This window comes from Acromyrmex echinatior, chromosome 13 (assembly GCF_024713525.1).
Source record: "Acromyrmex echinatior isolate Ae372 chromosome 13, ASM2471352v2, whole genome shotgun sequence".
Taxonomy (NCBI): Eukaryota; Metazoa; Arthropoda; class Insecta; order Hymenoptera; family Formicidae; genus Acromyrmex; species Acromyrmex echinatior.
In genome coordinates, this window is record NC_141864.1 from 7,456,053 (window position 1) to 7,744,410 (window position 288,358).

Here is a 288,358-nt window from a genome sequence, read left to right on the forward strand (position 1 = left end):
TGACAATCACGATCATGTATTATCGTAATCAATAAATATATCGTAATATATCAAATAAAAGATAGACACCTAAAAATCAACATTTAGACTTAAAAGAACTAATGGAAATAATAAGCATTTTACTCACCATTTGTTTATTAAAAGCATTAAAATGTGTCAACTACTTACAAATGCGCGTAAATAACATTTTAACTAAATCACTAAAAAGTGTAAAAAATTACGATATGTTTTCGCGATTTAATATATACTTTTATTGAAATAAAGAATATAAATAAAAAATATATTTAAATATTTCATACAGATTAATCTATATATTTCCATGATGATGCGAGTTGTAAAGCAATTGATTTAAATTAACAATGAAAATCGTACCTTATTGATTTATAATAAAAAATTCATCGAATATGCATTAATTTAAATATTAGGTGTTGGAATTAATTCGTAGCGTTTTACAAGTGATGGGAAGTACTTTCATTAATGTATTTTTTAATGCTCATGTGAAATAAATAACATTCTTTCATTAAAAACGCTACGAATTAATTCCAACACCTAATATTATATTTATATAAACATACACACTGTTTAGAATAAAGTACTTTAGAAAAATCGTACTTTATCGAAATTTATATTTAAATGTATGCAATCTTAATTAAAGATATTATTCACAGTTATACTTACAAAGGAAATTATTTTATTATTTCAAGTGTACTAAGTTCAAAATATTTGAGATATTATAATACGAGTTGCCGACACTGAGCTATTTTGTAATCACTCGTGAAGTAGGGGATTCGAAACAATCAATATTTTTTCACGTAAGAAATGGAGACATTGTCTTGAGCACACAATTTTCTACGAATATTCAATACGTGCATACTGGCTGGATACAAAGGTGATTCATACTCATTATCAAACAAAGTGTATTATAATTTGGTCACGTTATCTCTGTTTCACAACTTTCACTTATTTGCTATAGATAAATTGTACACTCATTTAACCTAAGAATAACTAACTATGCGGATAAACAATTATTTGATAAATAATAACATATATCGCAACATGTTTATTGCGTCAGATCATTTACGTTTTATTAAATCTTTCGTTCCCGATATTTGCATTAATCGACCTTGTACTTTTCACACAGCACAATTATTTTATGTCGATTCGCAAACTCATAACACCTGTTTTATGTTCGCGTTATAATTAATGGCAGTGAAAAAGTAAAAAGTTGCATTTTTTTGCATGTTATATATTAATAGTCGTCCGAATGTAAGTACGATCAAACGACTTGAAAGTATTCGGATAATACTCACTTCGCGAACTTCGTTTCTTTGATCTCACAAAATTGAATGATAAAACATTCTCGCATTTCTAAGAAACAAACTTGTGCAAATTGGAATAGATAAGGATATTAAATAAACAGACAATCTCAACGCACACATATATACAAAATTATATAATGGAATATGAATTCAATAAAAAAGTTAGTTATAGAAACACGTTATAGTACAGAAATTTGTTGGAAATATAAATGATAAAATTAATTTGAAAGTTATTGAAAGTATATAAGTAAACATTTCGTGTAATTTATCATAATAATTTAGTGGATAAATTGTATAACTTGATATATCTTTTATTTACTGAAAAAGAAAATTAAATGCTAAAACATTCTCGCATCTCTAAGAAAGAAACTTGCGCAAATTGGAATAGATAAGGATATTAAATAAACAATCAATCTCAACGCACACATATATACAAAATTATATAATGGAATATGAATTCAATAAAAAAGTTAGTTATAGAAACACATTATAGTACAGAAATTTGTTGGAAATATTATATAAATGATAAAATTAATTTTAAAGCTTTTGAAAGTATATAAGTAAACATTTCGTGTAATTTATCATAATAATTTAGTGGATAAATTATATAACTTGATATATCTTTTATTCACTGAAAAAGAAAATTGAATGATAAAACATTTTCGCATCTCTAAGGAAGAAACTTGCGCAAATTGGAATAGATAAGGATATTAAATAAACAGACAATCTCACACACACATATATACAAAATTATATAACGGAATATGAATTCAATAAAAAAGTTATAGAAACATGTTATAGTACAGAAATTTGTTGGAAATACAAACGATAAAATTAATTTTAAAGCTATTGAGTATATAAGTAAACATTTCGTGTAATTTATTATAATAATTTAGTGGATAAATTGTATAACTTGATATGTCTTTTATTCGCTGAAAAAGAAAATTAAATGCTAAAACATTCTCGCATCTCTAAGGAAGAAACTTGCGCAAATTGGAATAGATAAGGATATCAAATAGACAGACAATCTCATACATACATATATACAAAATTATATAATGGAATATGAATTCATAAAAAAGTCAGTTATAGAAACACATTATAGTACAGAAATTTGTTGAAAATACAAATGATAAAATTAATTTTAAAGCTATTTAGTATATAAGTAAACATTTCGTGTAATTTATCATAATAATTTAGTGGATAAATTGTATAACTTGATATATCTTTTATTTACTGAAAAAGAAAATTAAATGTTAAAACATTCTCGCATCTTTAAGAAAGAAATTTGCTCAAATTGAAATAGATAAGGATATCAAATAGACAGACAATCTCACACACACATATGTACAAAATTATATAACGGAATATGAATTCAATAAAAAAGTTAGTTATAGAAACATGTTATAGTACAGAAATTTGTTGGAAATACAAACGATAAAATTAATTTTAAAGCTATTGAGTATATAAGTAAACATTTCGTGTAATTTATTATAATTAGTGGATAAATTGTATAACTTGATATATCTTTTATTTACTGAAAAAGAAAATTGAATGCTAAAACATTCTCGCATCTCTAAGAAAGAAACTTGCGCAAATTGGAATAGATAAGGATATCAAACAAACAGACAACCTCACACACACACATATATACAAAATTATATAACGGAATATGAATTCAATAAAAAAGTTAGTTATAGAAACATATTATAATACAGAAATTTGTTGGAAATTTATTACAAACGATAAAATTAATTTTAAAGCTATTGAGTATTTTGTTTAATTTATCATAATTTAGTGAATAAATATAACTTGATATATTTTTTATTTACTGAATTATAAAACAAAAATTACACATTCAGAGATAAAGATATTGGAATAATACTCGAAAGATATTACCTGTCTTAAAACTGCTACAATGTAACAATGTCCAGTGACGGTCGCTTAAATACAAGGTTATTTTGTCTCTGACTTTTGCACGTTACGTAATTCCCCCGCATTATCTTTGCAATTATTTTTATTCTGCAAATAGCAGGATAGTATGTAATTATCATGTTTATGTACAAAGAATTAAACGTGTAGTTATAAGATGTCACATGTAAGAAAGACATTGCAAGTTATACAGTATTTTTTTGCGTCTATCTCATCTTAAAAGTGACATTTTTGGTTATCAGATTTAAATATAAAAAGATATAAAATTCATGTTCATTTATTTAATTTATATATTTAATATCGCGATTACTTTGTGATACATTACAAATTATTTAATAATATCTTTAGGTGTGACATGTACATGCTACTGCTAGTCTTAGTTTTGTTTCAAGTTTGTTTGGGGTTTACTGGACGCGGACTCTTTTATCCCGATAGAGCAGACCTGTTTGAGTTATCAATAATTCATTTAAATGACTTTCATGCCAGGTGAGCAAATCTGTTTAATTTTTATTTATTCTCCGAAATATTTATAGATAACACAGTGATGCTAATTGATGCTAAGTCTATAAGATTTATGGATTGAATTTATATTAATTAAAGGTTTTATCATACGTATAACTCGTATGAGAAAGGATAAATACTAATTTTAAGTATATTTCAATAAAAATAATCCAAATTTGCAGATGTAAAATAAAGAAAATTAAACAAACTATAATATAATCGAATTGAGACAGATATGATTTTATTTTATTTTGAAAAAAGAGAACTTTATTTCGAAATATTGTTTTAAAAAATATTGTTTTAAAAAATATTTCTTTTGATATATTCTTTTGATATATTCTAAAATTTTTATTATGTGTTTTCTGGTTTTTAATATTATCTAAAGATCCATCGTAAGTCAGGAGAATTAAACAAAAAACTAAACACAGTCTTTTTATGTAAATTTATGTGTTTTCTGGTTTTTAATATTATCTAAAGATCCGTCGAACATTTGTAAAAAAATTACTGATCGAAGTTAAAAAATGTTAAGTAAACAACCGTTAAAAAATCTTGACGCGTAGTTAATGTAAGAATTGATTGTAATTCTAGACTCGAAGAGAATTTACGAGGTCAAGAATAAAGTTATTACAATAATTTCGATGATGTAGCCTTAACCTATTTTTTTTTCATCCATAGTTCGACTTTTTATGCTTTTTGTGATCGTATTGTTCATTGGAGCGTCAAAGCGTGACATTTGAAAAAAAAAACGGGCATTATGTTGAAACAGATTCGAACAGACGAACCCATATTCTGGAGCCTGCCGAGAGAATCACAAAAAGGATTGCATAGGAGGTATAGCTAGAGTCTACACTGCAGTTAATCAGCTCATGAAAGAACGACCGAATGCGATTTTCCTGAATGCCGGCGATTACTTTCAAGGAACTCTTTGGTATAATATCCATCGTTGGAACGTCACTGCAGTGTTTATGAATATGTTGCCACACGATGCTATGGTAATTATATACATATAGTATAGTATGTGTAATATTTTTATTACATGTTCATATAAAACAGAAAAGAGAGAAATTTATATATATAACTGATAAGCATATAAAATAATGATTAAAGAAAATATAAATAAAGTTTAAAATATTGCGATAAAAGATTTAATTTAATAAATAACTATTATTCTTTAAAATTTTAAGTTTTTTACATTTATGATGTAATAATATTTTATAATATTTTTATAGACGATCGGTAACCATGAATTCGACAATAAAATCGAATGTGTGGTTCCTTTTCTTAAAAATGTCAAAGCACCAGTTGTAGTAACAAATATCGATGACAACGAGGAGCCAACTATACAGGTTTAATCTCCATTTATTTTTTTAAATAAAAATTTGGTCTAATTTCTTTATATTATATGATTTATTATATGATTATATTTTAGGGTTTATATAAGAATAGCACAATTATTGTAAGAAACGGTATCAAAATTGGTGTCATTGGCGTCATTTTATCGACTACAAATGTGAGTAATCAACATTACATTCTTATTATAAATTAGAAGTTATTTGATTTTATTTAATGATAATGATGTGATTTTTTTTTATTAACTTAATTTATATATTTATAAAATATTCTTATTTTCTCTCATAAAATATTGTAAAGAATTTGTTGAAGAATTTGATTTTTTCAGTTTCTATCGAATACGGAGAAATTGAAATTTCTAAATGAAGTAGAGACAGTCAATGATGAAGCCAAGCGACTGAAAGAAAAAGGAGTAAATATTATTATAGTTTTAAGCCACTGTGGATTGGATGTGGACAGGATCATGGCTGCGAAGTGTCCTTTGGTCGATGTAATCGTCGGTGGTCATTCGCATACGTTTCTTTATAGTGGTCTGAAAGCAAAATCTTTTATATTAGTCAAATATAAATTAAATTTATATATAAAATTTTTTTTTATTATGGATAGATATGTATGTACAAGCTATAAAAAATATCACTGATCACACAGTATAATTGCTAGAATAACGACACAATTAAAAAATATTTATTCTTTAGCAGCTTGTAGAGAAAACGAAAAGGAAATGTAAAAAGAAAAAAATATATTAAAATAACATACTTTTATTCCTCTAACTACAATCAGTTATTATACTAAAATTGTCAATAATCAATTATTATACTAAAATATTAATATCAAAATTAAAATTACAAAATTTTAATAATTTAAAACATTGAAATTCATTTTCTGAAAAAATTGTATCGTTGTAATAGCAAATGAGTGATATATTGATATAGCGTTAAAAATAGCGTCAATTTTTTTTTTATGCAGGATCTCCGCCTTTTATCGATACACCACAAGATGAATATCCCGTGATCGTAACGCAGAATGAAACAGATAGAACGGTCCTTATCGTTCAAGCAGCTGCTTATACAAAGTACGCTATTCAGTCAGCATGAGGATATAGTAAAGAAAATCGTTAAAGAAGGTCAATTACTATCTTATGTCACGAGGTCGGGTTTGACTAATTTGTTTTTATTGCAATAATTTGACAGATAAATTTATTTCAAATTCATCGAAAGAATTTATATTTAAAATCCATATTATCCCTATTATTATACATACACTGTTAGATATCAAAGGCACAGTGATCTCTTGAGTTTAAAAATAACATTTTGTTATTTTTAAACAACGCCTATATATATTGATGTGTGCACTTAGTAAATAATAAACTAATTTTGTCAAATATAACACATTTTCTTGAGTTAAATTGTTTAACCTCAATTTTTAGTTAAATTTATGACATATTAGAAGCCGGCGGCGATTCATAGAAATGATAGAAACTAACACAAATTGAGTACAAATTGACATTATAAATTTAATTATATAACAGTGTATACAATAAAGATTCGTAATTTTTATTTGTTTGTTTTTTTTTAAAGATATTTAGGTAATCTGACAGTATGGTTCGATGACCAAGGTGAAGTTGTTGATTGGGACGGAAATCCTATTCTCCTGGATCAATCCATTGAAGAAGGTAAGTCATGATTTTAGGAATTAAATATTTATTATTATTCATGATAATAAATACTCAACACAATGCTTAAAATAGCTTAAATGTAGTACAATAAAAGCGGTACGATATTTAAAATAATGTGTAAAATATTTTATATATATATATATATATATAGATCCGAAAATTTTGAAAGCTTTAAAGCCATGGAAGAAGGTAGTGGATGAAATGGCTTTAAAAAAAGTCGGCACAACGAGAATTTTACTTCTACACAATTGTTACAACCAAGAATGTAACATGGGAAATCTTATAACCGACGCTATGGTGAATGCGGTGCGGAGGACACTCTTTACAATATTCTATATCTTTAATTAAAATGGAAAAAGAATTAAGTTGGAAATAGCTTTAATTTTAGGTTGTCGACGATGCCGAAAATAAAACTCATTGGACGTACGCAGCAGTGGCCTGCATGAATCCAGGAGGAATTCGTAGTTCTCTCGAGGAGTCTGATATTACCTACGGTGATCTGATGATGGTTTTGCCTTTTGAAAACACTTGGGATACTATTGAACTGACTGGAGAATCTATTAGAAAAGTGAGTAAAATTTTGTATTATAATTCTTTAATACTATATTTAAAAAACGAAAATTTTAGATATTCAGTTGAAATATTAGATCCCACAAATATTATTAACTTAACCCTAACCCTAACCCTAACCATAACCCTAACCCTAACTAACTCTAACCTAACCTTTTTTTTTTGTTTTACGAGGGAGGAGAAAATCTTCACTAGCCCTACCCCGAGGGGGACCCCAAAAGGTCACCCCTCGGGGTGGGAAGACACCCAGCGGTCCGGCTCACTGGGTGTGCCGGATTCGATCACCCCGTGATCGCAAAGGATACACCGGAGTGACCGCCTACCGACTAAAAACTCCCCCCTTTTGCGTACTACCGCACAGACTAAAGGAGGGTACCCCGGAACCGCATACTTGCATATCTTCAGGGTACCCCCCCAATCCACAGAGCTACAGGCTCTCTACCGCCTAAATTTTTACGGACTTATAATTACAACCAGGCGCAGTGTAACACTGCCTTCCGCACGTGTGTACAAATTGGGTGTCATACACCAGATACGTACAAGAAAATTCTTAACCTAACTTATACCTAATCGCTCACACGCATTTATATACATATATACATCACTATTTACATACATGCTTCGCACGGACGTGCAAACTGCGCTGAGCCACTACGGCTCTTCATCGGAGCTGTGCAGGTTCAGGAGTGGGACCAGCGCTCTCACCGGTGGGTCAAGCCCACGCTCGCGAGCACGCTCGTCTTCTTCCTTCCGCCGCATCACGATCTCGCAAAGATCCGCAAACGCAGACCATGCCTCTGGAGAGCGCACAATAACCCCCACCACCGCCCGGAAGGTCCTTTCAATCCCGACATATTCCAGCAGCCCACTCCTCTGCTCCGCCCAGGCCGGACAGAACAAAAGAGTGTGGGCCGCCGTGTCCACCGCCGATCTGCAAAAGAGGCAGATCGGTGAGTCCCGCCGTCCTATCTTAAACAGATAGGACTCAAAAACCCCGTGCCCGGTCAGCACCTGTGTCACGCGGTAAGTGAGGGCACCATGCGCCCTCCCCACCCATGCCCCCAGGTCCTCCACGAAGGCGCCGCGCACAATTGCGCCGGGACCGCTCGCAGGCAGTTCCATGAGACGCTCCTGCCATCTCGAGACAGAGCGACGGCGCTCAGTCTCACGAATCATGAGGCTCACCCGAGGTGCAATGACCCCATCCCGCGATACGATTCCTCGCCGACGAAGGTAACACCTTCTTAACTTATCCGCCATTAGGTCGAAAGGATCCATCCCCGAGAGTATCGCCGCCGCATCGTGGGAGATGGTTCGGTACCCACGAATGATCCTGAGGGCTAGCTGCCGCTGCAGCCTACGCACATCCCTCAGGATCCCTCGGTCGACAGCCACCGTCTGCGCCCAAACAGGCGCCCCATACAGGACGACCGACATTACAACTGTCGCGTACAGCCACCGCCGTCGCTCGCCAGGGCCGCCGATGTTGGCAGTCAGACGCGCCAGAGCCATCGCCATTGCCCAGGCCTTGGGCAGAAGAAGGCGGAAGTGGTTCCGGAAGGTCCACCGCGAATCCAGAGTCAAGCCCAAGTATTTCACGGTGGGCCCAATCGGAACCACCGCTTCCCCGATTCGGATGGCAGCGTCCAACGGCGTCGCCCCCCCCCCCGAAAAGGCCACAGCCTCGGTCTTAGCAACCGAGACCCTTAACCCCAGACGCTCTATAGAGCGGACCAAGAAGGTGGCCCCCACCTCCGCCCTAATACGCGCCTCCTCAAAAGTCTCTGCACGTGCCACCAGCAGAGTGTCGTCCGCATAGCATATCACTGAGCATCCAACCGGCAGCCGGAGCTTCAGGATTGAGTCGTACCCAATGTTCCACAGGATCGGCCCCAACACCGAGCCCTGCGGAACCCCGCACGAGATTGGCGCACGCACCAATCGATCCATCCTGTCTACGTACGACAGATCACGGTCAGACAGATAGCTCGAGATGACACGTCTGAGGTACACCGGAACCCCCTTCTCCTCCAAGGCATCCCCGACAACCGACCACGGGAGGGAGTTGAACGCATTGGCTATATCCAGAGATACAGCCACCATCACATCCCCCTCCCGCAGGCCGTCATCAACGCGCTCTCTCAGTCTCCATATCGCATCGATCGTGGAGCGATGTTGGCGGAAGCCAAACTGGCCATCCGCGATACCCCCCGACGCATTTAAGAATGCGTGCAGTCTTCGGACTATAACTCTCTCAAAAAATTTCCCCGCCTCGCTTAACAGACAGATAGGCCTGTACGAGAACGAGGAAAGGTCCGGCTTTCCCGGTTTCTTCACGAGGACCAGCCTGGCCCATCTCCAACCACGCGGGAAGTGCCCCCCCTGAGACAACCGGTGAAATATCTAGCCCATGTCGGAGCAAAACACTTCATAGTGTCCCTAATTAAAAACCCCGCAACACCGTCCGGGCCAGGAGCCTTTCCGGACTTGACCCCGAGTCCAGTCTCCATAACCTCCTCGTTACCGCCAGATCATCCTGCCAGACAAATGGCAACTACCTATCCAATGGTGGACGATTCGTCGGAAAGAGGGTCCCAACAATGTTCGCCACACTCTCAGGTGGAAGCACCTCCACGATCGATGCTGCGCCCGCACGCAGCTTATTGAGTACGACCCGACAGGGCATCCCCCACGGGTCCCTATCAAGGTCGCTCACCAGCTCAGCCCACAACCTGGCCTTGGAGCGAGTAATCGCCCTCCTGAGGTTGCGTCTAGCCTCTCGCAAGGCTTCCCAGGGCTCTCGCAGGGACTCCCTAGAGGCCCCCCTTCTCGCACACGTACGCGTGAGACGTCGTCTGCACAAGTTGCAGATACGGCGTAAATCTGCTATTTCCTCATTCCACCAGTACGTGGTGGGTCTCTTCCGCAGTCCCCTCCTAGTCATAGAAACATCCGAAATGTCGTGGAGTATTCGGTCCATCTCCCTAGCTCCCAAAGCAGCGTCACTCGGAATTCCGCTCCAGGCCAAGAAATCCGCCGCAGCCTCCATGAGGTCCCGATCGACCTTACCGGTAACCTATCTGGGAAAGGCCTTAAGGGCAGTTCTCCCGGTGGCGGTCCCAGCCAGAGAAGCACTCACCTCGAACATAATATATTTATGGTCCGAGAGCGACTCCACCTCCGATCCAACGCGCCAAGAGGTGATCCTCCTAGATGCCAAAGACGACGCCAGTATCAGGTCGACACATGACACGCCGCGCGGGTGCACGCATGTCGGCTCCGAGATGCAACTTAACCTGACCTAACCCGACCTAACCTAACCTAACCTAACTCTAATCTAACCCGACTAAACCTAACCCGACCTAACCTAACTCGACCTAACCCGACCTAACCCGACCTAACTCGACCTAACCTAACCTAACCTAACCTAACCTAACCTAACCTAACCCGACCTAACCCGACCTAACCTAACCTATCCCAACCTAACCGAACTCGACCTAACCCGACCTAACCTAACCTAACCTAACCTAACCTAACCTAACCCGACCTAACCTAACCCGACCTAACCCGACCTAACCTAACCCGACCTAACCCGACCTAACCCGACCTAACCTAACCTAACCTAACCTAACCTAACCTAACCTAACCCGACCTAACCCGACCTAACCTAACCCGACCTAACCCGACCTATCCCGACCTAACCTAACCCGACCTAACCTAACCTAACCCGACCTAACCTAATCCGACCTAACCCGACCTAATCTAAGCCGACCTAACCCGACCTAACCTTACCCGATCTAACCCGACTAACCTAACCTAACCTAACCTAACCTAACCTAACCTAATCTAACCCGACCTAACCTAACCTAACCTAACCCGACCTAACTCTAACCTAACCTAACCTAACCTAACTCTAAACCGATCCCTAACCCTTTTTACGAGGGAGGAGAAAATTTTCACCAGCCCTCACTCGAGGAGGACCCCGTAGGGACACTCATCGGTGAGGGAGGACACCCTGCGTCCCGCATCACTGGGTGTGCCGGATTCAACCGCCCCGTTCAACCGATCCCGAGGAATACCGAGGGATATACCGGAGCGGCAGCCTATCGTCTAAAAACTCCTCCCTTTTGTGTGCTACGACACAGACCAAAGGAGGGTATCTTGTAACCGCTTTCTTGCATATCAGGGTACCCCTCTATCTTTAGAGCTACTATGCTCTTTACCGCCATACGGGTTCACGAATACTATTCTGCAGCATAGTACTGCCTCTCCGCAAAATACACATAAGTGAGTAACGACTCACTCCAACGTGAAAATAAAGACATTAATTGATTTAATTTTATGCGCAACTCGCTCTTAATGCACAGCTATATACAGAACTATATACAGGAATATATACAGAAATACGTACACTTGCATATACCTATGCGCTAGCGGCGCAGAGTCACTACGGCTCCTCATCGGAGCTATGTAGGTTCGGAGGGAAGACCAGCGCACTCCAAGGTGGACCATGTCCACGCTCACGAGCATCTTCCTCCTTCCGCCGCATAACCGTCTCGCAAAGTTCCGCAAAAGCGGACCACACTTCGGGAGAACGCATGATGGCCCCCTCCAACGCCCGGAAGGTTCTTTCCTCCCCCATGAACTCCAGCAACCCACTCCTCTGCTCCGTTTAGGCTGGACAGAACAGAAGAATGTGGTCCGCCGTGTCAACTACCGCTCTACAATAAGAACAAATCGGGGAATCCCGCCGTCCTATCCTGAATAGGTAGGATTCGAAGACCCTGTGTCCCGTCAAAATCTGAGTAACACGGTAAGTGAGGGCACCATGTGCCCTCCCCATCCATATCTCTTGGTCCTCCACAAAGACGTCCCGTACAGACGCCCCGGGGCCACTCGGAGTCAACCCTACGAGACGCTCACGCCTCAATACAGACGGACGACGCCCCATCTCGACCAGCATCAAGCTCGCCCGAAATGTAATAACCCCGTTTCGGGCTATAATATCCCGCCGACGAAAGTAAGACCTTCTAAGTCGATTCGCAGCAATGTTGAATGGGACCATCTCCTAGAGGATAGCCGCAGCCTCGTGAGAAATTGTACGATATTCACGAATGATCCTGAGGGTCGGTCCCAACACCGAATCCTGTGGAACTCCGTACGTAATAGGCGCACGCATCAATCGATTCCTTCTATCGACGTAGAGAACACGATCGGATAAGTAACTACCGAGGATGCATCTCAGGTATCCCGGCACTCCCTTCTCCTCCAAGGCCTCCCCAATGACCGGCCACGGAAGGGAGTTGAATGCGTTGGCTATGTCCAACGACACCGTCACCATCAAACCCCCGTCCCACAGACCCTCGTCGACGCGCTCCCTCAGATTTCAGATCGCATCGATCGTAGAGCGATGCTGGCGGAAGCCAAACTGGTCGTCCGCGACACCCCCCGCATTGCATCTAGAAAGGCATGCAGTCTACGGACCACTACCCGCCTCGCTTAGCAGGCATATAGGCCTGTACGAGGAAAGGTCTGGCTTACCCGGCTTCTATAAGAACCAATCTGGCCCTTCTCCACTCGCGCGGGAAATGCCCCTCCCTGAAACAACCCGTGAAGCATCTGGCCCACGAAGGAGCAAGATATCTCATCGTGTCTTTAATGACGACACCCGCGACACCGTCCGGACCAGGAGCCTTCCCAGACTTAATCTTAAGTCCGGCTTCCAAGACCTCCTCAACCGTGACCGCGAGATCGTCCTGCCATTCGAATGGCACATCAGTGCCCTATGGAGAACAATTCGTCGAGAAGAGAGTCCCAACGATATCTCCCACTATCTCAGGGAGGAGCACCTCCACAAGATCCTTTGTCTTAATTTACAATAATACATTGAAAAAAAATGATTGGTTGCTGTAACAATTTAGATAGTAAAATATGGCATAGCATTTTTATATGACTACAACAATCAGTTTTTAGATGTATTATAACAGCAAATTTTTAGTTGTGTTAGCCTATCCGCAACGTCAGTATATGATTTCAATAGGTTAACGCAATTAACAATTTGCTGCTACAACCAAAAACTGATTACTACAAAAAAGCCACATAAGAATGCCATATTTTACTATTTAAATTGTTATAGCAACCAATCTTTTCTTTTATAAATTACTAAATAAAATCAAGCACTATAAAATAGTGTCAGCACGACACATAAATTGAAATATACGGTAACAATGATTTCTTTTAAAAAATATAGAAATCGAATAATGAATTGAATAATAAAATGAATTTTACTTTGTTTTGTAGATTCTAGAAATGAGACAAATGCTAGTCTGGTCCGGACTAAAAATTACTTACAAGAAAGTAAACGAAACGCGATCTCTGGTTGATGTTAAAATTAGGTAAAATTTTTTATTGCCAAAATTTTTCGCCGTAAAGATTTTATTTTGTGATGTGTGTTAATTTTAATTTCTCTTGACGTATCGATAGATGCCAGGCTTGTGAATATCCAGTATTCGAAAACTTGGTGGACAATCAATGGTATAGAATGATAATACCAAATTTTTTGATGAATGACGGAGACGGCTTTCACATTTTTAAAAATAAAAATCGTAATCACAAAACCGGAACAGTCGATATAAATCACTTTATAAAATATGTAACGAAGATGAGTCCTTTATTAATTGGAACCGAGAGACGAATCAATATTATTGAGTAGAATTGTAAATTTAGAGAGGAAGAGAGAAGAAAATTTCTTCATTTATATAGTATATACAACGGTATATAAAAAAATTCTTAATTGTCGACCAAAATGAAATAACTTATACATATATTTTCAAAATATAAAAATATTGTTTTATGCTATCATATTATTTTCCTACACTTTCCTCAATTATTAAAAGATTCAATGAATCGGAATTGAGATGGATTTACACTTAAAAAAGATTTGTGAAGATCGCGTGACAAGAGTAAGAAAGCAGGAAACGCCGGTCGCTTATCTTGCGGTATCTCGAGATCGAGGCAGATGAAGCATTTAAATAATGTATCGAACAGGTGAAATAGCAGCTGTTCGTCCGTGTTCCTGCCCTCAACCAGAATGCGCGAACCGCTTTGTAACATCGGTATGGAACGCTCGTTTTTAACGAAAGAAAGAAAAGATATGCAACGATTAAAGGAAACTTGATATTGTTCCATTATTATATTTATAATATTCGATATATTTATTTCTATATACATTATACATACCAGTCACTATATAAAATATTAAGAAAAATTAAGAATCATTTCATGAAATTCGTGACAATTATATTAATTATATTGCATAATACAAATGACGATTTTAAGGCATTGTGTAAGAGAGGAGCCGAGATTTATATGCTCTGTTGTAAACAGGATGTCGCCATGGATGTAATCGATTTCAAGTCGCTGTTATTTAGTGCCGGTATTACGAAATCTGCGTATCGTGATAGATTATTTGAAATCTATGATAGAACGACGGAAGAGATCACCGCGGATAAATTAAATGCGGTCCATTTATTGTAGACAGCGTTCTCGGAAACAATGATCGCTGCGTAGATTCTCTGCGGAACAATCAATTAGAAACATACATGTATCGATGTTTAATGTGTAGAACCTAGACTGTTGCAAGATTCGGGATTTAGAAATCATTTAACTTCCCTGATCGATGAAACTGTTGATGAACGACGTGTCATGAATGATGTATGTAATGAAGAAATCTCGAATTTGGATGCCGCCACGTGGAGTGTAAAGAATCTGCTAGATTATCACATTGTAGTTCCTGAGAAACGAACCATAATTGATTTCTGATATAGCTGGATCCTCTAACGGCGATTGTTGCTATGCGTTATTTATATTTAATTGACGACAATCAATAGCACGAATCATTTTGGAAGAAAGCGCGGCTCTCATTGGTTGATCATAAGTAGAATTTTTGTTACATCTATTTCTACTAATGTGGAACAACTTTAATATCGATTTAATTCACTTTTTATCTTTTTCTAATTCTTAAACCTAAGTAACCCAATGAGCAGGAATGTCTAAAATCGACGCATAAGACAACTTTAAGATATCTTTAAGAATTCTTTACAAAACATATTTAAGATATTTCATAAAGAATTCTGAAAGTTTTCTGCTTCTGCTCGTTGGGAAGTAACTAACAATAAGTTAAACCAAGATTAAAGTTAATCTTGGTATAGATAGAAACGGGTATTTTTACGATAAAAAGAAATCTCAGGGAATCTTGATGAATTGTGAAGGCGTGCTTCTGTTACACGCGATTTGCCGGATATTTCGCGAGCGTCACGACGACAATGAGGAGGCTGCGAGAAAACGATGGCCGCGGTGCGACGTCTGGCAAGGAAGTCTGCGTGGAGGGCGACCGGGAGGCAGCTGTGCCGCGAAGTCGCGCAATCCCGAGAGAGGAAGAGGATAGAGAAGAAAAGGAGAGATGAACAAAGTGCGTAAATGGAAGCTGAACAGAGACAGTGTCGAGATTGGCAGTGCCGTCTTGCAGAGCGGTCGACAGAAGACAAGTATGAAGATTACTCGTGACAGATTATTTATGCTTATAACTACATGTGACATAGCTTTTCTATTTCCGGACTTCCGATTTTATCATTTTCTTTAGTTAAAACATTTATTAGAAAAAAAAGATAATTCCTGATGATTTAAAAAAAACTTTAAAGTAAATATAATGTGTTGTGTGTGTATCATTTGATTTTACTATTAAAAAATCTAATTAAGTGAAATTAAACTACTAAAATTAGAAAATAACAAATGGCTGTCGAAAACAAAAATATAGGATAATATTGTATAAAAATACAAAAAGTAGGATAAGATAGTATATGTACGTGAAAAAAATAGCGCTTTGTTTAAATATTAAAAAATATATTATAGATACAAATCTAAAAATATTCTAATTATGTTGGGTTATTAACATTATTTTCAGATTTAATCGACCTAAATTTTTAAATAATTTAACAATCATTTTTCCGTATAATAATTTATTTGAAAAATATATAGAAAGTATTAAAATATATACTATAGAAATAGTGTAAAATTATTTATTTTGTAAGTTACACTATCGTTCAAAAGTTTAGAGTACTCTATTGTTTTTGAATAAAAAACACGATTCTTCATAAATATAATTTTATTGAAAATATCAATTTTTATTTCTAAACGTACATTATTAAAATAAAATTTATGATTAAAGCAATATAAACTTTCGTTTACACACATTTTTCGTACAGTGTTAGTAAATAAAACTAATTAGAAAAATATGTATATTTTTATAAGTTACACTACCGCTTAAAAGTCTGAAGTACTTTATTTTTAGATAAAACTTTTAAATGTAAATTTAGAGACGTTTTAAATTTTTAAACGGTAATGTAGGTAACGTAAATATTGTACTTTTGAGTAAATTGGCTCAATAAAAAAATTTCCCCTGAGTCTTTGGCAATCGTTCGACGCGAGATGTTAAAATTGCAAAAAAACTTATCCAAAGGAAGCCTACGGTTTCCGCCACTCGAGCGTTCGGTTAACGTACAAGTGCGAGAGAATGGGTGAATCGACGTACATTTGAAACATTCGTAAGACAGAGAAAGCGCGTAAGGAGGAAGAGGATCGTCTGAGTCGACGGTCGAGAGACAGAGAGAAAAAACGAGCGAGCGTGCGCCGGGGACTGTCATGGAGGCAGATCTGCCTGGCAGGCAGGAGGGTCTCGGCTCTCGACCTGCAGTACTCGGCATTACCTGCCAGCGCGTGAGACACGCCGGCAGCTGGCCAGTGTCTCCCAGTGTCTCTGAAATCGCGGACACCGATGGATCGCGGAGCTCACACGAGTAATAGCGCGTGGTGAGGCGGTACCAAGAAGACTCGGTACCCAGGAGTCTCTCCGGAAACCCGGAGCGCGCGTCGCTTACACGACACGGGCGAGCGAGAGATTCGCCAAGTGTGCGCGTAACATCGCGCGTCGCGGTGTCGCCGTGTGTCGGTGAAGCGGCGTACACGGCGTGTAATTCGCGGCCATCAGTCCGTACTCCGGGAGACGACGACGACGACGACGACGACGACGACGGCGACGGCGACGACGAGGACGCCGGTGCGGAAGGAGGCGGGAGAGGCGCGAGCTGTCCCAGAAGAGCGACACGTCGCGATACGATCGATCCGTCAAAAGCCGTGCAGTAGCGGCACGCAATCCAAGCGGCGGCGTACGCGCGAGACCGCCCGCCCGCTGGCGATGGAGGAAATGTGTTGCTCGTGACGTCACGGAATTCCTTCTCGGTGCTGCTGCTGCTGCTGCTGCTGCTGGAGTAAACGGCCGCGAGCACTTGTCATCGTGCCTTCTTGTTCTCGCGTAGTCGATACTCTCGTGGATACTTGCATTCTTTCGAGGAGAAACCCTCGGAGGAGAGCGAGAGAGAGCGAGAGAGCGAGAGAGAGAGAGAGAGAGAGAGCGAGAGAGGGAGAGAGAGAGAGAAGCGCGCGCATTCGGTATATACGACGGTAACGCGTCGGAAACGGAGCAAGAGGAACGAAGTGAGAGAGAAAAGTAAGAAGATAGATAGAGCGAAAAGGAGAGCCGCGGAGGAGCGGTGGAGAACGTGGGCGTTGAGTGATTGTTGTCGGTGCTAGTTTCCATCGGGAGTCATGAGAGACACGAACGATATGATGGAGGACGCCCTGTCGGAGGTACGTAACAAACCGATACATACATAAATCGGCCCGCCGCGGCGTCCTCGCTTTCGCGCGGATCTTTAGATTAATTATGCTGTGCATGCATGTTTTCGCACCGAAGAACAAATTTCCTGTGCCGCTTCAACGCTTTAAACCTCTCCGGCTAAGTGATATCGCAGCGCATTTAAATCCGCATTTAATTCCGAAGAAAAGACTGATTGGCAGTGAAGCACCGAATGTTTTTTTTTGTTACGGATTCTCACGATTGAAATCGAATCATTCTCGTTGAAATAACTTTAAAGTGATTGTTATTTTTTAATAAATCATAATTGAAAATTAATTTTTAAAATAGTTGATTTTATTGGAGTTTTCATATTAAAGATTTATTTATGTCCGGTTCAATAATACTCTCTATAACTTTTAGAATAGATCTCTCTGAAAAGTGAAATCTCGCTCTTAAAGATTGAAAATTGAGCAACTTTTTTTCAAGACTCAATTTTCACTTTTTACAGCCAGATTCCATTCTGAAGAATTTAGAGAGTAGTTCAACTTTAATCTCAGTTCAACCAACTCTTTATCTTTTTCTAAGTTCTAAGAATTAGAAAAAGACGAAGAGTAAGGTAAACAGAGATTAAATTTAATCTATATTCGTGGAAATGGACATTAATCACGAAAATTTGTGATGGCAGCTTGAAAAGATGTCATGAATAATAATACTTCTTGATATCTTCGTCGAATAGAAAATTATTTTCAATTTGTCGTTATACATAGGCAACAGGATATTCTGTAATTTTGAAATAAATCTTTCGCTGAGAGAAAATGTTTCGTATTTGCAATTATTATTCTATATAGAAATAAATCCTATATAATATAGATTACACTGAGAGAAAAATTCCGCTATTTGTAACTGTAATTGTATGGTAAAATAATTATGGTTAAATTTCATTTTCAGATATTACTGATATTATAATTTTATAACAATAATAATTATTATTATATAGAACCATTATATGGAACTATTATTTATAGATATTGAAAACAACATATAGTTGACATCGAAAATGACTATAATATAATTTTTTTATGCCAACTATATATTTATTTTAGAATATACAGTACTATAAATATAATTATAAAAATTACTAACATCATAGCGATAATAACTATAAAATGGTCTTCTAATCATAATTACTTCACCATGCAATTATAGTCATAAATATTAAACACTTTCTCTTACAGAAATTTAATACTGGCCAACTTATTACTGACTGAAAGACAGTAATTAATTATTTATTACGTAGTAAAAACATTATTGTTCATAGTTTTTAATATTCAAAATAAGTAATTAATTACGTACCTTTCAGTAATAAATTAGATTTCTGTAAAGGTTTCTGTAAAGGTTTCTCTCGTAGTCAGTATAATTATAAACTATTTATCACGCTATATACAGAGAATAATAATTCTGTGTGACTTTGAAATAAATCTTAATTTATCATTCTGTCTAAGATAACAATCTAAATAGATTAAGATTTATTTCAAAATCATAGAATGTTTTTTCTATATACACTATAATAAATAGATTAAGGTATTAAAATCTGCTAATGCAACGCCATATATGACGTTGATTACGAGGATTTCATAAGTAAACAGACAGTTTTTCTCAAAATTTTTGTTGTCTGTTGACTAATCTAATTACACCGAATTAGATAATATTGACATACTTTGTCAATTAACAAACACGATAATGTACATTGCAGCGCTTTTACGTCATTTTTACGATATATACTTATCTCGAAATTTATATCCTTACTTCTATTTAAACATATCGCGTTAATTTAATGTTTATTCCTAATATATTTTTGCTATTTCTCGTTGGAGCGGTATTTTCGGAAAAATTCCAATTCACCGTCCGATAATCATCTATATTTACGATCGCATCGTGGAATGCATCGCGTGGCTGTAGCGCGACGCGTTCGGCTGCCAAAGTGCACCTGCTCGAAATCGATTGCGAACAGGCGAATCGGTTTTTTATTCGTTCTCCATCGCGTGGCACGTTCGTTCGTTTTCGGAGCGATTGCGAAACGAATCCTTTTTTTTCTCCTCGCGATATAACGCGAGGATCGATGGATTCGAATAATCGTGTCCTTTCTCTCTCGGTCGCTTTTCCCATCCATCTATTAGAGTGACATTCGAGCTCTATATGGAGGCGCGGCGACAAACGCGTGAATTTCGTACGCATTCAGTGATTTAAATCTCCATTAAAGCGAAGATTTCGAGCTCTCTCGTCCGCTCGCGACGTAAATAGTTCCGATTCTATCTATGCGATATATTCGATTTATGCGACGCGAGGAGGACGCAGAGGCATCCCTTTCTTCCTGATTTTCCCACCCACTCGGCTCGGTGTTCCCAACCCTGTCGGGGTTATTAACGATAAAAGGAACGAATCGATTTACACGCGCATTCGTTATTACCTGTTTTCCATCCGAGACTGTGGAATTAGATACAACAATTCCTGTATACGAAAATCGCTATCTTTATTGCGATGTTTTTTTTTTCCTTTCGTTTTTACACTCGTCTTTTATTATATTATCACGTCTATTGTCCCAATACAATCGGATATATGTAATGTAATTTACTGTTTACGAATCCTAGATCCGCTTTAGATTCTAAGCTCTTTCCTCTTGGTTAACATCTACTTACTTATTTATCTCTCGATTCCAATCTTCTCGCGAGTCATCTCGCTGCGAGTTTTCTCGCTTAAAATTCTATCGAGACGACTCTGGGGCGAATTAGAATTTCAAATTGAATCCTATTGCGCGAAGGATGCGCCCTTTTCTGCAGTTAACTGCATTCTCGATGTCTGTACTTCTTCGAAACTTTGAAAGAAAGAAAAATTCTCCGCGAGAAGTGCGATTTTGCATAAAATGTAGCAGTCACTCCTGATGCTTCGTCCCGTTTCTTCGTAGTTTCAACATTTGTATATTGCACGAAGAGAAGAAATCTCGAATTCGTTCCAATGATTCTCTAGAACTTCGATTATCTTTCAAACTTTTTTCATGTTTCTTCTTGTTCGCAACATTTCTCGTTGAATCTCGTTTAACTTAATTTAGAGTTTTTTCAATCTTTGAGAATGGAAAGTTAAATTAAATTTGTTTTCACAAAAAGAAGACTTTTATATATATTTTACTAATAATAAGATTAATATCCTAAACTGTTTTGTCTGAATTATTAGAAATTAGAAAAGAAGTAAGGAAATTGTCATTTGTATCGCGAATCAGCTTTATAATATTTTTTCAATCTTGGCAAATATAACTGCAATTAGTATTATAATATCATATTTATAGTATAATTAATTGTCAAAATTATTTGTATTTTAACTGTATATATTATTCAAGGAACTGTATATATTATTATAATTTTCCGTTATAATATGCAAGGATTAATTCAACTTTCTTTCAACGGATTGTATGTATTCGACTTTTCTGTAAAATAAACGATTCATTTACATTGTTTAAATTTCGAAATATACGGCGCGATATTAAATTTTCTGCGAAAAATTCCTTAAAACTCACTCTTATAATTCTCATAATCCTCATAATTTTAATATTCTCTTAAGACTCATTTTTCGCGGCATTACTTGAATTTGGAATATCGGTGACATTATCTATAGCGTTTTACGTTCTTACATCTGTTTGCCTGGCAACTAATAAAGAGACGACTGCATCGAAGTAGTCAAACGTGTCCTTTTGCTATGTGCTATACTTATACCTTCATGCATTCTGCCTGTGTTCTATTTATACATGAAATAACTTGATAAAGACGAGACTGTAGAGAATTCTGGCCGTCTTTTGCAAGAATATGAACTTTGAATGGAATCGAAAAAACTTTGAAAGATTGAATGCCCTCTTTAAAATTGCTTTGATTTTCAGGATTCTTTAATTATTATTAATCGCTTGCTTTCTACCTTCGATCGAGAGGATTAATAAATAATTCGGTTAATTGCCATTAATAATATATATAATGTCGTTTTTTTTTTAAGCTTTAATTTTCACACTGTAGTGTTATCGTATCTTGATATCCTTGAAGGATATTTTAGTAACTTGATGTGCAACTCGTTACGATTTTTTACAGGTGATAGTCACACATTCCCGATCACTTGCCTTATCTGCACTAACATGTAAACTTCGTTTACGATCTTTTATTTCTGCCGCGTGTCGCGTACTATGTCGCGATGCAAATTAATTAGATGAGTTGGTAATCTGCGTGAGACAAAGTTGCTTCGGTGCACTTTGCAAAAGAAAGATAAATTGCGAGTTATCGTTACTTATTTCAAAATTTGCATGCTATTTTGGATAACTTAAACGAGAACAACTTGAACAAGAACAACTTGAACGAGATAAAAATTTCTTTAACATGGAAGGACAAAAAAATCAATTCACATTTATCAGTTTATCTAATCGAATTGTATTTCCACTTAATATTTTACCCGAATGAAAAATGAATATATCCGACATGATATCACATCCGACATATGGATCGATCATCTGACTTGTGATTTACATTTGCCCAGATGATTCGTTTTCTTTTTTATATTTTGGACAGGTATTAAAAATGTAAAAATAAAATCCCTGTTCTATATAATAATTATATAAAAAATTGGGTTTTGGTGAAATGAGTTTTTACATAACGTATAATTTGTAATATGGAAAATAAAAGATGTTATTTACATAAAGCTCAATAATGAATTTTTGAGTTATGGTGTATTAAAGATCTAAAACTTGTGCTCTTACAGAGGATTTTTGATACATTATAGCTTAAAAACTATCCATTATTGAGCCTTGTATTTATAATATCTTTTGTTTACTGTATTATATATAAAAGGAATAACTTATTTCACAGAGATCTAATTTTTCATATAATTAGTGCGGTAATCCTTTTCTCATTATCTTTATTATTTACAAATTAAAAGAAATTACATATAAAGCAAATAGATATTAGAAGACTTTAACAATAAAGGCTGAAAAATATGTATAAGTGATAAAAAATTGTTAAGTTAAAATAAATAATTTATAGATCGGGATATATGTATAGTTTTACTTTTATTGCTAAATATCATCTCTTGTGTATTTTTGTTCAATTTTACAACTATACGTTTTTGTTGAAATATTATCAAATAGATATAATTATAATTTATTATTTTACTGATAATCGGACGTGTCTACAATTCGTTAAAATAAACTCGCGTTTTACTTGTGATCGATAGTCCAAATATTATGTAGGTATTACGAAAGGCTTTCCTCACGTGCTTTTATTTACGTGTATCAATTGTATTTAAACATACTTACCCTCGTTTCTCTCTGTGATGACGACAGCTTCATAGCTATAATTCAGCCAAAAATATAAATTTTGAGTCATGCGAGATTTGCATACAAGTATTGACTGAATACAGTTCAGCTTGGTATCTAGCAACTTGCATCAGAATTATTCCTGGTACTCGAAACGGTCCATTCACCTTTATGAAACGAAAACTCATAAAGAAGGTGATTTCAAAATCTATTTTTACTCCTTCGTGTATTGAGCGTACTTTGTATTTCGGTCGCCTCGATTATGCGGAATAATACGAATGCAAGGAGTCGAACATGAATATGCATGCGAGTTTTATTGTATCGACTTATTCGTAGAAGTTTAAGCAGAAAAGATATCAACGACAAGATATTATTTACAGCTTTCGTGTTTGCCGCACTTTAATCTTTTATGGATTCGGGTCCGTTATTTTCTCGATAATCCGTAGAAAGTATTAAAGGAGGAAATTTACAATAATCTCTCGTTTGCCTATAGTCGATCTACATCGGACTTGCTTCTAATTTAGCGAAAAGTAATATTATGGTGAAGATTAATCTCGCGATCGAATGTATCAAGCTCGTTTAAATTCAATACATTTCCATAACAAGGCAATTAGTTGCGAAAGACTGTGAATAAATCGATTCCGGTTATAGCCACAACTCATTAAGGCTGTTTTCTGTAATGATGATAATTAGCACGCGATAAGCAAAACGAAATCGGAAGTGACCTCGCATTTCTTAATATTTTTAGTGTCGTTTCTGACCGTAATCACTGTTAAAATAAATAAAAGTGAAAATTTATGTAATACACATTAATTTATACGAATCGATAATTTATGCATGAACAACATTAATTATAATTTTGTCGTTAAAATCGCAAATATGCTGTAATATTCTTTATATATCTTTTAATAGTACCTATTAATAGTATGAAGTTGGCCCTCAACTTTACAAAAAATTTTTCTACAGCTCATTCGATGGTTTATTGTTTGCACATGTATGTACATATCAAATTTTTGTTTGCACACTTCTAATAAAAAAGTTATTCAAAAAATAACTTTAGCTCAACATCATATTAACTCTCTCAACTATTAGGAGCACATTAAATCGAAATAGTCTCAATCAATAAATTTTTGTTTGGACATTTTGAAACAGGCCGATTTTTTGTTTGCGTATCTTTTATTAAAAAAAGTTGTTAATAACCAAAGTTTAGAGAAAGGTTCGAAATGTGCACATATGTGCAAACAATGAGCAATCAAATGAGCTATAGAAAGTTAACTTTGTAAAGTTAGGGAGGTTAACTTTACACAGGTCTTAATAGCTTTTCTATAAAGAAAAAATATTAATTATATTCATTTTATAAAATTACTTTGTTATACAATATTATACTTTATCATATTTTACTTCATAGCTTATCATAACTTATAGCTTATTATATATAGCTTGCGTGACGTATTAAAGGTCTACTTAGGTGAAAATCGTGATCAATCGTCATTATGTTGGCAGTTATTTGATCAGTATGTTTACTGGCGATCACCGTTTATGTTTCTTTCGTTCTTTTTCGGTGCAATTGCCACTCTTATGTTCTCGTCATAACTGACGACATGATCATTTTAACCCATTCGCGAACTTTCTCCGTGTTCTCGCTTTCACCGATCTAAGGGAATTCGCATTGGTGTGTTCGAGTGGCAAGATTGATTTATATCCATCCGTCCACATCACAGAAAAACTTTTCTAAAATTTTCCTCCCATTTATGAGCTCTTTTATAAATCCAATATCTTGTAAATTGTATTTTAAACCTATATAAGAAGTGAATGAATAATAGAGGCATCTTTTTATGCAAAAGACAATGGAATGCAATACAATTACTAATCTATTCTTCTTTTATATATTGTCAATAATTGTGTCGTTTTGTAAAATATAGTTTACTACAATTGGAAACCGATTTATAGCTTTTTAAGTTGCAATCTAAAAATAATAAATTTTCAAAATTTTACAAAGAAGCAAATGCGTTTGTAAATTTAATTTTTTGCCAGTTGATAGTAAAATCTTTAAAAAAAGATTGAATAATACAATATTATTATTGGACTATCAATTTTTCTCATGTGTTATTGTCGCGCAAAACATAAGTGAAAGTCTAAATAATAATGACCTGCTCGTTATTGAAAATAGGGTATAAATTCTATTGAGAGAAACGGCCAAAGACGAACTAATAATAAAAGATGTTAAAATATTATTAATTATATTTAATGTGTTAGGTACATTAAAAATTAAGCGAAATTAGTTTAAACTTTACGAAATTTTCTTTGATCACGTATGATTTACAAAAAATATAAATTGAATTGAACATAATAAAAAATTAAATGTGATTATAAAGATAAAAATTGATAAAGAATCATATTTAATTATTAATAATTCTATAATAAATAACACAATTTAAATCCATCTTAATAATATTGTCACCTAAATTCCGAAATAGAATATAATGAATTTAAAATTATAAGGATGATTAGAAAGAGTTCTATTGATATAACGTATTAAAGCCAACATAACTAGGTGAAAGTATTGATGATTTTCTACTGTTAATCCATTTATAATAATTGCTTGGAACGTACATTATGTAGAGCTGTGATGAAGTTAGAAGTGAATTGATAAGTCATTGTGGATCAATTGCATCAATTAATATGAAAACATATAATGTAATAAAGATTATAAATATTATATCATTTCCAGCAATATCATTTGTTGTCATTTTGACGTCAAAATTGGCTTGCTATTTATCTATCATTTATCAAAATATGGGATATTAAATATATAAAGAAAAGAGAAAAAAGAGGGAATGAAAAGAAAAAAGGTAGCATTAATACATAAATATTTTATAATGGACATACTGTTTTACAATTAAGACATTAAGAGGTGATATACTTGTATGTATATATATATCTTCCTCTGAATATAAAATATTTACTTTTTAAATTTTATTTCTAAAATATATTGGAAAATATATGTATGTAAAGGAAAGATATTTTGTATTGTGAGTTCTCTTTCATAAATCTATAATTTATAATTTATAATTCTGACATCAAGAGAGGAGCTTGTCATCGACGAGAGAAATCGTTACGATCGCATTATTGTGGATGATAATTATTTCGGGGAAAGCTTTTCTCGATCGAAGAAATTGCCACTAACAGCGCTTATTCCTTGTGAATTACAAAATTTAGTGGCAAATTGATGGTTTGGAGAACTACTCCGAGTGTCATTAATGTCATTGCAACATTGCACAAAAGTTATATAAATAATGGCATTAATAATTCTGATCCAAATTGCAGTAATTCACAACATATATTAAATTCTTGTTTTAAATTAACAGTTGTCGAATTTGAGGGTCTTTTGAAAGTTTTTGAATAAAATTTTGTGTCTTATGATTAATTGTTATATTCTAACGTATATTTATTTTAATTATTTATTTTTACAGTTATAACATTATTTTTATTTTATTTAGCTTTAAGCTTGACGTTTATTACATAATTTATAGACAATAGAATTTTCTTTTTCGTATTATAAATCTTTTCCCTTTTCTTTGTATTATATTCTTTGTGCAGGACACGATGATGGATTGTGGAGGAGATAGCGGAGAAGATAGCGGAGGATTGGAAGACTTTGTCAACTTATCCACTAATATCACGGATAATTCACGTACAATACAAGGTAATTTATTTATTGTACATCTTTCATGGATCTAAATATTATCTATATGCGTTACAAATATTCTTACAATTAGATAATTATATAATTGTAAAAATAATTTATTAAAAATCTAAATTACTTTTAAAATTTTAAGAGAGTTTAAAGATATTTAAAGAGGTATTTGTATTTCTCGGTTGATACTTGCATGCTAATAACAGTAATGTGTATAATGCAGTAGATCTTATAATCGATGAGAAGTTGTAATGTGCAAATTTCAATGAAAACGTGATAACATCGATTATGTTTACGCAGTATATTAATTTTTTGTTAATATGATTTTAAAAAAATTACATTGTTATTTAATTACGATAAAACTATGATAAAACATGTATATTTTTACTGTTTTTATCATGTGTCTCCTCTTTTTGAAATTGTTTTCCGAAGTACGGAACAAATTCAAGTTAACCCATGGACACGATAAATTTAATCTTTCTTTAAAACTTGAAATGGACATACTTTACGACGTGTCGTATATAAAGGTGTATAAAGTTTCTCGTTCTTTAAAAATATTCTTACATTCCAGTGAAAAACGTCACTAGTATTTAGATGGTAGGGTCCAACGATATTATACTTTTTTTTTTTTTTTTAGCAAGAACACAGCCACAGTAATTTTTGTTTTTTTTTTGCAATTTGTCATCATAATAAAAATGTTCCATGAACAAAATTATTATAATAAATCTATAAGTAAGCTCGTAAATTTTTTATTCGATTTATTTCTTAAAGTTTTATTTAGCATTAAATTAATTGTTATAATAATATATAAAAAATAAATATTAACTCAGCCATTTTTAGAAGAAAAGAGTAAATTCTAAAACAATCGTTTTCTTTAGAAAAAAACCTTTAATAGCTCATATTTTTAATATTATATCTTTGTGTAAACAAAAGTTTGTTTCTTTATTTATATAAATTATATAGCTCGTATAACAGTCTAATTAGTTTACTAAATTGAGAGATTTTCAAGACGATAAAATGATTCGTCAGAATAGGAGCGCAATATTCAAGTCGTCTCGATTAAAACTTTTAATAAGGTGCAAATGACGTAGATACTATCTGTAATAGCATAACATTGCGAAACTTTGTACCCGTATTTATTCGTAAAGCGGTACGCGCGAGTGAGCCATTAAAATTTATTAGGTCGATGTCATTAATCACGGAATATAAGTCGGGTACTGCTCGCTAGGAGAATAGTTTGCGTTGCCGCTTATACTGCAGCTCGGCCGATCTTCTCCTGAAATATGAATTCTCTATGCTAATGTCGGCTTTCTATGTACGTACAGCTACAAGAATTTCTATTCGCCAACAAGAATTATGGCCCTCCTTCGTCAGAGCAATTTTAGACGATATCACTTAAACGATATAGATTATAATGTAACTTCAAAATGCACGTAAACAAATTTACGGCCGCCGCGATGACGTCGATTGATTGACTGCGATAAAAACTGATCTGCGTATAATTTAAGTCACAATACGCCATATCATTATTGACGATCGAGAATAATAATTTTATAGCCGTATTATCATAAATCGCATTATTTATTCATGTGTAAAACACAAATAATTTCGTTATTTAAAGATTATTTCAAACATCAGGTATGATAACAAATTAATAAACATTTTACAGTTAATACAGAGTACATTTTATACATATATATATTTTATAAATTATTTATTAGATTAGATTAGAATACAATTAGATTAGAATACAAAAAACGTTTCGATAAGTTATGGCAATAATCGGTGTACATTCTTGAGACAAAATATCACAGCATTTACGGTAACTATTACTTTCTATCTATATTTCGGTCTACATTTTATATAGGGGTAGAAACAAACGGTTTGTTCGTTAAGTGCCTTTCAGTCCCTTTAAATCGTCGCTTAACCTAACCCAACCTAAACTTTACGTCCCGTAGACTATAGGAACAGGACATTTAAATGTGGGTATCCCTGTGGGAACGTCCGGCATAGAGAGTCGCATTGATGCCTCTTGAAGAGGGAGAGAGAAAGAAATGTTTGTCCGAAAAAAAAGAAGAATCAACGAACTCGCTCTCGCGACTGGTCCAGACTTTTCTATTATCGTCAAGAAAAAGAAAAGAACAAGTATGACCGTCGTAATATACGCTTGTCGGTTTGAAAAAACTGTTGATCAACTACCCTCGTAACGTCGAGAAAATAATACAGGAATAACGAAGACATTAGATAATTTATCTAAATATTTTCTTCTCGATTTTTCTCGATTTTTTCGTTAATTTGAATTACTATTAAATAAAATAATTAATTTGTATGTTTTATTTGTTGAAAAAATTTGACTATTATTTATTTTTTTTTACATGAAATTTTCATATAATCGCATTTTAAGTTTCAAATAATGCCTTTTTATTGTTTCAATTTTTAATTCGGCACCGATGTATTTATTATATTAATTATATTGTATTTTTTATACATATATTTTAAAATTGAGCAAATTTTCTTCAAATATATTTCTTCATGTGTCATTTATTAAATAATTTTGATAACTGTAACGTTAATAATATTAATCCATTAAGTTCTTCTACTCGAACTCCGCGGCTGAACGTACTTAATCGATTGCCACTTTTCGATCAAAATCGCTCCCGTTCCCAGGAACAGGTATCTCAAAGTTACCCTCGTCGGAGAAACGACCTTTCCGCTCTCGCGGTGGTGTGTGAACGGCGAGTAGCACACACGTACGGTACCGATGCAACGAATCACATTATAACACCACCACACACGGATGAGGGAGATGAGAAAGCGGAGAGGACTCGTGCGAAATGCGGCGATTCGCAGAGCGGATGCGACAGGGTGTGGGTTTCGGGCGACAGGTAGTTCCCGTGGGACGTTTATGGGGCAGGATTCCCACAGGACCGCAAAACCGGGCCGTCGGCCTCATTGCGGCGGGCTACTCATCGAATCGCGGTCCGGTTGTTACAATAATGCACTCTCCCGGTCATTGTCGTCGATTCAACGCGAGAGTCCGCCGCATCTTTATCGCATGCAATGCACGTCTGAGACGTCTTGTCTTTTTCGGGAGAATCTCAATGGGCGTCTGGCGACTTAACGAGATTCACAGTGGATTACCATTCGCAGAATCAACTTCTTTATTCGCCTGTGAAATATTTTTGATATACATTGTTAAATATCAAAAGGGCAAATGGTAATCCAATCTCTTAAGTTAAAAATAACATTTTGTTATTTTTTACTTTCATGTCAAAACATAAGTCGATTCATTTCTGTGGTTAGTTTCAAAGTAAACAACGTGCATATTAAACATATGTACTTAGTAAATAATAAACTAAATTTGGGTTAAGTTCAATACAGTTTCTTAAGTTAAATTGTTTAACTCCATTGTTTTAATTAATGTTATACCTAGAGTGACAACTTATAGAAATGATTAAAAATAACTCAAATTAAATATAATTTAACGTTATGAATTTAATAAGGTACATTTTATATTTTTTAATTTCAAAGTCAATAACATCCATATTATGCATTTAGTAATAATAAACTAATTTAAGTAAGCTTTAATACATTTTTTGGGTTAAATTGTTTAATTTTATTGTTTTGATTAAACTTAATAGAAGTAACTTACGTTAAAATGAAGCGATTAAAATGACTCAAATTGGATACATTATAAATTTAAAACTGTACATTGATTCAACAATTGGAATTTATGAAACAAAGTTATATACTCTCAAAGTTATATACTATTTTGCTTTTAAAATAAAATCTGAAAAGTAATGTAAATCTTATTATATTGATATTCATTAGCCTGTTTACTAATTTTAAATTCTGATTTTATTTCATGTGCATCGTCCTAGAATTAATTTTGCTATTAATTTCATCGAAAGATACCATTTACAAAATCGATCCTTTCCTTTGTTAAAAATTTTTCGAGTCAGTCTTCTCGCATTAACAGATAATCTAGGCCGTTTGCAACCTGCGTAGATGCCGCCGAACGGTTACTGACCTTGTTAGGCATGGACGAGGACGATGAGGACCTTCTGTCGTCGGAGGAGGATGAGGGTGTTGAAGTAGACATCGACGAGGAAGACGACGAGGAAACGGATAATACCAAATTATTGCATCAACTCGCAGCCTCTTTAGCCCAGGAACTCAAATATTCCCAGAAACAGTCCTCGAGTAGCAGAGCGGCGTATCAAGATCAAAATACGATGCACAGCGTGGAGATGTTGCAGGATACGAGTTACCTTGGCCGCGGTTGCCTTCAGGACCAAGTGGATCATCCGAAAACGTCTGTTCGTCAAAACAATTTCGGTCACGGTGATCTTGATTTTTTTGACGATCTCGATGAGCAAAACGCGAATTTCACAAAGTTTACAAATTTTGAAAACTTCCGTCAGGAACCACGCGGTCGAACCCTTGATTCTTCGAGTTTAGATCATCGCCTGTGGACGGACGATTCAGCAGCTACGCAGGCTGCTGGAAAGTCCTTCAACAACCAGCAGGAGCAGAATCCCGATTCCTGGACGGCAGGATGGGACGCTTGCGCCACCGAGGCACTCCGATATCTCGTCGAGGACGAGGGTCTACCGCTTCATCATCCTACAGTTGTTGCCATGAAAAATCATCTAGATTTGCAGAGGGAGAGGGCGTTTATTCAATACACCGGGTATACGGACAACAAGTCGCAAGACATGAGTCTGCTTCTGGATTGATGAGGCTCTAGAATTAAGGTAGAGAGCGATTAAATTTATTTCTTGCGACGTATCTCGTTGAAGAACTTTCGAGAGAGAAATCTGAGATAAATTAATCTTGTTATTTAAATAAAGCGAGCGTAAGAACATGGCATGTTGTGAAATCGTTTGCGCAAGACTCTTCGCTTATTTACATTTTTCTTCTTTTGAAGAAAAATTATACTTTTCTTGAGTCATAAAGATTCATTTTGTACCATAAACAATTCGATTACTATCTGCTTTTCTTGATTTTGCTACTTTCTTATATTGCTGAGAGACAACTAATTGGACATATTCATTATATTTTTTTTTTTGTTGAAACATTGTGTTGATTGTTAGACATACATTCTGATTGGAACGTCAATTTGACTCTTGCTTGCAGACGTTGCGAGTTGGTTTTTCGGGATCTTTCGACGATTATAATATTATTGACTAAAGCGTTCATACGCTGGATCGATATGAACGTTATTTTTTTTCGTAACGAGATGTTCAACGCTTTGAAATTCGTCAACGTGAACGTCTTAATCAAGAATCATAAATCATTAAAAGAAACTACTTCTAGCAGTTTTAGAATCATCGAACTGTAGAGAAACGTCCGGCGAATCACAACTAGAATTATTCTTAAAACAAATTCCTAGGTTAGCCTGTCGTAACTAAAAAGATGACCGAAAGAATTGAATTACGATAAGTGGGATAATAGAAAAAAGAAAAAGACGTTAAAAGTACTTGATACAAGGAAGTGAGATTATTATATTGATCGCCGACAGAATATTGCAGAATTTTTTTTATTATTATCAGACGAAATTTTTTAATATGTTTAAAATTACATTTATGAAAAAAAATGACAACAATTATTTATTATATACACTAAATCAAGAAATAATTTTTCTCTTGAATGATTTAAAAGTATCGATTTTTCGGAATTGTTGCATTTTGTCGGCGATTATACGCGAAACGATTTTTAATCGGACCGTATACGAAGAAATTGGCTACAATGTCGACAATAGGAAAGGAAAACGTGTTTTAGCCCCGAAAATATTGTATATAATTCGGATTATAGGCGAGAGACGACGAGAGCTCAGAGATTTAGATAGAAATTTATTCGGTCGTCAGCGAATCTTTATTTGTAAAAGAAATTACAGTATGGAAATAACGAGGTCTTACGAGGAATCCAATTCAGATTATCTGAAATGTGTGTCTTCTTATAATAATACTAGTATAAAAATTAGTAGTTTCGTTTAAATCATTGTTTACGTTTAAACAATAAGTGCGAAATTATGCACGTCGGCCATTTTAACACGTATCAATCATTGTAAAAAAGCTCACCGTAAAACCTCAGAAATTTCCACATCTTATACTCGTTACTTAGATAGCGCGATCATCATTCCTCGTGTATACGAGAAATTGATCGGGATCGTACATCGAGTGCAGCATCAATGTTGAATTGATCCTGCATTAATGAAACGAGCAAAGTAAAATAAAACAAGATATACATGAAACTGATCATCGCCAGTGATTCAGGATCGACGATCAACCTCGATCGTGTGTCACTTGTCGAAGAGACTTTACATCGTGATCGATCGCAAAGGATCGAGATACGACTGCGAAGTGAAATGCGGAGAAATTTTTGAGAATTCTTTTTTTCCGTGTGATTTTTTTTAATGGGAAATAATCGACGTTCTTCCCACGCGACCGAATAATAAGCTGTACATATGTATGATATCGTTTTAACTTATACACGAATATTGTTACTTTTACAATAAAGCTCTGTAGATAACATTGACCAGTAAATAAACGACCGCTAAATTAATTAAGCCCGTCGTCTCGTTCTCGTCTTTCCCAGTTCCCTTAAACTGAAACTTAGCCGAAGCGGCCATTCAATCTGGCCATTCAATGCGTCGTAAACACTGTCTTTAGGCATTTGCTAGAAATCTGATTTTTAATTACGTTTTATTTAAATTTTAATTAATCAAATCAGGGGCATAACTCGTAAAAAATCGAAATTTTATCTAAAATATTGTTAGCGAACGTTGTGTGTATGTCGCGTTTATATGATGATACAAATAAATGATGTAACACTTTTTTTTATAATAAAATGGAAAGTTTTTAATAAGATACTTATCGAGCTAATATATCAATATATTCGACTATTTTTCTCAAGTGTTGACTTGTCAGGGAAATTTTGTTTTCAATTCGTCGCAACCAATACCTAATAATGTATATACAATATACACATGTATATACATATGCATACATATATACACGTTTAATTGATACTTGAAAATGTTAATCAGTATGTATTAAATTATTAAAAAAAGCACTAGACTTGACTAGCAAAGTGACAAAAATCTGTTTGGTCGCCCATCGGACGTTCCCAACGTACCAACGGCTCCGTCCAACTCGATATGATATGTGATGGGACTCGTGGAAGGGAACATACGCGAACGAAGAAACGGTTGTGGATCTGGCACGCGACTAGCTTGAAAGGAATCGGGCACCGTGCACCTTTATCGGGGTCGTCCGTCTCTCGAGGAGGGATCTCTCTACGCCAATGGGGCATCTGGTGTCGGTTCGTAGCACATGCCATGCATCTGCTCCATCGAGGTACTTTTGTTGTCTTCGACGTTCGCGTCCAGCGAAAATAAGCCGGGGCAGCAGCCCGCCGACTGCTGTTACCAGGAGAATCTATGTGCTTTCTTTCTTACCGTCTCGCAATCCTCGAAACGCGTTCACCGACCTCCCGGTTGTCCCGCGACAATCCCATGGACGGTTCTATGGGTTTGTTCAAGAGAAACAGAAGGATTCGGTGCCTAGGGGATGGTAGATGTACCGACGGATGTGAGTCAAGAGAGTTAATTAATTATTGCTACAAAGTTGCTTATAATTTTGTCTCTCAATCAAATTTGTCAAAGTTAGTTTCAAATTTGTTTCATTACAGTTGTAATAAATATTGGATGGTTGCTACACGACGTGATCCCACGAATATGATTACTCCCTGCTGATGATTACTCCCCTTTCGTTCCTACCGCGGAACATCCTGTTGTTCGAGACGAAGCATGCAGTTTTTTGAATTGTTTTTTAACCATATGAAATCGTTTCGGTTTTTTGGGCCAACGCGAGAGACGACGGAGGAAGGAGATGATGTACGCGAGTCTCGCGAAGGGGAAAGAACAGCTGTCCCGGGTGGTAACCGTCAGGTGGTATCCCGTCAGCTCGTCAGCTGCGGGGGTGAGAATACGAAAAAAGGGTTGAGGGGACATTGCGCCCGGGCGGCGGCCGTTGACGTTACGTTTCGCGGATCTCTCGTATTGATTAGAAGAAAATCGACGTGTAATATAATACTGTTGTGACCCCGTAACATGAAACACTATGAATATATATTTTAGACGTAAATCTTTCGTAGAAAATAAATGATATATCAAAGTTAGAACATGAAGACCAAATAATACCGCACATCAAGCAACGACATGCACAGTATCTTATTTAAATATTTTTTATTGCATTTAAAATATAGTCGTTATAACTGATTGAGTATTAATAACTCAATTGAGTGGATTTTATTAATTATATTTCAACGTTAATTTAAAGTAATTAATATTCCAATCCTCCTTTATTACTCCAATTCGCTTTTTTACTTTAAAAGTAATGCAATTAAAAAAATTAACAACACCAATTAAAATAATAGATGTACAAAGTTCAATCGAAGTAAATCAGTAGAATAAATCAATGCTTATTTGAGCCAACACAGGATGTTAAAGCAATTAATACTGCATAGTATTTTATCATAACTATCTGTATCTATTCATTTATTTGAGCAATAATAATTATTTTTCTTCTCTAAAATAACAATAATAATTCAGAATAAGTCAATTCCTTTTCTTTCCTAACTAATTTTGTTCTTTCAATCCTTTGATATTGCTTTACTTCTTTTTAACGGCAATGCAATCTTGATAATGCCAGAGTAATTCGCGCAGAAACACTGGCGAGGCGGAAGAATTATTCATTATCAACTGGTAAGGAAATTTCTTCATCGAAGACACCTGCGAGTTCCGTTTATAGCGGCGAGTTAAGAGGTGAGTTATGCGTGCAAATGCGGTCGTTACAAGCAGTAGATAACGAAGCAACTTTTAAAGCAAATTGCCACATACATGCCACACGCACGTCGCAATTTTTCCGTCTGTGAAACTTGATTGCTATTTTAATAACGAGCGTGACAAGGTTGCACTCTTAGTCATTGATGACGCAGATAATTTCAAGAGGGACAGATGCGTTGCGCATTTCTCCTTTTTGATATCATTCTGAATACATAAATCTGAAAAATAAATTCAAAATACAAAAATGCGATAATTTATCATCCACGCTGAGCTAACAATTGCATTTCATTTAGAGATTACGTATTAATTGATTGCGAACGAAATGTTATTCTATTTGTCTAAAGTTGCGTAAAAATATAAAAATATGAATATGTGAAAAGCTCTGATAAAATCTGAATATATTATAATTTAATAAATTTATACCTTTGCGCGCAATTAAGGCCTAATCATATACTTTTAACAAATTGCTTTTATTTCTCTTACATAAAAATTTTTTAATTAATTTTATAATTTTAATTTAATTTTTTAAAAATGTTTTGACCATATATAATATCAGCTAAAAATGTCAACCAAAAAATTAGTTCAAAAGGCTAAAATTAGCTAATATCAGCGAAAACATTTAAGTCATAAATACGCTTTAAAACTGCAAAGTACAAGATAACAAATAATTTTGCTTATGTAATTTAATGACCATATTTTGCTAGAGTGTTAGATAAATAACTTTTAAAAGAGTAATAAGTAAATAAACCTTTGTACGAATATTTATTAAAATTTTATTAGTATATATAAAAAATTTGATTTAATTCGTAATTATTTTCTTAACTTACAAATAAGAACTATAAAATACAATTTTACAAAAATCAAGACAAACAAAAAAATTAAATAACTTTTAGACTTTTAATAAGAAAATAATGCTCAAATTTTACACAATTACCCAAACGTAATAATAGAATAATTTATGAAATATTTTTCTGTTTTTATTGTAGTGCTAAATCTAATGCTTTGAAATATGACACATACGTTTCTAATTAATGAATGACAAAAGAACAATATCATTCCAAGCAAAACAATAAGTCATGATGAACATTTAAATTCATCAAAATTTCTACAAAATAATTATTAAAAGTCACTTTTTGATCAGTCACAATTTATTTTGATATTATTTTAAAATTAACCCAACTCATTGTTCTATTTGAAATGTTCTCTTTCACCTGACTAATAATCTGTATATATACAAAAATTTTTATATTTAGCTACGAATTTTCATCAAGATTATGCCAGAAACCATAAGCCCTCGATTTAGAGACGAAAGGTGTTCAGCACGAGCCACACCGTGCAGCGATCGTTTCTTTCGAGCAGCTGCCGCTATTTTTCGAAAATAAAGGTGGCCCTGCCGTCTGTCTGCGGACCCGCCACGTGTAAGGGTCTCTATCTTATTCCCTCGGCTTTTTTCCAATTTTAATTAACCATCCTGATTATTCGTTTCGACATAAGGAACGCGATTCATTAGTCGCATCAACGGCGCAACTCTTATACATACAGTTATACAAAATTACAAAGCGAGTACAATGTATTGAGATTATAATATGACTTAACCGAGGGCCCGATCTCCTCCGCACGGTTAGTAGATTTTGCGTTAGCAGATGTACTTCCGGCAGCTGTAAAAGTGGTGTACCTCCTTTATAAGTGCACGCGCCCTCGACGCGAGACAATGAACACCGATTGGCCATTAGGTCCGCATCTGGCGGATTTCATGAGAGATCAATTTTCTATGCCGAGGTATCAATTCAACACATGATTCGATCGGACAAAATAATTTCAACGTTTATATAATTTTTTCGTGATGTCTTTTTGCGGAACATAGTAAGAGCTACATACAATTTGTCATCTGTAGAATTTAACGTAAAGTTTAACGAGCAATCGTAAATACTACTAGACTAAAGTAAATATTTTTCTCGCCAGCAGATGTATGCACAAAACAATATGCAGCCGTTCATTATATGAACCTTTTTTTAATATCTTTCATCTTCTTGATACATGGCATGTTGCTACCATCTGCGCGATGGTGCACGAACTTTTTTCCACTACTTTAGTTTCTAAGACAATTTTTTGCACTGGCCCGACCGAACTCTCCGAGTTGTCGCGAATAAATTTTATCATACACATCCCATTAAATTGCGACGTTAGTTTCATTATGGCGTGTAATTAATTTTACTTCTTGTCGTTAAAAATTCTTTATCTCTAGTTATCAAGAGTATAAATGTAAATAATTTATTGTGCTTATTAAAGATCTTATGTATCAGCATATACAACATCGATGCGTTGCGATATAATTTTCTTCCTTTTTTCCCATTAATTCTTATACACAATATAGCTACGTTATGCTGTTCCGTACATTTCTTTTCTTTCAAATACTAAGAGCACCTGGCTAAATAATGGTCTCCTTTTCTTTTTTAAATCTCCGTCTGCATGCAATTTGGATCTTTTTAGCACAAGTGAAATTTTATTCTCAAATTTCTTCGGAATAAAGGAGAACACAGTCCAATTCTCCCTTCTAAAATATTTTATTAGCAGCGGGGTCATATGTAATAGAAATTAATGTTCTGAATTTTTCCACACTTTCTGAAAGCCTTGAATAGCAAATAAGCTTGGGTTGAGCAAAAAAGTTCTAGATTACAGATGGAAAATTAATACACGATCTTACAGATACTAAAAATGTTAAAGTATATGTAAAGATCAGTTAAAAATCTTCGTATATTTAAAATTTATAAAAGTGATGAAAATTAATTCAGATACGAACCCGTCGTGTAATAAAAGACCGAAAAATTAGGTAGAATCGTTAGGTAGATTATAATTTTTCGCTTTACTATGTCGTTTGAAAAGTCCGAGTTTTCGAAGTCACAAAGAAGGCCTGCGAGTTACGCAACGCAGGATCGGGATCTATCGCGCATCTGCATCTGCGTACGTTGATGATCGCTGCGTCGGTTCATGGACGGGCTAATTCAGCCAATTTACTTGATTCCCTCGGCGCTGCCACAATGGACCGCCAACATGGCCCCTATGGTGTGGCCGCGCTCGCCATGGTGGCCTGGCGTTTTTCGATTTCGACGCGGAATGCAGACGTCCCGAATTAAATACGCGTCAGTTAAGGCGTGCCCGTCTGTTCATCCGCGTCTATTATTCTCACAATTCGTCTTTGACATTGATATTCCCAAAGCATTCCCCATATATAGAAGATTAAGGCGACATTTAGTTTTTGTATTCCTAAGATCGCCCGTATCTTTGAGTCGAGCCACGAGGAAGATTAATTAATTCCGTTTGAAAGAGAGATTTGAGATGCCACTAGATTATAATTTTCATTTATTTATTCTTCGTAACACATTGATTACTTTTTTATTTTACTTTTTTAATCGTATCTTTTAATTATTGCAACATAGAGTTAAAATTTTGACACATTTTTGAACTGTCTTCATCGAATTAATAAACAATAAAAAACGAAAGAGACTAACATTGCTTCGCTATAATTTAAAACATAAAGCCGTATGTGTGAAATGAAATAAAATATTTCTTATAATTGTATGTTAATTTTATATTGCGATTTGAAATATAATTTAAAAATAAAACTTAGAGCATAACAAGAGAATACAATTAAAAACATTTAATTTATACTTATAAAAATATGTATAATATATACAGGTTATATTAACTGAAAAAAATTAGAAAAGTCAGTCAATTTTATGTTAGAACTGTTCAGTCTCAAACAACAGCAATTCTACATTACAAATATCGAATACGAATATCAAATTCATTTTATTACAAAACAATAACAAAGATAGAGAGAAATAAAAAGTTTATTTGTTTGTTTGTTTGTTTACAATTACGAGTAACTGTCACAAGGATCAGTATAGAATGGATATTTACACAATCGAGTGCAATACTTCTTCACTGAAACATGACTACTACAAATATCACGGTCTTTAATAATACCGCACATAAAACGGCTCGTAAATTCGCGTGTGCATCGATTGGAAGCAATCTCCTTCCCTTCTCCGAACTTGCTGGACTTGAGGCGCTGAACAAAATCCGCGACACGCGAATTGCAAGCGGTAAACCGGAAGCGAGCAACCGCGAATCGTCTAGGCGCGTAACTATAAGGGTGTGAGAATGAAAGAGGTGGACCCTCCACTACCAGGCGTTGTTCCTCAACCGACACCTCCTCCCCCCAACCCCCTCCCATATGGTAGCCATATGTAGGTTCTGGGCACCACCAGAGGGGGAAAAGTCATCGCGGGGATCCAGCTGATGGTCGACGCGTTGGTCGGGCTTCCTCAGTTACTGTTGGACCGCACGTTGGTTTGGTCTACGCGTCGTGCTGGATGAATCCGGCTTCGATATCAATTTTCCAGAAGAACGGAAGTTCAGGCCGCAGCGCAGCACGACGACCTTGACCCTTATTGGATCGCGAGGTCGCGCGAGAACCAGCAGAAACTGAAGGTGAGCAGCGAGAAATGATTAGAGACTCGAAGAAAGAGAGAGAATCGAAGGCACGTAAAGCGAATGTTTGATTCTCTGTTAATTAACTAACGGGACAATGATCAGATAACGGGTTTGGTAATAAACGGATAATGGATCTCTTCTGCTTTGTCGATTAATTATTGAGATATTAGGTTCTCATGAAACGTAGAGTAATTTTGCTGCTTGCATATAAATTATTCGATTTTATGCAGATGAATGAAGGGAACAATTTTAGCAACAACTATTATCTTGTTAATTTTATGAATCATATTTCTTCATTAATAGCAACGATCGTAAATTATTATATTACCTCTGTATAATTATTTAAGTAATTTGTTGTAAATGATTGTAATTAACCGCTATAAAACCAAGTGAACTATTGATAATTAGAAGTTAAGTAAACATAATAAAATATGTATACTCAGAAAGAATCATTTTGCTAAAAACTTTAAAATTTTATTTTATACAGATCTGTAAATAATTTTGCTGGATCAAAAAAGTTATGTTGAAAAACTGTAAAATGATGAGCAAAAAGTTTTTATATACCAGCAACCAGTTTAAGTCTCCAATAAAAATATTTTTAGATTTGTTTCAAAATTTTTGATATTTCAGCAAAATCATTCTTTTCGTATAATAATGAAAATATGATTATAATATTGGTAATTGGCTCGTGTTGGCCGTTGAATTCCAAGTTGGTTAAAGTGGTGTAGGGGTGACGTAAAATCTGACGATGGGGATGGGCATCCTTAGTAACAGTGTAATGCCGTTCGAGTATTGATTTCAGACACGGGGTTTAGGGTAGCGTTACACGTGTCTACGATGCGTTTAACAAACATCGGTCATGCTCGTTTCGCGTAAACCCTTTAGGATTTCCTTCCGGTCGATTGAGAGCCAAACTGATATAAATCAAGACAGATGCCGTTGCAAAGTAAAAGATTTTCGTTAATCAAATTTAAGAAAAAAATCGCTTCGACATTTCTCTGACGTTTCAGTTGGACAAATTGATCATTTCTGCCTTTAATTTGTCGGTAATAGCATATAATTTTTGTTTCAATGTTTTTATGTTGCATTTTACATGAGATGGATATTTATAGCCGAGTGATAAAAAAAAAAGGATAATAATAAATATCTCGCAATCTCCGAGAATTTCCTAGAATTGTAAAACGATGAGCGCGACAATTTCCCGCGCCATCGATCAGGAAGAATTCCAATGACACATATCGAATCATTCGATCGCAACTTCGTAGATGATACCGGATGCAGAAGCTGTGTGTCAGACTTCCGAAGCTGCGGTCGACAATGGCAGCGACGTATACGAGAAGATTAAGGACCGGCCGGAAAAGGAAGTGGCGTCGGTGACCGCCTGGAACCGATACCAGCGATTGGTAGCCGCGATGGAGTCCCGGGGTGGTGAATTCAACCGGAAGTCCGTAATCGAGGCGATCTTCCGTGGCAGCGATCTCGTCTACGTCACTCATTGATCGGCGGATCGATCAGGCGCGAGTGAGAATCTCTCGCGCGTTCCTGTACCAAAGTGCCAGCCAGTATCAAATCACTTTTGAGCAGTGGTGTAGAATTCGCGAGTCGCAACGTCGTAATACTCTTTGATGGGTCTATATGATGAATCTATACAAGGATTTAGCATAATTTTTCGAAAGAATGGAAATGATACTTGCATTATTTTTTTATAGGATGAAATAATGATGTACGTTATTATTACTTTATTATGGATTCTCATGAGAATTAATTATCTCTACAAAGTCATTAGAAAGTAGTAATTATTATATTAATTTTTAAGATAAAAATTTGTTTCAACTATTTTAATATCGTGTAGTATCGTAAATCTTTTTTTAATTTTGTAAATGCCAAGCAAAAATATCAACTTTTACTTTTGCAATAAAATACATTCTGTTTCATTTTAGTATAATTTTTTGTTTTTAAGATATAGAAATTTAAAAATAGTTCTCATATAACAGATAAAAAAAGCATCTTTATACTATGGAAAATAATTAATTATATGGAAGGTATGATTATATAGTACAATGTAATTATACTAAATCAAAAAGCAATATGAAATTGAAACAAAAAATACAATACTATTTTTAAGTTGCTAATCTTGAAAATAAAAAAAAAAATTATACTGAAATGTGAAACAAAATGCATTTTAAACTAAAAGTTGATCTTTTTGCTTGGCATTAACAAAGTTTAAAAAAATAAATTAACTGTGGGTGTTACAACGTCATAAAAACCTTTAAAATCATTCTTTTTTGTGACCTCGTTTGACGTCATTTTTCTTAAAATTATGATAGTTAAATTTTGAAAACGAATTTGTACTCAGCTTCTAAAAATTACGAAACGATTACGTTTGTTCAGGCAATGATTCTAAAATGTGAATTCATGAGCTAGTGTTATTGATCTAAGTAATTATTGCTAAAAAAATAATAATACTCATTAATGTGTTAACAGTAAATAGTCAGTTGACACTTACTCCGTTTTTCATCTGTAGATGAATGATGCTACATGCATATTCAAGTTTTGATGGATATTTTTTGATGTACTGAGATTGCTATGCGACGTCGAGAGTAGGATGTAAGAGCGCAGTTTGACGCGGTTAACGTGGCTGTGTATTATAGTTCGACGTCGAGCACACACTATTTTTAGATCCGCATGAGGGGAGTTTAATGGTTCTGGGAGATGAATGCTTTCATAAGTTTATACGTGAAGCAAGTATCGTTACGTACGAGTATCCTTGAAGAACTCCAAACAAGCTAGTCTCGAAATTAAAGAAGGCACGCACATGTCCTCATTAACGTCGAAGTCCAAATTGTATTAACAAGCTAAGCATTACTCTAATGTATATCACATTTTTGAGCGGAAATAAAATAGAATTGTGTAATAATAGCAAATGTATACTGAGAGAAAAGTGTTTGATATTGTAATTACATGGAAAGAACGTTTGTTAAAATATTTAAAAATTTTACTGATGCAATCTGATAATAATTTTGTTAAACCATCAAAATCATTATGTAGAATGCTTAAGCGTTGATGGCAATGCTGCAACAATTTTTGCAATTGGTTTGAATGTTCTATATAATTATTTTGATAGTACAAATAAAATTATTTTTTAGCTAAATTTTTACTTTAGCGAAACCTTCTTTCTGTCCATGTACAATTACATGATACAGTAATTATGATCAGGAGTTTCATTCTTATAGTTATTATTGTTATAATATTAGTAAAAATAATTATATATTATAGTTCTCTATCTCAAAAAATATATAAATGACACAAAAAATGCTTGCAAACTACAGTTAAATTATAGTACCATTTTTTCTCTCAGTGTACATGCACTGTGAGAAGCAAAGAAATTAAATGCTTTTGAGATAAAATTTTACAAATTACTAATTTGTTAATTGTTAACATCGACATAGAATATTCACTATATATTTGATGACAATACAGCCATCGTTTAATCTTCGAAGAAAAAGATTTTACCGATATTTGTCGGTAATTATACGTACCGTAATAGTTAACTATATGGATTAATGTAAAAGTAAGCGCACTGCGTTTCTACGCCACTGACTAATGCAATCGTAGATAAAAATACAATTAACGATGCCAAACTGTGTATTACTAGTCAATGTGTGCATAATGAATCGTGGAAGAATAGGATAGACCGTTTAATTAGACAATTACGACAACGGCGGTGATTAGTCGCTATCACGCGATAGACGATGGAAGGCGTATCTCTAATCAGTCGCATGAGCTCATGCGACATTGGCTATGCTCAATCTTGCCAGCGATGAGCTACACTCATTCTATGTATTATATATAGAGAAAGATTATGCGCGAGAGGCTGAAGCCAATAATAATTATAATTGTGATTGTCGCCAATTCTGAAAGATTACGATTGTAACTGAATGATTGAGAGATAGTGTTTTAAACTTTAGAAACGAAGGGAATCAGTTCAAGAAAATCAATTATATTTATTCGAAACTTTACTGTTGCGTATTATCGATCACCGTGATAAGTATTGTGTTTGATAATTCAGAAACATTAGAAAAGATACTCTAATGATTTAATGTCTTTATAATATAATATTATATAAAGATGAAATAAATATTTTAGTGCAAAAATAAAGAAAATTTGAGAGGTTTAAAGAGGTTTTAAGTTCAGTGTCTTTAGTTTTTCGTCATGAAATGATATATGCAAAGGTAATAAACCAAAATTCGATCTCCTTACACAAAAACCCAGAGGTAAAATATATTTACGATTAATTTATACAATTTGCTCGTCATTTCCACGATAATTAAATATTATAGTTGGATTAAGTCGTGGCACGCGACTGATAATTGTATACATGTACATAACTACTATATTAAATATTGTAGTACAAATATACAAAATATTTACAAGTAACGTTTATATAATCAACTCCCCGTCTCCTAGATAAATTCGCTACATATTGTCAAGTATTTTACAGTATTTTTACAAAAATAGGCACAATACAGTGTGAGCGTCTACAATAATTGCATGTATATTACATATGTATAACATATTAATCGCAGCTTACAATTAATAACAAGTCCGAAAAAATGAGATGTAATTAAAAAACTAATTATGTAATAAAAAAATACAAATTTCGCATTACAGAAACAAAAGAACGATTTTTCGTGTCTTAAAACTATGCACAATATGCGCTAGTTATAGATATTCCTCGATTAAAAATTTTACATCTTTCAGAAAGAATCTTTGAGTTTCAGGTTTTTGCAGGTTTTTATATTGTTCCGATATAAAAATCTGAAAAAATCTTTGACTTGTGAAAATTTTAATAAGTTTTTACTTTATCATAGTAAGGTATTTTATCATAAGTATTTTATATTGTATTTTCTTTATTCATTTCTTACAGAATTTACCAAAATTCATAAAATTCAAAATTCGACTGTGCCTTCAAAGTCCAACTTGATTGATAGCGGGATTTATCAATCATTTTCTCTGTTAAGATTGTTATCACCTTAATGCTCTAATTTATGTACTTTTTCTCAATTCCATTATTAACACAATCTTTCAAAAAATGAAAGAATTTACAATAATATTTTTTATACATACATTTGTGCCAAGAAGAATAATATTTCTCGGCTGTACAAAGTCAGTGAAGCCTAATAGTATACTGGAATGAGCCATCGAGAAGTCGGAGTGTTTCAATTCTTAAACAATGATACTCTGAGCCAAAGATTGTACAATTTTCTTTGTCAGGAATTTGCCGATTAACTAATGTTTTAACACACTAAAAAAATTCACTTGACTAAATTAATTTATTTCATTTCTATTCCTTTCAAAGAAGAATATACGTATTTAAGTCAAACATATTAGATTTTACTTAAATACATACATTTTCTAATGAAAGAAATAAAGACGGATTAAATTAATGCAATCAAACGAACAATTTTTTTTTCAGTGCATAAGAAAGACAAGTATTTGTATGCCTTCTTTTTCTCTATTCGTTTGCTATTTAGTTAGTACAGAGGAAGGCTCGCTCCAGTATTTATAGACTATAGATCTCACTAAGTAAATCATTTACATCTGTTGACATGCCGCTGCTAACATCACAAGGACAAACGATGCAGTCTTTATATAATGTCGTGGCAATTTCATATAAACTCGGTGACGAAAATCTTTTTGAAGTCCGGTACCGAACCGCCAATATCGTGTTTGCATATGTCGCCATTGTCGAGGTAACTCACGTCGGAGTTCTTTAGGATGGTCTTTAGATTCTCCATCGAGAGATTCGGCGTCTTTTTATTAGCAGTCAGTTTATCTAGGTCGTTCATCGAATAACCGGGCGCGATCCTTTTAGTTTTTAGATGATAGGACTGTATGCTAGGCTTCGTGTCGGACAGCTTCGTATTGCTACCGCACTTCTTGTCCTCCTGATCCACCGTACCGTTCTCTATGATACGCGGCGTGAAAGATCGCATGCTGACCTTTACCTCGCTGGTTCGCTTCGAGGGCAGCAACTCCACCTGTAAAACAGAACGTTCTCACGATACGGGATTACGTAAACGTGTGCGCCTTTAACGCCGCGAAAAGGCCGACGAAACGTTCTGTCAGCGGTGAATATTTTTCTATTAGATGCATTTTCTCGTGAAAGTATCTCCGGCATGCCTTGCATCCTCTTGCGTTTAAACTCGAGAAAACCAAGTCATTCTAACCACTATCGGTAAATATTGAATTTATTGATTATTACCCTGATGGAAAAATTCTCATAATACTTTTAAGAATTCGTCGTATTTCAAATTCTTAATAAAACATTTTAAACAAAGATTTTTGAAAAATATCTTAATTTTTTTTAGTATTTTCTTATAAAAAGGATAAAAAATCTTAAAAATTAAAAAATATTTCAAAATTGATATATATAGAATTCTAAAAAAATTCTTTGAAAAAAATATTTCGGAGCAGATTTAGAAGCCTATTCTGTAAGCGTTATATTTTATAACGCTTATAAAAAAATCTGAGAAATTTTTTAAAATGTTATAAAATTATTACAGAAATTTTGAAAAATTTTAGAGTTTACATAAAAGTTCTGAAAAATTGTATAAAGAATTCTAAAAAAAATTTTATTTTCACCGCGAAATTAAGACAGTATAAAATATAGACAAACTATGTCTAATTACGAATAAAAATGAGACATTTGATGTGATAATATTGAACTTAATTTAGTATAGCTATTTGCTTCAGGATAGATTTCAAAATATTTAGATTTAATTGTATACAATTACCTTGGTTCCCTTACGTTGAAAATATTCAAAGTCATCATTGGCGACCGTGGTAACGGAACAACAACTTCTGCTTCTGCTCCTGCAAGAGCTCATTGTGTCGAAGTCGCCGTTCTCCAGATCGCAGCTCTCATCATCAGAACTATCATATCCTTCGCAGTGACTATCTTGTCTAGGAAGATTCTCTCTCAAAAGATCGTCTTTCTTTAAATTATAAGTTCTCGAGTCGAGCACAGGTCGATGATATCTATATATCAAAGAAAAAAGGCATTATTTTTACATTAGCTTTACAAGAATTTATGAAATATACTTAGATATTATGATAGAGATATATTATAAATTGAAATATTAAATAATGTTCAAAAGAGTTACAAAACTTATAAACATTAATAATATAATATATATTCTAAAATATTAGACATTAATAAATGTATCTAAAAATGTATCGCAATTTAATGAATTTTACAAGTCGAAATGAAAAAGAAAAGTTGAGACAATTGTAGGTCATCCTTCACGTATGATATACGTGAAAATATGCATTTTGAATAATTTATAGGAAAACTTCACGTCTCACACTTTCCAGTTATACCCTTGCCACGTATCGTGACGGCGGCTTAATGGCACAGGTAAAAGTGAAGGTACGCTAAAAGATACGCGAGAGCAATCGGCGAATCGACAAGTAAGTGGCACCTGGCATGGTCGAAGCTTTGATTCCTGCGTAGAATGTTTCTCGAATAATGCTGCTCTTGAAGGTTGTTTTCCAGCCCGAGAATTAACTTCTCCAGACCGAGGACGCTCCGAGCATGTCGCCTGGATGGTTCTTCGCGAATCTCGTCCAGATTCTTAATTTTTCGATTATTCGCAGAATCCTCCAGTTGTACTAAGTTCTCCATGTTCTGCCCGAAGACATCAGTGCTGCCGATCTTCCTGCGATTACCAGCCAATTCGTGCAAGTTCTCGTTTGGTCTCGGCCGTCTGCTGTATCCCGATGATTGTTCCACTGGATTCTTCTTCGGCGATTCGGGAATTTTATCCTGACGTGGTTCGAAGGTCGAACTCGTGAAGGACGATAGTTCTGCTGGCAGAGATGCATAGCTGCCGTCTTCATTCATAGGTTGCGTTTTAGGATAGTGTTGCTGAATTCCCATAGTAATCGTGCCAGTTTTTGCTGCAAAACGTAAGAACAATTATCGTAATAATTCAAACAATTATACTAGAAAATCTAACAATTATAAATTAACAATTCTAAATTAATTGTAAATATATTTTACTTTCGCTGTACAAAAAAAAAAATGATTTTGAAGTATCTAAAAATTTAGCTAGATACGAAAATAATTTGGAGTATCAAAATTATAATTACATAGAAATTTCAAACATGATGAGCAATGCTATACAAAATTTGACATTCTAATAATCAATTGGAATTAAGTCCTAATTACTTTGATGTAATAAAATTATTTTCAGATTTGTATCTAACATTTTAGATACTTCAGCAAAACTTATATAAGAACGCGAAGACATAAGGCTGATTATTACGATAAGTAATTATAAACATTCATATTAAAAAATTTAATAATTTATTTCTTAATTGTAATTTAGATTATTTATCATTTCTCTTGGAGCACAATTGCGGTTTTTAAATGATCATCGAATCGATTTTAATTTGATTTGACGAATGAAATGCAATAGAAAAGAGACAGTCGCGATTTGTGAAAGCCGCTTTCGGGAATATCGAAACATTCGGCTTTTCACGTTACAGTGACCTGTAATATTTGATATATCTAGTAGAGATGGTAGTGATGATGGAACAGAGACGAGCGCGAGAGATGGTTTCGTCTCGGACTTTCTAACGTGGTCGTGCCGAGCGTTTGATGGGTGCATTAACAAAGCCGCACGAAACGTCGCAATTAACAATATAGGCCGGGAGAGAGAACTATCAAGCGATCGAAATATTTTCGCATCGTTAAATCTCACTGACATCCGTTCTCGCTCACTCACCTCTGTTCTGATGGCTGTGCAACCGTCCGTAGAGGCTTCCGTTAGTCAGAGGGAACTTTAGCCCGTGATTGAGGTTCAACTGCAGCTTGTACTCGGTATCTTGTTCGAAGTGTCGAAATTTACCATCTATACCGCCTGAAAGAGAAATCCCAGAGAAATTTCATTACACAGACAAATTTAAATGCTATGACGTAAGAGTGTTTTTCTTTCATTGAAATAAATGCATTTAAGATGATATTTAAGATGGTATTTATTCTTGAGAAAATAAAGATTAAATTTTCTACTTCTACCAAACTTTAATTCAGAAACAGTAATATCGAGATTCGTTTGACGATATATTTAGATTTTATTTTTGATATCTCTCACATTAATTAGATTTGAATAGTGATTATGTAATCTTTCTCTTAAGGCGGAAACACGAAAAGTGAAAAGTTCTTCCATTAATCTCAATGATAAAAATGTTCGCTTTTCACGTTTTCGTCGTAGAGGAAGAGTTACATGATCGTTATACCTAGAATGAAAATGTGTAGAATGCAAAAACTGAGCAATCTAATAAAAAACTCCTGTAATAGCTGTAAATCGTGGGAGTACCGTGAAACTCTGTAAATAGTTACGTATGTTGCAAAAAAAATGGGAATACGACGAATTACTCAAACGCGTGTCGTTAACAAAAAATTGGTGGTTGTCGCGCGGAATATCACTGTTGTGCGGGCAGATATTACGATTATTACACGGTAGAAGTCTTAACTTTCCCACGCACAACGGACAGGTCAGTTTTTGCTTAACTGAAAGAATGGAAATCACGTAGTGTCTCTGTTATGAAACACAAAGAATTTCTCTATTTAGAAAAAAAAAAAACGCACCGTGCGACAGTCTCCTTGCATGATCCTGCTTTGTGTACACCTTGGCCACGTATCGGCAAAACATCTTATCGAAGAGAGCCAGAAAAACCGGAAGCAGAGTATCCTTCACCAGTGGCAACCACGTTGCCAGATTTTGCGGTGTGCAGAAATTCTTTAGAAGGCTCGGCCTAATCGAGATGATCTAGGAAATCATGTTTAATTAATTCAAACATATATCATGCTTCGAAATAATATTATACAATTTATATAAGTACTTTCATAAATTTTGCAACAGGATATGATCATATCTGTAATATACATATATAATATAATGTAATCGACACAACGTAATGATTGCTGTTATAATAAGTATATAATAAATTAATCGATTACTTGGAGTATTTTTGTAATAACACTTACGAGCGCGATAATCATTAATCGAATGTGATCATTACTGTTGGATGTATAGAAAACGGTATCCCTGCAATCTGTTGCGCCTAATGCAATGTAATGCAATCTAAGCATTCTAGATCACAGCGGATTTTTCTTCGCGCTAATAAATTTCACCAGAAATCGTGTCAAGAAGATTCTATATTCAGAAATTGGGTCCAGCTTTCGCCGTGAGGAATCTACCATATACGTTCATCGTTCAGATTGGGTCAATTACACGCAGCTAATTGTTCAACGTGCGTTTGGGTATCGTGCACGCGATATCTAACGTCATAAGAGAAAAAGGATCGTACCTCGCAGATTATAGGAAGACATACGTTGGAAATATGCGAGCGGGCCTCTTATAGAGGTACTGCGAAAAAAAAAAAAAAACTTTCGTTTTTAACCGCGAATTCGCGCAAGAATTCGCGGTGAAAACTCCGCGGTCGCGCTTTCAAAAGTACGCACATCATACACATGCAATGCGATGATGTGCGTACATGCGAGCATGTACGCAATTTTACGTGCACTGAACACGCACGTTGTATCTATGTGAATCGCACTATTTCGTTGATTATTACAATGTCATTTAAAGATAAGCGAGCGATGGTAGATAATCCTGTTTGCTAAATTCTTGTGCAAACAACGTTGATAAATGAGGTTCTTTGTCGTAAAATTGAAATCCTTTGTAGTTTTACAATTTGTAGCCATATAGTTTACATTAATAGAAATTTTAAGAAATTGATTAAGATCTCATATGTTTACTCAAACAGAAAATTAACCTTAATTACGGATTAATTTAATTTTGTTTGATTTAATAGGTTAAAAAATATTTTATTTGTTATATAAACCTTAAATGTAACTGTAAAGGAGGATGTTAAAAAGAAATCGATTTCTGTTCAAAAAGATGTAAATAAAAGGAACTATTTTTTTTTGTAGATTTTGATTTGGTTATGAGAAAATTATTAAAGAATTCCTAGTGTTTGAAGAAATTCACACTTTGAAAATTAAGTATCTGAATAACATCAAACATGGTGTATTTATTTAAATTTCAACATTTTTACTTAATTTTTGTGATATTCAAACGCCACAAACTTTTTGATAATTTTATCGTATCTAGGAGGTATTATAAAAAAACATTATTTCTTTTATTTACACCTTTTTGGACAAAAATAGGCTTTTTTTAAATATCCTCTTTATATAAGTGCATTTTCAGAATATATATATGACTCTGAAAATAAAATGTATCTTTTTACAAATTTGAATGAGGTGTTTCTTTTTCAAGATAATTCATTCGTGTAAATAATTTTATTTAGTCTTCACTTATTACTGCTACTTTATGTAAATTTTTAATCGCAATAAGATAATCAAATTACCGTTAATTAACGAGTAGCAAGTCCTTTCTTTCAGTTGATACATTTTTGCCTCCCACTGTATGCAGTGTATATTTTATCATGAACGGTATAACGTGCGATAGTACCGCTGCTGGTTACGTGAGTAACGGCCGGTCTAGTCCGAGGTATGAAATCGAAACTAGTTGTACCTTAATTAAAGAATAGAGCGGCACTATATGCGCGTGTATAAGTTTGTGTAAGGTACACGCGCAATTCTCGATCCCGTCTCTTTCTCTCGAACGTGTATCGCTCCGGTTGGTGAGATGATTGCCACAATCATAAATTTTCTGTTATATTGCACTTCTTTTAATTAATTCCTTTAGCGTAATATGTGAATAAAACATATCTTTTGCAAAATTATGTCTTACGTTATAAAATGGCATTTTAGTATATTATGAAATACGTGGAAGTGATAGCGAAAAAATTAAATTTCTTATTATTTCTATATTATTTTGCAGTGTAAAGTTGATACAAGATTATATCAGCATTTTTCGTATTTCATTAACTTTTTTTAATAAAATATTCCATTTCATTATTTTTGTTTAAATTTTTTTAACGTTAATTTGAACTAATATTCCGCTTAATCGCATATTTGTCTATTATCTCGAGTACATTGTTTCGATTGACACAACAAACGGAGCACAGCCTTTTTTTTTCTTCTCCCATATGTATTCTTTTACATCTTAAAAGAACTACACAATGCTTTGCAACTTGTTTTTCATTTAATCGATCTGTGAGTTTCTTTAGTGCTGACTTTGGCCGTAGTAACTCGCGCTGATCTCATGCATTGACGTTTTATTTTAATTGCCGTTGATAAACGCAAGAATAACGCCCATAAACATGCTCATTGCGCTTGTTAAAAGTGCGTTCGGACCGATCAAAGCTCCGATAACAATTACTTAATATGCGAGAAACCAATTGAATCGATCCGAAATTTCTCAAGAACGGCGAATTTTGAGGTAAATGTAAATTAATACAAAACGAAAAAGTAAAAGTCTTATTTTATCAAAACAGATCTTGGTGTTTAATGATATAGTAATAAGCAACCTGTTACTTCCGAATTAAACAGATTTGATTCGAATCGATTCGATGTAAAAATTTCAAATTCGATTCAATTTCGAACAACAGTTTATCAAAGATTCGATTTGATTTGATTCTTATCTTAGAAACACTTCGCACACCTTTATATTCTAATTATAACAACATAAATATATTCTAATTATATTTTCTGCCGAGAACAGCTGCTGCAGAAAACGATTGTAACTGTCATCAAATAAAAAGAACAAGAAAAAAGTTTTATCATCGCTCCTATATGTACATTTAAAATTCATATTAAAATTTTTTAATTGCAAGATTGGTAAAAATCACGTTTTTTTTAAAGATAAAATATCTAAAAAATAATAAATCACTGTCACAAATTACAATTCGATTCTCCTTGAAATATATAATATAAACATGAAAATCTAAGAGAAACATATTTTTTTATATTAATTTCTAATTTAAGAGGTGGAACAATTCCTTAAAATTAATGGAGATAGAGAAACAATTCCTTAAAATTAATGGAGATAAAGGTGTTTTCAAAATATTAAATTTTTGAAAAATTTAAATATACAGTTATGAAGTTAGAAAATTCTGATTTGTCCATTTTCAATTAGAATTGCAATAAATGCAACCAGATTCTTTTTTCAATGTACTTTTGAGTACAACATTTTATGCGAAATTTCCATTGTGTGCTAATTATTTATTGATTTTGAAAAACAGTTCTAAACTGAAATCGAAGTAATATCACAAATTAAATTGACAAACATTTAAATATTTATATTAATAATATTAATATTAATGAGCATTTTAAACTATTATAAAGAATTTGTTGCGAAAAAGATCTGTTTTGAACAAGATCGAACAAGATCATCATTTCTTTCGTTCATTTGTGTTATTCATATATTGATCAATTTTCTTATTATTAAATGTGGATTATTTGCACATTAAAATAACTGTACATGGCAAAAAATATAGAAACTCGTTGATTTCGCCGATTTGGAATATATATATTTTTGCTCGAGCCTATAATTAAACTTTATATTGGTGATTTAGTCGTTAGATAAAAACACGAGTGTAACGGCCGTCACGCTGTTTGCACGTATGTAAGCAGAGAACGGTGTTTATTTCGACGAACGGTGAACCGACCATTATTTTTCAACGAACTAATACACACGAATCTCGGATACAGGTTTACGTATATCGAGCAGCGAATCGTCTCATTTCGTAACTGTCTGGGTACCAGCATTAGTTTATAAAAATGGTGATTCATAAAATATCGCTTGTTAATACGAGATGGTAGCAACGAGAGAATAATTCATCGTGAGTTTCACTTTGCATTTTGCGTATATTGTTTGAAATAATATATAGGTACCATTTTTTAACGATTCGTTCTGCGATTCTCTACGGTGAGATCGCGTACGCCTACCTGACGTTAGCCTAATTGGCCGCGGGTTGTTCCTATACGATGTAAATAGTATGCGTCACGCATGTAATGGTCGCGATCATTAATATTAATGAGGAAGGTCATGGGAGTTTCTCCGCGGGACGACTTTTGCGGAACGTCACCGCGCGAATTCTTAATTTGGTTCACCGATTAAGGTCGCTGTCCGAATTAAGATCGCGCTTTCGAATTTCGCTTTATGCCGAGTCCGACCCTTTTTCCATCTAGATCTCCTTTGTTTCTCCCGACGACTTTCTCGAGGAGTGGCATTTACGATCAAAAAGTCCCGCTTCCGGATGGCACACGCAAGTGAAGTTCGTGTCCGGCTTGGACTCGCTCGCATGAAAATCCTCTCGGCTGTGATGTAATTGTACAGATGTAATTGGTGTGACGGCGATCAGACAATTCAACCAACCACTGTATCGGATCTGTTGTGAGATACGATGAAATTTTCAAGGACATGACTAATTATAACAATACGTCTCACAGCAAACAAAAAAATTAATAATTTTTGTTTGGAGATATATCGCTATGTTGCATAGACGTAATATATATAGACTGCGCATTCCCTGATTTTAGCACCTGTGAATCGTTAGAAAGAAATGAATCAGCATTTCTCTTCAACTCTATCAGCATCTGTCTTCTATTCAATATTTTAGAGAGAGAGAGAGAGAGAGAGAGAGAGAGAGAGAGAGAGAGAGAGAGAGAGAGAGAGAGAGAGAGAAAGAGAGAGACTTTAAGCTTTACCTCTCTCTTTCTAAACCGATTACTTATAACATAGAAATGCGCAGTCTATACTTATTAGATTATTACATCTGTTCTAGTACGTTAATAGAAAAGTGACACAAGCAAAACATTAGCATTTTTGAGATAATAAAAGAGAAATCGACAATTCTGGTAAGGGATGAAATTTATACATATATTACACTGAGAAGAAAAATTTGTTCAACGAACTTAACACCTTTAGTTGTTTGCAGATTTGATTAATTCAAAAAAATTCAATTAAATTTTATTTAATTGAATTTATTCTAGTCTGCTCGATATTGAACAGTTTGTTAAGCAGACTATGATTAAATTCGATTAAATAAAATTTGTTGAATTAATAAAATCTATAAACAATTAAAGGCGTTAAGTTCATTGAACAAATTTTTTTTTTCAGTGTAGGATTGTAGTGCTTAAATTTTGAAACATAGTTTAAGTTTTAAAGAACTTTAGTATAGTTTATACAGTTGAAAGTATAACATGAAGAGAAAGTGAAATTACAGAAATTGAATATTCACTATCTTAATACTACTAATTTAGAATTGTAAAATTATCTGTTTATTAAAAAAAAGCTAACTTTGAGATGTGTTTTTTTTAATTAATGCAGCAATATGATATTTCGGATGTAACAGAATTTTATAATTACATTTATTTTTTGAATTATTATTTTTTTCTTATCAGAAAGGAATCTAAATTGTATCTTTAAAAGGAGAAAGGATTTAAAGTTTTCTTGAACATTAAGCACACGGTGTGAATGAATAATTCTACGCTGCTCGAAATTTATTGTATGTCATGTAAATGACAGGCTGCAGTTTAAATATCTCTCTTAAGAATATCCTATATTTTTCGCTATTTAAAAGCATAATCGAGAGCCATAAATTAGGTCGGCCACTTTTAACTATGTAACATTGCAACGGTCGACTTGGCACGCGCAATTTCGATATTGCGAGATGCCGCTTTTATACAATCGAGATGCTCGTGCAAAAAATGATTTCAGTGTCGAGAAAAAAAGAACGTATGGACTAGCCGTGATTATGACTTAATAAATCATATATCCTTTCCAGGTGTCTTAACTACGAGTTAACAATTAGCATTACCGGTTCGTTAGAGTTTCAATTCGAAAGTAATAATTAATTAAACCAACGATATGGAAAAACACGTCAATCTCGATAACATTAGGTTCTTACACTTTTACACAAATTATAAATGGATTTTACAGTAAAATACTTTTAACGTAACAAGATTATGCTAACGATCAAAATTATTTTCCGCAAACAAGTTTCCTGTTTCGTTGTATTAACTTTCAACTTGTAGAAAAAAACAAATGACTGCTTTGCCGTTTATATATAGGGTATCTCTTTCTAATCATTAACAAATTTATAATAAAATTTTCTTTAAGAAAAATCTCCTAGAATTAATAAATTTTAAATTGTAAATTATTAGTATTATGTATTATTAAACAAGTAATGTGTTAAAAAAAAATATGAAAAGAATTTCGTGTTTTTGTATAATAATTGACTTTCTAATTTTTTGATTCTTATTTTTTTGAAAGTATTCATTAATAACATGTGTTTATTAAAAGAAAGATGCTAAATTATACATATATTAATCATGTTTAATTTATCGTCAATTAAATAGTACGATAATCAGTCCGATATGTTACAATTATGTCTGTTAGATCCATTAAATCTCATAAATCTCATAAAAAATAAAGATATGATAACAAAAATTAAAATAATATTTAATTAAAGTTAAATACAACAATAAAGAAGACAAATGTAACAAGTAAGAATTAAAGATATAATTACCAGGATGGGTAAATGTTCAAAGACGTAGCAGACAAAGAGTATGCTGTAAACGGTAGATCTGCCGCTGGTCTCATCCACCTGCACTTTCTTCTTTCTTAAACATGCCCTGCTGTTCGTCGAACCACTGGTGCACGATTCGCTTGAGGGATCCCAATGTTGTGGGTGACACTCGAATGCTCCTGAAGAGTTTTTCGAGCTCGCCTCGGACAGATCGGAAACCGACTTGAGCAGTTCAGAAGTCGATGGACGACAAAGATTTTTAAAGATCGCAATCAACACGCCGAAAAAAGACGTGAGGGCCAACAGACCCCTGAGGGAGTTGACGAAGACTCCATATTTATGAGAGATCTCGTGGGCCAGGAAGACGCAGACCTCCGGCTCGAAGTTGAGGACGCCGGTGACACCAATGCAGGCGCTGATGACGCTCAGGCTCACCAAATGGTATTTGAGATGATTCTTCGTGAGATTGATAACATCATCGCGACTGCTGATCGCCGCGAACACTGCGATCGACGTCAAGGTCAGTTCCTGGAGAATACTCGACGAGTTCAGGACCCACACCAACGTTGAGCATAACTCTGCGACAAAGAATCATTGTTTAAAGAGTCTCGCAATTTAAAGAGTCGAGCAGCTCGATTGAAATGAATATTTTTTGGGCCCCTGGGCCAATCTGTTCCGTTGAATTAATTTACATGATATAATCGTTGGGAATTGGTTGGAGCTTCCATGAATTCCGAAGAGGACAACGACCTCGGCATTATTATACAGAGATTATAACTAAATAAAAATACTAAATTCGATATTAAAATTAACATTTTATTTTTTACAGTGTAATTATGATAAAATGTAATTATGATAAAATTACTATTTTATTTGATATGTTTAAGATGTATTGCTCCCTTACTTCAAAAGCGACACAACTACAAAAATTAAGAGTTCTTTTTGCAATCATATTTTTACTTCTTTCTACAATTTGAATCTTTTTTGACCAGCTCAAGTTTTTTGATGTTCTAGATTCTTAAAAAAAAGTTACTACTAGTTCAAAGTTACTTCTCAAGATTTCTATTACATTACTAAATACTTTTTAACTTAAAACTCTTATATTTAATAAAAATTGAGTTTGAATAAAAGTAAAAAATTTTGACGATTTTTTTAAACCATTCTTTTTGAGATGATTGTGGCGATTTTTAATGAAGTTAAGTTCATTTTTAATGATTGACAACGTTTATTTAATTTATTTATAATAATAATTAAAAAATTATACGTTTTTTAGTTGTATTATTTTTAAAGTAAGAAAGTGATACATTATTCCATTTTATCCGAGCTGTTGAATCAAAAGATTAGTAAAGTAACACAATTATAGTCAGAACTGGGCATGTATTTGAAATATTTGTGTTTGAAAAACAGTGTTTGTAAGACAATTGTATAGTTACCTCCAAAATGATTCGCTGGACGGATTAACGTGAGAATCGCGTACAGCAGTAACCCTAATTGATGTGTGAGACTTTGAGAAAGAATCGCGACTGTCAGCACGTCGATTTTTCTTTTCGTGGATGAGGATTGATTCTGGTAGATCAATAGGGACCATGACAGCAGCAGGATGCATATTGGCGAGCCTACGCACGTAGCCAGCCATTCGCCCACCTCGCTTCGCATCTCTGCGAAGGAAGAATAAAGGCTGTCAACGTTTATTCACTTAATGATTAATTATTATCGTAACTCATGAATAATTGTATCCTACACGATTTTATGGTGGTGACACACACACAAATAAATCTGTCATTGTGTTAAATTTAATTATCATTGCATTAAATTTCTCGACACTCCTTTTTCAACAATAATATCTATTATGCTATTCAAGTAAGCATTTCCACAGCAAGTATTGTTATATGAGCGACCAATGGAGACAGGACGATTCGTCTGGAATTTCTCTCGCATTCATCCTCCACCGCGGAATGAGGCGGGACTATTCCCGGTGAGAGTAGTAATATCCTAATCTCGATGAAAGCCTGAGTCGTGGCAATTAACGCGCCGTGTCGAATTATATTCCCGCACGTGGAAGAACGGCGAATTATTGTTAATCAACGGCGGTGTTGGTTACAGTTAAATTATTAACGCGATGGTGAAGGCAACAGGGTTGTACAAATGTCATGGTGGATGGCGCGGAGGGGATGCGACATTTTCACACGACGTATCTCCTTTCCCTATCCTCATTCCTCAGTGACTCTCTCTTTTTCTCCTATCTATTGAAATCTATTTTATGTGGAGCTGATATTTTTACGAGCTCGTATAAAGGGATATATTACTATAATATATTATTTTCAGAAAAAAATAAAAATAATTAATAAAATCTGAGTCTTCTATCTTAAAAGTTATTATCACAATTGTGATCTTTAATTAATTAAAAGACTGCTATTATTTAATTATTACACTTTAAAATTTTTAAGAAAACATGTAAATGTTCGCTTGATTATTTTTTTATGGCCAGGTATAATAAATCTGTTTCTTTGCTCTTTTCCTTATTACTTCTTTTTTTGTACAAAGTCAGAGCACGTTTACCATCTCTCTTTGCTCGACGCTTCTCACACTGCACCACCGAGGCAACTTTCTATTCCGCGCAGTGCCAGCGTCGCGGTCTAATTTATCGTTCAAGTCGACTCCCGTGCTCAGTAGCGAATTTCCTCTCCTATCTGAATCGCGAGGAATGTCCCATCGTGTGTCGTCGGGCCCTTTCCCGTTACCGGCGTCACTCGTGAGATGCGGACGTAGGAAGAGGAAGACACATCCGATCGCGTAACGGCACATTCATTTTTCGCGGCACCTTCTAAACCTAAACGATCGAATGTTACATCGAAATCTCTTCACACCTCATATAATTGCGTTTTTATGATTATCATGACAAAAATTTATTACATTGTAAATGGTGTTAGAAATATCATAATAAAAATAGTAATAAAAATTTTTATTGTTCAATCATATTATTATGATCATAAAAAGCTTATTTCTTTTTTTTTTCTTTTTCATTACAATTTTACATCCATACGAGGAAATGCCATTAGTTTCCCATAAAACGTTAGCAAATATGGTGAGTGGGTAATTGTATAACTTTCACGCGAATGCTTATCAAAAATGCATTGAATTTTCTGCTTAAGAAATAATAAATATGATATGTATCTTTGATCCTCTAATGTACATATTTCCGAATGCTTGTGAGTCGCGTATTCTTCTTTTTCCTTTTTATAATGTGGCGCACTTTCACGTGCAGACATGAATAAACAGTTTCCGCTTGGCTGACATATAAATTTTTTTGCTCGATAAGCAGGAGCGTGTATTTTTCTTTGATAAATTGGATAATCGACAGTAGTCTTAATCACCTTATAAAAATAATTTAAAATGTTAATGGAAAAATGTATTTTAGTATTTGAATTTCAAGTGTGGTGAGTAATTTTCAGACACGGCAAACAGTAATAATCATTCATACTTCATGTTTCGTAATCAATCTCGTATAAGTTTGATATTAATGTTTTCGAAATTTACAAAAATCAAGTTTTATATAAACGAGAGAGAAAAAGAGAAAGAAAAAGAGAAATATTTATTTGAAGCATAGATTTATCTATTATTCAGAATTAACATTCTAGAAAAGCAAAAAATGTAAATTTAAATAAATAATAACAAATTGTTACTTAATTATTGTTAAATACTTAATAATTTTAATATTTTATAAACACATATTTTCAATTTTTAACAACTATTTAAAAAAAGTTTAAATTATTAAAAAATATTTAAAGTATTCGGACATTTTATTTAGCAGAAATTATTTTTGTTTTTTTACTAATCATAAATAAATATAATATTCTAAAATATTATATTTTATTAATTTCGTGTCAATAGGATATTGAAATAGAATCATGGCTATCGGTATGTTAAACCGGTTGCGCAAGCAGAAGAAACCAGGTTAATTTTCCCGCGAGTGATAACAATGTCGCCAATGAGGAAACTGGACCGACAATCTCGCATCGTTATTATACTCAGTTTGTATAATTGACTCGTCCTTGTTCGTTACTATATTTTTGCATGAAAAGTGCAGACTATTCTGAGTATTTCTGAGAGGAAAATTTGCATTAAAGTTTCGCCTACGACACTTTGCGAAAGAAGACATGACGAATTACGCAAAGAATCTGTCGACACTGAGTTTTTATATCAATACGAGCCACTATAAAAGTCGACCTGATTATTCGTTCTTTAAACATACGGTAAAATTAGAAACATGAGTCGAAGATGGTTTACGTGATTTGCTTGCTGTAACCGTTATTCAGCCAGGCTGAAATTCTTCTGTGAGTGAAACATGTTTGGTGCATTAGTAGGAAGTCAATTCTACTTCCGCAATCTGTACTGCTTTTAAAGTGTCTCCTTTGTATTGTACCTTTAACGGAGGCAAATGGCGATTTAATTTCAAACGATATAAAATAGACTCTTAGAGAAGTTTGAATTTACATTATTTGTATGAGAAATAAATTTATACCGAATTAATTGAATAAAACTGCAGTTGTGAAGAAAAAAGATTATTTATACATAATACAATTATGTAACTAAAATAACAATAACGGATTTTTTTGAAAGTTTACCCATTTTATATGTATACGTAATGCAATTTCTTTTACAGAATTTCATATTTTATATAAAATTTTAATATAGATTTTATAAAATACTATTCTTATTTACATATAAATTTAATAACAATAACTATATAATTTGATAATAATAATCATAATGATTAAATTATATATAAATTTAATTGAATTTTATATATCACATAATTTATATATAATTTAAAATTATATTATTATAATTAAATGTATATATAATTAATCTATATGTAATTAGCTCTCTATATGTAATTATATTTTATGTATGCTATAATTAAGTTTTATTTTAGCAATCTCAGTATAACTTATAACTTTTGCAACAATTTTTGCAATGTGCTTTTATAAATGTACTCACAAAAAATGTTATAAAATTTATACTTTTCATGAAAAATATAATTTATTAAGCATAAAATGATCAAGTTTATTTAACAATTTTGTATGTTCTACGTAATAGGGTTAAAGGTGACTATTATGCATCAAGGTGCGTCGATCGGAATGCATTCTACGCATATATGAGTATAGATTTACAAGGTCTGACTTGTCAGCGAGAAGCGTATCTCCTCTATTAGATTGGAATGTCGAGAGGTGCAGAAGCGCGATCAAGGTCAGAAAAACAACTTGTGGAGGTGAACCTGAATCGTCAAGGGGGATGCTGCTATTCTTCTGACCGGCGCGGGCACCAAACCTTGTTTCGGTGAAACCGGGCATCGGACCAGTTTCTTTGATAACATCGCCGCAGAGAAGAATGATCCCGGAGAAGCTTCTGCAAGGTTCAGAATTCACTGTTACACAAAGACTGAGGACTATTGATCCGTGTTTTTTCGTTTATTACATTTAACTTCTACGAGATTCTATAACTATTACATAGAAGGAACATTTTGGAAATATGTAAAAAATTAACTAGATACAGATGTAAAAATAATTTCGTTAGATTGTAAAAATAATTATGTATAAGGACGTTCAAATTACTAGCGTGTTAAAACATTTTGTAGCATTGCTCATCATTAGGTACTTAATTACTTTGACTTTCTCAAATAATTATTTTGATGGTCCAATAAAATTATTCTTAGATCTGTATCTATCTAGATTTTTAAATATTTCAGTAAAATTGTTTTTTCCATGTAAAGACTAAAATTCGATATTCAATTTTGTTTAAGGACGGATTTAGTATTACTTTATATAAATTGTTACGATATGCAAAATTAAATTTTTTGCTAGAATATTGAATGAGATACATTATAACTTACATTGTTATAACATATTAACATTAAAATTAAAATATTAAAAAATTCTTTAAAAGGAATTTTTCTTTCTTTTTCGAAAGAAAGAGGAAAGATAGCGCATTTACTGTTGGATGCATTATGCGGATGTGGGACAGTCTATTACGAACTAGCTACATATATATATAGATCGTGGTTACGACAAGCTTAACTATTTTTTGTCTATGTATTTATCCGAGCGTCATGTCGATGACGATAAATAGGGAATGAAACCGACGAAAGTCTCGTAGGTTTAGAAACCGATTGGTTAAATAGTCGAAGCGTATAGATAACTTTCCATTTATATAAAATAGCTATTGTTGATAGTTGCCTCAAGAAATTTAATTAAAACATTGTATATAAATAAAAACAAAGAGTTTTCTGAACACCATTATACCTTTATTATTGTTATAATAATTTTAATACCTGTTACTGAATAATATAGCTTAAACATTACTTTCTATACATAATAATTGGTTAAGCAATTTTAACTTAACGCGTTCATTTCTATCTTTTAATCAGTTTCTATTTTACTGCTCTTACGTTATAATTTTATTACACTAAAATTTACTTTCTAAAAACTTTAACTTACACATTTTTTAATATACAAAGGTACAAAGTTTTTTTGGCAAAGTTTGTTAATTTTATTTGAAAATTTTCAAAGAAAAATTTATCTTTAAATTGTCAGCAAATTTTCAAAGATTAGAATAACGCCTCTTGAGATATTCGAGCATGTTTGATAGGAAGAGCGATTGAATGCCGGTGAACGCCGTGATTTCAATGCTTGCAATAGCATGAGTGCGCACAAATGGCGATGATCGTCGTACTCATGTGTGAGAATATGTGTGCATTACACGAAACGGACGAACGACGAAATTACGTTTATGATTATGACCTTCGTTCAATTAAAACGTATTGGGACGTGCGACGTATGTATAACGCGGCGCCCACGTGAAAATGATCCCTCTTATCATAGTCATTGTCGCCGAGTAGACTCGAGCTCTAACTCGGTCATGTGAAACTTTTACGATAGATCACCTACTACTCTCGTGTCTCTTCCTTTCTCTATTATAGTTTGCTTCTCACTTGATCTCTCTCTATCTCTCTCTGTCTCTCACTCACTCACTTACTCACTCATTCTTAAGAACTGATTCTAAAAGAATGCTGGCGGATGCCTGACGACCTCTACCTTGGGATTATGTTTCACGGTTGTCTAACGAAATGTCGAGACCTTTCGAGTAAGCAAAAAAAAACGAGCATATTAGAAGAGATAAATCCTTCTGGAAAATATTTTATTTTATCACCAGAGATTAGAAATTTCACTTACGCAAGGAAACGAGTTTTCTTAGGTATCTTTGTATTTGTTTTGACTTTCTAGATGAGAGCTTGAGCAATTCAAAAGTTTTCTACTAAGAATTTTTTCAAGATAATTTTTCAATAATAATATTTTTATATAAGTACTTCGCAGAGTACAAAATGCTGTTTAAACTCTTTAATGGTTGTTTTAAAAACTTTAATATTTTAATAAAAATTAAGTCTCTCTCTATTAAAAATATTTTTCTATTTATTTCAGATGATATGTTCTCAGATTAATTCTTAAAATGGAAAATTAAAAAATTAATTTTACAAAATGAATTTTGTCAATTTCTTAATTAATTTATAGGACAACAGTAATGCAAAGAAAATGCAAAATCTTGTATATAACTGAGATGATTCAAATCTTTCTAATTCTAATCTTGGCACGAGCGTCTGTTTGCGCCCGGTTACTGCATCGCTGCGTTCAAAGTAGGTTACGAATACGATCATGCTTTGAGAAAGTAACCAACGCCGTCGATCTATCTCGCTCACCATGATTAGATGTGTACATTCACTAAAATAAGATCAAAAATTTGTTTTAAACACATGACTGCGTGCAAAATATATTTTTTGCAATTAAAAAATAAAATTGTTTGCAGCGAATATGTATTTAAAAAAAAAACAGCATCACAAATCTTATCTAAAGATAAAATATTTTTAAATATATTAAAGAAAAAATAGAAGGAAGTATTGAAGTCTACGGCAATCGATATTTTTATATTATTTATAAATAAACTTATAAATAAATTTATAAATAAGCTTCTAAATAAACTTATAAATTTAAAAATAATATATAAAAATATATCGATTGTCATAGATTTCAATAATTTTTTCTATTTTTTCTTTAAAAATGTTTTATTTTTAGATAAAGTTTCTTGATACTGCTTTTTTAACTTATATTTCTCTATTTTCTTCTTACTTCTTTGTCAACCGTTTGCGTGGAAGAAATATTTCTATTACACTCAGCACGTGCCAAATTCCTAAATCCAACCCGGTCAAGTCATCCGTTCGGTTTCGAGGCCAAAGAGGAACGGGTTTTATGCGGATTGTGAAGGGTTCCGTTGCCGATGCTCGATATAGCGTTACGAGTCGATTTACAATATGAGGAACAGGCACGAAGAATGCAAACTTACTCTATTATTATTCTCTCGCATACAGTTATTCTTCGTTCTGTTCGCGAGGCGATTACGCGTTCGCTATTGACGCCGCTAATGACGCGGCTGATTAGAGATTCGATGTTTAACGAACTCCTGTTTAACTCGTGAGATGCAAATTATGAGAAGCTGCGTACGCGCGTTGTGCAAGGAAACAAGTCCACGTTACGCAGGTTGGATGCCGATGCAAATTCCGGATTACGTGTTTACAAAATTGCGCATCTGCCGCGTGTATAGAAATGCACGCGCTACATATTCAAAATCCGTACCGCGTAACAATCGCAGATATAATATTTCGCGAAGGTGGAGCGGATATTACCGTGAAATTGCGGTACTTCAGCGTAGCAGCGATCTTGGGCGGTCTATCTGATTGAGGACTGCATTTACATTGTTACGCTCATTGAGCGAATTAATGCACCGTCCATAAGCCGACGCAAGGACGCGAGGAAGACACGTCCTTGACGTTCCGCCAGGCCAAGTTAAATAGTTAAAAATTAGAAATAAAACTGAACAAATTAAATTATATTCAAACGAATCTCTTTTCTTCTATCTATGTGGCACCGGAAGTGTAATTTGACAAAAACTATAAATATTAGAATGTCGAATAATGGTATAATTTGTATTCGAATTAAAACTAAAGGACTGTCGAGTTTCGCAGGCTATTTATTGCTAAACAATCTTTAATTTAGTAAAAATACAAATTATTCACACAGCGAGACGTCAATATGTAAAAATAATACGTAAACGTGAGAATAATTCTGCTGTTATTTGTATTTGTATAGCTGGAATGCATGGATTATAAGGCAATTTTTTTAGTGGGTCAGACTTTCATACTTTCTCTATTACTATTCGCTGTCTACTATTTGTTTGCTTACTGCCAATTGTCAATGATTACGCGGAACCAGCGTGGAATGTCGCATCGCTAGGATGAGCCTGCAAAATGCGTGTGCTCCAGACAGATGTCTGGATCCTCCCGGTGATATCCAGCGATTTCTTCGTTTTGGCATCAGCTCTCTTACATTCGTGCACGAATATGCCACTCCTTCTTGATCCACTATCCACGATGTATATTTTCAGATCAACTCGCGTGTTTCCGTGCCTTTAACTTTGACGAGTGGCAGCTGTAGTCGTAAACCCGGAGTACCTTCACTCGCGGATGAAGGGGCACCGTTTTAACACGCACGGTACACCAGTCACGAGAAATTTGTTTTCGTCGATTTTCTGGACCAACCGATCAATCGGCTGAACCGCACTGGGAACGAAATGGTGCATCAATATTCAGTGCACGAACGATTGAACTTGAAAAAAAAACTAAAATGTTTAAATCTAACTCATCGATTAAACAAAGTTAAATTATTAATAATTAACACTGCTGGTTGGTTTTTTTTTTTTTTAATAATCACTTTATAGCTAGATATGATGATGAAAGGAGAGATGAAAAGTATCACGATATTTGCAAAAAAGAATTTTAACACTCGTGTGTTTTGATCTGTGTGTATTAAAAACTGACAATTAATGCGACGGCATTTAATGTTTAAACACGATCGAGAATGCGTCCGAGCGGACCAATATTGTCGCGAAGAAGCCCGGAGCAGGACTGACTGGCGGCCAGGATTCATTTGGGTCAGCAGCACAACGTAGTATACCAAAGACTGCCTCTCGACTATACTATCTGTTACGACTATACGGAGTGAAGGTGCTATGCTATGTGCGTTATAACGGAGCTATCTTCACCGCTCGTGCGCTTCGATTTTTCTTCCGGGCATTCCGTGCGCACATTTTTTTTCAGATCATTCACTTGCGAAAGATATCCAAAATGTAAATCTTTTGGCTGCGTATTTTTCAGAGTTTATCAGAATTTTAAAATATTATAAAATATAATTTTTCTTTTCCCTTTCTAAGCAGAGAAAAAGATGCTTGTCTTCTTAAGCAATTCTTTTTTTTGCATATTGTTTTTTTTATTTATAATCTCATCATTACATTTACGATAACATTTATGATCATATTACGATTGAGTAATGTGCGATCTTAATAGGCGCAATCGATATTAACGTAAAGAATTATTGTTCAATATATGTATTATGAAATGCTCGTTAATCGATAAGAAATTCGTTCAAAAGATGTGATTTATGATAATTGTATAAATATAAAGTATTCGATGTTGGCACAATGTTTTATGTTTGTTATATAACGGATGAATAAACACAATAAATCGATTAAACATAACACTTATATATTTGAGAATATTCGCGTCGTTAAAAATCGAGTATATCGATAAAAATGCGAGACAATGCTAAGTATAGAGAAATTAGATATCACAAATATGTACATCACACTGTGAAATAAAGCATTATCTTAACCCTTACAATACAAGGTACAATTTGGTGCTTCATTTGTTCAAACATGAAGAGAGAAAGAAAAGAGAGTCACTAGAATCCATCCGTTTTTTTCACCTATTCAGAGAATTAAAAAAAATCTCTAAAAATTCACCAACATACGTTCAACTTTCTAGAATAAATATTAAGACTTTATTTTGGAAAATAATAAAAGTAGTATCATTTATAATAAATTATATTTCTGTGACTCAAAATTAAACAGTAATAATATGAGAGTAAAATGCGATAATTAAAAAGAACTTAAAGAGAAATTTTATATTTAGTAAGGAATAATATACATATAAATATTGAATACGCTCCAATTATCCGTGTTTTACTCTCATATATCTTTATTATTATTGTATAATTTATAATTACCGGAAGACTTAAGAAACTTACACGAACAGAAATTGCTCGGTCACTAGTGACTCGACCTTGTACGGTAAGGGTTAATTTTCATTCGTTCTTATTAACTTCATCAACTGCGTTCGTTATTATAAAATTTAATAAATATATTACAAATGTATTCTGCACATTGCATTATATCGTTTTCATTCAAAAGTGATACAGTACGAAAATTAAGTTTTCCAGTAAAGGAGAAAGAACTATTTTTCAACTTGACATAATATTATTGATTGAATCAAATAATATTGATAAAAAATAGATTTTTACCAAATGTTATTTTTGTTTCAAAACTTCTAAAAAACTATTATACTTTTTTTAAGTTGTGATTATTTTGATGATTTTTTTCATGAAGTTAATTTAGTTCACTTTTGATAATGATAAAATAATGTTTACTTAATTCATAGTAATAACACTCGATAATCACGTATTTTGTCATCTTTGAAGAAGGAATATGTAATATTTTTTAAAAGATTTCTGTGCGAAAATAAAATTGGATTTTGTTTCTAAATAGAAGATAAATCTGACTTTACAATATTATATCTCTTAAAATTTTAATGCCTCTTCACAAATTTATTTGCACGTAAAACTATACTTAATAAACTTTTACAGATTGGCAATGTTACCTAATATTTAACTTACTCGCGTGAATCTTTATATTATAAAAATATATATACATATTTTTCCATAAAGATAATACTTCTGTTAAGAAAAATAGGCTTTAATCTCACAAGGTATTCCAATCTTCTGGAGATTTTAACTTATTTTTTTTAAACGTAAAACTCTAAAACTGATAATGCAATGGCATAGAAGTCTTTGGTTTAAATTCTACGTAATGCGAATAATCCAATTGCAATACGACGAAATTATTGTTAACGAACGCTCTTCTGAATGGATGTGCGTTTCCTTTGAATAAAAGAGGACACAGAGGCGGTTTGTTCGCCATTTTCGCCGCTCCATTATCAATCATGTCCCATAAATCGATCATTTGACATCCTCGCGGCCTGAAGAAATAAAATTTGATGTCACGCAATTGTCAACGTACTTACGCATCTTTCATACTTACACGTTTGCGAATCCAAGGCACAATGGTTCCTCTAATACGACATAACTAACTTTCATGCTTCTTAAAGAAGTGTACACAGAGGCAGCATCTTTTCGACTAAAAATCTCATAAATTTTCATAGTTCTGTCTCTACAATATCATAAAATATTTATATATTAAATCCATAAATTCTATCGTATAGCAACATCAATCGGTATTCGCTTCGAACTTTTCTTAACACTAAAAGTACCAAGCGATCATTATTGACCGGTTTCTTTTAATACATATTATATTTTTTGTGATAAAAATAGGATTCTAAAATTTCTTAATTTTTCAATAATTCCTTTATATTGATAAAATAGTTCTTTAACTTTCTCTATTTTTGTAATAATTTATGCATTTAGTTTTTTTAGTGAGTTAAAAAATGTTGGCATTTTTAGTATTAATTTGCAGGTCCAATTTAATTTATGGTAAATTCGATCACTCGCATTATACAGGGTGTCAAGTAACGATTAATTAATATTTCAGGGAGTGAACGAGGATAAAATTTCGAATTAAAAGTTCCTTTGCCAATTTATATTAATTAATCATTGTGGGAAATACCCCGAAACTAAATTAGTATATACTTTAGAGAGACTTTTATATAAAATATCTAAATGCAGTGTGACATAATATAATCAGTTTAGACAATGAAATAATATATATTTGTTAAATAAATAACATGACTATTATTATTGGGTATTTATAATCTTGTAAAATATTTATATGCTTTTATATTTAATTTTTTTTATTTTAAAGATCTGAGGAATAAGAGACTGTAATTTAAAATTATGTAAGATTATGAAAAATGACATTTGACATAAAAAAATTTTTTACAACATAATGTTGAAGAAAATATTCGGAGTCAGTAAATCCGCGAATACCGATTAGAATTGATTTCTAGAGAGATCATACCTCATTTCTTTGCTCTCGTAGTAAGGATTGTTAACGATTGGTCTCCTAGTGGAGAGCATCAAATTCGCCATCAACGACATTTTCCCCGCAAATACAGCGTGTTCCGGTGTATTACTTTTTATCCATTCAAATAATTCTTCTTGTTCGATATTACTGTATTCACCTGTGTGTAAAAATACGTGTAATTGAAATGTAGAAAGTAGTCGATTTAAATACTATAATTACCTATAAATCCGCGTTCCTCTTGAAATCTGTCGACACCGTGATACGACATGCCACCCAGTAAAAGTACAACAATAGCAAGTCGCATGAGTTCACCTTTCAAGCCGATTTTTTCGAGATATCGTTTGCTACACACGGCACCAGCTATTATGCAAAGATGTGGTGTCATAAATAGCTTTAATCTCATAATAAAAACGGCCATGATTATAAAGGCGCCAGTCTGTAGGCCATTATATGCCACATCAGCCTCAATGCAAAATGGATAATTGTTCGTCTTAAAATTTCTATACCAGTAATACAATATAAGCATTCCAACGAGTATCGCTGTCGGCAGTAATAAAGTCTTAATAATCGCATCGTAAGTCTTGTATTGCAGAAAATCGAATTCTGCGGAACACGTGTAAAGCATAGTGTGGAAATCTCTATAATTTGTTAATTTGGACTTTAATATATTAAACACGTGAGCGTCATCTTGGGAATATAGAATGTAGGATTTTATCGATTTTGTGAGGGTTATTGTTATAGCAATTTCAAAAATAATTTCTCGTTTAATGTTCTGAAATCGAGACAATTTCATTATAAAATTGGCCGCATTACTGCTGATTAGAATACACGTGTAGATTGAACAAATTATAAGAGCCCCGTTTGTTATTTTAGTCGACGCTACGATTGCTAAAGCATGCGCCATACAAAAATTTTTGTAAAACTCGTACGGAACGATCCTCAACCATTTTAGTATAAGAATGGCTACAATTTGCGTAGTGAAAACGAAATGAGAAAATTGCCATGTGCACAAGCTACAAATTGTCGAGCCAAATATATCCTGAAAATGTAAAATACAGTTATTACATTACAAAAATAATTTTTGTGTACAAGGTATTTGATTTAACTTGTTCTTATTATTTAACCTATTTTAATGTGAATCTCCTATAAAATTCATTTAAGATATAGTACAATTTCTCAAATAAAAACTATCAACAAAAATAGTATAATAAGATGATAATAAGAATCCAGTGATTATGATATTATCCACTTATAATATTAAGAGTTCATTTTTGGTTAAAACTTTTAATCATTTTCGAGATCATTTATGTAAAAAATTAAATTTAACACCCTGTATATCTAATAAATAATTTTTTGTTTTATATCTCACCATGAATAATCCTTGCCTGGTTCTGTTCCTTAATGAGGTTGGTACCTTATCCGCATCGTGTTTTGTATATTTTCTGATAGCCATAGTAACACTATACATTTGAAAAAGTAACATAGGATACGCGAAAGTTTCTCGTAACGGCGGCGTCCATTGAACGCGAGTGCATTCGTTATGGTTAAAAAAGAATAATAAAATCGTTATAAATCCACCGTAAATGGAATTACTCAAGTACGTTGCATAATAAAAAAGTACAGCTGCTGTGACTACTGTAGTAAACCAGACTATTTCTAAATAGAAGTATACAGGTATACCCAGGCCTTCACAGCTAGTTATAGGTGGCAGACCATCTCCTCTTTCTATCTGAAAATTATCAACTTGATAAGTATTTTATAAAATTAATATGTTTTACAAAAGAAATTTTTTACAAATCTTACCTGCCAGCATTGTGCCTTATTGTAAGATATAAGACCAAGATTCTTTGTAATATGATAGAGGAAACCTGCTATAATCTGCACGGATAATATAGTGTAAAATCGATTATTATATTCAAAAATGAAAAATTGAGAAGAAGCTTTATCGAGAATAATTACCTCAGGTAAAAGACTATATTTTCTAGTTGCATCAATGACATTATTGTACTCTGATAAATTATCGCGACTGAGCTTGTTCATCCCGTCGAAAAAAGTTTTGGACTCAGCAATGGTCTTATAATAGGAGTAATACATCCCCTAAAAAGAAAACATTTGTAGATATTAGAAATTATAACGTTTAATGCAGCTTGTTTAATACAATTATTTGCGTGAAGTATATTTTATCAATATATTATCTTTAAATTTATATTATATTTACTAATATTTTGCAATTAAACACAAATAATCTGATATTATATATGCTATATTTGGTGCAAGATATTGTTAATATAAGACAAATAGCAAGTGCTTGATAAATTTAAGTTATTAAAAATAATTTTGTTAATATTTTATTTATAGATATAAAGATTTATATTTAAAATATAAACTCTGCTTTTATTAAATTTATTTGTCATATATAAGTATAATAAAATTTCTTTTTGTGTTTTAAAGATATTCTAAAAGAAGGCAAATTGGAGTTAAATATACTGCCAATTTCTATTTAATTGTTAAAATCTTTTAATAATTTTAAATTTTATAAAATGTAATAAAAAATATGCAAAAATTTTTTAGGAATAAAATATTTTTGAATATGAATATCCATGAATGTCGAATAAACATGCTGCGCTAAAGAAATAATCTTACTTTTTCGTTGTTTATTTCATTATTATTCTGTTGAAATCAATATAAAAAAGTATTAAACACCATTTGTTGACAGTATTCGAAATATTCATGAATCTTTTTCTAAAAACGCTTCACCGTCATCCTTCTATTATTTTGTTTTGACGAAGGAATTTTTGGCCATTTCAGGTATGCGAAATTGACGAACTGTTTACTCTACACAACTACAATTCTGACCTGGCACTTTTTTTTCTCCAAGCAAAACACAGCAGATTATTATTCAATATTATGTAGATTATTATTCAATAGAACTGTAGAAGCACAGTAGTCGATTTTCGAATAAATTATTTGATGTGCTTCTAGAATAATAGCTCCATGATATTTTTGATATTTGATATTATTTTATATCAAAGAGATAAAGATATAAAATTGATTAACAAACATTTCTCAAGAAATAATAAATTCGCAATAACGTATTGCTTTGTTATGTATTTGTGAAAATTTTCGGTGCCTACATAGCATACATTGCCTACATTGCTAACATACTTTTGATACGGCATTGCATTCGACAAAACATGCTGTTTGAAGGTAGACAAAGACGCTCCGTTTGATCGATATAAATTTCTATACAATTGATTTACCTAATGTCATGTATGATGATAAAATATTATCACCAATTATCTTACCATTTCAGTTCTGAAGGACATTTCTCGTTCGATCTCCGAAAGATGAGAGAAGTGTCGATCATTTTCGAACAGCGTGGATACATGCCACCGATGGAAACAACCAATACCAAGACCTGCCGTTAGAACAAAAATTATATTAAACTTTGAAACAGTCTCTCGATCGATAGATACGTCGGAAGCTCGATTCTTTCATGCAGGAAAGCGAATATTATTACCCAAAAGATTTATGGTCCACTGATAAAAAGCTGTGCTCTCGTGTGCCGGTTTCTCGGCCACTTTACGTTTCCTGTCACTTTTCGTTGCCATCTTCGACATTATGGGTCACATGACCGCTATCGTGCTCACGAAGAATGGCGCTAAATTTTAAATCCTTTAAAGTAGCTACTCTGTTTTTTTTTACTATAACATAGGGATTTGTAAAAAAAATTTCCTACACAAATTATTTAATATTGTCTCAATTTATACAAAATTATTTATTTATAAATGCTTGATTTTATGAATGAAATTTACTTTGAGACTTCGTAAGATTAATCGTCATTCCACATTTTGACTTTCTGCTTTATTTGTATAAATGCGCACTTAGACTTATAATTAAAATTTTGTTGCTTTTTGTTTAATTATTTCTAATGTGTATCAGTATTTTTGAAAGTAATATTTTTTACGTTCCTGGAAGTGCGCATGTATAGTGAAGCATGGCGTGCATCGGCACTCCCTCCTATTATCGATCAGACGCGTGGTAGCGGTTGGAGCCCGTTGTGTCATGGAGGATCTCCTGCTGCAGATCATAAGGGAGTCGAACAATGCGAGACTACAAAATTTACGAAAATCAGCACAAGAAGCGCATGGTAAGTGCATCATGTTTCTCATTTTTATTTAATTTTTTATTAAATATCTTTTGTACAAGAGTCGCTTTTATTCGAGGCTTCTTCACTCCGGAAACGTCAAACAGATTTGACATCTGCTTGACACCCACATTCCTCGCATTAAACATTATTGCCTAAATATAAATATTTTCCATTTAATTTGATTATATTTAAATATCTTTATCCAAAGTTAAAAAATTATAAATATTCACTATATTAAAAAAATATTTTTTTTAATTTACGTCAATTTGTTTGAAAAGGTGCCATGATGACGCAGTATGATTGATGTGATGTTGGTCGTCAAACATAAATATTTTTTTTTAATTTACTTGGACTTGTTTTTTTTTTGCATTGAGAGCAATTTTTTCTTCTACAGATTTTCTGGAAAAACAACAAGGCTTGCTACGAGATCCACCCCACGAACTGCGCGCGAAATGCTTACATACGTTTCAGTTAGCACTGGAAAGCAACAGAAGCAAGTTCGTTGCTTTCGGACTTGCGGGATTACACGTAAGTAACAAAAATAATCTTTTGTAAAAGAATATTTTTCACGCGAAAAAATAAATTTTCTATGTACGTTAAAAATGCGAATGTGGATTAAAATGTTTACAAAAAAGACACGTTTCGTGTGTTCGACATTTTATCTCTATTATTCCTATTTTTCTTTCCGTGTATGTTGGCTAGCATTAATGTAACTTGTGGACGTACGTCCCGGAACTGTACGCGATAAAACGATAGATACCAAACAACTGCGACAGTTTAAGTCACGTCGCTATGGCAGATGATTTTTAATTAGCTTCAATCGGAATACGAAAAGTTTTTTTTACGGCTTTTATAGGAATTCTGTAATAAAGATTTAAATATTTAGATAAATCATAATTATTACAATTAATTACATAGATTCTTATTCAGACATAATTTAATATATAATTTGCGTATTCTTATTTCTACATAATATTTATGTAAATCTTGTTTATATGCAATAAAATAAAATAATATTAAATTAATTGTATTAAATTAATTGCATTTTTATTATTAATTATTAACTGCGTTATAAATGTCATGGTTAAATTAACGTATTAAATTAATAAAATTTATAGAAAATGTTAAGAGACGATAGATTCCAATCACCTTATGAACCAGAAGATGATTCGTTATGGTTGCCTGCACAAATGTTGCACGCCATGAGCTCCATCGTCTCGCAATCCGATGACACACAAACGGATATGCTTAAAGTGAGTGTTTCACAATGATTGTAAAAATATTTTAGATCGAATATTAAACGCAAAAACAAAACAAGAAAGTTAATCGAAATTTTAAAATAAATGTAACACGTTTCTTATTTTACTGCTTGCTTTAAAATGATGAATTTAATTGCTGATAATATCTCATCGTAATTTCTCTTCCAGGTCTTGCTGCAAGTTGCTTGCTCTCCTTATTGGACTATGAATGGCCGTTTGATCATCGCTATACTGACTACTTGTTGTGAAGCGTTCGAAAATGGCAATCAAGCTGTGCGTACAGCTGCACAGGCTGCAACCAGTCAAACATTGCGATCGTTCTGCCTTTTTTTAGGTAATATGAAAATTTGAGCGAAAAAAAAACTAAAACGCAACGTCGCTGATGATGTATTTCGCCTTAGTGATGATACCTTCCAGACATAGCACTTCTAGTAACAATAGCTTCCAGACATAGCATTTCCAAACACAGATGTTTGGTCGATAAATTACAAGATCGCGTGCCAGTGGCATGCGGGTCGAAGAATGCCATCGACGAAAACATCCTAATGACTGACTATTACCGTTTATATACTTGCGATTGCATTGTCAGAGTTTCAATATTCACTATTATGCGTTATTATATTTATTTGCAGATGAGGAATGCCAAGAGATGGACGAGAATGCTAAGCGGAATAAAAATGTGCGCGAGCGAGGCGTTTCGTGTTTCAACGAGGCCTTGCCGATTTTGCAGTACATCTGCAGCAAACTGGACGAGGCTCAAAAGTATATAATAATGCACCTTAGAAAATTAGTGAAGTAAAAGTCGTTATGTTTAATACTATAGTAATATTTAGGAAATCCTGTTCCAGCAATGGCAGAAACGGCAGTACTGTAGTCTTCTTATTGGAATGCTTGCACACACTGATATCGTCGTTACCGCAAAAGATTCATACTAACACACACTTTACGACTTTCCTATGGCAGAAGTTTTGTCCGGCCTTGATAGCCTTTCTAGGCACTCCCCGGGTAGATAAGACTTTTACCTCTCGGGAGGGAAAGGAGAACGAAGTTGGCAGAGGTTCTGGATATTTGGCCACATCACTGAGTTTCGATAGTCATCAGGCTAAAACTGTTTATAGGTAAAAGAATAACAAATTCAGAATATATTATCGTCACATTAATATCATAAACGTTAGCTGTGTTAAGCAGAAAAAACAGCTTTGTAACTGTTGTAAAATTCTTTAATATAATCAAAAATATAATATAATATATCTTGCCCTTAGTTATTTACTGGATCTAAATATATATATGTAAATTAATCATATTAAGAAAATTAATTATAATTGTAAAACTGCTTTTTTGTTGAATGCCGAGATTTCTTTTATGTAAAATATTTAATATTTCATAATTTACGTGATATTGTATAAAAAATTGAATATATCATCTCCAGCATTGGCACGGAATTAGTAAGATTAGTCGGATGCGTTGGTCCGTTGCGACCAGTTTTGGAATCGGTATTCCATAGAATGTTGCTGTATCCACCACCGCAGCAGCGTTTAGAACCCTTAAAAGCGTTGAAGGAATTATTACGTAGTCCCAGCCGAATGGTTGATTTTGCTGGACCGTTACTTGTAGAAGAAGATCGATCAAGCCATATACAAAGTGACATGGCATTGATGAGACTGTGAGTATTTCTCGCAACAATCTTTGATGTATAATAAATAAAGCTTAAATAAAATTTTGTTTAATTTACATAATAGAATCTTTTTTTAAATTTTTCTACATTGTATTTTAGAGCTATGGACTCGATAGAAGAGTCAACAACGGGTGGATTGTCTATATTACACGCGAGTGTTTCCTGCGTTGTTGCCATGCTGTCAGCACTTCAAGAACTTTGCGAGGGCAAGGCCATTAATCACAATTATACGTGTACAATTAATAGTTTGTATGAAGATTTAGAATCCTGTGATTATCGTGGACCTTTGACTTATCAAAGCATGGCACGGTTACCAAAAACATACAGGTGAACACAATGATAATAAATCAGTTAGTAAAATAATTATGTTAAATTATTTGAAAAATTTAATTAATGAGAAATACAAGTAATTAATATTAAAATCGCTGATGATTTGACTGCCGATCATTTGATTCCATTAATTATTTTAAATTTTTCTTTTTTATATTAGATAATAATATTAGGTGTTGGAATTAATTCGTAGCGTTTTACAAGTGATGGGAAGTACTTTCATTAATGTATTTTTTAATGCTCATGTGAAATAAATAACATTCTTTCATTAAAAAACGCTACGAATTAATTCCAACACCTAATAGTATATTATACACAATACAGAATATTGTGGAAATATGTGAATATAATACAAAATATAATTTCAATGATATAAATCGGTTCGATTTATTTTTTATGATTAGAGTCAATAATTTCCTGTCAAGTTGAAAAATACTTCTTTCCCTTTTTTAAGAAATTTAATTTTTGGGTTGTATCACTTTTCAAGTAAGGGAACGATATGTATTACAATACATTACAATACATTATGCTAATTTATTTCTCAGGGAACAATTGGAATTAATGAAGAAAGGTATGGGCTCGGATTCTGACTCATCTGGGCATGGACCATCAGAAGATGGTGATTCAACGGATACTGAAGGTCCTCAAAACGAATCGGATGAAGTTCAGGAAGAAAATAGTCTTGACGATAATGATTGCACTGAGAATGAATACGAGAAACTGAGATTGAAAAAATTACCCAAGTGTCTTCATGTAGGCCGACAAGTGGCCGACGAATGCAATGTGGATGTAGAAAGGCACAACGCTAGGCGATTCGTAAGAACGCTTAGATCCGATCTCATACCGATGGTCCTCACTTTGCGAAGTAATATAGAAGTGGATGAGGCATTACAAAATTTTGCTTCCGAATATTGTCAAGGTATACACCAGTTATCGATAAAACTTAAAAAAACAAAATAATGCGCAAAAATTACATTAATATTAAAATAATGATATATATTTTTTTTAAATTTACATATTTGACATATTTTAGGAGTATTTGTAGCTCAACAGAAAATTCAGGAACAAACTGACGCTAGTACGGATTCATGTGCGTTAATCACGATCATGAATGCTGACGGAATTTATTTGGCGACGTATGCGGCATTGCTTCTCAATCTGAAATTAATCCAAATAAATTATTATCATGAGGAAGGTCGGCAAGTGCCAATCAGCGAGGTATGTTTAATCGCAAATATTTTAATGCTTTCCGAATTCATTGCGTTTATTTTCCTTAACGTTGTTTTTAAGGAACGATTTGTGGAAGAGGTGCATGGATCTGGCGTGTTAGTTTATCTCTCAGCCACATGGCTCTCCGAATTATATCAACAAGTTCTCGCATGTAATTTGCTCGAGAAGTGTGGTTACAATCCTAGTTCCACGGAGAATAATGCGTTGGTCAATGTTCTCACGGGTATGCAGTATTGCATCAAAATTTTTTTTACAGTAAAATAAATATATTAATAAAATTATATTTTTTGTGAATCCAAATCAATATTTTTTGAAATTGACTTTTTAGTTATTTCAAATTTAACTGATAAAATGTCTTTCACGCAAATTTTATAGACGTGGATGGTATACCCGGTAGTCACAGAGGTGGACAATTGCTCTCTGATTACATAAGACTGGAACGAGCCCAACTTTCTCGAAGCGAACCAACTCCGGAAGCGGAGGCTGGCGCAAAACTCTCCCGAAGGGTGCTAACTTGCTGCTGGGGCAGTATGATGACGGTTCTCACGACGGGACTGAATCCTCCTAAGGAAGAAACCAACAAAGGCATCCTAAATAGAGACGGTGGTCGAAGAGGAGTTAGAGATACGGTTGTTTTGGCGCTTGAAGGTCTTCACAAGGCCGCTACGTTAAGCAACGTACTTGGTACACATACTTTCTTCTTTTTAAATCAGATTTTCAATGCATTTTGATATTTCTTTTTTTATTTTATCTTATCTTCTTATCTATTTCAGGCTTACAGAATCGCTGTGGCTCTATTTTTGCCCTTCTGGCAAAGGCCGCTTGTACGGAACAATCTATTTCGAAAATTACTCGCAAGAAGGACGTTCTTCGACTTAAATTGCAGAATAAAGCGACGAATCTTCATACATCTCACGCGCTCAGTATGGATGTGCTTTTAGGAAGAGGTCTGGAATTAGGCAGTCACGGTAGTGATTGTTGGCCGCACGTTTTCACGTAAGTGACATTCTAAAACATATATAATAACGTGCTTTTTTTTACATATTAAAGAGCATGCATTTGAAAAAAAGGTGCTGCCTATATGTGAGTAAGTTGGAACATGATTTCTTTGGAAGAAACCAAAATCCCTCACTGCCCAAAGCCTCTCAGAAGAAGGAAAAGAAAGATGCTATAAATGGCGATGCTAAGAACGGCCAAGATAAACTTCGACTAAATTTCAACATTGTCGATGATGAGGAATCTTGGTACAATTAATTTTTATATTACAATATTTTAATTAGTTGATATTGTTTTTTTCAAAAAATTTTCTCATATTTTAGCTAAATCAATTTAATGTAAATATTTTACAAAATGCTAAAATTAAATATAATCTTATATCTATATAATTTATTTCTAATTTTTTAATAATTTCTGTTATATAGTGTGGATGTGTATAGTTTCCTTTCGAGTCCTTATACGCAAAATCCCAGTTCGGACACGATTCCGGAGATTATTCAAGAATCAAACGCTGATAGTCAATTTAATGGCATTTTACCAGCGGACTATGCTGCCAAGATTATTTGCGTGCTATCCCAACAAGTCGATAGACTTTTCGAGGATGCGGCACTTAAATTAAATCTCAGATCGCTCTGTTCGTTTCTCATGGCTCTCTGTAAGGCCAGCAAGGCGCAATTGTTCAAGACCACTGATGGCTGTAAAGATAATAAGAGATTTTGGTGGAGACGAAGTAAGCCGAGAGAGAATGAAATGAATGTGCTACTTTTGGCTCGTTTAGGCGAAGTTATGCTGAAGTGTGTAAAGAGTGGCAGACCTTTAATACATATAATGGGGGTAAGAAAATATTTAATGTATTTTTTACTTATGGCACTTTTGGAGTAAAGGAACGATATAACTTATAAGTTGTCACCTTCGTAGTTGCTATCATGTTTTTCTTTTTTAAATATATGAAATAAAATAATTTTTCAGGTATGGACTATTTTGGGACCACACTTCATGGAGGCGGCTTGCCACGAGGATCGTAGCATTTCGAAGAAAGCTGTTCAATGCATTCACGATTCCATGGCGGCCTTGTTAAACGAACAAATAGAACTTCCACATTTCCACTTTAACGAGGCGCTCTTCAAGCCTTTCGAAAATCTCTTATGTCTTGAACTTTGCGACAGCGACGTGCAAGATCAAGTTAGTAACTACTTACAATTTATTTATGTAAATAAAAGCTTATAAATTTAGATCGTTTAGATTATTGAATTATTAATTTTTCAGATTGTCAGCTGCATCTGTGAGTTCGTTGAAACGAATCGTACTGAGATACGTTCAGGTTGGCGTCCGCTTTTCGGCGCTCTCCGAGTGGCGTCAGTGAACAATTCGGATTCAGTGGAATCGGCACCTTTGCTAGAAGTTTTCAGAGTCTTCCTTTCAACGGATAACACGTTGGTCTTTGCTAATGCTGCTTTGGACTGTATATTGTGTCTGCTGAAACACGTGAGAGGTATCGGCGACAACGAAGGTCAATCTGACGAAACCGAGAATTGTATCGACAGCGCAGAATCGAGAAGACTGAGACTCTGCGTAGAAAGTTTGAAGTATTTGCTGAGTTGCAGCGATATTCTGTCATCGATGTATCGAATGCCAGCCTGCCCGATCTTCCATTCCGCTCAGAGGATTCAAGTCTCTACGATTCCGCAATATGTGGATCCGATCATTCCGAATCTCGAGCTAACTAGATTCGACAAGCATATCGAGTCTATGCACGAAATCATCCCAGAAAAATCATACGACGCGCTGACTCCGCTAATCGATAAGGACGCTCATCCTATAGCCACATTGCAGAGCATGGACAAGCCTAGTGGTATCCTGAGGGTTTGGTACATCCTCATCGAAGGCTTGGCGAGTGCGACCATGATCTGTCCAAAACGCTATCAACCGCACACCCTGGAGACTTTGTTCCATCTCTTACGCGACATTCTAAATGTACCCGGGCCAGCGTTTGGACTCTACTGCGTCAATCATCTACTATTACCCATGGTGCAAAATTGGCTAAGAAAAACGTCGAAGATCTATCGCGGATGGGACAATTTTGCGCCCAATTTTAAACAGTGCTGTGGTCTCACGACGGATCTCGTGGTCGATTATTTGACTCACTTGCAAGGTAAGGTTAAATCTACAACTCTACTCTTGCTTTAGACCTTAAGAGGTCATAAGTCGTAAGCTGTAAGTTGTAAATAATGATATATCGGCCACAGAACTTATGCTTTTAGGCCGTAAGAATTGAGTTCGCTCAATTCGTTTAAGTCTAACGGTTAAAGCCTAAAGACTGCGCAAAAACAGTTTAAAAACAGAAATTATTATCACCTAATCTGTTTTGATTTATGATTTAAGATTTCTTAAAGTAAGGTTGTGGACCGAGATTAATGCAAAAAACGTTGATCCAAAAAACGAAGATAAGCAAGAAAGTATGCGAGATGTAAAGATTCGTGTAATATTTTTTTAGGTCCAGAGGTCGTCAGAAACGATGCCTATTTACCTGCCACGACGCTGATGTTGAAGCAACTTTTATTAGTGATGGCGGAATGCGTGGTACAACCTACAGAGAGCATAGCTCGTCTCGGTTGCGCTTGTATCAGGTAAGTCAAAAGTGCGAGGGACACTTCCAGCTCGCGACATAAAATCCAGTTGAAGCGAACCGAAGTAATTTGCTTGCTCGCTCGTTTGTTCTTTATTGCGATTCGCGCAGCTGTACTACTTCATAAATAGCGTTACAATCACACACTACAGAGTTATATAAGAAAGATATTGCGCTTCATTCTGTATTCATTTTATGATCACAGCTTTCCTAATTGAATTACGAAATAACTGGTAACAACAACGTCGTTTCAATCAGCCGTTAAAGAACCACCACTGTCGCCATTACATTCCGGTTTTCTACTGCAATCTCGAACCGTCGTTAATGCCATCGAACATCGAGAGATTTTCTATGCACAGATAATCATCGCGCATTAAGGCACGTAAATATTAATTAACGAAGCTCGAGCGAATCGCATTAAAGAACAAACGTGGGCAAGTAAATTATTTCGGTTTACTTCAGCTGGATTTTAGTTGTATCGGATCTCTATTACGGAATCGTAGACTTGAATCCTTTGAGCAGAAGATCGGACAGGCCGGCATTCGATACATCAACAAGAATATCATTGGAACTCAGCAGATACTTCAAACTTTTTCCATGCAGAGTCTTATTCTTCTCGATTGACCTTTATTGTTGTCGATATCTCTCACGTATTTCAGCAGGAACAATATACAATCCAAAGCAGCATTAGCGAAGACCAACGTATTATCTGTTGAGAGGAAGATTCTGAAAACTTTTAGCAAAGGCGTGCAAAGGCACTGAATTCGAATTGTTAACCGATGCCACTCAAAGAACGCCGAAAAAGATTTCATAATTTCAGTGTTGGTTCTGTCATTCGTTCATCTGTCTGTTTGCGAGATTTTTCAGAAACGACTTAATTTTTTTTAATTCTGCACGGAAAGAATTATTTTGCTGAAAAATCCAAACTTGTGTTGGATACTGATCTGAAAATAATTTTATTATTTGAGATTTTCAACGTATTACTATTAATAAAAAAATCAATAGCAAAGTATATTTATATTTTTACGTAATCGAAATTTTATCGCATTAAATTTTTCATTTTACATCTTTTTACTCAATAAGTTCTATGAATCGATCGTATTTATCGTTTTCAACTCATTTTGTTATTATTTAATTTTGTTAGACCGTCAAAATAATTTTTTTTTGCAACAGTGTTTATTTTTTCCAACAAAATTATTTTCTTGTCTGTTATCCAGCAAAACTTTAGACCTTTCAGCAAAATTGATCTTTTGTGTGTTTTCGGCAATCCTGAGCTCCATCGAAACAAAGTATGAATCAAATCAGCTGATTAATGATTATAAAAGGATAAAAAATAAGGTCAATTGTGACGAATTTTTCCTTAGTTACAGGTTTTTCACTGTATTATTTTACATCTGTTGCAAAAGGTTTATTATGTAAGGCGCCTCCAAACGATATGATCAACGTATGCCAACATGAGCAAGTATCATACACATGTCATACGTAATTATTTATATTGAATGTAGTATATTGAATATTTAACGAATGTGTGCAAAGTTGGCATATACATTGGCTATATCGTCTAGAGATGCTTTTAGCCTATCGATTGGCTCGCGTTGATTTACAGGGTGAATTGGTACATCAACTAAATTTGACGGAATGTATCTCGTGATGGACGTTAAGTTAGGTATATCGCTATTATGGAGCGTGCGTGTAAGACGATAACGAAGCTTGACAAGCTGTCCGGTAGGATAAAGTAGCCACCGACACTCGACACCTTCGGAGCGTCATGTTAACGACTGCACACGCTGCATCCACCTGGAGAGCCATCAGCGCGTTCTCTATATTTTCTCTATATTAACGTGCACGGCAGACATATATACATCCAACTGGATCGAGTCAGTAACATGATCACGCGAATCGGTGCCGATCGCGAGGTATCGATGTACACATGTTGTGTATGTACGTCGGAATTTAAAAACGGAGCAGGTTCGCGAATGACAAACCGAACGGTATCCTGATCTGAAATCTTAGTGTCATTCAGTGTTGACAACCTACTTCCACAGTATGATCCAGTGGATCGGATGATTCTTGCTGTAGCTATGAAGGAGCTATTTGAGATATCTATTTACTTGAGATATCTACCGCGCAAAAGGCGTTAGCCAACTTTATCGTTGTCCTTGTGAGATTTATTATCAAACAAATGTGATGGCGATGTAGACTGTAAAAGGTGTTAAAATGTTCTTTTAAGGTTGCGAGCTCTTTTAACTGTATACGGAAAGAATGATTGCTGAAATTTCTAAAAATTTAGGTAGACATAGATAAAGATTTTAAAGTTTGAAATCTCTACTTTCGAAAGGTTACTATATTTTTTGAGTTTCTGTGAGTTTGGTAATTTTTACATTTAAAAAACTAAAGAAGATGAAAAATTTTCTTTTCACTTTGGGGATTTCTCACGGAATTTCCAAAAAAAATTTACGAAAATTTTCGACTATCTGATTTTTTGTTTCTGAATTATTCGTGAATTATGTAAAGGATCATTCTAACTTTGATTGCTCATAACTCGGATAAAAATCATCATACAATTTAAAAAACAGATTCTTAAAGCTGAAACTTTGCAATAGCGAATGATATAATTGTAACGAAAACTTCGCAACAAATGAAAAACTCGTGCAAAAAAATTTTTTTAAATACGAAGAAACTTTTTCCCCGACCTAATATTTGAAAATCATGATTAATACAAAGTGGTTTAACGAATCACAAAGAGATTAAATCCGTGTTTGACAGGCATGTCCTGGTGAGCAGCGGACCACTCCTCACTTCGGAACAATGGGAGGTCTGCGGTGTCGCGTGCTACCGCGCCTGTTCAAATTCGTTACAGGAGTTGCACCAGCTGACCATGGCTTTCTCGCCCAGATCGGAATCTTTTTACGGGGACGTCGCCCAAGTGAAGGTCGCGGCGCGCCGCGATGCGACACCGGAAGAAACGGAACGGTTGCGACAACTCGCTGCTCAGGTAAGTAATCCGAGATTTATTTTCGAAAGATGTCATACGCTGGGGAGAATGCCAATAAGAGAGCCTCCGTTGTTTCTAATCGTTGTTGTTACTGTCAATGTGCTTTATCGATGTGCTCCTCGTAATCAGAGAGACGGAACATTCGAATATATAAACAATGCTCGAGAAAGTTTATTTCATTTATCATTCACATATCATGATATCAAGATTGTCCTTGGTATATTTCGTCCCATATAGCACATATCATTCTAGCAATATTGCAGCAACATTGCAAACGTTGACAGCAATGTTGCTGCAAATTTTTGTGCTCTATGGGGTGCTAGTATAATTAATTTCGCAAAAAAACATTATATTAAATGGATACAAGTCAAAATGTAGCAATCAGTGTGTAAGTACGGGGTGCGAAAATTATTTGAAATTTATACGAAATTATCAATATTTTTACTACCGACTTTTATCATCTGTTTGATGATTTTTCCTTGTATAGACATCTTGTCACTCGATAGACTTCTAATAGCATATTGTTCATTCTGATGAAGTGCGAGAATGTCCGAGTTTGTGTGAGAAAAGATGAGAGAGAGGGAGAGAAAGATAGAAAAAAAAGAAAGATAAAGATACAGGGACACAGGTGGTTCCCTCCTGACCTGACTTGCTCCCAGGTGAGCCAGCTGCGTGAGGTATTGACTGCCATCAAGAGGCAGAACGCGGCGTCACTGCCGACGACGCCTTTCCAGGATTTGACGACCATTGAGACGACACTGATCGACCAGCACACTACTTCCTACCCCATCGGTTGTAGGCAGCACACGACACCCCCTGATTACACTAACACTACGACGAACACAGGCCCCCAATGGCTCTAGCCGACCACGGTAACTCACGTCATGGATTTTAAGAACCGATCAAACCCAGAGAAAAAAAAAAATATTATTGTATCGTATCGAGATTCACCATTTCGACCGGCAGAAAAGCGAATAACGTGGATGGATGTCCGACATCCACGCCGAGTGATTCACAGAGTTGTGGAGGCGTGCCTTCACGTCGTCGTCGACAGGCCAAGTTTTAGCCCTCCTATTTGAATCAGGAGCAATTCTAGAAGCTGCTTTCAATCTAAAAAATATTTTTGTATACCGAGCAACATATTTTATTTATGTATACATTGAACACGAGTACTTGATATATATATATATATATACGCTTTATATGACGCAAGCATAAGATATCGACGATCGCTTTTGATGTGTTCCAAGCTTGTTGCTGATATTGGCGACGTGACAGAGTCAAAATGTTTCCTATGTATTTTTGTACGCTGAATGACTGTGGTTAACAAATATAAAGCTTCTATTATCAGTTAATTGACTGTTCACTCACCCTTTACCTTAAACAAAAGGTCGTCAATTTGGAATATGCCTGTCGACGAGGAAACGCCATTCGGTTCGGATCACCCGTTTTTTTTTTAACATTTGCACATGCTGGTAGAAGGCACGGGTTAGACTGCAGAAGCGCTTTAACGAGATCCTTTTCAAAAAATTAAGATATAAATATTGTCATATAAATTGTATATAGATCTATAATATAGAAAAGAGAAAAAAATTAACGATATAATTGCGATTATCCTTTTTAAATTGAATCTTTACTTAAATAGAAATTTCTTATTTTGTTCACATCTGTTATGCTTCGAAAATAATTGCCAATTTTTTCATTTTTTAATAAATTACTAAAAAAATGCCTAAAATATTTTGAGAGAAGCAATATATTGTAGAAGCAATAAATTTGTAATTTTTATTTTTTTACTTTAATAAATTTATGAAAAAGGACCTCGTCGCTGATTGAAATCATCATTTCAATTTTACTTGGCACGATCTTACGAATCACTATTAAAATCCATGGCTTGGGTCCATGGCTAGAATTTCACTGTCACAGTAACGTGTAGGTAACGGTACACGACACCGTATTATAGAAGCTGCAGCTTTCGTAGTTTGCACACATTATCTTGCAATTGGAAAAAAATTACGGAGTCGTGTTAGGCTAAGCACATAACCGTTACTTATTATTGTAATTAAGATTATTCTCATCATCATTTATTAATACTAAAAGCGATATCCTTTTCTCAACTCATATTACATGACAATAAAGCTATAATTACAATAATAATTAATGTATTTTCAACTGAAATATTTTTTTGCACAAAACTTTCCAGTGAATTATTAAATTTGATAATGAAAACATAATCTTACTTGCAATTAAAACATTACAAAGACTAAACAATTGCTTCATTGTAGCAAAATATATAGCAAATTTTCACAAAATTCACCAGATTCTCAAAAAAACTGTATCATATCATACATTCAGAATTTTGCTTGAAACAAGTTTAGACTTTATAATTGACACGCTTGTGTCTTTAGGTGTTCCTCCTGGAGGAACAAACACGGGTCGAAGAGGATTCTCGATCACTTGATGAAAAGTCGTACGTGTTCCTTTTGTACCCTCCTGCCGTAGGCGCTACTCTCAATCCCGATCTTTACATCGTTAGAGTTCAATTGCGTGCGTTGGTAGTCGGACTTTTGGTACATCAGATGCTGCTTCATTGCATCGCGAGTGTTCTACTTCAAGGTGCTGGTCCTCCGACTTCAAGGTTCGTATATAACTATTTTTTGCATTCATTAGTAATAAAAAATACTAACATACATTTTATATAATATAATATCGATCACTTATTAATTTAATACGCGAAATTTGTTTAAATTGTCAATAGTTTTATTTACGTTATTCATTACTTATAAAATGTCCAGAATATTTTCACCTTATAAATTTGTTGAATATATGCTATTTATAGGTATAATATTTAGCGTAAACTGTTTTAAAATTTAAAAGATTTGCATTTATCTTTATTAAAGGATTATAGAATGTTATTAATTTTTATTTAATTGTAAATCATTAAAAATAATATTGAAAATTGAGATATAATGTTGGAGTATCAGGAATATCCCACGCGAATAATTAAGATTAACAAAAATCAGGCGAATAATGTAGGATTAATAACTTTGATCGAAATTCTTGATAAATATGTGTGTAGAGTTATGATTATGTAATGATAGGCATTTGAAAGAACATTTTTCCATAGTTTATCTCACGTGATACCGCATTCGACGCCATGCAGTTCGCCTAATCCTAACGTCAAACGAAGTTATTTGTCTCATCTGAATTCGCATCACGTGGAAATTTTCCTTTCTGCTCTGGACATCTCGTACGTCGCCGCACTGAAGTTCGATTGCCGGCCTGGCCTGAAATTCTTGCTGAAAACGGTGGCGAATCTTAAGCAACCAGCTAATTTATATCGTCAAGCGGCAGCTGCTTGGACCATTAAGATTATCACGTTATTCGAGCTATGTTTACGCGAAATAGAAGAGCTTCACGCGACTCTGGAACTGGTGAAGACCATTCTGGGCACAGGACTGGGCGACAGAGAGTGTGTCTATGACATCAAGCATCGAAAGCTCAATAAATATCTGCGCCAACTTCGTACGATTTTCGACGAGCTTTGCGAAACTTATGTTGAAGTGGTTCTTGACGAGGATGGCAGGTACACTAAGGTCGACAGTTTCGCAGAGAGGAACATATTCTTGCTTGTGATGCAGCCCTATCCCGAGATTACTAGGAAAGAGCCTATCGACGATCGATTCGTCATCAGTACTCCATCAGCTTTCGTTGAGTCGTCGGAAAAAGAAGATCCTGGCATCCGTCAAAATCAGCCGGATAATAACGAGGAAGATGATCAGGATGATCCAGACGACGTGTACAATCCAAATTTGGATGACGAGAGCGGCTTAGAGGAACTTGGAGTTGAGAGCGAAAACGATCCGAGACCTTTCAGGTTGTCGGATTTGGCCGCGGAATATTCAACCGATTCTGGTCCACAGTCCGAACCGGAAACCGACGACTCTAGACCGGTGTCCAGATTGGGCTCGGTCACGGAGAAGATTGTTTACCTTGACCGTTCCGGTGGAACTTCCAGCGAGGGTTACATTGACGCCAAATATAATGACTCCGCCATGACTCCGGCGCCCCCGAAAATGATGTATAATCGTGATGATTTCTCTTATAATTTGGATTCGCATTGGAAAACAGAGTCGATTTCCATGGCTGATATGAAAATGCTAAATCGAAATTCGTTTTCCGATGAAGGCTATCTACATCAAAAATCATATTCGGAAAGACGTAGCAGCGACGTGGGTCCATTATCCAGGCGGAAATCCTTGACATTTGTCATGGCGACAGATCTTGAAGACAAAGATGAATCTTTGCAGGCCAATTCTGTGGATCTCCGTCCAAAATCGGTGATGGAGCTGCGCAGGAAACCCGCTTGGCCGATGTCCAGTGATCTTTCTAATAAGACTTACAAACCAGACAAACCAGAAAAGAATATTAAGGAGCAGGATAAAACAAATTCTAAATCTTCTCAGATACTTGACAATATAGATGAATTATTGCGCGACTATGAACGTAGCAAGCGTGGCTTTAGGACAAATCCCTTTTTACGAAACGAAGAAGAGACGTTTACAGTTGAGAGTCAGTCAATCGTTAACCAGGAAGTGCAAATTCAGAGGCGAAACGTCAATAAAGATAGCGAGGCTCATAGGAAAGCTTGGGCAGACATTTTGAGCACTGCGTTGGAATGGGCTTTAGCTTTACCAGTGAGTTTTCTATTCTTCTTTTTATGTACATAATTTTGCAGTATATCGTAAAACAAGTTTTATTCCTTCGATGCCACTCCATATTATATTGTTATTATACTGAATACTGTGAATAATATTGCATAAAAATTAACATATAACAATTTTTTTCAATCAAAATGCTAGATAAGAATTGTATAGTCTATGCAAAAAGTGATTGAAATTGGATATTTATGTTTTTTATGTAAAAATGAATGTTATGTACGTATGAAACAGTTCAAGATCAATATTTATACACATTTAACAATAAAATTTTATATAGTTTAAAAGTGTATAGTTTAAATCTCAAAATTTTCTCATTTTATCTTAATTATTTTTTAAAAACATATACATACATTTCTTATTGAAATAATATTTAATCCAGATCTAAAGTGTAATTAAACTTTTTGTACTACACTTTCAAATACAATATAGAAAAATCTGTAATTATTAAATAATTCTTTCATTTTTTTATTAAAAAAAACATTTAATTTTTAAAAAATATAATGGTAATAAGTAAACGTACGTATCTTCTAATAATAACATATAATATAGAAAAAAAAAATTAAAAAATTAAAAAATCTTCGAGTATGCTACATTTAAAGTGGCACCGAAGGGCTAATATTAGACTCAAAATTATAAGAATCTGTTTCAATAAATAATTCAATTTCTCAAATAAGAATTGTTAAATTTATTAATAATCTTTAATTGCTTTAAGGCTGAGTTTTTATATGAATTTTTGGGAATTTTTTTTGCAGGATGAACGATTAGCACCGTTGCTTCCGGTTTTCGTACGCGGCGTGCGAATATTGACCAGGCATGCCGTAGATCAAAATCTGAAACAACGTCTCTCAGCTCTGTTTCACCGTATCGCTGTGCTTTATGGATTGACAAATAATTAATAGCGATTGTCTTTAGATATATACGATCGCGGCCTTAGTTATAAGACTTTTCAAGAGACGAAGAAGGAACGATTTAATATGCTTGACTTACTTTTTCAAGTTCTTTATTATTACTGTGATAGATAGATAAAATTGAAAGGAGATATGTGGGGAAAAGATGTAGAATCTGTCGATATATTTTAGTCGTACTTTTCGATAAAATTAAAATATGCCAATTGACATACATACAAGTAAATTGAATTCGAAAAAAAAAAACACGAGGTTTCCGTTATCACGCGAGTCTCTATTTTTTCCATATATGTCGACACGTCGACACGTCGGAGACAAGGATTTTATTTATGATCCATTCAGCATGCACATTTCTCGATTCTCATTTTATGCTCTTTGCGCTTAACTGTAGTTTGCGGTTCGGTCATAGTGCCGGGTGTATCGGATTTTTGCTTCCAACGTAAAGCTTGAAAAGAGTACGAGCGACAAATGAAAGGTATCTCGCGACGAACGCGATACAGGTGATATCGGCACTCCTCTTTACTTATCAAGATGATCTCTAAGAGCGGAAAATACTATTATTTTTTGCGCGGATTCTTTTGCTGATATAAATAACGAGTATCTTTTTTTATAGAAAAAGAAGTAGAGTAAAGAATTTTGATGTTTGAAAAGGATTATATATATTCCTTATGATATATATTCCTTAATGAGTATTATATTTTATTATATAACGCAATATTGTTGAGGCGTGCGTTTAATTAATATAAAATAGTAACATAACAATATTTTATATTATATATATATATATATATATATATATATATATATATTACGTTATATACATAACGTAAGTATAGTTGGTGTTATTTATTTAATTTATTTCCCTCGTTTTGCATTTAACGCCGTAGAGATTATAATTGAATGTTGATGTATATATATATATCAGATATTATGCCCGATGTTTCTCTACGTATGGTGTATTCCATAAATGTTATAAATGTTGTTGAACATCAGATGGTTTAAATGGAAGGATTAATAATTGATAATAAAATGTGCCTATGTATCCTCCGTTTTTCCCCAAAATGCATCTAGATGTACGAAAAGTAGCGCGACTGGAAATAACGAAAAGTCATTATGGATTTCAATACAGCTAAAAGGTGCGTGTCCACGAAAATATATACAGTAAATGGTACGAAACATATATCTCTAATAAGATGTATGAAAGTTAAAATAAATGAATTCTAATATCTGAGTACTATTTTATTACTCTGAGAATACTTACTGGCAATAAGTAACTATTATTGCACGTTTTGTTTAGAAATATAATTTTAATTTTTACTGTAAATAGTTTTAATCTTTTTTAAAAAGCAATACAATTATTATAAAGAGCATTAAACAATATTGAGTGTAAAAGAATTATTAAGACATGAAATATATTACATTATTAAAATTCGAATAAGTAATTATTTAATCGATTCTTACATGTCCTTTGTATTGTTTTTTAAAATTAAGAGTCCTACATTGTTTTATACGTTTTAATCTTTTTTATTGTCAATTGTATTTTACTAAAACTGAATGCATATTAAGTTCTCGAATAATATTTTATCAAGGATTTAAAGACTGTTTCGATCAAGGGTCGCGAGTACTACGCGATTTATTTCCATCGGCCATGCTCGGCTGGTACCAAAGATGTCGACCATTTCCTGCGAGACGAAACGTATTTCAGTTCGTTTTAACGGACGTAGAAAGGGCGGGAGACTCTCGTCTGCGGTCGACTGCGAGTCGAGTCATCCTCGTAAAGAGAGAAGCTTACGAGCGACGGCCGCCTTGGCTTATTCCGTGGTTTTATTCGTGGCGTTCTATTCGTAGGACGCGTCGAGGCTGTAAACAAGAGAAGTGGGGAAGAGTGAAGAGATCTCTTCAAAGTGTGAAGTCATTGAAGTAGGAAGAATTTTTCGTCCGGCTTTCCACCATTATCAATACTTTCGATCGTAATAATATATATTTTGCCTCTCACTTTTGTCTATTGTCAAGAGGAAAAAGAAACAAAAATGTGAAAAATATCAGATATTAAAACACCTTTTTCAGCATTTAACTCTTTAATGATTGCGAAGAAATAGTGGAGCGTTTGCAAAGATTCGTTTCGTAAATTACTTATGACGATTCAATCAATTTTAATGAGAAACTAACGTTTGTTTTTATTTTAGGCACTTTCTGAATACTTTTAGTCTTGTAGTTATTTATAGAAACAAATAATGTGGTTATATATTAAAGAAGAAAACAAGAGGAAATTACTTGTAACTGGGAAGTAGACATTTAGTATTTCCAGTCTCTTATTATACTTTGATTTCAGTTACTTATGAAGATTACTTCGTTGTCGTATATATATTGTCAAACGGCAAAATCCCCAAGACGCTTATTAAGTTCTTAGCCACGTAGTAATTTCATTCCAACGTATTTTTAGACGATATTCTATTATTTTCTATTATTTTCTATCAAATGCGATGGTACATCTTCGTGGCGTGTTGTTTCCGGATTTCTGACTTAAAATTTATGCATTGTAAACCAATAAATTTAAATCCAATAAATTTAAAGAAAATTGTGAAAGATGGGAAAGTTGAGTGAAAAATTAATTATTTAATCTTTTCACGTTTAATTAGAATGTAAATGTGATTTCAGAAGAATTATTCTAATTTAAATGTGATATGACTGTAATTTAGGTGTGCGTGATTTTTTATAAATAAATTATTTGCACAAAATACGCTATGGGCTAATTTAGGTGAGGCAAGTTTAAAGATTTAGCTGACACGAGGCAGCATGGGGTGACTCGCTAATAAAGGGACGCAAGAACGACGAACCGACGATGTCGCGACCAGCCAGACCGCAACTATCCATCCGTTCGTCATTTCCAACGTGCTTTAAATATTAAATAGAGCTTGCTGCGCTCGTAAAAAGGGTTATCTGTTCCCCCATGACGAAAGAGACAACAGCGTCACTATGGTCCGTTCCCGTGCGAATAAAAAGTTTTCTATCGCATTTATGTGTGAAGATGGAATGATCCGTTCATTACTTCTGAAATTAATCTCGAACTTGTGAAAGAGTTTAAAAAAGTTTATTCACATAGTAGATTCTGTGGATTCTGATATAAGAGGAATTTCCTCAAATGTATTTGGTTATCCTTGATACTCGTGTTGAAACTTTTCCACGTCAAGAGAAAGGATTTAAAAACCTATCGAGCAAATTTATTTCATTTCTGAAAATATGTGTATATTTACAACGTTACAGGGTTTGACTAACTTCTCCGTTCAAGAATCGAATGATGCTTTCGTGATTCGATTCTCAACTCGTTTTAACAATCGAATGAAGATTCCCGCTTTGCGCGCACATGACGATTCTTCAATCATTGATTAGTTTTATTAATTTTATTTAATCAGATTTCGCAGAGACTCGCTAATCTCTAAGAAGTTTTTTTCAGTAAAGTTTACTTCATTTCATCTCATGTTCAACATGAATGAATGAATTTCAAATACATCATGAAACATCGAAAGGCTCTTCATTTTTGTGCGCACAATGACGATTCTTCACTCATTGATTAGTCTCATTAGAAGTCTTTACTGAAATCTCCCATTGCTGGATGATTTTTCATAAATTGAAGAAGTTTTTTTTAGTAAAGTTCATTTCTCACTTTCTCACTTCGCTTCAACGTGAATGAGTCAATAATTTTTACTTTCATATACGCGACGCACTACGAGAAATCATACCGGATATCATTCACATGGGTTCTTACAGATGCGTTAATTCGCGTAACTGCGGATGACCCGAAGAAATATTGCTATTTAATACAGCATTTATCTTACGCACATCTTTCTCCTGGAAAGTACTTGGTACAGATCCTGCTGTCTTTGTTACACTAATTAGAGCACTAATTAGAAATTACATTGCCACACTCGGAAATTTGCGCATTGTAAGTCGCACACACGATATGTCGCATAATTTCAATTTATATTATAACACAGATCTCTTCTTTTTAGTACGGTCTCCATACGTCGTTTCTTTGCTCGCTTTCCTCGCCAAGTACGCCGATTTCTCGAATACTACTGATGGTAAGATTGCCACCGGCTATAGTGACCTGTTCCTCACTCAGATCGCCGTGCAGATGCAAATGAATCTGGTTTTGATTGACGGTGCTGTATAGCTGAGGATAGAGGACCATCGGTGTCGGACCTGTGATGTAATTCTGACTCGGATTGTTGTAGTAGCCTTGATAATTGGGGTTATAATTGTGGGAAGCCACTGGGACCGGGGTCGCCGGACCAGGTGTCCAGGAACTGTAATGGTAACCCGGACTACCTGCACTGCCCGTGCCACTACCGGCAAAAATGTCAGGGTCGCTGGGTCTGGTCGGCACCAAGGGCAAGGACGTGGTCGGCGAGGTGCCATGTCCTGAGTACATGGACACGCAATTCGGCGTGTAGGTATCCTGTTGAGTTTCCGAAGGAAGTACTGCAAGAAAACAATTACAAAGTTTTTACTAAAATTTCGTTGATTATAAAGGATATTTATATATATAACAAACAAATTGCGCAAATAAAAACATTGAATAACTTGTAATGTTGGTAGATTTTTAGATGTTAATTATTATATGGAAAAAACGGTTTTGCTGAAGTATTTGAAATAATTTTGCTGAACTATCGAAAGAATTATGCCTATAAAAATTAAAAATTAGATGAGCAATTGTTGCAAAAAATTTTGATATTCTAACAACCAATTGAAATTTCCAATCAAATTATTTTGATAGTCTGCTACAAAATTAGTTTCAGATTTGTTTTCAGTAAAATTGTAGATCTTTCAGCAAAATCATTCCTTCTTTGTAGTAATTAAAATCTTCCAATAATTTGGATCCATCTTTTTTGTGCGTATAACTTGCTCTGTTTTATCAAGAATTATTTCTACTTCTGTAAATATAATTGATGATAAGATGATTTAAACTCTGCAGAGTTTCCACATCTAAAAAATCGATTACCTATAATATAGTTTCTAAAATAGATACACCTTCGAGATAGCGAGATAATGTTACGAAACTTTTTCCCGGAACGAGTTATGCGTCAGAATGTATTAAACCGTCGTAGGTATTTCTTAATTAGCAATGCATCGGCGAATCACATTGCTGGATCAGAGACGTAAATGAATTCAAGTTTTTTGATTACTTTATGTATTAATGAATCGTACCGGTTGGCAATGGCACCGGTTCCGTTGTTGGATGATGTGACAATGATTCCCCTGGATATGAAAACGCACCGCCAGGTAAAGGAGAATAGGAACCACTGCTGCTGACTGGAGGAGCCGGATAAGACGGCGCTGTGGATGGATAAGCCCATTCTGTAGTACCGATACCCGTGTCTATAACAGAAAATGTTATTTGATTAATTCATTAATTGATTATTTGATTAATTGATCAATTTTCTATACGAATAAGACCAACGACATAAATAAACGACATAAATTTGCAAAACGATTTATATTTTACCTTCACATTTTAATTCAAAACAAATTTTTAATACAATAAATATGTTTAAAAGAAATCATATATATCTGTACATTAAATTTTAATTTAAATAAATTCCGTATGTAATCCATCAGAAACTAAAGAACTGAGTCGTTTTATGGCAGTGTACTGTAAAACATGCTTCTTAAAATGCGCAGCAAATCGTATGAGTCGGTAACGGAGTTTCGAATGAGTAACATAGGCAGATTAATTGATATGAGTCACAAATCGAAGTAGGCGCGACGGAAACTTAAACGCTGGAAGTGAATGTATGTGCATCGTATATATATATATATATATATATATATATATATATATCTCGTATGAAAGAAACGAGTAGCATCGCGTCGTGAGATCAAGATCATTAAGTAAAGCAACGATTGCGTAACAAGTGCTAGTAAAAGTGTAAATATATGATCGGATGATTCGTAACTTTCAAATCATATCGTCTTCCTTCTTTCTACATAAATAAGTTTCCTCGTAATTTAAATATGATAATATTATTAAATATTTAATCATTCTAGTTCCGGCGAAAGTCGTTTTATTAATTTTTATAATTGCAATCTCACTTCCACGAAAGAAGTCAAGTCATCTTTCTCTGCAGTTCTGTATTTATTAGAAGTATTAGTAATATTACTGATCTTACGGCTATTACTGGGATATACCATCATAAATACTGAGATTTCTGAAGTATCATGTATCCCGATTATGTATAAAACCATTCTTAACATAGAGAAAGACAGAGAGAAAAATGATAATGCGATGAATCATATACGATTCGAAGAAATTTTTCGGTGTCATTGTCCCATGTATATATATGAAGCGATGAAACATTTCATTTAATTAAAATGTACATACATTATATATCACTCTGTTTCATTCTCACCTAGAAAGACATTGTAGAATTATAAAATATTCCAAAGTGTTTTTCGAAAATATTCGTTAAAAATATTCGTTGTTTAGATTTTGATTTTGGATTTTTTGATAGAATATTATATAAAATTTAACTTTTGTATATTATATATATTTTGCATATATTCTTTTAGTATTTTGTAATAATTCTTAATGTTTACGTAATTTTATTCTTAAAAAAAATCAAAGATTGACCCAGATCTTTACTTGACATTAGCGTGCAATATATCATATGTAACAGATACAAGCGTTTCTAATCGGAAAAATCGATGGGAAAAATCTGTAAAAACATTGATGATTATCCCTGGACGAATGAAGACTGGTTAATGATAAAAATCGGTTTTCAAGGGTATTCACCATTCACTTTGTTCTAGGAATCCCTTCACTATGATCATTGATAAGTTTCGAAATGTCCGATTTCTCTTATAAAAAACTCAATAATCTTGAAAACAATTTTAACTTTTAAAAAATTTATAGAAAAATTGCAACTTTTCATTACTTTTTTGGAAAAATAAAAATTTTAAATTTCTTCAATATTGAAAAATTGCAAATTTATCAAAGTCTTGTCTTTTGTATTACAAATCATTATATTTTTTAATAAAAAATTGCAAATTTATCTCAATCTTATCTTTTTGTAGAGCTCTTATCTCTGTAACATTTCGATATATATAATTTGTATTGCGAGACTTCTAATAAAATCTCTGTTAATAGCACGTTGTTGAATGATAATTATATATCATCGCTGTTAAACGTTTTATTCACGCTTCGAGGAAAATTAACATGAGACTGGTCGGAATTATCTGTTTTCGCGTGCAAGCCACGCGTGTGGGGAATACCTCTGTCTTCTCATATGGAAAATATATGTAAAATACTATTCTCGCGAATTCGTTACAATGTCTTTCAAGTTTCCCCTATTTAGTAATATTAACTGGAATTCGTCGTTATCAGTAATTATACATACTTGTCATGCTTACAATGTGCTTAATTGTCTACTAGTGCAACATTAACTAGAATTCGTCATCAATCACGTTATCTTGTGATGTTTACAATTAATTATAGATGATAGATTGGGGGATTTCCATGCTATTCTTTTTAGGCCAGTGTTCTATTTGTTAGAAATATGTATTAAAAGAAAAGATTAGCTGCTGCAGCAAATTAGATGGTAAAATATGGCATAACATTTTTAATTGGCTGCAGTCAATTTTTGGTTGTGTTGTGTTATGTAGTTTATCGAAATCCTATACTAACATTGCGGATAGGCTAACGCAATCAAGGCTACTGCAACCAATTAAAAATGCTATGCCACATTCAGCCAATCTTTTCTTTCAGTGTAAGATTCACAAGTTCAAGCCATTGATACATGCGACAGGTACAAATGATACAGTTTCGAATATCGTCCAAATCGGCCAAGTTCTATTATGAGGTGAGGTCGAGGTCGGTACCGATCAGTTCTTGGGCAAAACTGTCGTTACGCCTACTAAGCGGAAGGTCGAGGTCGTTTCGAAATTCTCAAAGAGGACCGCCGTGCAGGACGATCAGGGAGGGTACAGAAGGGGATGATTACCGAAAATGGCCGTGTATTTGCCGCAATTACCGGAACAACGGTAACAAAACAAAGGCACTAACACAACACTCTACTCGGATTGGTGTCGGCAGGACCATCTGTTGGATAATAGTCCGCTTCTCCCGAATGATTCTCTATGAGCGGACGAGTGAGAAAAGAAAAATAACGTCCTATTCCATTCAGAACGAAGGATCGTTTTTTATCCTCTTCTTCTTCGCTCCTCCTTTTTTGTCTAACGATGCTTTATTAGTACGGTGACCATACGTCCCCTGTTTTTTTAGGGACATTTTCAAATTTGTCGTTCCAATTAACACTATCCTATACATATAATGCATTTAATCATTCTCTTATGTATCTTTGCAATCATTTTTACATTATAATAAGTAACAGATCAGATCAATAAATACACTGGAAAAGTCTTATCGTATTAATTGGACTTTTGAAAGAAAGGTATACAAATCAGACACTTATAATAAAATCTATCAAATTCTAATTGAAATAACCAGAAAATTCTGATCAACTTATTTTTGTTTACACTTTTTGTTGGTACGATTAGAACATTTTTTTCAGTGCGATATTCTAAATTTAAACTTTCTCGAGAAATACAATAATCGCATTTCTTAATTGCTAGATTTCGTAATCTGATGGAAAAATATTCATATTATGGTAAAATTAAACATGGATTGGATTACTTATTGTATAATATATCGATTAAACGACAAATAATTAAATGTAAATTAGCTACGTCATTTACATCTTTATTCTCTTATACATAGGAAAATCCACTCTTTCATCTATGCATAATAAGGAGCGTAAAATCCGATCTACAAAAATAAGAGCAGATCAGTTCGAACTTTCCATTGGATTTTCCATCGTTATTCGATTAATAATTTAACGATCGACGTCACGCTGCTCTATTTCGTTCGTCGTCATCATCGTTGATTTAACATTCATCGCAGCTGACCATTCACAACTGACCATTGTCGTCACGCTAATGTTCGCGTTGTCGCCGGTGATCAATTCTCAGAAGGCGACTTCTTGTTCTTCTTCGTGGAGGATCGCAGCCTCGTCGTCGTCGATCCCGTGGCCGAAGGAACATACGAGTCCTGACCAAAGGAACTCCGAGTTGTTTACTGCTGTCCTATATTTTTCTCTTTCTTTCTTCTGCCCTTCTCTCTCTCTCTCTCTCTCTCTCTCTCTCTCTCTCACTCCGCGGGTGTGAAACCACAGTGAGGTGGTTTTGGTGCTTAGTCCTCCGACCAGCCATCTACTTAACGAACCATCCATCGACCGCCGTCATTTCGCCGTTTCTCGGTTTCCCTCCCATCTAGCCGCCACCCCCGCTCTCTTCTACCATTTCGATCCTTCATCTCTTCGCTCCGCAATGCTACCGCTATCCGGCGATTCGATCGACCTCATCTTCTCGCTACCGACTTAAGATTGTTGAGAGATTTCTTCTCCGCGCTCCGAGAAAAGAGATCCGGTCTAGGAGATCGTGACTGCCTTCAACCTTGATATTAGCAAGCTGCATAGAAGTTGCACTGCAGTCATTTTATTATCAATTGATGTTGCAATTTAAAAAGCCAACTTTTTCTCGTCTCAAATTACTAAACTCTTACATAGAAAATAATGTTTTAATTAAATCAATAAAACGTATCAACGAGAATGACATTTTAGTGAGATCAAATAGAATTTCTGGTTATAATAACTCATTTCTGATTATGATAACCAGAAATTCTGTTTGATTTCACCAAAATGTCATTCTAGTTGATACATGTTTTGTTGATATTATTAAAACATTTTTTTAAGTGCACAAGTAAATTAAATTAAGTTAATTGAGATTATATTGTATATTTAATCGCATAATGCATCGATGATGATAATTCGGAATTGCTACATTCGTAAATTTATCATAAAAACATATTCCGTTTTTTTTTCCTTATTAGATAGATATCAACATTTTCCTGTCAAGTAACATTTTCCTGTCGAACTTTTCCTTAAAGCTATTCGAAGCGAGAAAGAAAAATGATGTGAGTTCGACGTGCTTTCAGCGAATACTAATTCGCCTTATCATGATAAAATTAGACAAGATGTTATGTTGCGTACGATGATACAATCAATTAAAAATCGGCTTTAGATCAGTCCTTAATACTTTTTAAAATACCGTTTTCAAGTTGTTCATTATGATATGTCAAATATAAGAACAAAAAATGGAAAAATATAATCAAATCATTAAATTTTATACTTATGTCAGCTACATTTAGATGTACCAAAATGTACGGACGCCATTATTTTGTTACTGTGCACATCTTCGGAAATACAAACATCTTGTCTAATTGTACCATTGCCTCATCCTTCATAGCGTGACATGAGCAGGATTCAGAATCTCGGACGAGAGATCATAACCGTTAAGAAGAACTTAAGAAGCTCGTGAGGCTTCGGTTCCCACCGAGATAGATGCTCGTTCGGTCGTGTAATGTAAGTCGATATTGCCGCGTCGTCTTAATATAACGTCGAACCAAGTCCGTCTATATGCGATCGATATATCGGTCGATATGTTGGCACATAAACCGGGCATAAAGAAGTCTTATGCATACGCGCGCTCAGGAAACTCGCGCGTATCGCTTACCATCAACGATTTCTTCTTATACCGAGTATCCTGTCTCGAGGATAGTGTTTCTTCTCGGAGACGACGAGATCTCAGCAAGACCCGATCTGTCCGATGCTGTTTCGATCTCGTACGTCTGATCGAGAGAAAATATTAAAATATCGAAATTAACAGAAGACTGAAAATTTTCTACATGATTTCTACTCATTTACTTTACTCGTTTATTCCTCTATCATTACATCAAAATTGCGAATTATTAATAGTATACAATTTTAACGATTTGAAATCTTGAAACTTATTTTCTGGAAAACTTTGTTTTTTTTGTGTTGTGTCGTTGTTGTAGCAAATAAATGATACGTAAAACTTAACTTTTATTGTAATATCTCTTTTATTGCCCTCTAATAATAATAATAATAATAATAGTATATATTATATAGTATATAATAATAGTACATATTAAATAATGATAGTAACTAATAATTATTATAATTATAATTATAATGATAAAGTATTGAAGTGCAAACAACATAAGATATAAGTAAATATGTAGTGTAAAATAAAATATGAAAAATGCATTTTAAGAGGTGAGGCATCAACATAATGTTGTTTCGAAGTTTAAGCTAACAATAAAAATAAAAGTAAAAACATATACTTACATAGATGAAATAACAAAATAATAAATTGCCAAAAATATATAAAGAAAGATAACGAATCTGAAATAAAGACCACAGCAAATTAAAGTAATAACATTTAAGATAACATACAATTAAAAAAAATAAATAAATAAATTATAGATGTCAAAAACAAAAAAGAGGTACGTAAAATGTATGTTATGTCAACAAAGGACACTGCATTTATTTTGTCTGACGGCCACGGCTCAATTAAATAAAAATTGGTAAGAAAAGGAATACAAAGTATCGATAGTCTTTTCCCACCTCAGAATAATTCGCGCGCTATTCTTTTCGATCGGCAGATCCTACAGGAGTCAGTAACCTGAAGGTTCAACCTGCGAGAAACCGAGATCAACAATGCTGTTGCTTCACGCGCTGCTCGACTTCAATGACCATCGCCGATAATTTCGTTCGCTCGGTTTGCGTTCTCTCGCCTTTCCTCCCTCCTTCGCCCCTCTCTCTCTCGCAACCCGTTCTCATTCACATCGCCATTCATCCCCAGTGCATTCCTTTATCTCGCTGTTCTTGGACGCTCCATTCAATTCGCCAGTTCCGAATTTGTAAGAGAAGGAAATCTGTTTAGCGTAACGTCGCGTCAGCCGCAAAGTTTGGGCCCCTGTGTTTCACACGCACGCATCATGCCGTAATTTGTCCTGGGTCGGACAATGGGGCCTCAGGTTTAGGTGCTGAAAAAAAGAACTAATCGACGAATTTGCCTCTTCCCCTCTCTCGCTCTTTCTCAGCTTCTTGCTTCATCTCTTTTTTCTTCTAGCGCACTTTGGTGTTTGTGCCTTTCTTGATATCATCTCTTGGTCAGGATTATCTCTCTTGTGCATCCTCTTGCTCGCACGTTCCCGCGCAATTTTCAGGATGAATGAAGAACGAAGCATGAATGGCGAGCTCCATCGATGCGCCCGGAAATACCGAGGTCTTAACTTTAACCGCATAGTATCGTAATAATTGCTTGTCAATATTACATAAAAACTCTCGATCGCGTTCCGTGCAACATCTTATGAAAGTGTTAATAAAAATTATATCGACTTATTTGATAAGAAAATATACGCGATTGTTTTTTTTTTTTATTATGCGTTCCACATAATTTGCACTTCTAAATCTTATTATTTATATTACATTTCACTGTTTACTTTTAAATAATATTTGTAATAAATTGTTACAACAAATAAGATAAATGTCTCAATAATTAAACTAATAAAAAAGTATGATTAGTTCTATAATATTATTGATCAATAATTGTATTGATAAATAATTATATTATAGATTGTATTAATTAAATTACATTACAAAAGAAATTAGTAGCCATACAAAACTTTGTTTTGTCGGTGATCCGAAAAATACTAACCATAAATTTAAAAAAGAACACTTCAGTAAAATTTAATTAATGTATTACACCATCTTGACTCCACCAGCAACTAAATTAAAATTTTTTAATTTGAAATTTTCAGTTTCTTATAATTATAAGAAACATATATTTAGACAAGTGCAGTACAATATTTCAAAAAATTCAAAAATGTAAATATTATGTCCTAAATAAAAGATAATAAGAAGATGAATGAATCAATGAATTAATGCCTTTGTAAGCCATGAAATAATTTTTGTTCACAATGTTACAATTATTTTTGCAATCAAAGTACATGTTTTTTTACTTATTTTATAAAATATTTAACTTTTTCTTTTTAGTTCGTCATTTTCTTGTTATCGACAAATATCATAATAATCACTAATACACTGATTTCAAATTCTGAACATATTCAGTAAAACATTTACTCTCTAACAAGTAAATACTATTTTCTTTTTAGATGAAAATATATCGTTCCGCTAAGCGTCGGTGTGAGATTTCGCGAACGAGTTTCCGGAGTTTACTTGTAATTTTGTACACTAAACGTTTTCACAGGACCGCCTCAAAAGTGGGCGCTGAAAGGAAGCGACTTTCAATTACGCCTTTTTGGCTTTTGAAAGGCCGGTTATTTATTGTGTCTTCGAAAAGCGACGGAAAGGATAATTGAGGTAACAGTACGCTTCGTGTATACGTACGTGTATTCAGCGATCCTTTCTTCACGTAATTTTGGGATCATTTTTCCCCCTGAGACGTTTCAACAGCGTCCATCATGTACGTGTTTCTTTAATTCGAAACGAATATATTGCTTTTTATAAATAAAGCAAGAAAATATTCCGTATTTTTTTAAGACTTTCTATAAATCCGTTTAGCTTGATTGCGATTGTTAAATGAATCTAGAGCACATCGGAACGCGCAAGAAAGTAATGCAGCAATAGATAGAAAGAACCAGATGAATCAGGGAGACCTTTCATTCAATGACACTGCTACTTCTCAGAATAACTTCTTGTTTCTTCTCTCTGCTGGAGACTCTACAATCTTTCAGCTTGAACTCGACTTCATCCGGATTCGTCTAAATCAGTATACTCAAATTCCTTGTATTGAAGCACGGTAGGGTCACGAAAGGCCTTTCATTAGGATCCGGACCGACGGAACTTGCGTAGGTGGCCCTGCCCTCCTTCAAATGTAGTGACGAATTTTCTTTCCCATTTTCAGATTTTTCTGATAAAAATAAACTCTCAGAGTTATTGTCGTATCTTTTATTGTGCGATACTTTTTTTTGTACATTTTACAACAAAAGATTTGAACTTTACGTACATTATAGTAATGTAACCCTTTATAATAAAACTATATATTTTGCAGTAACATAACTGTTTATGTCATAGTAATATTATAGGTAAACCTTGAATATTATTATTATAATTGCAATTTTCACATAGTTTGTGCAATTCCAGTGAAATTATATATTGTTTTTCATTTGGAAAGTACATGAAAGTACTATTTCCTTGACGATGATAATTCTGTGTTTTTACAGCGAATTATTATAGTAGTATAGTCTCTAACTATTGGAGAATCAGCGAAAGCGGTAGTAGATCGTTAATCAATTGACCACGCTCAAGTCGTGTTGTTGATTGGCTATCAATTAATTCAGAGTAAAAAAGAGTGCAGTTGAAGAGGGCCTCGGAGAATTCTTGCTCGACTGCGCTAGGTCGGCGTTTCAGATGGGTCGTTGCCGACTGGTCTTCGATTCCGTTATTGTTTATTGGCTGAATTCTGTCACGACAATGCTCGCTTATTTTTTGCCGATAAATTGCCGTCGTCCGTAACGGTTTTTTTCTCGCGAATCATCACGCACGTACGAATTCATTTTCACGTTTCAAGCCACCTTATCCCGTATGTATCCCGTATGGGAAGTCCGAGTTAGACAACTCATTTGGATCTCTAAACGTTCTTCAGTTATATAAAAAATAAATAATAAAAATTTCACTTCCTCTTTTTTCTCATAGATTAAAGTTATTACGTTTGTCAGTTAAATTTCGATATACCAGAAAGTCAATTATTAATAAATAAAACGGTGAAATTTACAGGCGGATATCGGAAAATTCTTCACCGGCATGTATTGTCGATATTAAAAAATAAATAGGGACAGGTGAGACGTGTAACATTGTGAGGCAAAATGATACGATCGAAAGGAAACAGCCGTGCCTTCTCGAGCGTGGATCACGTAACTGCCTCCTCCACCTTCTCTTGTCTTGTCTCTTATTTCTTTTCTTCTCTTGTTCCTCTGCGAGAGTACTCTCTTCTCTTCCCTTTTCGTATCCATTCTATTCTTCACTCTCTTTCTCTCTCTCTCTCTCTCTCTCTCTTTCTCTCGTTCTCTCACCTCTCCTCTCTTTTCTTCCGTCGACACGATCGAGTCAGTGTACCGGCGATGCTACGAGTACAGGAATTTCGTACAGGAAAAAAAGACTGGGAGCATGGGCTTCCTCTGATCCTAATTCGTCTACCTCGCCTCAGTACTTCCGTTCACCCGTTTTAGTGTTCCTTCTTCCCACAAAGAGCCTCCTGTGTTTTTTTCAATTATAGGTACCCCGATCACCTATAGATGCATGAAATTTGCCGACGATACACAGCGGGATCTACACGGATGTATACTATCTTTCGGAAATACCGAACTTCATAATCAGTTACTTCACTGGATTATTCGTCGATCTCACAGTTACAAGATTTTTTACCAAGATTATGAGTTACGTGTCGGGATCGAGGTATCTATGGTGGAATCAGGTGACGACACTGGAATTTGTGGTATTTCCGGTGTAGATGTGAAATTGTGTAAAAAAAAGGATCGATACTGTTTTGGCGCGCATGGAATCTATTTGTTGACATTGAGATTAAATGCCGAATTTACATTATAGAATTTATGATGAAATAAGATATACTTATAAAGTATACTTATAAACAGCGAACAACACATTTGAAGTGTGTGACTCATTGTCAATACTAACCGTGAACTACTCGGTCAATTTAATATCTTCAATATGATTCATGAAATCAAACTCGTTAAGTTGGGAAGAAAGTTTCCTGTAGCGGCCCGAATAAGAGTATGCTAATTCATCGTGAATATTTTCTGCGAACGGCAACGATTACGAGGAACGTGGTGGAACTTTAAATCCGCCGGCAAAGGTTGGGATTATTTACGATTTAGAGAAGTAACGGGAAGGAACACGGCATGAATCGCGAATGACGTTAAGAAGATTTTTTTATCATCATAAATTAAAGAAAGCGGAATATGTGACATTCTCAAAATGACTCATATTAATTAAAGGAATTGTTCATTATTTTAAAATAAAGCTCGGTGTTTACTGAGATACTTTCAAGGATTTTTTTGTATAAGTATACGAATGTTATAAATTTAAAAAAGCGAAATATTTGACATTCTCAAAATAACATGTTAATTAAAGAAATTGTTCATTATTTTAAAGAGCTCTGTTTTTATTGGAATACTTTTAAGGTTTTTTTGTTCAATGTGCACGAATGTTTCGGTAAAATGACGATCCCGATCTCCGTGAATCACTTTCTCGCTTCGCTCGTCCGACATGATTCTTTCTACGATTTCAGCCAGCGAATCAACCTTGGATCGATTTGCTCGAGATCGCTCCTCGATCAGCTCAAATCGATTTGAATCAGTATTCTTGATTGAGGGACGTCTCGATTTTCGGCATTGAACACTCATCTTTGCATAATCCGCATCATCTTCCAATGATTTCGTGTGCGCTTTCCTATTTTATCTACGGAGATTTCAACGATTGTCTAAAAGAAAATTTTGCTATAGTCACATTATTATTGAACTTTGACTAATTTTAACGCTCTCTCTTTTAGAAATCTCGCTTTTAGAAATATTTACAAAACTAGAAGGCAACGTATTGGAAACTATTGTCTAATAAAAAAATTTTTATCTTAGAGTTTGTAAAGATGCCATTTAAGAGCTTTTTTACTCAATATGGATTAATTACGGATTTTTTAGATCTGAATACCGGAAGTTAAATTGGCAATAGACGCGACGATGAGAAAGGCGTTAGCAGAAGAAACGCGGGATGTAGTAATAGTCTGTCTCCAGTGGTCTGGAACTCGCGTCGATCGCGTGGGAACACGGTGGGTGCATCAGAGCAAAGGGTTTGATTCGATCGAGTTTGCCCTTTCTAGCGGACGTTTTATCGAGGTACGTGTCGCGCATTATTGGTGATGCATTTTTCAATCGTCGTATTTAAGAAAGTATTTTTATCGTCATATATCTAACACTATAAATTTATATCTTTAGAATCTATTTTAATTTTTTAATCAAAACATACAAATATTGCTCCTTAACTTCAAAAGTGACATAACTAAAAAAATTAATAAGTGAAAAATTTTTAAGTAGAAATTAAAGAAATTAAGTTACCTAAAAAAGGAGAAAAACTATTTCTCAATTTTGCAAAAAATTATTAACTAATCAATAATTTATAACGGCAACAAGAATGATATTCTTAATATGATCAAGTATCATTTATGTCATTTTCGTTTCACAACCTTTAAAAAATGATTTCTTTAGTTGTGAAAATTTTGATGATTTTTTATAAAGTTAAATTAATTCACTTTTGATAGTTTATAAAGCAATATTTACTTAATTAGTTTATGATAACATCTCGAAAATCACGTTTTGTGTCTTTTGAAATAAAGGAACAATTGTCGTAGTGAACTAAAAAAATTATGACTATTAACAGGATTCTAATACCGGTGCAAATTCCATAGAATTTCACAGTGGCAGAAAATAAAAATATTCTAGGATTAAAGAGAAAGGTCCACCTTTTAGCGCAATTGTTCAATTTTTTTCGCCGCAGGTGGGCGAGACTATCGTCAAATCCATGAATATACTTCACTAGCAGAACTAATTAGGAGGTTTCTCTAGTCAGACACGCTCGTTGACTTTATCGCCGTCAGGAGATACAGCGATCCTTTGGGGACTCAACGTTAGGAGGTGAGGAAAGGAATCGCTTGTGCTTCCGCCTATCTGCGGCTAAGTCTTTCGCCTAGTCCCCTGTCGTGCAACACGAAGAATACGTGGAAACGGAACGGCACGGCTGCCCTGTTTATTATCGCGGTTGGGCTAAGCGGTCGCCACGGGTTTCCTTAAGCCGTCCGCCAAGTGCGCGCCTGATTGGACGGACACGAAGGATGTTGTACCACCAGGATACGCGATAAACCGTCAGGCGATAAAGTTCCGGGCACTGCCACAGAGGAGGATTTCTGAAATTCCACTTTGCGGAAGGCGTAAGATTTCTCAATAGAGATTCGAGATCGTCCGGAATCCTCAGAGACCAGCGAATATGTTAGAATCCGTAAAGAGCAATTCTTTCTTGAGTTTTCTAAAGAAATGTTTCCGAAGCGCATATAAATAATAGGTAAGACTTTATTTTTTATTTTTTAATTTCCAATTGATGTTCGTTCTGAAATTTTCTTAACTAGTATTCGCGAGTCCAATATACTTTAAATTAATGTATCTTTGCTTAAAATTAACATAATTGAACAATTTTTCTTATTTTGAAGGTGAAATTTGAGGAAAAAAATCAATAACTTAAAATTATTTAAAATTGAAAAATATTTATCATAAACCATTTTTTACAAGTACGTAGAAAAAAAATGGCTAGGTCCACTGGATTCGCAAATACCAATTAGAGTCAACACAATTTTGATGTGAAATTGATTGATTGATTCTTTAATCGTAGAGATAAACGATGTTAATTTTTATTTATTGAAAAAATTGTTTATACTTGACGGAAGATTCCTTATGAATAGAATCGTGAGAAATCTAGAAACGCTTTTTACAACAATGTGGTCACAAAGCATTTATAAAGATGTTATTATCAAATCATTACGCAGTCATATTAGCATTAAGTTTTTTTTCATGCAAAATAGCAATGTAAGAGTCAGTCATAAGCGTATGGTTCACGCAGGTATAATACGTGATGCATTCGACATTTCTAATTGGCCAGGACGCCATTTATAGAATGTATTGCGAGGTAAATAAGTACTAAGAGACGCAACAACGGTGGAAGTCTACGATGGTGCCGACGGATTTATGAGTTTAATTAAGTTCTGCGGTCGCGTTTGTCATTTTAGTAGGCATCGAAGATGCCTCGTTGGCCAAGGTTCGAACTTTGCTTTCTTATAGAGAAGTGCAAATTGCAAAGAAGAAAAGTTTACGTCGTCGTTTCTCAAACTGTGCGACAGCGATAATCTATTGTATTTACTTCAAGAGTCTTTTTCATACAAATCTTCGATGTATCATTATTCAATATAACTTAATGTATGATTCAATGCAATTTTATATATAAAATATTTAAAATTATTTAAAGAAAATTTTAAAGAAAGCTGAATAAATTGCGTTAACTTGCTAAGAACATTGCTTAGTGTATCATAGATCTTTTCACGTCTCATAGACGATTTAGCGCGTGTTAATAACCTCGTGATAGAGCATGATAGGGGTCGCCATGTTGCGAGGGTGAGTCGCGATAGGAGTGTGTGTGACACTTTCCTAATTGCCTCGCAACTCCCTTTCCCCTGTTTAAGAAAAGCAACCCTTATCCGCCTGTTTCTCGCGGGGCTGGTAGACTTCGGATCGGGAACTTTCGAACAACTGGACGTAATCCTATACTCTCTACTGTGTTATAAAGATAATCATATTTCAACAAGCTCTATACCTTTAAAAAATATAAGTAATTCTATAAGTGCACAGAAAAAAATGTTTGGTTGAATTAACTTATAGAATTTTTTATTTTGAAAAATAAATAATTCAGAATTCTAGTTGAAATAACCAATTTAGTAGATTTAATCAGAAATCTAGTAGATTTAACAAAATTCTGAATCGTTCATTTTCAATCAGAATTCCAATTCAACCAAACATTTTTTTCGTGCATAATAGTAAATATAAACTTCTGTATACTAGAAATATGCTATTATACTATGTATTAGATCTCTTCTTCGATCTCTTTTTCGAGGTTTTTATATAAAAATTATTCGATAAGTCGATAGTTCTCTTCTCTATTACTAATCTATAATTCAAGTACATGTACTACAGATTTTTAATACTGATCTATGTACAAGAGTTAAGCGTACGTATTGTATATACATTTGCATACATTTTGCAATATTTTATTTTTTGTAAATTTTGTAATCAAATACTGTGTCTTTTAAAACAGAATTAATTTTTTTAATTCGTTGCAGTGGAAAATCACGTTACTATTTCTCTTCGCCTCATTATGCAATATCACCACATCATGTCCTAATAAATATTTAATTTTGAATCTAGAATTGATTGAGCAACGCCCTTGATAAATGTAGTTTAAGTTTTAAATTTAAATATTGATTATATATTAACAATATCATTGTGTAAAATGTAAATTGGGAGACGTAATGCCATCTTCTCCTCTATAATAATGTGAAAAAAGAAGCTAAATTATTTTTTACATCCTTGAATTTTTAATAATTTCAATGCGGTGAAATAAAATTGTGATAAAATTATGCTCACTGGATTTACGGCAATCGGATGTCGGTTAAAATGAGATATTGGAATTGGACTCGCCATATAATACGTACATGGATAAGATCGTGCTGTTCTCAAGAACATCGAAATAACGTTTAAGTAAGAGTGCCAGCTACAGCAAGTAGCAGCAAGGAGGCGTAATAATCTCGTACAAGCACGCACTAGGCTTCCATTAAGCCACGTCGGCAGCATTCTAAGTACTAACGAGTAAAGTGCATGAAGGCCGGGGAAGTTGGGTACCGAGATCCACGGTAGGACAATCAGTAGGTGGAAAAAATCCGCGGAACAGCCAGAAAGGTAGCCGCATTCTTGGTAGCTACAGAGGCACGTGGGAATCGCGAGATCGGGCCCTCCTCTCTCAATGCTCTTTTCACAGAGGCCCCTCTTCTGTGGATATCTCGGTCCCGCCGGTGTAACGTTGCTCTCCCGCGTGGCTCGTCGTCTTTTTGGATATCTTCTAGGTAAAGTACGAGCATCCCTGGTAAATAGGTAAAGAGCCGAGAGATGCGCTGGGCTGGTGCAGCCGCGGCCTCTTTGTCTCTTTCTCGCCGACGAGTAATATGCCGGCAAAAGGGGGGGATATGAGAGAGATGATTTCCTTCTTGCTAACTCGCGACAAGCTGCTCCTGGATTCTTTGCGCGCACCTCCCGGGGACGAACGCTCGCAACGCGAATTACACGCTTCTTAACCTTAACCACCCGGTAACTGGCCGCACATAAAAATCGTCAATCGTTTGCGCGGCCGAAAAATATGCCGGCGAATCATAATCATGAGAGAGATAAATAAGTAAATAGATAGAGCATTTTAAGACGCTGTTATAAGACAAGCTCTTTAAGAACATACATGCAGCAAAGAATGATGACAAAAAGAAAAGAAAATAAAAGAATAATTTACAAAGTAAATAAAATAAAGTGATAAAAGACAAGAATTATAAAAAAAAAAACGTAAAAGTTAAATAAAAATATATAGAGATATACGAAGAAATACAGTATATAAACAACGAGAAGCTCGGCAATTAAGTTAACAGAAAAAAAGAGAGAGAAAGAGAGAAGATGATTGTTTTTTCTTATTAAGATTCATTGATATTTTTTTTTCTTTCTTCTTTTCGCAGTATCTTCTTTTGTTATTTTTATATTTTAAAAATTTATGAGGTTCCAGTTAAAAAACCCGTTACCTATTTTTCCCATCTGGCAGATTTTTCTAATTTTACTCGACTGTTGGTTTATCTTAGCCGGATAAATAACTTCCTCTTCGTAAACCACCATGACGCGTCTTTAGAGAAACGTAGTTTTCGTCCCTTTCTCCAACAACGAACCTCTTAGAAGGCATGACGGACAATCCTTCTCTCTCTCTCTCTCTCTCTCTCTCTGCACAGTCTCTTGCCAGAGAGAAGAGAGGAAGAGAATGACTGCGCGACGAGAAGGAAGAAGGACACGAAGACGGGAAACGAGAGTTCGCTTGCAGCTTATGCGAGTAGACGTGGAGGCAGACAGAAGGAGTCAGCACAGAATATACAATCAGCATGATTGTTTGACACCCCATAATCAGCGTCCTTACCCCTACTATGCCGGCAACATCGTGGCTTCACCGTTCGTTTTACCCCCTCCTCGCCCGCGCCCGTTTCTCCTTTTCCTGGTGCTCAAGCAGGCACTCCTCTCCGTTCCTTTCACGTTGATATCACTTGAGAGAGATCCGCTCCTCTCCTCTCTTCTCTCGCCTCTCATTCCTCTCGCATCATCTCTTTGGGTACCTACTCGGTCCGTTGCCACTGCGCGCGGGGCCTCATTACCCCGATCATGACTCGAAATGAGACTCGGCGGGGCAAGGAAGAAACGGACACGGTTATATTATAAGAGACAGAAATAATGCTCACTTCTCTTTTTTTTTCACTTAGGGACCTCCCAACCGACATGGCGTTTACTCCTTCAGTGAAGACAATGCATGCGGTAAGAATTTGTATTTCGAAATTTACACATGGAATTGCGATACGCTCAGAAAGCAATTGTCGAATTATCCTGCAATATTCGAGAAAAATTGTGCGAAATCTTTTTACTCTCTTCTTATTTCTATTTTATTTTCTAAACTATCGAAGCGTAAATCTTATCAATTTCACGTAGTTACCCGCTATTACATTTTTACTCTTATACCTCTGATAGGATTTTTAGCGATTTCACTTCTTCTTATAGAACTTTCCGGCACGTACGTGAGATTTAGAAAGCAATCATGAGATGACGAAGTCATGGAGAGCAGAGGCGAGGAGGAGAAAGAGAAGGAGGAGGAGGAGGAGGAGGAGGAAGAGGAGGAGGAGGAGGAGGAGGCGAATAGGTTTGATTCAGTAACGTCGCAAGCGAAGCGAACCGAAGATAAAAGGAAGAATCGCGCGAGCGAAGGGCAAAAACAACATGGATCCAGCTCCGGATCGATCGAGAAGAGACCGATCGATCCCTGGTATTACGCAGACGTGCACGTGAGTCGTACGTGAGTGCACGGGCATGTCGGGTGTGCCGTCGGCAGAAAGAGTCCGAATCGAGTGAGAAGAATTATCTGAAGATGGAGGGGCTGCTAAAGACAAAACGGATAGCTCTGCACCTCTTTCCTCCGAGTCTGACGAGAGGGAGAAGATTACATCCACTGACGCGCTTGGTCATTTTGCACCACGAGAGTCTGATGTGTATCGAAGTTAGGAACTTCTCATTAGAGACGCGAAGAAGGAAAGGAGTGTCGAATGAGCGATAAATGGAATATTTACCGAGATTGCGAATCCATTTTATGAAAAAGTAGTTGAAGTGAGATGTATCGTTGACTAGTCTGGCTCTTGACGGCCTTTTACATCCTCTAAGCGGCTAACGAGTTGTTTTATATTCTTTCGAGTTTTTCTTTCATGCAATGATAAGCTTTGCGCGGATAAACAAGCTAATTACGATGCCCGAGATCCATAGAAGTGTCTCGAGTGACGAGAAGTCTCAGTCCGGAAGGTGACGGAGGACCTGATCGGCGAGAAGAGGCGAGGAAGCCGAGGGTTGTGGAGGAGGAGATTAGGGCAAAGAGAAACCGCAACGTAGCTTCAAAGAGGTCTCACCAGCCAGAGGCGCGTCTACTTAACTTTGATCAGGTCGAGACCGCTGATGCGAGACGAGCCGCGCAGAAATAAAGTGCCTTGCCTCGACCTTCCCGCCTTTTTGCATCCTAAATTATCTCGATAGTTCGAAATATCCGAAGCTATCCGAGGCGCGGAGCACGGATAGCTTCTGTCGCCGTCGAGCGAGAGGAATGATCGCTTTTTTGCCAGCTAGACGAATTTCTACCGTAATTGAACGACTTGAAGTCGCCGCGGTAATTTTCAAATAATTCTTTATCGTTTTTATCAGAAAGAAAATTTTTGTCGAGTGGAAAAATTTTGAGCGAAGAAAAATATCTTCGCAGAGGTCTCGGTATATCTATGACCGATGACGTTCTTCCATGAGGAGGAGGACACTTTTTCCTCGTGCTATGGCGACGCAACGGTGCATCGAGAGAGATCGGCAAGGAGGGAGATGGAAACGGCAGGTTGAATGTCGTTATTACGTTGAATTAGAGGGTGCAGAGCCGGAACGAGGTATGAAACTATTACCTCGCGAAACGGCAGAGATCTTCTCTCTTTCTCTCCCATTCCGGCATCTCCCACCTCTTCCTACCTCTTCACCCTCTCGCGACAAAGGGTTGGGTGGGGTAGAACGCGTTTCGAGTCGCTCTTTGCGAAGAATGTTGTGCGAAGAGAGCGAGATGATGATAGCAGCACACCACGCTTGTGATATTCATCACATAAGCCAAAGAAGCAAATAAACTGGAAGATGTTGTTTCTACTTTAACACTTAGACCAGAGGTATGTAAATTTTTACTAGGTTATAAACAAGCATCAATATCTGCGATAATGTGAACTGTAGAGTACTCAACCATCATATGTATTAAACTCATCGCATATACTAAACATGGAAAGAACGTTTTGCTGATGTATTTAAAAATTTAGCTAGATCTAAAAATAATTTTGTTGTTTTAGACCATCAAACTAATCACTGTAGAATCTGTAGAACACTTAAGTATTGCTGAAATGCTACGAAAAATTTTAACATTCTAATTTTAGTATCTTACATAATTATTTTGAGGGCCTAAAAAAAAAATGATTTTTAGATCTATATATATTGGGTCATTTAAAAAGTATCCGCGGTTTTTTCATTCAAAAATTGAACAAAAATACCGCGGATACTTTTAAAATGACCTAATATATATCCAGCTATATTTTTAAATACTTTAACAAAACGTTTTTTTCTAAAAGCTTTCTTCAAAAAATTCATCCACAATAAATAAAATAAATATATATCTTTAAAATAATTCTTGTTAATAAATGTAAAAATTTTTTTCTTCTTCAAAAAGAAACAAAAAATTATGCAATATCGAAACAATATTATTGTGTTTTTTAATCTTTTAAAAAACGAATATGAATTTCTTAAAGAGAGATTTATATTCGTTTGTATCATAATGAGGATTTATGCGCTGTTTGCTTAAGTTTTAAATAGAAAAAAAAACATTTGCATTTCATTTATTCAATTTTAACGTATAAATTCTAATGAGATTGTGTAATATTAATTATTCACGTAAAACAAATCGGATTGACTTAGAATTATCGGAGCGACTTAAAATAGGCAACAACGAAATCAGAACTTACCGCCGTGCTGAGGACTACGCTTGTAGCAATCCTGATGAACGGAAGAGCCGCCAGTAGCCCCGAGGTGTGTACTGGAAGCCGGCGATGCGGTCGGGTCGGTGTTGTTGGGGTTGGTGCAGGCACCGCTAACCGAATTCGTGGTGACGTTGTTGCCAGTCTGCTGGTCGTGTAAGTGACTGCTGCTGTGATGATGGTGATGCTTATTCCTCCCGAACGATTCGAGTTCTCGCAAGTGGGACCTGAACGAGGTCGGCGCGTCGAGGAAGGGCCTTTGTCCTAGACCGAGCGCGCGGAATTGCTGATGTTGCTGCCCTGAAAAAGAATTATTTACTACATATATATGTATATATACACGTATCGTACTATTCGTACTACTCGTTTGTAAGTTTGCGTCTTTTAAATTTTAATCAATATTAACCCTAATTGATATTCGAGAATCCAGTGGATTCGAACATTTTTCTAATTATGTGCCAAAGATTTTGATAAATGATTTATAACAAATGTTTTTCACAATTTCATATAATTTTAAATTATATAATCTTATTTTTTTGAATTTTAATCTTTAAAATGAAAAAATATCGTTCAATTACATAAATTTTAAATACATTAATAAATTAAACTTTAGATAAAGTAAACTTTAGATATATTAATTTAAAGTTTTGCCAGATAAGTTGACCTGTGAATACCAGTTTAAGGAAATTTCGGAGCAATTAGTAATTAAGATTAAAACTTAAAGTGAAAAAAAATGAAATTGAATTCTAATGTTTCTTTTTTATTACAAATTGCTTCGCGAAGAATTCCAAAAGACGCACTTTAAATATTTTCTTTAGACATAATTTGAATTTTTCTGTCGCTTGGACACGATTCGGACACGTGGAATTTCTAAATCGGGTAGATTGACCAGTGCGCGTCTACGTCATTAGTCCAATAGAACAGGATAATGAAGAAACTCGACCTCTCTTCCCTTGATAGACTTCAATAGCATTCCTCGCATATCCGGGACCTCACGGATAGACAGAATCTCGAGCCAAGTATCGCAGCGCATACATAACGTGGGTATTCCGATTCCCTATTACGTCGGATCCTAATACACGCTTGATACATATTGTTACACGACAATGCACATGACTCGGCACGTGCACAAGCTCGGCACATGCACAAGCCCGGACATAATAATCGGACGTGCATAGACGAAATATGTTAGATGTGGGGTAATTGATAGACTTCAAAGTTTCGTTTGTCTCTCTACGGACATCGGCATGTAAATATTAAGAGTTTGAAATTACAGAGATTAACTGATAAATATTGAAATGAAATTACAAAGATCATTAAAAAATAACCTTTCCAAAGTGCAGAATTCATTTCAAGGAAATACATGGCATGAGACAAGAATTAAATGTAACATACATTTTCAGACGTGTCTCAAGAGTTATGAGCTTTCTACAATAAGTCATTACCTAAGCTTTAAGTCTTAAGCCATAAGAAATTGACCACTCACAGTCGAATGCGAGAAGAATAATAGTTGGTTGACTTTTTACGGCTTAAGATTTGAACTTAAGTAATGGCTTATTGTAGAAAACCTATTAGGGTGAAAGCACAGAGTTTTGCATAACGCATAATGCATAAGAAAATGAAGTAATCAAAATCCTTCAGTTTCTTTCTTTCCATAAAATAAAATAAAAGACTCTGACTGGTTGATTTTCTTATATTTTACCCCGCAAACACAATAGAGTAGTAAGCCTTAAGCCTTAAGAAATTGATCAATCACAGTCGAATGTGAGAAGAAAAATCTATGATTGATCAATTTCTCTGGCTTAAGGCTTGCTACTCTATCGAGGGATTATGCGTTCTGCAAGAATTTGTGTTCCTGTCTTTAATCTTTGTAATTTAAGATTTTTAATATTTATATACCGATGTCCATAGAAAAAGAGAAACAATTCAGAAACTCTGAAATCTATTAATTATCGATAGGTAACAAAAGTAGCACGTTTGCCTTCACCGTTTTCCCATACTTCTCTCACAATCTCTTTCTCTCCTTCAACGGTTTCCGCACGAAGGAGAAGCCGAGCCTAGGCGCAAATTGTTATTCTTCGAGGGTAGAAGAGGAAGAAAACGAGAGAGAAAAGGAAGGGAAGGTAGTGAAGAGGAAAAAGACGGGGAAACGAAGGTAAAGGAGAGAGAGAAAGAGAGGAACACCTCCAGCCACGAGGGCGAACGACAAATAAAGTTCGACCACAAACTGCACGAAATTGTCGGCGAGCCCAGATGGTCAGCTTCAGTGCTCTGAACCGATGCCTACAAGATTATTCCTTGCTACCGACTACCACGATCGGCCCGCGCCAGAAGATACTACAAGCGAGGGGCCCGTGTATAGGGCCCCGCGCGGATCCCACGACTTCTCACGTACCGGACGCCGATAATGCCCCAAACGTACGGAACGTTACGCAGCGATGGGTCCGTCGATGTACTCTTTGCTTCGTTCAGGTTCTCGCGAAAGGTCAAACGGTAGACACGAACTTCTACTGTAAAACTTTTTCAGTAAAAGTGGATGTTCGAAGAAATTTTTGAGACATCTGTGTGATGATTCAATGATACAAGAGATAAAATCGTTGTGGGATTTTTAGATATATACAGATTCTTTGCACAAAATCGAAATTATAGATATTGAGACATTTAAATATTATATTCGCGTATGTCAACGTATTTATAATTTCAGTAAAAGTGAGTATATGTACTTGAGAAATTTTTTGAGGGACAGACATAAATAATTCTCAATAAAAAGAGGTGAATCTCTCTCTCTCTCTCTCTCTCTCTCTCTCTCTCTCTGCCAGGAAAAATGCTCTTTCTTTTTGATTCGAATCATATAAGATTAATTGTAATATAATACATTTCAGATCCAAGTTCGAACTTTAGGATAACACAAATTTTTTGCAATAAATTCTTTTCTAAGAATTTATTGCTGTTCTAATTGTAAGATGTTTATTAGCATCATTATTATTAAATTGGTTATCAATTTAATTTAAGTTGTGATATTACTATTTCATCTTTAATTTAAGACTGCATTTTCGGCTGCGTTCAGTGCACAGTGAAAAATTGGAAAAATTGGAAAATGTATTTAAAAATTCAAATAGAAACATTATTAAACAGAAAGAATTCATTTATTGAAGTATCTAAAATTTCGAATAAAATGAACGCTTGAAAAATTTGTGCAAAGAATTCATACATAAAAATTTCACAACGCGATTTCATCTACATCACTGAATCATCTCTAAATTTCTCAAGCGTCTTTTATTGAAAGTATAGTCACGTTGATAGAAAGTGACACAAATAAAATTAGAGTTAGAGTTGCAGTGTTCGAATTTTGAAAACTTATGACGTAGTTTTACAGAATACAGATTTGTTCATACACTGTTAAAAATGTAATCATAAGTTTCCTTTATATGTAAGTGAAGCTCGTGATTATGAACGAAATTAAAAATAATAAATGATTTAACTGAAAATTAAGTTACAGTAGTTACTTAAACGTAATGGAATGTACATTAAATTTACAAAATTTAACATACTTTTCATAAAATCCTATGAAAAGTACATTAAATTTCATAAATTTTCATGAAAAATATATTAAATTTCAGATAGATGTATACAAATATACTTTTCAGTTATAAATACATTCAGTATAAATTTAATGTAATGTCATGAAATTAAGTTCAAATTGTGTAACTTAAAAGTATATTAAATTTCATGAAATCTTTAACAGTGTATGTATAAAGCGCCCTCAATTTATTATACTGTGCTGCAAAAGACATAATAATAAAAGCTAAAGTTAAATTAACAAAATATTTATAATAAAACTGTTATAAAAATAAATATTGCTTTTTAATAAAATTGTTTTTTAATTTATTGTTAAATATAGAACGTTTATTAATTTATCAATTTGAAAGCTATTAATAAATAATATGTATTCAATTAAGTAATTGAATTGAGAAGTATGTGTATAACACGAAATGGAAGTGAAGTTATGCGTACTTATTGTTTTAATTAAAATGTATTATTTTAATTAAAAATTGTTTAAATGCTGTACTAAAAGTTGTTAATTTTATTGTATTGAATTTTTATCAACACAGTGATATAATCGTAACGAGTGAACAATCTGAAGTTAATAAAGAATGCAAATATAAGAAAAAGAAGATACTAGAAGATCACTAGAAAAGACATATGAAAAACATTTAATTACAATAAACAAGAATGATGGTGATATAACACCTTCATCAATCGCCCCTCCGCCTCGTGAAGCACGGATAAGAAGAGAGAGAGCGAGAAAGAGAGAGAGAGAAGGTAGAACGGAGAGAGCAATAATTCCAATCTCCACGGCACGAATGGTGGACTTATCTAATCAAAGTGTGGCGGCTCCGGGAGGACGGAAATAGCGCGGCTTTTTCCTCCTCTCTAATAACGGGGCCTCTCCCTCCGCCCGTCTTACGTTCTCCTTGACTCCAGTAGTGCAACGTTTCCTCGATTCAATTCTCCTTTGCTCTCTTTTTTACATCACCTAACGTACTTCACATATCCGTGCACATCCGCTCTCGATTTCAGATCGTCGTAACGATAACTGCGAATAACTTTTCCAGCGCTGCCATTCACGATTGTATATTCGAGCGGAAGCTTCGCTAGATCCGCCACTTTTCGACGTCGCTTTTATCAGGAGGTGGTCTTTAATCGGACTTTTCGGTCGCCGATAGAGCCTTCCTCTGACCGGTATCAGGATCAAGAGTTGGCCACGAGGGAATCCAATCGCGAAGTAGCCCGGTTCCAATTTTAACATTTTGATTGACGGCCACCGACTGCCGAAATTGCTTCGTATGATTCCTTTCGTCGCTATCGGTTTTCTCGAAAACAATATTTAAGAGAATGTCGATTGACGAACGTACGATTTTGTAGAGATAAAGCGGAACATTGATTGACCCGATAGCAAGAAATCAACGAATCGTCATCGAATTGGCGGCGACGGATCGGTACTTTTCTCGTGTATTTTACTATACGGAATCTTTCAGGAGGGTCTCGCGAGTTTCTCAAAAAGAAACATTACGTGGCGTTTTGTCGCCTATTATTACACAAAAATAAAAAAATACAAAGCTCATTCCTGGTGATATACCAGGCGTTGCCTCGTCGCTTGTATTAAAACGAGAAATCATTTCGTGAATCTATGGCATGCTACTAATAGACGACATTTCAAATATGGATCAATTACGAAGTGAAGCAAATTCAATTTCGACCTTTGACTGACAGCACCCATCCATCGATATCGTTTCGTTCGCTTGCATTTCGATGATTTTGGGCCACGGTGACGGGCAGCGGCCACTTTGTTTCGCGGACGCCTCTCCCGTTCTCGATTTATCCATACCGCGCTCGATCCGTCCTGCGTTACGCTGCTGTTGCTGCTATCGTTTCAGTTATTGGCAACTGACAAATTACTTGGACACTACTTCGTCGTCATTGATCCGTCTATCACGAAAAGTCAAAGCTATATCACCTTACGCTCTAATCTCTCCGAAACGAAAGATCAGACATTACCAAAAACATTTTTCTTCTTTTTTCTCAACGGAATATTTATAAATCAATTAAATAAAGTAGCGGCAAACATGTTAAGGTTTAAGATGCCTGCGGAAAGAATGAAAGAGTTTTTATAAAGTATTAAAAAATTTAGCTGTATACTGATTTGAAGGTAATTTTATTGGACTCTGAAAATAATTATGTACATTGAAAGAAATGTTCTGATTAAACCAACAATAAATAAGAATGGCATTTTTTAAAGGAAAAACAGAATTTCTGGTTATTTTTATTAGTTTAATCAAATTTTTTTTCAGTATAGAGCGTTCAAACTGATTGCTAGAACATTAACAGTTTTTATAGCATGTTCATGCTTGAAATTTTTATAATTATTTCGATGATTCAACAAAATTATTTTCAGATCTGTATCTACCAAAACTATTAGATACTTCAGTAAATAAATCGTTCTTTTTTTATAATAATATTTCTATGTGACTTTTTATATACATTTTACAGTTTTTCAAACTGTACGCTAAACACGATCATTGCAGTCTTGAAACGCAGTTCTGAACTAAAGCTAGAATAGTAGTATCACAAATAAAATTGATCGTCAATTTAATAATAATAATGTGTGTAAGCATCGTAAAACACCACAAAGAATTTATCCGCAATGAATATTACTCAATCAGATTTCGAACCTGAACATAGAATGTATTATAAGGTTTTTGTGACTGAAGTATGCATTTTTAAACTTAAAGTGAGGTAGGTATATGTTTAATATTTGGCGAAAATAAGAGTTCTAGGAATAACAAATAGATCTAGATAATTTATCTTGTGGATTGAATGAAAGAGAGAGAGAGAGGGAGGGAGGGAGGGAGAGAGAAAGAGCCCTTGCCGGATTTGCCTCCCTTCCTGGAGGACAGGAAAGACTCGCTATTCTAAACTCTTTCGCTGTCGGTGCTACGAAGCGGTGAATTACGAAAATTGCTCGATTATTGGCCACATTCTCGTCTATGGGGGCACAGGGGGTGCGGCACGGAGGGATGATTTTCGATAACAAAAAGCTTGCGATTATGCACGCAATAATGAGAGCCGGCAGGTGTCTGCGGGGCATCGGGCGTCGCGCATTGTTGGCAGCACAATGAAAGCGCTGCCGGTTGTTTTGCTCGACGGCGTTCGTACGCCGGTTGCTGCTGCATAGATTGTCTCCCTGATGCGTGCCAGTCGATGAAGCACGCCATCGGCGATGCCAAACCCGTGTATGCAATATGTCGTCATGCGTGTTCTATTCCGCGACGGTCCGTGCCACGCGACACGCGTTCATTCGCGTCTCTTTCGGGTTTCGAAAGGGCCAGTAGGTCGGCGACGCGACGTCCGGTTTGCCTGGGTCTGTCTCGAACCGACAGCTTAAACGATGTAAACAAGCCTCTCGTTTAAACCGGGTTCCACCTACCACTTGTGGATTAGACAATAATCGTTGGAAAAGACAATAATCGTAAAGACCTAAAAGCATGCGATATGATACTCAATATTTGTATGGATGTACCATAAAGTTACTGGAATTATATAGATATATTTACAAATTGTTACTGACATTTTAAATATTTTAGGTTTTAGTAACCTATTTATTATCAGATTAATTATTTTACAAGGTTTCTGTTTCTCAACACCTGAAGGGTGATTCTTAACATTTTCATGTATTTTTAGCTGCTGAAAAAAGAATATAATTTTTGAAAAATATATTCTTAAAAAGTTCTAAAAATACTTGTTAAGAAACAAAATGTTGATTAAAATTTGTTTCTCACTCTCAGTAAACATCAATTAACAGTAACATAACATCAATGTCATAATTTCACAGTCAATAATAGAACTGTTACGTATAGCATGTATTATATTAGATTTACATATATTATTGAGTGTAAAGGTATAACATTAACCTTATATTATTGTTAGTTGATGTTTACTGGAATGATATTGAATCAAAATTTTGTTAGTGTTTCACTTTCAAGTGAATGAATGGATCTTGAAAAATTTCGATTGTCTTAATAAAAGCTTTCTGAAATTTTTTTCTTTGAACGGGATTGTACGGGCTCGTCTGAGAATTGGTCATTTGTTGATGATGGAATCGAATGACGAAATCAAGTGACTGTTGCCCGAATCGGAATCAAATCATCTTTGTTAGGGACGTTGAAGCGTAGGAAAGGTGTGGAAGTCAATGGATGCGACTTGAAACTTTAACTCCGCCGTTAAGTGCACTTTATGCCGGCTGGAAAATTGACGAGATTCACGCGTTTTTGCACCTGGTCCCGCCCGACACGCGGCCTGAGTCAAGCAGTAAAAACAACAGTAAAATCAATCACGCTCGACCATTTCGAAAAAAATAGTAGAGCCGGCGGGTGTACGCGGCGCCCTGCTTCCATCAATACTTTATACAACAAATGCGAAACGCCCGCAAAAAACTGCCGTTTTCGCGGTTAACTCCACAACGGCTATTAATCTGATATCGAAATAACCATTTTTTTTTACTCGCCGCGGATGCATCCGAAAATAGGTGTCGGCTGAATCGTCGGGCGCACGAGCGCGCGATGCTCTCCTTTTGATCCGACGCGACGCCGACGGACGCAGAGGGACGAATCCGGCAGTTATAAAACCGGAGGCCTGGAGGCACACAGCCACCCCCGATCAACTGACTTTTACTGCATTTCGCGTGATTCTATCAATTTCGTCCGACCAGTAATGAGCCCGCCAACAGAATTTTTTAGCAATTTTTCGGGTGTTTCCGCGGCAAATTAGCGTAAGTGAGTTAGCGTATCCGGCATGCACGAGCGTACGCTTGTAAAAGCATTGTCTCTCGTATGTATGTATGTATGTGTACGCACGCATGTGTATTGGTATGCGAATAGTTCGACCCGAAACACGCACCAAACGCGATACGCACGTCGACCACTGCATCATCGCGCACCATCTGCTCGGTAATGACTCCCCATTACCGCGTACAGGGACTTTCGTTGAATTATCGGTACATTTTCAGAGAATCCCCGGGGCGATGCGACAGCGTCGCGTCGGATAGATCTCGCGATCGAAACGTTGCATAAAGTGTCGCATGTTCCACTTACTCGTTTTCGATCGTGGCTCTCGTGGTCCATCAACGGTCACCTTAATCGCCCTCGTGTAGGTCGCCACTTGGGGTGGTGTCGTCGACACGGTAATGGTGATGCTGAAGCTTTTTCCTGTCGCAGAGAACAATATATGAATTGCTTATATATACCAATGTGTTTGTGCTTTCACTAATTTATTCTTTTTTATTACTCTTTTATATGTATCACTAATTTATCTGTTTGCATTGTTTCAATCAATTTACGAATGTGTATTTATTTTTTACAGTATCAAATATCCCTACAGCACAGGTCATTCCTTATAATGTTGCAGCAATGTAAGCTTCTGTCCTATAATGTATAGAATTGATTCGCAATCTTTTCGTCTAATAAAAACGTAAATTATTTTTATATAAAATTATTTTTCTCAAAAAGTAACTAATTTATGTAACTAATTTTTTTAAAATGTCCGATTTTCGAGATATTCTGCAAATTTATGAGAAACAGACTTTCAAAATGCGTTTTGTCCAAAATTTCATTTTTTTTAGTTAGAGATGACAGAGTGTCGAAAGATTCATATTATAAGCTATTTTGGAATGTTCAGAAGATTTTTTCATTGTTAATTTAAATGCTAAAAAAACGTAGACATTCCGAAGTGCATTATATTTTTTAAAGACAAAAATACATTTGCTTAATATTTTTAGCAATTGTTTAGCAATTTTGTTTAATATTTAACATCCTACTGATTGACATATTATTTTCTGTAAAGTGCTTTCTTTCTCATTTTCTGAAAATTACAAATTTTTTGGACAAAACGCATTTTGAAAGTCTGCCCCTTATATATAAATAATTTCATGTTTATTTTATCAATTAAACGCTAATTAACATATTTGTTTTTATCTTTGATTAAACGCGACCAAGATGACATCCAATTTATAATTTGCGAATTTGCAATTACATCCGTGTCTATTATTAGATCTTAAGCTCGGTATTCTTAAGCATTATATATATTCTTAAGCGTTAAAAGATAATAGAGAAGGATGCTGGGGGTGGAGCGGTCGTGTACATATATCATCGGTGAAGGTCTGGAAGTTGAAGGCTCGGTATATTAATTCCTTCTCCATAAACGTCCGTCGGAGAGATTGACTACGCGCTCTTAAACGGCCCATCGCGCGCTAATATGCATTCGGTAATTCGCCGAATCTCTCTCGCAACTCTTCCGTAGGAGAAGCAGCTAGTTGTCTCTTTCGACCAATTGTCCCTCTCGAACGGAGGGTTCGTTCTCGCGGTGAGAAATTTATACCTAGATTTAGTCTCTCGTTATTTACGTTCTCTCCGGAATTAGAAACCCGGAGGATGCTTCGGTATGCTTTAGCCGAACTAATTGTAAGTCGTCTCGTGGTAGCCGATACAGCAGGCGATAACTTGACGAAAACAATTCATACGGATCCCATCTATTTCGCGGGCCATCCGTTCGACCAAAACACTCGGTGTCAACTTGTCCAATATGATGAAACGAAACACGACCAAGACTGCTGTTTACGCCCAAAAGAGACGATACCTAACGCGCCGCGGACATGCAATCGTTTGTGTTGGCGTAAATGTCAACGATTTGTAATTGTCTCCCCTTGGTACACCCAGTTCCACCTCGCTGTGTCTGTCAACATGATAACCGGCATCAAACACCGCCAGCCCCCGCGCTACCCCCGGGAACTGCAACTGACTGCAGAGCTACATGGCGTTATATCCCAGTTATATCGCAACCCTCTCCGCTCTTCCGCGATAGAACCACCCCCGTTGCACCCGCCACCCGGTCCCAGGATACTTCCCGCGGCCGTCATTGCCATCGTCATCGTTCATCTGTCGCGTGCAAAGAGCATCGTTTCGGGATGTCGATTCAAATTTTTGCGTCAAAAGGCGATTTCTCTAACGTGATTTTTTTTTTGTAAAAATAGGTAACTGTTGGACAACGAAGGTAGAATATAATTTTTTTAAGTTTTCGTGGGAAGGCCTAACTCTTTCAGGACCGAGGAAGTACTAAAAGGGAGGGAACTTCAATAAAATTAGAATCAATTTTATAGGTACATGAAAAAAATGTTTTCGAAGATCAAGATGTCTAATTGGAAAATCAGGGAAAATCCGAAGATCAGGAAAGTCGGAAGAGTGGAATGGGGGAAGGTGGTGAGCAGTTGGAGGAAGGGTCGCACGTTGAGCTAGACTCCCTCTCCCCCGGCCGAGTCCATCGCATTTGGGGCTAATAATGCCGCACAGCCGACTCCCCTCTCCGGCGCCCGAACCTGCGGTTAATACTCGATGATGGGAACGGTCATCTGCAGAGACAGGACCCGGTCTGTGCATTCGCGAACGACGGACGGACGGTCGGTTGGACGGGCGGACGGACGGGCGAACGGACGGACGGACGGACGGACAGACAAAACCGGGCCACGCGTATGTGGCACCTATATAACATGCAGCATCACAGCTTGACTACTCACGATCTCCCGTGTGTCTCTCTCTCCCAGGGCGCGCGTGCATATGTGTACGTATATGTGTCGGTGCGTTGGCAATACACCGACGACGAGATGAGCGCGCCAACCCAAACCGCCCACACACAACCACCCGAAACCACTCGAAACCGTCCGTTAATACTCGTGGCGATGAGCGGAGGGGACGAGGATCGCGTAGGGCTAAGCGAGCAGCAGCAGCAACAGCAGCAGCAGCAGCAGCAACAGCAGTGTATAGGGTAGAAAGGCTAAGGGGGTGTGGGTGGGCGAAGGGGGAACGAGAGCGGACGCACGTTGGTGGTAGGGACGGAGCGGAGGTCCCAGAGTCTCCCAACAGGATGTCTCTGCAATTGTCAAATAATTACTATCGGTGGTAATTTCAGCCGTGTCGATATAGACTGCGGTATATTACTAATTATAGGCACGGGCCGCTTTCGACCCCGGCGATGATGATGGAACGGCCGTCGTCGTTTTCAGCCTCCGGTCCTCTTTGATTCGGCGCTACCATATTTCGTTTCTTTCCGGACGAAATGCGTTTTTGGAATTATCTACTCCTACTAGTGAATATACGAGAGAAGCGACCATTATCGAAATCAGAAAATCTTCTCAGAAACGCATCTCTATTTGTCAAAGATCTCACAGCGGCCAATGTTTTATAAGTTTATGATAGTTTTAATGAAAAGAAAAATGATCGTCGACCAGTTTGCGGTTGTTTCGCATTATTTCCTTTTTAACGTAGACTGACTTTAATAGTTGGCTGATTAGAGGTAATAAACTGTGAGGTGTGTGATCGGCGAGTTGTAATCTCTTACGTGACAACAGAAGACACGTGTAAAAGCAATTTCAATCGAATATATACTGACAGAGAAAATTGTGCGGTGAGAAAAATCGTGAGAGGGATATCAGCCACTCGCCAAGTCGCCGAAAAATAATCTCGTATCGCGCTGATATACATGACGCGATCGCTCTTTTTAATCGAGGAGGCAACGGCCGATTTTTCGTGGCCTCGCCGTTTTAAAATCCTCGCTGCAATTTCTTGAATCAGTTTGCCGGCCGATGCGATGCAATTCAATCAAATTAATAAGTCGCGGAAACAAAACCTCGATGATATAGGAGGGCCGGTACGCCCGATGGTGGTGGCCAGTATCAACACACCGAGAGCGGTTTGGTCAATCGCCGAAATTGAGTATTATGGATTATCGGGGAGAGATTGAAACGGTAAAAAAAAAAAATATATAACAACGAGCCGAAAAATGGACAAAGGGATCGAAGGATTTCGAGCGAGGGAAGTGTCTCTTTCGCTAATTGACTCCGGGGACCGATGCACCTGTGCGTCGGAGGAGTAAAATCGGTGACCCTGCACTTCATGATCAAATCAAATGAAACATAGATGACGCGCTACAGGACGAATATCCCGTGTACGAGTAGTCTGACCCGTTAATTCATAAACGCGCCCTCCGGATCGTGGGGTGCAAAATGCATTTGTAGGCTTTGACAAAGCCGCCTACTGATCCGTGAATAATTATTATAGGCTAGGAAATCGATATTTTGATAATGCAAATGAGGTCGAATGCAATCGTAAAGATTTCGTAAGAAAAACAGCAACTTAAGATCTTTACTTTGTATATACATTTTATATTATACAAAATATTAATGTATTATTAAGTATATATTATTTTCTATCTACATTTTTTTTTATTATATTATTAGAAAAAAATAGTTGCGTTAGTTGTTTTTCATCACGATTTAGTCAATATTGTTTTGACATTTTTATCAATTAGTATTGGCGCGAAAGAGCCGCGGTGATAGAAAATTAAGGATAGAAAATTAAGCGAAATATGAACAAGTCAAGAGCTTCGATCGTTGGTTGATTTTGGCAAGTCATCTTCTCCGTCTATATTCGTCTATATCCGTTGGATGATTTCTGATTAACGGCCAGTTGTTTCGAATGCTCGGTTGGGGCTTGCGGCAGACATCGAGTAATGACTCTGGGGGTGGCAGGAGAGCGGGAACTCGCGAATGGGGACACACGGGGATGGACGAGGGTGGCACGATGATGATGATTACAATAACCGTGATTTTAGAGGGCTGGAAATCGTGGCACGCGCTTTTGCCCGTCCTAGTATACAGAGCCGCAGATTTCTCTCTTACGAACTTCAACATGATCAAAGGTACGGTAAATCATTTCCGGAAGGATAATTGGAATGTCGATACACTTCTTTTACAAACATGCGACGTCTTTTATTAAATGCGACACGCCACTGAACTAAAGGAAATACTTTGTGTTGCACAATTCTTTTAAGAATTTAAAGAGAGAAATAAAAAAATGTAATAATCAAAAAGACTCACCTCTACCACTTCTGCCGACGAATCTAAGATCATTAAATTTGGCGACTTGATTCTTCATTAACGCGGTAGAATTTCGTAATTCGGCGCAACAGTTCTCGTCATTACCAGCTCGAACTGTCACGAGAGTCCCATCGCCAACTTCGCCGAGGGCAACCACTTTAAATGCCACTGGAAGCGTTTTGTTGGATCGCCAGTGCGTCGGTAGTTGGCTGCACAGAAAGTACGGCGATCCTGAAACAAAGATTTTTATTATACAGAATCCTTCAATTTAATTTAATATCTAATTTTAATGTAATTTTAATAAAAGCGTATAATGCGTAGATAAAAATATCTACTTGATCTAATTAAACAGATATCTATTTTTTAAATGATTAACATTATTATTAAATTGATTAAAAAAATGATTTGAAAAATTTATTAAATGATCAATTTAGTTTGTGATATCATTATTTTAGCTTCAGTTTATGATTGTATTTCCAACAAGCAATTCGTATATATATTGAAAGATGTATTTACAGAACTTATATTATATAAATATTGTAGATACCAAGATTTAATCTCGACCGGATTGGTCCTTTCTTTACTTATTTAATTTGTTCATATAGCGTTCTAGATTGACTTATAATTGTTGATGTTCATACACTTAAAGAAAAGATTGGTTGAATATGGCATAGCATTTTTAATCGGTTGCAACAGTCAATTTTTTCTTTTATTGTGCAACACGGATTATTCCAACAAATTCAACAATAGTGTAACAATATTTCAGCTATTTTGCGATAACATTGCAAACGTTGCAGTATGAATATATTAAATTTCTATGCTGTATGGATCTAATTAACACTTTGAAGCATAGTACAGTTACAAAAAATGTCCCACTTTTTTAGTGCTTAAACGTGAGACGTTATTTATACTAGCTTTAACTCGTGAAATTACTAAAAGCATAGTTTACATTCTGTTCTCCCTACTTAATATAACTAGAGACTAAGAAAAAGAAGAATATATATTACGATGTGTAAAGTATACCTCTTTGAACAGAAAAAAAAATGTGTTTTAGAAAGTATCACCAATCAACTTAAATTACTGATGAACAATACTTGAACTGAAGTTGCATGATGGAATCAAATATACTTTCCGTATAATTAAATACATACGTGAAATTTATTTTTGTTTTTATTACTTTGTTGTGTAATTTTGTATTCCATATAATTAAAATGAAACTATTTTGTCACATTTTATAAAAATATAATTTCTATGCAACAACGCAACACTTTTTGTTATAAAATCTTATATTTCAAAGAAAGAGAAAGTTAAATTGAAAAGTACATGAGAAAAGTGGATTTTGTACGCTTCTCTATCACTTTTAGAATTATTTAATTAAATAGACACTGTTAGCAAGAATTGGAACCAACCTGTCCTGACCAGTTCTCCAGGATGCTCGGCCTGCGCCTCGCCGACGAGCCTTTCGGTCCACCATAGTTCGCCGACGGCGGCACTCTCGCTCATTTCGCCGCCTCCACCTCCGGCGTCGGCGTCGTCTACTTGGTGGTACCTGCTGTTTACACCTTGCAGCGGCGCCAGGGAGGGACCACACGGGCCGGCGCCTTCGTGAGATCCAACGGTGCCGTAATTCTCCCCGCAGCCCACGGAACCCACCGGTAGATGCATCCCATCGGCCAGTAGCCGCCCCTCGTCGCCCAAGCACGCACCCCTCGGCTGGGACGTCGTGATTTCACTTACTTCACAGACGGAGGCGACTTCGTCGTGCCTCGCTACCAGCTACCGCGGTAGATCTTTCGCCGTTCGTAATCGATCAGTCGTTCCTTCTTCACGATTGCGTCGATTTTCATGATCGGTCGCGAGATTATCACTGCAAACTTAACACGGCGGAATTACGTTCCGGTCTTGATCCTTGATCGATGCGGCAGCTGTTTTCAACTCAGTCTTGCAATGTACCGTTGCACTTTTTGCGCGACGTGCGATCAGATAGACCGGCAATTCGAAATACATTGTCACTGTCTAGCGTCAATTTATTAACATTTAATATCTTAAGTCATCACTAATATTTATTATCTCACATTTAAATCTCTCTCTCTCTCTCTTTCTTTATCTATTTTTCTATGTCTTTTTAAGAACACTGTCGCCAGCGATCACTAAATCATCAGTCGCAGATTTCTATTCCTACAGGTTGCCGCTGCCAGGATGACGTAGGCGACGATTTCTCGAAATCGATATAACGTCACGGCGTTACACTTGGATGAACTTGGTGCACTTTTCCTACATAATCGCCTCCTGACGTTTCCTTCTGACGACGGACCGAGTCATGATCGCGATTGTCGGCGGTAGCGATCCGGTCGACGATCCTCTCGCGTGAACGTCAGTCGCGGTCGACGGTGCGCGACGTAATGTCGCGCGGAGCGGCTCGGTGGACCGCGTGTTCCACGCGTAAGCGGCCCGGGACGGCCTAAGCCCCGCGACTCTGGACCCCCGCCTCCACTTCTGCCCCCGGACTGACGCCCCTCGGTGGCAGGAACAAGCTACGCTCCAGCGCTCCCACCACGCATACCGCCCGCCCCACGTCGCGCCACTTTTCGCACCGTGATCTCCGCGGCGGAATCTCCGACGTAGTGGAATACTTCTCCGTCGACGACGTTCCTCCTTCAGCGTTTCCGCCGACGAAACGGTCACCGTTACTTTACGCGCGCGCGCGTACAGAGAGAGAGAGAGAGAGAGAGAGAGAGATCGCATTGACGTTTGCAAATTTTCCAGATTACCAGCTGACACAGGTGATCGAATATACGTCGGAATAAATTCGTGGGATTCCCCGTGAATCAGTGCAAACGATTATAATTTTCCTAAAGACTGATTAGCAATTTCACGCAATCGTATTTATTCAAGCATGAGCATTTAGAATTTTCCTATATATTGATTAGCGATTTTACGCGATTGTTTATATATTCAAGCAATTAGTCTTCGAGATTGAAGGTTAGAGAAGTTTAATTATTAAAGTATAGATTTATAGGTACATTGGGTCTCAGATGGTTCAAAGTCCATCGATCGTAGAACGTAGTTTGGTTAACAACAATCAGTTCCCGTTTGGGTCACCTCTTCTAATGATAAGGGGGAAGTGCTGATAAAAGTTTCGATGTTATCGTATAATTTCTCAGGACTGCCCAGCCTCCTAGTAGCCGCGATATGATGAGTCCAGCCTTCGAGTAATTCCCCTTCTTTCTTTGCAAAGTAGAAACGCGTGATGTGGGGATAGAATACGTTTTGCCACGGTAAAACTAGCGATGAATCTCCCATTAAACGTTCACCATAATGTGACTTATATATTAAGAACATTTACAAATAGCTCATTTATATTTAGTATAATGTATTAAGTGTAGTATTAACCCTCCAGGGCAAATGTCAAAATTTACAAACACAGATGATAGATCTGTAAGGTCCGTTTAATTTACCAGTCCAGTTAATTAAAAGACACTAATTAATTTCAGGGAGAAATGACATAACTCGTATTAAAAAAAAAAATCAATACTAAATTATTGTTAATCTTTTAATAAAAATAATCAAAATTTGCAAATGTATAACATAAAGAAATTTGAATCATTTGACATTTTTTACAAAGATTTATAATTGAGGGTCCATCGTTAACTTTCTAACCGGGCGGAGGATTAAGATTTTATCCCATACTTTATAAAAGTATATATATATATCGATATTTTCTATTTTTTATTTTGGTCCTTATTTTTATTTTTTAAATTACAGGAATTTTCTAAGAAAGATCTGATTACGATTAAAGGATAAACAAATATTTTAGGGAAGAAATATTTCTTGGATACACAGATCGGTGTATTGATTAAGTTTCTGTCTAGCTTATGCAAAATCTCAGCAATACAGCATCCCATCAAGCAACGGCAAGGCGTAACAAGTGTCTGTGTGACGTCATTCGGCTTTCTGGAGGCGGAGCCTCTCGTTGGGGAAGCAGGTAGAGGGGTCGAACTCTCCCATATCATGCATCGCTTGCCCCACCCCCGCAATTTTGTTCCTTTGCGCCTCCACCGTTTTCCACCTCCTGCCTCTCTTAACCCCTTTTCCTTTCTCGAGGAAGCTTGGATCTCAATGCTTCTTATTGGAACATTAAAAAAGTGCTTTAAACGATATTCTTTAAGTAATTGACCGTTTATTAAAGGATTCTCGATTATATTTCAAGAATCTACCGGCTTTATTCTTTCGAAAATCGCTCGATTCGATTTCAACGATTGTATAGTTTTATAATAACGCGTATATAGTGTCTTACATTATGTAATCTGAAATGATAATAATTTTATAAAATATAATATACATTTCTCAAAGAAATTGTTAATGAATTTACCTATTAGCTATAATTAATTATTAGACTTACAAAGACGTTGTCATTTTTTTAGATCTTTACGTGATTTGTTAAAAAGTTTCTTGGACCATCGTATATATATTTCAGACTCCATATTTCGCCAAAAATTCTGAATCGCGGTCACAAGATGCTACTGTTTATTGCACTGTGGTCTGTGCTGACGCGTAATCGAGAAGGTAGATGCGGTTTGCCGTGGTTCGCAAGAATATAGGTGATTAACCCCTTGGATGTGCTCCTTGTGTATGGATAAATTTATCAATCGCTCGCCTATTCGCGTCGTGAAATGTTCGGAATCGCCGCAAAAATCGGCACTACGATCAATCGCGAAACCGCAACCGCCGCGACCGCATTATTTGTATGTTACACAAGTAACAACGTACAAGCACGAATTAAGACATTAAATCTTTCGGATCTTTTCTCATTGATCGCAATTCGGATAAATACGTGCTGATTCTGAAAATTTATATGCTATATGAAGCGATTTTGCTGAAATATCTAAAAATTTAGCTAGATATAGATCTGCAGAAAACAAATGTTATTGGACTATAAAAATAATTATGTAAGATGTTTAAGTTTGTTGCTAGAATAGGCCTGTTCTTTTTGACTGAGCTTTTGCATCAGTTCATCTTTCTTCTTCTTCTTAACTTCTGAAGAGAAAAAGAAGAAAGATGAACTGATCCAAAAGTTCAGCTAAAAAGAAGTTCAGGCATAATGTCAAAACTTTTCGCAGCGTTGTTCCAACTTGCTTCAATTAATATAATTATTTTGACAGTCCAATAAAATTTATTTTGTAGATTTGTATCTAATTAAATTTTTAGATTTAGTTATTGAATAAATAAAAGAGTAAAAGAGTAAGAGAATAAGACAGTGAGCTGAAGTTTACCGAAAAGTGAAACAATCTAGCCTTAATGATTCAAACTTCATTGAAACTTATTCTGTGGAAAACTTTATTTTTTGAGTTATGTTGTAATTAATTGTAGCATAAATAAATTATAGCAATATATATATATGAAGTTAAATTTTTACTTTGTTAAAATCGTTCTGTGTACACATAGAAGTAACATGTTCAACACGATGTGTTACATTATACCAGAATATTGTTTGACACATCAAATAATAATTCTGATTATTTTGAATTAAAGACATTTTATGAATATTTTGCGCACTAAGAATATTATAGAGAATAAATAATTAATTATTAAGTATAAATTTAGTCAATTTGATTTACGATCCGCCAACATCCGACCGAAAGGAGGTTCAGTAAAACATTATTCAACTACGACAAAAGATTATGTCCGACGACTGCATTAGGCAGTACGAGATAACAGATTAACAGCGGCCAAAATAAATAGGATCTTTTGACGCATTTTTATCAGTGCAATGGTATCGCTCTGAGCCACTTCCAGCGCCACCGGAAAAGCTCACAAGACCATCTTATCGTTGACTGCTTTCTGAGAAAAGTGTCGGCTTACATAAAGTATTATTCTCTGCGAGATATGCTCTACTACTCTTTTAATAATAATTATATACAAAATTAAATTTCTTCTTGTTCAAAAATTTACTTCGATAATTTTTGATGTTGTTTTTATTTATAATTTATTTCACTTTCTATTTATTTTATCGATAAATAAATTTTTTCATTATAATTTAATTTTTAAAAAATGTTATGTTTTTATAAAAAACGTTTTATATAATATTATAGTTTAATTATAGTAAAAATTAAAGACATTATAAAATCTCAAAGGATATATGTTTTAGAAAGTGTGTTTGCTTCTTTTACATTGCAAGATTTAAAGGCGAAAGAGAAATTCTCATCTTTTCGGTAGATAAAGACGGCGTATCGTTAGGCATAAGTTAATTTGCCTTCTACGCGAAAGCCGAGCTAATGAACTATAAATAAGGGAGGAATACTTGTGCCAAGTGGACAGCCGCACTTACTGACCCTTCGTAATTAAAATCCCGTCCTAAATCAGGACTAGGGATACGATTAGACGAGGATCGTTCCTGCTCCGTCAGCTTACCACTAAATCCGCCGCGACCCTTACATATTTGAACCTTCATCTCCCTTGGTTCTTACACGCGTATGTATATTTTTGCATAGCAGCTAACTTTATTACAAATGTAAAGTTTCCGCGTAGATCAGCTTAAAAGAAAACACGGAAAGAAGTTTGCAATTTAACACAAGTTTCAATACATATAATAAAATGCACTGAAACCATTTTGTAGCTAGACAACTTGGAGTTATAATGGCCTAATGACAAATGTATCGTGATTTCAGAAAGAATTATTATTAGAAACAAAAAAATATGTGATCTGTTCGTGACCATACGGAATGACTCTTTTCGTTCTTTCCCGTTTCCAATACAATTCGTCTTTCGTTAATTCAGCTACGAAGCGTGCAGTTAATAATCCTTTTACGCAGAACACGCGATAAAACGAGGGCGGGAGAGTTGAGAAGAAAATTTGTCGGAAAGACGAGGGTTGCTGTATAAAAATACATACTGTATTATATATAAATTTTTTTAAAATACAAACATGTTCACGGAATAACGATTGAACATGTTCACGGTTGCGAAAAAAATCTAAAAATTTAGCTAAATAAGATTTTAAAATAATTTCACGCGTTAGACGATAAAAATAATTATGTACAACGCTTAAGTTGATTGCAACTTAATGTCAAAATTTTTTGCACCATTGTTCATCATGTGACCGTCTTACATAATAATTTTATTAGTCCAGCCAATAAAATTATTGTATTTTCAGATCTATTTGAATATTTCAGCAAAATTGTTTTGTCTCAATAAATGTATCTACGAGGAGGAACAACTCAAATTTCTTAAACAGGTTGCCTTAAAATAAATAAATATGCTGCATTAAAATCAATATTTATAATTCTAAATATGAAATTATTCGTTGATTTACTGTGTATAAGAGAAGGCATTTACACTTATAAAATTTATAAAATAAAGCTTATTTTGTCAGGATGTATCAATTATTGATACATTTTGATTTTATATATATAGAAAAACAATTACGAAATATATCAGTTGTTCGAAATAACATTATCTTACCGTGAAATATCACTGCTTAATTAAGGTTGTTCTCGAGAACGCTTCTCTTTCACTTTATTCCACCGTGTCGTTTGAAAGATAACTGGCAGAGACAGTAAAACTGGAAAAAGTAAAAGAGAAAGAAAGACATTATGATATTAGATACGACAAATAGAGGTCTCGAATGCACCACGATTTAACGAGTTGAAATACAGCTTTCCCGCCACCGTTACCTTCCATCCTCACGTCCCTCTCGGCGGTTATATTTTCCCCAACCACTGCGAGGTAGATATGTCCACCCTTGTATGTTCCGTTAATAAGCTTAATAAAGCCCCGCTGCGACTGTCTCCCTGTATTGTCCAGTACGCTCCAGATTCCAATGATACAGGGATGGCACTCTAGTTTCATATAACTTTGAAAAGCGGCAATGCTATCTGCCACGTCATTTGTTTCCTTCGATCACTATTTTAAAAATTATATTTTTTAGTAAACTGATCAAGAAATGTGACTTGTTAATTACATGAGATTAATACACAGAAGAGATTAATAAACATTAAAATATATATATTTAATGTTTTAATTTGTTATTAATTTGATACATTTTAAAACATGATTTTTAAGTCATTATCGGAGAAGATGGTATGTATGCTTGCATCTATAATAAATTTTTACTTATTTTTTAAATTATTTCGATCTTTATTTTTTTAAAAGTTCATCGCACAATTTTTTGCATTTGTAAATAGAATTTCATTATTTTTGTGATATAGATGTTATAGATATAATAGTGCATTTAAGTGAATAAGAATGATAACAATTAATAAGCGACGGGTCTACTCGGTTATCAAAATTTATAGCTTCTACCTCCCTGTACTTACAACAACAGGGAATGTAAGCTCGACAAGGTCCAGCTTTGAGAAGGACATCAAAAGGATGATAATACACAGACGTGAGATTTGCTCCACCTCTCTCTCTCGCGTTCGAATCCTATTTGGCTGCGCGAGCTTTAAAGTATGAGCTTGGTCTCTCGTTCGTTTGGTTTGCATTGCAAAGCGTAAATTGACTGAAGTATTAAATGGAAGCATTCAAGTAAAAACTATCCCATAAAGGTGTTGTAACTTGTAAATCGAGATTAAAAACGACAAAATCTCTTTTATTAAATAGCTCTTCTCATAATTTGATTATTATTGACAAAAACTTTTTTCAATGCTATAAATTTTAAATCTTACAATAATATTCCAGTCATCAAAATAATTTATCTGTATATAATATAAATTGTTCTAATTTTTCAAAACTTTTTCATTATCTTACATAAAAAGTAAAGCGAAATAAATTAAATAATACATTTTATTCGTCCGTTTAAAATACATCGAAATAAACTACATTTTTATAAATTTTATATTCATTACATTTCACGGTATTAAAAGCATTGCTTGTAATTATAATATTTATTTGTAATTAGCTTTATTCGTTTTATAGTACGTTGAATTCAACAATTTTTTAAAGTACGTATAAAAGATCCAATATCTATTGTATTACATATTTTACACATTTTTGTAAACATTAAAAATAATTTAGAATTAATTGTATAATTTAACTTTAAATTCCTTCATTTTTTCGAACAGAAAAAAACACATGTTAAGGTAATTTTATCAATATTAATCAATTTTTTAAAATAGTTTATAATATTTATAAAGTTCAGGAATTATATCCTAGTAAAACACCAAGTTACATGTAACGTACTTGTTAGTTGTAATAATTTCCCATTTAATAATATAACACACAAATTGCAATTGTGAAAATTACAACTAACCGTAATATTTACTATTTGCTATTTAATATAATATAAAATAAAAATATAATTCTTGATTTTTTTTCTTTACCTTAACGTCGCTGGATTATTAGTGTAGATTATATATATATATATATGTATATATATATATTAGGTGCGCAACTAAGTTCTCGCTGTTATTTTGATGCAATTTTTATCAAAATAACAGCGAGAACTTAGTTGCGCACCTAATATATATATATAATCTACTAATTATTCAGCGACGTTACGGTAAAGAAAAAAAATCAAGAATTATATTTTTATTTTATATTATATTAAATTGACTCAAAGAAATCATACCGTTTTGTGTGTGTGAGATGTAATGGTAAAATATATATATATATATATATATATATATATATACGATTTCTTTGAATCAATTTAAATAAGCATTAGAAAAAAAATCAAATATTAATGCTAACATGGTAATTCATTCAACTAATTCCCCACTCAACAATATAATTAATACAACACCCGTTATATTATTGAGTGGGATATTATAACTAAATGCTAGGTTATAACTTAACTTGTACTTTACTTGATACATATAACTTGGTTTTACTGTACTATGATATAATATAATAATATAATTCTGGATTTTCGTTCTTTTTACCACAGTATCGCTCAGTAATTAGTAATTACATATTACTTACCACATAAAACAGCGTTGTATGTAAAACGGCAGACCGTGCGACTTCTTCCAAGTCAAATTTAAGTCGTAATAAGTGTTAAATTTCAAAAATGAAATGTTAACGTTAACGGTACTATACTGCGCGCTGCGCATGCGCGGCCATATTAGTTCGCGTCTTTCTCTCGTGCGTAAGTCACGTCGTTTATCGTCGCACTCGTCATTATTCTCGGCGGTCTCTCTCGTCGTGATCGAATTTCGTGTGCGAATAAGTGTCGAAGACGTTTGGGAATCACTGTGAGTATCGAACAAAAGCGGGCAATCCTCGTGACGTGTTGTTTACTTCGCAGCGAGCAAATGCGTTTTCGTGACGAAAGGTTACATCGCGTACGTGCCAAACTGCCGAAAATACGTTCGAATTCCTGCGCTCCGCTTCGAATCGGTAACTACCCAAACAATCGTCGCAATACGTATTACTTGATTTGCTTTCGCGTTGTGTTTTTCGAGTGTTTTTCGTCTAAATACTCTAAATGCGATGATAGTTATGAATTGTTCGCTGAAAAAATTCAATAAAATTCGATAATAATTACGACAAATTTTCAAAGCCCGTTGAATAATTGACTATAGCATAGAGAGATCCGAGAATCTCTTTGTTCAATTAATACGCTTGCATTTGTCAATAAATTAATTGTAGCCTAGACGTATTTATTTCGCGAATTGCGCATTTACGTCGCATTTGTGCCGCGTCGCGTCATTCAAAATCGGAGCGGATTTCGGAAGTGACTTCTACGATCGAGACTTTGTGAAGTGAATAAAGATGTCAGGATTCTCTGGTGTGTGTTTTGTTTACGTCTCGGACGGATCGCGCAAGCGGACGGGAATGTCTGAACGAGATCGGAGAAAATGGAGAAATTCTTGGAAGCTGCGATTGGTGTTTCGGACAACGACGCCACAACGACCGGTGAGTAAACTTATTTATTACGTACTTGTATCTTTCACTCTCCGTTTGCATCGCTGTTTTTCACTATCATAACGTTGCGTCATCTACACCGTGGATCGCCCACTAATTACATTATAAATCAGTTGTTGCGAAAAATCGGAAAAACAATTTTTATTGTTTTACATTTCCACTTTATATTCTAAACATTTTTGAACTCGGATATCATATTGATTATTACATAGATCATTTTTTATAGCAAAATATAAACGGAAACTTTGAGTGTTGAAATTTTGACTGCTCCTTAAAAAATCTATGATGCAGGCGAAGGGTTAATTATCTGTATTTTTTTTCAAAGTAAACTGATATCACGTAATGCCTGTTGTCGTATTTTGACAAATTCGTTGTTCTTTACGAATCGTAATTTAAGCGCTTAACCTCGCTGCGTAACCGATGATAGATAAGTAGCAAATATAATTCGTCGCGATTGTTCGTTTACTAAAAAATGATTGTTGTGCACATGAGTACTTCGGAAACTTCCTTAACTGTCGTAGATAGAAAATGATCGGTAAAATAGATCTCTGGAGTCGCACATGACATAGCTGGGCGGTTTCGTTACCTATCGCGAGATGTTTGTATTTTCATGTTTCGTTACCGATGGCGCCACTTCGCTGTGCTACGTGCGTTTTCATCGTTTTGACGATTCGACAGGAATGATTGCTCCGTAGTCCTCATTTAAGCTGTTTAAGGCTCACTTGGACTTATAATTAGATGGATCCCAACTGTGGACACACATTTAAACAGAATTGGTAACATTAGTTTAATAAAAGTGAATGAATTATTATTATCTTAGAACGATTCGTTATTTGTTACTTTTTTATTAAAGTAAAATATTATATTAAAAAATTACATCATGTTAATAATCAATATTAATTGTGAAATCAATGTTAAAACTTAAAATTTTAAACTAGTGACTATATATTCTAAGTTTTTCTTTATATTAAATTTAAATTTAATAAATTTTCGATAATTCTTTACATTAATATTTTTATTTTTTAATGTGCTTATCTTTGAGAAATTAAATTGTGATTTATAAACGCAGATTTTATTACAAATTTTTATTAAACATTGTTTTATTAAACATTGTTTTTTTCAAAATATGAATGTCATTAAGAATGCATTTCACATACTGAAAATTTATAATTCACATTACGTATATAGTACGGATTTTCAGTATTGGCTGCAGTGATTATCGAAATGCAGTCTAAAAAATTAAGTAACAAAACATTTTTTGATATTCAAATTTCTATTATAAAATATTTTCAGCCAAGTATACATAATATGATCTACTGAATAGTTATAAAGATAATAAGGGATTGAAAGTAACGATAAAAGTAACCCGTAATGAAAGTAACGGTTGACCTGTTATTGTAAAAATGTAATAACGACATTATCGTTACCATTACAGTCAGAAAAAATAATGACCAAAAAAAAGTAACGAAAACAGTAAAGGCATTTCCTAACCCTGCATTTAAGCATCATTTACTCTTATAGATACATGTTTTTACGAATCATGGTGCAATAAATTTGAGAAAAAGTGGAAGAAGTTAAAAAAGAAATAAAAAGAATAGGAATAATAATTAAGATTTATGTATGTACTTGATATGATATATAGATAGAGTGTGATAGGAAATTAAAAAGCCTAATTTTTATTTATATTTCTTAATAAAAAAGTTTGATGAGCGATCGATAATATATTGCGACATAAAATCGTTTCTGATGATTTTTATGTGACACTCTTATCATCTCTTAGGCGTGTGTTTCAAAATTCTTGATCAGCGCTGAAAATCTATAGTTTACATTACATGCATTATACATTTTCGGTATTGACAGTAAATTTTGGAATATAAACTTAATTTTACATTTTAATTTTTTTTTCGAAAGATTAAATAATTTTAAATTACGTTTAAAATAATATATTGGATAAAATAAAAATATTAAACAATTGCTATATGAATTTACGTACTTAGAATAATTTCCAGACAGCATGGAACATTCCAACGTTGCTGCAATAATGCTGGAATATTCTATGCCTTGGTTATTATATTTTAAATTACTATGAATTATAATGTTAAAAATAGATGTAATTGATATTTAAAAATAAAAAATAAGAACTTGTATCTTCTGAAACTCATTTTTATTTGTTCTTAAAAATTACTTTATCAAGTTTCATCAGAATTATGCCTTTATAAAAAATCGTATTATTTGAATTAAATTATTTGTGGAAAATAGATTCTTTTATAATTCTATACAAGGATAGGTTTACGGATATACAATATCACACATAAAAAAATCTATCTATAAAATATTTATCCGCCTGGTCGCTACGATCACCTCTCTTCTCTCTTGCTCTTTCTCTCTCTTGGTATCCTAACTCACTGGATCTCGCTGCATTATTCCCCTTCCTATCATCCCCCCGCTAGGCGTAAGCCACATTATACGACACCCGAGAAAATCGGGAGCACATCCTGTGCACCAAATGCACCCCGGTCGACAACAATGGGCCGGGTTTTGCACCATTATGTTGCTGGGGGATCGCATTACTGGCCGATACGATCTGGCGCGCTTTCAGCGCAGCTCTCAGATTTTATCGCGTACGCGCATGAATGGCCGGTCTCTTTCCTTTTCGACGATCGCCGCACACAACCATCGCGGACTACCGAATTTCGCGTCGGTCCGGCTCCAGAATTACGCAGGGTAATTACACAGTTGCGTAGGTTTTTTTCTGCTTATCTCGCGTGCAAACCATTGGGATAAAGATAGGGAGGGTTATCGGACACGCATAGCTGGAGCGATTCGTTCGCCGTGGTCACTGAGGTCGATTGAAATTATATTCGTGCGTTTTACTCCCTTTGCAGAAAAAGTGGTTGTTACAAGAATAGCGCATTAAGGATGTATCAGGTGTCTGTGTATAGTCTCGGTAAAAAAATAACTGAAATTGAAAATTTATAATTTCTATATAAAAATGAATGTTACATGCGTACGAAATAGTTTAATAAAGTCAATATTTATATACATTCAACAATACAATTTTTATAGTTTAAGTACAAATTATCTCATTTATTAATTATTTTTTAAAACGTATTTACTTACTGAAATAATTTTTCATCGAGGTTTTAATTCGCCGCCAAACTTTTTGCATCACGATTCAAGTACGATATTAGAAAAATCTGTAATTTTTTTCATTCTCTGAAACAAAAAAAAACACGTGTAATACATCCTTAACTAAAAATCCTTCGAATCTGTTTCATTTCTCGCGCGTATTCGCGATGCAAGCATCCGGGTGGTAAAAGCGATACGGCGGACATCCGCCGTATCTGTCGCTGTAAAAGCTACGTTATGATAGGATCTCGCGTTCTCGACAACGACCAGATTTTATCGATTGCCTCGAATGAATGGTCGATTTTTTTTATGCCTGGAGAGCCTAAGAGAGCCGCCGATTTGTGAAACTATATAACGGGAGGTGAGAGGCCTGTGGACCTTTTATCTTTCGCTTCCTTTCCCACGATCTGCCGCGTTTACTTTCTCCAATCGTTCGTTACCAACAGAAAAATTCGTATCGATTGGAATTGCGAGAGTCCACGGCAGTGACTAATTTACGCCAGTCTGCAATCGCGCCGTATTTCCTCGCGCAGTCCGTCTTCGGAGCGTTGCGAAGCGCCGCAAAAACGGTGCGAAGCGTATATCGAGGCAGTTTCATTAGGACGCGCGCGGTGAAATATCTCTACTCTGTTAGACAGTAAATATGCGCGAATTAGAATTTCAAGTGTCGCACCACGGGGCGGATCGTGTCTCCCCAAAAGAAAAAGGATATCGACGAGATGGCGCGAAACGGCGGCGGCCGGCAGTGGAGGCGACGGTGGGCGACGCAAAAAGCGCAGATATATACCACACGGAGAATATTATTTTTTAACCGAGTGATATATGACCGAGCGACGATTTACAGAGTTACAATGCCGACTGACGATTGCTTTCGTTTTTTACGGTTGCTGCAAAAAAAAAAAAATCCCGAAAGAAGACTTCTCTCGCACGTTCTTTTGTTCATATCGCTTGGCCACATCTTTCTATACGCATGACGTTTTGAATTTTTTTCGAAGCTGTTCATCAAGTCCGCATCTTTACCGCTGAGGTTTGATTTTTTTTTGGTGCAAAAAAAAAGGGAAGGAGAGGAATAGTATGGATGCACGAAAGGAAACGAGGGAGCCGCGTGGGACAATGGTTCTCTGGTACTGCCGACAATGGCAAACCATGCTTTTAATTTTTATGGGATTTTCGGGTTAAAAAGGCAAGCGCGCGCGCGCGCGCACACACACTATGTATACCGAACGAGCAGAATTTTCCTTTTGTGGGATTTTTATTAGGACTGTAAAATCCCTGTGGCTCGCCGACGGCCGAGAGAAACATTAAAAAAAAAAAAAAAAAAAAAAAAAACAACGGAAAAAACTTCCGAGTGAGATGTGTCGAGCAAGCATCGGCCCAGGTTGCAATCTAGCTCTTAATAACGGACACGTGCTTTTCGATTGAAAAACTCGCGAAAAAACTCGCTGACAAGCGCGCGTTAGAGAAGACTCCCGCAAAAAAGAGCACAACGAGCAATGATGTCGCAAACCGGATCCAGTATCTCTCCCTATGAACTACGTTTAAGACCAATTATCGGCGGTTAACACGAATTCCAGTCTACAAATCCGAGAACAGGCAGTAAAAAGGGACTTTTTACGTATAGAATGAAAATCGAATGTGTAATTTAGTAAATCGCACTTTTTATTGAATTTCGCAAAAACAGGGTTCTTCAGAATTTTGTTTCAAACACAAATAACGTTACGTCATTGTTATAATTTCCTGTCTAACAATAGCCGCCTTCGGTAGAATGTTTATTTTGCTGAACGCAGCAGAGTCTCTTCAGTCTCTTCACGCTGATTGTACTTTACCTAAAGAAATAGACCTAAAGAAATAGTCCTATCTTGAGTGAAGAAAACTAAGTCGCAAAATATTGCAACAACATTGCAATATTCTAGCAATATTCGATTGCGTTCAGCAGAAAAAATACGATTGGTTACACATTTAGATCCAACGAGGAACTAAGAACAAGAATCAATCACATTAAAGAATCTTACAATAGTTGCAAGCTGTTTTATCCATTAAACATAGTTATTGCAAACGTTGCAGCAAGTTTCTGTGCTGTATAGAAATATCGGTAATGTTATTATTACTTTGCGTTTCGCAGGAAGTGAAATCCATCGGAGTTTTTTGCCGCGAAATTTCTTCGGAATTTAACTTTATTAAGACACGCGACGACAAACCCGTTCGCGATCGACGTGTATTCTTCAGTATCGACTCGTTGTCTCGGCTCGTTTGCTTCTTTCCTGTCTGACTGGCGTAAATCGATCGGGCGCGGTGTTTCAAGGTAGCGTATAGTTATCCGTGCGTGTTCAGAAACGTGCGAGGAGGAACCGGGTGATCTACTGCTTTTAGGTTGTGTTTACGCGACGATCACCGCCGCCAATATCCTCTCTCTTTCCCTCTCTCTCTCTCTCTCTTTCTATTTCTCTCTCACTCATTCTCTCTTGCTCTCTATCTTTCTCCTTCTCTTTCCCCCGTGGAGTTTCCACGGAGAAAGCTCCGAAATGGACGTGCAACAGCTGTTACCGTCACTCCCGATGGAAACTGGCACGCGTTGCCCGCCTCTATAACGTTCGCGAGCACGTACGACTTATGCCAGTTACGAACGACAGATATTGATTGTTCTTCGGGCTTTTCGACCAGCTTCGAGTAATTCGTCACGGCCTTTCGTACGTTTCGGTTATCGGATGATGCCAGTATTCCTATTTGACTGAAAGACTCGCGTCAGATTTTATTCGATATGTATACATGACGTGTCTCGTATCTAGATACTGGATAAGTATACACGACAGAATTCTAGAATTATTGTACAAAATTTTCTTTCGAGCACAGTTATTTCGATGAATTTAACATCGATATTTGTTTAATTAAAATATTTTACAGAAGATCAGTTATGGAAATTATTAGAATATTATTAGAAATCTTGATAACACTGAAAAATAAATTTTGATCAATTGTTGTTTTTCAACAATTAATAGATGTTTATGTAGGACACTGAAAAAGGATACATATAATTTTTCAAAAAGTTCCACCACCTTTTAATTAAAAAAAATTTCACTTTGAATTTTTTATGTAATAATGTAAATTTGTAATATATAATTATAGAAGGAATATAAATATTTTTTTACAATATATTTAAAAAAATTAATGTGATAGTATGAAGCTTTTTTTATTGTTTATATACAATTTAAGTGATACATATTAAAATAAAAGTTAATGGCAATAGAGAGCATAGAGATTTATAAAATTATGTATAAGTAGAATAGAAGAGTAAAAACTTTGTTTTTGAAGATAGTAATATTAATAATTTAATATTAAAAGACCACTAAATTTATCGTCACACGCACGAGAAATTTCTTTTTTGTTACCGCAAATAAGTCTTTCTTTATTGAAAGAAAAAGAAATAGAGCCGTCGACAGATCGTAGGTCACCATAAGTGGCCGGCGACATATCGCTTAAAAGGCCGGATGTCGGCGCGAGATCTTACGTTGATGATTCGCAGACATTTTCGAGAGTGTCGTGGAGCCAACACGTGTTTCGAACACGACAGTTGCAACAACAGGGGCACGCGCGTGTAACGCGAGCCGGAAAGGCCCCCTGCGATTTTTCCGTTTTATCGCTTGAGATTCCAGCTTAGAGAGCCTGCCATTTATCTTAGCAGTCTAATGATGTGTACTCTAAATCGGTTGTATTCGCTGCGTTAAAAAGACAAAGCCGCACAATGAGCGTTAAATGCATCTTTATTACGATTGTATACATTTACATCCCGCAAAGAATTGAAGGCAAGAACCAATCATATTAATACAGAGCATCACTGAGCTCTGAGACTTTGTCTTCTAAACGCAGTCTCTTATTGCGTTAGCTTACGTTCTTTCTTTCGCGACTTCGAGATTCGTGCACTACGTGATTCATACAAAATAATTGATAATTCATTTTACACACTTACGTTCAAAATTCTTTCCAAAAATTACATACAGTGAAATTTTTTAATATTATATAATACAGGCGACTTTGACCAATTCATTCATGTCCAAGTCTGACTTTCCTATCGCCAAATGTAGAAGGTCCAATAAAAGGAAGCGTTCCATCGCTTTCTTCACGATTCGATTCGATGGTTTTACGACAGCCAGCTTCGGTATACAGGTATCGAAAGAATAATGCATTGTTGTCCTCGCGGCATGAGTAGCGATCGGGATGCGCCAACGGCAATGTTTGCAGACAAGACCCAAACGGGCCCCTTGACGATGTCGCGATTCTTTATCCCGCTCCTTCCTCTCCTTCTCGCTCTCACGAGTATGTTGGTAGCAACGTCGTTCTTTTTGACATACGGGGTGACAACATAAATATAATGTCACGCTTCCGCGCCCGCCAATGAAGGCCGCCGACATCTCTTCTTTGGGACTCGCTGAAAGATTTGGGGGCCCCCATTCAGGCCGACCATACATGGACGACGATTTTTATGGGCCACATGAAAAATGAGGTTAGCCTACTATTTATCGCCCTCCTCCTCGACATTCTTTCTTGGCGAGTATCATGGAGGAGCTGCCCCTCAATATTTTGGCACTCTACGAGGTCGCTATTGCTTTCGTGTGCAGAATTACGTGTCGTTATACGAGTTTGCTCGAAGCCAGTTCTTTACCTTGCAAGTTTGACTTTTGTCCCTATGGAGGGGACAACGATTATCAATTGCAAACCGTCTCTGTTTGCAAAGCTTAATCGAGCAAAGGATAGAAGAAGGTTTTTGTGAATATTATCATTCTTCAAATTTTATACTTTTGTTTCGATACAATTTTTAGTAATATTATGGTGCTTTCCAGCAAACGACACAGTGTGATACAGCGATCATGTCATCTTAGTTTAACATTAGCAAACAACAAAAATGTAATGATTCATTGTGTTATACTGTGTCATCTGTGACTCTTACTGGAAAACACTCTTAGTGTCGATCATATCTGATGATGCTGAACACAACAAAATGGAGATTCTTGTACGCACATTGCAACATATGTCTTTGTTCGGTTCCATTGATCACGCAAGTATTCGAGGCACAGTCAGGCACAGTATGGGGAATGAATCTCGCGAGAACCTCTTTCAATAGGTCCAGGGCCCAATTATGCGTCAGAGCTATTTAAAGTCGAGCGAATGAAAGGCTCGGGTAGTTTCTCGAGAGCTTCGCCGATTTCATATGGGGTTTCAATTTTGCCGACGGTACAATGGCGGTCGCGACATCATTTATGTTCGACCCCCGCGGTCCGCCACCAGGCGAATGGGGCCTATGGCATGGGGAAAAAAACCCGTATACCATGACGAGACATCTTCATTATATTGCGGCCACAAGGCCCCCTTTGCGTTTCAATGTGTAATTCCTTTTATTCAGTAAATCAATTTAACCGTCTTAATGTTACAATAGTTACAATAGTAAACTGTCTCATTAAAATGATAGCATTAGAAGGTTCGAAAGTATTTCAAGTATTTCAAGATTACCATTTTTTAAATTGGAGCAATTATTATTATGAAATAGGTGAAAGGTTGTGGAGTATCATGATATCTTGGTAGTAATTTGCACTGCATTTTCGGGGCGACCGTTAAAATTACTTGTTCACAATCTGCTTAGATGTTATAACAAGGTCAGTCATTAGTGTTTACTGCGTTGTCGTAAAAGCTGCATTTCAATTTTGTAGGTAGCAGACAGCGTGTACTCTTTACGTAATTCTGAGAAGTATTATGTTTTATTTTTAATTTCAGTCTAGCTTGAAGATCTTGAATGTGGCTTTCAAATGACATAATTGAACTAAATTTGGTAACGAAATGTGTGCATGTATCTGATGTATAAAGTTATACTATATATTATAGTGTTAATGATATTCCATAACTGCAATCTTTTTTCCCTCTTCAGTTTTTCGTAAATTACGTTCGTTTTGTATACCCGAAGAACTTTTTTTTATCTATAGCATAATTGGTATTAACTCTGTGGCTAACAAACTTATACAAAAAGTAGTTATGTTACGAATATAACGACTTAATTTCAGTAAAAGTAACATAATCCCTTTCCTTTTTCCATTTAAATATACATGTCATACTTCGACCTAATCTTAAATCTTATCTTAGACTTTTTCCAATGATTAATTAGATTAAATTATATTGTATTGGTGAGAAAATTTACGAATAGTTTTTCACATTATTTTAAGAACGTATGCAATGTGTCCTCTCTTCAGTAGATCTTCCTCTTTTTATAGAAAATACATTCTACTCTTCCTTCAAAGTTATTTTCTGCAAAGTTATTTCTGCACGATATCTAGAATACTGCGGATGAATCAAGGGTTAAGTGGGAAACGAGAGAGGGTCGTAGGGCGATCGGCGTGGAAGATGGAGCTAACCGGAACGAGCGAGAGAGATACAGGGAGCGAAGAATGAGAGAGAGAGAGAGAGAGAGAGAGATAGAGAGAGAGAAAGAGAGAGTTAAAGGCGACACAGAGGGTTCGTGGTGCGGCGCCTTAGTGGCCACGGGTGCGGTACGAGTCCCTCCGTAACGAGGGCTAGCCTTTATGGCCCGTAAAGATACGTACCGTCCAGTTTACGTTCCCAATCCCCTCTCGCCGCGTCCCCACATGGGGTGCTATTGTCTCGGACAACGTGCCTCGCCATCACCATACGTCGTTACGTCGCGTTCATGTACGATGCAGGCACATTCTGGACCCCTTCGAGATGGTGAAATCTCCAACGGAGGAACCGTCGCGCGATCTAACCTTCCGCCAATCGTACCCCGCATTTCCGCTTTTCGACCTCTCTCTTTCCTTTCCTACCCTCAATCACCACATAGTGTCGAGTATGAGAACTCTCCCTCGGGGACAGTTTTATAATGCGAGCCGTGATTACGCGTGATTGCTCGGGCAGTTCCTGCGGAAAAGCGTCGTCGATCGTGGCTGGCGGTTCTTTTTGATCTCCCTTTTTTAGATAGTCAATGGAAACGAGGGAGAGGAGAGAGAGAGAGAAATTTCTTTCTTTGGAAATAAGACATTTAAAGTGGAAGTTTTTAATGATAAGTAGATTCCATGACAATATCACTGCTTCATTTGAAAAATGACACAACTTAAAGCGATTTTCATGTTATTATCATGAATGAAGTAAATATTACCTTAAAAGTGAAATAATTTAATTTCATCAAAAATCATCAAAATCACAATTAAACAATGTGATTTAAAAAAAATTATTAAAATTATTACAACTAAAAAGAAGTAGTTTTTTTAGGTGTGAACGAAAATCATATAAATGACATTTTTCTCTTTATATTAAGAATATTATTTTTGCTGATATTTTATTTGATTAGTCAGTAATTTTCAGTTAAGGTAAAAAATAATTTTTTCCTTTTCTAGGACATAGATCTTAAACTTCTTCAGTTAATTGTGTTTAAATTAAACTTTTAAATTGTGTGTACATTATTATATGTTGTGACACATTGTATAGAAATCAACAAAATTAACCGCCTTTTTATTCAGCTGACATCTTAATAATGTCATCAGTCCGTGATATGTGAGATTTCAACATATCGTTTTCACACGATCTCATTTCCAGATTATTGCGCTTGGAATTACTTGTTGAAGAAGAATGCATGTGTTGAAGAAAATAGACGATTTTTCTTTTTTAGACATTTCATAGGATTAGATTGCACCAATCTTATTCTCTCACTTATTCTCTTGTATTGTGTGAATAATCTTGCTGAAATAAAATTGATTGACTGCGTTCAGCAGAAAAAGTAGTTATGCAATGAGTAAATTCCACAATAATATCGCTCCTTTAAAAACAACATAACTTAAAGCGATTTTCGAGTTATTATCATCGTAAGATTTTTTTAAATATTGGTTTGTATACATTTAGATTCATGAAAGAGAAAAAAAAATGAGGAGCTAAGGGTAAGAATCGATAAAGAATTAACATATTAAAGAATCTCACACAATTGCAAAGCTGCATTTCCTGCTGAACGCAGTCATTGCTAATTTTGAAATGTGAAAAGAAATAAAGATCTAAAAGGTGGCTCTGCGTAATTAAATTACCTCATGCCGTCAATCGGCGACACGAAAGGGAGAGAAAATCTTGTCGACGTTGCGACAGCTAGGACGAAGCCGAGCATTAAGGCGAGAGGATATTAATTGGAGGATATCACGCGCAACGCTGTGTCTTCTGAAATCCCATTCTCGCTCGTGTATATGCTACATCGTGCTTCCTGTTGTGTAGAAACGCATCCCTTTTTTCCGTCCAGCGCCCTTCCCGCCTCTCTGCCGGCCTCTCTATATATCCCTCCGGCGTCAAATACATCCGTGTCGTTGTACGCGCACACGCACGTCACGTGCGAAACAATCCACCCCGACACGCACGCAAGCCTCGTTTCTGTCGCGCTCGTAACACACACACATACACGCACACACACACACTGACACTCGCATCCCGTGCACGTACAGAACGCGAGGTGGCTTGGGGCTCAGAGAGACCCGCGTACATACACGAATGTATTTGATGGTGGACGTGAGGGTGGCAGGGAGGTATTGAAATTAGCCGACCGGTCGGCCGGTACTCTACGTGTATGCTCCGAGCGCGACCGATGGAGTAGGGGTAGAGATTGGTTCGGCGGGGCTTGCATATATTCACACCGAATTAAGTCACCAATACACCGTGGACCGACCTGGCCACACTCTTTGTGCAGCCACGAGCCCTTTCACGCATACCGCTCGCAACCGTGCGCGCGCTCCGGATCGCACGTGTGTATAAGAGCGCGAGCGGGAAGAAGGGATGTTTGAATTTGGATGGCGGTAGACCCCCGTGATGGGAGCGAGCGAGAGGGAAAGAGTGAAAGAGAGGAGATTGGGAAAGAAGTTAACGCGCGTTGCGTGGTGTATTCTAAAGCGTGCATTAGGTGCGAGATTTTTTTGCAAAACGGTAGTCGAAAAAGCCGATGCGAGAAACTACCATCCAGAGGCTCGATGTGTCCTTTTAATTGCATTTAGCATTCACAATATTGAAATGAAATTCATGCACTTTAAAGTCTGTACTCTGTTACTGTATAACAAGGCACACTGAACAAATTTATATTTATACGTATATCTTTCTTTGTTACGTATGAAATGTTTATTTTTTTAATGGAAAAAAACATTGTTTTCTTACTTCGAAACTGGCATAACTAAAGAAGTGTGATTTTTTGAGGTGTTGCATGAAAGATTACTCTATTAATCACCAAAGTAAATTAACTTGACAGTCCATCCATCGCCAAATAACACTTGTGTCGTTAAGGTTTTTAAAGAGATTATAATATTTTGTATAAGAATGATACATTTTGAGTTGTGCCGTTTTTGTAAATAAAAAGGTATTTTCTACAGAGAACATTTAAGACGATTTTCATGATCAAAGTTTGAAGAAGAAAGTTTGTTTTATTTTCAATTTAGTCATTTTAGCTGATCGAGGAAACGTACATAAATTGTTGATAATATTTCAATTATATCACTTTTATTCCGGATTTATTATGATTTTATAGGATGTTAAAAAATCGTCACAAATAAAATGGATGGTTTTAAAGGGTTGTGAAAAAATGATAAAAATAACATTTGCTCATGTTTTTAAGAGTACATTGCATGTACATTCTTTTTGTTGATGTCTATTATTTAATTAATCATTAATTTTCTGTTAATTGTAAAATAACTTTTCCCCTTTTTTTTTCGAAAGATTTAATTTTTTTAGTTGTCTCTCACTTTTAAAATAGGGGAACAATATAAGTGTTTTCTTTAGTAGATAAAAATTCGAGCTTACAAGCGCGACATGCGTTTATGCGCTCTATACGTACGTTTGTATCTCTGGTTTGGTTGAAACGCATCGTTAACTCGCACGTACGATATCTCCGCTTTAAATGGGAGCATTAGGGCCGATACAGCATGTTTGACTTTGGTCGGCAGCGTGCTGGCCTCGAAGAGGTTAACGTCGACTACTGACAGCTGCCGGCGCGATGCAACATGCATCACGCCGTGAATCTTAAAATGCGCATTAGAGGAGATTATTTCTCGATTTAAAATCGGGGTCGCTGTCACTTCTCGAATTATACCTTCTTGGACTGAGTGATGTGATTTATTCAAGATTTACATCTCATATTGCACAGATTATTCCAGCGGTGTTGCGGTAAAATTGCAAAGTTCTAGTAATATTGCAGTAACATTGCAAATGTAGCAATATTGTTGCAAGTTTTGTGCTGTAGGATAATAAATCATATAAAAATTATAATATACTTTCAAATCAAATTAAAGCGTATGTTAACAATATATTTCAAAGATCTTACAATAAATATGATGAAATCGGACGTTTCGGCTCAGTGATAGATCCCCATCATAGATCACATCTTGTTTACAATGTTCACATAAGCATATAGTGTAGGAACTCAGTGTCAGATTTTAAATTCAAATTATACTCTTGCGAATTAATGTGGAGTATTTCATACACAAGTCTTTTCCAAAATATCTTTCCCTGTCCAAGATTTGAGGAGGCTCCCCTAACTGCGGACTTGGATTTTATCATGAATAATGTTTAATGTTATTTGGACATTGCTGAGGATGGCTCAAAACGTCCGAGTTCATCTTATTTGTTGTAAGGTCTTTGAAATACATTGTGTACAACGCTTTAATTACTGCGTCTTAATTTTTGCTCTCAATTGCCTGTCTATTAATATATATTTATTGTTTAATCTCGAGAGCTCAATCTTATTCCGAAACTTATTTAATGTGATTTTCTTTTGAAATCTTTAGAAGGAATAAGTACTAGAAAACTTTTTTTGCAACATGTTGTAGAGGAAAAACGGAATTTATTCGTCCATTGCATGATTGTACAGCGTATCGAATTAATCTTTTTATTGCTTATTGTGGGGAAACAATGTTACACATTCAGTTACTCCGGTTCCTAAAAAATCTATTTAGAAGTTTATTCCTTTACTATCTTCACACGCCGTTAAAAAAAATGTCCTCGATTTGGCAAGACTAAGCCTAAAAAAAAAAATCATAGTGTTTCGGTTAAAAATTAACGCGGCATGCCTACCCAAAGGCATAAACACGTAAAAAACCTGGGTGTTGCGTAGCTGAAATAGAGAGACGGAAAAAAATGGTATGTCCTATAAAAATATACCGACACCGTTGTTAAAAATAGTCGAAGATGAGAGTCCCGGTCGAGAATTGCACGAAACGGGATTTTCCCACTTCTGATACACCGTTTTTTGACCTCGTGGCCACTGTTAACATCTAAAAGCAGAAAAAAGTCATAGCATATTCTAGGACGACGTTAATTTTATCATCGTTTCTTTTCTGTGCAATTTTTTTTACGCAAAAGAATAGTTTTAAAGAAAAAAATGGTATCTTTACAAATTTTACCAAGTTCTTTTACTGTGTCTATTGCAAAAATTTATAATATTATATCTTTAATTTTTAATTTCTGTTTACAATATTATATCTTTTTTTAAGTGAATTACTTTTTAAATATATTTGATCATTTTGTTGAAAAATAGCATTCTATTTTTTAAATTGATAACATGATACTTTCAACTTTACGTGTCTTATAAATATTTTTATTCATAAATCACATCATAAATATTAAAAATTTTTTATTTCGGATTGATTGAAAATATAGGTATATATACATAAGTGAATAATGGAAAGATTTATTCTTTCATGTTTCTATTCAACTTGTCAGCAGAAACCTTGAAGATAATATCCTTGAACAAGGCTAAAGAAAGGACAAAAGAAAACGGTGAGAAATGCTTTTTCTGTTGTATATGAATTGACCCATATAATATAAAAAAAATTATGCTTTTCTCAGTCCTTTCCCAGAAGAATCATAGAACTGTGAAAGGTTACAAATTTTTGAGCATATTCTTTTCATTTTTGGAGCAACAGAAATGTCTATGAGCAATAAAATTGGCTTTATGCCGTTAACCCTTTCTTTGTAATAAAGTTATTCCTTTCGTTTCATCGAAGAAAGTGAAAAAAAAAAAAGAAACGGAAAGGAGCAATAAAAATTATATGGATACACCGATATCGACTGGACCGCTGCAACTTAACCCTTAAAGTTAAAACCTAGAAAACGAATTGCCATACGGCAAATGGTCCCGGGAAAGCAACTTCGCTAAATTCATAAAGAATCTCACTGCGTGGCAGAGTAAGCCAGCGCTCGTAAAATGTACTTTGCTATTTTTACTCGCTGACGTCCATGTAAAAAAATAATATTTCGGTACGGTACGTGCAAACGGTAAAAATTTACGCAAAAACAACGCCTGGAAAAAGAGGCCGAAAAAATTAACGGCACCGCGACCGAAAGCCTTTCTTCACAAACGAGAAAACGTTTTTCCAAGAGGACCGTAAATTTTATTCGACTTTGCAAAAAAAAGACTCGACGTGATTTTCGGTTACTTTAAGCGAGCGTATCATTTACTGCAGTTCGTCGAACTATTTTTTGACCGGATCTATGGTGTCCGTTATTTGCTTTCACAAAAGAATGTTGCTTATATTATAATAATACAAGATAGAGGAACTTTCTTTGCCAGGTATATATTATTGAAACATTTTGGACCTGTTAAATTCTTCTTTTCGTTACAAATTTATGCAATATTTTTTAGATATTTCGATTTTATGTGATCTGGCCAATGTTTATAATTCAAACTAAATTTTATACAGATATATGTATATAATTGATTTGTTTTTATTACTAAAAGCATCAATTCATATATACCAGAAATATCTTTGAACTTCTAATAATACTTTTTTGCAACTACTCTTTTACATTTTCATTTACCTCCAGTTTTAAAGTTGTTTACATTAAATTTTCTTCCATTAAAGACAAAATTTGAGTGTAAAAAATATGTCTGCGTATTTATTTCTTTTTGAGAAAAATTGGTTAGTAAAAAAGAAATTATCTGAAAGCACAAACATCTTTTTAGCAAGAAATTACATAAAATCTTACAAGAACGACATAAAATCTCAATAGATAAATTATATAAATTCTCAACGGCTAATAAACAGGTTTTCTGATATTGTGTAAATTTTTATCAGATCAGTAGTTCAAATATTTCGTCAGAATCCCGCGATGATCGTTCTCCGACTTCTAAATTGGATCGGGGACTACGAATACCCGTCCGATGGTTTTATTTGAAGTCAGGTTAAATTACGAGACCGATGGACGACGCAGCCGGCGGGCGTGAGCGGCAAGGTGAAAAGCACGGCTCGAAGGAGATTTAATACGATCACCGCGCGAATATCACACCCCGGCTGAACCCCACCTCCTCCTCCCTCCCCCCTAGAGAGCGTCCCCGACTTCATCGGCCAGGTGCTCGTTGTCATGCACTCCCGTGTACGATATTGCCGTGGGGTGGGTGGCGGGCTGTGAGAGGGGTGGTGGGATGGTGGTTGTCGCAGCTCGCGGGCGTTCATTAGCGGCTGCACAGGGTGGATCTCGGAATTCGCGTAGCAAGGCTTTCCGCGGGGAGGCGGTGATAGAAGCGTGGACGAGGAAGGAACGAGAGGAAGCCGGAGGACGAGGAGGAAGGAGGTAAAGCGCACTCCACTCGCCGGAGAGTTAATCCACGTGTGAAATTCGAGTGACCCCTGACCCCTGACAAAGTGCCTGCCTTTCTCCCCTCTCACCTCCCCGCCATGCCGTTTCTCGCATCTCACTCGTGCTGCGTGTATCGGGCTTCAGCTATCGTGATTCTATCGGAACGAAGGAATGCCACCGGACGAATGTCGTTTGTCGTATTGTTGTCATTTGTAGATGGAAAATTTCGCGTACATCGTTTTCTCGAAATATCATGAAATACGCAAAATTCATATATAATTATTGATTAATGATTAAATTTCTTTTATGTATATTTTATGTATATGACGTATGACTGTTCTAAGCTTAAATTAATAATATTACTAGATTTAATTGTGTTATGATATAAGTCGATATTATATCGTATTGTTACACGGAAAACACGATTAACTGTCTAATAAAAAGATTTAGATAGATGTAATATCAGATCTGAGAATAATTTTGTTGTGAACCATTAAAACGTAAGTATACAACATAATAATTATGTAATGATTATAATGCTGCAAAAAGTTTCAACATTCTAGCACCGAGCTTGAGGGTCCCATATAATTATTTTGATGGTCTCTCTCTCCAAACAAAATTATTTTTAAATCTGTACCTAGCTAAATATTTAAATATTTTAAAACCATTATAAAACCAAAAATATTATAAAACCATTTCAATGTAGAAATAAATAATACATCTTCACTAACGGAATGATAATAAAACAGTATCATTTAAAGTTTGTCTGCATCCTCGAAAAACTATCGTGTCCTACTAGGTAAGGCATTTTCAATTACGTAGGTATTCGTCATTGACCATTTATTACATCTTTTCGATGTCCTTCGAGTCTGTTTGAAATGCGCTGACAATCTTGGGTTAGGTCTTTCTTGTAAAAGGTTCGTGGTTTTCCCTTCTGTCCATAATGCGTTTATGACCATTTCAGAAGGCCTTGACGCGCGCGGGAGGGGTTCGGATCTTGCCACGAAATATGTGCATTGTTAACTCTATTGTAACCAATAAGTAGTTTTACAATCGTTTCAACGTTGAAACTTTTCAAGGATATTGGAGCCTGCTTTTTTGTCTCGAAAGTGAAGGGAAGAAAAATGATCCACAAATTGTAAAAGCTATTACAATATATTCAATCAATCAAGTTTCATTTTTCATAGTTACATTAATTATTTCTAATCAAGTTCTTTCAAACTAGTTTCAATTAGTCGATTAATTAATTTTGTTTTTCTTTATTTTTTTTTCTTTGCTACGTTGACATATTCAAGTATAAGTAATTCTTAACAAATCTCCTCTTCCTTCCTACTTCTTTTCACGTAAGGATCGCAGGATATTCGGAGAGGTTTTGGAAGGAAACCAGGACACGGATACCGCTGGTAGTCGGCGCGCAGCAGTCGGTTAGGTTATTGGGAAGCCGATATCTGGCCGCAGGGAGGATAGAGGAGGTCGGACGGAGAGCAGACTCGTTCGGTAGATTCGGTGGGGGAGGGGGAGGGGAGGGGGGGGAGGTTGGGTATTGGCTCCCGAAACTGGGGAATACCGAGGAAACGAGTTGTGTCGTATACCGTGGAGCTCTCTTTTCGTCTTGCTTTTGCCCTCCGTTCCCAGCTATTCTTTCTCTCCTCCTCTCTTTGTCGTACGTTCGCGTCGGGCGGGGTGGTCCTTGCGTAGGATATGGGGTATTGTATCTGCTCCCTTTCTCTTTTTCTCGTGGCATCCCTTCCAGCCATCGCGCGTCCTGGGCCCATACCCCCCGATCCATATATTTAAAACAAATGCTATCTGATGCGGCGCCGCTTTGTGGAGGCAAGATGAGACCAAGCTCATCCCTCCGCTCTTTGCTCTCATCCTCCCGCGACCTCTCTCTCTCCACCCTTCCGCCTCCCTTTCTGTGTCGTTCTTTTTCCCTTTCACTCGCGCACGCTCTCTTCGGCGCTTTGCTCGCCGCTCTCTTTTGCCGCTAGCTGCCACGGAAGCAGGGGTGCTTCCACGTCGCTTCGAGAAGCTTCCTGTCCACGTTTTTTCCGATAGATACGAGAAACTAGCCTCGGATATGGTGTCCGATGACGTTTTCCGAGCGTTTATCGAGATCATAGCTGATCTTTTATCTAATACTTTGAGGAACATCAATTTTTTTTCTACTTAAATTAACAGCTCGAGTCATCAAATCAATTAATTAGTCTGCAATTTACGTTAAAATTTATTTATTATTTCTTCTATTTAATTTGTTTTTTTTTTTTTTGAAATTTTAAAATATTAGAAAATATAGAAATAATATTATATACTTTATTCGGTAGCGTGCACTAATTATATCGTCTTTAAAATGAAACGATTGAGTTTAGAATTGATATTTGGAGTTACGGTCGCGATCGGCAAACAGCAAGAATATTTACGGAAAAGTTTGAGGATCGCTGAGAATTCGTGAGAGCGTAGGTGTCGCGAGTCTATCAGCCAATGCGCGGGAGTTCTCCTATCTCCGCCAGTAAATCCGGCCGTAAGTTAAACTATTGGGGAATCGAGGCGATTCTCCCAGCGCCTTCAGTGTACGTACTCTGCTCTTCGAGTAGGGTCGCGGAAGATCCTCCAGAATCAGGTTTACGTATATCTCGTTGCCTATCATCTCCATCACTATAGATTGCCCATAAAGAACCCAAGCAATCCGTGGTTATACGCGACGGGGCTACGGGTTGACTTCATCCTCTGTTGGATCTTTTTATCGAACCTCACCTTACGTTTTTACTTTGTATCGGATTTGCATCCGCGACTTCGAATGAAAATCAACTGATGAAATTATTTGAAGAGCAACGAGAAATTAAATGGAAATATAGAAAAAATAAAAATATGATATGTATATCAAATTAAAAATTTTAATTATTACATTTTTTTTATTTTTATTGTCATCAGAGAGACTCTTGTCTCTATCATGATCTATAATTAAATCAAAGTATAAGTAACGGAGTTCATTCTTAATGGTTGAATCATCGTCGCTGGAATGTGTGTAGACGGAAGGTTAGTCGTCCTCTAGGGAGGTCTGCATGAACAAAACTGACTCTTTAGGTCTCTATAATACTTCGAACGAGCCTGTACCGCATGCGGTATACTGGTGTGTGCTGGACGTGTTGCCATAAACGCGTTATAGCCGGAACGAATCCGTTCTGTTAGCTCTGAAATTTAGGGAAACTGTCTTGTTCACGGTTGTGCAACCTCCGTCCGGTTCCCGTTCATTCTTATTATTCGTGAGAATGGAGAGGGTAAATGGACGAAATTTACGTGGACAATCATGACAGAAGAAATAGATGTAACGAAAGAAATATTAAAAATAAAAGGAAGAAGAGGGGAGGAGAGAGAGAGAGAGAGAGAGAGAAAACAGAGAAATAAAAAGGGAGGGAGGAAAGAAAAGAAATAAATCGATTTTATTATTTTTAAAATTTACGCGTCAATTATATCGTTAGTTAATTTGTGATATAAGTTATATTGTTTCTGACACTTCGCATGATGCGAAGTATCAGATAACTTTTTACGATACACTTCTGTCACACTGTCAGTAAAAATCGGAGTCCTAAGAGAATACAATTGAGGTTTCGGACGATAGGTAAGAGGGATCAGAATGGGCGTGCTGTTGGCTCCATAAACACCCGCAAAACCCAACCTCTATGCCGCATCGTGCAACCTCTCTATTGCGGATGACCGATGGTCTAAAATATACGCTAACGCGGAGGCTGCTTTATAGAATTTACCAAATTGCATTTAAAGTTCAATAAAATGTGTGTGTTCTTTAAAATATAGCTAATATTTATAATATCTATTGAATTTTATTTTATAATAGAATACTGCTGATAATTATAAAAAATAAATGAATTTTTATACGTAAATAAAAGAATCAATTCATTAATGTTTCCGGAATAAATATCATTATTAAATATCATTATTTATAATGTTAAGTTATATCCAATTTGAGTTATATTTCTAATAGTTTCTATAGGTCGCAAGTATTCCTACTTAATACGTTATTAATTTAGCTAAAACAATGGAGGTAAACAATTTAATTCAAGAAATGTATTAAATTTGACTGAAATTTAATTTATCATTTATTGAATACATATGTTATTTTTTAAAACTAATAATAAACAGTTCAACCATATAAAAATAGATTTACATTTTGACATGTAGAAAAAAAAATAATAAAATATTATTCAAGTGATTGGGTTACCGTGGTTTCTATAATAACAATGTAGTAAAATTGTAAATTTAATTTATATACGCAATCTTAATCAGTCGTGGTTGATTTATGGTTATGTTACGAAATCGTGTTATAGACTCTATTATAAATGAATTACAAGGAATGTCGCAGAAATAGACTATGACTTTCTAAGCGAAAAGTAACATTCACATTTCAGAAAAGAGAAACAGAAATATTCAATACAGATAGATTTTAAAACGACCTCCCGTGCGATTTTTAAAGGTCAGTAACAGCGGGAGATTCGTATCCATAATGAGGAGAACTTTTTTTTTTCTTTGTAATAAATAGTTTCTTTTATTCTGCATTGTTATATACGCATATATGTGTAAGAATGTAAAGTTGGCAGAAACGATGAAACCGGAATCCTGTTGAGTCGATAACGCATCCCTCTTTGTTTACTGAATTTCTATTTTTTTGAGAATTGACTTACCGTTTAACAAGCAAGAGGTTTTCTAATACAATTCTTGAGGTTTCGTCTCAAAACCTAAGATTTTTTACGTAGAAATTCTGTTAGCCTGCGGTTTTAGAGATATGATAAAAAATGTGACAATATATATAGCGATATATACTCTTTATTAAAATTTTCCGTTTTAAGAAAATTTTGAGAACGTAAATTGAGTGACTTAATTAAAAATTATTTTAAATAAAAAATATAGATTTATTAGATTTTTATTTCTAATTTTTCTTTTTAATTATATTCATAAAGAGATTGTTATTTTTATCTAAAGAAACATAATATAAAACTAAAGAAATTATTTTAAATACTAATTTTATATTTTATACTGTAGTTGATAAAAAGTTCTATTATACATATATATATATATAAAATAGAACTTTTTATCAACTACAGTATAATGTAACAGTAAATATAAAATTAGTATTTAAAATAATTTCTATATATAAATATATATATATATATATACATATATATTTGTTATAAAGATTTAATCTAATATTTCGTATTTGTAAAATATTGTTCTATATACCTACTATTTATTACTTATAAAAAGAGAAATTAACGATAAATATATATAGCTCACGATTTTTTCTAAAATGTGAGAAATCTCTCGGTCATTAAAATGTGATATTTTGATGACAAATAAAGTTAACATGAAAATAGTTTTCGTTATGCTAGTATGTTACGATTATTTTGATATGGAATGTGTAAATGTTTCCAAATTTATTTATTGCAATTAAAATTATAAATAAAATTTATTGCAATTAAATTGCTTTATGAAATTAAAATTTATTTTATTATCACTTCCTTCTTCAATATTTCATTTTTAAATATGTTTTTTGCTTGAAAAATTCGGAAATATTGCATATTTTCTGTTGAATCCCTGCTCTAATACTATAATTTATCTAACAATAGCTCTCGCAGGTCGATTTTCGGCCAGGTGCACTCATTCAAGCGATCTCAGAGTAATTTGTTCGGGGTTTTTGGCAGGAATGTCTCGATTTTTCTTCAACTTCTTTCCATTTCATTGACTTTTGCTTTTCCATAGGGGCGTTCTCCGGAACAAATAATTGCGACTGCAGATATCTCATCAATCTTACCAAATTCAGAAACTGATAAAATATGCCAATTATACAATTTTTTAAATTAACATACACTGTTAGATCTACAATATCAAATTTAATCCAATGTAAGTCGCCACTGCTCTTATTCAATTATATCGTTATTTTATACTAAAACAATGGTTATATTTGACACTGTATAGTGTCAAGTTGACACGATGTAGTATCAAATTTAATTATCGATTTAATAACGATATATTTAGTAGGAGCAGTGTTGACTTACATTAGGTTAAATTTAATACGTTTATAGATTTAACGAAGTACATCGTAATACGCAATACTTATGTATCATTAATATACTTAATTATAAGATTTCAAACTCTTAGATTCATCTAAATTGAATATTTTTTTTAAGAAACAAAGAGGGAAAGAGAGGAAGAGAGAGAGAGAGAGAGAGAGAAAGAGAAAGAGAAAGAGAAAGATAAGGGATTTGAAAAAAAAGTGATTAATCGCTATAAATGTTATATCCATGCTATTTAGTATTTATTATTTTACAATTTTTGAATAAAAACACGGAATCGCTTAGCTCGCATCGTGAAAGCAAAGTGCAGCCCCTCTGGGAGCGGATGATCGAGCAAGGACGAGGGTGGAGGGTGACGGTGGTGGCGAACGTACCGGGCAGTGTCCATTTATCTCGCGTTTTGTCGAGTGCCAGAATACGTTCTTTATTTACAGGCGACTCGCGTTTTCCAGGACGCTGCATCGAGTGCTGACGAGAAACGTGTTTATTATGCGATCCGCCTCGAAGTTACGCGCTCAGAGGGCGGATCGCCATTGTCGATGAACCCGATGCGGGGAGGCGGGCTCGCCGCTGTTTGCACCCGCGAGCATAAAGCAGATTTCCAGTGATTTACGTCGAGTCACCAAACATACCGCGCGCATCGCCGTGAAAACGCCTTCGGCCGCCGTGTTCCATTCATCCGCGCGGTTTTCATGCCCGGACCGATTTCATTCATGCCTAGCCAAGGTTGGGAAGACGCGTCTCTCGATGAAACCGAGAACGTTCGGTCCCCAAACATAACTTCGCAATAGTTGAATATACATATTTGTGTGTTGGATTCAATAAAATATTTCAGAGATGATTTTTTTCCATGAATCCGTCAAAACTAAATATTGCATCTACGGAAGTATAGATATTGATTAATTCTAGAGTCCAGAATGTTATCGATACGTAAATTTTACGTACAACTGAGCGAGGTTATTGAACGCTAAGTTATATTTTCAGTTTATTTTAGATTATTAGGAGGTCCAATCTGTCATGCTAAAAATTAGGATAAGCAGAGACAAGCTTTTAAAAAGTTGATTATATATCAGTTTGGATTCTCAATAGTCAAAATTATAACAAAGAGTGGGATAAATAATTTCAATTTTTAAGTTTTTATTATTATTTTATGTTGTATATTTTATTTAAGTGTTATGAGGAGAAGATACATAATTGGACTACATACTCTATATCATTTCAAGATTGACTTGATAGTTTATTTTTCTTCTTTTAATATTAAATATAAATTATTGATCTTTATGAAGTTCTAGATTATAAATATTTTATCATTAAATGTTTGAAATATCATAGGAAAGTGAGAACTGCAACACTCGTTTTCATAAAGATATATAATTCGAGCATAAAATAGACTCAACGAGTTAAATTGAGTTCCAAACGCGCTAATTCTGGCACTTACATCGTTTCAGCAAAATAAAAAAAAATAGCATCTTTCTCGTTACTAAATGACTGATACTTTCTGAAAGAAAGTCGATAGAATTCTAGGATTAATCAGTTTATTTTACGCACATGTGTTTTGTATACTCTTTATTTATATTTCCTATTAAACATCTAAAAATATATATAAATAATTTTATACATATAAACAAAAGAAGAAATCAGATGTGAATAAATCAATTAAGAGAAAACAATTCTATTTTTGATCAAAGCGAATCTTAGAGCGCTTTGTATGCAATTTTTTGCAAATATGTTTTTCAGTTTTTATAAATTGCGTATCGATTCGATTTATTGGACTTGAAACAAAATTAAACCGATCGATTTAATAACGATTCTAATAAGCATCTTAAAAACTTGCAAAGAATATACATACAACTGGATGTTTTGAAAATATAATTGACAATGCAATTTTCGACTTATCTTTTCCTGCTCCTGTGGAAAGATGAGCCATGAATCTTTTGATCAATGACACCCACGCATCCCGTGAGATCCTACACTTTGCGCGTCGCCCTTCAATGAATGTCCCGGAAGAAACGTTCTTTCTGGCCGCGCGGCGCGCACCAGGATGCTCAGTATTATATCGCCGAATTGTATTGTCCGCGGGAGGATCGTATAAAGTTTCGGATGATTGTACTTTCGCATCTTTGATGACATCTCCCGTTCGGGAATATAGATGTCTCAATTATTTGATCTTACCTATTTTTACCTGATGACACTTATGTGGGAAAACGTGCGGATGAAAGTTGTATGCATTTAGAAGTGTAAGCATTCGCGATGACAGATTGAATGATATATCTGCAAGATTGCAAGATTGAATTGAGCTACCGCGATTTCTGTTAAATTTATCAATAATAATTCGTTACTTTAACAAATTTAAGAACAAATATTTTTGTATCAATTATATAATATTTTCTAAAGATTTATTATCGAGAAAGGAATGTTTTGGAAATACAATACTGTCGATAGGAATAAAAAATGAAAAAAGGATTGAAAAATAAAAACATTATTCAGGCGTTTGATTAATGGCTTTCACTTTTAGGAGCATAATAAAGCCACCCCAGGATACGTGCTATATTGTGGTCAAGGTCATGCAGATCATGTTAAAATTGTGGAACTTTCACATAAGACACCCGCTGTTTTAAAGATATTTTTCGTACACATTTTTTCTACTTTTTGGCGTGTGCAACTGGCCTATCCACTGCGACAAAAACTCCTGAAATCCCTGCCTTGTTACCAGAGCCACGCGCCATGAATAAAATTGAAACAATTTGCTGCACCTTTAGAAGCTTTCCAACAGTGCGGGATAACTCCGGGCACACGGCTCGCCATAAATTTCGTTGGCGTCGTATAGCATCGCATTAGGCCGAAATATATGGAGATAAAAGAAAAATGTTACATTCGTCACAGCACATAGATAAGAATGAAACAAATATAAGCTATTAAATTTCCCGAATTTATAAAATATACCATTACTTTCTCCATTACTCTCGTGCACCTTGTCCTTTCTCCTGGCATTCAAGCACATGCTATTCTTTATTTTCGAAAGACAAACTTTTATTTTTTAATCTGCGTCACGAGTCAATGTTGTGTTTAGAAGGCACGTGCCAATGGAAGAATTACAGATTTACAAATCAACTATATTCGTAATTTTTTATTCTTCGTAATATTACTGGACGCTGACTTAAAATTCTTGTTTTTGATAAGAATCTTCCTCCTTTTTACTATCTTCCTCTTTTCACTCTTATTGTTAATATAGAAATGGCAGCATACCGAATAAACAGGATCACAATTCTTTCCGACCACCCTCTTATTTGCCTCACCCTTCGTTTCGATTTAGTGCGAGGGTTGCCTCAGTCTTATAGAAAGAGAGGAATGTGATTTGGGATTTCCGCGTTGGCGTGGTTAGATTAAAGGGATCTTGTAAGACATTCGCTTGAAGTCACTAATAAAGTATCTCGTCTACAATCTGTTCTCGGCTGTTTCGTAACATTTTATGCGTGTTTGCGCCAATTAATACAAAAGTGACTAATAAAAGATACTAAATTGAGTTTAAACAACTCAAGTAAGACATTATTGAAAAGCGTTGCTATACACGTTCGACATTATAAATTTAACAACGTAATTTTAATTGCCATTTTTATAAATATGTCATTTGATTATTTGGATATTTGAAAAAAAGTATCAAGAATTGGTTTCATGTCTATAATGTAATACACGTAGCAGATATTTCTCTTGCAATGATTTTATATATATGTAGTACAAAAGATTTTTTTCAAATATAACGATATAGAAAGGAAAGCATAAAATGTATCACAAACGATCATAAATTTAATTAAAATGATTTTCGTATCAAATTTCTATAGATTTCAAAATCGTATTTATTTCATAGTTAGCAAGCGATTTGGAAAAATCTGTAAATATTTAGTGGAACCTCGAGTGAAACTAAAAAACGTTACGCGTATGTATCGAACAAAAAGCAATATCTTATTAATATTTACGTCTAATCATTTTTTAATAGCCTGTTATTTTTAATTCAAATTTTATTATTATTTAATTTAGAAAAGAGAGAAGATAATATGTTAAGGATTATTATTTATTTAGCAAAAGAATACCAATTCCATAAGAAAAAATATAAATAAAAACTTTTTGAGTTTTGTATTATGTGTGGATTATATACTAGGTACATCGATCTTTAATTAAGAAAAGTGATAAAGATTGAATTTAAATACTTCCCAAAGAAATGACATAAATCAAAGTCATAACAAAATTAATATCTACATTATTGCTAGAGAACTTGAAATAAACAATTTGTGATTAGGTCTAAATTAATTTATGTTTAATATTGGCAATAAATAATTCATTTTAAAACACATAATTTTCTTTCCTCTCTCTTGAACTATTTTATATTTTCTATATATTATATTACATTTTATATTTTTATTGTTACTTTTTTGAGAGAATTTGTGATTTATTCTTTCTAAATTAAATTAGAATTTGAAAATTAAAAGAATTTATACTTATAATATTTTAAATATAAATCTTTATTCTTGAAACTAATTAGATTAAACTACAATAATAATAAATTTAAAAAAAACAGAAAGACAAAGGACTGCGAGCCTAAAACAATTATTATAAAATAAAAAATTTTTTAAACCGTTAATAAATAAAACATATCATCTAGTTAAAATATAAACTTTAATTTGTCGGTAACAAACAAAACAAAACAAACGTTTCGATTCTTGTTGGATCATTATCAACAATACAAAAATAACAGTGAATAAAAATAACAGTGGAAATATTACATAGATAAGATATATAAAAATTAAAATTTGCTCTCTATCGCAGTATTAACAATCAATCTCCCAATATAAAATAAAAGTTATAAGAATGTTGTAATGGATAACAATGTATTCCTCTGAATTGTGTAAGTTCAGGTAACGATCCAGTATCATTCTTTTTATTAAGACCTTGTTTCTATCTTCTGAGGTGAAAGTTTAGATTGCGAATCGTTTTCGTATAACAAGAGATTAGTGTTTGAAATGATTCACACGTTACCTGAAACTTACTCACAGATTATTCAATCTCTTTCTCCTTCTTAACTGCATTCTTATCGATGCATTGTTATCGATTACAACATTCTTATAATTTTTATTTTATATTGGAGCGAGATTGATTGTTAATACTACGAGCGAGAGCGAATTTTAATTTTTATATAATATATTTTATCTATGTAATATTTCCATTGTTATTTTTGTTCACATTGATAATGATCCAACACGGATCGAAACATTTGTTTTATTTGTTATCGGCAAATTATAAAGTTTATATTTTAACTAGATGATATGTTTTATTTATTAACGGTTTAAAAAATTTTTTATTTTATAATAATTGTTTTAGGTTCGTAGCCCTTTGTCTTTCTATTTTCTAATTAGATTAGTTTTTTTAAATAACTATTAGGTGTTTATTTTATTTGGAGAGAAGTCTATGATATTTTATCCTTATTATATTTATATGTGTATATATAATCCTCGTGATTATATATATATTAGGCTTTTATTTCTTGCTGACAGAGGCTTAGGCAATTAGTAGATTACATACAGTTTTATAGTAATAGGATGCGATTTTTCACGAAACAACGATATCACATTGCAATTTTGAGGCGAACTTGGCAGAAGTTTTTAAGAATGGCACGTCAGGAGAGAGGACGAGAGCGAGGCATCACATATGGCCATTGGGGAGTATTAGATAATGGTGTTAGCTGTCCCCGATATATTCAGTCACCCTATTTTTAGTGGTAGCTTCGATACAAAGACCCTCGAGTATGCAACACGCATGTAAACCGAATGCACGTATTATTGTTAATCATATTGTTGTAGGCATGTTAATAATGTTCTGTTTACAAGAAATTGTTAATGTTTGAATCTTATAAATACATTTATTTCTAATACATTTGTTTAACTTATTTTAAAATAGAATCTGTTATTTATAATAATCATATTATTATTATTATAAAAGAAGAACTTTGTAATTGATATAATGAAATAATTTTGTAATACAATTCTACGTATATTTTTCATTGTATTTAAATTTATAACAAAAATTTGCATACGACAGAGTTGAGAAATGTTTTTATTTTTATCAATAGTTGTGGCAAGATATCGATATCAACAAAGGCTTGATTAACTTTCGAAGTGAAAATCCAACATGGACGGATACCCACGAGATATTAACGTCTATAGAATGGATCAGGAGGTTTAGAAAGGAAGGAAGGCGGAGGTGCAGTTGAAAGGCGAAGGGGGGAGTTTGGTTGATTTTGAGGGGTTGCTACGGGGGTTGTCGTGGCGTACCCCTGCGGGCTCCCGCTCTCGGCTCCTAGAGGCCAGGGTGGTTTACCCCCGACGACCGTAATACGCTGTACGAGGGGTGAGAGTGCAGCGAGTGTATGCGAGCTTGTGTGCATGCACACATGTTAGAACGCGCTATTACATACGTGGGTAGCCGCGTGTTTCGTGTATAGTCGACGACATCGATCATAAGTACAGAAAAGGAAGGTCGCGATGCGTAAATATGTACATTATATTATATTTGTAAAAATTTTAAAATCTAAAAATAATGATTTTTTACTGCTTCTTTTAATCGTTCCGATTTTTAAATGCAGACACTTTTCTGAATTATAAACACGTAGCTATCATTGTCATTCACCGGTTAAGAAATATGTACGATTAATCATATTTTTTATTTATATAATTGATATTTGCGATTACTTGAGAAACTTAACTACATTTTTAATTAATACGATATTGTCAGCTTTGCTCTTATATTAATAGAATTACTTTTGTTGATGTCGCAAATGAATGTTTGCTTTCGTAAACTTAGTGCACTGTACCACGTATGACATCGAATAAGGCATGCTGTGTTCGACGAAAGGGGACCATTGGACTAAGAATAATCGATAAATCTGCTCTAGAAGGGCGAGCCCATCCCCTATAGTCTGCATCCAAGCGATCTTTAGGATCAGTAACGACACGCTTGCTCCTTGAAAAAGTGTGCCGCGGTGTCGCCTTTGAAATATGAACAACGTTCGTATAAGCAGGATTTCCCTTTATAATATTTTCATGATTTTGTTACAAAAATATATATATATATATATATATATATATATATATATAAATAACAAAAGAGTTATCTTATTTTATGTTAATCTGAGTGTGATCTCGATATCGCGCAAACAAAATGTAACATGAAACTATTTTAATTTTAATCAAATAATTATAAAAGTTAGATCATGCTTTTTTTTTAATTTTTAAAGAAATTTTTTTTGTTTATAGAATGAGATAAGATTTGCGATTGGAGCAAAAAAAAGTTTAAAATTAAAGGCAAATAATATTTCTCGTTATTCGTAAAACTAGTATCGAGAAAAAGGGCGAGAAATTCGTAATCTACGTGAGAACCTCTGCGGGGTAAGTCTCACCCTATCCAGTCATGTGTGATGGACCTAAATGGATGAGACGCACCCCTGCAGCGGCTGCTGGCCTATCGGCTGTCCATAATTTTTGCAGCTATTCCAAAGGGTAATATCTGGAGGGTGGGTACACGAGGCTCTCTGCCTCCGAGAGGATAGGTACTAAGTACCTACTTGCTCGGGCATTAAAAATGCCGGGGTGCTTTTGCCACGTCTAGACCCCAATCTAGTTCAACCTTCTGCATCCTCTATTCTCTTTCCATTGATAGCCAATATAAGATATAGAGAATGTAATCATAAATATATTTTTGCTAATATTTCATCAATTTAAATAAACTTTTTGCAAAATATGTATATGCCGTATGTTTATAACAAAATTTGATATTTTAAATTCTTATGTATTCATATAAAAACAATTATCTTGATGACAATAATTTTCGAATTTAAAATCAATTTTTTTTTAACAAGAATGTAGAGAAAGATTATTAGTCTAATTTTTTTGATACTTTTAGATTAAATTCTTTTGTTGAATATATTTTTTATATTTTTTACAGTTACTTTTGCAAATCTTAGAAATGCTATTTTCACATGCATATATAATATTACACATTTTATACATAAATATTACGATATATTCGACTCTCCATAGTATGCATATTTCGCATACTGCAAAAAGAGAGGTACAAATTTCTTCGTTATTTAAAAGAGTATGAAAGAGAGAGAAGGAAGAACAGAGGGAGGGAGGGAGGGAGGGGGAGAGAGAGAGAGAAAGAGAGAGAGAGAGAGAGAGAGAGAGAGAAGCCAACTCGAGATATTACGTAGGTTCATTTCGATGTGAATCGATTTGGCAAATTGGTCAATCGTTGAGGGGTCAGAATTTCAGTAGCGGCTGCGATGACAGGGTAGGAATGAGGCTGCTGGTCCGAGGGGGTGGTGTCGGGTTGTACCAGGATGATGGAAGGAGAGACGGTGTAAGGAAATTGTTCCGACGTGTCCACTTCCTCCCGGACTGATGAGTTCCGTTCTGTCGTTGGATGGAAGCTCGGTGGACCCTCGTAAAAAGAAACCGAGGGTTCGGCCCGAACGCTTCGAACTTATCTACCTACGAATTTGATTGGAGAACCGATTTCGTGGATTTTGAAACAGGTCAGCGTAACTTGGTGAAATTCGTATTCGAATTGAGTAACTTAACTCTGAAAGCGTTTGAAAGTCATTGAGTGTGAAAGTTGCAACGAATTACAAATCAGGAAATAGGTTAATATTGGTATAAATGTATGTTTACTTGTTCTAAGAAATTTATTTTCTTTTTAATTTGGAGCTAGAAAGTCTTTTCAATTTTTAACCTTTGTATTTTTACACAAATGTTTTTCTTTGAAGTTTCTTTTACGAACATCTATTTATCGAAACATAGGAAGGCTTTATTTGTGGTTTTTGACACATTTTTTTTTCATATAGACAGAGTAAGGATATGACTATCATAAAGTTGATAATAAAACAAATTGATAAATTATGTTTGTCAACAACTAATTTGTCCCTTTTTTCCGATATTTTAGTTTCATAGTTACATTAGAAGAGTCACCGAGTTTGGGTGTTAAAATTTTAGAAAGTTTTGCAACTAATCGCCTTTAGTAATCATTTTTAAATTTTATACATTGGAAGATGGGAGGGCAAGTCATATCGTCTTTGTATGACAGAATTAATTTTAGAGAGGAAGAAGAAGAAACCTTTTTTTTTAAATTTATTAGATACTCTTTTATTTTAAGAATGAGATGGTCATTCAAAGCCATTTCATAGCTCAAAGCTACTTTTACAGATAGGCGACTTATTTTTAAATTATTACTTGGCAAATATTTGAATATCATTTTAACCCTTTTGTCAATGCATAATTTGTTACTTTTTCATTACTTATTGTATTTTACAAGATTTTCACGAAAAATGAAAAAAAAGGCAAAATATGTGCAAAATAGTTGTTTGAAGGGTGAAGCTTTTGAGATGTCATAACGGAAGTCACATAAAAATATAAAAATTTTTACTATTTAAAATTCGATATAGATATTCATGCATTGACAGAAGGATTAAAAATGTTTAACAATGTATGATAAAATTTTTCGATTTATTGCTTTTCACAGCGTCCCTAAGATCGATCTAAGAGTCAGTGCCGCATTCGTAATTTCGCGATATCGTTAATGAAAAAACATGGAAGAAAAAGAATTTTTGATTGCGTGGCTGGTTGGAGGGCGAGTGAAAAATTTCAACACGCAAAGGAACAAAAGCGCGGCCGGGCCCGTTCTCTACGAGCGAAAAACAAGTTTCCTCTCGGAAACAAATGCGGAAAGATCGATCCGCGTTCCGCGAAACGACGGCGCGGCGGGCGCGCCGATTTAGCGGCAAACGCGGCCTGAAAATCGGTGGTTTCCGCGAAACAATTCGCCTTTTCAACGGCTCTCGCTGTGCCAATCGACGATTAAACAGCGCCTCGACGAAACAAACGTGTGCGTGGACGCACTACGTGACGTACACGTGACGGTGGGGTAGGTACTCTTTAATCCACGACAGCAGCCGCGAGCGGGTCGATAACCGATAACGAGGTCGGAGCATTGCGATGCAAAACAGCTCGTTAAACGTTTTTCCTAAGGTCGCACGATGCCGCGTTTTCGCCTTTACCTTCGCCCTCGAATGGCCACGAGCAAAAGACGTTTAGTTCGAAGAACGGGACGCCTCTCGAAGACGACGATTCTGCGTCAAGAGAAGAAGGAAGAGACTCGTCTTCACTGTCGTTGAGAATTCCTCTCGAAAGAGGCTTATTATTTCCGCGATTTCCCACCGTACAACCTTCTTTGGACTTTTGCAAAATACCATGTAATCCTCGGCATGTTTCATCATAAGAACAATTAGAATATCGCTAGAGAAGATCATTGAGGGTTCTTTGAATAGTTCTAGGGAAGATCTTTTGTTTTTATTTTATTATATTGCTTATTATATTATATTGCGGTACTCCTAGTATCTTTCAAAAAGTTTTCTCGGTGTGCTGTTTGATCTGAAAATTCGATTATTATTAATAAAAAAACAAACCAATAAATTGAAATTATCTGCTCTATATTAAAATTACATGAAAAGGATGATTTTTCTGAAGTATTTAAAAGTTTAGTTAGGTGCAGATCTGAAAATAAATTTTGTTGAAAACCATCAAAATAATTATGTAGGAGTGTAATGAACAATACTGCAAAAAGTTTTCCAGCTAGAACGTCTTACATAATCATTTTGATGATCTGACAAAATTATTTTCAAATCTGTTTGTAGTTAAATTATTAGCTACTTTAACCGTTTTTTTCATGTAAATAGGTTTACTCTTTTCAAATATTGCTGTCTTTGCAATTTCTGAACATCATCTGTTTGCAAATTCTGGATATGTTCTCCAATATTTTCACATTTTTGTAGCAAAGTATTTGTCTGCATTATTTCAAAAATCCAATTTAGTACCAGTCAATATGATATTAGAAATTACTTATTTCGAGTATTAAAAGCACTAAAACAACTGCTTTTAATACTCAAAATAAGAAATTAATTACTACGTCCCAGTATTAAATTTCTGTAAGGGTGGTTTTTCATGGTGCAAACAGCACCAAGTATTAACAGCGTAAATGGGGACCGGGGTTCGGTTCGCCGATTTGCCTCGACCGATCGCGTTGACACTGCCTCCGCAACCGTGAAGAGACCTTTACGAGCGCGTAATCCAGTGCGTACAACGCGATCTACGTAAACGAAGCGTCCCAGCTTCACGTCCAGTAGCCTCTTTCGCATGCGTAGCGGCTGCGGTCGGTGCGTTGTTGGGCAGGTGAACCGGGGCGAGAGCGACACACAGAAGCGAGTGGGCGGGGTACTTACTAATTGTCCGAGCCCTTCACCCCTCAGCCTGACCCCCTCATCAACGCTGATTGCCTAACTCTAGGACCCTCAAACCAGAGTCCTCACGATTCTAGACTGGCGAAGAGGATCGACGTCCTCTGGCATGTCGACGAAGCGAATCAACCGCTCCTTCCACGTCGCATTATACTTCAATTGCTTGTTCCAGAGTTCTCGTTGATCCTGTTGTATCGATCTCTGTTTCACTAATTAGAATTGTTGTAATTAATTCTGTTTACTTCCGACTTTATTACATACCGTTTATTTGCCACAATAACAGCATAATTCAGAAAACAAAGTTTTCCAGAATTTGAATGTTTTGAATCATAAAGATTTTGGAGTAGTTTCATTTTAAAATGCAACTTCAGTGTAATAACCGAATTATAGAGGAATAAAATTATAATAAATGATTTATTAAAATCGTAATGTGAATAAAATTATGTTTTTCTTTTAAGTATATTTTTTTTCCTTTATATGTTTCTGTACTTTTTTTTGTAAGGAACTGAAAAAAAAAAATAATTTTTGTGTATATGATTATTGGAACAAATAAGCTAACGAATTGAAATGATTTTGCATTAAAAATGAATGAACATTTTACTCGACACCGTGAATCTTTTATATTTGACAAAGTACACGAGATATGAACTATTATAACTTTTGCGAATATATGTATGTAAATTTTGTTGCTGCAATTAACGTAGTTATCTCGAAAAATATTCATTTTCCCTCCGTTTATACTAATTGTGAGATCGCGGGGTCAAACGCGATAGCACGACGTTGCAGCACATAAAATACCAAATGGTTCGCCTAATAAGAGCGGTTTGTTTCAAAATCGCGAATGGAAGTCTGTATATACACCGAAAGTCGATTATTCAGCTCGGGGATCCGCACGTCCGCCCGTTGATTTTTTCCATCCTATGCCGCGGCTGACTCAATTATACATGACGATTCTTTGAGCAAACATTAGTTAGCGCCGGCTGGCTCGCGCGACGGATTGGCTTGAATCGGCTCGCCTCGGTTGATGTGGTGACCCTTCATGGTTGCTTGGTTCCGTTGTCTACTCGTCAACGAACAGCCCCACGGTTACGGGGTGTCAACGCGGTTCTCATTTTCTCGCCGGGGATTAATCCCATTAAGCTTGGTGCAAAGCTAGCGAGATCGCCGAAAGCTGTGCGATCGATCGGTCACTTTTGAAATTTCAGCGCGGATTCGATCCGCGATTTTTAATCAAGGCGGCCTGATCAAGATTTTACATAGCTGCCAGTATGTTACATACAGCTGCGTATCGAATTTTCGCTGCAACGTTTTCGATCCGAAGGTATATATCGGAGACGCGCGTAACACGTCGCACCTGCAACCGGAATGCGAGAATTGAGTTATTCGACGTCACTGAGATTAACTGCGCTCGTACTCTGTGCACCAGTTGACAAACACGACCGGAACAATTCAGAAAAAAAACTATCCCTTACCCCAGGTCGTGTTTCAGCGTGATGCACAGTCCCGACGGACATTTCGCGTCATGCGACATCTCGTCGAATGAGCCGTACGTTATCGAACCGCGGTTGCGTCATGTTTTTATGCCAAGTGAAATTAAATGCAATTATTGACAAAAAATCATATCTCGCGACAAACGATCCATCACGACCGATCGTTCTCTACGCAAAGAACCACTGACCTACCGAGATTTATTTCGACAGACCTGAGAACCGCTGATGTCCCAAACCTATAGGTACTAATACAGATCTCACGCACTCCCCTCGATATAAACCATTCTCCACCCTTGTGTTCACCGTATGGGATCCCTTACGCACACACGAAAGAGACAGAGCGATTGCGCGACGGCACGACTATTCAGATTTAAATCGCGACAAAAAAATATGGATTCCCCTTGCAGCAGCACGAAGTGCGACGTTCCGCTCTCTTTCATATTCCTTCCTTTCTATTCGCGATGCCTGGACTGTTCGACGACACTTCTTCTTTGACACTTTTGAGAATAGATCTCGCGACGATATCGATCATTCTTAGGATATAATAGTGATCGATCGTTAAATTTAACTTTAAAGGTATGTTGAAAAGGTGTGATTAAATATGACAGACTGTTTAAAATTTTCTTATATGGATTCTTTCAATTTTATTCGTCTCTCGTTGCATTTCTACTACTTATTTACATTAAAACTCTGGCTTATAAATAGTATCAATATCTCTGTCTTTTTTGGTCTCTTTCTTTCTCTCCCCTCTTTCACTCATGTATTCACTTACACATTTATATGTACTTTCCATGAACACACAGAATGTAGATAAATCTGTATCTCTCTGTAACTACTTTATTGTCCACGAACTATATACACGATATATATACAGGTTCGTATTACATTTGTCCAAATTTATAAAATTCAGAGAATTTTATAATTTTTTTAAAGAAAATTTATAAAATTCATCGTGAATTTGTAAAACTTGAAACACGCATCCACAATGGTAGACAAAGAGTCTTTGACACATTTCGAAATATCCGAAAGCTAATTATTAAAAAAATTGATGACTAATTTTAATAAACGCACACTTTTTTAAACTTTTTCCGTGTTTTTGATTCATTCGTTATATAATTTTGATTCATGTAATATATAAAACTTATAAAATAAAATTTAATACATTTTAATAAAGAATTACATGATCATTATCTTTTCCGTCTACCATCACAGGTATACGTTTTCACTAGCCTTCTTCCAAGATATTCGGGATGTCGTTCTTGCGCTACTTGGATCTATGGTTTCGAATACGGTCTCCAGACTTTCGCAGATGACTGTGAGATTTTCGTCGGCGGCGGACTCCTATGCGAGTATGTTTCGGAGAGGAGCGTGGTGGGTGCCTTCAACTCGTTTCTCGTGCCTTCGGTTGGTTTTTTAGGATTCCTGTCTGGCGACGATGATGACGAGGAGGTGGTGGGTGGCAAAGTGTTGTGTCGAAGAGGCACGAAGGCACTTCGAACCTCTTCAGTTACGGACTCGCCGCTACCAGATTCGCTAGGGCTGGGCGACGTTCTGGGCGACGTTTTGGGCGACGTTCTGGGCGACGTTTTGGGTGACATTTTAGGCGACGTTCTGTGTTCCGGACTCACCGGAAGTAGAAGCGGTGACATCGGGTGTGCATTGGCTGTCGGTATCATATAATCGTGATAAGTGGTATTGATGTAGTCTACTACTGGATACGATTGCAACATTGGCGCGATGGACGTATTGAATAGCTCGGGGGGTGATGGTCCTAAGGAAAAAAAAAAAATTCGGTTAATCTCGGCCGTTCGTTCGGCGGGGGCGAATGTAGTAGTAAGTCGTATTGTTGTTACAACGACGAAAGGGATGTACGTGGCTACAGGAAAGCGGGACGAGGGGACCGTAGAGGGGTCCGTTGTGGGAAAAGAGAGCTCAGACTCACCCCTCGGTCCAGCTCACGGAGTATGAATCATCGGCAGGCGTCGCGAACTCGACGAAATCGATAACACGGATTCTCTCGTGAGCGCGGACTTTCTGTTAAGACTTTTTTTACACGTTCGCGATACATAGAAGTGTGAAATATTTTTTTCCCCCGGTTCAATCTACTTTTTTCCTTTTCTTTCTTTCCTGAACGCAATGACATCGCGATATTTTACCTTTAAACATATGATGCGGCAAAGTCCAGGCTGTTCCGAAGTATGTAGCATCCAGCCAGGGACTGAGTAAACCAAGTCCATGAAAACCGGCGCTATACTGATAATCTGTAAAATAAATCGGAGATGCTCGATTATATAAACATGCGCTAACGACCAGATTCGAGCGTTGAAAATAGATTTCATCGTTTCTTTCGATCTACGCGCTCGGCTAACATTTGGAGTTTTACGATCCACCAGATTCTCTCGCAGTCTATATTGTGGGCTGTGGGTTAAAATAAAATTTGTGAGAAATAAGGAGACACGTTAAGCCGTTACAAGAGGATCTTACTATTTGAAGAATGAAATCTCTGTGACGTGAGATCACTAACGAACTGACAAACGCTAGGAAGAAGGAACTCGGCCACCCAAGATCTATAAAAGCGAAGATTAACGGCGCTTCTCCCCGGGCGATCCGGAGGAGCAGCTAGTGTATCTCTGTTTATACGAGCGTGGCATAAAATCCGTTATTACGACGTGGCGCGGGTTTTCGTGGCGCGGCACATGCTACCGCCATATGCGGTGCGATAAACAAACGCGTAAACGCGGCTTCTTTTGCAGGCGTTCCATCTTTCCCCGTCGCCTTCGCCGCCGCCAGTTAGTATCCTCCGCGTCTCTCCTTCTGGTTTCTTTCCCCGGGTGCCGACCAATAAACAGTTTGACTTCAGCCCGTATCAGACTACTGAAGTCCATGACACGTAGAAAAGTGTAAAGCAATAGGGCGGCAAATGTAAGCAATAAACAAATTAGCTAATCACAATAGAATCAGTAAGGTCATTGCCAAATGTAATTGTTACTTCACGTTTTCTATTGTGATTGGCCGATTCATTTACTGTTTTATGTTTTTCTCACCTCAGTATACTCACAGTTGATTCTTATATTTAATGAACTTTCTATATCACCTAAGCTTCAAGTTTTAAGTGAGAAATTGATCAATCACAGTCGAATGTGAAATGAATCATCGACTATGATGACTATCAATGATCTAGTGTTTGACTTTTGATTTATTACTAATGGTTTATTGTAGGAAATCTCTTAAGCTTAAATAATAAATATAGGCTTATTGTAGAAAAAACCCCTCTTATATTTAAGACCATCTTAAATATAATTTGAAGATGTAATAAGCCAATCACAATGCCGCATTAGCATCTTAAAACATTACTTCATTTGATTTTAAAATAAGAATCAACTATAAATACCGGCCTATGTGTTTCTGGTTTAACTCCGCAGACCAATCCGACCGTCAGCTCTGACTGTCGACCTATAATGTCGGACTAATTATAATGAGTCAACCTCATTGTTGTCGGTCTATTATGGGTTGGCAATCAGAATCAGCGGTCGGATCGACCTACAGAGTTGGTAGTCTGATACGAGGTTTACAGTAGGTTACACGACGACCACGACTAACCGGCGGGGGCGCGGCGGCGTTTTTAGGGAAAATAAACGCAGCAGCTAAAGAGCATATCGCCGACGAAGACCTCGTTCTCGCGGCTTGACACGATGCCAGGTCCCGCTGTGTCTGTGTGTACGTCGATCTGCGTGTGCGTGTGTATGCTGCATGTGCTCTTGCGCGGCGTGCATGTGCGCGCGCTCGCCCGTGCACGTGCGAGCCGACGCTCGGTGTCGAGGGCTCGGCACCGTTCAGCGGCACCGCCACCACCTCGCGGTTTGAGGTCCACCAGATATACGCCGGATTATTAAACGCCCGCGAGGCTCCGACGCCCGTTTGTGGATTCCGCGGTGGTCACGGAGCTTCCGACGACTTTCGGACCCGTCGGTTGAATACCACCCCCTCTTCTAACAATATCATATCCGAGTCTCACCCCCTCAGCTGTCGACTGTCGAATTGCATTTCGTGATTACTATATTTTCTCGCGAATTGATGCGAAGACATTTTCAATGTGATTTATTTTGCAAAATTATACAATTCACGCTCTATCATTTTTTACAATTCCCGAAACTTTCTAAATCAATCTCTATATTGTCTTTTATTCTAAACTTAAATTCTACAATAGATATTGTATTCGGTATTGTACGTTATTATTAAATTGCGCGATATACTTTTATATTTTGATTCTGTTTTTCAACAACAACTAAGTTACTAATAATACGATAAAGTTAAATATATCATTGTTTGTATATCGACTTACTCGACTTGGACCTTGGTTCGCGTGGTCCATCTACTGTAACCTTGATAGCTTTGGCGTACGTGGCTACTTGGAACGGTATTGTGTTGATCTGGATCGTTAGAGTAAATGATTTTCCTGTAAACGAAAGCGAAGTGTGCTCGCTTAAAATTTGGTGGATACTTAAAATTTGAGGAAGTCGTATATGTGCGAATATTTAAATTCTTCTTAGCTTACCTCTTCCACTGCGACCGACGAATCTAAGATCGTTGAACTTTGCGATCTGATTCTTCATGATTGCTGTACAATTCCTTAATTCGCCGCAACAGTTTTCGTCGTTACCAGCTTTAATGGTAACTTGGGTACCATCCGCGACTTCGTCGAGAGATATGACCTTGAATGCTACCGGAAGAGACTTGTTTGATCTCCAATGAGACGGTAACGAGCTGCACATGATAGTGGGGCTTCCTGTCGTTACCAAATCCCCATGAAATCTTCGAGCGGTTTCATGGATTGTTCGAAAGGGCTCCCCCGCACCCGACGGACCATCCCGCAGATGCATTTTTTTAAATTCGGCGCCAAGATTAAAAGGCGAAATTTTTAATGTTATTTATTCAAACTATCAATTCAAATTATCAAATCAAACTCCTATGTGCAAACACTGTTTTAATGAACACGATCGATCACTATTGTTCTTTGTTATTCACTATCACATTCGAATAAATAACGGTAAACACACATATCTCTTTCTGTTTCTCTCTTTCTCTCTCTTTTAGTGAAGAACCATTGTGTGCTCCTGATTTGAAGTTCTGTTTCGATTGCACCTCCGCACCACGAACTGGTAAAATGTTAAAGCAATCCGACGCGCACTCGATGCCGGCTGAGCGGATTCTAGTTTTTCGCAGCCGTAGCCGCAGCTATTTAGGGGGGATTTTTCTCCCCTCCAATTTTTCCGGAGCCCCACCCAGAGCAAGCGCGTCGACCAATGAGGACGGCGGTCGTGTTGTGGCCTCCGCGGCTCGCCGCCTTCGCCCCTAACCAGGCTTAGGGGGTGCTTTGCGAAAGGGGCTGCCTGCCTGCTGCCTGGCTCGCGCGAAGGGTGGCTTGGCGCCTCCGCTCTTCCTTAACGTACCCACTCGACCTCTTTCCGCCTCTCTCTCTCTCTTTCTCCCTCCATCCTCTCTCTCTCTCTCTCTCTCTCTCTCTCTCTCTCTCTCCCTCGTTTCTTCTCACTCGGTCTCTCTCTACTCCGCTTCATCTATCTCCCTTCCACGATCTTTCTGCTTTCACGTTCTGTTCTCCTCGTCATGTTGGCCTCGTCACTACCTTTCCACCAATCGAGCCACCTACGCCACGCTTACGTGACGACGTAAATTCTCACGCGCACGTGTTCAAACTACCCCACCATGTACAAGTGATCTGGTCCGGCAGCTGCACGCGTTTCTTGACCTCCAAGGCTAATGCGTCTTGTTCAAGCGGTGAACCAATGACACTTCATTCGCGCATTACGATTTATACATATAATTTTCAAAGAATACAGAGAGTATTATTTTGAAGATATGATGAACTGTGTAATCAGTTATTTAAAAGTATAAAAAAGTTTTTACATTATATTATTGACAATTATGGTCAATATTTTTCTGTTTCACATGAACTAATTTTAAAAAATTTCCGTTTTATTTCAATTCTGAGTAAAAATTAAAGGGAAATTGATTGATTGATTTTTATATATTTTGTTATACAATTAAGAATTATATGGTATATATTTTATTAACAATTAAAAATATATTAAATGGGCGCATTATAGAAAATGTAAATATTTTGCATTTCAATCATTTTGAATTGATCATCTAAAATTCTTAAGAAATTGTCTCATGAATTATCATTATCTATCATAAATAGCTGAATTTCTTATAAGTCCTCGATTATCAAATGACTTTAAAAAAAATTCTATAAAATTTGAATAATAATTTTACAAAGATTTTTTTTTAATAAATAACATATAATGAATAGATTTTATAAACAATTTAAAAAGTTTTTAAACTTGCATTAAGATTTTCTTGTTTAAAATATATTAAACCATATATATCTAATTACTTTAAATGCTATTTTTCTTTAAAATGAAATTGTTAATAAGTAAAAGTAAAAAGGGCTACGAGCCTAAAACATAAATTGACAAACTGTATGAGTAGTTAAAAAAGTTTTTTTGAAATAAAACTATGTCATAAATTAAAAACGTAAAATATAATTTGACAATCAGAAGGTGAACAAACGTTTCGATCCTAGTTGGATCATTTTCAATGTGACAAATAAATTAGTGTGACAAAGTAGATAAACAACGGTAATTAACAATAGAGTTATAACGTAGAAAAAACATAAGATCAAGTAAAATTCGCATTTGGACGCAAATTAACTATAAAACTCGCTCCAAATTGAGAGGAAATCAAATAAACGATTATAGTTGACAAAAATGTGCTCCTCCGAACCGTATGTGTGTATAAGGACGAACATGTTTCTGTTAGCAAGTATAAATTGTAATAATAAATTAACGATAGAAATAAATAAAAATAAAAATAATAAGAACAATAAGAAAAGTACGAATCGAGTCGCAAACAGTAAAAAGGAAATTGTTAATGTTATAAATGTGAAGTGTATTATTATATTCTAAATCAAGTACACTTTACTTGTAATTTATAAAATTCCGAAAATTAATTTCTCGATAAAATAAGCTTTAGCAAATAGATAAATTTGAAAACTTTAACAATTGCTGTTATAACAATTGTAAAAAAAAAAACAACATTTTTTGTGTTTATTTACATAATTGACGAATAGAAATTGTTGTATTACTATAGTTCGCCGACTTAGGTTGAATTTTCTGTTAATAATCATACGTAATTTGAAATTGTTTAATATCTCGATATTTTCGTTAAAAGAAAAATTGACTACAAATTGTGGCAACAAATTAATAATTACTATATCATAAAGTTTTCTATTTATAATTGAAATTGCAGAATAATGACGTATATTATAGAATAACATTCGAAATTCATAAAGTAAATATAACTGTCTATTACGAACATTCTTGTATCTTTCATTGACTGCACAATTAATTATGAAGAACTGTATACAAATAGACAAGTATAAAAAAATTTTTTAAAGTGTAAATAAATTTAAGTAACTTTGATTGATTAAAATTTATACTATTATTGTTATTAGAGAAATATTTTTTATAGAATTATATATTATATATTCTTTATACATAGAATTATATAAACTGAAGTTTTCTATAAGCAAAGAGCAAGTGAGGGAAGGGTGCAATTAGATTCGTGCAACATCGGTAATGTGGGCAATGGTGGTAACTAGTAACGTTGAATAATGGATGGAACTGAAGGGTAACTACAGAAGATTTATTACAGGCAGTATAGATCTCCTTTTGACAGTCAGTTTTTTGATTTATTTTACCTAAAACGATATTTTAGACCAATTTGAATGAAGAGCCTTTCTAGACCAATTTGAATGAAGAAGTTATAAATGCAATGTTTTCATTATTTTAAATACAAATGAATTCTTTAACTTCCTAGTCTCTGACTTTGTATTATGAGAGATTAACAATTTTCATGCATGTCAGATTTTAAGAAAGGGTTATTTTATGTATTGTGAAGATTCTATTATTCTCTTCTCTCAGTCCTTATATTTTCTTATTCAGTATGATTTATTACCAACAATCTGTTCAAATTATCTGAATTTCTATGCTAACGGTATATCAAATTTCAAAACTATTCAAGACTATTTCAATGAATGAATTTTGATTTTGAGGCTATATGCGAAAATAGAAAAGTAGCTAAAAGTTGACAAATTAAGCGACAAAAAATAAAGAGTAGTGTAAACATATAAAAAAAAAACATTAACTTATAAAGGTTCAGTAGAGATTAGCATGTAGAAAATATTTCCGTTGCAATTTTGCAAAAATAATATCTATATCAATTTACAACAATAAGAAATATTTTTCTACAGCATTAAAAATTAATTTCAATAAAATTAAAATGTTTATGTTTTAAATTTAATACTTTAATCTCTAGTGCAGCCTTAATACCGGCCGACTGTGGCTTAAGTATTTGATAAATATTCGTTTTGGACCAAGTTACTTTAAAACGCGCAGTATATGAGGACAACGCATATAATACAAGCGCGCTAATTTGAAGTCCATTAAAATGGATATATTTTGCGAGAGATAATAAATGAACAGCGTGTTTTATACGCGTTGCGTTTGCGCACGTATGTGAAAATGTTTATTTTACGCACTTTACACGATTTTGTTCTGGGAAAACCAAATTGTTTATATTTTTTCGTGCTTTTGAATTTGGCGTGGTCGCTTTGAAACATTGTCATTGGTAACTTCTTTGGGGTGAATTAAAAATTAAACTATATTTAAAGCAGTTCTGCAAAAATGATTGTTCAATAATAATGCAAACGCATTACATAGAAATCCTTTCGTTATTTTATGTCTTTCAATCTAATATGTCTAATAATATATATATATATATATATATATATGTATATAACTATATAGCTTTCTGTTTATTATAATTTATTAGCGTTTTAGAATGATTGTGTTGAAACCGAAAGTTTTTCGACTTTCAATCATATCTGAAATAAATTAATTTAATATAAGAATATATAATGTATTATTTGAAACATATCCAACTTGACCGTTCTTGGCTTTCTTTATCATATTCACACGTCATGCTTAAAATTCTCAAGTCCGGATCTACAATGTTTTAAGCCTTAAAGGGTAAGAAATTGACCAACTACAGAATGCGGAAAGAATAATCGATTGTGATTCGTCCATTCTTTGGCTTAAAGCTTAAAAATCTATTGTAGATCAAGATAAATGATTATAGATAGATTTGTCCTTGAATTCGTTTTTGAGATAACATTTCTGAAAAGTTTATGGCATTTCTGTGTGATAGCATTATAAAACTAATAATTCTTTTTTTTAACATTTTCAGATTTTAAGGACTTTCTGCTAATTTTTCATCCTGTATCGTTGGAAAACATCTGGATAATGGTAAGTTTTGACTGACTTTACAGAAAATTCGCTTTAATTTGAATAATGAATCATCATATGAGTAATATTCTTTGATTTTATTAGAATCGATAAACAAAGTTACAGGCTTTCTACAATAAACCATTATCTAAGTTTAAGTTTTAAATCGTAATAAATTAACTAATCACAGTCAAATGAGAAGAATAATTGGCTATGATTAGTCAATTTCTTAAGACTTAAAGATAATGGCTTATTGTAGAAAGCCCATTAAATTTGGAGATATTAATATCTTATATTCTATACACATATTTCTCATTTGTTAGGTTTTTTAAATCAATATTTGGAGCATTTCGAATTTTTGCAATTAATAACACTTGACATGTCGAAAAGCATTAACGCGGTATTTTATGGCAGAGTGCCGACTGTGACGATACAAGTAATTAATAGCACCACTCTCGACGAGAATTTCAAACGAAGCCGTAAGATCATGACATTCTGCGATGCATAACAACGAGGACTAATTTCTTAAAACATCTCTCTGTATATTAGGCTTCCGTTTCCTTGCCAGTGCCCAGCAAAAGCTTTGTCTGTTTTAATACCGTCTAATGCCTACCGTGTATTAAAGACTATAGAAACTCGCGTCAAATGTCGTATAATGCCATAGCTTGGATTTTTTAAAAGGTTCAATGTCTCTCTCGATGAAAATTTGTTAAATCATGATATCATCAGCATCGATTACTGTAAATGTACCTACGATTATAATTATATGATAAACATAATTATCTAGCTCTTTCTTTTGCGTGATGAAATAATTTATTAAGGTACTTTGGACATTGCTTATTACTGCGAGAAAAATTAATACAGGAATTATTACTTATTTATTAATTACTAATTTCGAATAGATATTAAAAGCATTGAATGAGTAACAGCCACTTTTTAGTATAAAGGTGCTTTGAATATTAAATATATGTACACTAAAAAGAAATAATTTTGAGTATTAAAAATATTTAGCGCTTTTAATACTCGAAATATGTGAGTAATTTTCAGTATTAAATTGGATTTCTGTAAGGGATGTTAGTTGAAAGTAACAAGAATCGCAGCCCTTCTGGGCTTTCGTCTCTTAACAGTGGCTTACATAACATGTTGGAGTCGCATATCAGAGTCGCGGAATTTTCGCGGGGATGGATACCTTTCGCCGAGAGAGGATAGGTGAGAGATACGATATGTGAGATGCGAGAGATGCAAGAGGATGGTGGGAAAGGTGGCGTGCGGCGAGAAGAGAGCGAGGGCACAGAAGTTAACACGAGAGAGTGCATTGTGTGCGGTGAGCGAACCGGAAGCGTCGCCATACTGCGTATCGTCCCGCGTCGCTTTTGTTTCCGTTTTCGTTACCCCCGATCATTTTCTGCTCCTGCGCTCACCCCCGCTTCGTCCGCCGCCACTATGTTCTTTTGTTTCGTCCGGTTCTCTTTCGCGAGTCCTCCTCTCGTCAGGAGCGCACTCGTACGTTAAGTTCAGTACGGCGCGGCGCGACAAAGGGGAGTTATGTACGATCTTACGCGACGCATTCCTATCGCGCTTTTCTCTCTCTCTCTCTCTCTCTCTCTCCCCCTCCTTCTCTCTCTTTTCACAAAGCTGGCGGAGTCAGGAAAAATCGCGGTGTATGAATTCGCGTATTCTTCTTCTCCGCACAGTGTATATTCGAACATTCGACATTGCAGTTTAATTGGTGATGGTTAGTAGATTTGTAACCTTTCTCTCTCTATCTCTCTCTCTCTCTCTCTCACTCACTCTTTCATAGCACTTTACTTGTCTACAGTAAGCTTTAAATTTTCCCGACGATGTTACACGTTTTTCATGGATTTACGCTCGACCGTGCTGGCTGATGGAAGTTCTCGGCACTCCGTCCGAAAAACGCAAACACGCATTAGGGACGCGTGGATCCGGATTGCGTCAGGTTAATGGCATTATTCCATATTTTTCCATAAAACGCAGCAAGTAAAAGCCATCGCGTTCGCGATCCCATCGGGTCGCATCGCTCTGCGATACCCTATCCTTTGATACCCATTATCACCGTCCAGTTACCTGCCATTAATACACTATATCGATGCCTATTAGCCGGCGCACCTAATAACCTACAACCCGACTATAATGCCCTCAACACGAGACAGTCTGGATTCCTGTATACCCGTAGCGCATTCTCGGACCGAATGCCAAACTCGCTTATACCAATAAACGTATCTCCGTCTATATCGCTCTCTCTCTCTCTCTCTCTCTCTCTCTCTCTCTCTCTCTCTCTCTCCCTCCCTCTCTTCTCGCCCTCACCCCGCGATTCCATCCCGCTTCTCCTGTCCTTAATTCGAGTCAAGATTACAAATTGATTCCGTAGCAGTCTGTGTATGAATCAGGCGTCACGTGTTCGGGACGCACCCCTCGGACGTTACGCACCCTCATACACCTATACAACTTACTGGCATATACAAACAAACGCATTTGTGCTTGGCATAGCTCACTGAAGTCTTCATGGTGTACATTGATGGCAGCTAGACGTGGCTTGTTGTATCTATTATCCTGTTTCGCGCGTACAGTTACAACGCAAATTCGGAGAATGCGTTTAGCAGAGAAAGCAGATTTGGAACTACTGTAAAATTCTTCGATCCTTTATGGATCCGTGTAACTTGCAAGTCACATACTAATATATCGATATTTTATTAATTAATTTATTTAATTTTTTATTACAAGATGGCGTATATATCTTGTTATATAATGTCTTGTTATCAATAACATTCTTGGTAGCGGTTATCAATTTTAATCTGAGATATAAAAATAAATGCTTTTGCAAGTTGTCTGCTGAATTCATTGTTAATTTGTATTTATACGTTGATGTTTGTTGATTTCACGTTACATAAATTTTTTTATAGTCATGAAAAAAATTCGGTCCATTAAGGGTTAATATGATTGATTTAGTTTCTCATTAGATCTAAATGTATAAATTGATTATATTAAAAAATCTTACAACAGTTGTAAAGCTTTTTTGCTGAACGTAGCAGAAAAAGATGTTACCGCATTTCATAGTTTGATATAATTTTCATACAAGGATCTTTTTCTCTTCAGATAATAAATAATCGAGCGCATATATACGGAGATTGATTTCGTATGATTCTGCAACGACACGCTGACTGAGTTTTTAACCGAGCCGAGTTTGCGACAACGCGGCCCCTTAAATTTGCGTCGTTTAATATTCAAAAATACGTCTATAAAATTCTGGACGACATCGAATAGAATCCAGTATGTAAAGTCCTATACATCCCGATAGATGGAGATGGGATTTTTATTTCAATCTGCCTGGATTTACGTGGATTTCCATCAGTTTGATTTCGTATGGGTATAGAGTTTTTCTCTGGCAATTTTAAAAATTTGGATATATCCACTTTTATCCAAATTTCCCAAACTTACGTTTATATTTTATATATATATCGTCTCAATGACTAGTAATATCCGTTGAGATATAAAGCAATCGCATATTACAGTGTTTATTATTTGTTAGTTCTGGGCAAAGACTATGGCAAAAGGCATTCAACGTCTTTATAGTCAGCCTCCCAATTTTTCAATATTATCATTTGTCAAATGGTTTTTTTTTTATGCAAATATATGATAGTAATTAATATTCTAATGCTATTGAAAATTTATAAGTAATTGTGGGCGTGGTTGGCTTTCATGTCTATTACCTTTTGTATCTTTAAGAAAAAAAATGCAATATACACGTCGAGCTAATCTTCACAAATGTTGGTATTGGCATGTATTATTGTTATGTATAATAGAAAAATGATTTTATTGAAATTTTAAAGATTTTATGTAGATACAGATTTGAAAATAATTTTGTTGGACCGAAATAGTTACATAGAAATCTTAAGCATGATGAGCAATGTAAAAAGTTTTAACATTCTAGCAATCATTTTGAACGTCATAATTATTTTGATAATTCACAATTATTTTCAAATCTGTATCTCGCTAAATTTTTTTTAGAAACAGTAAAACCGTCTTTTCTGTGTGTGTGTATATATATATATATATATATATATATATATATATATATATATATATGTACAGTGAGAGAAAAAAATTGTTGGAATAACCATAATTTTTAACTATAATTGATAATCATTTTTTAGGACAACCATAAATTTATAATTGTTTTGACCATATAAATTATAATAATCCGAACATTAAATTATAATTATAACGACCATAATATGTATTTATTCAATTAATTGTATGGTTATCTTACACATAAATTATATTTGCATATAATAAATTACATTATAAAATGTTTAATTACATTATAACTATACATATAAGATTATTGTTATAACATTATAGCAATAATAACTATAAAAATGATGCTAATCTAATAATTATTTTAAACAAATAAAACAATACAGTTAATAAAATAAAATAAATATGATAATAATACAATGGCTTTTGGGAATTGACGCTGTAGACGGTGCGCAATAAATATATATTTTCTTTAAAAACTAATTATTTGTTTGATATTTAAAATTTCAGTAGACATGTATCGGCTAACTTTTTATCTTCTTCTACAAAAACGATTACAAAAATTTTCATAATTATTTTACTATGCAAATACGATATACTTTTCTTTCAGAATACTATGTTAAAGAGAAAACATTTGTGAAAGATTGTATTAAAGTGTTGATAGACTCGACTTAAAGACAATACTAAGCCTTGTTTTTGAAATCCCGTATATCAACGCACGCGTGCATTCGTGCCGTATGATCGATGCCCCGGGGCATTATTACTTGCAGCCCCTTATCTAGTATTGTTACGAACCCTATGCGAAGTAGATATAGGGCGAGAGCAATGGATTGAAGAAGAGAGGGAAAGAGAAAGGGAACGCAATATGTGTGGAAAATCGCTACTACGTGACAAATCTTGATTGAACAATTTTAGTATGACGCACGTGGTACTGATGAAGCTTAGAAATCCAATAGAGTCGTCGTGAGCTGAGATGTCAGATATATATTTCAGCTTATCACTGTTGTATATAAAAATAATAATAATTGAAGTTACGTCTGACTTAATGAGATACGCAAGAATTGTGTCAAGTAATTGAAAGTAATTAGTAATAACAGATTGTTGCATAATAGATTTTTAATATATTTTATTTAAATATTTTATAAGAAATTTTTCAAAATTAAATAATAGTATATATTCTACACATATATACGCGTAATATATAGTAGTATTACGAGAATTATCAGAGACTATCTCATAATCAAGTAAGACCGAAGACAATGTAATCCGGGACGGCTCATCGAGTCAGGATAGAGAAGGGAGTTAGATTCCCTCTCGGTATTGCCTCATTAATGCTCGTGCCTTCCTCGAGCCTTGGGCGATGCGATAACCCTTCGACGGTCTTCCGTCCCTTTAAGTTCTAGTGCTAACTCCTAAGTAAGGTCACCCAGCAATTTCCGGTAGCCATCTTCACCCAACGTGTATCTCAACTGTGGTAGTTGAGAATTCGCGAGGGACACGAACGCACGTGTGACAGGGGCAGAAGTGAGATTTCGAAAACGCGGGGATTGCGAATGGCTTGCTTGAATTAGGGACGGTGTGTCTGAGCAAGTTGTTTGGTACCATCTAGTTAGATTAGAGGCGCTATCACAGTATGGGAAATTTATCGATTAATATTGCGACAGAATAAGTAAGTTTCTCTTATGCGAAACAGAAATCATATATTTTTTTTTTACATTTTTATTTCTCTTAACTGTTTTTAACTTTATAACGTGTCTGTCGTCATTCATCATTTTTTTTACATACCTCTTTTTGTCATGTTGTCAAGAGAATACTATATTCTATTTCATGTCTGGTCGTTTGTCATTGCAAAAAACATGTTATGTGTTTCTCGAAAGTTTATAGCAAATTCTTCAAAAACATAGGAACGTTTGAAAAATACAAATCATAATCTTGCGCAACGATATGCGACATTCGTTTTCAAGAGGAAGTGAATACGGTTGATCTAAAATTTCGTGATTTGTTCGGACCAACGGGGGTGTTTTTACAAAAAGTAATGACGGTAGCAACGATAATAATCCGTTTAATTGGCGCCCCGACCAAATCCAGGCACAATGGGATTAATTTGAACCGGCAGCGCTGTTCGCAGCACCGGTCTCCCTCCACCGCGCATGATTTATTTTATTAGAGTAGCTGCGCTTCGGTCCAACAAGCTGGCCATCATTAGAATCGTAAAATGCGGCGCGAACTGGCGTTCGCGTAAAACACTAATGAGACGCGGCTTAGTGGTTATGAATTTAAAGCGATTTCAGCGGAAGGAGAGTTGACTCGAAATCACTTTATCCTTTCGACATAAATATGCACAATCTGCATAAATAACGAGTTTAAGGTGTAATCTTTACGTAATAATTCGCATAAAAGTTCTCTCTTATTATTGTAACTTGGATTATCACATTAATGTTATTTACATTTTTCTGTTTGTTAAATTTAAACGCTTAACTGTCTTTCGACTCTGCTATTTAAAAGGTCATTACAATTTTTATTTTTATACTGCGTTTTTATCATGTACTTTTCAATTCCTTTTGATTATTTATTCATTTGCCTAAGTTACATTACTTGTAACCGCACGATAGATTCACAATGTCTCTTAGCATTATTTCTAACTTACATTCGGAGCTGGAGAAACAATTTGAATTGTAAATTCGAAGAAGAGCCGAAGCGTTTGGAAGTTTTTTTTATATTTCTAAATGTAACTGATTTAAGTTTGCGCTCCACTATTTTACTTGACTTGTTCTATTTGCACAATTTTCTTTTAATTCCCTCTTATCATGTTTAAACGTAGTTGTATCAGAAACTGAAAAAAAGAATGAAAAGAAAATCATACAAAACAAATACGAGTCAAGAGCAGTAATGGAATGCAAGTTGTATATACTATACGTTACGTTTAAACGTAATTGTACTATAGATTGATAAGAGTTCCAAAGATGCGGAAAGGCGCTTGAAGGATATAATCAGTCCCTTTTAATACAATTACGCTGAAACTGATAAGAGAAAATGAAAAGTAATTCGTACACGGAGCAAATAAGAATCAAGCGCAGTAGTGCAGCGCAAAATTGCACGTTTAAACTGCATGTCGTAATTGTATCAATCTAGTACAATTATGTTTAAACGTAGTTGTACTAGATTGATAAGTGTCCGAAGGAGTACTCGAAGGATATGTCAATTCCATCCGAACGTGAAAGGACATCCGGTCGAATGATCGTCGCGAATAGTTTAGGGTGGATTCTCACCCGGGACTTTTGGGCGGACGGGGGTGTTAATTCCATTTTAACGCTCGTTCTCTCCCCGCCGCTTGTCGGATCGAAACTACCCTCTAAGACCGTTGCATATTTCATGATGCTTCGAGGAAACCCGAAGTCTGAAGACTCGGCCCGATTTATAATTCACCTTCGTTCTCGACTAATATCGATTGACGAGAGTGGCTTTGACGAACTTACTTAGGTTCTTAGGGATATGCACCCTTTATTTGCTCCTTGTCTTCATCCCGCATATCCTATTCTAAAATGATTCTTAAAAAGTAAGCGGTCAAATATTTGCTAAAATAGTTGTTCCTACAGAATTCTTATACGAACGGCAAGCAGATTACTCTTCTTACATAAGATCCGATTCGATAGGCTCAATAAAATATTTAGTTTCGAGTTAAACTTTTTTTTTTTTGGATCAAGCAAGACGCGAGCGCAATGCGAAGAGGATGACAAAATAATCGGGTAGGATTACATCACAGACGCCATTGTGGCCCCCACCGATTTCAAGTGGATCACTATGAACTCTTGAAGAAGCGCAAACATTTGCTGAATCTCTTTCAACTGTTCAACTGTTCTCGATGCCTTTCCTAAGATGAAAAACGGTCCATCGTAACGATGGGGCGCGGTGTATCATGGTATCCCACAGACAAACGTGTCATGTGTGCAAACATAATCGGAGGGGTTCGCTTACCCCAGATGCAGTGTGTAACAAAAAAAAAAAAATAATTCCCATGACACATCCCAAGACCGCTTTTGTATCATTCTGACGTGTTAATCGTATAGGCCGTGTTTAGTTGCAATTCGCTCGACCGTGGTAAATTCTTTAAAATGAAAATACGAGAGAATGAAAGAAGAGGAGCAGATGCATATTGAATCTGGAAATGCGTCAATAACTACGTACATGCACATAGATTTTTTACACGATCGACTAAAATAGTCATTCGATTAATCTGATTATACATTGTATTCTGCGAATGAGTTAAATCATACACGATATTTTATTCCGAGCGTGCATCTAATACTTAAAAAAATTGACTAGCCTTTGCCATGTCAAACGAAAAAATCAGAATTGTTTCTGAATTATAAAGCGCCGGAAAGTCCGATTAAATTTCGCGGAGATTGGACGAAAACGATTAGAGGAATTATATTTTTACGTATTCAATACGATCGTATAGGAATTTCTTTAGATTTGATTTATCGCGTAATTCATGGTGCCGGTTGTAAGCGATAATTCTGGCAGCTTAATCAATTGCAATTTTTTCCTATACAATATCTGATAAAAAAATATATGTATATAACAGATAAAAGCAACGTCGCAGAAAAATTGTGTCAGGAAAAAGTTAGCAGATTTTTACGATTCAGCTAAAAGCTCGATGATTGTTTTGCAAGTGTAAACGGCGTTGAAATAAACGTCGGAAAAAATCTGGTATTTTTCACGAAGTCGATGCCGGTGATCAAATTGGATTAGGCTGCAGCTTAGACAGTATATACTGAATCACTGTACAGCTAATCTGTTTTTCAAGCATTTGAAATGATTAATCGTCATCAAGTCAAAACTTGTACTTTTTTCATTTTTTTTTATTTTAAATCTAGTAATCTTTCAAGATGGCTTAATGGAAGTTTGTAGATGTATATGTCACTCTTGTAATCCTTGCAAATATTTATACTTTTTGTTAATATTCATATTTTTTATATAAAAATAAATACCATATCATGAAAGTTGTGTGAAGAATCATATTTTTATTTAATAACACATTAATATAGTTTATTGAGTATACTAGTTATTATTTTTATTATCATATTTTAACTTAAAAATAATGACCAAAATTCCATTTTTTGTATAAGTATATTTTAAGTATTCAAGATAATTTATGTAAAGTTTTATTGCAATATAAAGATTAGTTGTCCTATAAATAAGCAAATACATTTATTTATTTATTGAATAACTAATCTTTGTATTGTAATAAAACTTTCGGAAAATGATACTTAGAGTATTTGTGCAGGAAATTGAGATATTTATAATTATCTTTCACATCAAAGTATTACAACAATAAAAATTATAACAAATACAATAAATAAACTGTAAACATATGTTGTTAAATAAAAAGATAATGTTATTCACATAACTAATTTATATATTATGTAGTTTTTTAGTATCAATTTTCATATAGAAAGTATATAGATAATTAATACATATTAAAATATTACCGATTTCAAATTTTTTGTGGGGATTATATGGGTGACACTTCTTGAAGACAAATTATTGTCAAAATACACAACTAAAGAGGAAAAAATTTGAAAAGATAGAAATGTACTCTCAGAAAAGGAATATACTATATTTCGGACAGAGGAAGCTAACTGTAAAATTATTTACCGTTTTAGGTTAAATAAATATTTTAACATAAGAAAATAATTTATTGCTTTGAAAGAAATATTATTGGGAGGTATCCACAAAAGAATAACAAATAAGGAACAGAGAATAAGACTTTCAACTTATCAGAAACTAGAAAGTATGTATGTATTTTACGTGCTTTCTGGTTGAAATTCTTATTCTTTGTTCCTATTTCTTCGATAAGCAAAAAATTTTGGTAAATTCCTGAAGAAAGCTGCCTTTTTTTATCATTTCTGATCAATGTTCGTGTTAAATAAAATCTTTTCTTAATTTACACATTTTTTTCATTGATTTGATACGGTTGACTAACCGTATCAAATCCATATTAGGTGTTCGAACCCTAATAAAAAAAAGATTTCTTATCATTTAGGTTTTACAATAAAAAATATCCAATATAATATATCATTTGCTCTGTTTCTCAATGTATTCTATCAAAATCTTTAGTAACAAAGAAAAATTAGCATCATTCTCGAATGTTTCTTGCTTGGAATAGACGACAGAAAGAAAAGCACAAAGAAGGGAAGCTTCCACGACGATGCACTTATGCGGCGTGCTCGAGAGGGGAGTGCGTCGTCGTCCTTTGTGCGAATCGCTCACCTGATTTAACGCGGACACAGCGGTACCGAGAGGAGTGATACCTGACAGATGTTTTGGGATTTCTTCGGTTCCACGAGACCGCACCGGGCCGGTGAGACTTTGAAGTAGCCGTTCCCGTTGCCGACGCCCTTCGACGTGTCACGGCTGTCGAACGCTCTTCTTCGTAGACCTCTTCAAGCTCTCCAATCGGTCAACCGAGGCATGTCTAAGTCTCTGTTACCCTCGCTTCTCGGTCCCTATGGGCTACCGAAAAAAACCGGTCGCGTGGCTCGTAAATGAAAGCGATGGTGCTTAACGCAAGATGGAGCGTTTTTTTCAGGGATAGTTATAATCGTGCCTTAATACTAGAGTTTTTTTTTATTGATATATTAATTATATATATTTATGTTTTTTTCAAATTTTTATATTAAATAATATACTTTATATCAAATATTAAATATTAAAAATCCTATCAACGATGCTCATATATTATAAAAATAAATTGATTAATTCCAACCTAGGTCTAAACAAATATAAATGAGCAAATTTGTTTGGATGTGCATAACTAATAATTTTATTATTTATATTAAAACAATATGTTTCGACTTAACTCAATCCTCTTCAGCTGTAGATGTATATACGCATTTTTTTACAAAGAATCTAACTCCATGCATAAAATATTAATATAAGGATCACATTTCTTAATTTAATTTCTACTTTTAAAAAACAACAATCGCATTATAACTTATTTTTAAATAATCAAACTATAAATTGATGTGTTGCAATAGTCTCGCCAACTATCAAGGAATTGGTTAAAAAAAAAAAATGGAAAAATGATTATTTCAACATATCAATTTATAGTTTGATTATCTAAAAATAAGTTATAATGCTGTTGTTGTTTTTAAAAGTATTAAGAAATATGAGATGATCCTTATATTAATATTTTATGCATGGGATTAGTTTTTTGTAAAAAAATGCGTATATATATATATATACACACATCTATAGCTGAAGAGAACAGAGTTAAGTCGAAACGTACTGTTTTAATATGAATAATAAAATTGTTAGTTATGCACATCCAAACAAATTTGCTCATTTGTATTTGTTTAGACCTGTGTGTATGTTTTGGATTGAAATTAATCAATTTATTAATATACTTCATATTTATTGGAGCAGAAAGTTTTCTGCTGCTTGCAGTATAAATTGCAATTAATTACCGAGACTATTTTAACATAATAAATCATGCGTTAATATCAGAGCTTATTTTTTTATCGACATTTTTATTATATGTATGTTTCTTAAAATTTCATGTTAAATCATACATGGAGAGAATTTTCTTTTACCCTGAAATAAGAGAAATTTATCCTGAAAATATAGTAGTGGTACAATATAATATCTTAAAATTGTTTACCATGCACTTCAGTAAAATTAATCAAACTTATTTTATACTTTATTATAATTTTATTAATGAACGAGAGATTTACATTAAAATTCTTCGAAATGTAATGTTGTCCCACGACTATCATATTCTCGGAGTAAACTCTAAGAAAAAATTCTCTACGTGTATCTTTCATTTTTTTTTATTTGAATGGAAAGTACTCAATTTCAATTTCTGCTGCAATGTACATTAAATTACAATTAATTATTAAGACATTATTTTAACATAATATTAGGAATATAATAAGTATGTTTTTTCGCACTTTACATTTCGTAACCTGCTTTCGCGATATAATATATCGGCATTCGTATGCGACACTGGCGGTAGCAGCGGCGTGTGCAAACCAGTAATTCCATTGCGTATGAATCGCAAAAGCCGGACTCGGCTGGGAGCCGTTGCAACTGTATCATTTCCCTCCCCTTTCACCTCCTATCTCGGTCGCGCGAAAGTTATCGAGTAATCAGTCGCGTATTGTTTTACGAGCCGCTGAATCGGAACGCCGATTGGACCGGCGATCACATGTGCGACACCGATGATGGCTGCCGACTAATTTGGCGACCAGAGAGAATTAAAAAAAAAAAGGATGAAATAGAATAGAAGAAGCCACACGAGACATTTTTACTCATGGCGACCGACCGTTCGTTCCACGTGGCTGGCCACCGGCCAAATCGGCGGGACTCTCGGTCACGATTTTTACGCCGCGAATAAAATCGCTAGGCGATTCCACGTTTGAAAAATGTTCCTAACGTGCGGTACGGAGGTGCCTCTCGGGCGTTTTCGGAACGACACTACGGTGGTCGAAGACCTTCAACAGGTGGTGTTTAAGTTTCCTGAATTTAATAAGCTACTCTCTCGCGAGAGTGTTACTTCTCTTACGAAAATAGCGATATTGAAAGCCGCGGGCGTTTTTCCGTTGCCAATTATTATGTTTATCTGGAATATGTTTAATCGAACCACTCATCTGTTTTTTTTTCTTTTTAATAGCCGAATTACTTTAACTGGACATTTTTACAGCTATGTTTATTTTAAAAACCAATAGCTTGTTAATTTGTGCTGGTGACTAAAATATGTTTTTTTTCATGTTGGTTGCGCCGGTATAGTTAATGTCCACAGAACGGTTTAGTATTTCTAGGACACTGCCCTTGTGCAAGTAGGACGTCGCACGAGTAATGGACACAGTGATCTATATAACATTTTCAGATGGTTTCGAGGATATTTGTCGGATTGTCGGGGAGAAAACCACCCGCCGTGCCGTTGATTAGCGGTCGAATCAGTCGTAATTGTCCGTAACCGAAATAGAATTATCGATCGATCCTCTTGTCCGAATGTCGTGTGTAGTTCGCAAGTCGCGACTGAGTTACAGATTGATGAAAAAGTCATAGTTTTAGTATATAGGTGTAATGTCAAACATGCACATACATAAAAGCCAATATAAAGAATATTACAATATTATTGATAAAATAAATTTAATATGAACGCTTGTAATAAAAAAGCTGATAAAACAATTTTTTATCGTCAAATTATTAATTAAGCAGTGTGCTCGTGTTTCTTTGCTTAATTCGAATGATGAGCTATTTTAAAACTTTAAAGGAATTTGTTTAATTGTAACATTTTTACATTCTTAAAGAAAAATTTATTCTCTCTCTCTCTCCCTCTCTCTTTCTTTCTCTCTCTGTATTTTCTTCTATGTGAAAATTTACCTATCTAGAATTTTTGAATTTCCTTCGAAAAGGGACAATTGATTCAGTCATCAGTCTATCAGTATCTGTTGCGTGGAACTTTATAATCACCCTGTACAGAATCGCGGAGAGGTATTACGAGGGTGCCCGAGGGGAGAGGAGGAGAGCCTGGTCGAGGGATCGGGCGGGCTCGCGGAATGGAAGAAGGGCGCGGGGGGCAAGCGAGAGGGTGGACTGAACTGACCGGGGGCGGTGGGGACGCGGACATATATACCTACCCGTGTTAGCAACCCCATTGATCTGGCGGTGGACGCGGCAAAAACGAGCTCGAATGGAGGAAGGGTCGGGAGTTAGCGGGTAGGAGAAAGTGAGGCTCGGAGGATGAGACGAGGTGGCGTGGGTGGTGGTCGAGTGGGTGGCGGTTGAAAATTTGCGGAGTGCCGAGCTGCACTGCCAGTATCGCGCGCTTTCTCTCTTCCCTCTTCCCATCTTTCTCTCTCTCTCTCTCTCTCTCTCTCTCTCTCTCTGCGCGAGTCTCGGTTCTCTCGCACTCTTTATATTTCTCTCTATCGCTCTTTGCGGGATGAAGCTTTCGTTGCGCTCGTAGCCAATGTGACGCGGTGCGTCGGTGTGCCGCGCGCGCGTTACGAGAGAAACCGTAGCACTGGCGAGCATCCGCACGCGCGCATATACATATATATATATATATATATACACATACATACATATATATATATATATATATACATATATACATATATATTGCGGGGGGAGGGGGGGTGAGCACAGCGTGTCTCTCGCTCTCTCATCGATGCCGCGGCATGGTGGCGGCCGCGTATGCGGAGTGGCGATGGTGAAAACGCGGCCTACCCATCCGTCCTGTCGAGATTCGGTCGGTTTGTTGGCCCCGCGATATATGGACGGATTCGGTCAGGCTGCACTCCTGCTGCGTGTAGATCCGCACGCTTGGTCCTGCTGAACGCCTCACGCTCTCTCTCTCTCACGCACCCCTCGTTTCAACCCTTTCCCCCTCCCCCATGTCCCTCTTTTGCACTCTTTCTACGCGTGCTCTCACCGCGATATCAACCAGAAATAGCTATCTATTTCACTGGGTTAGCATTACGTCGTCAGAGTGTATAGAGGGGTAGTTTAACGCGCGCTTGTCTCCGAATAGCTCGTTCAGCGTCCTTGCTCTTCGGGGTAAACATATAGAAAACGATGAAACTCGGCTTGCCGCGTGTGCTCTTGACGAGAGTTTCGATACGTTCAAAATGATTCGGCCCGTACCTGCGCGTACGCGCCTCTTTGAATGTAGTACATTTGAAGTGGTGAAATCAGAGCCGCCGCCAAGCGTGCTCGACGGAGGTTTTGATAGGTTAAAATTATTTTCCTGCACATGTATGTGTGCGGTTTGATGCGTGAAGCCGCCGTTTATCGAGAATAGCTCGTGAAATCAGTAAAGACCGTTGCCCTGTGTTTTTCAATAATTTAGCTTTATTTACATTCCGAATTTTAATTGCCAGAAACAAGGATCAAAATAAATAATTTCTAACCGTATCACGAAGCGTCGATATTATTTTCACCGGTTCGTAATTTTACGCGAAGCGTACAACTTGAAGCACTTGTTGCCAGGAAGAAATAACAATTCAGTTCTACGCGAGAGACAATGTTAATTACCGGCGCTTCCGCAAGGATACGCGAGGGGCAAGTCAAACGGCAAAAGGGGAAGCTTCTCGCTTCCTTTCGAAATATTTCATTCTGTAAACCCAGAAATTTAAAAATGCCAAAAAAAAAACGGACTCATTTATATCTATATTCTGTAAACGCAGCATATATTCTGGTTAATGAGAGATTGAGTAGTGAGAAATTCGATTAAATAGATTTAAACGGTCGTGATAAAAACCGGTTTGAAGCCTCTAACTCTATCGATAAACTTTGCGGCCGAGTGGAGCGATAATAACGGTAGGTACATATATTCGACAAACGATATGCAATCACTGATTAAAAAAAAAATTATCTTTCCACGAGCTTTGCTGTAATTATAACTCTATCGCACGGGACGATCGATCGAATTACAGTTTAATAGGGAATTATTAATTCCGCGCGATTTCAGCTGCAAAATTTCAAATGGCTCGAAACATTGAAGAGAGGTAGAAGCGGAAGTAGGGACTGGAGAGAGAAAGGGGAAAACTGTTGGAAGAAAATTTACCGTTTCGGAAAATCGATGTTAGTTTGTAAAAGGTCAGCAGGATAAAAGATAGAGGAAGAAAGCAAAAGGAGGAGAGGAGAGGAGGAGAGAGAGAGAGAGAGAAGAAGGAGGAAAGCAGAGAGATAGAAAAAAGGAGAGAGAGAGAAAGAGGAGGGAGCCGACCAGTCGTATTATAAAAATCCACAAAATAACCGACGCGGTAGCCATTAGCGATGCTCTTTTAACCCTCGCCATTCAGCTTCGCCCTCGTGATGCGTGTAAATTTTCCAGCGGCGGTCGCTCTCTGGCTACATTTTTCGTCGAGTGCCACTGTGTGTGCCACGCTCGCGCGCGGACCCACGCCATACCGCACCGCGCCACAGCCACCCACCCAGCCTCCTCACCTCGCCGCCGTCCATACCCCATCCCAACCGAACGCGGCCACCCCAACGAGAGAACCCCCCTCGAATCACCCTCCCGGTGGTAATCCGACTGGCTAGCCACTCGCGCCAACAAATACCCTCACCGTCAGCCACCCACTGCCACCACCACTGCCACTTCGCTCCTTCCGCGCACCCCCGTGATACCCCCCTCGGCACTCACCGCTCGGAGCGCTCTGCTTCGTTCACCACCCCGCGTTGCCCTCATCTTGCCCTGGCATCCCCCGTACACCGTTCCCCTCACCTCACCGCGCGCTCGCGTCCAACACCGTTGAGAACTCATCCCACCGTGACCCAACCCGCGGTACACTCTCTGGTGAACCACCCCCGACACCCCGAACACCGCGAAATGCGCGGTCCTGGCCTCGTACACGGGCCACCACACGTCGACGGGAAAATTTTTCACGGCTACTTCCGGCTTTCGAGAGGAGTGAGTGAACGAGTGAGTGAGCGAGCGAGCGCACCCCCGGAGCGGATCGACCGGGATTCCGCGGATCCAACGATCGCTCGCCCCGGCACACGCTCGCCACCGACGGTGCATGATTTTCGTCTCTCGTTGTCAGATGCTGTATACGAGTGAATCGCGCGAGGCTGGGCAGGTTTCCTGTTCCCTTTTTTTTTTATCCCCGAATATGCGGTCGGCGGCGCTTGGTCGGTATTTAGTTTTCCGGCCGGTAATTTATCGTTTATTCTGCGGTAGGGATTTTCGTAGCGTTATTCGTGGAGATATTGCTCGTATAAAAATAGGTCAGTGTTAAACTTAAGATATAATTGAAGGCGATAGAAACAGGAAACAATAGATTTTAACCTATTAGTCTGATATATATGGTTTCTGATAGGTTGAGATCTGTTATTCTCTGCTGTTATTGCTTGTACTTTTCAAGTGTGCATTAAGTTTTTTAGTAAATCGGCCTTGAGTAAGTTAGCTTGGAATAAAAAATTTACTTATATAGGATTGTAAGACGAATCGGTCGTAGACAGTGAAAGAGAGGAAGAAAATTTGTTTTAAATTATTTATAAAAATATATTAAATTTATTATATTATTTTTACAGATTACAAGATTAAATAGTCCCTATATCACAGACTTCCAACGTTTTAAAAATCTCCAGTGGATGTTTCTATATCTTAATCCTTAAAAACTATTCTGGGTGTGGCATACCCAGTTTTCTTTTTCCAATACTTTTCCAATGCTTTTCATTGCTTATATCGTTTGTTGTTAATAAAGATATATATATACACATACTTGGCACCGTTATGTTTCTTAAAGTTTGATGTTTCGATTGAAAAAAATTAATAAGTATGTTTATTTTTATGAATGTTATAAACAATCGAATTAGGTTGGGTATATTATATCCAAGTGTATCGTTTCTGTAGTGTGGCGTTTAAGGATGTTCTCAGTGTGTTCCTTGAATAAAATGTGCCGAGTGGGAATAAACAGCATAATAAAATGTATAATAACATTGAAGTTGGAATTGATCTGTAAAATGTACAAGCTGATATTTCAACATATTTATTATCTAAAAGTAGTAACGAATGAAACGAAATTAAGCTTTAGCTGAGGTTGTAGCATGTACTTTTTATTACAACAGGTTACGCAAATTCTCAACAAATTTATACCGAATTTTACTTCCGCATTAATTCAGTTACAAGAATAAATGTAGCTAAACGTTCCGCTTATAAAACTATAGAGCAGACACTACTGACTACCGATGGCCACGAGGGACGATGAACGTAGCGATCGGCATTTTCCAGCATCCAGCGATGTGTGTTCAGGCTGGGTACACGTACACAACGTGTGCGTTGCAACGAGGACCAGCTAGCGCGATGCCTGTCATGGCCCTCCAGCATCCCTCCCCCGTTATCCCTCTCCCTGGTCTATCGTCCTCGTAGTTCCATCGCGGCCGCGCCGGGCGAACCGTTCGGTTCGGTTTTTAGTTAATGCCTCGAATCCGTCGCCTAGCCAGTCACGCCGATGGACTTTAACCCATTAAGGTTTATGCCTGTATCGGGGCCCGTGCGCAAAAAAATTTCCCGCCCATGGAATTTGGCTGAGCGAGAGGTTCCGAAATCAAAGGGAAAACCATGCCCAACGATGGCCACGGGGAATCGACCATCCATTAGAGCGTGCGGGATAAAATGCATCAGATCGCGCATCGGCCATATCGCGATAGTCGGCGCGTGAGAACATAAGCGAGCGCGCGAGGACGATACGTTACGAACGAGGCGTTAGTGCGAGAGATGGGCCGGGTGAATAACGATGAAAACGCTGAAAATAAATGAGCCGATGAATCGGGCACGACATCGCACACTCGTCGACGTGATAATTGGCCTTTTGCTTTTGTTTTTTCGAGCCCGGCGTGGGCGGGCGAAATTAAAGTTTCATCTTCCTAAAGCGCAGGACCGGGGAGAATTAGAGACGAATAGCAAGTGACAGAGCGACTCGTTTACCGACGATAACACATTGCGGCGGCGAGTCGGTCCAGCGGCGCCTGTATCACGGTTTACGTTTTGGTGGTCTTTACGGGCTCCATATCACATGGTTGTTTGTCTTCTCCTATCTGACCCCGGCGCTCTCGAGCGCGAGCGAGCACGGGGGGAATTAAAGTTAAACGAAGGGCCGTTTCGCGCGTACAAAGAGGATAAAAAGGAAACGGATACTTTCGAAGGTTCGGTTGAGCTACGGAAAAAAAAGCCGTCGACAGATATCGCGGAGATAGGTAAAAGCTCGAATTGCGAATATTGTATTTCTCGATTTCCCCGCCGACTGCCGGGAGATTATATTTATCTTTTTTTTTTGTACAATTTAAACATCGTCAAATTTATTTGCGTTTTCGAAAAGGATGTTTAAAAGGTCGACCGATAGTCTCGTACGTTCGATAAAATCAACGTTGATTGATTTCACTTCATGTTCGGCGAACGGAAGTTTACGTCGGGGTAAGTGTAGGAAAATAATGGCTAGTAATTAATGTCCGTGCCCTTTACGGGCGCCCTTTCGTTCTCACGGAGAACAACGGTTACATTGGAAGGGAACAAACTGCAGCCAGGTATTCGCCGCGCTCGGCCAACCGGTTAACCGGCAATTAGCCGATCTCGCTCGTAAATGTAAATTAGCGCCGAGTGGTTGAATCGACAACCGAAAAAACAGTAAATTATCGCGAAGTGAGAGCAGGTGAGCGGATGTTCACTGGATAGAGGAGAGCAGGGAAGAAATTTTGTCTGCTTTCTGACGTATAGTATATACGGCGGAAATGGTCGGTTATCGAACCGATACCGCTGGTTTAGATTTCAAGGCTGTTAAGCTGCGATACATGTATTTCATACAAGGTAGAGCGATCGATTAATTTACTCAAGTCCAGTTAACATTCGATTCGATATCGCAGTCCTCTTTTTAATGAGACATCTTTTATTTGCAAACATTTCACAGAGTTCTATTTTGGAAAAGTGAGAATTATTTATAATAATATAATGGATTATCGAAATATGAGAGCAACTCAATGTGAGCGGAAATAAATCAGTGAGCGAGTTTTTAATGCAAGATCCGATTTATCATCCACTTCCATTCACTCATCATTATTGTATAATGGCGAATCAATCGATTTCATTGCATTTTTCATAAAATAATTTTACACTCGTGTCTCTCATTAGGACCAGAAATCAAATCAGTTTGTAATGCACTAGTTTATGCGTATGGCTTTTTAACCAACACGAAAATTTTCAATCCAGATTACTTCTGGTCCATGCTGTGCTTTCTCTCGCTTCATTTAGCCGTGGACCTCCATATGTAGTCGAGTTGTTGTCGAGCTGACGGCACAGATTTCGAGGCGCTGATAGGAAACTTCCGGACTTCCGGTGCTGACCCCGTCTCTTGTAGCCATCTCCGGAGACCCTTCTTCGTCGGAAAATCGTTAGTGCTTCCGATCGTCGGCATTTTTCTTTTCGAATGTATATCTAACCACCGCACTAGTATCCCTCGTTATCTTCTACGTTTCTGGTACATTTTACGTTACCAAGAGATGTCAGACAACTCTTATCGCATTGGTGTTAAATCGTACATGCGCCATAACACGCATGTAGTAATGATATTGTTTTAATCAGAAGAATTATTTTCTGAAAATAATTTTCTATGAATAATCCGATAAATACTAACAGTATATAACATACAATGCAAAATATCTATTAATATGAGTAAACTTTACTATTGATTAATATGTTACGTTATTGTTAGTTAATTAATAGTGAGTTATTCATATTGATAGATATTTTTTAAATGTTATAGTTACATCAATATTATAATTTCCAACGCAGTAATAAATGTCATATAGCACATATTGTACGTAACAATTACATTTGTTGAGTACAAAATTATAACATTTATGTTATGTTACTGTTAATTGCTGTTTACTGGAAAGTAATTTCTTGTATATGATGTGAAAAATGCATGTAATTGCGTCTCGCTGCATTAAATGATATCATGTTGATACAAAGATTAATGAATCGTAATGAGAGACAAAGTTAATTCTAGTGGCATTCAGTCTAGACTGCGTATTCGTTGGCCTTATGTCGTTTCTCCGAACCGGTTAGTAATTTCAAGTATCGCTGCAATTCCAGCAGCTGTGTGGTGGGATGCCTTTCTTAATTAGCACGCGCCTTAAAGGCCGGTTCCAAGGTACAAAGGGAATCGAAATTCACGGGGTCAGGATGTGGGGTCACGCGAATCCGAAACAGGTGCGTCGAGAGTCCGGGATCAATTAGGGCTTGATCGATCGATCCACCGACTCGGTGGTTCGACTCTACCGCGGTCATAGCGGGAGAGAGTACGGCCAATTTCCACTTTCCAGAAAAACCTACTTCTCGTAATCAAACGTGTCGAGCAGCTCGTGAAAATCTAAAAACGTCGGTACGAATAAAAATTCTCGAACGTATAAAAAAAGTCGCGGGAACAGTTCTTTATGAGATTATTTTTTCATAGATGTTTTTTTTTTAAATTCAGAAAGAGTGCGTATTATTATTTTATTTTAAAGTATTGTGAAAAATATTCTGAGGGGGGAGGAAGGTATGGTACACATTAATTCATTTATTATAAAAGACAAGGTACAATATTTCATTTATTTTCATGTCAAGCTATTGTTTCTTATAATAATATCTATGATTATTTATGATGATATAATTTCTTAGTAAAAGAACGATTAATTTTTCTCATTAATTTTGTAATTAATCTGACAGCCCTTATTGGAAAGTTATTTTAAGTATATTTTTATAATTATAGTACATAAATTATGATCGGATACTAATCTGCATACATAGGTATTTTAGTATCAGCCACACGATCAGCAATTACTGTTACATCTAGCGCCATCACGCGCGAACATCTTCTATCGTTGGATACGATGATACCAATGAAAATTATGTCCTCTCTCGAAAAATATGACACTCGTCGATCTGCCGGGACGTTTTCATCGTCGTGGAAAAAACGGACACGAAGTTTTCGTGCCTTCGTTTTCTGTCACCTCGCGACTTTACCGCTAACGGCGGTCGAAAAAGATAACGAGCAATAAAACCTCCAGCGAGCGACGAAGAGACAAAATAAGAGAGAAAGGGAGAAGGAGAGAGATAGGGAATAGTGAGAGAAAGAGAGAAAGAGAGAGAATGAGATAGAATGAGAGAACGAAAAAGGGAATGAGAGAGGAGGAAAATTTGAGAGAGAGAAGAGAAAAGATAACACGATAGCGAAGGATAAAGAGAGAAAGAGAGAGGAAGAGAGAAAACTCGTCTGACGTCACACACTGGTAACGGCGCTTTATCGAACTCTCATTACCACCGGGAGGAGGCGACGGGAGGAGGGTGCAGAAAGGGGTAGGTTTGGTGGAGAGTGTGTTTTTCGGCCTCGTGTGGTCGGCCGCCACTCCCTCGTTGCACGCTAGCGTTCCCCTCTATCCTCTCTCTTTCTCTCTCTCTCTCTCTCTCTCTCTCTCGTGTCCTTCCGCCCTTCGATTCCCTCTACAGCGTTGCCTAACCCTTTTGACTCCCCTTGTCCACCTCCCCTCCCCCTCGCTAGCCCCCGCCCGTTGCTCCCCGCGAACCCCGCACCCTTTCCTCCCGTAAACCGCCCTGTACCACCCTACGACCGCTGGACGCAATAATAAACAACCGCCGGTCGCTATGGCGACGCGTCCATCGCGCGCGAACAAAACACTGGACTCTCTCCCTCGCCTTGTCACTCTCTCTCTCTCTCTCTCTCTCTCTCTCTCTCTCTCTCTTTCTCTCTCTCTCTCTCTCTCTCTCTCTCTCTCTCTTTCTCTCGCTTTTCCTCGCACCCTTTCGCGCTTCTCTCTTTCGACTACCCTGCCGACGCGGTCCCGTTAATCGTACTCTCTTTCTCCACGCACGGTAGTCGCTCGGGTTTGTCGCTTGCACCGTTACACGCGTGCTGGGGCCGAACGACAAAGTCGTACGTATACGGGTGACGTTAAAGCGGGACCATTGGCTCAGTCCAGATTGCATCGGATGTACTCTTGGTCGGATTGTTGAGGTTTTGGGGTGTACCTAACCGCCGGATGTACCCCTCCGCCTCTCCCGATAATCCGTGGAGAAGTAAACCTTTCGCTGTCGTTTAAATTTCGATGGTATGGCCATCGATAGCTCAGATTATCTGTTATGATCATTTGGGCGTTACGAACGTGGAGTGTTGCGTAGCCCTGTATTAAATATACACACGTATATGTATATATATATAAATATATATTTCAATCTTCTGTTTCCAGTTCAATAGTGTTGTAATGTTTATCATAGTTTATCAACACGATACTTTCAAGAACGTACAAACTTTACGAGTTTAATTTAACGTTGTGACTATCAAACTGATTTCTGTTTGTATTGAGTTTAATAAATGTAAATGCTTTATTATATATATATATATATATATATATATATATATATATATACATCTTTTAATATCCTAAATTATAATATCCTAATTTATATTTAGTGTTGTTCAAGGTATTCTATTTTCAGTACCTACAGATACAGGTACTCTGGAAAAAATGTATCGAGGTACAGATACAAGTACTAGAAAAATAAAGTACCCAAGTACAGGTACAGATATTTTTATTTTTAACATAAAATTTCAGAATAAATTGCATTTTGACGGTAAAATGACGTCTTCAACGTTATTTTGACATCAAAATAACGACTTGCTTGTCAAGTATGATCTGTGTATTTCATGTATCTGCACGTAGTATTTATTTATTATATTTTATATGTACATACATAAATGTTCTATGCAAGTAAGTTTAACATATAAAATAAAATGAAATAACACTTACAAAGCCATTAATTAGTTTTATTTAAATAATCCATTTATTAATATTTACAGATTCACTTATTATTAAAAAGTAATAATGAAATATATGAAATGCTCGAATAAATTAAATAAATTAATAATGTAAAGTGCCTACAAAAAGTCAACACAGCATCTGAGTGTGTAAATAAATTTATTAGAATAATAATATAAAAAAAAACCGTAAACATTTCGATCTTAATTTTTTATGTCATCATTAATAACAGTTTTTAATGTCAAATCAAATAAAGTTGAAATAGAAATCACAATCAAAATAAATGTAACACTCTGTATGATTTATGATAAAATGTTGCTAATTCGTGATTGATTTTCTAAATATAATATGATGATCAAAATATAATATAAAATGGTGGCAATTACAAAATTGGTTTAGTGTAGGAACATTGCATGTTGCACTAATATTGCAGAGATTTTGCAGCGATATTGCTGCAAATTCTGTGCTGTATGGATAGGTACTTGTGCCACACAACATTGATAATTTATATTGTTTCTTTAATGTTTCTTAAATATTTAGCAAAATCATCGTTTTAATCAAACAAAAGAGTCATCCACAAAAGAGTGACGGAATTTTTGCGAATTTTATGCGTCATCCAAATATGAGTGACACGGTATTCAAATTGTTAGTCTTTAATTAGCCACACGAAAATACTCATGTCATTAAACAAAATGACTTAAAGTCGCGACGATTAATTGAAGATTAATAAAAAATTAGAATTGAAGATTATACACATCGATAGATACTTTATCCTATTGATAATTCATTTTATTGACCAAAAATAATTTTCATTGATTCAGAGATTTTAAAGTTTTCTTTATAAAAATAAATTAATACTGACCCATTTAATATACTAAAAGATAACGATTAATTACTTACTTTATTTCTCAAAAGCATTGAACAACAACATTATTACTCAAAATAAGTAGTTAACCATTATCTTCCAGTATTAATCACTATTTTTCAGTATTAAACAATAATTAATATTTAAAATAAATAATTAATTACTATTTTTTAGTATTAAAATTTTATGAGGGTTCCTAAAATAATTAACAAGCTTTTAACGAAAAGAACAATTCTGTTTTTCTCTGTTATAATATTTCAGAGCTTTGTTTTGATTTTGTGACAAATATCAGCGATGACTTATCACTTAACGTTTCGACGGGCGAACTCAGTGCATTATGTGTCTATCTGTTTATTAAAGCGGTATGAGAGACCACCTCTTTCCGTAATGGCGCGTGTCGGATGTAGCTTGTATGAGTGTTCGTAACCTGTATCAGGATGGATGGAAAAGTGCCTCCGTGTCGCCATCTCTGTACCTAGCTTTGAACGAAAGCGTCATTTCCTGCGTTCTATACCCCGGGAATGCATCAGGATACAAAAAAAATTATGTCAAATGTAAAATTAAACCAAAAAAAAATATATATATATACGCAATCGTATATCATTAAACATACATCATATTAATCAATGTAAAGTGCTATTATTTAATCGATTGGAAACACAAATGAAAAATATCTCAACACACGCTTAGCACATTCAATAGATATACAAAAAGATACTAGATAGATCGATATTTTTATACAATTGCTTTTATTTCATGACATTGAATATATGCGATATTTGTTGATATCAAATTTTGCTATTGGTTTCTTTAGTTCGTACGGATTTCATGCTTTTATATTCGTTTTTTTTTTACGATAGTTTCCTACGTTAAAAGTTTTATTTGTTAAACACATTGCAACATTGCATTCGCGTTCGTAAAGAATTGCATATTTGTTCTAACGAAGAATAACACCCTTTTCTTTTTCTTCCTCTCTTTCTCTCTTTCTCTTTCTACCGAGCTTTTAGTAACTACTTTTAGTTGTTCGAGAAGCCGTCTTCTTCTGCCGCGCGTACACCACCCACCCCTGTAATTCTCTCGCTCACTCTTCGGGAGTCTGCAACCATCCCCGCTGAAACCGCAAGCCCCCTTCACCCACCCTTCGCTCTCACACCACGTAGCTACTAACCATTCAGGAAATGTTTATTCTGGCCTTTTACGGAGTATTCCAAAGGATTTTTGGATTTTGTTCGTCCCCACAATTTGAAAGTCAATGACTTCTTCTCCCTCGACTTCCTTGATATCGAATTCGCTCTTCTAGACTACCCTAATTCTTTTTGTTCGCTGTAAGATTTATTTCCGATTCCTCTTGATTATCCATCGATCTTATATTTTGTTCACTATCAATATCATGATGATCGTAGAAATTCCCTAACAGTAAGAGCTAACACATGAAGAAGACAAGAATTATTTACATTAGAATCTTTTAAATTCTTTTTAGAACAAGATCTAAGAATCTTTCATTTTCAGGAACAAAAGAGTTCAATTTTACGTTTTATAGAGAAGTTTTTGCTGTTTTTTATCCCTTTTCGTATTTGAGATTATGAAATTATAATAGCGACGTGCAGTATATCCATGAACGAGCTAAAAGCTGTCTGGTGTCTTCGAGAATGGGAGTTCTCCGGCGATCTTAGCTCTTACAGGGAGAAGAGAACGTGGATGCCGCCAGTGGGCTGGTCAGGCCACAGCACCGCCCCTTGACTCTCGACTTACTTTTGCCATCTTGCCTCCGATTCTGCGGTTAGCCCCACTTCGACCAGAAACCAGGGAAGCCGGCTTGTATCCGTCGGTTGCAAATCGGACCCACGAATCAGATATAATATATGAGAGGTGTTCATGATAGAAAATGTCATTTTTTCTAATTGTAAGCCAAGCTACAATTTAGAAAGCTTCTAATCGACCTAGTGAATAATATAATATTATAGAAAATTATGTGATATATTATTTTAAAACTCTGTATAAATGGTGTAAACATTATATATAATATTTAAGTAATATGTTAAAAAAGTTTTAATCATATACAAGTTTTTTAGTCTTAAAAAATATATTATTTTTAATTAATAATTAGCAACAATATTACATATATACAAAATGCATGCATTTAAAGATAGGTTCTGATTATTTAGGAGAAATAAAATCAAGATTTTGAATCGTATGGAATACTGTGTAATGATATTTTTCCTTCTCTCCAATAATTAGGAATCGATGTGGGTATATGTTGCGTATATGTGCTTATTCAACGACGTTGTTTCACCAAGCTTTCGATCAATGATGCATTTTCATTACGCAATTCGAGCTTTCCATCAAGTATCACGCAATAATAGAGATGTTTTTAGTTTCGAATCTAAATTTGACCAACTATATGGATTCATATAACATATACAATGAGTGAATTTTTCCTTTTCAATTTTGTGCATAAGGTTGCATAAGTAATAATTTGAATAATATGTATATATTTAGAATAATTTATGTAGAAAATAATATATTTTTATTATGCTTTTAGATAAATATAATTTCTCTAAAATGTAATATTTTGATTTTTAAAAAATTACGATAATTAGATTTGACTGAGACGATGGCGATTAAGATGTTAAGTTAGAGAACAAAATTAGAAAGGATAAATTTTTTAAGAAAACTTTCTGCGTAAAAAAAAAATATCGAATTATACAGAGTTAAAAAGATTTTGCACGTTTGAGCGTGTCCGATTTATCAGTCCGCTTGGATGGTACGACGAAAAAGGGAATCAAGGGTAAACGAGGGCGCGGAAAATCAGCCGTCCGGCTGTGCCCCCGTCATTCGGTCGGTGCAGCGCGGCGTGGAACGCTGTGCGCGGCCATAATAATAATTTTTACAAGCCCGCGTGTAATCAAGGCTGCGCGTTACACATGTTCTGTCCGTGGGCGCCCCCTACTCATGGCACGTACGACCCCCCTCGTCGACACTGTAGGGGTGGCTACGGCACGTAGTAGGGGCGGCCATTCGCGAGAGGGGGCGAAGAGGAGAAATGGAGAGGGGAACGGGTTAGAGAGTGCCAGTGGGGTGTTCGTGGATGGCGAGGAGAGGAGAGATCGACGGTGGAACCGAGACGGAGTATACTCGGGGCGAATGCGGTGTGTAGGTGGGAAAAGGGGTTGCCAGGGATGACGCGGAGGGATGCGGGAAGGGGGAGGGTGGTGTAGTATTCACGCGGCACGATCGCTGGTGCTGCTGCTGCTGCTGTTGTTGCTGCTTCTGCTAGCGCCCCGGTCCTGCCGTTCTTCGTGTATTGTTGTCCAATCGAGCGTACCAACGAACCGGTTTTCGAGCCGGACCGCACGCGCCAATATCGCTCGTACAGTATGGTACGAGCTTTTTTTGGGTGGGCGGTCATTGAACAACGGGATGTTATTGGTCGATCGCCGTGACACATGCTTGCGTGCATTGGGATCGAAGATCTGGTAACGCTGCTATTTATCGCAGCGATTTTACTGACGATTCGCGGTATCCAAACGCGATCGTAGATTATCGAATTTTCATCGATCGACAATGGTTCCATAGATTCTTAGCTAGTGGATTTGTTTTTATCGCTGATCACGCGCGCGAACGTGAGAGCTCGATTCTTCGTTGCTCCAATATACGGTGTGGTGCGTTGGATTTTATTTGGTGGTCCATTTGATTATCTTTGTTTGTTTTTTTATGGTGCCCAGTGAATGATAATTTTTTTAAGACTGTTACACATACGATTGTCCGATTGAGTCTACAATAATTCTTTGCAATGTTCACGCGATAATTGCTCGTTTTCGCTACCACGTGTTCGTGCTTGGGTTTGAAGATCGACGTGGACGAGCCAGTGTTATGTCATCGATTGATTGTGGTCTCCTGTAAAACCCATCAAGCTTTGATGGGGTTGTCACGTGTCGGTGGGACGTTTGTGAGCTCGAGAGTCATCGAACAACGAAGAGTGTCGTGCTGGAATTGACTAGTCAGGATCTGTGGTGAATGATGGTTCTTTCGATCGATCGCAACTCATGGCACTGTGCCGAAAGATTATATTCGATTTACGAGAAAAAGGGCCTTTCTATTTCAAAATACAAAAAATTAAGTGAGTACAATATTATTTTAGAAGAAATTAAAGAGTTTTTGCAATAACATGAATCCAGATATGGTGAGCGCTAAAGTCATATTATCTCTTTTTCAATTAGTTGTTAAGAAGAAGATAACCTGACCTTAGCATTCACCGTATCTGGATAAATGGTATTGCAAAAATTCCCTATTAATTTTTGTGCTTGAATATTTTACAGAAATTTTATAAGAATATTATATTAAGGTTGCTAAGGATTTTTATTTTGTGATACAAGATGTTCTAATCGGATGATTGTTTCCGTAATAAATTCTCGTTCAGTCAAATTGTCATCATATTAGGTACGGCTATATAATTGTAAACAGTATACGTAAGCAAACAGAGGCATTTCATATTTTATTTTCTAAACACATTAGACGTTATGTAGTAACTCGCGACAACAATTATGTCAATAGCGTGGCTCATTAATTAATGTCCTTTAATGCGTCGCCACATCGAACTGTATCCTACATCAATTGTAATGACACGCTAGATAATCTAGAAATAGAAACATGTGAAATAGTTGATCTTTTTTAGTAGGTATATTAGTAAAATACTAAAGCTTTATAGAACAATTAGATTAATTTCATGACTGATGCTTAAAAATAATTTTATTATGAATAAACAAAAACATCGAAATAATAAATATTTTAAATATCTTAAATAGTAAATATTTTTAGCTCTACATTACCTGATTTTTTAAATGTAATTACTCGCGGGGGTGTTTCCGACACCCTAATATTATATTTCGATTTTCATTACTTATTTTTTTTATTATTTACAATTAAATAAAAATTGATAATATTCTATAAATCTTTTAGACAAAAGAAAATGCAAAAATTTTTTTTGAAATTGTGAAATGATTTGAGCTATAATTAATGTGTATAAGTAGTATTTATACATTTAGCAAACTTGGTTGATGTATTCTGCTGTATTTTGAACATGTAATGAAGGATTAAAAATATTTGTATAAAATATTATCGTTACGTCTTCTCATATTGTCGTCACGATACTGAGAACCGCAATGTCTCTGATTCTTCTGAAAGCTTAGACTTGATTGGAAAACGAAAGGTGGACTTACGGATTTGAGTTCACAGGCAAAGAAACCGGTACTCGTGGAATAGCGGAGTACCTGGTTTGCCGAGTCCGGCAGTTGATCGGAGCGTGACGAGCGGTAATTGAATGTAGGTATGGCATTTGCATTGACAAGCTCCAACAGAGATAATTCGAATCTCGTCGAACGCAACGGTCCACACGGGCGTTAGGTCGTTTGTCAATACGACGGCGGCCGTCCAGTTTCCACGTTTCCAGCGGTATCGCTGTTTGTCACCGTCTCGTCGGTGATCGTTCGCCACTGAATACACCCGGTGCATACTTCTGTAGCGTGAATGCGTTTCGTTTCGTTTTGTGAGCCATGACGTTACTGTTAAACGTCAAACACGCAGCAAACCGAAGAATATTACGGCCGATAGTCATCAGGAAATTATTATCCTTTCCTTTGTAAAAAAACAGAAAGAAATTGACATAAGATTTTGGTTCGAATTCAACTTTCTACTTCTGAATAACGCAGTTTGAATTTAATCAGCGTTTCATTATGGAAATTTTTATAATAAAATGAGATATAAAATAGAAAAAAATAAAAGTCAAAGAAAAATTAAAATAATTACCTGCCCAGTATATTGAAAAAAAAAAAAATAAAAATAAAAATAAAAAATTGCCAAATTTTTTCCGATTAAAATTCCGACCATTAGGATATTTCAATGCGCATAAGAGCGTTAAACTGATGCGAAAAAATCTCGAGTTTGTAGATTTTCTATAAGTGGATCCGTACATATCCGTAGAATCTCGAGTGTTTGCCTGCTGGCAGGTCCGCGACCAGTTGGATATCGTCAGGATATATTCGCGCAGGAAATGGGTAGTTCCATTGTTTGCACATTCGTACAAACAGTGCAACTGCGAGGATGCGCCGGGACCTCTGTTTGATTTTCGAAAGTGAAGCTTCATTGTACGAGATACTGTTGTACGAATGTTCCGTTGTATATGAAACAACGATGCGTTTTGAGAAAAAAAAACATATAGGTATCTCGATTGGAAGGAGCGGTTTGGAAAGAATGTGTGTGTGTGTGTGCGCGTGTGTGTGTGTGTGTGTGTGTGTGTGTGTGTGTGTGTGTGTGTGTGTGTGTCACACAATTATTCAAATCATACAAATGACATTTTCACGAGTTTTTACGCGTTACGTACGCCGATGCTGGATGCTGCAAATTTCGCACGTACGCAAATTCAAACATCGGGTTTGACGTGATTAATTCCGTGGAAACTTTTGCTCGGGGAATCTAATTGGAAGTATCGAGGTGTTGCAACGCAGATCCGCGAGTTACGCACGCGAAAGGAGAGAAAAAAAATTGTACGCGCGCGCATACAAGCCGTAACGGAGAAAACCGATCAAATCAGGGTTCGATAGATCGATCGAAGTCTCCTGGCTCCCCACCGATGTCCAGCACGCGAGCCATACCGCAAAGGGTCGAGGGGAAAGAGAGCGTGTGAGAGAGCGAGAGTGCCGGAGAGAAAGAGAGCCGTCGTCGCGAGAGGGAGAGGTCGGGTCCGGTGGGAGATAAAGCGATAAAGAGCGGTGTGCGCGCGAGAGAAAGAGGTTACGCCAGGCGGAATGAGGGACGGAAAGAGAGAGGGCGAGGAAGAGAGCGAGGGAGGGAGTGAGAGAGAGAGAGAGAGAGAGAGAGAGGGAGAGACAGAGAGAGTGAGCGAGCGCCAAATAGGGAAGGAAGGTTGGAAGGAGTGGGGTAACAGAGGGGTGTGAGAGAGGAACCTGGTAAGGGGAAAGGGATGCTGCGTGTGTTGGCATGGACCAGTGCGTCAACGGCTGTTGCCTCACACGAACCGCCGAAATTATAGTTAGTGACCCCCAACGGATACTTCGAAATTTACTCTCGGCTATCGAGAACGCTATACTGAGGCGGAACTGCCACTTTCGTAGTTATACGCGGGGGACGAAGATGATTCGAGGGTGCCGCTAACGAACCGCCAAAGGGGTCCCTTCGGGATCGCCTAAGGGGGGACCGTCGTAGAGAAATCCTTCGAGCTCTCGTCTAGGCGATCTTGACGCGTTTTGAGAGGCCGCAGATTATTATACTTGTTATCGATAAATTGTTTCAGTGAAGTGACTGATGAATTTGTTCTCGTTTCTAGAACTATTTATACATCAAAGTGCGTGATTATACGAGGTTTTTTTTTAGTGGCGAATAATAACAAATGTGATGTCGTGTATTTGATTGATAACTGCAATCGCTCGATTGAGCATAGAATTTGAGCCGGAGTTTGAGACGCGAGTAAGTGAGACTTTTGAAAAGAGTTCTTTTTTTGTTACGCGATTATTTCAAAAGTGTGTTCTTGAGGATATCCTCGACATCAGTTAAACTAATATATTTTGACTATACTAAATGGTTTATAAACTTTTAAATAATAAATTTTATTTTTTTAATTAACTAATATTACATCTTGTGTGTATTGTTTTTAAAGAAAAAGTATTATTATCATCATTTTTCATCAATTTATCTCACTTATTAGTTCCATTCTCTGAAATATAAGAGAATAGATCTGAAATATTGCAGTTATTGTATATAATTTTTTTCTTTTTCCCGCCTTAAAAGATTTTTGAAAGTGAATAATAAAACGTAATCGGCACTGTAATTCTTCCGGAAGATGGTAAACAGAATGAATTCCGTAAGAGATTTGAATGCGAAGTTAAGCGAGAATCTTAGTCGTCGCAACATCGTTGAATCTTCTTACAAAAGAACGATAAGAAAATCGACGAAGCCATTATTATTGTTATTCTTAATTGCAAAAACATCTTACATTATTTTGCTACATGCCCCATCAACTTTCCATCTTGCTTTTAGAAAGTGTTGAAAACGTGACAATCACTTTTTTATCACAGCATTTTGAATAATACATAACAATACGAATACATCTATATACTCACGAATTGAAGTAATTAATTGTCATTTGTATGTCACATAGAATTAATGTAGTAAAATGATTTCAAACATTATTTTATGAAGCTCTTTACGTGCGGCCGAATATAATGACCGATCTCGATCATTGGATCAGCGTGTTCACCATATAATAGACTACGCTCCCAGTCGCTTTGTCGATTATATCTCCGCCTTATCAATTTAATATGAGCCGATTCGTAATTTCGAAATGACGGGACCGTCATTGGCAGCAAGCAACGTGGTAAACGTGGCCACGTGCAGTTTGACACGCGGTCGTACGTGCGTAGGGGTTGGGCATTCGTGTGGGGGGTGCCTACCGGCGGGAGTTCTTTTTCCCCTATTTTTTCCGTCCCCACTACCGTGCCAGTCTGCCCCTCCTGGAACCACCTGGATCTGGCGTGTCAGCCCCGGTGACGTGCGCAAAAATTACTGAATGAACGGTGACGTCACGAGCCAGCCGCGTGAAAAGTGTGCGAGTCGTTCCTGTTCGTGTCAACCGTTATTCACCCCCTTTCGTTTCTCTTCGCGCGTTACCTGCCGCTTCGATCACTCTGTCCGCTTTCCTCGTTTGTCCCCGTAAGTGTCACGTTGTCGCGAAGATCAGAGATAATTGGTTAAAGAATCTCAGTTGTACCTAAGATTACGACACGTAAAAGATTTCGTTGAATGAATTAAGGATGACTCAAGATGACTACCGACGGCCGCGAAGATGCTATCGCGCAGCAAGAACTTTCTTTGCCAAATAGAGTCCTTCGGTTTCTTGATGACACGTAAAAAAAGATTTCGCTGAATAGATTAAGGATGACTAAAGCATCGCTGATCATCCGACGGCTGCAAGAATGTTATCGCGCGGCACAAACTTTCCTTGCCAAATAGAGTTCTTCAGTTTCTTGATAGTTTCATTTTTCATTTATCAGATTTCTAGATTAATTCATTAGAAGTTAATGTAAATCATTGTAGAATTAATAATTTAATTGTAGAAGCCATTTTATGAAAAAGATTTGCGAAAAATTATGGCAGAAATTTTATATATTGTTTACATATAGGTTGTCTCGTGTTTTATTTCAGATATTTACGATCCAGTTGTCCATTAAAAGATAAAATTATAGAAGAACAAAATTGTCATGGCTTGACTCCCATCGAAAATATGTCTCGAAAAGTTTCACTTCTACATACTATAAACCAAGAAATAATAATCTCCACACATCTGCCAAAGAAAGATTAAAACGATCCGCTGCCAAATTTATACAACAATGAATACTTATATGAAACAACTCGAAGAAAATTACGAATCGACCATTTATCTCGTCGCTTACGTTATAAAAGAAATTTCCTAAGGTTAATGACGTCGCGAAAATAAAAATTTTGAAAAGGAGTCTTCCTGCGGAGTGTCAGGCCGTCAAACCTGATTCAAAAGATCATGCGTTCTTGAAGAATACTCGCGAGATTCTCCTGGTTCAGCGGCTGAACCGAATGGAAGGATGTTTCATCCGGTGTTCTGACTGCCTATGGATATATTCGGCCGTTGCAACGGCGGCGGCAGCGGAAGCACGGTAGCCGGAAACGGTGCTGGCTCGGTAAGGACATCCAGTAACGAATCCGTGGGTGGTGGCGGCACGTCGAGCGGTACCAGCGAGAGCGGCAGCAGTGCAAGCGGCAGGATGCAGTTGACAGGAGCATCGGCTCCTGGCGCGGCCGCTTCGCCGGAGTCGGGCGTCTCTCCGTTGACCGACGCCTACACCAAGATGACCAGTGATATCCTTGCTGAGAGAACTCTGGGTGACTTTGTCAGCGAACATCCCGGCGAGTTAGTTAGAACAGGTAATTGAATGACGATAATACTTCCGCAAATAGAGATTAGCAAGGATTATAGAGATTTTGTATACGTATGTGCGTTGTGCGTGTATAGAACGAACCTTTGCGACTTATAGATAGAGTAACGTATATATTTAGCATAAGTAATGTCAGCCATCTTGTAGCTAATAAGATCATATGAACATTTTGATTATAGGCTCGCCGCATTTGGTCTGTACCGTTCTACCCGCACACTGGAGGTCTAATAAAACTCTTCCGGTGGCTTTCAAAGTTGTAGCTCTCGGCGAAGTAGGCGACGGTACCTTGGTGACTGTACGCGCTGGCAATGATGAGAATTGTTGCGCTGAGCTTAGAAATTCGACGGCTTTGATGAAGAATCAAGTCGCCAAGTTTAACGATTTGAGGTTCGTCGGCAGAAGCGGAAGAGGTGAGTCCTATGTCTTCTCTCCTATTTTCTTTCGAGTAAAAAGTTTTCACCGATAAGAATCTGTAGCTTTGAATGGATAATTCATTGCATCGAAACGAGGGGTGAAAGATTAAATGTCGGACGACATTTTCTTGTCCTACTTTCCTCTCCATTCATAAAACTCCAAAGTTCCTTAGTCTTTGCTTGGAGCGTGTCGCCCTTCGTCTTTTATGCCGGAAGAAAATGCCGGAGGGGTGAAGCACCGACGGCGGAAACCCCTTCAAAGAATTCGTGTACACCGCGTAGTAAGGGTAGGTCGTGGACGTCTTGAGACAACCCTCGTTTTTCCTTGGCTCTTCAAGGAAAAGTCTTACGTCTCCGCTCCATTCTAGGGGTTGGCTCCTCACGTCGAGAAAACCTTGGGGTGGGTAATGGCTTTTATTTGTCCGCACCACCGTGCGACCTTCTCACTTTGCTGCCCAGCTTCGTCGAGGAAAGGGCGAAATGAGAGGGACTGAGTATCGTTCGAAGAAGCCGCCGACGTCGACTGGGGTGGGTGATATTAATTGAGGTTTTAGTTGAGTTTTAATTAACGTTATTAGAGCCGGTATTTCGTTTAACTGCGTCTTTTGAACTCATGCTAAAGCCTTTTGATTAACGTAATTTAAAATGATTGTATGTGCAATCCGACCTACTTCGAATGATTTTCATAAAGTTATTTGATTTACTGAACGACTTAATGTTAATTACGACTTATTTTAAATATTATGCGATAGATGAATCGATAAGCAATCTTAATTTTTTTAATACGAATTTGGATCGATAAGAATACATTTAATAAAATAAGAGAATTTCTATATTCGATCAAAGTGAACCTTAATGCTTAAATTTTTATGTGAATTTATATACATATTTGATTCTTTGTAAACCGCGCATTGACGTTTGTATTTCGGTCTTGCAATCATGAATAGAATCAAAATAGTAATATCATTTATTGACGAACAATTTAATAATTTTTGCTAATAAGTTAATTTTTATAAAAATATTTATGTAATAAGATGTTAATGAGAATCTTAAATCTGCAAATAATTTTATTATGAAAAATATTGCCTTAGCTAGGAAAACAATATTTTTCGCAACAAAATGAAAAAATTATTTTCCTAATTAAGGCAATATTTGAACCTGGAATTTCCGACTTTCCAGGACAGACATCATAATTCGAAAGCACTCTTAGTTTTGCCCTCAAAAGTCAAGACATGGTACATTAAGATTACTTATCGATACACCCACTTATTGATTTTTTAACATTATTGTTAAAATTATCATAGAAATATAGGAAGCAACATAACAACATTTGGATAGTAGTTTAATATGAAATGATAATTATTGAAAATATGTCATTATAGTAGTCATTGTTAGTATATTGTTGTTGTCATATTTTTGATAGTATTGGTAAGGGAAGGCTAATCACTTGAAAATCAGGAAACTCGCAGGTTCTCTAGCTGGGAAGCGGGGAACTCCCAAGTTCACGCGTCAGTCATTTGTCTGGGATTAGCTCTCAATTGTTTTCGCCGAGCACGGAATTAACATAAGCTAGGATGAAGAATGTAAGAGAAGTGTCTCTCTCGTCAGGATTCCTAACGGCTCCCTGGCTCCTTGAATATTCCCTGGAAACCGATGTGCGCCGAACTCTCGCGAATTCTTAATGATCCTCTTGTTTGTCGAGCGTGGAAATATTCCCATGTATGAATTTGTGAGGATTTTGTCCTTTTGAGATTCGCGAAAGAAAATTCCTAGAAATTCCTATTAGCTACTTTTCGCCTTATAAATGCGTGCAGTTAATGTATTTTAATATTATAATACAATTTTTTATATTTAGAACATGTAAAAATATCGAAACCGTGCGTGTATGTTATGCAGTCGTGCTGTGAAAATGGATATATCACTGTTGTTATTGAATTTCGATATATTGCTGTTGCAATAAATTTAAGGAATCGTTAAACGCAACGCCAACACTGTGCTTTTGTCTTCGCCTAAAACCGCTTTTAGCCCGGACAAGATTGAGCGTACTGCTACGATAGTCGAGAGCTTTGCAATATCGATGATAAGCCGTAACCCCCTTCCCGCACGTTCGACCGTAATGCCTGCTCCATCACTGCAAAGTCTACCCTGAAGGTACCGGATTGTTTCCACCCCTTCGGTCCTAAGCCCTTTAACGAGATAGATCATTTGCGCGCTTATAGTTCCGACCCATAGCAAGATATCCTTCGACTTTGCTACCGCGAATAAACTTCGTCACGGGAACGTCGCCAATCTAACCAAGTTGCTTTAATTCTACAACACACTTTCTCTTAAACCTCTCAGTCATCTTACTTGTGAACTGTAATATGAAGAGAACAGAAAATAATAATTAAAGGTATCAAAGGTCTCTGTAATAAAAGTGTCACGAGATTTAATTTTAACAAAGAGATAAATATCAAAACTTACAATAATTCATAGTAATTTATAAATAATTCAAAGAGTGTGCATGCAATATTTAAACAATGTATGCGGATAATTTATTAACCTTCTGAGTATAATAAAAATGTATGATATATGGAATTGGTCAAACGCATTTATTCGCGAATGTTGATTTATCGACCGCAGCACGAGAATCGTTTCACTCCGAAAAGAAAAACAGCATTCACTCGCGGCAGTTTCAGACCGTAATCAATTCGTTATCAGACTGCAATTGCGCATTTGCGTTTCGTTCCGGGAAAATTGAAATTAATTAATTGGCCCGACAGTACACCGACAGGGTACAATGCCGAGACATGTGTACGCACGCGTAGTTCTACACACACGTTTACAGAGGACTATATGCTAACGAGCATAATCAGCGAATGGTCGAGGATGAGCCTCTCCATGTTGTGTTTATTCTAAATTTGACGAAAATTCTTATGATCGTATTACTTTATCACAAATGAAATTGACAAACGTTTAACATTACAAATTATTTTAATTAATATCGCGATATTTCGTTGAAAAATAATAGGATTCGTGGGATTAAGAAACTGTAGCGGTGCCAAAGTCTCGTTCGGATAAGTTAAGTCGTACGTTTAAAAGATACATAAGGACAACGACGCGCGTTCAAACCCGGGCGATCGCGAACGACCTTTAATGGCTGTACGGCGACTGGCACCGAGGGTGATACCCGTGTACCTACGCGTGCCTACCTAACTGGGACCATCGACTCCGAGGCAGCAGAAGTGAAAAGGTTGGTCGGCAGGGTGAGGGCACGGCGAGAATGGCGTGACTCGCAGCCAAAACCGAGGGGAATCCCCGCTAGAAAACGAAAAGCTCGCGTGGCGAACCACCGTGTGGCCACGCTCGACACTCGCCATTATTTCTCCGATGCCCTGCCTTCCACCTCCATTCTTTTTTCCCGCCATCGATCATCTTACGTCACAGTGCGGCGGACTTCACCGTCTATATTGACGCCACCGGTGAGTTCAAGTCGACGGTGAACTCTGACCCGCGATCGATTACCGTATTCACTATGTACGGAAACGTATCTAATGGATCTGATAGAAAAATAACGGTAATGGCTGCTTGAAAGGGTAACGCGACCGTTGCAATGCATTAGTGAACAGGACTCGTTTAGGAGCGGATATAAATAACATAATGTGTTATTCTTCATTTTGTAAACCGGTAGCGGATAAAAGCACGTTACCTTTGCAGCATTATCGTATCTAATTTCAAGAAAACATGTTTTGGAGGATACATCTATTGCACGAAGAACGTGCGATATATGGGTTAGTGAAATAATCATTACATCTTTATCATATAATATAAATCATATATCATATAAAGTAGGATTGATGTTAATAACATGCTGATATGAATATAATATTGATCTTTGCATCGCGAACAAAATTTATACGACGGAGAAGAATAAGCTGTTTGACTGACAAAGGAACAAACAAGAGTCCTCTTTCAATCTTTAACATAAGCTTTGTTAAAGTATACGGAGATCTAAGAGACACGTATTTTTTCAGAAATGAATTTCTCGAACATTAAGAGAATGCGAAACTACCTTGAAATTTTTTCAACCTTCTTTTGAAAAAAGTCGGTTTTTTTTCTCCCTGAGTGAATATATCGTCAAAGGTATAAAAAAAGTTTTAAATAAAAATTGCGTAGTTTTATTTTGTAATAACGATTGATTAAACATTTTTACATTTTTATTGAAGAAATTTTATTATTATTATTATAAAATACTCAAACCATATTCTCAATATTTAATTAAAATATTTTTTTATATCTTTGATGATTTAAATGATACATTTATTCAAGAAAAAAAACTCAACACTGAAAGCACTTATAAAAAATACGTGTTTCCTATTTTTTTATTTATATTTTATCATATCCAATGCTTATTAAAATCGAAGGGAGACATTTGATTGTGTTCTCTTGTAAATACGCACGATGATGAAAGAGAGGAAGGGTTAAAATTGTGGTGTACCTCTTGCGCGTGCAGCATTATCGCGAGCGCGCAATTTTCATTGTGGCGACTTTTCGCATCGGGCAACGCTCCTCGCCATTTTCACGCGTTTTATCGCGTGCTTTTGCATGTTGAATCGATAGCGATCGCGCAAGCGAGTTTTCGCGGCAGAGTTTTGGTGCTTAATGCTCGCGGGATGAAATTGCGGTATACCGTTGCACGCGCGTGTTTCCACCCGACGGTCTACCCCCGCTTTTTCCTCGACATTATTTCGCGCTCGACCGAGGCTTTTTAGCGTCACGCGACTTCCACCCTCGCCGCCCAGTCCTCCCTCGAACGCGACCATCCTCTATTCCCTTAACTCGGCCGCGCTGGCTGGCCACTGTCACCGTCGACGACGCCCTCGATACATTACCAACGTATAATTCGGTTACCACGGAGTTTCGCCCGGCTAACCGCGTTTGCGAACTTTCGACGTCGGCTTGAATAGGCGCGTCCACGAATCGACGCGTCGCGGGACGGAAACCGACGCGGAAAAACGCATTTGATCGTCCGCCTCGTTTTTAGAAGCTAATTGTCCAGCATTTCCATTCTACGTGTTGCGGTTATTAAAGCGTTACATTAAAATTAAAGTTGCATGCTTGTGTAGTACCGGGAATAAATTTATTTAATAGATATATTGCAAGATTTGATTGTCATGATCGTTTGACATGTTGAATGTGTTCTTTGTTTCAGGCAAAAGTTTCACCTTAACGATAACGGTGTCGACGACGCCGCCTCAAGTCGCCACTTATACCAAGGCGATTAAGGTGACAGTAGACGGGCCGCGCGAGCCGCGATCCAAGACCAGTGAGTATCACTGTAAGCATTGCTGTTCTTATATATATTTATTATATTTTATTCTTGCTAATAGTTAATAGAAGTACACAGAAAGAACGATTTTCCTGAAAGACGATTTTCCTAAAATTTTGCCGGAAAGAGATCTGAAAATAATTTTGAACCATCAAAATAATTATGTTGGAAACTAAAAAATGATGACTAATGTTGTAAAAAAATTGTACTATTAAATAACAACGGAAAAAGATTCAACACAAAGTGAAAAGGACCATAGTTTAAATTCCAATTTAAACAAATTAGGATTAGAATCGGAAACTAAAAATCTACATAGAAATATTATTGGATCTTAAGATCTGCTTTGATTAAATATGGTTCTCTTCACTCGTGCTGCAAAAAATTCTGTAGTAATTAGTTTGAGTTTCTAATAAAATTGTTTTGATGCTTTAACAAAATTATGTTCTACATCCAGCAAAATTTTAGATCTATCAGCAAAATCATTCTTTCCACGTAGCGTCTTATCAAGCATTGTACAAGCGGAACATCCTCATCAATAGCTTCACAATCGCGCATTATGACGATTATCGAGACTTTCAATAATGTGGACGCGTTTTGGAATTCGGAAATTTGGTGTGTGCGTAGAATATCTACACGGGAAAACAGATTTTAGCGAGACTCTGTCGACACGATCGTAATGCCTAACGAACGAGCGGCGTGGCACCGGAGGCAGTAAAAGCCGCAAGTTCGAAATGGCCCTAGTATGCGGCTTCGCGCTGGTCGGCCGTTACCCCCCTCCAAGGCTAAGTTTCGTGCAATTGTCATTATTTATAACCGCGGGGCACCGGGTCCCGCCATAACATTGACAAAGAGCTGCGGGCGTTGCCCGCGAAGGTGTGTATCGCGGTGCTTTGGCCAAAAGGCAGGGTGACGCCTGCAAACTTCACGGATATCCGCTCGCGAGAACTCCTCCGCGAGAGTGTAGTGCCGAGACATACAATTACCGAGAATTCTCCCCGTTATTTCGCTAGGTTCACTGTCGAGCCTGTCTGCAGGGGTTCCTTCCTTAGGGGCGAAGAGAAAGGGACGTTTCTCATTCTCCGTTTGTTACCTACCATGTAACCTACTACGTATAACGCATTGTACGCTTTGTGCTTCCGAGCACGTCAATTTGTGGCGTCGTACCACGGACAAAGATTTCCTTTAAAAGATTTAGCCTGAGGTTCGGTACTTGACAGAGAAAAAAAAACATGCTGTTGATCTGACAATTCCAATATAATAGTTGCAGAACGTTTCTCGTAATGTTGCATTTCAAATCGATTATAAAATCAATTGTATTTTCTTGAGATATCTTGTTTTTTTGCGTGTTACATTGTAATGCGATCCCATTTTTGTGTTGGATTTAGATATTAGAACACTAATACACTAGACTAATACATTAATACATTAGAGCATTAATAATGCCGTCCCTGAAGACGTACCAAAAATATCCGATAGCTTTAATATATCGAAGCGGTCGCTCTGGGTAGCACAGGATAAGTTTGGTACCTTGGGAAATTGCGACCACATCCGCCGGCTTGGCCGCATCTGCGGACCACCCACGAAACTTCCGTCATAAATCCAAAATATGAAAACGCGAAATTTCGGTGTACCGCTCGGAGACGCGCATCCAAGCAAAACACTACATATCAGAGAACGTAACGTTTCAGAGAAGTAATTTCTCTTGCGATATTAATGCTACTGACTGTTACTTCAACCAGAGATATATTTAAAACGGGATATTTTATTACGAGATACAAATTATTATGGAGATCGCATTTTTTAACACACCGATAATTAATTTTAACTCAAAGTAATTAAAATCACTCCCCCTCTTCCCAGCTGAACACGATTTGCGGAACGTCAAGTTTCTGAAAGCGAACAGCGGAAATATGAATTTTTAGAGATCGTTAAGATAGTGTAAGGACGTTGGAAATAGACATTGGTCATGTCGGCGCTTTGGATCTTCTATGAAAACAAACCGTTTACTGAATCAGGGACAATTTCAAGGATGGCGGCGCGAGATGAAAGAGCTTTAGCTTTCCGGGTGGTCCTCGTGCGCTTTTTTCGAGGCTATGACCCACATGTTTCATCTCGTCTTTGAATAAGCTGTAAGGACTTCTAATTATTATATTTCAATACATGACAGGTTTATTTTCACACATTGAAGTATAATTTATTGAAGTCTGATAATATAGGAAGGATAAAAAAATCTTAAATATTTTTTTTTATTCGCGGAGAGAATTTTCTTTTAAAATTTGCCCTGAAAATGTGGTAAAATACAATATTTTAAAGATTTTCATGCACTTTAGTAAAATGAATCAAACTTATTTTATACTCTATTGTAGTTTTATTAATGAATAAGAGAGATTTACATTAAAATTTTTCGAAATATAATGTTGTCCCACGATTATCATAATATTTAATTATTATCATAATATTTAAGGTAAATTCTAAGAAAAAATTCTCTCCATGTACTTGAATGGGTAATTTTTACTTTTCGTGAGGGAAATAATTTTACGTATGAGTGGATGTACATTCAAAGAAGTGCTATAAATTGTGCATTCGTGCATTCGACGATCAAACGCGAGAATAAACGAATGAACCTTATCTAAGACAATACCGAGCGAATGCCTCCGAAGGGTTGTAATTAATTAAACAAGCAATTCATTACACATTCTACCCTCGTCTGGTAGCCGAAGGTGGCCGTTGCCGCGGAAAGGCTGCGGGGCCGAGGAAATTGATTGAGGGAGGTTTAGCCTGGGTTTCGATGCTGTTCGCGAGGACTCGCCCATTTGAAATCGGGATTCGTACGTTCGCGGAGTGCATCTTCGACGAATGAAACGGTTCTCAGCGGCGATAGGAAAGATCGAAAATGGGTGTCGTGCTTACCAGCTCCAGCTCACATCGGGAGAAGCTGATTTCGGGACGCAGGTTGAGGGGGGCGGGAGAGAAAGAGAGAGAGAGAGAGAGAGAGAGAGAGAGAGAGAGAGAGAGAGAGAGAGAGAGAGAGAGAAGCGGGAATTGGCGACGGGACGAAATGAGGATCTGTCGTTGCCAGCTGCTAACTCTCGAGAAATTCCCTGGCAGTCACGGAGTGCAAAGAGGGTGTCCAATGAAATCGATAGCCACGACTTGCCAAGGACTTACGACTTCGTCCAATCGCCAAACATTTCCTGTTCCACGGAAGAATAAATCCGGAAGTGCTGTCATAGATCGTCCGCTGCGATGATCCAGAATGAGCATATCTAATCAAGATACTTGAAAGATCATGTCTTATATACGGACAAAAATGATGTATTAACAGTATTAGCCGACATCAATCTAAAATAATCTTAATTGTTCAATAACATTAACTTTTAGAGAGAATGGAAGTATATTTTTAAGATTTTAAAGTTTTTTCTTAAGTACACTGAAAAAAATTTCTGGTAGAAAATGTATGAACCAGCAGATTCTGATTATATCAATCAGAATACCGAGCATTATAATTGGACATTTGATTATCTTGACTAGAATTATAATAGATTTAATTATAAAATTCTGATTTCTTAATTTTCCTAGAATTCTAATTAATGCAACCAATATTTTTTCAGTGTAAAATTTTTCATAATATTTTCATTTATTTTATTCTATTCTTTACCTCGAAATATGACGCTGTTTTAGCGTCACTATAGTGGCTTTTCTGTTTCTGTAAAGGTTATTATATAAATAAACAATATTTATTAAAACAAGGACATGGCATATTTGTTTCAATAATATTATTATTCAATAAATTTAGTTTGTGTTTAATTAGACTACTGTCGGCTAATGTTAATACAACATCATTTTTTCCACGCAAAAGTGTTTATTCGTGAAGAGTAATAGTGGAGTAGTTACGTGAAAGATTGACCACTGATTATTTGCTACTTCGTTTAAACGTGAAAGCAATGTGGAGTTTAGAAGAGCGAACGATCGCACGTCTATTCGGAGGGTCGCACGAGTGCTCGACGCCTAATGAAATACTGCGAAGAACGGTGGTGCGCCGAATTCAAAGGGTTAGGGTGGCGTGATAAATGCATGGGTCGAGCGGCATAATTTATTAAATCTATCAAGCCGCCAACGTAGGAAACTATCGGTATCTCAAAACAAATCCTCGTTCGAAGTTGCCGTTTTCCGATCGCGTTCCGGTCGCGTGGCATGCACCCATTTCTCATCCCGTAAAAGGTAGCGTTGAAAATCGAATTTACTTAAACTTACGACACAACAAATTGTTTACTTCTTAAAAGAGAACAAAAGGTGCTTTACCTAAGAAACCTGTACGGTTCATAAAATTTTCTCCCGGGCTTCTCTCTGGTCTTCTGCAATGTGTTCGAATCGCCAGTCGTTTAACAGGATCTCGTTAGTCTCGGTACCCGTCGGTATTCTGCCGTCGCGCCCCCATTGTGTCCCCGGATCGAGCGTACCCTATTCAGCAAACCGGCGGGAATTTCGGGTTGCCGAGTTAGAATTAGGGCTTCGATTGGATTATCAGGACGACGGGAGTCCGCTACCTCCCTTCCACCCAGCGACCCTTCGTGTCGGTCTCTCTGGCCTCCGGTGCCTTCCACGTTGAATCGTTGCCTTTAGGGGAAGAGAACGAACCTGCATGGTATGGCACACGGCTGTCCTGTGCGGCGACCTATAGTCAGGGACAGCCGGATAGGACGTCTGCCTGTTGGGACGTCTTTAATTGGGTTGGCGACACCGTCGCAGGGAAATAAAATGTATCGATGCCTCTCTTGTGTCTCCCTCGTTCGTTCCGGCTTCTGAAGAGACGGCCACGGCGTTTACTCGTATTGTTCCATTTGTCGTTTCGGTAAATGAAGGATGCACCTTCCACCAATTGTCAGGCTAGAAAATGTATGAATTTTTTTGGTACTTTTACCGGAAAAATTGTATTATTTCTAAATTCTACAGGGATTACTTCTATTGTACGCGTAAATAAAGTTTAATACTTTCACGTTCGAGTGCCATAAAAAGAAAAGATTATTAATCGCACATAGGCAAAATGTGCGATTGATACACACACCGGAAGTCCAGTGGACAGGCGCACGGTTGATCGCAGTGCTGTCTCTTTTAGGGCAGCAACAACAGTTTCATGCCTTTGCGTTCGCTTCGCAACGAGGCGGTCCATTCTTCGCCTCGCCCCTGGTGGATCCGTTGCAACCTCTGCCAAATCCGTTGCAACCGTTACCGAATCCGCTCCAGCCGAGGGATCCGTTGTCTTCTTTTAGACACGCGATGCCTGGTAATTGTCAGAGTAAGTAACCGCGTCTGCGCATGATCGTGACTTGCTTTCATTATACGGCTTTGTTTTGAATTTTTTTGACAATGACTTATCTATGTGTATGCATGTACCATTTTTTCTGTATCCGACTTCTTCCATTTTATAGGTTTCTTAAACGTATTGTTTCCAAAGTAGCCTGTATTACAAAAAATGTGTAGCAAAAAAATATATAAAATATGATATATATACATGCAAACAATTTAATCGTGTGCAAGAAAGTATCTTTTTTAATTTTATTTTATGATCAGTTTCTCGTTTATGGTGTTATGAAATTTAGATAATTTTTGTCATCGAGTAGGTGGCTTCTGTTGAGTTTGGGAATATTTTCAGACTCTCTGCTGCTGGTCTGAGTACAGAAGCATGGCTTTTGGGTAGGCTCGGCAGCAAGCTTCTCGGCTTCAGAAGCGGAAACCGCAAGCCTGTTCAAAGCTAGATTAAATATTATATTAAAGGGGTTGCCACGGAAGCGCGTCCCAGTCGGTTGGCTCCCTGTTTTGGGGGCGCAGCCTCACCTTCTCTCTCCACGTTTATAACGTAGATTCGCGAGTTTGCGCGTAAAACGCATTGGCGAAGTAATGTCGAGGGAATGTTGCCCGTTGATTTCGATTATTCAAAAAAGAAGCTGTCGCTCGTTGATTAAAATTGTGCTGTGCTGATCGCCACGATCAAATCTGACCGCCGAACGCACGCGAACGGTATATATAGTATGTATATATATTGTACGATAAAATTTTTAATACTCTTCTCGAGCTCGTACATCGATAAACGGTGCTGGTAGTGCGCAAGAAGAGACGAGAAAAAAAAGCTTAAACAATAATTCGAGATCAGCCGTTTTAATGAGTTACCTCAGACATGAGGGCTGACTGCTCCGTTACTAGCAAATTTCCCGATAAAATACGAAGCACGCTGAATATTTCCTTTATTAACTTTTTTCCCTCATCGGGCATCTGGTCCAATATAATATGCGTACGCGGCTATATTATTCTCACGCTATACGCTTGGCGGATTCGATTTCGGGAGACACTTGCGTATACGGAATTACTTCTCTCTGTTAAAATTGTAAAAGATTAGAATATAGCGCATTAACATTGTGATGTAATTATCTTTATTCGATATAATTAATCTTCTGGTGGATTTATTGGACCCGCTCAGTTATGAATTTTTGTAAAAAATGTACAATTTAATTTTCTTTATGTTATATCTATAAATTTAAATTACTCTTATTAAAATGTATTTAATATTTATTCTTCTTTGTACGATATGTCATTTTTGTTCATTGAAATTGATTAGTGTCTTTTAATTAAATAAATAAAATAAGTTTCGCGGGTCCAACATCAGCTCTGGAGGATTAATATATGTAATTAAAATAAAAGTTTTGTTTAAAAAATATAGCAAAACAACCGCGTAGACTTTTTTTTATAAATGGCGAGTCGAGACGGGATTCACTCAGGTATTTGAATCCCGCAACGAATCACCGAATACTTCGGATAAACTCGTGCGTAACTTTAGGCGATTTTCCATAAAAAGGGCCACCTCTTCGGACCGCAAGGAATCCAGTAATGCCGAAGGATGTGAAAGCACCGAGCGGATAGCAGTATTTAGGGTTAGCTCTCGTGACGACGGTCCGGTGGCGCTTGCCGAGGCGGGCTCGGTTATTTGAGTTGGCCCCAGCTACGCGGGGGATGACCAACCCTTTGATCTCGATGTACTCTTCCGTTCCCCTCACTCTCCGCCATGTCCGCCCGTGTCCCTCTCGCAAGCGCTCGTGCTCTCATCCTTTCTGCATTCAACCCCCGTGACTCATTGGAAAATCTATCGGGGATGCTGCCTATACCCCGCAAAAATACATCCGCCAAGGGGCGCACAGAACCACCGCCGCCGCCGATGCATCTCGCCAAGTGATTCGAATTGGCATATAATCCGGCGAAAATTTTCCTGTGCCTTTTCAGCCTTCTATTGTTTTATTCGATTGTTGCGATTATTATTTAGCTGTTCCGCCGATGTGACTGCCATCAGCATTGCTATCGATGTTTTTATATTAGCTTTTCTTATACATATTTGTTTGTCTTGTTTATTGTGCTCGTCGTTCATTAGCTGTGTTCAGCAGAAAAAACAGCTTTGCAAATATGATATTATAAAATTCTTTAATGTGATTAAAAAGATTTTATATAGCTCCTTATTGGATAAATATATAAATCAATCATTAAAGAATCTTACAACAATATTATCAAAGCTGCTTTTTCTATTGTACGCAACCATTGATTTTTCATACTAGGCTTGATGGCGTTAATGCTTCTGTATTTAAATTTTTGCAAAGATATTCTTCGCTTGTGCGATGTGTTGATTTTTTTTTGTCCTGTTCTTGGCAAAGCGTGCAAAAGTTGGTTTCTCTAGATATGTCCCAGTTTGGCCTGACAGCGAGCAATTCTTGGGGATACGGTAGCACGGCCGGCTACGCCGGCTATCTTCCGGGTCCCCTTTCGTCGTGTGCCGCACAGGCCTCGTTTCCACCCCCGCCGCCACCCCCTCCGCCACCACCGCCATCGTCCACGCTGGCATCTTTTGCCGGCACGGCTTCCATGACTACGCCGACTGCACCGGACTCGACGGCGGGTTCGACTGTCACATCCGGCACCGGTAATACCGGCACTACGTCGCAGCAGGACGCTTTTTCCGCGGTCTCCTCTCGTAAGTTTAGCTCGCTGCACGTCGAATTTTGCTATGCTTTTGACGAGTGAACAACCATGAGGTGTCGCTTAATTATCTGTTTATTACACGGAAAGAATGATTTTATTAAAAGAGCTAAAATTTTATTGGATATATTATAGATCTGAAAATCAATTTTGTTGGACCGTCCAAATAATTTTATTAGAGAAACTCAAATTAATTGCTATAAATATCAGACATTTTTTCAGCATTACTCATCATTTCTTAGTTTCTGACATTATTTTGATGACTCAACAAAACTATTTTCAAATCTGTATCCAGCAAAAGAGTGACCGCAAAAAAGGAATTTTTTTCGCCTGTTTTTTGGGATCTCAATTCTTTTTGAACTGAACTGTTTGCCAAATGATACTCTACAGTGAGATATTAATTACAAAGAAGTTTCAGAGGTTGAGGGATGGACAATTGTTATCATAGTTGAACGGGCGGGGGGAGGGAGAGGCGGAGAGGGTCACATATTACGTCTATGCGAAAATCCATTGATTCCACCCCTTCTAGCTCTGATAATAATTGTTAATTCATCTTTAAACTTCTCTGTGATTAATGTTTAAATATAATGTCTAAATATAAAAAATTTGGCACACAGTTCAGTTCCAAAATTGAGTGACCGCAAAAATCGCCCCAAAAAAACGGGCGATTTTTGTGATCACTCTTTTATATCTTTTAGCTAAATTGTTCTTTCCGTGTTGAAAGAAAAGTGTTTAGTATTTGCAACTGTAATTGCATGGTAAAATGAAATTATAAAGTAATTTGCTACGTATGTTAGGAGCTCTATTTTTATAGTTATACTTTATAGTTATTAACTGTTATTTTTTAGTTATTAACATTATAGTAATAACTACAGGAATAAAGTTCTTTCATAGTTATTTTACCATGCAATTATAGTTACAAATACTAAACATTTTTCTCTCATGTACGTTTCGTTTAACTTTGACTCTCCGAAGATCGAGAAAAAGAGAGAGAGAGAGAGAAAGAGAGAGAGAGAGAGAGAGAAAGAGAGAGCTATGATAATTTTGTAATTGAAATCAATTAAGTTTATTTGATTATTGTATAAACAAGATTATATAAATTGAAATATAATTTGCCAAATTTTTCATTTGTGTGAAAACCTTGAAGAATAAATCGGAAGCACCATAGCCTCATGGTTGAAAATGTAATTATTCGAAAGATCAATAGAATTATAGTTCTCGAGAGGCAAGATCAGTCGACCTGTTTGTCTTTGGCGAACTGAAATAGCGTAGCTCCTCCTTCCTCGAATGTCACAGTCGTACCGGATACCACGACACCAGGTCAGTCCGATCCATTGGATCCACTGAGCAGCCTCATGTCCGGTGGCTCTTCCAGTCAGAGATATCAGGACTACGTGTCGCCCAGATCATTGTCCACTGACTCTAGCACAACCGAGAGTCCGGTACACGAGGAACAGGGCTTTGGGCAGAATTACGGCAACTACTTTCCAACGCCCGGTGTGCTTCCCAGCATCCTCTACTCCCAGCTCTACGGGAATCAGTTCCAGAATCCCGAGAGTGCCGAGCAGAGGGCCGTCGCGGATAGTTGCAGCGTGAGGCAAGAGGAAGTCAGACCGGATAACAACGTCTGGAGACCATACTGAGAGACAGAAGCGAGTGATTTCTTATCTAACAATTCGACTATCGAGAAATGTGGCAACTCCTGGAAGACAAGAGGGAAGTAACGCTTAACTGATCGCTCTTGAGGCTATCGGCTATTGTGACATCGATAATTGTAATGTGACGTGATGATTTTTTGAGAACTGAATCCAAGTGTCGAAGACGATTCTCGATGGCGAATTAGCACTAGTGGGCATTAAAACTTGATCCGGAAAATACTCGAGGAGCGAGTCCGTTTGTCGAGGGACGTTTTTTCCGGAAAGCTTTGGGAAATAAAAAAAAATTGTTTTACCGGTTGTGTGTCTCACGCCAATGAATTTTAGGGGTGCAAATGAGCGAAGGGAGATTTGTAATTAAGTGAGAACGAATTGCGTACGAAAGAGCGAGCACGGGTGTGAAAGTGGTGATGACGATTACAATAATGATATCCGCAGGATGTATATACGTGTACATAAAGCTAGAACATTGTCGTTTCATCGAATCATTATTCGCCGTCGTTTTGAGCGATGCGATTTAGTTTCATTGATTACGTTTTCATAGTATATAATTGCGAACGACTGCTGCGGGATCGTGCAATATCGTCGAGACTGACGTTGGCGATTGGCTTCCTTTCTTTTTTGTAAATACATGTATCTTCAACGTTGCGCGTTTGGTTTTCCTTCGACCCGCATTTTTCTTTAAGAAAAAAAAATCATCTTTCGGATTGAAGAAATCTGGCTCCACGCTTTCGGCGAGATATTTGCAGCGACCCTGAGTTATCTCGAGAAATCGACTGATTCGCAAAAGGCTATCACGTGCGGTCACGTTCGGGTCAAGCCGATGATAAAATCGAATGGGTTTCAATTCGCGTGAGATGAAAAAGTTTCCTTGTCGTGTGAAAATGTCGCGGGGAGCGCGCGAGCGGCGAAATGCTCGCAAGCATTCAACGAACGTATGAACGAACGTGCCGGAATCGAAGATCTTACATCGAAATTTCTGCCAAAGAAACGAAAGCCCGAGGAACAACTCGCGAAATAGTTTTGCGAGAAGCACCACGCCGCGCCGGCAAGAAGCTTATCCATTTTTGTAAACCGGCGACGGGCACTCTGCGTTTCCAAAAATGATTTTCCGATATACATATCTACCGACCTATTGTTATCGTAGTTTTTGACCGAGTCGAAGTAAAAGTGTATTTCAAAATATAAATCCACTTGACTTTTCTCTTTAATCTCCTACGCTGCATCCATCCGTCCTTGATTTATTATCCTAGAATTTTCACGTAATTTAGAACATATTCTTTTTTCACATCGATTTTACATACGGCTGTTATTTTTTAGAAATCTATTATTTTTCTGGCTATTCTGAAATATAATATTTATATTTCAATTTTTCTTTTTCTTTTTAGTGTCTTATTTTTTGGACGGTATCCTTCCTCTCGAAGCCGTCTTCGCTCAGATTATCATCATCATCTCGGAGGACTAGTGGCAGATCTACATAACAGGTAGGTAGGGAAACGAATCTCTACTGGGGTCTTGGTAACGCCAAGGGTTCTAAAGGATTCTCACTGACGGAAGTGCGTATATGCAAATTTGCAAAAGATTTAATTAAACCTGGTCTCGGGAGGGGAATTTGCGTCTGCCTCATAGCTCCAGCCAAGTCGTACGTGTATGATGAAGGCGTGTTTCATATTTAGTACAAGTTAAGTTTATCACTGCAAATGGCATATCTCGGTACTACATGTTTTTAAAGGCGTGGCATGCCACCCTCTTTCGAATATCAATTTCAATTTTAATTACAATATGTATTGTTGTAACATAATTATGCAGATAATAATATACGGAAAGAATGATTTTGTTGAATATCTAAAAATAGATGGATACAGATCTGGAAATAATTTCGTTAGACCATCAAAATAATTATGTAAGCAATTCAAGCACGATGAGAGCGATGAGCTATTCTAGCAACTGTAACTTAAACATCCTACATAGATAATTATTTTGGTGATCAAATAAAATTATTTTCAGATCTATGCTTAGCTAAATTTTTAGATACTTTGATCAAACCGTTCTTCTCATGTATTTATTTAATATCATCGGAAGAAAAATAGAGTATTCGTTATTTGTTAGGAATTATAATTTTTCGAGCAATTTTATCTCGTCGAAACTCTTAATAATTAACAACATTCGTAATTATGTTTGAATTTCGTAAACGAAAAGTTGACCTCAAATTGGTCAAAGGATATACTCTGGCGAAGTTTGATGCGGATTATGAAGCGGTCTGCATAAAGCAGCGTACTTTTCTCATTCGATAACCGAGCCACCGCGCACAGGCTAGTGTTTATCGCTGTTGCACACAGCGAGGACGACGAGTAACCTGATGGACATATGGCGGTTCGCGTCGGGAGGTTCGGGGGTGGGTACGACTCGTCGTTTATACGCGGTGCCGGCATAATGGAGTAGAGTGGAGTAGAGCACGGATAATGGAGTATGAAGAATAGCGTGTGGTGAATGTCGGGATAGTCCCTCTCACCCTTCCGCTTCCCGCGGCGACTCTTCGTTTCCCTCATCCCTTTTCCTCCCCGCGAGAACTCGCGTCCACCGAACCACTCTCTGGCGAGGGGCGGCAAACTGGACACGGCTCGTTGACTCGAGCAGTTGGCCATGCCGATTTATCGTCCCACAGCCATGCCACGCTACCGATTTCGCGCTAAATCCACGATTCGGCGTTGCTTGGTGCTCATCTTTTTCCGTGCGATTCTTTCTTCGGTTTTTTTCATCCTTTATATCACGAGCATCCTCGCGGAGGATATATATATATATCATCACACAAAGAGAAACGAAGGGTGCAGAAGAGAGAATCTCGAATATCGAAGCTCTTTTGTCACAACTTGTGCATGCAACTCCGCGTACTTCCTAAGTAATGAAGAACAATAATTACTCGCTGTAATGCAATTTATGACGCGGTCGACCTAGCTTCTCTAGGTGAAAAAGGAAGTTAAATCTGGAGAGGCTGCAAAAGAATGGCTTGAAAATGCAGTAAATTTTGCACCATATACATACTACAGAGAGTTTATAAGGAATTTTTTTAAGTCACACATAACTTAAAATCAATTTTTATAATAATATTATATTAATACATTCAATTTTAATAATTAAACTTAAATTTAAGTTTAATTTCTATATAACATTTCTATATAACAGTTTTTATTTTTGTAATTATATTATTAATATAAATATTAATATTTATACAAGTTGCGTGAATTCTGATATAATTTTTTTTAAATAACACATCTAGCTGACATCAACATGTGTAGTTAATCAATCAATCAATTCAGTTAACGCGTTATTTAATCATTAATAAAACGATTGTCATAGCGCCCACTGATTTTCTATTGAAAGAAACTGGAGATGAAAAGGCACGAACAAAAAGTATGCCCCAGAGCCCCACATACCAGTCAAACCGAACGCGTTGTACACACATACGCATGCCTCCCACATCTTTTCTACGCATAGAGCGCACGTGGCGCGTTCCCCGTTAAACGTTCTCTCTTGTCGGCAACGGCAGCGTACGGGGGTGGTTTTGGAGGTGGCAGCGAGGGAATCGCGGTGACGAGGCGGCAGGGGAGAATGGTCGTTACACGCACCGGTCACTGCTACCCCCTGGCTATCGTCGACACGACTCTCCTCTCCCCCCCCATGCAAAATCACCCTTTGTCGCGCTCGATGGGAAATTACTTTTTGTCCGTCGATTATGGGGTGAATTTTCGGACGACGAGATATTTCGAACGAGATACGACTCCGATTCGAGGCGTCTCGAGAAAAGGTGTCGTATGATTTGATAATAATTAAACAAATAACAATTAATATCGGTCAAAGAAATTAATTATTCCTGTTTTATTTTCTTTTTTAATATTTTCAAAAAATGTTTGTACGACACCCTTTCCTTCGTATCTCATTGCAAATAATCGGTTTTTGTCATCCGGAAATTTTATTTTATTTCAAATAAAATAAAATAGAAGGGATTTTAATATCTTTGATCGATTAATTATATTATTTGCGGTTGTTAAAATGAACTAATCAGAATTTATTCAGTTTTATTGTTAAATTTTAATATAAAGTTAATCAGTAAACGAAGTTAGTCAGTTGCTCAGAAGTGCGAAAGAAAAATCGCGTTACTACAATATATTTTTTCTTTAAAAAAATTCGATTTCCTACTTTATTATCGGATTCGCTAATGTAACCAATGTGCTTTAACGTCTAAAATTTCTAGAAATTTTTATTTAACCTATGTAAGCGTGGTTCTCATATTCTAAGATCGCGTAAAACTCTTAGTAGACAGCATCGTATTAAATTCCACGCTGATTCGTGCATTGCATGACGATGCCTGGAAATAAGAGAGAGACTTGACGAAGTGTGCCCGCGGGGCCACCAACCCTTGATTACCAAGATCTTCATCTACATGCTAAACATCGCTTCACGGCACCGTCTTGAATACTCTTGTACTTACGTATGTATCTAGATCCATGGCCCGCGGATCCCCGTCTCCGTTCGCTTGCAGCACTCAAGGTATTTTCCACCCTCCCCGATCTCCCTGACACCCCATGAAACGCATTGCCGTACCATCTGTATGATGTTTGCTTAGATTAAATTAACCGACCGTGAAGCCGTCCTTTGTTCTTCGTGCGGCGCGGCGAAAATGCCGACACGCCGAAAGGAACGGGAAAAGAGGGAACGTCGGAGGAAAAAAAGGTTCGCTTGTACGAAGATCCTGGGATTTTTCGCGTATTCGAATTTGCAAAGCGAAACCAGACTTGCTACAATTCATCAACGGTACAAAATGTACAGCGTTGAATTATAAGCAATGTTGCAATAATTTGCAACCGGGAGAGATAAATATTTTCTTATATTTTATAGTAGTAGAAAAGGAAAAGAATTTGAATAAGATAAAGAAATGTAATTTTTTAACAAAATTCTTTAAAGAAGGCGCCATCTTTCTTAGTGGTGACTAAGCGTACTAGTGGTTTCTTAAAAGACGCTTGCCGGCGGTGCAACTTCTTTAAGAAAATATCCTTATTCTTTCTTTCTTACCGACTCGTTTTGCTCGAGTTTAATAGCTGTCCACCCTCTAATCTTACGTCGATTCAGCAGCAACTATACAAGTTAGAAAAGTCGATTCTTTGAAGTGATATTCTTCATACTGTCTTTTTTAATCTCTAATAAATTAAGAAAATCAAATTTCTATGAGAAAAAATATTTCTGGCAATCCCTGAAAAATTATTGGAAGGTTGGCCTTCGAGAGATGTTAAATTAACAAATTAGTGAATGAATTATATTTTGTTAATGGTAATCATTTCTTGCATTTTTTAAAACTCGTTTTTTACCGACCTTTTCGCGAGCTGCCTTACCACGAGGGTGACGTTTTCTTAGAGCTGAAGAAGGGTGCAAGAAGGAGGAGGGTGAGTCTTCTTAAATGTCTTTACCTTCTTCCTCGTATGAGGGCGACACCAGTATCGTCTTAGAAAAAAAGATTGATAAAACAATGAGTTTATTTTAATCCCATTTGCTTAAATTTAAACTTTATTCTTTTGTAATTAATAACGTGTAAATAACGTTTAATCGCGGTGAATGTAGCAAAAATTTTTTCATATAATGAGCGTTATCTTAAATTGACTTATTTAATAAAGATTGAAAAATAAACTATTTTATTCTATCCGTGAATAATATGTTTATCCTTTTACTCTTCGCCATATATTTACATGTGAATAAATGCTAAAAAAGAAACTTTTTTATGAGAAGATATTTATAATCCAAAATATTTTCCTTAAAATAAAAAAAACGATATCTCTTTAATATTCGCTCTCTTTAATGTTCAGAAAAAGGAAGAATAGTAACATTGTTACTTTTTGTACTACCGCTATGTTTTATTAACGATATGTCATTTTTAACAAAATGACGTTGAAATTTTTTATTACTATACTTATAACTAAATGCTAAAATTGCGCTTAGATTGGAAAATCACTTTGAAAAGTAACTTAACATTATTATGCATTATTTACTGAAGAAAGTAACTTGTTACAAATAATGAGTTATTTTCAGTAACCAGTGACTTTTCCAATCTTTTACAAGTAACGATTGATTTTTGCAACTCTGGTGTTACCGCCATAAAAAATTCGCAACGTCATTACTAAATCGTTATTATAAAGTAACAATAAAAAGTATAGCGGTACAAGTAATTCCGGCGTATTTCCTTGCAAATATTTTTTCTGAAGAAGAAAGTATAAAAAAGCTTCTTTTTACATTGATTTTCTAAATATAAATATTCTAAATATAAATATATTTAAAAATTATACATCAATTTTTTTTTAATGCAAGCCTTATTTATTCTGAATACGGTACTGAACAATATTTGATCCGTTGAGCTTTCGTGTAAATCATGAGCATCCGGACATTGGGTCATCGTCAAGTTGGTTGGTTAGCCATTTCTCGGCGTTCGATTCCCCAACTCTGAAGAACCTGGTCAAACGCGCCAGAGAAATATGCGAGAGCCTGACCTGAAGCAGTAGAGAGAGATCTCGGAGTATCTTGGCCGGGTCTCGCCGGTAGCTAGGCAACCCACCCCCAGGGCCCACCGTCTCCTTCTCCTCATCTCTGCTCTCGCTCTCTACCCCTTGCCACCTTTTCCTCCACGAGACTATGCTTCCTCTTCCTCCTTCTCCTCTTCCTTCTCCTCCTCCTCTGCTTCTCCTCCAACTACCTCCGCCACTACCATCTCGACCACCGACCCTCTTTCAAAATCCCCCCTCTGCTTTCTCGACCATCCATCCGCTACCCCCCCAACGGCCGCGCACTCACCTCCTCCCTCACCGCGGGTGCGCGGGTTCCCCCAGTCGCTGCCGCAACGGCCACGCTGGGGTACCTCAGAACCCCAGGCTGCAACCTGCCAGGTTGCCCACCTCCGCGAGGTGCCAAGACTCGTGAGAACTCTCACGGAAAAATTCTAGTCGATCGTCGTAATTTGACGACGGCTATATATTCAGAGCGAGCATCCCCAGGGAGATGAAATAGAAACGCGACATGATTTCTACGTGAATGCATTCTATATTGTGTCATGACAAATGTCGCTATTCTTTTTCTCAAGATAAAAATAAAACCAGAATAATAAGATTGATTAAAATTTTTTCAAGCTTACATTAAATTAATATTATGCTGACTGACATATACATTGAATAAATATTAAAAAGCAGCGTATTATATAATGCACAACGTGCATATTTACTTCTTCGGGCTTTTAGAATAGATAGAATGTTATCAAAAAAGAATGTATTAATCATTTATTTATGAACAATAAAATTTTTTAAAATTTGTTAAAATTTTTCTTTTCACGTTCCGCTCAATAAACTTTATATATATATATATGTATATATTTATGATTACGTTTAATTTAACTTCTTCGGAAAATCGCCGTAAATGCCGACTTGCCGTTGAAAATCTTAACAGTTTGCTGGGCTCCATTTTGTTTTGCGGTTGGAATGCGCGGTGCGTGCATGAATGAGGCGGTTCTGCGCATCGTCTTGCGGTTGGTTTGTGGTTCTGGGGGTGGCTAGGCCCGATCATTGGCCGCGGGGGTGTCAGGGGTGGTTTTTGGGGTGTGGTGGCACCTTGCGGTTTGCGGGCTGATCTGCCACCAGAAGGGGGCGGCCCTCTTATCGACCTTCCATTGGTTCTCCTTAGGATGGTGAGGAATTGACTTTAGAATGAAGGATTCAATCAACATGCTGATGCCTTATAGTTACTGTATATAATTTTATTTTTTTTATTGATTATTATAGGGGAAGAAAACCTACATGTAATTATTTTATAATTAAAGTATAATCAGTATACGTAAAGTAACAAAGTTACTTTTCATTTTCATAACACATTTTTGGTGTAAAATATTAAAGAATATGAATAAGAAGCATTGAAAAGCATTTTATTCTTCCTTCTCCCGAATAAGTCCTCCCGGATGCATATCTAATTAATAATAAATATGAGACTTCAGTAATTTATTTGCCGCAATCTCTTGCGTGCATAGAATACAATAATTGGTTCGGTAATACTAGTGCGTAGATCGTAGGTCTAACATGAGCAGCAAGTGGGTAGAAATTAAACGATCTTTTCAAATTCGTAGGCTTGTATATTACTTGCTTCACTCAGCCAGCATTGAAACAACCCTCGCCTGGGGAAGCTACTCCCGACGTTTAATTACGCGTCCCTCCGTGAAGCGACGAAGGCTCCCTTTCATTAAGGCAATAATTTTAATAATTTTTATCTTTCTGTATAATCTGCCTAATTAAAATTACGCTTTGATCGCGCCGCAGTGCCCGCCCCTACTTAATACTGTTCCCCGACGGCATTTTGCACTGTCTGCTGTCTTAATGTATGGTATCATTCAGAGAATTCTTACCTTTCCTCGTGATATCAAATCTATAAAGTATTATACTAAAATTCAATATGTATTATTAATGTCTTTAATTACTTTTTGATTATGAATACTTTTTAAACTATAAGGGTTAAGAAAAATAAAATTGAAAAGGAGCGCAGTAACTTTCCAAAATGAAACGAGAAAGCTATGGAAAGCGAAGAGAGCATCGTATCGAGCTGAGTATCTTTTAGAAGGCTACAAGGTTCACGTTATCAGTGCGTGTTCCTTTAACGCTTTCCGTTTCAGCCAACACTTTTGAGAACTTTCCAACCCGCTCGTCCCTTCTCATTCATCTTGCTTTTCTCAGCTCTTTTCGCTAGCCGGCCGTCCACGCAAAAAGATCCAAAAGGTTGAGGGTTGTTTAGATAGATCCGGAAAAGTGAGAGAGATAGAGAAAAAAAGAGATAGAAAAGAGAGAAAGAGAGAGAGGAGAGAGAGAGAGAGAGAGAGAGGAGAAGGAGAAGGAGGAATGGAAGGAAAGGAAAGCAAGAGGAAGGAAAAGAAAGCTAGATCGACTCTCAGCGGAAAAGGAGGCGCGTATTCAAATGTTGATGAAATTGACCAGACGCGCTTTGATCTGGCCTCTTCAAATATTCGCCAAGAGATTGGAGTGAACATCTGAGGAGAGCGAGAATTATCTCTAACGGTTGGAAAAAGAGGAAGTTCGATGTGCATGCTTCACTGCGCATGCATTATCCGAATTATTCGCTCACGATCACTGATAATTACGCGCACGAATTTTTAGATAAAAGAAATTTTAACATATTTTTTTAAATATATTTAAAAAAATTATTTCTTTATAAAAATCTAATACTGATGAATTTAAGACTGTAATTAATGATTTATTTTAGGTGTTAAAAGCTGTTGCTTAGTACTTTTATTCCTCTAAATAAATAATTAATTATTATTTGTAGCTCTAACTTTACTTCTTTAATTATTACTGTTCATAATAAATTGATTAGTATTGGATTTCGGTAAGGGTTTCTATAAGTTAACGATTGGTCCATTTAAACTTATTTAACTATGCAAATAGCGAATAAGCTATATTTCTTTTTTACTAAAATGAAGAAATTATTCGTGGACACAAATATATATACATATAGCGAACTATAGGTGCAACGAAGTATTTCCCATCGTAATAAACGAGCCATCGTTTTTCCGAGCAACGAAAGTCGCAGACTTTCTACAAGTTTGCACGTGTTGGTGTGTAGCATTTGTTCCTCGTTCGACTGAGCGGGCCGCGCATTAGTGTGCTTTATGCGAGGAACGGCTGCCGCGAAACGAAGGTAGGGCATGCACCCTCCGTTGGATTTAATATTTAAAAGCGCATCTGAAATATGTCGATTCTGGCACCATAAACACGAGGGTACCCTGCACCGACTCGCCTCTTAGTCGCTCGGAGTGTCTCGCATGATTTATTCGTTGCGTTACTACCTGGACCTGTGAGGTTTACCCGAGACGGAATTTGCATTCTCATGTACATTCTCAGTCAGTGAACTATTTAAACAGATAGCTTGGCAGAAATTATTTCGAGAGTTGCTGCGAATTATTCGGACTTACAAATGTAATGATCTTCTTTCTTTTCAGTTAAAATTTTCTGTAATTAGATTCTCAGTTTCTCTTTCGATACTTAGTTATGGAAATAATTTTTTATTATCAGCTAATTTACAGCCACAAATAAAAAAATCGTTTCTTGTTACCGATAGCTAACGTTCTCATCAGATGTCTCATCAGAGTTCTATCTAATTAGAAACTCATTCTGCCACATTACGGTTGTGAAGAGCACGTACCCAGAAATTCCTCGGTAGGGTCCAATAAGAACTCCCTCATCTCCTTCGAAAGTTATGCGCAACGTTTGGCCTACCCTACAACACTGTAAATCCTCGCGTAATGTACACACATGAGACGCGACCCACCCCTAGGTGGCATCGTAGCCTTTGCAGCCCTCTCGCACGGTGGCACCCTTAAACGCGAATTTGATATTCGTAAATCTGCCGGCCGGTCTCCATAAATCAAAACTACCTTCCCTCGGTCTGGTCCGCAGAGAGAGATCCACGTGGTGGCGAGAGAGGAGGAGCAAAGTACCCTCTTGGTAGAGTCTGCAACATCCGCTCGACATCTTTCGTTCTCTTAAAAATTGATTTCTTGCGCGCGCTTTGATGCCGCGCGGGAACCTGGAATTCTTTTAGGCGACTTAGTGTACACTTTATTCGTCGATAAACTTGAGACTCTTATCATTTTAATATTTCAATCATTAGAACGTCACTCAGCAAACAACCCAAGGACATAAAAGTCAACAAAAAATTAAAGTGATTTTATTTTTATTCTTAACGTCAAATTTTGTAACCAAAAATCATCATTTTTACCTTTCTGGCGTCAAAATAAAGTCATTTTCTCTTGGTGTTTCTTGAAAAGCTGATGGTCTTTGTCGTCATTTCGACGTTAAAAATGTCATTAAAAATGATGATAAATAACGCCAACTTGTTTGCTGTGTTTAAGATATTGCTGTTGTTAATCCTCTCATGTTTTTCTAATTTCGACATTTTTTTGTAATTTTTTTGTAATTCATGATGCTATAATTTTCACGATATGCGAATATAACGAACATTACTTTTATGGTTTATATTAAAAAAAAACATTACATTTGTCAATAGGAATACAAGATAATTAATTATTAAATAACGCGGCGTTTAAGTCGAAGCGTATCGTGAAAAGGGGTAAGCGCTGTTTCGGACGTGGACGGGGGGGAGGTTTTTCGACGAAATACCTCGCGCGATACCGCGCATTCTTGCCGTGGGAGTCACCGCCGCGCCCTTAATTAAAAATCCAACGAACCCCCAAAAATGAGATCCCGCGGTAGCGCGTGAAAGAGAGACGCGCTCAGAGAGAAAGGGTACTCTCTCTCCCCGCGAAAGAGAGAAGGAGAAGGGGTGCTAGAGGGCCACGGTTAAGGGTGGGCAGGTTGTACGTCGAGGCAGACCGCATTCTTTCGTTTAATTCCCGCGAATTTATAGGAGCGAGAGACGACAAACTGTGCCGCAATACCGGTTGCGCGGCCTTTTCCGTGTTCCTCCTCGTTGCAGACTCACCCTTAAAAAGTATTGCTATCCCACGTGGCCGTAATTGGATCCGATGCTGTCGTAGAAGGACCATGCGCCTTTATTGCCCCTCTCTTCGCCTGTATCTCCATTCCTGCGTTTTAACAATCTTTTATTTAAACTTTCAGTAGAGATACATTACAATAATTGTGTTATATATACAAGATATATATATATAATTGTGTTATATATACAAGAACTATTCGTGAAATATTGCTATTACATAAAAAATTGATCGTGCATTTGTATTCAGAATTCAGATATATACTTCGAGAAATCGATATGTGTAATAGTATCGTTGTGAGATAATATTCGATAATCAAGAGAGAAATCTATACCGCATATCACCGACATCGTTTAGTTTTGAGGGAAACCGAGACCGAGACTCGTGAACGAGGGTAACCGAGCAAGGCGGCCAAGGAGGGAGCCAGCTGAAATAATTAAACCGACGCAAGTTTTTACGACAAGGTGTTCATTACCGTGGGTAATTAAGACGCCCCTTAACTAGACCCGCTAACCACCCCCGGGGGTGGTAAACCAACTTCTCGGTCGGCATCGCGTGGGGGACGTTACCGCCTTGGAGAAAGTGGAAAGTGGCAGGAGACTCGACGGCAGGAGACTCGTCGAGGAAAAGTTTTCCCGTTTTTATAAGCGGCCAGACTATTATCGGCGATTATGTTAACGTCGGCTTTCCTGCTGTCGGAACTATGGCAAATTGTTTTAATGAAATGCTCTTTCGTACATTTTTAATCTTCTCGTTGTCAAAGTGAATGATCTTTCATCATATTAGCATGTATTTTTTTTTAAAGCATTTTATTTTTTTGTATTTTTAACGATTAACTCTATTGAGTTGTTATACATTAATCACTTAAACTTATTTGAATTTATTTTGTTTTGGAAACCAGACCTTCACAAGTTTTCGCTAATGGCTGATATAAGAGCCCGGTGCTCTTTTGAAAGACAAGCAAGCTTCAAGTACGTCGAGTCGGGTATTAGTAAGGATCCAAATATCGGCTAAGTCCTTTCTAAGCTGTACTCTGGCTAGGGAATTAGCTTGGCCCTGCGCCCGCATTAATAAGTGACCGTCCTGGGCAAACAGCTTCAGTGATCCCTTGATTTCAAGACTAGCACAATCTTCTATGTTAGTGCTAAACTTTATTATAGGAGATCGCAATGCTCTTAAAACGTTTTGGCACATTTCCTTTTCACCTATTAATTTATCCGCCCTATAACAATTTCCTTTTCATAAATACTGGTTATGTACAATTGAAAATATCTATTTATTGAGCACGTAAATGAGTATTTAAAAAATTTATATATATATTTTTTAATTTACGCTTTTAATAATTTCCATGTTAAATAAAAAAAAACATCTATATCGGAGAGTGACTAATTTTCTACATGCTTTACATTGGCGAGACTTAATCGGGGAATCGATCCTAATCTTACTCGAGACACTGGAATACTTGTGGGCGAAGGTAAGGCAGTCAGGGTCAACAAATCTTCGACCGGCAAACCTCAGACAGATCTTGATATATATATCGAAAACAGCGGCATGTATCCAGACCTCGCAGACGGAGGATGGAGAGCGCAGAATAGTCGGAGTCTACTGGGATGTAGGTGGTAGGTACGAGGTAGGACTGCGCTTGAGGGGGGCATAACTCATCCCCCGGAGCCAGTGTCGGTGATGTACGGCGGTTGTGGGACAGTCCGGAGGATGAGGTCTATCGGTAGGAGACGATGGCGAGGGCGGATCAGCTCTTAATAAGGCAGAGTGCACGCGAGCCGAGTGCAAAAGAGAAGTGGGCAGAGACGGGATTGAATACTTTCCTAGTTGTAGAAACGCGCGAATCTCAACCCTCGACTATTATTTGATACCAAAAGTTACTCGTAAACTGAATCTCTTGAAATAAAAAGAGGTATTACATCTTTTTAGATTTTATATGTCACGAAAGGATACATAAATTATAGTCGTGTATCGTAATTAAGAATTGTCGCATCGAGATAACGTAAAATATCGAGATAAGTGAAAATATTTATGTTGATAGAAGTAAAGCTGACAAATTTATTGTACACAGTCCTTTGTAAGTAAATTTTTTTAAATGAATAAAGAGGACTTTATTTGCTCAAGGCTGGTCTCAGTATCTAATACATATTGTGTGAATTTTTACAATTTCCTGTTCAAACGAACTGCGCTTTGATTATTTGTTGGTCTTGAAACACAAGACCTTAGACTAAAGTTGAAGTACGTAATATCAGAAATTAAATTGATAAACAATTTTGTTTAATATCGTTTATTTATGTCTGAAAAAGTTGGTCTTCCTCTACTGGTTATTACAATCATTATATGTCTCGGTCGAATTGGAACGCTTGCATGAAATTCGGCAGATCCAGGTTAAATCCCGGCTGAGGTGATATTTTTAGCAATAAATTATTTATGGTGCTGTAAAAATATTTATTAGCGTTAATATTAAATTTCTTGTCAATTTAATTTGCGATATTACGTACTTCGGCTTCAGTTTAGAGATTCTTCAAAATTGACAAATATATAATCTTCTTTATTTTTTAATTAAATAACCTCATTACTATTACAGTCAATGCATTAACATTATGATAACGAATAATTTGTTTATAGTTAGCATATTGTAATAGTTTGATATCAAATATTTATTACATAATATCTGAAGAATGAAGAATAATTCGTTTCTATATATTGCAGTGATGAATTGTTATGATGAATTGTAAACGTATAAATACTTTATTGAATTCGTTATCAAATATATTGATACGGTATGCTTGAGAATGAAGCGGACTCTTAAAACAAAACGCGGTGAATCATGAGTGTGAAACAAACCGGAGCGTAGATACACCTACCGATCGCTGTCGAAGAGGATGAAGGGGAGAGGAAGGTACACCGAAGCATAGAACACAGAGGCACCGACCACCGCCGCCACCACCTCACGAAAGGGGAAATTCCATGTGGCAGAGTTATGGCCCTTGGAGGTGCCGCTGGAGAGCCTGTCTCCAGGCTGGCTCTCGAAGAGCCCTCTCTTTTTTGCATCCGGCGCCCGGTGACAAAAAAAAAGGAGAAAGGGACAGAGGAGAAGAACGGCCGAAGAAGAGGAGAGCGCCCGCACCATCGGCTTCTCCAGTCTCGTTTAAAAGTGATAAATGCGCAGTTGGGAATATGACTGAGAAAAATAACGCCAAAGGGGGCTAGGCAGAGGAGAGCGGGTTGCCAAAGGGGCTGAAGAGAAGCGAGACAGGGAGGGGGGGGGGGCTCACCGATTGGGGCTCGAGAAATCGAAAAACTAATATCCGCCCCCGGAGGCCGTTTGTTTCGTATTGTTTCGGACGCCAGACTCCCAGGCGGTTGTCTTTGGCGTGATTGAGTATCGCCATTCTTCATGAATTTCGCGCTTTCTTTTTATCGCATCTCGAGCTTCCCGATGACGACCGATGTAACGAAGAGACGCAGAAGTAACGTGAAGAGAGCTGATTGAAGTACTGCACTAACAACATGCAGATCTATGTGCAAGATTTTCTAGTTAATATCAAGCAATTTTTTTATAGTACCTATATGTGATTGCTTACAACGATTGATTGCAATTTTGATAAGATATTAACTGGATAAATGACAATCTGTTATTTACAGTGGAAGATGGAATTAATATCCATGTAGTAGGTAATCTGCGAATTATTCCGACAAACATAAGGGATGCTGAAGTTTGGCCCTTTCTACTTAGTTGGTCAACAAACTCAAGGGCACCGCGCTTTAAGGGAGGTTAATACGAATACCCTGAAGGGTGTAAATACGGGACCATCCAATATCTCTGGCTCTTGTAAGCCCCGTCATCCTTAATTATCGTACACCGAGATGAACCGCAATGAAGCCGATTAAGAGGTTTAATATGTGAACAATAGAATATCTCCGTCAATTTTTCAAAAATGGTCGGACAAGTAGTAAGAAAAATTTAGGAGAAATGTATGTCGTGTTTTCTGCTTAAAATTAGCGTAGTTTGAGAAGAGATAGCGCAAAGCAGCAGCGCAGTGCACAGTGCTACGACAGTTTGTTCTGCAAGGCAGGTAATGACCATTTAAATGCATGGAATTAATGTAATGTGGAGGAAATGTTCTCGTCGCGTCTACAGAGGCAGCCACCGTAGTCGAATAAAATTCGCGGCGTCGTACCCTCGTGCCTCGTTTCATCCCTCCGCAGGCCGCGGCCGGTCCGATTCGACTAACTAGAAAGTCATTCCGGATTTCAACCGCGAGAGCTTAACCGAAAAAAATAACCTCGGACCACCCAATCAACACTTTCGCAGATTTTTACCGATCGATGAATCCGCAAAGCGATTGCTATTATATTTTAGGGTGCGTGCGATACGGTTACTTAATGACGACAAATCCTATTTTTTATTCTCATTCGAAATTGGCTGTTATTTAAATTTCTCTAAATCACAGAAAAATCCTTTCTATTGTTCGCCAATCTTTTCTCCCCGCTTCTTGACGACGTGACTTTTTAATACGACGGATTTTTCTCGACTTGATTGGCCAGACCTCGCCGCAATTGCGTGGGGTTGCGCGAAATGAAACGACGGACGGCGTCTGCGTAACCGAATTTAGCGATTTTTAATTCCCAGGATCGGGCGCTTGGAGCCAATAGAAGGGGCGGCCCACCCTAAATCGCTAATAAGACTTCGCAAGCCTCCGACATCCCACCGACAGGGATTTTCCTATTCGGTTCTCATCCCGAATGCTGCACGCGGCCATCCGATTAATCCAAACGAATCGCGATAAGAGTTATCGCAGGAAGAGCGAATTTTGACAACTCAATTTCGAAAAGCTTTCATTCACGTTAATATGTTGCAAATTTTTTAAGAGAGATGCATACCTTAAGGTTATTTTTCACAAGATTGCATAAAATTTGCTGTTTTATTCTTTTTTTTTTTTAAGTTCAGTTTACAACTTTTAATAATTTTTTAAATTTTGTCACTTTTTTGCGCCAATTTCAAACAAATCTCCGCTGTATAAATGTTCCGAGAAAATTGGTTTACAGCAGCCGTAATTCGCAGCCGCAGCAGCTCGACGCAATTAATTTTCTTGCTGCAGCTGCATCCGTAGACTTTCTACGCTTTAGATACGTTCTTGCTGGAAGAAACAATCTGCTTACTCGGTAGTCGAGTTTCTCGCATGCACATCGTCGATCGATCCCGTTTCTAATTTATACCTCGCAAAATATTGCTCCCAGCTGTCAATTGATTAGATTATGCAATGTGACGTAATTAGAAGCACGAACATGTGTCTTTGTTACAAAGTAACTTCTCGTTTTGTCTAACGTAAGAGAAATTATAAAACATTTTTCAAGTTAATAATTACAAAATGTATATAATTATATACTAATATTATTTTTTATACACTTTTATCTTCCCGTGACGTAGAAAATTGATTTGCGTAAATCTGCAGATTATATGATGTTTGGCTTTTTCGAAAGATGTGAGAACCGCTGGGTATTGATGCTCGATCAGGCAGCCCCTGGAGGTTTAATTAAATACAACTCCCACTCCCACGTGGCTCGGCTTCTACCGCCTGTAAAACGAGCAATATTTTTCACGAAAACCACCTCAACGGATGAGCTCATATCTGGCCTTAGTATTGAAAAGTCAAACACGATGAATAACGTTAAACATTAAAAAAAATATTAATCAAAATGTTGTGCGATATTTTCTATTCTAATATCTGAATTACGTTTCTTCTTTTCACATGTTTCTTTGACATCTCTTGAATTTAATTATTTATGTATAGATAGTTAAATAATTGATAATTATTTATATATGGATAATGATAATACTAATTCTCCAATATTTGCTATTGAATACTAATGAGAAGTTATCTTCGTTTATTTTTAAGCTGATTATCAGACGTTTATCATTTGTATAGGTATAGCGCGGTCACTACACACACACACACACACATACACACGCATCCACATATATATATACATATATATATATATATATATGGAGGAAAGGGCGTTATCCTACATTAGGTTGATCGCGTCAGCGTACGATCCTATCGTACCGATCGGCGCGTGACGTTGGCAGTAATGCTGCTGGGGATATGACAGGCGCGCATGGCACGGGGTGTTGCAACACCCCCCGCGTCAAGAATTCATGCAGGCCCGATGGGGGACCATAATTAACCGAATACCGATACTCACCCGCTTACCCGACTCCATCTGCGACATACGCGACGCATATATAGCCACCAGCGCGTAATTCTACGCACACCTGTCTGTGCGAGAGCATATTATGTGTCATACGCATTTTCCATAAAAAAAAAAGCAGATCCTTTTGTTAAACTTCCATTTAGTTATAGTTTGATATATTTGATGCGATAATGGAAGAATATTTGCAAATGAATAAGATACATATAGAATTTTGAATAAACTTGTTAAATATCATAAGTGTATAAAGCTAAAAACTGCGAAGAATATCTCTTTATGTTGATTGTACATAGATTGACATGAATGTGTTCTTGTTGTCGAACGTAATATAATCTTAATAGTGCAGTTTCTAAAAAACTGTTTAATTTAATTTTGTATTTGTGTACATTTCGCCTGAAATTAATTAGATGTTGAAAATCATGAATGAATAGCAGTAACGCTTTCTTGAATGTGCACTTTTTTTAAAAAAAAAAAGAAACAGATTCTTTTATAAAACTTCCATTCAGCTCTAGTTTCATGTATTTGATGAGATAATGGAAGAATATTTGCAATTGAATAAGATGTATTTAACAATTTAGTGACCAAAAACTGTCTTAAATATCATATTGTATAAAGATAAAAGTTGCGAAGAATATGTCTTTATGTTGGACGTATAGATTAAACATGGATATGTCGTTCCAAGTTGTCAAAGCACCTTACAATTTTGTTTTAACATAATCTCGTAGTGTATAATTTAAATTTGATCTCTTTTCTGCATGTATCTCGTCTAAAATTAATTAGATGTTGAAGATGTAGAGTGAATGAATATTAGTGGTAACACCGCCTCGAGCCGGTCAGCTGCGACGGTGATGGAATGGCAGGGTAGAAGAAAATCAGACATAGAAGGCCGATTAAAAATTCCGTTTATCCGGTACCGCGAAGGCAGTGTCGACGCACTCTCTTATCTACGTCCGTCGGTGTAACATCTGCGCTGGCTGTGCAAAAAGGAGGCGATGAAGCAAGGAAGGAGGAAGACCTTGCCTAGTGTCTCCGTCGTGCTCCTTGCCCACGGAAGGAACGAGGCTGCGTCTCTGTCCACCCCCCTCTACCCCATACGAAACCCCGCTTTTCCTGTGTCGTCTCTACCCTGGTGAGGCAAGGCATCCCCGCTAACCCCTCGCCACCCACTCGGAGAGAGAGAGAACCCCCGCCCCTTTACGGGTCTGCTGGCGGTGGCGGCGGTGTCGTATCTTGGCCTCCGTGGCGCGCCGCTCTATCGACGTACAGCCACCCTCGGCTCACCTCCTCACCTTCTCCACTCCGTTTCCTATTCTCTCTCTTTCCGACTTGGCCTCACGTTCCCTCGATCTTCCTCCCACCGTCGCTCTCGCGCTCTCCGTCCTTTTCTGTCTTAGACGTGCTTCCCGCGTCCGTCTATCCGGATTTCTCTCCGACACATTCGCCTCACCGACCTCCGTAACTCGCGATTGCCGAGATAGCGAGAATATAGATGCAGTCGAAGGACTGTCTCGGTTGCTTGCCTCCTACGAAGCCTACGAGGAAGATCAACGCGTTATTGAGATGTCTGTTGGCGAATTAGGGCTTTCCATGTGTTATCGTTTCACTGACATTAGACGCAGATTGGACCGACTATGGCTGATCTGATAATTTAACGAGATGAAAGTCTTGCGAAGAATAACGATTTATTAAGGCGATTATGAAACGACTTTTGTCGAATGTATTATGAAAGTGAAGCAGGAAAGGTTAAATTTATCGCGAATCAGAAATTCATATATCATCGATAATGGAATTCGTTGCTTTAATATTGTACAGTCTGCAATGTCATTAAGGTTCGTAATTACAGCTTATATCTCATTTCGTGGTATTCAAATTTATCCTCATTATTATCTACTGGAATAAATTGTTGAGAATAATCTATACATAGAAGCTTGTATTAACATTGCCGCAACGTTTGCAATGTTAATATTGCTGGAACATTGCAATGTTGTGGCAATATTACTGGAAAGATCTGTGTTGCTAGGAAGTAACATTTACGATAACAATAGATTACAATAACAATAGAAGATTAGATAGGTATATATTACAGAATTGTCCGAATTTTAGTCAAAGTTATTCCGTTCTTCTTAGAAAACATAATAAATCTCTGGGAAATAATTGAACAATTCCGATTGGAAATTTATATATGTAATATTTAAAGTAATAATATTATGATATTTGTGAAACGTTCATATCGTTAAACGCGAGCAATGTAGGCGATTAAGTTGATGGCGCGACATTTCATCGAAGAGAGAAACGCGGATCCGCAAAATACTGAAAGATCAGGCTGGTCAGGCCGTACTCGCGGTATACTTGGGGAATACGCGTGGCCTTAAATCAGGGTTGATATCCTCGAAACAATTCGACCCTCCGAGGATGGTGTCCGGCAGCAGGCACTGGCCCAGGCGGGTAGCACGGAAGAAGATTTAATTAAGCCGGGACCGATTTATCTCTCTGACAGCTAACCCCGTCCTTTCTAGACCCCCTTCTCTTCTTTCCCTCCTCCTTCGGATTTTCGGTCCCTCAAACCTCGCGACACTAGATTCTAGACTCGCTGAAAGGGCAAAACCCTTTTGTGTGTAAACTATAGAGTAGGTGTCCCATCCATTCATTTTCCATCGATATTACCGCATAGTCTCAAAACGATCTTGGTATTGAATCTCATCAATCCCTAATAATTTTATACTCACTAAAAGTAGAGAAGATAGAAACAAGCCTTAGTAAAATTGAAATCGCTTTTCTTAAGAAAGCTTTGCTTTTTTTCAGAATATTTCCCCACTTTTATTGTTCTTGATTTGAAAATGGAAAAAAATCATTTGCAAATCAAGGTATATTTACATTTTCTACTGAACACATTTTCTGCTAATTTGAGAAATGTACAATTTATCAAAATTGCAAGACTAAGGTATAAGAATGCAATAGCGCGGGTGAATGCACTTTGCTCCGAATTATCGACGAGCCTTTCGTGCCAACCGATGGATGCACTTTGTAACGAGATAAAGACGCGACTCGAGGAAAGAAAGGTGAACGTACTTTGTTGACGACGATCGATGATCTCTACTTGCTGTTAGCTGCACGTATGGTCCTTCGGCTCTCACCTCTCGGTCTTTCTCTTTCTCGTTCCCTTTCTCTCTCTCTCTCTCTCTCTCTCTCTCTCTCTCTCTCTCTCTTGCTCTCCCTCGAGGGACTGGTGGCACCCTCCTGCAATTATTAATTAACGCTCCCCTCTCAAGGCATTAACGCGGCTAAGAGCAACCCCTCTTACGTCTCCGCCAACCCGTACGACCTCCTCCAACCCCTTGCCACTGACTCAAAGCACCATGAAGTAACGATACACCTTGACTAGGGAGACGACTCGACGTAGAAGGAAGGAGGAAGTCGGAGGAGGTCCGACCTGGCGACCTCATCGACTTTGCTCCACAAAGAGAAAGACCCTTGTTATGAGATGAGCGTTCGGATACGCACGGCGTGAAAACGACGTTCAATGGAAAGGGTTAACTCGTTCGCGGGAAAAGCCACTATATTTTCCCCATCTTCGTTCGCTCGCCTTTTCTCTTTTTAACACGTATTACACGCAAGTAATAATTCTCTAAATTGTACGTGTGTATGTATTTATTTATATTGTCGTTAATTATCATCATACGTTAGATGTATATATAATTGAAGAGAATTAGAAAATTTACTTAATTTTTTCTAATATTTAAAAGAATAATATTATAAAGATTAAATAATAAATAAACGTGCTGGAAATTGTAAAGAATAAACAATTGTACGATTCTCAACTAATCCGATAATTGCTTTTCATAAAATGGAAGTCGTAACTTAAATCCAACCACCTCATAAGTATCAGTTCGTTACCGTGGTTCGGTAGTCGGAAGGAGACCGATAAACGGACAAAGGACGCATGAATCCAGCATAACGCGAATCCTGCGACAGAGGACAAGATCCTCGACGTGCACACGTAGCCGGAGGGTTCTGGTGGTCCGCGCGAAGCGGGATAAGGATTTATAGTTTAATATCTCGGGCGGCCGGGTCGTCGTCACATTTTCAACCCCCGGGAGAAACTATACACATGAACCGCCACCATCCGCCACCGCCTCCTTCTCTCGGCCCCCTTTTATGCTGCTACTCCATCCGCGGAGAGCGTGCTAGCTTTCGCTGTAGCTGGTTTTCGCTTTTGTCTCTCCGCTAGTTCGGGCGGCAGGAGATCGCCGGGCAAGGATTTCAAGGAAGATTTGTTTCGGTTTGATGGGGCCGTTTAGACGTGTAGATGCGCTCGTTAGATTGGAAATGCGTGCCCGGGATCGATGTTAAACCCCGTGTAAGAGAAAACGGGAAAGTGGATGGGGGCGGATGAGGGCGAATGGATAAAAAAGGAGGATGGTAGCGGTTTATTGGAAACCCGGAGCTATAAAGTCGCGCTAGAACGTACAACTGGAAGACGCGTAGAGCGCGCTCGCGAAATTATCTAAAAAATTTACTTCTCTCTTGATAGCGGCGAATTCATTAAGACATTTGGTATAACATCCCATTCGACTTCTTTTTCTCGAATATATTATAAAAGAGATATGCATTTAACTGATGCACAAGTATTATTCATAATTTCACAACATTGCTGTAATTAATTGTTTCGTGCGATGAACTTTAAAACATTTAAAATAACAAATCTGATAGCAATACTGTTACGGAAATTGTTGCAACGGTTAAAATGAAAGAACATCCTACATTTCCTTCTGGACCTTTTTTGGCTTAAATCTACGGCGCCATGTACCCTTTCATTCCTTCTCTCTTCATTGGCCAAATCTCTCGCAGCACACGCACATCATTAGAGCATACTCGGACTATCGATATCTAGCCTATGCTGGACGCTAGTGCGTGGATCGTGTTAAGCGAATAAAAAGCCTATTGCTCTTTTATATAACGACAATGATATAATGATGTCTGATAGCCAGCAGATAATTGAATACAGTTTTCCCTCGGTTGTCGAATAACAAATTATATAGGAAAAAAGATAGATTTACAATTTGTTCGCAATTTAGTGCTTAAAATATCTTTAATACTGCTTTTAATTTTATAAATTTGCTGAGTTGCAATATGTATTGTATTATATATATTAGTAGCATTTTATTTATTAAATATTATGTAATGGAAGATTTATTGTGATAGAAATAAAACAAATAAAAATAAATAAGATATAAAACTCTTGTAAATATAAAATTATTTTAGATTATTTTCCTAATTGTGTAAATAATAATAAAAAAAAATATATATATCTAACAGATTCTTTATAAAATATTAATTATTACAATACAATAATATTAAAATTAATAATCATATTAATAATATGGATAATAACATTAATATTAATAATAATATTAATAATGTTAATAATAATATTAATATTAGAAAGCAGTATTTAATGTAGATTTTCAATGTAGGTTTAAATATTTTCTACAGTTTACAAACTTTTCGGATAGGGAATTGGAATATAGGGAGAGATTCGTGACTTTTTGTAGAAATAAAACTTTCGATATGCGTAAGTCTCTTCGCTGCTGTTTTTCACCCTTCATACGCAGGGTTGAAACATTTAGACGCCGGATGCGAGACGCCTACCGGTGGCATGAACCCGCCGGAAGTTCCTAAGACTCGCGAGAGTGCAGGTCGCTGGGTACGAGCTTCGGTAGGGTGGCCACCTACGGATATTAAAGGAAATGGCGGTATGATTAGTCGAATACGTGCGCTGGTTTCGTTTTAAGCAAGCACGTATTCGAAACTTCCGATTGGTTTTGACACAAAATTTACGCTATTATAGATCGATATATCTATTTCTACGTACGAACATTTCTATTGTAACATTATAAAAATGCAATATCAAATAATCAAGCAGTTTACTTAATCAGATGAATTTTGAGTTTATAAATGTGTGTAATCAAACAACTTTGCATGAATATCATATCTAATATCATAATGCTTGCGAGTAGATACAGAAGGAGGCGTGTGGCTGAAAAATCGGCGACATCGTAATTCTGGACATTGTCGGAACCGCAAATGACCAACCAGCTGCGTAACTGTTTGGGTTCTCGTGTTTTTGGGGGTTGTTTGCTTGATTTAGGGGCTGAAGACCGCGTATCTCGTCACGCGGTAACCCTTTCTCGCGCATCAATATAGCTCATTATGCTCACTAAAGATGTGTCTTCTAATCGATTCAAATTTATCTTTTGACACTTTATATTTAATTGTGCCAATCCAAACTCTTTGAAACTCCGTTGAGATTTTTTAGAATATTCCTGAAAATGTTATCAACTTATAAATTTATTATGATAAAGTGCATGTGTACTGTTTTACTTGTCTACAGAATTATTTTTATCGGTTAGAATTTATGATTCTTTGTATGAGAATTTGAGCTTGTAAATTTTCACAAATATAGCGATTAGATATTCCTGGTCAAAATAGTCTGAAAATCAAGATGTTACAAACGCAATTAAAGTCCGAGTTCTCCAGAGTCCAGAGAACCAGCCGGTTCGTCGTACAAACATCCCGGTTATTTACATACGGGCGCATCTCTCTCTTCCGCGCCCTGGTGTGTTCTCCTGGTTTGTCTTATAATATTAATAAGGGTAGTTTCCGCCCTGGCGTGCCGCGGAATAGGGGCGGGAGAGGGTCTGGCAAGAGCTATGCTTGCAATGTCCGGCAAGGGTGGTATGTTGTAGATAGTCCTCGACGTAGCCCCCTGAGGGATGAAGTCTGGACCTTGTTAGAACGAGAATGCTAATTTATTAGGGAGCACTAGTGGGATGGGAATACCAACTGGAGAGTCCGCGATTTCACGATTTTTCGTCGCGTGTGATTACTTCAATTATAACAATTGTAACAGTTTTTACATACTACTGTAATTGATAAAGATTGTGTTGAGGATTATAGAAATAAATATGAAATATTAATGATAGACAATATTTTTATTGAGAAAAAATCAAGTATAGAATAGAATAAGATGTAAAGAAGAAAAAAATCAAGTATAGAATAGAATAGAATAAGATGAAAGCTGAGAAGAAAAACTGGAGAAATTTTATTTAACAATATGTTACCCACGTTAAAAAAAGTTAAAGTAAAATTAATATAAATATTATAAAACGATTATCATGTGTATTAAAAAAACTATTGCAATAAGCGCTATATCTTTTCGGAGATTCGGTGTAAAGCAAAAATCTACAAGGTTCAAAGAAAAGTGAAATCCGTGATCAATGTCGGTGGGGATAGATATCAGAAGTTATACTTTTAATAAAGAGATTCCTGAGTATCTCTACTGAGAGACGATATCTACTACCATCAGCAGCCTCGGTATTGCCGACACACCAATGTGTTGGTCGGGTAGCGTCGACCGGCGGGGATAGGAGGTGGTTGGATGCGCGAGCGCCACACGTGTCTTGAGGGTGGTAATTACGCGGCATCTGCAGCCAGCCCACACTACCCTGCGTCCGCCACCTCCGCCACCACCTCCGACTTGCCCCACAGCCTTAGATGGGATCGGAGGGGGGAGGGGGAGGTGGGGGGATTAGTAGGAAGGGGGTAGAGGGTTAGGGATGAGGCAAAGGGGTGTCGAGGGATGGGTGGCCACAGTATTGATTTTGTCCAAGACAGCCGACGCCGCCGCCGCCGACGCCGCGGCCAACCAGACCCACCTCTGGTGGTACCCACTCGGCTACAACACCGACCCCCACCCCACATTCCACCCCGACTCGTCTCTTACTCCTTCCCCTTCGAGCACCGTCATTCAGCCCCTCGCCTCTCTCGTCTTCTCACGTGCGCACTCTCTCTCTCTCTCTCTCTCTCTCTCTCTCTCTCTCTCTCTCTCTCTCTCTCTCTCTCTCTCTCTCTCTCTCTCTCTCTCTCTTTCTCTCTCTCTCTCCTTCTGTCTTCCTATCCCTTTTCCACTTTGACTCTCTTCGAATCTACGCTATCCTCTCACCGTTCATGTTCGCAGCGGGCGCTAGATAAGATGCCTCGCAAGCCCCGTGTCTGTGGAACACCCGCTTCGTCGGCCCGTTTTATCGACATCTACATACAGAATCAAACGAATCGTCCATTCTATCGCGGATCAAATCATGAAAACTACATTCGTAATTTTGATAACGTACGAGTTTATCTCTAAATATAGAAAATATTATTGAAAGTCTAGTTTCAATTCTTCTTAATCATCTGCGATTTTGCTGCGATTTAATATAATAATTTTTACAATACATATGACGCGTGTATTATATATATATATATATATATATATATATATATATATTCACATCTCGATTATAATTCCTAATGTCTAATTAAGTTAAGTAAGAAAATTCTCAATAGAGATACATTTTTATTATTTGATAAGTTTCTAACGGAAATCGCTTTGTATCGAGCGTAGCCAGGAGTTCAAAGTGGAGGCTGTCTTTAGAATTCAAGGCCCCACATCCTTGGCCCGAGTAACGATAGTTCAGAAACTTGACGATGCCTGGGCGACGGGACAGCGTGAGAGCCGCGGCATCTGGCCGGTAGTTAAAATGCATGTAGTCCTCCGAGAGTCCCGTATTCAAATACAGGATCAGTCCTTCTTCGACCTTACCCCGTAACTGATCCCGATCTCCCCCGGCTGCTTCGGGAGAAGAAGAACTTTCCGTCTTGTCGCATAGGGGGTGAAGGGGATGGAGAGGGCTTCGAGAATTCGCGACGTGCTCCGCGCGACTTGGATTTTCCCACACGAGTTTCTGGCCGATGGTTCGCGAGAACCAAGACGGAATGACCGGCGATGAATCTCTCTCAGGATAATCTATATTCTCTATTCCCCTCTGGCGTTCGCGTCGTGATAAAACTTGCACGTTCCTTCGCGTCGCCACAGCGCGAGATTAGCACATTAAAACAGTTGTCGCGACGGAGATTGAAAATATAGGTATCTTTTAGATATGGCACACAGGAAACGAACGAAAGCGTCGAAGGCTGTTTCGCCGGGGCGTTTTTATCGCCAATTCTGACTTTATCCCATCCGGCACAGCCATCCCCGCTTCTTACCATTCGATATTGTATTCATAGCTGGTGCTAAGAGACAGAGATATCGGAGTGATTCACGGCCGTGGAGCCGACGGAATTCATATTAGGAGAAAAATATCCCCTGCCCGATTCATGTGACCACTCTTCTAGGATAAGCTAACCAACTGGACATTCAGTAAGCTGGTCTGAGTGTGTCATTTGTATATTCTTTTTAGAACATATCGATTAGTTGATATGAAAAGTTGTTTAATTTTATACAATCTATTAAATGAAATCTTTATTAAAAAACACATGTAATACATCTTTAAGGATGTATTGCATGTATTTTTTAATAAAATAAAAAAAATTATGAAAGATTGTCTATATTGTTTTTTTTGAAAATACAAAATTTGGCAGCAATTTAGAATTTGGATCAAAAATTATTTTAATAAAAGAAGTAGACCTATTTCAAAAAAATATGACATAAAGTGAAAAAATTTTTATTTAAATATAAAACAATATTATTGAATATAAATACCTGTTATTGAACTGTTTCATATGTATGTAACATTCACTTTTATTCACTGAAAGTATAAATTGTTAATTTCACTTTTTGTAGAAATAATACTTGATCATTCTCTTAATTGTATTAGATTATGTCTTTCTAAAATTTAATTTAGAACGTAAAACTCTTTAGAAATTTTATTACTTGTAACATAAAATCATTATTTTGACAAAAAAGAATTTCTCTAATAAATCGTTCAAGAAAATCTGTGAACGAGAAACACTAAGACAGTAATTATAAGTGAATAAAACTTAAATGCCTCAATATTTAATCAGTCAGAATTTCCCGTCCTCCGAATCTCGCGAATTCTCGAAATGTTGGTCGCACTCGACTAATGCGCTCGCCAAATAAGCTAAACATAGGTTCCGGTCCAGTCTTGTGTCGTATCGAGAGAGTTGTTACGTGGCAGTTCGCGAAGAGCAAAGAGGATCACGGGGTCGAACAAAAGAGCGAGAGCTGGCGCAGGTCGCTTCGTGGGACCCTCGCATGTATCCAGCTTAGCCGCGACCGCAGTTTAAGGAGCTTTGGCTTTTGTTTAATCCCGAGTGAGTAAAAACGAAAGGAGGTGATCCAACCGGCCGCTCGGTGCCGCAGTCACTCCTGGGTCTCTCATTCGCGAGGAAATCCCCGCTATTCGCTGGCGCGAAGGCAGTGGGATCAAGCTAGAAGCTGACGGCGTCAGCGGCGGGTGAGGAAGAGTTTCTCTAAACTTTGAACGCATATCGAGCTGACAAGCGATGATCTACACTTTTATTGTCGTGTGTTAAAGCTCATCATACAAAATGACACAAGCTGCATAAGTGTAACACAAAACCATTAAGTCAATTAATAAGCATCTTATGTAAATCGTGAAATCTATATATATTATGCTGAATGCTTATTGGTCCAGCAGCCTTATACAGCTTATATCATTTTGTGCGTGATGAAATTGCAATGTTTCAGTAATATTACGGTAACATGTTGTAGCAATGCTGCTGCAAGCTTTTTTGTTGTACGAATAGTAGTTTGACTTGCTGTAACAGCGAGATAGTATCAATCCTTATTAGAGAAGAAGAACAATAATTACAACGTGCATATTAAAATATTTTTTTTGAAAAAATTAAAATTATACGTTATCAGAAATTTTAATTAACTATTAATTTTGCTTCATTTAAAAGTCGAAATATAATTGGCCATTTCAGAATTAAATCGTGATCGTTTCATGGACAATTGTTTGGCGAGCGTTGAGTGCGAACGTGATTTTTTTAATCGAACGGAATCAGTATACACGCGAAAAGTTCTTCACCAAGAGTAAGCCGAAAGTTGATTAATCGCGGATCAAAACGCTCGCGGGGGAAATGTGAGCTTTGCTCGATTCTGCCACGAAATGACGGTTTGCATCGTGTTTTCTCCTCAATTACGTCAATCCACTCACGACCCCCGCGTAACGGAACGACTACTCGAATCGAAGCTCTCCGCTTTGGTCCTTAATCGGTCAAGTGATCGTAGACCCCATCCGAAGTCCGTGCTAGTCGCGACCGGAAGAAGAGGGGAGGGATGCAAGCGGGAGAAGTCCGAGCGAGCGCAAGACATAGAGAGAGAAAGGAAGAGAGAGAGAGAGAGAGAGAGAGAGAGAGAGAGGGAGAGAAGAAGAGAGATAGAAAGAGAGAGAGAGAGAGAGAGAGAGAAACCAGGAGAAATGGCTAATTCCGGATATTTATGTGGGGGGTAAAGTAGGGGTTGTTACGGGCCTTGAGATCGCCACTATAACCCTGGAGAGCCAGAAGCGACCAACTGACCAGAAAATTAACCCTGCCGTCGATCCAATGGAGCTAGACCATGAGAAGCGGCCAAATCCTTGGTAACTTTTCGCATAAAATACTTTCGATCTTTTTCTATTTTATCGAACCTCTTTAAATTAGCTCCCGATGATACAAGAAATCTGGCTGATTTTTGCCAAATTGACAAGTTTCTTATCGGCAATGTTTGATGTGAAACAGTAATTATATTCCTATTAAAATTAATCATTCGTCCACTTAAATAGAAAAATAATCATAACGTGTAATGAGAATTATATCGCGTTACAAAAAAGAAATGTCTTACTTTATTAATCACGGTCGTGCACCGTCGGGCACCGAGAGCCACGTACCAACACAGACGCGTCTGCCAGCATCCCCCAATAAAAGTCAACAAAAGACTAACGATTCATCCAGCTAATGGAAAAGTCCGAAAACAGAAGCGTGCTCGCGCCAACTCGCCTCGGGTATCCCCGCTACCGCTCATAATTAAGCAGACTTTTAGCAGATTACATGTTCGCGATTTCGAACACGCTGGTCCATTTCGCGCGTTGTCGCAACAAATCGTCAAGAATTCTTTTTCGGACTCCGTGTGCTTAGAAGAAGCGCAAGATTACAACTGTTTTCGAGTATCTTCCCCCTCGCTCCGTGACTTCAGATCTCAACTCCTCAAGAGAATTAGGAAAATTTACGCATTTTCTGTTGCTTGCATCATACGTCGTTATTTCACGAAACGTTGAACAACGCAGAGAGTACTTGAGAACGTTTCTATTCTATTGTAGCGACAGAAAAATATACAAAAACAAGTGCAATACGTCTTTGTCAGTCTGGTAGAACCCTTTTGCGTCGAGGTATTCATCTCCTTTTTTTTTACCAAACGATTTCGCGAAGTCTGGATTAGGTGGGCTTAATCTGTTCGACGACTAAGTAAGAAGGAAGCTGAGTGAAAAAAATCCTTGCACCCTCTTAATCTGTCCTCGAGTTTCTTCTTAAGGCGGGTGTCGTAAGCTTCTTGTCGGCATATTGCGACGATTCGCGGCTATAAAAACTCACGGTGAGTAGGAGCAGAAAACGGAGACGCGCGAGGGAGCGAGAGAAGCGAAAGGGGTTGTCGGCTTGCCCGAGTGACAAATGGTTCGGAATAATACCACCCAGCCGAACGCCCGGCATCCAACATCCAACATCCGGCGCTGGTTCCCGTCAGCCACGGCTTGAAGGAACCATCTCTGGTCCCCCAAGGGGATTCCCGTGACAATATCGTTAAATGCTCGTCTTTGTTTTCGTTTCGAGCCCGGTTCGGTACGAGTTGTAAGACTGGCACTGATTGACTTATATGCGTTTTGTAATATTCTTGTTGATTCGCGACGAATCAAATTTTCTGTGCTCGATCAAGATTAATACTTTGAAGAATAGGATACATAATTGCTCTTTTGATATAGAAGTAAACAACGTTATGTGTGTACATGTATTGATGCATATAAAAAAAATATCGATGAAAAAGTCTTAGTATTGCTTAGTTAAATTTATTATATCAATTTTGTTCAAGTTTCTCACATAATCAACTTGTATGAGTCATTTTGAATGTAATATTTTCTTTTTCTTTTTTAATTTTGCTGGTCATCCATATAGAAAAGCGGAACTGTGAATCAAATCTATCTAATCCATATCTAGATCCAAATCCAATGGGTTAGGGCAAGAAGAGGGTTTGGCAATCGGGAGGACACAAAGCTACTTTAAATAAAGGAGCGCTCTACCCATTGAACCTATTGTCAACCTTTGACATTGACTGAACGAACGGCAGGTTCGTCGAATCCATCATCTCCATAGAAAACCTTAATTATTTTTTGATGAAAGAAAACCCCCTTTCCCCCTTCAGCGTGGCTTGCTCTTTTTCTTCCTACGTCTTTCGTCATTATCATACTTATTTTTTGCAAGTCTCCAATGTCCAAGATGTTCTCGGTGATCTCAAAAGTTTCAGAAACAGATCAGGTTTAAAATTTTGTCGCCGTTCATGTTACTTTTATTTAAATTCAATCTGATTACGATTTTCAAATTATTTGAATTTCGTGAAATTACTTGATTGTTATTGATTTGCTTTTTTTAACAATGAATTTATCTATTGATCGAAATGGTACGGACATTGGGATGACATGCTAGATGAAAGAGCATTTCTTTTTTTCCGATAGCATTCAAATGTGGCCTCTTCTAACCATGCACCCCGTGTCTCTTCCGTCTTTCTCCATGAATATGCCTTGAACTCCTTTTCACTCCCTCGAATCTCGAGAAGCCACGAGCAAACCCATCCAGGCCGCCAAACAAATGACGCTTGAAACAAACGAAAGACGACGACGACGACGGCGTTTGTCTTTTGTCCGTGCTGGCACGCACGGAATTCAACCACCCTCCGGTCGCCCGCCTATCACGGGGGAGGCAACAGAAAAATATCGCTGCCGGATTTTTGTCTCGGTTAGCCAAACGTTTCTGCTTAATGGTTCGCACGATGCTTTCGAAGCGAGGGATGCTTTAAGCAAACCATGATGGCACACTCCGATGCGGAAGAATAAATTTCTAGGATGTGCACGGAGAGGGAGAGATTTTAATTTCGAACACATTATGTTTTGTTCCGGTCATTTACAATGCTTATATCAACTTATTTTTCAAATAAGACTTGTGATCGAAATGACGTAAAAGTGTTTTTAACTTAGCAATTCATTAATTAAAAATTTTTACATCCTTGGGTGAAATTTATATGGGTAGGAAATGATCAAGCCTAGTCAAATTTTTCTTATTGTTAAAATATAAAAGTCGAAATATGTATGGTAAATGAAAAAAATAAAGGATCGAGTAGAGACCGTTTAGTACACCCTACTCTTCTTTCTTTCAATATTTTAATGCCAGTCGGCGTTACGAGTCTTTGTCTTGGATTTGTCCCCCTCCAGCGCATGGTGCAAAGGGGTTTTCACCATCGCCCAAGTTGTACTCGAGGATGAAGCTTTATTTAGCAGATGATATTTACGACTTCCAATCCCGCGAGACCCTCCCAACTTTTATATTGTCTTTGGCAGAGTTACGCTTTTGGCGATGCTGCCACCTCCTGCTTCGCTTCCCCTTTCATCGACTCGTTCCGTTCAATTCGTTCATCTCAACCATTGAAAAGATGTTGCCGACGATTTGGAAAGCGCACCTAAATGGAATTAAGGTCGTTCACGGTTTGCCATAAAGCTCGATTTTGCCACTGAACATCTATGTGAATAAAATAGAAAAATTTGTCGACAATATTTAAAGTAAAAATTATTGTTGAGATTTCGGTTACTTCCGTAATTTTTAAGAAATATAGCTGCGATGACATCTGATCAACATGTTTTTTCCTGATTGTTATATTATCGTATGTCGCGAATCATTAAATATTTCGTGCGCACGAGAAACAAATACGGATATATCCGCCTTACCGAGCCACCCTTCATTCGAAATATCGTCATCCGGAGCATGGGGAGTCGCAAACACCAGAAGCAAACATAATATGACGAGCGCTTCGGGCTACACGAGGAACAAACCTCTTCTCTTACAATTATTTCTGCGTTGACATCTGATCCGTGGAAGTCGTGATGGACTGATCCTTTGTAAAGCAATCCTCGAGTCAAAACTGATCATTGTAATGTATGTACTAAGTGCACATTATTGCAGATGAGATTTAAATTTGGTAAAACTAATTTTAGAAACTTTTATAGAATGGGAAAGCAGTGGGCTTTGAAACAGTGTATTTTGAGAATACAATGAATACAAAGAATATGTGAATGCAAAGAATACAATGAATACTGAATTATAACAGATCTTATTCAAGGAAAAATTATAAGATTTTAAAAATTCTAAAAATTTGTAAAATAGACTTCGCCTTCTAAAGATTAATAGAATCTTAGGAATTCTGCTTTTATAATTGCGTGTTTAAAATTGAATATAACTAACTTTAGCTTGCGAAAGAAATTGTACGTCCGACCGATCTCATTGCTAGGCTGTCGATAGTAACGCTTCATTTTTCATCCGGCTAACCGAATTTGTCGAACTCGGACCTGCGCCAAGGGTGGGATCTAATTTCAGGGCCATTCCGATGGATACGAGCTTCCACCCTCGCCAACCGATAGTCGTGAACTATCATTTGTCCGAATTACATCGCCATCCCTCCTTACATCGTCGATCGTTTATTATTATTAGCTTCAGCGTGCTGCTTGTAATAGTTTTGTTACGTCTCCCGCAAGACAAAGCGAATATCTTACGTTGTAGACAATTTATATATTTGCAATGTTTCTGTGATTTGATACTAATATAAGTACTTACACAATAGAGATTACTTTAAATTTGCGTGCAACTTTAATTTTAATTGGTATTCGCGAATCGGATTTTTTTCTCAACATTCTAATAAATTGTTTATAATTGTTTAGTTATACCATCTGACATAATTTTACACCTTGAATTTAGAATAAAAACAAAATTATTTAATAACATTAACTTCAAACCAAAAATACAGTAATTTAAAATATACTGAATCTGAATATATATACCAGTTAAAAAAAATTTGGGGCGAATACTGATTAGAGTTAATTTATTTCAAGATAAGTTAAGTTTATTTAATAATTAATATGCTGAATATTGAAAAGATGATAGTAGCTGTGGCGAATCTAACTGGCCGAACCGCATCAAAAGAATCGACAAAATAATTACATCATGCGGTTGGATATTCCTAATCTTTCTGGCTGAAGCTTTCATCTTCAGGAAGTATGAAGAGACTCTGGTATCTGCTGATAGGGTTCGAGCTTGTCTCGATAGTAAGAGGGTGGCAAGGGGGTTGCGCGCGATGCGATGGAAATTATACATACATAAGAGGAACGGAAGGTGAGAGACTAGTACGTTAAAGAAATTAGAGAGATAATTCCTCGGACGAATACCCAATTTACCCTTTCGTCCGTAGCGAGCGCCCTGGCCTTATTATCTAAAGTGCTCGGCTGGCGAGAGAGGGTAGTGAAAAAATAAAAAAAGAATACCCTCTCCTAACGGAAAAGGCGGAGGGTCGGGCGGGGCCGGTGGCAGCTTGGAAGGACAAAAAGTACTAAAGTACACCTCCAACCTTCTCCTAGCGAGCGTCGCGCTATCCGGAACTCGGAGCGGCAGCGGGATGCCAGTGTGCTGGGAAAACTTTTTTCGGCTCTTATAATTTATTTACGGCTGAGATATTTTTCTCTGAGCTTCAACACTTTCACCAACGTGGAAAAGGGATAAACGAGCACCCCTTAAGCGATCCACCTTTCTTATTGTATCCGCGATTGCATCTTTTTTTTTTTTTCTAATTCTTAATATGCAAAACTATATTTATTTTTATCTCTTCTTTCTTAATATGTTTATGTTTTATGAACGTTCTTGATTTTGAATATGTGATTCTGTGTTAATCTTTTTTTTTTTACGTTACTCGTAAAATAGAAAGCGTAATAATTCTATATTTATCGTTTATATTTTTTAAATTTTTTATTTAAAAAATTAATCGGGAATTACAAATTTTACATTTTAAATTAGATGACAAATATTTGACACAAACAATCGATTCATATGTTAAACAATAGTTGCGTTTTCTCTGCATTTAAAATATCTGTCAGAATTTGTAAAAGACACACAGAGCTTTGTTCGTGATCGAAAGAATCAGCCAATCAGTCCGCGAACTGTCCTGAAATGCATTTTCCTATATCCGGCGACTTGCTGGCGGCGGTTTTAGTGTCGTGAGCCTGTATACGAACTATGCGCCACGAGAGGACTAGTCTTTGTCGCTATTTTGGGGAATGGACGCAGGGACGACGCGAATACGTTCGATCGATGAATCACTCAGTACACCGTGACGTTGACGCGGAGCGTTGGCGCGAGGGAGACGAGGGCCACGAGTTCCATGCCGGAACTGGCCGAAAAGGGGGAACGAGGGGGATGGCTGTTCGCGTAGAGGGGTTGGATGCACCCCGTCACATATACATATATATGGTATGGCGGCTCACCGGTTGCGGGTGCAGCCTATGCAGGTGCGGGTGTATTAAAAAGCGGGGGTGGCTGCGGTCGCGTACCAATCACCCAACAGGGACGAGGGGGTGGCGGAGCCATGGAACGAGAGACGGGCTACGGGGATCGGATAGAACGGCAACCGGACGATCGGGGGCAGTCACGGCAGAGAGGGATCATATAGAAACGGTTCGTTGAAAGAGAAAGAGAAAGGGAGAGAAAGAGAGAGAGAGAGGAAGGGAAGGAGAAAGAGGGGACAGAGAGGGGGGCAGAGAGAGAGAGAGAAAGAGAGAGAGAGAGAGAGAGAGAGAGAGAGAGAGAGAGAGAGAGAGAGAGAGAGAGAGAAACACACTCGAGCTCATGCAGCTTGCCGTGAAATTTTAATCGTGTCGTCATTGGGGTAGTTTGTTGCGATAACCCGACCAGCATAGACATATACGGATTTCGGGGAAAAAAGAGGACGAAGAGAGTAGAAAACCGTGCCGTCACTGAACATAACCGCCCTTTTTTTATACGTTTTTTTATGCTCTTCTGGGGACGGTACATCGACCACACGTACTAAGCACGACACGCGTTACCCGTTGCATTCATTAACGGTACGAAAGTAAAAGTTGACTAAAATTTATTTGTATGGTGGAAACTCGGATATTTCTAGACAATTCGTGCGGATCGCACAAGCTGATTCTGTTTCAGTTTACAAATTATAAATATATTTATAACAGAAAAATATAGACAGTCTTGTAACAAATGATATATATTTGTGACGTATAGATGTCACGAGTAATCGCAGGACGGTGACAGATCGTTTTTCTGAAAAATGTGAAACAGAGAAAGATTTGCGTGGTGGCGACGTGTCGGCATTATTGCTCATTTGATCCGATGCGCATCGGAAAATAATGTAGAAAATTGTTTTGCGGTCTTTTTATCTCGATTTCAGGGACGCTGGTCAGCGCGCGGGGTCGACGGGTGCTTTGTCTGTTTTCCATCAATCACGCGGACCTTTTCACCGTGCGGATATCGAGCCTGCCCGTTTTTGCGTGCGGTGCATCCCGCTCGATTGCAATCGCGGCGAATTATTGAATCTGCTGCATCTCGTCCGACCGGATTAGGTTGCACGCGCGGATCGTTCGATACACGATTGCAATTTGTTCACTTTATCGCGAAGCGCTGTAAGAACATTTCAAGTGCCATGCATTTTTAAGAAATAATGAAAGTAAGATGTTAATATGAAAACGATATTATAATATCAATTGCTTACTGCGAAATTTTTTAACTGTGATTATCATGCAAAGAGAATGTGAAGTGAATCATTTTTAAATTAATTATTATTTTTATGAAAAAATAACACGTTAACAAATAATTCTATGATGTATATGTATATATAATTATGATATTTAAGATATATATATATAAATATATATAATAAACAATGATGCACTTACCAACTTATGAATTGTATGGTACGTCCTCAGCGAAATCAATTCTGATCATATAAGAGAGTAAATCAATATCATGGAACGGATGATATTACTTTATTTGATGACGTACTTAAACAATGAATGATTTTGATTAAGGCCTGTAGTCACGCATACATACAGCGTCGTCATCGACGACTTCATGAATCATGTAAACAATAATTATGTAATGACATTTTACTATCGATGTCTCTGCTTCTAAAAAATGACATTGCCTCATAAAAAGGAGATAATAATTTGCAAAAGAATGTGACTCGGCCAGGATTAAAATTTTTCTATATGATAATATTTACAACGTAGATAGCTCGTAATTTCGCTTGTACCAGGAAACCTCCCAAATGTCATCTGTCACACGAGTATTTTCTTGCCTAAAATCGACGTTACAATATAGTTCGAAGAAGATAATAAATAAAAGATCATGGAAAAACGTACATCCTGACTTACGAAATTCGTTCTTCAGAATTAAGATACACATGCGCGTTGCGCGCGCTTCAACAGCATATTCGTGTAGTCCATAAGACATTCAGAAAGTTTAAGTATTCTTAATCGGAATGACGAGAGGGTAGTGTGCTTAACGTTTACTTGAAACATTAACTTATATAATAATCGGACGTCATTGTATATATGTACATACTATATATGCGAACGTAAACCCTGGTTAGTCCTCGAGTCCTTGACTGTTCTTAGACGATACCGCAACGGGCATACGAATAGATAAATAACTTTGACAAAAAAGTTCGTCCGAAAGTTTTGATAATTAATTTTCAAGCAGATGATTAACCGCGTTATATTGCGCGAGATGTTCGAGCATCCAACGGGCGTGTTTCGTTTATCCCTCGAAAACTTGACGATGATGATGTATCGCTTAGCATTGCTAAACTATTGTACAACATCGTGCAAGCTCCACTTTTAGGGTTTAGTTTCGAATTATTGAGATGGAATTGATCAATGTCCGCTGAACTCTTAGCGGAAATGAAGTTTTCTTCTGAAAAAACACACGATAAAATTTGCCTAGATCATACTTAATTCAATCTGTACTCCTTCGACAATCAAATCCATTTCTCACCTTGATCATCGAATTCGTTAAGATCATCACGCTTGAAGGATTCTCTCACAGAACAAATATACTGACTTTAATTCTTAATAAGGTCTCCACACCTGTCTAGGCTTAGGACTTCTCTCTCTTCGTGATCTGATGGCTTCTCTTTCGACATCTATCCCATCCTCCTTTCTTCGCGTCGTCAGATCTTGACCGACGTTTTCCTTATCCTGACCCTTCTTCGTGCTAAGATCGACCGTACCCTCTAGACGGATTTTTACAGTGAGGTCACCGCGACGAACAATCTGATCCTGATCGATTTGGAGATCCGAGTCGTTCAAATTCTCTATACTTTGTCGTAGATGAATCGATGCTTCTTGGAAGGTGGCATCTGTAGACGCAGCATCCTCCAGATCGCTCCTAATCGGCGAGATTCTTGGAGAATCTTGCTCGGGTATTGACTCATCGCTTCTAATGCGGTCTCTATTTAGATCTTGATCGTTCTTATCATCCACTTCGATGCTATCGTCAGGACTATCCAATCCGGATCGATGTAAAGCGCCTTGATCGTCTCCTCTCCGTTCTTCGTCTTTCGTACTGCTCTCGGGACTGTCGCTGCTGCTCCTAAGTTTCCTGAGTTCCTCCAATCGGGCCTGATCCGGCCTCTGCAATCGTTGTTGAGCCATTCGCAAGGCCAAAGCGTGCCATTCCGGCTCCAGGATGTACTGTTGCGTGTGATATAGGGGATTGTAAAGCCAAGAAGACTGTGGTAACAATGGCGCGAATATCGATCCAAAGATGGATCCCGTGGCACCCAGCAGATGTAGACCTGTGTTACAAACAAGGCATCAGCTTCTTCGGATCATGCATGAAGATTCGAATCGTTGGCTTTAATCTCGGATTATGTGTATCTCTTTTACCTTGAAAGTGTGAGTGATGTCCAGACGGGCTGGGTGTCGTAGTAGTAGTGGTCGACTCGGCGGGAGGTGTCGGTGCCGTTACGGAAGCCGTCGTCAACAAGCCCGGTCCGGGGTTGCCGGGTGACGTTGTCGGCGTTACTTCCCTCACAGACACACTGATAGGACCCAAGTCATTCCTCGAAGATTCTTACAGACATATCAATTACATGCCTATTAATCTTGCTTGAGAAAACGCTGAATGTTATTTAAGTAAAATATTCTCTTGTATGATTTTAATTTTCTTTGAGATTCTTATCCTTTATAACGAGAATATTTACCGGCGTTAGGCCCAGGTAGCCTCGGGGATCTCTGCTCGATGGCGTGATGGAAAGGATTGAAGGCTGATGCACCAACCGGTTGTGGATGTGTGTGCGGGTGATGACCAGGAGGCGGTGGAAGACAGTGCGGCGGTAGAGATCCTCGGGGTAACCCACCCCATCCCTGGCCCGCTCCTTGCTCCAGACCCAGGTGTTGCAATCCTGTGCAATCAAAGAAATGCAGATTACACGTTTCCAAGGGTTCTGTTTGTTTAGCGTCTCCGCTGTCATCACGCCTTGGTGACCTCTATATTGTTTAGAAGAAATATTTGTAATGAAAGACACGTTTACTTTACATGTTACTTACATGTAATTTGTATACAGCTACAGAATTAAAATAATGTAAAAATGTTTAGACATTTTAATAGTTATTTAAACGGAAAATTGATATTATAAAATATGATTATTATTTTTTCAGAACAAAATAACGCAATGTATAGACAACAGTATCTGAAAGTGACTGATATGATCGTTTTGTGACAAGACGTAACATATTTCTGGGAATCACGGTGGCGTTGTATAATTTTTGGCAGGTAAACGGTGATCGACTGACAGTTCGAGTCGTAGAAACGCATCCCTTTGACGTAGAGGCGGTTTTGACGTGGATGGACAGTTAAATTTATCCAACAGAGAATGCAGAGACGATCGATCACCTTTTTTTCGATAATAGCCAATATCGCGTGGCCGCACAAGCATGTGTTTGAATGCAATTAAATTTATGACATCAAAAAGTTCGTTCAAGGGTGATCGGTTGGACAAACCGACTGACATAAGTCGCATCACTGCTTTACTGTATATTTATTTATAAAACAACAAATTCATTTTTATTATTTTTTTTTTAAATAGCACGTGCCTCTTTCATAAAGATCACCTACAACATCTTTCCATAATTACATTATCGAAAGATTATGAGAAGAAAATTCTATTCTTTTTGATTTACATAATGAGTAAGTGACGTAATATTGATTTTCGGCACGTCGCGGTGTAAGAAGAACGATGCAAGAAGTAAGCACCGTGGTCATCAACGTGGTATCGGTTTTTCGAAAGACCTTGATCAATAACAGATTATGCCGTCATCTGTGCGGGGCAGTTTAAAAATTCCGTGAAGGCTCCCGCGAAGCCACCGTATGCGACGGAGGGGGAGGGTAGGAGTTCCGGCGGGGTGGCAAACAGGGGAAGCTTGCTTCGACGGAGCGGGGAGAATTGTCCGGTCACTGGCACGAGGGCGTGACCATCAAGATACGCAGATCGTCCCATTGGTTGCTTGTACGCCCCCACCAGTCGCACGGCGATGAGTGGTGGGATGTGAAAAAGCTCGGTAGGGGTCGAAGGGATGATTTTTAAGCTCTCTTTAAGCCGCGCGCGCTCGCCAGGGAGGACACCGCTATCTCGCGTCGTACCACACCAGCGTGGCACACTGAACGGACTAGCCGTGTGAGAGCTCGTAGCCCTCCTACTTTATGAGGGGGATTAAGAAAACGATAAGAGATGCGCGAAAGCACCGCTGCCACCGAGCTTACGGGAGCCAACGGATGGCTTCTGTTGGCAGGAGCATGAATAAGAACCGCTTTGGTAAGCTCTTCAGACACCCGGATTCTTAGATGACAGATGCATCGCGACAACTTTATTCGATAATTGACAATGAGTCAGTTTTTCATTATGTTAATCAAATTTAGATTCAATCAAATTTTATCTTACAGATAATCTTTCACCAATATACTATTGATAAAGTTTGATTTTAAATACTTAAGGTTAAATCATTATTTATGTTGCAATGATGGAATATTTGTATGACAAAATTATATTAGGGAAACACGATTTAATAATTGTAATAATTGTTATGGTTTTTATATATAATTATTAAGATATACGATAACCAAATTTGTTTCTGAAAAAATTTAATTAATATTCAAAGAATATTTAGTAATTTTCTTTTACCTAAAACAATCTTGTCAGTTTTACAATGAAGTAGAAACATTTGACACGACATGCATCCTTTTTAGAATGGCTGTAACATATTTTCAATTTAATAAACCTCGAAAATGCCGTACACCCTCTTTCGACGGAACTCGCGTGCCGGGTTGGGTTCGGCTGGCGGGCGATAATTCCGAAAACAAATGAAGACTAATGAGGGGTGGGTCCCTGCGAGATCTGGGAAAGAGTGAGAGCGAGGGAGACAGAGTGCGAGAGACGCGAGCTTGAAAGGGTTCAAGGAGCCGCTGCTACCCTTTAAGGGGTGAGAAATGTTAAGCTTAAACGTTACGGCCCTAGGGTTAGTTGCCTTTGCGTGTGCCTTCCATCGGGGGCTTTAAGGGATGATGTATTATCGAGCAGCGTGCTCAAAATGTGCTACGTACTTTGGTCGCGCCGTTCCCGAGATGCGGTAATGTGACGTCACGTGTAATACGAGCTTTTAAGCGTAGCTTTATATACGTTTCGCCGCCGAGCCACCCGCGGAGTGAATTAAATTTGGTCACGTCGATTAGAACTCGTTGACGCGACGCGATTTCGAATTTCGACTATACACTTTTTATTCGCAATATATTATTATACATATTGCTACAATATCGTAACAGTTTCTTCGAGCTTAAAAATAAGTCGCGTGAACCGTGTTTTATGAAGTTAAGTCTTCAACGTTTTAAATTTTATGCGTGAGTTTGCAGCGATGAAACTTAAGAAACGTTTTAAAGACACTGATTCGAAGCCTGTCACGCAGCTTGCGAACAAAGGGGGAAGTCCTTCAAGTTCTTCGCATTAAACCTCCTTGATCTCACCACTCTGAGATACATAATAAATTAATTCGCGTATTTTCCTGTCTGTCTTATCTATTCAAATCTATGCAAAACAGGCGTTAAAAACGCCCTTCTTGCTGCTAAGGCGTTAACCCTTGCGGAGCTCGATCTCCCCCTCTTTCCATAGCCTCTTTACTTCCTCTCTGTTACTCTCTCCGACTCGTTCGTCGTTCCTCTTTCTACCCCGCGTTCTATCCTCTAGCTACTGCTGGTTGGATGTCTTTGCACACCCACCCTTTGCGCCCGTTCTCATTATCGCGTCGCAGCAACCCCTAAAATGCCACCCTGGAAAGGTCCCTGGCACCGATCTAAGCTCTACGAGGAGATATTTCGAGAAAGGACGAGAAAATTGCTATCTCTCTTTTCCTTTTCCTCTATCTTTATCCCACTGCCGCGAAATTTTCTCTTTGAAGTCGAGAAAGAGTGCAAAAATGACGGATCTTTTAAGAAATTGGTAATGTCAGCGATGCATAAATTTTTATTCTCACATTTATGTTGTTCACGATTATATAAATATTGTAAATAACTTTAATTTTAATATTATATTATTATTAATTAATTGTGTAATAATTGATTCAATGAATGCGCTGAAAATTGACCATGTTGAAAAAAAAAAATAATTTTATCAACACGACATTTTTGTCATTTAATAATAAAAAATTTATTAAGTATACGCATAAATTTTTATATTATTAATTATTAACAGTATTCAGAATAGTAAATATTAAGTTTAATAACTGCATATATCAGTCTGATTACGTAACTTTGCATAAATGTAGGACGCTATTAGAGAGAAATCAGGTTGAGATAAATCGATTTCAAGGATATCGTGAGACGCTATCAGATTTCTATCTCTTAGGCTCGCTGAATTTTCAATGATAGGAAAGGAGACGAGAGATGAGACTGAGACTAGAGAGAGCGTCATTAGTTACCGTCGCTTCCAGAGAAAGGTCCCGGTCGCTGGACCTGATTAAAAGACGGAACACCCCGAGACGCCCTCGCAAGACGCACTAGGGAGGTGAAATGTGACGCGAATTTAAAGGATCCGCAGTGATTCGACACGGGGTGTGGACAGGAACAACCCTTAAAAAGGTTCCCTTTAAGGACCACACGCCCGAAGGGTTGTCGCCACGTTCGGTTTTCTGTACACGTGAAAGAGCCCTTTAAACGCGTTGCATCGTAAATCAGGTGCGACGGTATCTAAGTTCGGAAGAGGAATATAATCTGACGATCGTAGCAGACCACGATAGGACTTGTCGCGATTAGGCCAATCTAGCAGTCAACAAGATTTACGATATTCTCACATTTAGAGTTATAACAGTAGTTTTTTATGGTAGCAGCGATATATATTTACATAAAATAAGTCTCAACGACATATAAAATATAGAATAAAAATCTACATTTGTCATAACGATTGGTCACAAATTATAGGTTCGGTAAGAAGGGAGATCCACTTTAAAGAAAGTCGCGAATTTATTACAAAACGATCTAGAAACGAAGCGACAGTTTTAAACTGAGCGTTCTTAACAATCTCCCCCAAATGAGGTAAAGGCCACCTTATTGAAACAGGGGTCGCGATTTTTCCGGTTTTCTCTCTCCTCAACCCCTCTGCCACCCTGCCTCTCCCTTCTGTAGGCGGTTAATTGACACGGGAGAGCGGAAAGAGGGAGGGCAGATTGGGGCTGCACGAGCTGTTCTTGTTAACTCGAATCTTGGCACCTCGCGATTTTTCATCCCCTTAGCCAGACTGACAAAGACGACGGCCTCGGCCCTCCGGGACGTGCGCGATCGGGGTGTTTTCGTTCGTGGACAATCTCAGCTACGATCAATGTGGTATCTGTTACCGGATACATTAATTTTCTTTGAACTTGCTAGCAATTGCTTCTGAATGTATTGCGGAGCTCTTAAAAATTATTATAATATGTAGCGAGATCCGAAATAATTCTTTCAGATTTGCTAAATTACAAGATTTTGTGATCTGGAATTTTAGTTCATGCATATTATAATTAATACAAGTAATTTTTAGTAAAAATAAAAAAAATATTATAGGTATTGGAGGAAATGCTTTTGTCGTGTAAATTGTCTTATAAAGTTTTGTTAAAACAGTAAATGTTGCAGTTAAGCAAAACAAAAATATTTTCTTACAGAATAAATTTAATTTATTAATCTTATTTTGTAATATCCATTATCGTTCGTTTTTTACTATCTTATTTCGTTTTACAAATTTACGACCTTTGTCTTTTCTTATTAAAACAAAGATACTTGTGCAATCTCAATCTAAAATTAATTACACTGAAGAACGTATCATTCGATATATTGAGATTGACGAAAGAGACGAAATTAGAAGCGATATCGGAGATCGAAAGGAAGAAAAGGCGCACGGTCTGTTCGTCGGACTTCGGCGTTCTCATGAAGCCCTTAGGGAACCCATAAAATTCGTCCCTGCTGTCGAGGTAGGCCCGAACGAAATTTAATAACATCCCCCTAGTTACACCTCAATGGGCACCTTAACAACCCTGCACGGCCAGCTACTCGTCTCACACCCTCAATAGTGCTCTTCCTTTTCTCCTTATCAACCCTCCTGGCGTAGATATCTAATAAACCACCTCTTGAACACCCTTACCTTGTCAGCAATACCCAGCGGCTGGGCAGCTTTGAAAGTTCGAAAGGTGCTCGACTGACCGACCCTCTGCTGGACTGGATAGAGGCGCAACCTGTGAGCCGACTAGTGAACCCGGAGCGAAAGGGTTGAAAAAACTCACGAGTACATCACTCGAAATAAACCGATCGATATTCGTTGAGCGCCGTTTGTACCCTAGCCGAAACAATGTAGGTGACCCAATTGTATGAATTGTGCAATTAATTCGGAGCGGCGTGCTAAAATGGTACGTCAATAATTATTATAATTTACATTATATAATCTCTAATGTGTTGATATTCTTTAACGTTGACAAAATGCTCTGACTGATTTCAGTGAAAAGTTAATTTTGTTAAAATTTTCATTTTTACGTAATTTTTCTTTTTTTTTTATATCATATTAAAAATGAGATCACGCGTAGTTTCTGAGATTTAAAAAAATGTTGCATAATTATTGCATTCTGTGATTATTCAGTCAAAGTTCAATTTATGGAATTACGATTATTAGAACAATCTGTGGATCGAATCGACGGCAAGAGGCGCAAAGAGAAGAAAAGTTAAAGCTCCGGCGTACTACCGGGCGCGGCAGTGGCTGATTCTTGATTGAGCAGACCGGGGTTGCGGGGGTTGGACGGGAGTAACAGCGAGAAATCGACGGCAGGACTGCCATCCCGTAGTATGCCTCGGGGATAGGAGGGAGCGAAGCTCCGTTAAGCCGCTTATCATGCCGAAACAATACACTGTCGGTGCACCAGTATCAGTACCCGACCCTCACTGCTCCGGGCTAGTCCCATCAAAATTTGGAGCTTCGAACGAGTTTCAATGGAATTCGTGCCACCCGACTGTCCTGTCGAACCGGCCGGATACCTAAAAACTTTTTTGAAAACGTTGGCGACGGTGAAATTATTTAAACCATCGTTCATATTACAGCGCACACATTACTATTCCAAAGAAAAAGTCTGATTGATTATACGCTAAAAATAATTTCGAGTGATATTTCGCGATTTATTTAATGAAATTTTTGCATTTATTAAAAAATTTTTTTACGAATAGTACTACAAATATCATCATAACATTCCAATGTTAAAAGTAAAAAAAAGAATGATTCATTTCACTTGATCACTTAAGTTGGAAAGATATTTTACCGCGCCATAAGCCACTCGATGGCAAAGTTAACGGAGCCAAAGTTTATTCGCGACTTCTCTGCGAGCGCGAGAACCGAGCGACTTCCTCGAAACGGAAAAGGCAGAGTTCACGTTCGGGGCTTAATCAGAGTCTTCTTCACTTAGAGGCCGGTGGCAAAACTCAATTTTGAGTCGGTGCCTGCCGACGCTCAATTTTGACACCCTTCGCAGCCACGAAGCTAGCGCGCGAGAAGAGGGCGTCGACCCTGGCCCGCTGAAGTTGCTACAGTTACTCTCCTCTCGGGAGGGGTACGGCATCGGGGTTGTAAACTTAGTTATCTATCAGGGAGACGTGCCGAGAGGCTGAAGGTGAGCCTCACCGGAACCCAGGTATCCGCTCAAATTCGTTGCGACGAAGATGACGGAGGCTGCGCGTGTCTTTGATTAGAGAGCACCGACTTACCCGACAGTTTGAATCCCAACGGGTCCTGCGGGTGTCCGAAGGGGAATGGACGAGGTCCGAAGTGAAAGGGATGAAAGGCCTGGTGTCCTGCAACGTGGAATGAATTCATGAATTATCATCGTTGCGACTCGATGGCAAGTTCCGACAACTCGCAATTATCCAAATAACATTTACCAGTTTGCTCTTATTAATTAAGATTCTTAATTAATTTCTCTCAAACATAAGATAAATTTTAATAAAAAGTTATTATCTTCGGTAGGTAAAGTTGTACTCACTTGTCTTCGACCGCGGTTCCCTTGGACCGTCCACAGTCACCTTGATCGCCTTCGACAAGGTGGCCACTTGCGGCGGTGATGTTTGCAGCATGATCGTCAGGGTGAAACTTTTTCCTGAAACGAAAACGAGCACGTCGGGAGGTATGAGAAAGAATTATCTCCTGGCGGTAAAACGAGAAACGAGTTTTTCCCAATGGAACGATATAGCATATCGTGCTTTGGATCCGTTGCCAGACCAAAAACCATAAAGACACGGTTGATTCCGCACTCCTCGGTTTGCGTAGGCTCTATTATTCATATCCAATTCGCCGACCACGAAAAGAAATATTCTCAGTATATACAAACTCATGAATTGCATTTACTTTTTCGATCTATATCCTGCGTTATTTGAACATTTATTTGATCAAGAGTACATTTGCGTGTCGAGGTGAAACGAATCCGTTATAAAAAGTAACAACAACATAAATTAAACAAATGTTATAATTTGCTACTCAGTAATGTAATTCTTATGTACAATATAACATGTGTTAAATTACATTTATATTGTTGACTGGGAAAATTATGATATTATGATGTAATATTACTCCCATACAACGCAGATTATTATAGCATTGCAATGTTCCAGTAATATTGCACTAATATTGAAAGTGTTGTAACAATGTTGACGCAAGCTTCTGAACTGTATGGGATTGTTATTTTAGCAGGGATACGCTTTACAAGCATTTACGTAATGATGACTGCCACTTTATGTGTTAATCGAATTGACGTTCTGACGTTAATCGAATGGCTGCAGCTATCGCAATTGATTGGATTGAAATTTCTTGGCGGATTTAATCCGTAATATCGCAAAGGATATGTGCTTGACGGCATGCACGGGCAAAATGACAATGTACGCGTGGTGCGCTCGCTGGAAACAAAACACAAATGTGCCGGAAGTAAGGGGTGAACGAGTGACGCCACTGCGTCGATGTTTGTTCCCGCATAGGCTGGAATATGTTAATATTGCCGGCGCTAAACGTGACCCTCTGATATTCGCAGTTCCTCGTCACGCGCGATTTCATTGTTTTATCTTTCAACAACATTCGGTAGTTCAATAGATGAGATATCCTCCCCTCATAATTTCGAAACGATAATTTGTCTGATATAACATCTTGAAATATTGCTTTTAACAAAATATATTTATAATAATGAAGTAATTGTACTTTCTTACGAATATCGTATTGTTTTTTTTATTATTTCCTAGATAGCAAGCAAATGTTATTGTCGTTATTTCGATATTAAAATAATAATAATAGTAATAATAATAATCTTTGAAGTGTAAAAGAAGAGAAATATGCTCACATACAGCACACTAATGTTGAATCAACATCCCAGCAATATTTAATTGCAACATTATAAATGTTGTGTCAACGTTGAAAAATATTCACAGTCATCTGCACTGTTCTCAGCAACGTTCTTTCACATTTTGTGTTGCATGAGATGGTAAAATGCATAGTAAAAGATGAAATAAGGAAAAATACATTTTAAAAGATGAGATATTAGCATAATGCTGCCTTAAAGTTCGAGCTTACAATTAAAATATAATAAAAAATAATAGCGCGCGCGCGCACACATACAACGAAATCAAAAAATAATAAATTGCTGATTAACGAAATGTCATTTAGATATCGAAGTGACAAATGACGTTAGTTCGCTACCTACACTATTAAATCTATAGTGTCAACTTAATTTAACTTAATTCATTTAAGTCGCCACTGCTTCTACTAAATATATCATTATTTTACTACTAAAACGATAGTTAAATTTGACACTATATAGTGTCAAATATGAGCATTGTTTTAATTGAGTAGGAGTGGTGATTTACGTTAGGTTAAATTTGACACTATAAATTTAACAGTGTAGGTTTAATAATTTTGAAACACAAGCGTATTTTGTATTTTTATTATTATTATTTTTTTTAACAATATATTTAATCGTATTTATATTTTTACTTTGGTTTAGACTAAGGTACATTGAAGTACAATTTCTGATTTTTCTAATCTAAATATCTTGCATTAATATATTCGCACGTTAATGTTTTTCGTTCTCCAAGTCCGTCGATGACCTGAAACAATATTGGCAAACGCGCAGATGAAGCGCGACTCGTAACTGGCCGGGCCGTTTACTAAATTTCGATGTTTTCGGCACAAATATTTCAATCGATGACGCGCGCGTCGCACGGAATTTGTCACGCGTTCGACGCATCGAACTCAGTCCCGGTAATCGCGCGTACGCGAAATAAAACGCGCGGGGACGGCCAGCCCATCTCGTTGGGTCGCGTCGCATCGCAATACCGAACGAAGAAAATAGCAGCGAGCGAGATATGTCGACGAGTAAAGCAGGACATTTACGCGCTTTTCCGCGCTCTCCGCGACAATAAAGTTATACAGCTTATAATGGCGTCGCCAAGTGGCGGCCAGCTCCTGGTATGTACACGCGCGTGGTCGGGTAGTTTTATTTTATGGTGGCGCGGCCAGCCCCTGGTAAACGACCGCGTTTTTACGGTGAACCACGACATTTAACCGGCTTACCGCTCGTCGCCGGGCGAAATACCGGACTTTAACTTCGCCAAGGGACCCGTGCCATTTCCAGCGCGCTCCCTTTTGCGACGCGTGCTGATTGGCCGTTATTTTCGCGCCACGTTGTTTCACGATGTCTATTCAAATATCTTATCGCGACTTTTACATTTTCTGCATTGTATTTTGTTTCATCTTGAAATATTAGGCTTAGATGTAACGCCTATTCTATAATTGCGTAAGCATAGTTGTAAGTCGTTGTAGTTGTAATCACAGTCACACATTCTTTTCGTATTTGACTGTAATTAGTCAATTCTTACAACTACAATCATTAAGTATGCTTACGGCTGTTGTAGAACAGACATTATGCATACAACTTAAAATAAATTTGATGTATAAGAAGTAAGAATAAAAATTGACCAAACACAATTGAATGTGAGAAGCATAATGATCGGTCAATTTCTTACTTTTACTTCTTAAACCAAGTTTATCCCGCATAATTTAGACGACGCATAATAGTTAAGGCTATGGCATAAAAAATTTAAGTAGTAACAGGGACGGAGACTTTTGATTTTTCTAGGTGTGAAGTCATCCAGACAGGAGAGGGATGATTTCAAAATAACAAATATTTTATCTTTCATCGTATGTGCGAAATATATATATTTCTACACATTCTAGTTAAATACTGTTTTTTGTCAAATCATTCAAAATTGTTTTAAAATTTGTCAAAAAATTTTTTTTTCAATACCCTCATTTCTGGGTATGGAATTTAACCCCCAAGAGCTTTGGATGTGGAAAGCTCCATACGCTCCATAAGAAAGTCTCCATCTATGAGTAATGAGACGTAAGTACGAAGCAAATCAACAATTGATTTTGAACTGAATTTGCTATTGCTTACATCTTAGTATTACGTTTCTTTGTGTACCATAGTCTTTATAACTGCACATTCTCTGATCTTATAATTAGCATCTGTGCTCCGTTAGAAAGAGAATTGAACATACATCAGCATTTTTCATCAATTCTATCAATGTCTTTCTTTAATTCGACATTTGATTCAAGTTATCTCACTCTTCCTAAACCGATAGTGACAATTTTATAGAAATGGACAATCTATTCTTATTATGTTTATGGTATTAGGTTTATATCATAAAATTGACGATTAATGTCTCGATTTTATTTAAAAAAAAAAATTCTTCTCGAAAAATTAATTTTCTAAGTGGTTTGTCATACATATATTCAAATAACGCAGGCCCTCAATGATATTTCGAATTTTATGTCTCACGTTGAAAGATTCTGTCGGAGAGATTTCGTGGCTGAGAGTTAACGAGACCGAAGTTTATTGCCAACGTGGTGTCAGGCGTGAGAGGGCGGCGGCAATGCGAATCAGGGGTGATGGCAGGCATTTTGAGGGTGTTTATGAGGCATTATGTGTAACTCGCTGGAAGAACGATCTACCCTTCGGGGTCTACAGCACTCTCCCCCCTTCCCCTGACTTATCTACGTCTAGCGAGATTCTAATTCATCGGTTGTACACGAATGAGATTCATGATGGCCAATTGCACGTGAAAACTGACTTTCTCAAATCTCTTCGAGATGCTGTGATGATCCGATTACAACAAAATTGATTTACTACGCGATTTACGAAAGTGGGAAATATTACGCGACTTTTTTGGCCACTTTCTTGTTTTAAGCACTTCTTTATGTAGGATTTTATTCATCCTACGATAGTATCCTTTGCATTCACAAACAAGTTTGAAAAAATTACTAATCCACACGCATCGTACGTCACTTTTATCCAACAAAATATTGCCTGGTCGCAGACGCGATTGAGAGGATCCATAAAGATTATGATGTCCGAGTGGACTGTAGAATTTTTATACTGGACTTTTTCGAAAGATTATTGAAGGGCTCGCTAGTTTCGTATGGCAGTGTCCTGTATTAGCGTATTTCTCAAATCTAAATTTAAAAATTTGTGTTAAAAGGAAAGATTCTTGCGTAAGGTGATTAATTGTAATCAAAATACGTTTAGTTTTTGTAAAATCAGAAAATGTTCTCACGTATTCTCGCAACGATTTAAGCCAAACGAATTGGCTGAGAAATTAATTCGGACAAGGTTGGCTCGCGTCCACTTACGCGATAAGAATTGCACGAGAAGACGCGAGAAGGCTGGCGTTCGCCCTAAGTTTACTCAGGGATCATGCAGTGTTAAAAACTCCCCTGTTTGCCGGCGAAGCGAGTGCGAATACGGGGGTTGCTCGGATCGTTATTTCGGAGTGTTTGTCGTGTTTTAAGATTCTGACGTTTTGACTACCCGAATCGTGGTAAACGAGACTGAGCGTGTGCTTTCGTGACATGTTTGGAAGGAAATTCTTTTTTATCTTTATCTTCTCACACCATTGAAAATCTTAAACTAACATCAAGGGAATCAATTAACAGTTGATTATAAATAATACGTACTTTTATTATTTGTTTAATAATGGCATTATTGAAAATAGACGATTAACTATGTGAATGAACTATCATTGCGTAAGCATATTTGATGATTGTTTTGCAATGCTTTTTGTAAGGATTACCTCTAACCTTAAACGAACTTTCAACACCAATTAAAAATTGATTATAAATGTTAATAATGTGTATTTTTATCGATTTTTAATAATGCAGCATTATTGAAAATAGATGATTGACAAGAAGAAAGTCATTCGTAAGTTTAATGATAGTTTCGCAATGATTTCGCCAAAATTTTGCTGCAGAATAATTTTCTATAGGGATCAGCTCTGATCTTAAACAAATATTAGAAACCAATTAAAAATTAATTATAAATATTAATGATATGTATTTTTATCAATTTTTAGACAATACGACATTATTGAAAGTAGCGCCGAAATCTTGCTATAGAATAAATTTCTGCAAGGATTAGCTCTAACTTTAAACGAACCTTGAGCATCAATTAAAAATTTATTATAAATACTAATATGTATTTTTATCGATTTTTAATAATACGGCATTATTGAAAATAGATGATTGATTACAAAAAGAAAGTCATTCGTTTGATGATTGTTTCGCAATGATTTCACCGAAATCTTGGCGCGGAATAAATTTTTGCGGAGATCAGTTCTCACCGGTAATAATCGCAACGTCGAGCATAACGACTTTCAGATGCGACAGCGCGACTGGGCGGTCATTGAAGCGTTTGCAAAAGCCTGCCTTGCTGTTGGCGCGACGGAATGAGGAGCGAAAAATATCGAGAAAATAAAGTAGGGAAACGTGGAATTAATATATGTGAAAGAAACGGATATGTACGTACGTATGCGACTCATACTACAGACCAGAGCGGAAAATAATGTTTAATCGGTAGAAAATCTCGGCGCAGTCATCCGCCATAGAACTGTGCGTTCCTCGACCTCCCCGCGCCCTCGCAGTCCCTTCTACGATCCCTTACTTGACCGAGGGATGGATTTTTTAATTTTTAATTGGCAAAAAACGTCGCCACGAGGTGGTCGCCGGCGAGATTCGCCAACCGCTCTCGCGGATTTAACTGGCGTATTCGCGTTCTCGGAAACGCTAATATCTTCTAACGTTGGAAGTTTCATTTCTTTAGAGAATTATCCGTCGTCGTCACTGGAAATTAATTTTTACATTTCAAAAATAGAAATGTTTTGAAATGATGATGTTTGTTAATAAATCCTCTAGAAATTTAAATAACTATTGTTTGATATAATAATAATTTTTATTTTCTAAAATAAACACTGCCGTTATTCAGTATTTTTGTTAGATGAACGTTACTAATGAAATATCTGTGGTCCGTTGTAATTCGGGAAATTAGCCAACCGAGGGGAACTTTTTCGTGATTTGGACACGCTTCAAAGCAAATTATTGTCGATGCAGGAACAAGTGATTGCAGGGGAAATTAATTTTTGTATTTCAAAAGTAGATTTATATTCGAACGTTGCCGTTGATTAAAGCTTGAAATAAATCTTTTGAAAATTTGAAACCGTAATTGTTTGGTATTAATTTTTATGTTTTGAAAACAAACTCGTTCCTTACTCGGCAGATTTTTCTCTTTTTAGTTGAGCGTTGCTAATGAAGTGGCTGTGGCTCGTTATAATTCAGATTAGCAAATCGAGGGGAACTTTTTCGTGAATTGGACACGCTTCAAAGTAAAGTATTGCCGATGCAGGGGCAAATGATTGCAACAGCTGTTCGGTCGACCGAACAGAGACTCGCTATTTTAAAAGGTCGATGAAAACGAATGTCGACCCTTCTCAACGACGACGGACCTTTACGACTTATTAAATCATTTTCATCTCGTACGAAACTCTTCACAGCAGTCTCTACGAATAACTTTTCACAGTTTCGTTATCCTGAAAGAATTTTATGCTGTCTTACGTATAACATAAGAAGTTCATTATCATTTTAATCAGTTGAGAATATATTATTTTATTTGACAAGCGATATCGCTGCGTAGTTTTATAAAGTGACAATTTAAAAGCATTCCATATAGCGTGATAATAATGACTAAAGTGTCGATATTTGAGCCGCGCGTTTTTCTTTCGAAACATAAAGGAGATATCGAAGATTCGGATCTGCACTCGCAACAGCGGCGGACTCGGACCCTATGTTGCAACGCTTGCTAT

At 36.6% G+C, this 288,358-nt stretch overlaps 11 protein-coding genes and 1 long non-coding RNA gene across 24 annotated transcripts in view; 6 read left to right on the forward strand and 6 right to left on the reverse strand.

Moving 5' to 3' along the window:
• Positions 1-1,236: 1,236 nt before the first annotated feature.
• On the forward strand, positions 1,237-17,935 carry LOC105148683 (apyrase). The gene is made up of 11 exons (XM_087412605.1): positions 1,237-3,737; positions 4,519-4,744; positions 4,982-5,098; positions 5,182-5,262; positions 5,431-5,632; positions 6,069-6,174; positions 6,680-6,774; positions 6,929-7,083; positions 7,166-7,345; positions 13,648-13,742; positions 13,831-17,935. Exons 1-11 carry the CDS (start codon positions 3,607-3,609, stop codon positions 14,057-14,059), a joined length of 1,617 nt encoding a protein of 538 aa, XP_087268731.1. The 5' UTR covers positions 1,237-3,606; the 3' UTR covers positions 14,060-17,935.
• Positions 17,108-33,952, forward strand: LOC105148684 (hypothetical protein). Its single transcript, XM_011060546.2, has 3 exons — positions 17,108-18,051; positions 26,982-27,087; positions 31,087-33,952. The coding sequence occupies exons 1-3, from the start codon at positions 18,010-18,012 to the stop codon at positions 31,815-31,817; spliced, it is 879 nt and encodes a 292-aa protein (XP_011058848.1). The 5' UTR covers positions 17,108-18,009; the 3' UTR covers positions 31,818-33,952.
• Positions 33,953-39,668: 5,716 nt separating this feature from the next.
• Positions 39,669-44,859, forward strand: LOC105148685 (uncharacterized). Its single transcript, XM_011060547.2, has 2 exons — positions 39,669-40,423; positions 41,692-44,859. Exon 2 carries the CDS (start codon positions 41,692-41,694, stop codon positions 41,923-41,925), a length of 234 nt encoding a protein of 77 aa, XP_011058849.1. The 5' UTR covers positions 39,669-40,423; the 3' UTR covers positions 41,926-44,859.
• LOC105148686 (hypothetical protein) lies at positions 44,680-67,160 on the reverse strand. Its single transcript, XM_011060550.2, has 8 exons — positions 66,226-67,160; positions 58,369-58,593; positions 56,936-57,513; positions 50,082-50,262; positions 49,219-49,353; positions 47,911-48,388; positions 47,224-47,467; positions 44,680-46,467 (listed from the first exon to the last, which is right to left on the reverse strand). The coding sequence occupies exons 2-8, from the start codon at positions 58,589-58,591 to the stop codon at positions 46,096-46,098; spliced, it is 2,211 nt and encodes a 736-aa protein (XP_011058852.1). The 5' UTR covers positions 58,592-58,593; positions 66,226-67,160; the 3' UTR covers positions 44,680-46,095.
• A 123-nt stretch (positions 67,161-67,283) lies between these two features.
• Positions 67,284-73,790, reverse strand: LOC105148687 (protein C-mannosyl-transferase DPY19L1). Of its 2 annotated transcripts, XM_011060551.2 has the most exons (9): positions 73,653-73,790; positions 73,438-73,550; positions 72,092-72,229; positions 71,936-72,010; positions 71,502-71,861; positions 70,352-71,171; positions 70,127-70,289; positions 69,194-69,322; positions 67,284-69,131 (listed from the first exon to the last, which is right to left on the reverse strand). In XM_011060551.2, exons 1-9 carry the CDS (start codon positions 73,750-73,752, stop codon positions 68,912-68,914), a joined length of 2,118 nt encoding a protein of 705 aa, XP_011058853.1. In that variant the 5' UTR covers positions 73,753-73,790; the 3' UTR covers positions 67,284-68,911. The 2 variants fall into 2 exon arrangements, with proteins under 2 accessions (XP_011058853.1, XP_011058854.1); XM_011060552.2 differs by lacking the exons at positions 73,438-73,550; positions 73,653-73,790 and having other exon boundaries at positions 71,502-71,857; positions 72,092-72,163.
• A 223-nt stretch (positions 73,791-74,013) lies between these two features.
• Positions 74,014-92,247, forward strand: LOC105148688 (brefeldin A-inhibited guanine nucleotide-exchange protein 3). Of its 2 annotated transcripts, none has more exons than XM_011060554.2 (22): positions 74,014-74,282; positions 74,677-74,810; positions 75,401-75,535; positions 75,710-75,875; positions 76,174-76,303; positions 76,390-76,659; positions 76,971-77,204; positions 77,316-77,543; positions 78,092-78,465; positions 78,580-78,764; positions 78,837-78,999; positions 79,152-79,460; positions 79,550-79,772; positions 79,847-80,020; positions 80,198-80,606; positions 80,742-80,954; positions 81,039-81,924; positions 82,267-82,399; positions 85,165-85,393; positions 87,799-88,028; positions 88,518-90,087; positions 90,864-92,247. In XM_011060554.2, the coding sequence occupies exons 1-22, from the start codon at positions 74,198-74,200 to the stop codon at positions 91,005-91,007; spliced, it is 6,624 nt and encodes a 2,207-aa protein (XP_011058856.2). In that variant the 5' UTR covers positions 74,014-74,197; the 3' UTR covers positions 91,008-92,247. The 2 variants fall into 2 exon arrangements, with proteins under 2 accessions (XP_011058856.2, XP_011058855.2); XM_011060553.2 differs by having other exon boundaries at positions 74,015-74,282; positions 76,375-76,659.
• Positions 92,248-94,236: 1,989 nt separating this feature from the next.
• Positions 94,237-131,979, reverse strand: LOC105148689 (uncharacterized). Its single transcript, XM_011060555.2, has 6 exons — positions 130,836-131,979; positions 129,427-129,657; positions 124,595-124,708; positions 115,932-116,243; positions 96,225-96,395; positions 94,237-95,498 (listed from the first exon to the last, which is right to left on the reverse strand). The coding sequence occupies exons 1-6, from the start codon at positions 131,089-131,091 to the stop codon at positions 95,023-95,025; spliced, it is 1,560 nt and encodes a 519-aa protein (XP_011058857.1). The 5' UTR covers positions 131,092-131,979; the 3' UTR covers positions 94,237-95,022.
• Positions 131,980-136,501: 4,522 nt separating this feature from the next.
• Positions 136,502-139,462, reverse strand: LOC105148690 (uncharacterized). The gene is made up of 4 exons (XR_846490.2): positions 139,348-139,462; positions 137,100-137,328; positions 136,888-136,987; positions 136,502-136,665 (listed from the first exon to the last, which is right to left on the reverse strand). It is a non-coding gene; the product is annotated as an uncharacterized LOC105148690 (long non-coding RNA).
• A 129-nt stretch (positions 139,463-139,591) lies between these two features.
• Positions 139,592-240,776, forward strand: LOC105148693 (uncharacterized). Of its 9 annotated transcripts, none has more exons than XM_011060558.2 (8): positions 139,592-140,283; positions 185,250-185,308; positions 218,754-219,506; positions 219,697-219,927; positions 225,122-225,247; positions 230,340-230,534; positions 232,956-233,249; positions 234,551-236,098. In XM_011060558.2, exons 3-8 carry the CDS (start codon positions 219,194-219,196, stop codon positions 234,895-234,897), a joined length of 1,506 nt encoding a protein of 501 aa, XP_011058860.1. In that variant the 5' UTR covers positions 139,592-140,283; positions 185,250-185,308; positions 218,754-219,193; the 3' UTR covers positions 234,898-236,098. The 9 variants fall into 9 exon arrangements, with proteins under 9 accessions (XP_011058860.1, XP_011058861.1, XP_087268548.1 ...); XM_087412422.1 differs by lacking the exons at positions 139,592-140,283; positions 185,250-185,308 and adding exons at positions 216,375-216,584; positions 216,847-217,019; XM_011060559.2 differs by lacking the exons at positions 139,592-140,283; positions 185,250-185,308 and adding an exon at positions 212,010-213,657.
• LOC105148692 (runt-related transcription factor 1) lies at positions 176,542-181,230 on the reverse strand. 2 transcript variants are annotated; one of them, XM_011060556.2, is made up of 4 exons: positions 180,478-181,209; positions 180,265-180,378; positions 178,079-178,183; positions 176,542-177,693 (listed from the first exon to the last, which is right to left on the reverse strand). In XM_011060556.2, the coding sequence occupies exons 1-4, from the start codon at positions 180,800-180,802 to the stop codon at positions 177,197-177,199; spliced, it is 1,041 nt and encodes a 346-aa protein (XP_011058858.1). In that variant the 5' UTR covers positions 180,803-181,209; the 3' UTR covers positions 176,542-177,196. The 2 variants fall into 2 exon arrangements, with proteins under 2 accessions (XP_011058858.1, XP_087268691.1); XM_087412565.1 differs by lacking the exon at positions 180,265-180,378 and having other exon boundaries at positions 180,478-181,230.
• Positions 240,777-271,582: 30,806 nt separating the features above from the next.
• LOC105148694 (uncharacterized) overlaps positions 271,583-288,358 on the reverse strand; it is a 21,150-nt gene continuing 4,374 nt past the window's right edge. The window contains exons 3-8 of one of the 2 annotated variants that reach the window (XR_846491.2): positions 281,170-281,283; positions 280,895-280,981; positions 273,840-274,040; positions 273,523-273,708; positions 272,630-273,431; positions 271,583-272,548 (exon numbers count right to left, since the gene is read on the reverse strand). Coding sequence is in view for 1 of the 2 variants with exons in the window: in XM_011060568.2 (XP_011058870.1) it covers positions 272,704-273,431; positions 273,523-273,708; positions 273,840-274,040; positions 280,895-280,981; positions 281,170-281,283 (1,316 nt within the window). In the remaining variant the exon portion in view is untranslated. Of the gene's footprint in view, positions 273,432-273,522; positions 273,709-273,839; positions 274,041-280,894; positions 280,982-281,169; positions 281,284-288,358 lie in introns of both variants that reach the window. The other variant, XM_011060568.2, reaches the window with a different exon arrangement.
• Positions 274,413-280,264, forward strand: LOC147907597 (uncharacterized). The gene is made up of 2 exons (XM_087412455.1): positions 274,413-275,450; positions 278,969-280,264. The coding sequence occupies exons 1-2, from the start codon at positions 275,339-275,341 to the stop codon at positions 279,142-279,144; spliced, it is 288 nt and encodes a 95-aa protein (XP_087268581.1). The 5' UTR covers positions 274,413-275,338; the 3' UTR covers positions 279,145-280,264.

Bases quoted from the DNA above. Each gene is read 5' to 3' on its own strand.
- LOC105148683 (XM_087412605.1), top strand. From the start codon at position 3,607: ATGTACATGCTACTGCTAGTCTTAGTTTTGTTTCAAGTTTGTTTGGGG. The intron at 4,745-4,981 runs GTAATTATATAC...ATATTTTTATAG, and splicing joins TGTTGCCACACGATGCTATG to ACGATCGGTAACCATGAATT. The intron at 6,775-6,928 runs GTAAGTCATGAT...ATATATATATAG, and splicing joins GGATCAATCCATTGAAGAAG to ATCCGAAAATTTTGAAAGCT.
- LOC105148684 (XM_011060546.2), top strand. From the start codon at position 18,010: ATGAGAGACACGAACGATATGATGGAGGACGCCCTGTCGGAG. The intron at 18,052-26,981 runs GTACGTAACAAA...TTCTTTGTGCAG, and splicing joins TGGAGGACGCCCTGTCGGAG to GACACGATGATGGATTGTGG. The intron at 27,088-31,086 runs GTAATTTATTTA...CAACCTGCGTAG, and splicing joins TAATTCACGTACAATACAAG to ATGCCGCCGAACGGTTACTG.
- LOC105148685 (XM_011060547.2), top strand. From the start codon at position 41,692: ATGATACCGGATGCAGAAGCTGTGTGTCAGACTTCCGAAGCTGCGGTC.
- LOC105148686 (XM_011060550.2), bottom strand. From the start codon at position 58,591: ATGCGAAGCGAGGTGGGCGAATGGCTGGCTACGTGCGTAGGCTCGCCA. The intron at 49,354-50,081 runs GTGCGTTTTTTT...TTTCTCTTTCAG, and splicing joins TGCAAGGAGACTGTCGCACG to GCGGTATAGATGGTAAATTT. The intron at 47,468-47,910 runs GTGCCACTTACT...TTTGATATATAG, and splicing joins CAAAGCTTCGACCATGCCAG to ATATCATCGACCTGTGCTCG.
- LOC105148687 (XM_011060551.2), bottom strand. From the start codon at position 73,752: ATGTCGAAGATGGCAACGAAAAGTGACAGGAAACGTAAAGTGGCCGAG. The intron at 72,011-72,091 runs GTAATTATTCTC...TTATCCGTGCAG, and splicing joins AATATAGTCTTTTACCTGAG to ATTATAGCAGGTTTCCTCTA. The intron at 70,290-70,351 runs GTAATTATAGTA...TTTTACACACAG, and splicing joins AGAGGAACGCGGATTTATAG to GTGAATACAGTAATATCGAA.
- LOC105148688 (XM_011060553.2), top strand. From the start codon at position 74,198: ATGGAGGATCTCCTGCTGCAGATCATAAGGGAGTCGAACAATGCGAGA. The intron at 77,205-77,315 runs GTGAGTATTTCT...ATTGTATTTTAG, and splicing joins GACATGGCATTGATGAGACT to AGCTATGGACTCGATAGAAG. The intron at 88,029-88,517 runs GTTCGTATATAA...ATTTTTCCATAG, and splicing joins GCTGGTCCTCCGACTTCAAG to TTTATCTCACGTGATACCGC.
- LOC105148689 (XM_011060555.2), bottom strand. From the start codon at position 131,091: ATGCATCTACCGGTGGGTTCCGTGGGCTGCGGGGAGAATTACGGCACC. The intron at 124,709-129,426 runs GTGAGTCTTTTT...TCTCTGCGACAG, and splicing joins CGTCGGCAGAAGTGGTAGAG to GAAAAAGCTTCAGCATCACC. The intron at 116,244-124,594 runs GTAAGTGGAACA...ATTCTTTTTCAG, and splicing joins AGAGCCACGATCGAAAACGA to GGCAGCAACATCAGCAATTC.
- LOC105148692 (XM_011060556.2), bottom strand. From the start codon at position 180,802: ATGCATCTGCGGGATGGTCCGTCGGGTGCGGGGGAGCCCTTTCGAACA. The intron at 180,379-180,477 runs GTAAGCTAAGAA...TTTCGTTTACAG, and splicing joins CGTCGGTCGCAGTGGAAGAG to GAAAATCATTTACTCTAACG. The intron at 178,184-180,264 runs GTAAGTCGATAT...TTTATTTTACAG, and splicing joins CGAACCAAGGTCCAAGTCGA to ATTATCAGTATAGCGCCGGT.
- LOC105148693 (XM_011060558.2), top strand. From the start codon at position 219,194: ATGGATATATTCGGCCGTTGCAACGGCGGCGGCAGCGGAAGCACGGTA. The intron at 230,535-232,955 runs GTAAGTAACCGC...TGGTTTCTCTAG, and splicing joins GATGCCTGGTAATTGTCAGA to ATATGTCCCAGTTTGGCCTG. The intron at 233,250-234,550 runs GTAAGTTTAGCT...CGAATGTCACAG, and splicing joins TTTTTCCGCGGTCTCCTCTC to TCGTACCGGATACCACGACA.
- LOC147907597 (XM_087412455.1), top strand. From the start codon at position 275,339: ATGAGGGGGATTAAGAAAACGATAAGAGATGCGCGAAAGCACCGCTGC. The intron at 275,451-278,968 runs GTAAGCTCTTCA...ATTACACTGAAG, and splicing joins CATGAATAAGAACCGCTTTG to AACGTATCATTCGATATATT.